General features: G+C 38.3%; 5 protein-coding genes across 14 annotated transcripts; 4 read left to right on the top strand and 1 right to left on the bottom strand.

Moving 5' to 3' along the window:
• Nucleotides 1–4,834: 4,834 nt before the first annotated feature.
• On the top strand, nt 4,835–66,293 carry malrd1 (MAM and LDL receptor class A domain containing 1). 4 transcript variants are annotated; one of them, XM_048184724.1, is made up of 34 exons: nt 21,641–23,944; nt 24,575–24,697; nt 25,770–25,858; nt 27,433–27,606; nt 30,502–30,595; nt 31,775–31,897; nt 34,121–34,273; nt 34,828–34,933; nt 35,156–35,523; nt 35,630–36,063; nt 41,741–41,828; nt 41,937–42,116; nt 42,468–42,627; nt 42,764–42,920; nt 43,117–43,227; nt 44,352–44,565; nt 45,062–45,309; nt 52,106–52,391; nt 53,216–53,461; nt 55,198–55,239; nt 55,327–55,355; nt 55,989–56,166; nt 57,474–57,602; nt 57,701–57,853; nt 59,527–59,684; nt 60,228–60,429; nt 60,515–60,790; nt 60,875–61,000; nt 62,203–62,269; nt 63,572–63,666; nt 63,760–63,853; nt 63,947–64,001; nt 64,749–64,832; nt 65,254–66,293. In XM_048184724.1, the coding sequence occupies exons 1-34, from the start codon at nt 23,779–23,781 to the stop codon at nt 65,326–65,328; spliced, it is 5,283 nt and encodes a 1,760-aa protein (XP_048040681.1). In that variant the 5' UTR covers nt 21,641–23,778; the 3' UTR covers nt 65,329–66,293. The 4 variants fall into 4 exon arrangements, with proteins under 4 accessions (XP_048040682.1, XP_048040683.1, XP_048040681.1 ...); XM_048184725.1 differs by lacking the exon at nt 21,641–23,944 and adding an exon at nt 4,835–5,229 and having other exon boundaries at nt 55,198–55,355; XM_048184726.1 differs by lacking the exon at nt 21,641–23,944 and adding an exon at nt 5,347–5,597 and having other exon boundaries at nt 55,198–55,355.
• On the bottom strand, nt 16,040–18,999 carry LOC125264932. Its single transcript, XM_048184727.1, has 2 exons — nt 18,217–18,999; nt 16,040–18,154 (listed from the first exon to the last, which is right to left on the bottom strand). Exons 1-2 carry the CDS (start codon nt 18,384–18,386, stop codon nt 17,467–17,469), a joined length of 858 nt encoding a protein of 285 aa, XP_048040684.1. The 5' UTR covers nt 18,387–18,999; the 3' UTR covers nt 16,040–17,466.
• Nucleotides 66,294–78,582: 12,289 nt separating the features above from the next.
• plxdc2b (plexin domain containing 2b) lies at nt 78,583–151,994 on the top strand. The gene is made up of 14 exons (XM_048184728.1): nt 78,583–79,019; nt 121,554–121,753; nt 128,329–128,475; nt 129,114–129,183; nt 130,780–130,902; nt 131,271–131,389; nt 132,837–132,936; nt 136,104–136,199; nt 136,512–136,593; nt 139,907–139,967; nt 141,078–141,231; nt 144,505–144,543; nt 148,670–148,830; nt 149,895–151,994. Exons 1-14 carry the CDS (start codon nt 78,917–78,919, stop codon nt 150,012–150,014), a joined length of 1,575 nt encoding a protein of 524 aa, XP_048040685.1. The 5' UTR covers nt 78,583–78,916; the 3' UTR covers nt 150,015–151,994.
• A 2,903-nt stretch (nt 151,995–154,897) lies between these two features.
• Nucleotides 154,898–167,616, top strand: nfx1 (nuclear transcription factor, X-box binding 1). 2 transcript variants are annotated; one of them, XM_048184729.1, is made up of 24 exons: nt 154,898–155,097; nt 155,593–156,525; nt 157,101–157,262; nt 157,698–157,775; nt 157,865–157,970; nt 159,223–159,294; nt 159,384–159,523; nt 159,628–159,727; nt 159,982–160,199; nt 160,942–161,039; nt 161,126–161,156; nt 161,707–161,789; nt 161,876–161,984; nt 162,111–162,230; nt 163,694–163,773; nt 163,950–164,180; nt 164,551–164,624; nt 164,893–164,991; nt 165,350–165,391; nt 165,516–165,611; nt 166,088–166,154; nt 166,252–166,397; nt 166,577–166,681; nt 167,484–167,616. In XM_048184729.1, exons 1-24 carry the CDS (start codon nt 155,076–155,078, stop codon nt 167,557–167,559), a joined length of 3,288 nt encoding a protein of 1,095 aa, XP_048040686.1. In that variant the 5' UTR covers nt 154,898–155,075; the 3' UTR covers nt 167,560–167,616. The 2 variants fall into 2 exon arrangements, with proteins under 2 accessions (XP_048040686.1, XP_048040687.1); XM_048184730.1 differs by lacking the exon at nt 167,484–167,616 and adding an exon at nt 167,077–167,476.
• Nucleotides 167,617–170,104: 2,488 nt separating this feature from the next.
• Nucleotides 170,105–218,866, top strand: smarcd3b (SWI/SNF related, matrix associated, actin dependent regulator of chromatin, subfamily d, member 3b). Of its 6 annotated transcripts, none has more exons than XM_048184735.1 (14): nt 170,105–170,916; nt 205,421–205,617; nt 208,170–208,259; nt 209,364–209,406; nt 210,082–210,204; nt 210,594–210,716; nt 212,589–212,684; nt 213,016–213,117; nt 214,467–214,628; nt 214,834–214,931; nt 215,618–215,753; nt 215,927–216,049; nt 216,994–217,095; nt 217,254–218,866. In XM_048184735.1, the coding sequence occupies exons 1-14, from the start codon at nt 170,905–170,907 to the stop codon at nt 217,305–217,307; spliced, it is 1,461 nt and encodes a 486-aa protein (XP_048040692.1). In that variant the 5' UTR covers nt 170,105–170,904; the 3' UTR covers nt 217,308–218,866. The 6 variants fall into 6 exon arrangements, with proteins under 6 accessions (XP_048040692.1, XP_048040689.1, XP_048040693.1 ...); XM_048184732.1 differs by lacking the exon at nt 170,105–170,916 and adding an exon at nt 192,300–192,935; XM_048184731.1 differs by lacking the exon at nt 170,105–170,916 and adding an exon at nt 204,334–204,584.
• Nucleotides 218,867–233,991: the final 15,125 nt, after the last annotated feature.

Here is a 233,991-nt window from a genome sequence, read left to right on the forward strand (position 1 = left end):
ATGAGTTGGTTTTTAATGAGACAACCAATTAATTTCACCAAACTTCAGTTTTATTCCAAACCTGCTATTTATGTTCTATATCTGGTGTCTCCTTTTTGCATTTTTTTCTAAATGATTTTCAAAAAACTAACAGACTTCAACATGACTTAGATGAAAATATGAAAACACGTGATGAGAGATTTATTTTCTTATTGTATGTCATACATGTACCATGCATGGACCCTGCTGTGCAAAGACATACAGCCATTACATAAAACATACATTAAATATATAGGCAATTCATCCTTTTTAAAGTGTGCATCCTTTTTAAAGATTAAACATCTTGTTTAAACTTGTCTAGGGGAGAAAAGGCGATAAAAAAACAGAGATGATCAAAGGGAGGAAGCAATCAAGCAATCATTATCACCCATACAGACATCAGCAAGTTGATTGCATGGTGTATCACTATTTGGCATAAATATTCTGAATAATTTTATTTTAATACTGTAATATATTTACATATATATTTATATATATTACATTGTAACACAGTTAAGTTCGTAGTGGGGGAAGGAAGAGGACAGGGTCGACGAGCAACTGCTGACTGAGACTTTTATTAGCTTTCAACAAAGTTCAACAGAAAGACTGTGCAGCGCACAACAATGAAAATAAACAATCCACAACGGGCTTCACTCCAGGTTCGGTATACACCATCCACAAAGGGCTTCACTCCAGGTTTGGTATACACAATCCACAAGGGCTTCACTCCAGGTAACTCGACACGACTCAGTCAGCAGTTCCCCTCTCTCTCCCACACTCCTGCTTCTCACGGCGTTTTATCCTGTCTCCGCGCCAATCACTGGAATGAGAAACAGGTGTTCGTGATTTGTATTCAACCCACTCACTTACCACGCGTCTCCCGCTATTCTCTCCGGTTGCAGACCTCGCTGAACCACGCCCCCCTCGCCACATACATATATAAATATTACATATGCCTGGCCTTGTATACTGGAATACAAGGCCAGGCATTACGGTGGTTTAGGTCGTACCTATCAGACCGTCACAATTTAGTTTATTTAAACGGGAAAAATCTAAGATAATGATATTAAACTATGGAGTGCCGCAAGAATCAGTGTTAGGCCCTCTGCTATTTTCAATATACATGCTGCCACTCTGCAATATTATAAGAAAACATGGAATTAGTTTCCACTGCTATGCCGATGATATTTAGTTATATTTTTCAACACAACCAGATGAAATCTCTAAATTATCCAATCTGACAGAGTGTGTTAAAGAAATAAAACATTGGATGACTAGTAATTTTCTTCTATTAAATTCAGATAAGACTGAAGTATTACTTATTGGGCCAAAAACCTGTACACAGAATCTCTCAGACTACAATCTGCATTTAGAAGGATGTACTGTTACTCCATCCTCGACAGTTAAAGACCTGGGTGTTATATTAGACAGCAACTTGTCCTTTGAAAATCATATTTCATATGTTACAAAAACAGCCTTCTTCCACCTCAGAAACATTGCTAAGATACGGAATATGTTATCTATTTCTGATGCAGAAAAGTTAGTTCATGCTTTCATGACGTCTAGACTAGATTACTGTAATGCATTATTAGCTGGTTGTCCTGCTTCCTCAATAAACAAGCTACAATTAGTACAAAATGCAGCTGCTAGAGTTCTAACCAGGTCAAGAAAATATGATCATATAACACCAATTTTATCATCTCTACACTGGTTACCTATTAAGTTCCGTATCGATTATAAAGTATTGCTAATGACCTATAAGGCTCTAAATGGTTTAGCTCCTGTGTACTTAACCGATCTTCTATTGCCCTACAATCCTTCACGCTCTTTAAGATCACAAAACTCTGGACTTCTGGTTGTACCTAAGATAGCTAAGTCCACCAAAGGAGGGAAAGCGTTTGCACATTTGGCTCCAAAACTCTGGAATAGCCTTCCTGATAATGTTCGGGGCACAGACTCGCTCACCCAGTTTAAATCTAGATTAAAGACGCATCTCTTTAGCCAAGCATTTACATAATGCATCTCATACCAGATCAATTGCACATGACTATCTTTACTTAATGTTATGAACAGCAGCTACGCTAATTGTTCTCCATTTGCTTTTCCCGTACCGAGGTGACTAGGTGACTAGAGAGAACATCAGCTTCAGTTTGGATCCAGCCTCTTAAGACCTCAGATGAGCAACACCTATGAAGAGACGGCGCCAACTCCTGCGAGGACTTCAGAAGACGCAATCATCTGGATCAACCAAATTTCTATATATCCTAATTATTGTTAATGTAATTCATTTTTCCAGGAGCTCATTGCTTCTACCTTCAGTTAAACTGCTAACAGTGATTGTAAATTAATTGCCTAAATTATTAATTATATATATTTATTATGTTAACATGCATTCTCTGTAAAGCTGCTTTGAAATGATATGTATCGTGAAAAGCGCTATACAAATATATTTGAATTGAATTGAAATTTGAATTTATTCTCTCAGTCTGTTTCTCTTACTGTGTGTCTTGCTTTTTGAATCCCTATTCTCATATTTAAACACAATGCAACTCTTCCATCTCTGTCAGTAATATGGTTGAGAACAAAGTAGTACGCACACATCCCAAAACAACTTAGAGTAGGTGCTCGATCATCAGAAACACTTGAATGTCAAAAAACAAAAATCGGCACACTGCCACTGCTGCTCTCAAAATTTATTAAAAAGACAATGTATTGACCAAAAAGGTCTTCGTCAGGTCAGACAAACATTTCTTATCATTTTATCAACATGGTCAATCACACCTGATACAATTCATTTTATCAACATAATTAATCACACCTCATACAGTTCATTAAACTAATAACCCAATCAACACGAGTAACAAATAGAATCAAATATATACATAATAACAACTCAAAAATCACAAAAAAAAGGTTTCAAATCAAATTCCAAATTTACCAGGTACTTTTATTTGTTCAATTCCTAAATAATGAAGAGTCGACAAATTATGTTTGAAAGTGTCAAAATGCATGGCAATGAGATTTTTTTGGTCCTTTAACCGAATATTACTTCTGTGCTCAGCTATACGAGTTTTTAAACAATGCTTTGTTTTTCCTATATAAGCCAAACCACAGGGACATTTGATCATATGGATTACATTTTTAGTGTTACATGAAATTATTCCCTTAATCTTAAACTGTTTCCCTTAGTGAGGATGAAGTGTGACGTTTTGTTGTAAAATTACATTGTGCACATTGTCCACATCTATAATTGCCCTCAGTGACTGAAAAGGGATTACTAGATCGTTCCGACCCTTGGCCAGCTCTCACCACCATTTGCCGTATATTGGGGGCTCGTTTATAGACAATTTGCGGAGGATCTTTACATTGACTCAATAAATGGTCAGAGCTTAAAATAAGCCAGTGTTTACGTACTATGTTTGCAAACTCATTACTTAAAGGGATAGTTCACCCAAAAATGAAAATTTGATGTTTATCTGCTTACCCCCAGCGCATCCAAGATGTAGATGACTTTGTTTCCTCAGTAGAACACAAATGATGATTTTTAACTCCAACCGTTGCCGTCTGTCAGTCAAATATGCTAGTGGATGGGAACTTCTACTATAAGAGTAAATAAAACTTGCATAGACAAGTCCAAATTAAACCCTGCGGCTCATGACGACACATTGATGTCCTAAGACACGAAACGATCGGTTTGTGCGATAAACCGAACAGTATTTATATCATTTTTTAACTCTAATACACCACTATTTTCAACCGCGTGCAGCACTCGTTAGTAAGGTCTGATCGCGCTCTGACAGCGGCAGTGATGTCTAGCACTCATTGAAGTATATGCGCAAGACATCACTGCCGCTGTCAGAGCGCGATCAGACCAAACGAATCGAGTGATGCATGCAGTTGGACATAGTGGTGTATTAGAGGTAAAAAATTATATAAATACTGTTCGGTTTCTCGCACAAACCGATCGTTTCGTGTCTTAGGACATCAATGTGTCGTCACGAGCCGCAGGGTTTAATTATTTGACTGACAGACGGCAACGGTTGGAGTTAAAAATCATCATTTGTGTTCTACTGAAGAAACAAAGTCACCTACATCTTGGATGCACTGGGGGTAAGCAGATAAACATCAAATTTTCATTTTTGGGTGAACTATCCCTTTAAAGCAGAATATTGGAAAATACAAGACAACCTATTGTTGGTCGATTTTGACACTGTTCGAGCAAGGCACTCTTTCTGATCAGTATTTTCAAAACGTGCCACAGCTTCTTTAATCCAAGTAATATAAATTTGCTCAGATTAAATATTTGTCATTATCATCTCGTAACTGATTAATGTTCAAGTGTGATACTTCATTTAAAGAAATTAAATTCATGCTCATTTACAAAACAGTTTGGTTGCTTCAAAATTAAATATGGTTTATTGAGATGCATATAATTTCTACCTCTCATTGCTACAAAGAACCTGGGTAATTTGATCAAAGCAGTTATATTTAGATGACTTGTACACAGTGACGCACATATCTGTGAGTATAAGGGTCAACTGTGCTGACAGAGGGAATAAAACGTGGTTTTACTCAAAGCCTTTTTGAAATCTGTTCAGGTGTTGTTTGCAAGTAATGAAAATGAGCTGCATGTAGATATTTTCATAGGAAATGTTGCTCTAATTGGCAAAAATTAAAGCTGCAGTAACTTTTGTAAAAATGTATTTTTTACATATTTGTTAAATCTGTCATTATGTCCTGACAGTAGAATATGAGACAGATAATCTGTGAAAAAATCAAGCTCCTCTGGCTCCTCCCAGTGGTCCTATTGCAGAAATACACCGCTCCCGGTAAGAAACAACCAATCAGAGCCAGGAGGAGTGTCTTAGCAGTGTCAATCAAGCTCGCGTGCGCGCTGATCACACCCCTCTCATGCAGAGCACGTAACGTACAGGCGTTCAAATTCAAGATTACCGATGTGCTGCAGCTTTGCTTATGGCGGAAAAACAATCCAAACTGCCAATTCCTCGAGTGGCACCTGCTCATAAAATAAAGACGGGTAAACGGAAAAAGACAGATGACGATGATAAAAAAGCCAAAAAGAAAGATTTAGTTAGAGCCCGAAATAAAACGAGGGTAACAGTTAAATATCGGAGCGACTTTTCCGAGGTGGGGGGAGCTACGTGTCCTGAAAGGATTAAAAACCGATGCAGAGACATTTCTGCTTGACAGGTAAGTATCCCTGCTTGATTTGTTTCATTTTTTAAGAACTACACAACTAAGATAATTTCAAAACAGGCCTGCCCGTCCCTTGCCTGATGCTCCGCGCACACCACGGCTTCCTCTTCTCCCCGCCCGTTGACTCCTCGAAGTCGCTGTGGGTCATAGATATATACACTAGATGTCGCCTTGGGGTTCTAAGCATGCGTCAAAACCGCCGCCATCTTGGAACAGGGGTCTTGTCATAGGAAGTAGCTAGGTAACGCTGCTATCTCCGCCTGTACTTTGAATTCACGGACGATGGCGGACTTTTGTGCTGCGTATGGATGTTCAAACGAAAGAAATCTAAAAACCAGACAGCAAGGGATTACATTTTACAAGTGAGAATGTGTTTTATGATACTGAATGTTACGATATTATATTTCTGGTTACGTTGGTTTGTTTCAGTCCTTGGTTAACGACCGCAGCTAATCCATGCTAGTTAGTTACCCATTCGTTTTTGACAGTTAGCAAAACCGCAGTAGGGGTAAAATCTTTGCGTTGCAGGGGCAGCTGCCACTGAGACCTGTCACTCGACCCGTCACCGCTAGTGGCAGCTGCCACTCGAGCTGTCACCGCTGCCACTCGATCTGTTACAGATATACGCGCCAGTCACTCGACCTTCCACGGCTATACCCGCCTGCCCCGCGACCTGCCACCGCTGTCACTCGACCTGCCACGGATAAACGCGCCTGCCCCGCGACCTGCCACGACTATACCCGCCTGCTCCGCGACCTGTATGCGGTCACGCCATCTATGCTTAAAATGTATTGCGCGTCTACATGAGGTTGTGTGGTAGGTGTTAAGTGTCGGTAGACATATTTTTAAATTTCATAAAAAATAAATAAAATGAAACTGTTTACTGCAAACTTCACCTGATTTTTGTTATACATGTTCCCAATTAAGTACCATGGTGACTCATGTTGTTTTACTGTTTTATTCTTTAATAATTATATGTCAAAGTCATAGACTACCTCGCTATACAGACATATTTTAAAAATTCATAAAACTATGAAATCAAATTGTTTTCTACAAACTCCACCATTCTTGTTCTAGATCTCCCCAAGTACCACCGTGGTGATTTTCATGTTGTTTTTCTGTTTTATTCCTTAATAATTATATGTAAGTAGCGATAGTTCATTCGAAGTTTACTCAAGTGGAAAAATGTGACTAATAAACTTAGGCCTACTAGCACTATGCATTAACGTTATATTTTTAAAAAGTAGATTATATTAATATCAAAACCTTATGGGTGTGAATTCCTCATCAGAGCCCATTGACTCGGTGTCAAAACTCTAGCCGCATATGGAGGACCAAACCTGCAGAAATTAAAAATGAATAATTGAATAAATAAATGAATGAATAACTCCTGACAGTCCCATGGTTTACTCTGGCCACTTCTTCATATCGTCTACCAGTTACGGCCGTTAACAGTGACGATATGAGACTATCTGATCGTCGTATAAAGTTTTCTCCGTGCTCCCAATTTAAAACATTTACTGCATTAACGTTATAGCTATTAATAATCTAACCAATCGTCCACTGAGTGTCTGACTCTAGGCGTCATCACCCTAGTGTCTGACGTCGACGGTTCCAGACTCGATGACGATGATGATGTGGGGGATCACATAAGTAACTTCAGCTTCGTGTTTTTATTTCTGGAAAATAGTTTAAATATTTCGGCATAACGCGAATAACATTAGGTGAAAATAACTTACAACTCTACGGCTGCCGCCATTTTCGTTGCAAACTGCGATCTCTATCGTTTAGCTGGCCTGACGATTCTGTGCGTGAGCTCTTAACCAATGATGCACTGAAGCTACAGAAGGACCGCCTTCCTCATTTCCATGTTACACACGGAAAAGTAAAAAATAAATGAATCAATAAATAAATAAATCTAAAAATAAATACATGTGGGAATAAATAAATCTAAAAATAAATGAATGCATACATACATACATAAATACATCTAAAAAATAAATGTAAAAATAATATATAAATATAAAAATAAATTAAAAAAAGTTTTAAAAGTGTATAAACGCAGAAAATAATAAATTAAGGGGAAAACATTTAAAAAATGAATTTTATTAAAAATGAATTATATTTATTTTATTGTCATTTATTCATTAATTTATTTTCCTATTATCACATTTATTTACCTATTTGTCTATTTATTCATCTATATATTTATTTATTCATTCATTTATTTATTCATTTATTCATTTTTAATTTCTGCAGGTTTGGTCCTCCATAGCCGCATACAGATAAAATGTCACGCACTGTGCAAAGCAACTATTGAAACCTACTAATTCTCTGGCTTGTCATGTTGCTGAAATAATGTACTAGCAAACCTTATTTAGCATTACATATCGATAGAATAATTACTTGCATACTGTAAGGTTAGTTACCGTTATATTGTCATACTAGCTATTTATTACTTATAGAAATAGTGCAACGTCATATAGTTACATTACATGTATTGCAAAATACGTAATGTTTTGAGGACCAAGTTTGTAGTCAAAGTATGGGCAGGCCATAGTCAATGTAAATCATATTGTTGATGTTTCGTCTGTACCAGTGAATGTGCCATAACTCTTTATCCGCCTTACTAGCCTGCACGTTCACGGCAGGCTCCGTTGTGATGGGGGAGGAGCTGTGGAGGGAGGGCTGTAGCGCAGCATAGAGCAAGGGGGAGTGACCTGTGAGTTGTGCTTGTTCAAATTTTCAGGCTAAGTCAACGTTTTCTAAAAACTCCCTACAGCAGCTTTAATACTAGTTTTCAAAAGTTCTGTCATGAAACTCTAAATGGCGCAAGCTAAAAGGTCCTTTAACTCAACCTGCTCATAATCAAATCATCGTCTATAGGGCACAGCTGATTGGTTCCATCTGTATCTGTAGCCAATGAACTTGCTGCTCAACCTTCAAATACTTGGGTAGCATTTGCCTTAGCAGTGCAGCGCGCTTTCAGAAATCCTCCACCTTCCCCAGCTCCACCTGTATAGATCTGCTACAAGTAATTCATGTATGCTATATTGTACAGCAGCAGCATGTCTTACTTGCTCACAGCAGCATGTCATGTAAGTATAGGCAGTAGTAAGTCCCATACTTGCTCTGCAGCAGCAGCAATAACCTACAGCAGCTGCAATAAAAGCAGCAGCAGCAGCGTAGCAGATCTGTTCCGCCAAGACCAAACATATCAACATTGTCATACCCATTACCTTGCCAAACACTCTGAAAGTTGTCATGACATAAATATAAATATAACTGTATTTCTAATTTAATCTAATTTATTTTAACGTAATCTAATTTACTACATTTTCTCAAAAGGGACCATAATTTATACATTTGTTAAATATGATTTTTTATACTATTGTACAAGTAGTAATCTCTGGAAATGCATTTTAAATAAGTGTATATTTAAAGGTTCAAGTGGATAGTGCTGAAATTGTAATTGTTAAAATTTCCAAAGATCAGCATTCTCCCCTGAAAGTGATCAGGCAGACCGAACCGTAAAGCCGTGTGCACACTGTGCGATTTATAATAGTCCTTTACGATTGTTCCTTGTCATACTGTACGAACGTGATCCTCGTCACACTGTGGGATCTCAGCTGTTATTTATGTCAGACTGTACGAGAGTCAAGACACATTAAAAACGGACTGCAGGACTGTGTGCCAAATCTTCTGACACTGGCAGAATTTCGTCGGAGGTAAAATTTGATCGCAACGGTCATTAATCGGCTGTCGGTTAACATGTCAAACTTGCGATCAAAGACTACAGATTTTATCCTAGGATTATAGGAATCTTTTAGGATTTGCAAAATTTTTCTCAGACAACCAAATCGTGGCCAAAATCGCACAGTGCCCACCTACCTTAAGTCATAGATACATGAAACTCTGAGGGATGGTAGTCCCCACCCCGTCAACAACGTCACCAAGGCGCACCCCAATCGGCCTGACTTTTGCAGTCAAAAGTACGTAATGGTTCATAACTCCTTAACCGTTTGTCGCAGACTCAAGTGTATTATTTCGGATTTGATCTTCACCATGGCAAATATTTTAAGTATTTTGGATTTTTTGAAAAACCTACTTTAGGCGTGGCCTACTTGGGTGTGTCACGACCGTGAAATTTCAATTCTGTGACAGGACGCCAATACGTTTGAAGTGGGCGTGGCAACTTTACTAAAACGGCTATGCCACTTGAACAGAATGAGATAATTAAGGACGCAGCAACTGGCCACTTGGTGACGCTATAAAATGGGGAAAAAAACACGAAAATTCTATAGACCTTATGTAACCCCACCCCTTTTCAGTGCTGCGCTCATTGTCTTTTGACTTCCGGTTTGTATTTGCAGACCAAACGTGTGAATGAATTGTTCGTTTTGAAATCTTCCCGGTCTACTAACATTTGTTGAGACATCAGCTTTAAACATATCAATGCTCATGATAACTTTTGTTAACTCTACAATAAGTAAATCCACTTCACCAGCTAATTATTCTATGATAGCGATGCCACAGAAATATACAGGGCTACCGCAAAAACGGAAGTTTAAAGACAAAATTCTAAAGACGGCTGCATGCACGTTTCTCTGGCGCATAAACAGTGTTGTCAATTTAGCGATTTTTTGTCACTAGATTTAGTGATTTCCCCGCCCATTTTGAGACTTTTCAAAAGTTTAGGAACAAATCTAGCAACTTCTTGTATAAACCTTATCTAGATTCTTATTTTGCCCACTGATCTATATTCATATTTATATAGATCAATGAATTTGCCATGTCATCTAGTGATATTTAGCTACCAGTTTTAACTACTTGAAAGCGACTTGAAAACTTGCATGTGGTGTCTTTGTAGGCTACAAGGTGTCGCGATTGTCTACAAGGACATCATATCTGATTGAAATCCAATCAGATTTAGCAAGTCTGAACAGCCAAAAACCACATGAAATGCAATTTTTACAAATCCGTTTCGAGCTACATGTGGTTTAAGTGACTTTCTCACAGTAAATAAAACGTAAACGTCAAACGTTGTTATAGTAAACATGCTGAAAGTTGCTGCAGAAACAAGGCCGTGTTGTTGCAAAGTTCCGGACGAGCAAAAATTAGCAATAGGCTATAACTGAGACATGTTTTGAGACCGGGGGAGACGACAGCATGGAATAAAGCCGCTCATACCTGCCTCCTATGTTTCTGCCGTTGCCTCATCATGATGCAGTAGTACAGCGCCGGCGGCTACACATTGTCATGATGTAAATAAGACAACATCTGTATTGCAAACCCCTCCATGTTGCGGTTGTTGTTGTTGTTTTTGCCGTTTTCAACCTCATTGCCATAGAAACCAATGCAGATATTCCGGAAAAAAAGCGCCATGGACACAAATCAGATCCGAACACTTGCGTTACACAGTGTGGACATTAAAATTTTTAGATCAGATTCCAATCTGACACATAAATAATCGGATTTGGACTGACAGTCTGAACGAGGCTTCGGAACCAAACTCACTGAGCCTGTTTGACTCACGGCCCTAGAGGCCTGTGAGAAATTAGAAAGAAATCAGCCACCAGGGGCACCTTCTGGTTTTTCATGTGCATAAAGTATTTGTCAGGGTTTGTGGCATATAGGAAGCACACAACGGAGGAGATCCTGGATTAGAACTTTTAATATAGTAACCAACATGAGCAGGATAATAACTAGGGAACTATAACAGAAACACCATCAAAATAACATCAACGCAAGACAAGGACTAGACAGAAACTGAGGGCTTAAATACAAGGTGAACAAAGGACCAAATGAGATTAATTAACAAGAAACAGCTGAACTGAGGACACTAATCAAACGAGTAACCTAGGATACACACAAGTGGAAGGAAACAAGGAACAAAGGAGAACATGTGACTAAAAGAACAAACAGTAGGTGTGTTCGACATCGACTGCGGCTGGATGTAACCAATCGGTGAGAGTAGCCTCGTGCAGGAGGGGAGGAGCTGAAAACGGAGACGTGAAGTCGGACACTTTCTGCTTCCCGTAGTGACGCTCGTGCTGCGTTTGCATGCTTGCCAGTTTGGGCTGTAAATTGGTCTTTTCCCATATTGTGTGTGAACGTAACCGTATTAAGGACTAAAAATACAGGACTGACAACTTAGTATGAATATGTTAGCCTTAACTGAATAAGCTTTTCCAAAACAATGGCAAAATTCGCTATTAGGAGATATAAGCATTCAAAACTTACAGTCTCTCACTTCCGCTAAAATGGATCACAGATTTTCATGGCAGGAGGAGGAGAAACGGTTCGAGATTAGAAGGAAACTGAGGTTTTACCAAGCTCAACAGCTCTGGCCGAGCTGTGATATAAATGAAACACTATTGGCTGTTTTAAAAAAGGGGAGGAGCTGTTCGATATGTCCCGCCCTGTCTTCCTGTTTCAGTTGAATTTACATCAACACATTGAATAAGGCTGCGCGTTCCAAGGCACTTCAGTCGGCCTTTAAAAGTCCTAATCTGCAGCACTGGCTTGAACAACCCTGGAAGACCTAAATTAAAAACTTGAGAGAATTCATTTTGAACACTGAGCAGAGAACAAATAGTTATAGTCTTAACAATTTCTCCAAAATAACTAGACAGACCTGCCAGTAAAAGACAAATTTTGAGACAGGATCACCAGAAAAAAACCAAGAAGAAGCTCTGAGAGTGCCTGAAATAAATAGTGTGACAAATATTGTTTTGTAGAAAGCAGGAATGCAGAGCTAAGGACTTGTTAGGGTGGGAGGTGGTCTGTGTTGCAGAAGGCTGTGGGCTGGTAGGGAGGGAGAATGATGAAATGGGTGAATGACCTAAGGAGCAGCCAGTACAGGCTAATAGTACAGCTCTGACAGGTAACATACAAGCCACAAAATGGCATTCCATTCAAAAAGAGAATGAAACTCTCAGGAGTCAACAACAGCTTTTGTGAGTCTGAGATGAACACAACATCTTTAAGGAAAATTTAAAGTCAGAACTTCAAAATCAATGTACAAAAGAGAGGACTTTGCACAGTCATTAGTTAGCAGTCAGCATTAATGGGTTATATTTAATATTATTTTATGAATAAGTGAATAAATCTAATCAAACACAAAAGAAGATAAAAAAACTGTCTGGTAACTTATTTGGTGATCACAGGCTTCTGTTGTATCGACAAAAAAAATCTTTTGAGACATTACTCAAAATATATTTTTATGTTCCACAGAAGAAGAAAGCAATACAGGTTTGGAAACAACGAGAGGGTGAGGAAATGGTTACAGAACTTAATTATATTTTTGGGTGAACTATCCCATTTAATGGTGGTTTGTAATCTTTTTCTGTTTTTCATGTCAGTTAATACTTTCTTCAAACCATTCTTAATATGCAGACACAGTTATAGGTCAACCATTCACAGGTTTTCTCGTAACACTGTAAATAAGTCTCTGATGTATAGCATTGCGGGACTAACTATTTGTAATCTCTTTATTTATTTAAATAAGGATGATAAACAAAATGTAGAATGACGTGCCACAGACATCATTTTTACTGAAATCCCGGCCTGTGTTCCTCTGTCTTGTGTTGGACTCTTATTTTGAAGTATTTTTTATTGGTGCGTCCCAATTTGCGTACTTATGCACTATTCCATGACGTTTTTGAGTACAAATAGTGCAATAGTGTGTTCACACTGAAAATTCCAAAAAGAAAAAGTACACTTTAAATACCCGGATGATGCACTAAATTAACAGAAAAACAAAGTGTGGAATGTTGGACACTTCATGCACTTAATTAAGTAATGGAGGGGGAGGAGGATCAGACTCCATAGTTAAATGACAAAATAACCTTTTACAATTCACGCACTACACAGATGTGTACATAGTGCATAAGCACATAGTGTAAAAGTGCATAGTGTAAAGTGCGTCATTTGGGATGCAACTAAAGTTCCTATTGTTCCTGTGTTCAGTTCCTCTTGTTGTCTTGCCTGCCTTGTTAGTTCCCATAGTTACCCTTGTTTGTCTCCATAGCTGCCCTTGTTTTTTTACCATGGCTACAAATGACAAACACTTGTTCCTTGTTAGCCCCTTGTTATCTTGTGCATAAATACAGGGCCGTTTAATGACTTGAATGAGCTGCATATCGCCGCTTTCCGCCATTTTTGAATATGAAGAATCCTCTCCTGTGGCATCACGGGATAGCGCAGCGTCCATCGAATGCCTACTACAGAATTCGGGCGGAAGCAGTAGGTCATCCGGGTACTTCTCGCCTACTGTTTTTCGAATACTATGAATTCGGACATACTACTCGCCTCGCATACTGTTTTTCGCATACTATATAGTAGGGAAGTATGCGATTTCGGACGCAGCCTCTGTTTCTCATGTTTCATCGGCCGTTATAAACGCCGATGCCGATTTAAATGCAATTAGCTCATATCGGCCGACCGATATATCGGTCGGGCTCTAGTAACTTGTGCTCTATGGCTAACCTGCTCTGGGGCAGGTATGTAAGAGATTTCAAACAGAATTTGGACCAGCTGTGAGAAAAGTGATACATGTCTAAAGCAATAAAGTCACTCCCCCAGTTTCTACTCCAAATTAAAGGTCACTAGGTCTACTTTGCACAGAATTTCAGACAACATTGTCTGGCTTTTAACAGTGCTTATTATTAATAATAATTTTGTATGATTTAGTTGTTAATTCAATTCAATTCAATTCAAATTTATTTGTATAGCGCTTTTCACGATACATATCATTTCAAAGCAGCTTTACAGAAAATGGATGTCAACATTACAATTTAAAGAATGTAGTTAGCAAATAATATACTTTAGGTAATTAATTACAATCACTGTTAGCAGTTTAACTGAAGGTAGAAGCAAAGAGCTCCTGGAAAATGAATTACATTAACAATAAATTAGGATATAGAGATTGTGCAATGTGAATGTTGATCCAGATGATTGCGTCTTCTAAAGTCCTCGCAGGAGCTGGCGCCGTCTCTTCACAGGTGATGGTTGTCTGAGGTCTTCTTAAGAGGCTGGATCCAAACTGAAGCTGAAGTCCTCTCTAGTCACCTCAGGGCGGGTGTCCCGAGGTAAAACAGAAAAGCAAAAGGAGAATAATTAGCGTAGCTGCTGTTCATAACTTTAAGCAAAGATAGTCATGTGCAGTTGATCTGGTATGAGATGCATTATGTGAATGCTTGGCTAAAGAGATGCGTCTTTAATCTAGATTTAAACTGGGTGAGCGAGTCTGAGCTCCTAACATTATCAGGAAGGCTATTCCAGAGTTTCGGAGCCAAATGTGAAAACGCTCTCCCTCCTTTAGTGGACTTAGCTATCCTAGGTACAACCAGAAGTCCAGAGTTTTGTGACCTTAGAGAGCGTGAAGGATTGTAGGGCGATAGAAGATCGGTTAAGTACACAGGAGCTAAACCATTTAGAGCCTTATAGGTCATTAGCAATACTTTATAATCGATACGGAACTTAATAGGTAACCAGTGTAGAGATGATAAAATTGGTGTTATATGATCATATTTTCTTGACCTGGTAAGAACTCTAGCAGCTGCATTTTGTACTAATTGTAGCTTGTTTATTGATGAAGCAGGACAACCAGCTAATAATGCATTACAGTAATCTAGTCGAGACATCATGAAAGCATGAACTAACTTTTCTGCATCAGAAATAGATAACATATTCCGTATTTTAGCAATGTTTCTGAGGTGGAAGAAGGCTGTTTTTGTAACATATGAAATATGATTTTCAAAGGACAAGTTGCTGTCTAATATAACACCCAGGTCTTTAACTGTCGAGGATGGAGTAACAGTACATCCTTCTAAATGCAGATTGTAGTGAGAGATTCTGTGTACAGGTTTTTGGTCCAATAAGTAATACTTCAGTCTTATCTGAATTTAATAGAAGAAAATTACTAGTCATCCAATGTTTTACTTCTTTAACACACTCTGTCAGTTTGGATAATTTAGAGATTTCATCTGGTCGTGATGAGATATATAACTGAGTATCATCGGCATAGCAGTGGAAACTAATCCCATGTTTTCTTATAATATTGCCGAGTGGCAGCATGTATATTGAAAATAGCAGAGGGCCTAACACCGATCCTTGCGGCACTCCATAGTTTACTATCGTGATCTTAGATTTTTCCCCGTTTATATAAACAAAATTGTGACGGTCTGATAGGTACGACTTAAACCACCGTAATGCCTGGCCCTGAATACCAGTGTAATATTGTAGTCGATCTAGGAGTATTTTATGATCTATAGTGTCAAACGCAGCACTGAGATCAAGTAACACTAGTACTGAGACACAGCCTTGGTCAGAAGCTAGAAGCAAGTCGTTTGTAATTTTAACGAGCGCAGTTTCTGTGCTATGATGAGACCTGAATCCTGACTGGAATTTTTCATAGATAGAGTTTTTTTGCAAGAAGGAGCATAATTGGACCGACACTACTTTTTCTAGTATTTTAGACATAAATGGAAGATTTGAAATGGGTCTGTAATTTGCTAATACGTTTGGATCTAATTGTGGTTTCTTAATGAGAGGCTTAATAACTGCTAGCTTGAACGGTCGTGGGACGTGACCTAGAGATAAAGACGAGTTGATAATATTGAGAAGAGGTTCTTCTGCTACAGGTAACAGTTCTTTCAGTAGTTTAGCGGGTATTGGATCTAATAAACATGTTGTTGGTTTAGACGCAGTGATAAGTTTATGTAGCTCTTCCTGTCCTATAGTTGTAAAGCACTGCAACTGTTCTTGAGGGGCGATAATTAAAGCTGAATCATAAAACTCTGTCAAAGGTTGTACATTTACAATTTTATTTCTGATACTTTCGATTTTTTCATTAAAGAAATTCATAAAGTCATCACTACTAAACTGTAATGAAACATTTTGTTCTGGTGATGTCTGTTTATTTGTTAGTCTAGCTACTGTACTAAATAAGAACCGTGGATTGTTTTGGTTATTCTCTATAAGTTTGCGAAGATGCTCGGCCCTGGCTGCTTTTAGAGTCTTTCTATAGCGGGACGAACTGTCTTTCCATGCGATTCTGAAGACCTCTAAACGAGTTTGTCTCCATTTGCGTTCTAGATTACGAGTTTCTCTTTTCATAGCGCGAGTAATACTGTTGTACCATGGAACAGTATTTTTCTCTCTAACCTTTTTTAATCTCATCGGTGCAACAGTATCTAATGTACTAGTAAAAATGGTGTACATACTGCTAGTCATGTCCTCAAGATCATTTGCGTGTTTGGGTACGATGAGCAGCTGAGACAGATCAGGCAGATTATTTGTGAATTTATCTATAGTTGTCGGGAGAATTGTTCTGCCTAGTCGATATTGTGGCGCAATTTGACAAATATCATCAATATGCAGTACGCATGTTACAAGGTAGTGATCAGAGACGTCATCACTTTGCGGTAGAATTTCTATATCAGTAGGATTTATTCCATGTGATATAATTAAATCTAGAGTATGATTAAGACGGTGAGTGGGTCCAGTGACGTTTTGTTCGACCCCAAATGAGTTTAGTAAATCTGTAAACGCAGCCCCTAACGTATCATTTGTATTGTCTACATGAATGTTAAAATCTCCAACAATCAGCGCTTTATCAACGTTGACCAATAGGTCTGAGAGAAAGTCTGCAAACTCTTTTAGGAAATCAGCATAAGGCCCTGGAGGTCTATAAACGGTAGCCAAAGCAAGAGATAGTAGCGACTTTTTACTTATATCTGAGAGTGTAACATTTAGCATAAGAATTTCAAATGAATTAAACCTGTAGTTTGTTGTCTGAGTAACATTAAGTATCTCTCTATAGATTGTTGCTACACCACCGCCACGGCCAATCAGGCGGCATTTATTTTTATAACGGTAGCCAGGTGGACAAGACTCATTAAGACCAAAATAATCATTTGCTTTAAGCCATGTTTCAGTAAGGCAAATTACATCAAGACTATTATCCGTGATAATTTCATTTATGATAACTGCCTTAGGTGTCAGCGATCTAATGTTTAGTAGCCCTAGTTTTAGAGATTGTTTTTGTTCAGTAATTTTACAAAAATCTGGTTTGATCACGATTAGGTTTTTTCTAGATCCTTTATTTTTATTGTTAAACCTCACTATTCGGGGAACAGACACAGTTTCTATAGACTGTACTACACTCACATTTCTATCAATTAAGTGGGCAGAACACAGGCTGTGATTTGAGGTTTGACTTACTAGTCATATGGTGCGAAGCGTCTTGGAGATGTTCTCTGACAGAAGATCAGCTCTGATGCTGCTGGGGTGCAGGCCATCAGCACGGAAGAGCCTAGGACGCTCCCAGAAAAGATTCCAATTATTTACAAAGAGCAGCTTCTGTTCATTACACCAAGACATCAACCATTCATTTAAAGCAAATAATCTACTGAACCTTTCATGTCCTCGTCGGTACGTCGGAAGCGGTCCGGACACGATGATCTTCGTCGCGGGCGATGTGGCTCGTACCGTCTCGATCAGGCTTCTGAAGTCCTGCTTCAGCACCTCCGTCTGCCGCAGCCTGGTGTCGTTCACCCCCGCGTGCAGCACTACAGCTCCGATGGTCTCAGCACCGTTGAGTATCGCGGGAATCTGCACAGAGACATCGAGAACACGAGCACCAGGAAAACAGTGACTGCGCACCTTACCTTTGGCTGTGGTAGCGTGGACGTGGTGGACGATGGAGTCTCCGATGACCACGGCGTCGCGTTCTGCCTCGCGAAGAGGGGAGAAGCGGTTCCGTGTCGAGACGTCGAAGACCGGGGGCGGTGGAGGAGAGGTCCTGGTCCGAGGCCTGGCTCGCGTCTTCCGCTGCTGAAGCACCCAAGGTCCCTGGTGTGACGGCGCCGGAGTGAACGAGGGCTGGGATGAACGCGTTCTTGGTGCTCGGGCCCTGTGCAGAGAAACACACGGCGTAGAGGAAGCAGGAGTGTTAATATCGCGCTGCAAACTTACCGAGGGTTGGTGAGCGTCAGCGCGAGAAGTTTCCAGCGCTGTCTGCCGCTCGCGTAGCTCGGCCTGCTTCTCGAGAAGGATCCGGATCTGCCGCTCCACGGCCTCCAGTTCCAACTGCACCGCATGCAGCTCAAACGTGTCCTCACCTGCACATAAAGGTAGAGAAACATCCAATACACTCGCCATTAGAGTAGATGAAACAATAATATTGTGAGAGAGAAGAGTACAAACGCTAGCGTAGCGTGGGCGTGGCACGCCGCTAATGCTAACGGGCTAAAGCTAGTAGCGAAAGTTCGGGAAGTCGGATAAAACTAGCGATATCAAGGTAATCCAAATGTTTTTTATATAAAATAATGTTGGGGATGTGTTCCCCCACCGAAAAAGAAAGAGTGATAGATTATAAGTTAGATTTTACGAGGCAAAAACAAACAATTAGGAATCAGCTCGACGGAGCTCTAGCTCAAACAACGCGGCAGCAACCTATTATGTAATTATTATACCCTTAATCCATTATACATGTACACTTTTAGTTTATCAATTATTATTGAGCACTTAGTTAATGTAAACTAATATAAATCTATAACGGTAATAAAAAAATAAGCTTTAGAATCAATAGATTAAGCTAAAAATTGTTACTACATGTTAGCTTAAATGTTCAGTTATCTTCCTATGTCAACCATATAAACTAAATTCACAACTTTTACTTGCAATGATATAGCAAGAATTTTTTTCTTTTAGTTGTCCTTTCATAGACGGCTCTTTTCTTTTTTCTGTGTAAATTTAAATTCTTATTATTTTTCAATCTCATAATATTCTGCAGAAGAGAGAAGTGAATCGCGCTGCTTCTCTCACGAGAAGTGAATTGCAGTTTTACTGTTCCACAGCATGTGATTGGCCTGATTGGATTGGTTTGGTTTTGTCAACTTGAAACTAATCCTGTAACCCTGAGTTTACTACGAACCTGAGTCAACTACCATCATGGTATGGGCCCCTGCTTTTTTCTTTTATGGTTGTATCGTTTGCGTGTTGTTCAGTTCAGTTTTGCTTACCTTGCCTTTGTCTGGATTTACCCTGTTTTCTCTTGGTTTCTGGATTTTCTGTTTTTGCCTTAATCTTGGATTTACTTTTGTTATATTTTGTTAATAAATGTTATATAACTACATTTGGATTCTGCTCTCTGTTGTTTCTGAACCACCTGATGTTACAGATATGATATCCATATATGATATCCATACTGATATACAACCCGAATTCAAGAATTGTTGGGACATTTTTCATTTGAATAAAATGAAAACTAAAAGACTTTGAAATCACATGAGCCAATATTTTATTCACAATAGAATGTAGATAACATAACAAATTTTTATATTCATTTTATACTTTTATCCACTAAATGAGCTCATTTCAAATTTGATGCCTGCTACAGGTTTAAAAAAAAGTTGGCACAGGGGCAACAAATGGCTGAAAAAGCAAGAAATTCTGAAAAGATTCAGCTGGGAGAACATCTAGCAACTAATTAAGTTAATTGATATCAGGTCTGTAACATGATTAGCTATAAAAGGGATGTCTTAGCAATGTCTCTCAGAAGTAAAGATCGGCAGAGCTGTGAAAGAGTGTGTAAAAAGATTGTGTTTTGGAAGGCACTATGAATGCTGAAAGGTATATAAAGGTTTTAGAGCAACATATGCTCCCCTCCAGACGACGTCTATTTTCAAGGCCTTCTGTATTTCAGCAGGACAATGCAAAACCACTGCAGCTATTACAACAGCATGGCTTCATCGTAGAAGGGTCCGGGTGCTGAATTGGCCTGCCTGCAGTCCAGATCTTTCACCTATAGAGAAAAATTGGTCAAAGACGAACACAAACTCTTCAGCTGCTGGAAACCTATATGATTTGAAAGTCTTTTAGTTTTCATTTTATTCAAATATAAAAAACATCCCAACATTTCTGGAATTCGGGTTGTATGATATATTGAAATGCCTGAAAGCTTATTTAAAGACATATCGATGAGCTTAATTCACTGTCTGTGTTCTGTAGTGTTGTCTGTCTTTGGGACTGACATAATAATTAGTGTCTATTAAGTGAGAACAGAGCCACTTAAATCTCCCGGCGCTGACAATCAATAAGTCCAACTAATCACAGAGACATAAAGTGACTTCCCCGGTGACACAAGACTTGTAGTTCAATTGGACTATTAAGGATTTGTGTGTCTTAAGACACCATTATCTCTGGATATAATCACTCACTGGAGGATTATTAGTATTTTCACCTTCTGTATTAGTATTTTCACCTTCTGTATTAGTATTTTCACCTTTTCATTTGACCTGCTTATCCTACAATAGCCCATTCCAGCGAGGTAATGTACAATGTAGAGAGATGTTACATGCATCAGTAATGATGTGGAGCTGATAAAAAAAGAAAAAGAAAGAAAGAAAGAAAGAAAGAAAAAGAATCCTAAATGTGATGAACCAAGTTTTTGTCACATGTAATACAGAATTCATGCAGGTAAATTTACTTGCTACAAACACACTACCATTCAAAAGATTTGGGGCAGTAAGATTTTTGACAGAAATTAATACTTCTGTTCAGCAATGATGCAGTAAATTGTTTAGAAAGTGACAATTAAGACATTTACAATATTACAAAAGATGTTTATTTCAATTAAATAATGTTTTTTACTTTCTATTCATCAAGAAACAAATGTGTCATGGTTTACATAAGAATGTTATGCAGCACAACTGTTTTCAACACTAGTAAGTGTTTTGTTTTTTAGCAGCAAATCAGCCTATTAGAATTATTTCTGATTGATCATGTGACACTGAAGACTGGAATAATGATGCTGAAAATTAATCTTTGCCATCACAGGAATAAATTAAATTTTTAAATATGTGAAAATAGAAAACAGTTATTTTAAATTCTAACGGCAGAGAGTGCTGCTGTAAGTGAGAATGAGATATCATTCATCCCTGAATATCATTCTATTCACCATTACATAAGGCATACTATCATATGTGTACTACAAACCCTAATGAATAAATCAGGGTTGGACACCTGAGAATAAAAAATGTCTTTATATTTGCGCTGCTGAATTACATAGATCATGACTTTACAGAGATCTTGGATTTGCCTTGAAGAGTTGTGAATATAAAAGAAAATAAAAAAAATTGTCAGGGTTCTGTGTTTATGTTCTGTGTCGCATGTTCTTTGTTCTTAGTTTTCCCGCCTCGAGTTTGTTCCCTTGGTTACCCTGATTTGAGATCATTAGTCCCAGCTGTGTCCTGTTAATTAGCCTTGTTTGCCCCTCTGTTTGCCCTGTATATATTCCCTGTGTTCTCCCTCAGTCCTGGGGTGCATTTCCCAAAGCGTACTATGGTCGCAAGTTCTGTCGTTACCAATAGAGTTCAATGGGACTTACGACCATAGTTGGCTAATGATGCTATTGGGAAATGCACCCCTGGTCAGTTCTCGTCTGTATTCTACGTTTGTGTTTGATGGTGTTTCCCTTGTTTCCTGGATTATTATTAAAGTCTTCCTTTCTGCATATCCACCAAGGCACATGACAGAAGAACCGACCAAAACAACATCGTCCTCATCCAGCCCCATCAGAAATACAAGTGGCCTGGTCAGCTCACTCCGGCTCCCTCCACATACCCTTTCAGTGGGGCATAACCCTTTCATTTCTGCCCTCTGGCACTTCCCCACGTCCTCAGTTCAGGGATCCTGATGTCTGCCACTCCAGAGCCTCAACGCAAGATGGCCGTCACTACAGAGCCTTGTCACAAAATGGCTGTCACTCCAGAGCCTTGTCACAAAATGGCTGTCACTCCAGAGCCTTGTCACAAGATGGCTGCCATTCCAGAACCTCGTCGCAAGATGGCCACCACTCTAGAGCCTCGTCGCAAGATGGCAACCACTCCCGAGCCTGCAAGATGGCCGCTGCCACGCCTGAGCCCTCGGTCAAGATGGCTGCCGCCAAGGCTCTGTATCTCTTCCTCACCCAGGATTCAGTCCCTGACCTCAGTCCTGTGATGGTTTCTATCCCTCCCCTCCGTCCAGCGGCGACTCCCTTCCTCATCCCAAGTCCGGTGGTGACTCTCTCCTTCATCCCGAGTCCGGCGGCGACTCTCTCCTTCGTCCCGAGTCCAGAGGCAACTCCCTCCTTCGTCCCGAGTCCCGAGATGGATCTCACCCCTGAGTCCGCTCCAGCCCACAAGCCCGCTCAGGAGTCCGCTCCAACCCAGAGACCCATAGTTCCTCCCAAGAATTTTTTGGGGGGGCGCCATATACAGTACCTGTGGCCATAGTAGCTGAGCCTGGGGTCAGGACCGAGGCCACGGAGGCCACACTCCCATGGTGCCTTGAACTGCCTGCACCTCCATGGCCTCTGAACTGTCAGCGCCGCCCTGGCCCCCTGGAGGCATGTGAGCTCCTGCCCACGGCCTCCAGGGTGCCCACCCCCCCTCTCCAGTTGGACCTTCCGGGAGGGGGGAGTAATGTCAGGGTTCTTTATGTTCTGTCACATGTTCTTTGTTCTTAGTTTTCCCGCCACAAGTTTGTTCCCTTGGTTACCCTGATTTGAGTTCATTAGTCCTAGCTGTGTCCTGTTAATTGGCCTTGTTTGCCCCTCTGTTTGCCCTGTTTATATTCCCTGTGTTCTCCCTCAGTCCTGGTTGGTTCTCGTCTGTATTGTACATTTGTGTTTAATGGTGTTTCCCTTGTTTCCTGGATGATTATTAAAGTCTTCCTTTCTGCATTCCTCCTCATCGTGAGTATTTATCCACCATGGCACATGACAAAACTTTTTTATATATATATCAAAATTACAAGCAATACAGACTTTGCTGCAGTTTTAAATCCCTAAGTATTTATTCCTCATTCATATCGCTGTGCTCATTTGTGCTTGAAGGTTATTTGGATATTATTATTTCCAACAGAGCTTCTCTTGTAGCACACCTTGTGAATGATTTTGAATTTTAGTCACTGATTCATGAAAAACAAAATTATGGCTGAATGAACATTTGTAAAGCCGGTGCAGGACAGAGGGTGGAACTAATACATGACTGATTACTTTGCTGCCTTCTTACTCATTCAGTCCTGTTTCTTCGAGCTGAAAATTAAGCAAAATTTAAGTAACGACAATTCCTATTAAGACTGGTTTAAATTGCTTTATATTTCTTAACCAAATTGTGTTTGTTTAACTTAAGCTTGTAACTTGTGTTCTTATTGCACAGAAGATTGTGCCTTAAAATAATAGATTACATTTTATTGTCACTTTATCTCTAGCCAATTACAAGAAGTTTGACGCACACTTTGACATCATGCACACACACTGATACATAATGAAAGAAAGCAGGCCTATTGTGTAACAGTCATAAAGTCATTTGAGCTAGGGTGGTGTGAGCAGATGGTTCTTCTGTGAGACGTGACTGTTGAGGTTATACGCTGTCTCTCTCTGGATTTTAAGGATTTTTTTTTTATACTGTGGTGTGAGTGTGTCTGCTTGTGTTTTTGCTTACATATAGAACTGAATGAGCTAGTGAACTGTCTGTCGGAGAGAGCTCAATGAGGGTGTGCGTACAGGCCTCATTTCTGCTCTGTGTCTTGGCGAGTGTATCCTCCACTCCATGTCTGCCTGAGCAGTTTTCTTGTGCGAAAGGAGGCTGTGTGTCTGAGGAGCATGTATGTGATTTCAGAGAAAACTGTGAAGATGGCAGTGATGAGACTAACTGTATGTATTATTCTTAAACAATTCATATTTTTTCATTTCCACTCTTCAGCTTCTTTTTTGGCTCTTCTACTTGTGTGTGTTTTCTGTGCTTACGCAGGCAACTCTTTGAAAGTAATGGCCCTTTCTTTTCCCTCTCTGTTGACAATATGGTTTTAAATGCTTCTAAAGGCCTCATGTGTATATAGTGAGATTTATGGCACACTCATAAAGTGGCACACTGGAAGGTCTACAGATGAGATACAACAGTGCTTTTATAATATTGATTATATCTCTCTGGGGCTTTTACAAGGCAGACAATTACGGAACTGAGGTTGATGTATTAAGGTGGACCCCTATTGCTTTTGTTTTGCACATTCATCCGTTTAATAATGATAAGAAAAGATTTTCCATTAGCATTTTCATCATCTTTATAAATTATTTTTGATGTCCAACAGAACATTTATTCTGTATACCTATTATATATTATATTTCCTTATAGTATATCTAATCTCCTCTATTGTATGATTACATATTTTCAGTCAAGCACCTATTAAATGTGTTCCATGTTGAGTTACATGTTTTCATTAGTGTCACACATAAACAAAACATAATGTAATGGCCTGAAATAGCTGTGAGTTTCCTCTATTGTAGGTTCCCAGTTTGTGAGATGTGACTTTCAGGAAGGTTTCTGTGGTTTTCAACATCATGTTTGGATGAGAGGCTCAGGCTTGAGTCGGCCCAGTACTGAGGCAGACCATAGAGAAAATGTTACTAGTAAGTAAAACAGTTAATCTTACATCTTTGTGGATAATACTTAAAAGCCTACTGTATCATATTTGATACATGCATTTCTAAGGCCTCTAAATTATCGACATGATCAAAATCCTGAAATCCTGTTTCACACAATTTACTGCATTCTTTTTTAGAAAGTATGGTAACACTTTACAATAAGGTTCATTAGTTAAACATTAGTTAATGTATTAACTAACATGAACTAACCATGAGCAATACATTTGTTACTGTATTTACTCATTTTCGTTAACGTTAGTTAATGAAAATACAGTTGTTCATTGTTAGTTCACAGTGCATTAACTAATGTTAACAAGATTTTAATAATGTATTAGTAAATGTTGAAATTAACATTAACAAAGATTAATAAATGCTGTAGAAGTGCAGTTCATTATTAGTTCATGTTAACTAATGTAGTTAACTAATGTTAACTAATGAACCTTATTGTAAAGTGTTACTGAAAGTATGATATATATCATACTTTTAGGATAAATCTAAAAATGCCTACCATTGGGTCATGTACATGTGTCTTTTTTTATAAGAAAAATGTATTTATCAAATATGATACAAGAGGCTTTTAAAGAATATTTTTATGTACATCTCTCAATCATTGTATTGCATTATATGTTGTTGATCATAAAACAAAGCATTTAAATGTTATATTACTAATATTTTTTATTGGGAGAAATAGAGTAACAAATTATATTTATGTGCATTTTATGTAAGTAGTCTTTTACACTGTTGTGAAAATATCATTGATTTACATTACAAACTATCACAATTTAATCTTTTTGATATATAAGTAAAATCTGCACCAAATTGCATATTTTTCTCAGTTTGGGCCTCAGAATGAAGTTTTTCCTCCTTGAGTGTGAACTTCATGTGATACAAAATCCATATATAATACAAACACATATGCAAACTTTTTTTAGATTGTCTTTTATATTTTGTCTAAAGATTCAAAAAACTGTTAAATTTTAAAAGAAAAATTTGATTTGTATTCTATTTCGAATATATTTTCTGACTACTCAGTACACTGTTTATTCTTTTTTGTCAGATCATTGCCTCTATATACAATCTGAAAATGGAGAAGGAGTCACTGCTGAAATATACAGTCCTCTTTTCCAGCCTTCACAGACATGCTGGGTATAGAAAAACATTATCACTGTTTCTAACTAAACATCTTTTAGTGTTGTATTTCATTCTCTATTTTTAAATGAATTCATAAATCCTGGTGCCATATAAAAATAGCTTATTTGCTAAACTACCATCTGCTTTGAGTAAGCTATATATCAAAATGCTAATTTCCATAACATTTATTGTGTGATATTGCTTTTATACAACTGTTCAATAATCAAGAAATGAATATTGACTTATATTTTAGATACAATATTGTCAGTTACTTTGTCTGTTTTTGCTCCGCCATTGAAAATACAGTAGTGGTTTTAACATTAAGTGACATGGCATCTGACGCACAGAAGCCAATGTTGCTAAGTGGCACTTTCAGTCTTCATTGGGATGTGCCAGTGACATTATCGTGGAACACTGACACTGCCTTGTGAAACATGTCACCGTATGTTGTGGGTCTTGTGACTCCTCCAGTAGTAACCTGCAGATGAGATGAGCAGCTATAGTGACCTAATTGTGACACAAAATCCTAAATAAATAGCCCAATTTACTGATATTTTAAAATAAATGTCAATTAAAGTCAGAAATATTTTTTCAAACATGTTGTCAGTATGTCACACATCAATATTTGAGTGACTTGTGACTCAATGTGCCACTGAATGTTTTGAAATACCAGTGCTATTGTATTTTGTTTATCACACAAAGTCACAAACTGCCCATTCTAGGAAAGACACAAAATAAATCTATCATGGGTCACTACACATTACCAGTCGCATCTGTTACTGTAAACCTTTAATTTTGCATGATGCTGCATGCTCACCGGTAGGTGTCAGTATAAGTAAGTGTAACTCTGGCCAGAGAAAGAATCTCATCTATGGCTTTAATATTTAAAAAATAATTTTATGAAATTATGTAATGAATAAAATCCATTTTTTGTTGTAGGCCTACTAATTAAAATAAATACAAAACAGAAGTAAAGCGGCAGCCCCTCACGGACACTGCCGCATACACATAAACAAAACATAATGTAAAGTCCATGCCTGGTCCTCTCTCCTCTTGCACTGTCATCCTCCTCTTTTATTTATCCAGATCTCCTTCTGTGAGACTCTTTCCTATGGCTCTCAGCCTTGTCCTGCCCGCCACAAGCAGCATCTTGTTAAATGCTTTGCTCAAGCACCCGATTAAGTGTTTGGAGCACTTATCAACTGCCGTGGCTACACGCTCTTATTGACAGCAGAGAGTTATGCATAGGCTGTCAGAGCCGTGACACAGTGGGCAGTGCATGAACTCATTGTGATCTATGGTTACAGATGCACTGCTATTGGATTTGGAGTAATTCACTTTAAGCGTTTCTCTGCTTAAATAAAAATAAGATGACATTGAACTTGGCAGGAAGATGGCTTTGAGTATGAAATGCTTTCAGCTTTAATTTTGTCTCATTTGGCCAACCACTGAATATCTTTAATGTCTCTGCTTTAAAGCTCAACATGTGTAATGAAGCGAGCAATGCACCGCTTGAATCCTTTGTTCACATAACATTCTTTTGGGGAATTTACATTTTGTGTCCCTTTGTTGTCTTTTCCTTTGAACAGCTAACTTTCTATCGTCATATTGGGGTGCTGACAGGGGCTTTGCAGGTTCTGATCCAATTCAAATCTTCAGGAGAGATGGAGGAGGTCTGGTTTCAGTCCACTTCCAATCCTTATCCACACACTCTTCCCTGGATGCGAACAGTGGTGGTGTTAAACAGCAGAGAGGAGTTTAAGGTTGGTGTTGATGTACTGAATGAGGGGTTATGCGTGTTTGGGGGAATGGGTATTATTGAACTCATGAACAAAAAGAAGTAGTGGTTACACTTTATTTTAAGGTGTCCGTGTTACAGTGTAATTATACATTTAAGTATTGAGTATTATTAATTAACTACATGTACTTATAGGCTTAAGATTAGGGTGCGGTTTAGGGTTAGTTGCATGTAATTTTGCACAATTTATAGTAATTAATATAGTAACATGTCAGTGTCAAAAAATTACTGCCCTATCTCTGTTTTACCATTTATTTCCAAGGTTTTGGGAAAGATTGTGTTTTTCCAACTTCAATCTTTCCTTGCTATAAATAATCTGTTTGAGAATCTTTCAATCTGGTTTTACCACAGTACTGAATCTGCTCTTTTGAGAGTGTTAAATGACATCTTATTAGCCACTGATATGGGTGACTCTATGGTTGTCATTCTCTTAGATTTTTCAGCTGCTTTCGACACTATTAACCATTCTGTATTAATCAATAGACTGAAATCTTGGGTGGGTCTCTCTGGTACAGTTCTAAAGTGGTTCTAGTCATTTTTATCTGACAGGAAATATGTGGTTAGGGTAGGAGAATTTTTATCTTCCACTGCTTCTCTCCCCTGTGGCCTTCCGCAAGGATCTATTTTGGCCCCCTCTATTTTCATTATATATGTTACCTCTGGGATCTGTTTTTAGAAAACATGGAGTGTCGTTTCACTTTTATGCCGATGATACTCAAATATATTTACCTTTTAGGAAAAATTATCCACTGGCCATGACTGCTCTTTTAGGTTAAATCCTGGTTATCTCAAAATTTTTCATTCTTAAATAAGGAGAGAACTGAAGTAATTGTTTTTGGCCCTTCAGAAAATATGAAAGCATTTAATTTTGACCTGGGATCCCTGTTGGCTTTTAGGTCTTCACAGGTACGGAATCTGGGTGTTATTTTAGATGACTCATTAAAATTCGATAAACAAATTTCCACTGTGATTGGGTCCAGTTTTCATCAGCTCTGTATACTTGAAAAAATTAAACATTTCCTCACTGATAAGACTGTGGAGATGGCGGTGCATGCTTTTATTACATCACGTCTCGATTACTGTTACTCATTATACTCTGGCATTTCTAAAGCTCAAATTGCCCATCTTCAACTGGTCCAAAATGCTGCCAGATTTCTTTTAAAAAAGAAAAAAAGGGATCATGCCACACCACTTTTAAAGGCCATCATTGGTTGCCTGTTCAATTTAGAATACATTTTAAAATTGTACGGTAACACTTTACTTGAAGGGGTGTGCATAAGACTGACATGACACCTTCATAATCTTGACATGACACGTGTCATGAATATGAAGGAGGTTTTATGAATGTTTATGACAACTGTCATTAAGTGTCATTCACTCAATTATGTCATTTTTAATGCAAAGATGACATTGTTTGAGATGTCCGAGTTATGACAACTTGACATAAACCAATACATCATAACCTGTCAGTGTCTTTGTCATGACAACTTGACATTATTTAGCTTTATGGGTTAACATTACATTAAACTGTCATGTGGTTGGTTTTGACATTGGCTGTCATGAGGCCATTATAATAGTGTCATGAATATGTATCTTGAGCTCAAGTACAGTGGTACAAATTGAACTTGTCATTAAAATGTCATTAAGTGACAATACTCTGACAAATAATTTTATAACAGCGTCATGACTATTTTTCATTTCATGTTTTTTTTTTGTTTTTTTTAAGTTTCCACCAACAGAAGGTCAGATAATAGACAATTTCAAATTTCTTAAAAAAGATGACACTGTTATATTGGCTGTTTATTAGTACTTATAAAGCACATATTAATGCCTTATTCTGCATGACCTTATTCTACATTCTTAATCCTACCCAATACCTAAACCTAACAATTAACTATAATAAGCAGTAAATTAAGAGTTTATTGAGGGAAAAGTCATAGTTAATCGTTTATATATGTGTTCCCTATACTGAAGTGTTACCAAAATAATGTAATGTAATGTTAACCCATAAAGCTAATTAGTGTTTTTTTTAAGTTTGATAATTAATCTGCTATGTCATGTTTATGACAGGTTATGATGTTTTGCTAATGTCAAGTTGTCATGACAAAGACACTGACAGGTTATGATGTATTGGTTTATGTCAAGTTGTCGTAACAAAGACATCTCAAACAATGTCATCTTTGCATTAAAAATGACATAATTGAGCGAATGACATTTAATGACAGTTGTCATAAACATGCATAAAACCTCCTTCATATTCATGACACGTGTCATGTCAAGATTATGAAGGTGTCATGTCAGTCTTATGCACACCCCTTCAAGTAAAGTGTTACCAATCGTACTGTTTGTTTTTAAATCTTTATACAATCAAGCACCCGGCTACCTATCTGAATTGCTGCATCAATACATCCCCTCAAGAAGCCTAAGATCTGGTGACCAGAACCTTCTTTTTATCCCTCAGACTTAAGCGTAGAGGTGACCGTGCCTTCTCAGTAATTGGTCCTCGCCTCTGGAATGACTTGCCAGTGGAGATCCGAATGGCCCCTAGTCTGACCATTTTTAAGTCTCTTCTAAAAACCCATCTGTTTTCATTGGCCTATTAGGTTTCATATTCCTTATATTTTCTATTTGTGTTTTATTTTTTTCTGGTTCTTTGTTTTAGTCTGTTTTGTGTGCTCTTACTACTCTTATGATGCTGTTTCTTTTGTGAAGCACTTTGGTCAATCTTGTGGCTGTTTTAAATGTGCTATATGAATAAAGTAAACTTGAAACTTGAACATGTAACAAGGACACAAATAAAGTGTTACAGATGTATGGTGTATAGTTGAATCAGTAAAACATAACTGCTGTGAATCTACAGGTTGTGATCAGAGGATTGATTTTCAACAGCAGTGACCCATATGAAGTTGTTGCGATTGATGATCTGTCCTTCAGCAGAGAATGTGTGGCAGCAGGTGGGTGAACACTAATATATCTTTTCATAAGTCAAATCAAGTTGCAAATCCAGTTAGGCTGTCTAAATCCAAAAAGCAACTTCACTTCTGAAGTTTAACAGGTTAGTTCAACTAAAATTCTGGAATAACTAATAATAATGTCGTTACAAACCTGTATGAGTTTCTTTCTTCACTGAAACATAAAATAAGATATTTTGAAAAATGTTTCAACTGCTTTTGTCTACACGGTGAAAGTCAATGAAATTTACTTTCATTGTAAGGTAAAAAAATATATATATATATATTTTCTGTTCAGGTTTGATATGACATTAGAGTGAGTAAATGATGACAGAAAAATTATTTTTGGGTGAATTTTTTCATTTTATAATCTTATTTATACTTATTTATTCAGTGAGTTATCCAGTATCTATTGCTCCTCGTTCAGATGTCAATTTTTGAGTCATGATGTTGCTGTTTGTAAAGGCACAAAGAAGTTATGTGATGGCTCTGCTCACTTTGATGTGGTTTCTGAAGGGTGTGAGGTGCAGAGGGCTCAAGAGATGCAGGAATATAAAGCTGTAAATAAGGTCTAATACATTTACAGCCCTTTGCTGGATGAACTGGGACACCAGGGGGACAATAGTGATAGGCAGAAGGGAACCTCAGCAACTTTTTAATTTACAGTTCAGCCCAAGAAGGACCAAGAGACATCAGTTACATTTGGAGTATATGCAAGTGCCATAATAAATTCATGAAGTGTTTTTTTTTTTAATCTTCTAAAGATTTTATAGTTCTACATTTGAGATTTAATCTTTGATTAACTACATTTTATACATTTATCATTAAAAAAAATGCTTAACTTTTTACGAGAAATCATAAACATGTTTTATTTTCCAACATAAATACAGACCTGCACAGAACCGAACAAGGTTGACTGTATATTTTCTATTAACAAGTGTCTCAAAGTGAGGTTAACATGTTTGGTTGTAAATATGTGTGTGGGTGCGTGGGTGTTACGGTAACACATTATTGTGAATTATTTCAGCAGTACCTTGGACAGTCCAATTAATCATAATAATGTGGCCATGTTCAGATCTACATCACATGACATGGTTAACAAAGGTGATAATGCAGGATGAAGCTCTCAGAAGCTCTCCACTCCATGAGAGACAAATATGTTGGCTTTATTGTTTTCTACAGAGACTGACATCAAGGCACCTCTTTCAGCTCACTTTCACTGTGGGGCAAATATCTGTGTGGATGGGGTGAAAGTGTGTGACTTTTATTTAGACTGCCCCAATGGAGAGGACGAGGCCAACTGTTGTAAGTATAGATTCGAAGATCAAAACAGCTTGAAGCTGACATGATTCCACTGGAATATGAGCCATGTCACTATTTAAGAAACATCTACTTTGATATCAAAACCTCTTGCAGCAACTCATAATGTAATAACTGCACATAATGTAATAAGGATTACATTATTAATGTAATAAAATGTTCACAATAAATGTTCAAAATGGCTCATAATGTAATAATGATTTTTTTACATAATGTAATAGGTTATTATATTACATTATGAAAACACTATAGCAACTTGTAATGTCATCACTGTTCATAAGGTAATACCAGCACAATGTATAAGTGAAATGTTTACAATATAATAATTATCTTTCAGTATAATAAATTGGGCACAAAATGCAATTAATAACAGTTTTATCAGTTTTATGTAAAAAAGCTATTACACCAAAAAAAAAAAAAAAACTTATTAGGCTACATTGTGAATTCAATCTTTTTCATAAAAATTATTCTAATTTTGTTATTATGACATGCTCCATTTGAGTCACTTTGTCCCATAAATGCATTTTTAAGTGTAACTTGGCAGATTTTCAACCCGCTTTGTATTGTTACAATGTCGGTATATGTAAATGAACATACACCTGTTTTCCTTGTAACCTGGACCTGGAAATTCACGTTTATTTGTCAGCAAAGTCCATCAGTTTTTGTAATCTTGCCCTGGGACAGTCGGATCGACAGAGGGTTATTAACAGAACAGTAATTTCAAGGGTAGGTTTATCTCTGAAAATAGTATCATACAGTGTCTACTCTTTTAACAGCATTATGTGAAAATAGAACACTATTCTGTTTCACTATTTCTATTCTGTTCTTCATTGGCTGTTATACTGATGATTTGGCTTATGTATAGAAATAATGTACAATAATAATAATATAATAACAATATTAATAATAATAATAATAAAAATAGAATTAGTAGTAATAATAGTAGTAAAAATATGTTTTGGTGTCCAGAATTTTTTTTAATAACTACGAGACATTGTTCCGAAGACATATACCGAGTTTCGTAACAATATGCTTATGCATTCGTAAAGTATAGCATATTATGCCAAAATTCAAAAAGACAGATGCCCAAACATGGAAATTTTGGATATCGTTTGACAGTTGGTGGCACTATTATGTTAGGGAATCCAAGTTTGCTGTGGTTAATATGTTTTCTATCTGTGTGCCAAATTTCACAACATTTTAACTGGCTGCTATAGACTCAAGAGCAGAGGAAGAAAAAGAAGAGGAAGAAAACTAACAGATACAATAGCTGCCTTCGCACCTTTGTTGCTTGGCCTCTAATAACTATAATAATTACATGAATAGGTCGTTTAAAACTGGATTTAAATTTTAAAAATGCACTGTAAGGTTATACCAATTTTTTTTTATGTTTAAAAAAGCTATTACATTCATGACTAAATGACAATGTTTTTTTGTGAGCTTATAATGTAATACATTTCTCATAATGTAAAAATTGTTATTACATTATGAGCACAAGATTTTATTACATTTTGAGAAAATTATTTAATTATGAACATTTTATTACTGTTACCTGTGCCCTGGGTCCGTGTTCTATTTTCTTCATATGGACTCCATTTCCCACAATCCCCCACCTAGGAACCAATCACACCTGTTTCTCATCAGTGACCTTTTATAAGCTGCACTCACACACACACACATTGCTGAGTATTGTTTAGCCTTGTTTTCGACCTTGTCTCCGTGTTCCGTGTTCCTTGTTCCGTGTTCCGTGTTCCGTGTTCCGTGTTCCTTGCCTTGCCTGTGTTTTTGACCCTGGACTGTTTCTTTTTTTTGATAATTGTTTGTTGCCTGCCTTGACCATAGCCTGTGTTTGGGTTACTCTCTTGCCTTGCCTTCTTGTTACTGTTTGCTGGTGTTTGACCTACTGCCTGTACGACTACGCTCTTATTAATAAAGCCTGCACGTGGATCTCCAACTCCGTTGTCCCGTCCCATACGTTACAATTATGTAAATAATGCAATACTTATTACATTATGTAGAGGTATTACATTATGCTTTGTTTTTGCATTATAAGTTGCTACACCTCTATTCTTTCTGGTTTTACTATAAGCAATTGACAAAGTTTCTGCATAGGCATTTGTTTAAAAAATCCACACTGCCTTGAAAGGGTGGTTTTAACCTTTCCATTATTATTTCATTATTCCTTCATAATGTTTATTTGACTTTCAGCGGCACAGTGTGATTTCGAGTCTGACTCCTGTGGCTGGTATGAGCTCATCCAGGGTGATGGATTTGAATGGGTAAGAGGCTCAGCTGATGGAGTCTCCATAGAGTATCTAGACCAAACACCACCCCAGGACCACTCGACTAATACAAGTGCAGGCAAGAGCGTTCACATAAATACAAATTAAATGCCTTTGTCTCACAGTCGCAAAAGATACTAAATTGTAGATCTGACCTATAAACTGAATCGACTGATTTTATGTGTACATTTCTTAACATTTCAGTTTCTCCATGAAGAACCTTTACTTTGTTTGCAATAGCACTGAAACATCTTTTTTTAACATCCCATTTTACTTATAATGTTTATCTACAAATCATCTGGGCATATACACTGTGTGCATTAGACTACTTCATTTCAATTGTAATGTTTTGCAAAAGGTAAAATAGTGCTGCTTTTTAAACTGTGCTCCTATACATAATTGTGAACTTCCTCAGGGTGATGTTCAAATCAAGAGGGTCAAATTAATGATTGCAAATGCCATTTCCATTGTCTGTTAATATTTATTTTACACAGCAAAAAGCTTTCAAATGATCTGAATTCAAATGAATGACCTTTTTAAATGTCACAAAAACTACTAATAATTTATGAGCAACATAAAGTATAATATAATATTACAAGTTTGCGTTTTAGTCTCTGATTCTCTCCCTTCAAGGCCACTTCATGTTTATTTTCAAGAAGAGCAGCAGGTTTTCCCAGCAGGCTTTGCTGCGTAGTCCTACATTTCAGCAAGCAAGTTCAGATTGTGTCATGACCTTCTGGTAAGTGATGAAGAAGTGACTGAAGGCTCAGACCTTACCTCTTTCTAAGCTTGGTGAAATATATGAATTAAAAATTTATCAAAATAATATTATAATTCAAAAATGTATGTTAATATTAGCAAAAAACAAATCAAAATATTCTTCACTGCTTTACAGTATTCATTTTTTTTTCACATTAAGTGTTCGGATTTTAATAGTAATGTTGATTTGTTTTGCATACAGGCACTATAATTCTGGCCATTCTGTTGGTGCTGCTGAAATGCATCTGCTGATAGATGGCTTAGACAGCATCACTTTACTTTGGCAAACACTTTACGACCAAGGTAACCAGTGGCACCCGGTAACTGTCCAGATTGGCAGGCAGACCAGGCCTTTCTACATCTCGGTTGCAAAACTGAGCCTGGCTGTGTATGAGGGAGTCTCTGCCCTAGATGATATTATGTTCCATAACTGCTCATTGCCCGAGGCTGTGGAGATGTGCCCTACTCCATATCACTTTCACTGCCACCGGAGCAAAGCATGTGTGAACTATACTCTGATCTGTGACCTGATCGATGATTGTGGAGATGGAACAGACGAGGAAAACTGCTGTCAGTATTAGTGTTAGAGTTTTAAATGGTCATCAAAGAAGTTTATTGTTTAACGTTAGCTCTTTTTGGTCAATCGTTTTACAATGATCTTTTCTTCTCCTATCAGCCCCAGAGCTAATGTGTGACTTTGAGGAAGGCCTGTGCAGCTGGACTCAGGAACATGAGGTGGATATGTTTGATTGGACCCGTATCCAAGGACCCACTCCCACTTTCAACACAGGCCCATGGAAGGACCACACACATGCCAATGCGGATGGCCACTTCCTCTATATCGAATCTTCAGAACCACAGAAGTTCAAAGACACCGCCGTTCTTATCAGTCGGCCTTTTCTTCCAACTCCTCACCGAGGTCCTGAACCCAAAGCACTGTGCATTTTCAGATTCCACTATCACATGTTTGGGCAGAATGTATTCCGATTGGCTGTGTATATGCGCACACGTAACAGTGGGCGGGGAAACTTGTTGTGGGTTCGTTATGGCGACCAAGGCAACTTCTGGCACAGGGAGATACTGCCGATCAACAGCGCCCACCACTTTCAGGTGAGTCATTGATGAGTATTATGGGTACTGAAGAGGATGGGTCATACAGGGGTAATGGTGTCCTCGTGTGCTGCTGAATCCTTTGACTGAATGGCTGCTCCAGGACCTATTATGCCCCCTTTTACAAGATGTAAAATAAGTCTCTGATGTCCACCAGAGTGTGTATGTGAAGATTTAGCTCAAAATACCCCACAGATAATTATTTATAGCATGTTAAAATTGCCACTTTTTGGGGTTAAGCGAAAACACGCCGTTTCAGTGTGTGCTCTTTAAATGCAAATGAGCTGCTGCACTCGGCCTAAGAGGGTGGAGCTTCAACAGCTGATAGGTTGAATGATTCTGATTGGCTAAGAAAAACAGACAAATTTAGTAATCTTCCACACATGGACAGATAGTCAGAAGCATATCTCCATTCGTCACGATGCTGACAAGGTGACCCTGGAGTTAGGTACTGGATGTCCTTTTGGGGTCATGACATGGCGTCTGCTAGTCTCAAGCAGAGTGCCAGTTGTCCACCAGTACAAAGGACCTGCACAGAACGCTTAGTGCACATACACAGATACACATGATTTGCAGCTTCTTCAAGGCTGAAGTTGATCTGAGCTCTGTTCTGAGCAGGAAACTTTCCCAAAACATACTGATAACATGTTCTTTTCTCTCAGTGAGAGATCAGACAATATTAAAAATTATTTTCTAGGGTTTGAAAAGGAAAATAAATGCTTTAACATACATTGAAGACGCTATTATAGCCATATTTATACCACATTTATAGCCATACACCATGCAAAAGTGAATTTTGCATAATAGGTCCCCTTTAAATGCACTCTATTCCTGCTGATGTGTAATATTAACAATATTAAAATTTCTCGGGGGAATGCAATACTTTTTGCGAGAGAATGCAAAAGCATTGAAATATAATTTTCCTTCCCATCTCATATTTTTATCGTCATGTCATCCGTACCAGACAGTCTGTGCATTAGTGGTGGGTAGCGTCTTTCTGCAGGTTACATCAGTACGCCAGTAGGTGGTGGCAATTGAGTCTTTATGAGGGAGTCATTTGATTCATTCCCTCAACCAATTCGTTGAAACGTACCGATTCAGTCAGGAAAAAAACGTTAGGGTGTGTTCACACTTGGCGTCTTTTTTGACAAGGGTGCTTTTTTAGTTAAAAACAAAAACAAAAACAAAAACTGGTTGCTTTTGGTGCCAAATAGCAGCTGAGGGCGTCTTTTGTTGCTGTACAACACCTAGTGTATAACGGCAAGCGTTGCCAAATCAGCTGGTTATGGTATTGATAAATGTTGCAGGTGATAGTTTCGTGGATACACTATAGATGATACACTTACCTGAACAACCAAGGATCTGTCTGTCCAATCTTTGCCCACACAGCCTCTTTATAAGTTAACTTCAGTCCATCTACCGGCACCTTGTCCATTTTTTCTTGTTATGGAAACGTCAGATCTCGCTACTCGCTTGTCATTGGTTATCTGTCAAAAATGCGCTTGACGTAGGGTGTTTTTTTTTCTTTTTCTTTTTACTATCAGAAAAGTTGACGTTTTTTCAACTTGAAAAGACACTCTGAGCTGCAGTCGGCGGTGGCTTGGCATTTAAAAAAGCGCTCAGGACTTTTTTGAAAACACGGTTTACTCCGTAGGATTGTAAAACAGACGCTGGCAGCTTCAAAAAAGACGACCAGTGTCTAATTCAGCCTAGACGCGTTACGGCTGAATTAGTTGTGGCTTTGTTTGGAGACATTTTCGTTGGCGGAGCAAGAATAGACAAATTAACTGCCAATATTGTGTGTAAAATGTAATTTACTCAAAAAATAACTTCTTGTTTATTGAACTGTTGTTGTATAAACGCAATATCTAGTCGAATCATTATTGATTATCTGGAAGAACCGCACATGCTCGTGGAAATGTTAATTATAATGCACCTTATTATAAATGTTAAATATAAAATTATTTTATGCAGATGTTCTTATTATTAATTGATTAGCTTGATCTTAATTTCTTTAACTTCTTTTCCTTTACCATCCTGTGGCACATAATATCAATTTCAAAGGTCTGCGTGTTCGTAAAAAGAAACTAATTAAACAATGTCATGATCACCAGTGAGAGTGCCCTATCAGCCACTAGAGGGCACTCCATCTTGGACTCTTGTTTTCACCCCTTGGACTACAATACCCATACTCACTCTTGGACTCATTATCCCACTCATTGCACTCAGCTGTTTTGTGTTTGTTATCAGTGTCTGTCTATTTAGTCTCAGTTGTTTCTGTCCTTGGTTGTGGTTTGTTGTATTTTGTTACGTGCACTTTGTTTCTCTGGCTTTTTGTATTGGACTGTTTTTGTGGAGTTTAACCTTTGCCTGTGTTCTGGATTACATGCTTGGAGTCTCCTGTAATAAACATCGCTGCACTTGGATCTTACCATCTTGTTCTTGTGTGCACCGTGACAGAACAAACCACCGCTATGCAAGGATCCAGCAGCAGGAGACTCCGGTCATCCGTGGGGGCTGAGGAGGCTCAGGCCCTTTTGGCAACTCTCCGCCAGAGGAGAATGGGAGTGCGGGCATTCGTCCAGAAGTTCTGGTCACGGGCGGAGGGGTATGGTCTCTCTGATACGGTCCTCAAAGACACAATTAATAACTGTCTGGATAAACCTCTGCCGCAGTGGGAGATGGAGCTGGTAAGGGGGTTAAACTTTTGGAATTTCTCCAATTACCTGCATCTGCGTGGGAATGGGCCGCTTCGACTACCTCCAGCACCCGCTCCAGCCCGTGTGCCCGCTCCAGCCCGTGTGTCGTTTCCAAGGCCTGCTCCAGCCCATGAGTGCGTCCCAGCCCGTGAATCCGCTTCAGAGGCCTCAGAGGAGGTTGGCACTGAGTCTCCGCTTCCCACATCTAAAAGGAGGAAGAGGAGGAGGAAGGCTTCCATCCCCCAAGACCCGGAGGCCTCTCCAGAGCTCGCTCCAGTCAGTGAATCCACTCCAGAGCCCGCTTCAGTTAGTGAGTCCACTCCAGAGCCTGCTCCAGTCAGTGAGTCCGCTCCAGTCAGTGAGTCCGCTCCAGTCAAGGAGTCCGCTCCAGTCAAGGAGTCCGCTCCAGTCAAGGAGTCCGCTCCAGTCAAGGAGTCCGCTCCAGTCAAGGAGTCCGCTCCAGTCAAGGAGTCCGCTCCAGTCAAGGAGTCCGCTCCAGTCAAGGAGTCCGCTCCAGTCAAGGAGTCCGCTCCAGTCAAGGAGTCCGCTCCAGTCAAGGAGTCCGCTCCAGTCAAGGAGTCCGCTCCAGTCAGTGAGGCCGCTCCAGTCAGTGAGTCTACTACAGAGCTCGCTCCAGCCAGTGAGTCAACTACAGAGCCCGCTCCAGTCAGTGAGTCCGCTCCAGCCAGTGAGTCCCCTACAGAGCCCGCTCCAGCCAGTGAGCCCACTACAGAGCCCGCTCCAGCCAGTGAGTCCACTACAGAGCCCGCTCCAGCCTGTGAGCCCGTTCCAGCCAGTGAGTCCGCTCCAGCCAGTGAGTCCGCTCCAGCCAGTGAGTCCGCTCCAGCCAGTGAGTCCACTCCAGAGCCCGCTCCAGCCAGTGAGTCCACTCCAGAGCCCGCTCCAGCCAGTGAGTCCACTCCAGTCCCGCATGCTCTCCCTGTCAGTCCCGTGATGGCCAGGAGGTCTGTCTTCACTTTTTATATTTTGGCTGTCTTGCGTGCCTGGAGGATGCACTCAGAACAGCCCGAGCCCGCTCCAGCCAGTGAGTCCGCTCCAGAGCCCGCTCCAGCCAGTGAGTCCACTCCAGAGCCCGCTCCAGCCAGTGAGTCCGTTCCAGAGCCCGCTCCAGCCAGTGAGTCCACTCCAGAGCCCGCTCCAGTCAGTGAATCCACTCCAGAGCCCGCTTCAGTTAGTGAGTCCACTCCAGAGCCTGCTTCAGTCAGTGAGTCCGCTCCAGTCAGTGAGTCCGCTCCAGTCAGTGAGTCCGCTCCAGCCAGTGAGTCCGCTCCAGCCAGTGAGCCTGCTCCAGCCAGTGAGCCCGCTCCAGCCAGTGAGCCCGCTCCAGCCAGTGAGCCCGCTCCAGCCAGTGAGTCCGCTCCAGCCAGTGAGTCCGCTCCAGTACGGCATGCTCTCCCTATCAGTCCGGTGATGGCTAAGAGGGCTGTCCTCACGTTCTATGTTTTGGCGGTCTTGCGTGCCTGGAGGATGCTCTCAGAGCAGCCCCAGCCTGAGCACGCTGCCGTCCCAGAGCAGCCCCAGCCTGAGCACGCTGCCGTCCCAGAGCAGCCCCAGCCTGAGCACGCTGCCGTCCCAGAGCAGCCCCAGCCTGAGCATGCTGCCGTCCCAGAGCAGCCCCAGCCTGAGCACGCTGCCGTCCCAGAGCAGCCCCAGCCTGAGCACGCTGCCGTCCCAGAGCAGCCCCAGCCTGAGCACGCTGCCGTCCCAGAGCAGCCCCAGTCTGAGCACGTTGCCGTCCCTGAGCAGTTCCAGTCTGAACTCGTTGCCGTCCCAGAGCAGTTCCAGTCTGAGCCCGCTGCCGTCCTTGAGTCCTCCGCTCTCCCTGATACGGCCACGGAGGCCGTCATCGAGCTGTCCGCTCTCCCTGATACGGCCACGGAGGCCGTCACCGAGCTGCCCGCTCTCCCTGATATGGCCACGAAGCACCCTTGGCCAGCCCTGCCGCCGCCGTCCAAGCCTACTGCCCTGCCGCCGTCCAAGCCTTCTGCCCTGCCGCCACCGCCCAGATCTTCTGTCCTGCCGCCGTCATCCAAGCCCTCTGCCCTGCCGCCGCCGCCCAGGCTTTCTGCCCTGCCGCCACTGCCCAGGCCGTCTGAACCGTTGGAACCAGCCTGGTCAGTTCCTCCAGCGCCACCCTGGCAATCAGCCAGGATTCCAGACCCTCTGGAACCAGCCTGGTCAGTTCCTCCAGCGCCACCCTGGCAATCAGCCAGGATTCCAGACCCTCTGGAACCAGCCTGGTCAGTTCCTCCAGCGCCACCCTGGCACTCAGCCAGGACTCCAGAACCACTGGAACCAGCCTGGTCAGTTCCTCCAGCACCACCCTGGCTATCAGTTGGGCACCCTGGAGCTGGCCCACCATCCCTCCCCCTGATCCTCCTCCTGTCCACCTCCCTCCTGAGTTTTTGTGTTTTTGTGTTGTCTGGTGGAGCGTCTGGTAGCCGCTCCTTTGAGGGGGGGTAATGTCATGATCACCAGTGAGAGTGCCCTATCAGCCACTAGAGGGCACTCCATCTTGGACTCTTGTTTTCACCCCTTGGACTACAATACCCATACTCACTCTTGGACTCATTATCCCACTCATTGCACTCAGCTGTTTTGTGTTTGTTATCAGTGTCTGTCTATTTAGTCTCAGTTGTTTCTGTCCTTGGTTGTGGTTTGTTGTATTTTGTTACGTGCACTTTGTTTCTCTGGCTTTTTGTATTGGACTGTTTTTGTGGAGTTTAACCTTTGCCTGTGTTCTGGATTACATGCTTGGAGTCTCCTGTAATAAACATCGCTGCACTTGGATCTTACCATCTTGTTCTTGTGTGCACCGTGACAGACAAGGCTTAAGAAAATTATATTCTTGATATTTCTGCAGTTGTCCACTTCCCCCCCCCCCCCCCCCCAATCACAACAATGTGCAAGCTGCAAAATAAAGATGGCCTCTTCTGTCTTCATTCTTGCTGCTACAGATTTTAGTGGAGGGGACAGTTGGTGATGACTTCAGAGGAGATATTGCCATAGATGATCTGTCTTTCCTTGGCTGTCAGCCATATGAAGGTGAAATAACAATGACTAGATAGTGTGATCATGGAACTATGGTGCCACATTTCATGATTTTAAGGTAAAATACTGTGTTTGTAATTATGTGTGTTTATCCTTGTATAGGTGAATTGCCCTCAAAAGAGCCCAGCACCTCTGCCCCGCTGTTCACTGTGTCAGCACCACCCCTTCATAGCTGCCCCCCTGACCAGTTTGTGTGCTCAACTACAAGAGAGTGTGTGAACCTCAGTCAAGTGTGCGATTTCACACCCGACTGCTCCGATAGCTCTGATGAAGAGCACTGTGGTAGGCATCCATCTATCTATCTATCAGCAGTCATAGAGTTTTAGTAGACTGTCTGCTTAATATCTGAATTTTATTGCTCCCCAACTGACAATTTACTAACCATAAGTAACTTGCAACTACATCATGCCAACTTATTCTTCTAACCTGAACAGAACACTAACACCTAACCCTAACCTAACCTAACCTAACCATCTACTACAGTCTACTAATAAGTTACGTATAGTCAACAGAATGTTCAAAAGTGACCATCAAAAAAAAGTGTTACCGAAAAATGGATCAAATGCAGCCTTGGTGAGCCTAATCTTTTAAAAGCATTAAAAACCTTCTGATATTTCTGCTCTCTGTTCTCAGTGAAGCAGTATTGTGATTTTGAAGGTGGCATACTTTGTGGATGGTATTTAAGTGATCCAGCCACTCCTGTTCCTCCACATGCCTTTCGCTGGCAGACAGGACAAGGGGAGAGTATTCACCATGGAGAAGAGAACCACAGACCTGCTAACGACCACACACTGTGAGCAAAGACAGAGCACCATCATTTGCTGGAATGTGTTTGCGATTTCATTTATAAATGCATGGTCAGGTTTGCATGTATGTCAGTGTGTTTTCTGCTTTGTGTTTACTCATCTGTACACATGTACTGTCTGCAGTGGTTCTTCACAGGGTTGGTATATATTTGCGGACAGCTCCAATGGAGGATATGGTCACACCACTGATCTCTTGACTGCTCCCATCAAAGTAACAGGACCCCAGTGCACTCTGGTGTTCTGGTATCACATGAGTGGCTTCACTGTTGGAACTCTGCAGGTACAATTATCTAGAAATTATGAATATAATTGTTATTCATTTGCTGCCTTGGTAACCCAAGCCTTGAAAACATCAAAACATATTATTAATGTGACAGTAAATTTCATGCTTCATTTTGTATAAAATGTTTGTTATGAAGTATTTTCCAGAGAACAATTTGCAAGTTGTCAAAACAATCCCAAACTTGTATGCGCAGGTCTTCATCAAATCAGGTACTGTCACACATGAAGTTTGGTCCCAAAATGGTAACCAAGGCAGCAGCTGGAGGCGGGGTGAGGTCTTCATAGGAATCCGTCATAACATCCAGGTCAGTGTTTGTGAAGTGAGTGAATGAATGAATGATTGGAATAAATGCTTTAAATTTTCCAAAAATAAGTCTTTTAATTTACTGTATTTTCCCTCTGGTTCCCTAATTATTAAGAACTGAATACTTTTACTCAATAAACACAGCACTGAAAAATGGATTCAGCATAGATGCATTGAACTGATCAAAGGTGACAGTAAAGAAAAACAAAAGAATTATATATTTCAAATAAATTGCTGTTTTTGTCAAAGAATCCTTTATATACATTTTATATATATCATTTATATTAGAATGATTTCTGAAGGATCATGTGACACTGAAGACTGGAGTAATGATGCTGAAAATTCATCTTTGATCACAGGAATAAATTACATTTTAAAATGTATTAAAATAGTTATTTTAATTTGTAATAATATTTCACAATATTACTGTTTGATCAAATAAATGCACTCTTGGTGAGCAAAAGAGGCTTCTTTCAAAAACATTTTTAAAAAATCTTACCGACCTCAAACCTTTGAACTGTATGTCAACCATGTAAACAAATTTTATATGATTTGTTAAAAAAAATCATGAAAATAGTTACTTTTTTATAAAGGTGATCATAGAACTTTTGTGTTCAGTATTCCTGAATTGTACAGCAAAATGTTAAGTGTCAGGCTGATGTTTGAACTGTTGATGCTTTGATCAGAAATATCATGACCTTTTCTCCATCTGGCCCTTGCATCATTAATATTTATCAACACTGCTTATATATAAACACTCTTACAAATATAGTTCCTCATTGTGCTAGATACTCCATGATACCCTCACTTGTTAGTGCTAAGTGCCCTTTTGCTGTGTACGATCAGGGGCCTTAGTGCCCTTTAACTTATGCAGCAGCTCTCAAGCACTTCCAATTCAACTCCTTATACAGTATATGTACAGTTTTTCTTGTTGACAGTCAGTTGATTCTGAGTGATGTATACAGTATTACAGCTTTTACATCAGTCTGTTTACCTGACTTATCTATGAATTTACGCTTTGTGCATTTGACTATACAACCATATGAAAGTATTGTGGAGCATATGAAGTACAATAGTTTACTGCAGTTTAACAGCATGTGTCTTTTGGTTTTTAAAAATCAATAGGTGGTTCTTCGAGCCAAGCGGGGCATCAGCTACATGGGGGATGTTGTTGTTGATGACGTGGCATTTGTGGACTGTGCCCCTCCAATAACGTCTAATCTTCCTTGTCATAACAACGAGTTCATCTGTGCCAACGGTCACTGTATCTCTGAGGACAACTTGTGTGACTTTATTGATCACTGTGGAGATGGCTCAGATGAGAATCATTACATATGCAGTGAGAAACAAATCTATCATCCTCTTTCCTGTCACCTTTTCCCAGATGTTTTTTTTTCTTCTTTTTTTCAACTGTATCTCAGTTGTCAGTCACAGATTTTGTGTATGGAATAACTTTATATCTGACACACATACTGTATTAAATGTGTTGTGCTTGTGCAATCATGTTTGTTTTAAAGGGATGGGTTACCCAAAAATTAAAATATTGTCAATTTACTTACCTTCATGTCTTTCCAGACCTGTATGGCTTTCTTTGTTCTACTACAGTATGGAGCACATACTATTTTTTTTTTCTTTTTTTTCTTGTTTTTTTGTTTTTGTCCATATAAAGGACTGTTGTTGTTTGGACACCAACATTCTTCAAAATATGTTCTTTTGTGTCCTGCAGAAGAAGGTCAGTCCTACAGGTTTGGAATGACATGAGGGTGAGTGAATGATGACAATTTTCATTTTCGCAGTCCAGTATTAATTACAGTATTAATATTTTCTTTTTCCAGAGGGATTCAGTGGTCGCTGCGATTTTGAATTTGACCTTTGCTTATGGAGACAGAGCCAAGATGATGACTTTGATTGGTTGATAAAACCAGGAAATATGCACACTCATGGGACTGGACCATCCACTGATCACACCCTCCGTAACCCATCAGGCCACTACTTGTATCTAGAAGGATCCTTCCCACAGACAACTGGACATACTGCCCAAATCCTTGGACCTCTTTTCCATCACCGCAGCAAGGAATGCAAAGTGAGTGCTCACTGGTGTTTTTATGTGATTAATTCAGTGTAGTCCAAGATCAATTTGTACTTGCATTACATTAAGAACAATTACAATGGAAACAATCAACAAAGCAAAAAAGCTGTATACAGGAGTGATAGTTGTGACACTTCCATAGACTTCCCCTTGTGACCAGTGGTTAGATGCCTTTTGTTTTTTCTTGTCTCGTTCATATGTTCCTGCTTCCTTTTTTTCCTTGGAAAACTGATATTCTTGCATAAGATCAGCATCTCTGAGATCTGTGGTGAAGATGTTGACATAGACTTCTGAAAACCATTTGCAGAAGTTAACAGTTGGTAGTTTCCCATTTTCAAAAATGTTTTTGGAAATGTGTTATTTAAACAAACTATCTGACTGGCTTAGAAAGAAAAGTAGGTAACACTTTAATATAGGGAACACATATAATCTATTAACTACAACTTTTCTCTCAATTAAACTAATAGTTGTTAAGTTTAGGTATTGGGTAGGATTAAGAATGTAAAATAAGGTCATGCATATATGCTTAATAAGTACTAATAAATAGCCAATATTCTAGTAATATGCATGCTAACAAGCAACTAGTTAAAAGACCCTGAAATAAAGTGTTACCGAAAAGTAATGTATTGAAATTGGTATAGATTATTTTGTTACAGTGAAGTTGTCACATTATGTTTTATGGCACAATTAACTCTTTTATCTGAAAAGACAAAGGTAAATTTGATCTTGTGTTTACATATGGGTTCTCTAGAGCGTGGGTGGCTTCACAGCCCTGGACAATACAGAGGAAATTCTTTGAATAATATGTGTGATATATTAAAGAAGGTTTGATATATTGATATTTTCAATTAGATCATTTGCACAATGATGATATTTAAATACAGTAACTATTTACATTTACTCAAATACTTTACAACACTGGGAATTAAGTATCTTTTTACCAACTTTATAGTTTTACTGAGTATCAAAGATTTTAGCAACTTTTATCTACTTGACTACATTTTTGAATAAGTATATGTATTCTCTACTCCAATACATTTGTGATGAGATGCAATCACTCTACATTTTGCATGGCACCTAACTATTTCTGCAGCAGTTTATTTATGCTACAAAAGAAGTGATATGGCCATCTACAAAGCATCGAAGGTACTATATCTTGTGTGTTTTGCCATTACAAAGGCTACTTCACACGAATGTGAGTGTAGTAGCTGGTAGTTGCTGAATCGCAGGTGTTTCATATATGAGATGAGGACATGACTGCAGCCAGTGATGAGGCCAAAACCAGCACATCCAGTGCAAGTAGACTTTGACTATTTAATTGTACTTAACATTATTTTAGCTTTTATATTGAGACCTTTTGGAAGGATATTGATATTCCCTTTTTGAGCACTTGAGATTAACTGTCACTTGAGTGTTTGTAGACATTTCAGAGGCTGTTTTTGTCAGCCTTGATTTATTGCAATTTTGAGATGTTTATTTTCTAAAATCAAAATAAAACTGCACATGTCATTGCTCTCCTCACAAATCTCTTGGGTGTTGAGGACTAGAGCATCTTTGGCTTGATGAAGGACCATCACCTTCAACTCAACCTTGCGAAGACAGAACTGTTTGTGGTCTCAGCCAACCCAGCACTTCATCACAACTTCTCTATACAGCTAGGTTCATTAACCATAACTCCTTAGGGCAGCCAGGAACTTTGGAGTTGTGATTGATGATCAGTTAAGCTTCAAAGACCATATTACTACAACGACCCACTCCTACAGATTTGCTTCATACAACATTAGAGCATACTACACAACCCCTAGGGCCCGTTTCAATAAGGAGGTTCAACCAACTCTGAGTTAAAACTTGAACTCTGAGTTTTCAGATTCAGAACAGCTGAATTGAGTTAGTTCAATCGACTCTGAGTAGGTTGACTCTGACTTAAGCGTGTGCACCACGACTATGAAAAGCCATCATCAATGGAGCTCCGATATTACGATTCACCATGGCAACAGCACGTGACAAAATGATGTCCGCATACTTCTGAGTCAATGCAAGTTTAATTCTTATCACTGTTATAATATTAAAGGTGAAAACTGGTAGAATGGTAAGTTTTTGAACTAATATTCATTTTCATGGTATCCCACATGCAAAAAAAGAAGAAAAAATAATTTAACAGGATGCAATAATAAGAGTGTAAATGATTTTATCATTATTAAACACTCGTTAGGAAATTTACTTCCACTTTTAGAACATTTTCTTCATTTTCTTGAAAATAAATGCCTTTCTGATGTGAAAAGGGAGAATAGCGAACTCGGCAGAAGGTGGATTCAAACCCAGGCAAACGCGTAACAAGTTACTTCATCATGCTCAACACACTACTGCCTACAACACTGCAGCCATGCAGTGAACGAGTTGATTTTAACCTTGTGTGACATTGGTGGGCAGAGCTACTGTAAATTCACACTTAGTAATAGACACTCCAAATAATCTTGTTTTCCGTTTGCATTAAGATTATTTTTATTACCACACTAGCAGATTGTTACATGTGGACTGATTGACACTGACACATGTTGGACTCATTGTTGGACTTGTTGTTGTTGTTGTTGTTGTTCTATTTCCCGCCACCAGTTTGTCACCATAGCAACTGATCACCATCATCATCACCCCCAGCTATTTCTAATCACCGTCCTTGTTATCCCTTGTATATAAGCCCTGTGTTCCCAGTCTTGAGTTGTCCGGTATTGTTCATGTTAATGTTGGTAGATGTTCCTGTGGATTCCTGTTTCTCTCCAAGTAAAGACTTATATTGACTCTATCTCCTCGTCGTGTGCTTTGTGTACCAGCTAACGTAACAGAATACCGGACAGAAAAACAGTTAGACAGACATTTTTTCTGATTTAGAAGAGGTGAATATGCAACCTGTTGTACTACAGTCTCTGGCCCCTCCCTCTCCCACCACCTCTTCAAAAATTTTCTGGGACTCTTTCATTTTCTGAAGAACTGTTTAGCACACTCCAAACCCCTCCTCTGTCCCCAGTCACGCCTGCTATCCAGTCGTCACTGTCTCCCATCAGCCCCTCAGTTTCCCCATCTCCTCTCAGTGGTAGGGTTCCACCTCGGGACTGCTGGGAGCCACCTCCTCCTGGACGTAAGGAGCCTGGGGTTCCGCCTCCAGCCTCAGAGCTCTTCACTCCCCCTCGACCCGTCGACCTGGCTCCTACACCTACGCTCCTTCCTCCCTCGTCGTCAGCAGGTACCATCGAGCATTCGGCCTCGTTGGGTTCCCGCGGCACGTCGGCTCCGCCCGGGTCGGACATCGCCACGCCTCTGCAGTGGACTTACGGGCCAGTCGCTGCTCTCTGGCCCTCCACCCCTTCTGCGACAGCTTGCTCCGCCCTCCCTCAGGCTCCACCTCCGCCCTTGGTCGCTCCAGCTCCACCTCTGCCCTCCGGATACCCGCTTCCTCCTTGGGGGGTCGCCGTTGCGGCTCCGTCGCGGTCGCCAAGGTCATCGGGGTCGCTTCCGGCTGCATGGTTGGCTCCTACGTTGACGTCATCGCCACTGCCGATCATCCCCATGGTGGCGTATAGGACTACATCACCATGGCTCCTCCCGTCAGCGCCGCCGCCATGGGGCGCAGTCTTGGCTGTGTACTGGATGGTTTTGCTACTTCCTCTGTTCAAGGCTCCCCTCTGGTCTCCATCACCTGCATCTCCCTGGTCACCATCATCTGCACCTCCCTGGTCTCCTTCACCTCGCCTCCTCCCGGGTAACCGTCCGCCTCCTGAACCGCCTCCTACACCATCGGAGCCATCTCATCTTCGTCTTCCCCTCTCCATGGCGCGAGGACGCGCCTTTCCGGGAGGGGGCGATATGTTACATGTGCACTCCGTTTTGGACTCATTGTTGGACTTCTTGTTGTTGTTGTTGTTGTTGTTGTTCTATTTCGCGCCACCAGTTTGTCACCATAGCAACCGATCACCATCATCATCATCCCCAGCTGTTTCTAATCACCCTCCTTGTTATCCCTTGTATATAAGCCCTGTGTTCCCAGTCTTGTGTTGTCCGGTAATGTTCATGTTAACGTTGGTAGATGTTCCTGTGGATTCCTGTTTCTCTCCAAGTAAAGACTTATATTGACTCTATCTCCTCGTCGTGTGCTTTGTGTACCTGCTGACGTAACACAGATATTGATCATTTTACTTAAGTAAAATGCACTTAATTTAGATCTCCCCCCCAGGAGACAAGACTAAATATCTTCATATTTAGTTCATATCATATCATTTTCTTATACAAAATTCCTCTTGATTTAAGAATTTTTAGATATTTGTACTTGAAATATGACAAAAAATAATAAATTTTTGCAGCATGAATGAATGAGTGAACTTCTTAAACATCGCTTGCACTTTAAAAAGGGGGAGGAGACCGAAGGAAACTCTGGGTTTACCGAAGAGAACCTGCTCCCGACCAGGTTAGGTTCACAGAGTAAGATACCATGGTAATCGACTCTGAGTAAGAGTTACCTCCCCTTTAGTAACAGGCTTGACTTAACCTGCTTTCTCGGGTTTGACTTATCTCTCATTCTGAAACAGAAAACCCAGAGTTTCCCTCATTTCAGGGTTAACATACTCAGAGTTCTCACTTAACCTCCTTTCTGAAACGGGCCCCTAGTCCAAGCTCTTGTTGTCTCCTGACTGGACTATTGTAATGCTCTCTTAGCGGGCCTTCCGGCATGTAATATCAAGCCTCGTCAACTGATCCAGAATGTTGCGGCAAGAGTGGTCTTCAATGAGCCGAAGAGAGCGCACGTCACAACTCTCTTCATCAGTTTGCACAGGCTGCCGATAGCCACTCACATCAAATTTTGCCTACAAGACAACCACTGGCTCTGCACCAAAGCACCTAAACTTGCTAGTTCAGATTTATGCACCCTTCAGAAGCTTGCGTTCTGCAAGTGAACGACGCTTCATGGTACCATCCCACTTAAATGCCTTAATTGAACTAAGGGCCTAATCTTGGCTTGATCTAAGCCTCGTCTGTGAAACCAGGCCTAAGACTTTTACTCAAGTTGTATTGGATTTGGTGAACTTGTAATGGAGTCATTTACACTGTAAGATATCTGTAAGTTTACTCAAGTATGGTTTTTAGGTACTCTTTACACCTTAATTAATTCCTTAATTTTGAGAATATTTAATTCTCCTGCAATTTTGGATCCATAGATTGGAATATAATGGGAGGAAGTGAATGTCAGGATTTGTCTCTGTTACAGTGAAACACATAACCCTGTCATTGAGCCAGCCGGCAGCACTCCATCATCCTGTCAAACACACACACACACAGTGTCTGTGAGAAAGAGGAGCTTCTTTCAAAGCTCACATTGGTTTATGTGTGAAGACAATCATGTTCTTGGATCTCCTCTAACTTGACAGACTGCGTTCATTCTTTTTAGAGGTGTGTATGTGCGTGTCTGAGAGGTAATTAGACCACAGAGGCTCGTTTTCCCATTGTCTTCCCATTCAGTTTCCATCAATCAATCACAAGAAGCAGCTGAAGAGGAGGAGTTTCTGTGTGTACTTGTCAGCCTTGGTTAGATGTTTTTAGACATTGTAAATGACAATTAGATTAAATGACAATTTTTGTTGTTGTTTAGATTTTGTGTTATATGCTTTGGGAAAGTAGCAAATGTGTGCGTGTGTACGTACTTGTGAGTGGATGCATGACGCAATCAAATGTCTGATCTTGAAAGGTCAGACTCTTCCACTAGTTCACCAGTCAACCAGACACTGACAGGAGCTATTTACACATACATACAGAAACAGAAGAAGAATATCAGTCATCATAACAAGCAAAATCTATCAATAAATGAGAAACCTTACAAGGCTTTCTGCCAGAGAGAGACCACAGTGCCAGACTATCTTAGCAAGTGCATGATTGGTACAGCCATTGACTGAGTCTAGAAATTCATATGGAAATAGGCTGAATATGTTTTTAGATTGGAACATAGTATTACATTATGACAAATTATTCAAATGACTTCATTGAATCATTCACTCAACTGATTCGCTCAAAACACTGATTCATTCAGGAGCGATCTGGCGTTTTGGGAGCCTGAAACTGCTATTTTTTGAAACCGGGTCCCAGAGTGGATAAATCTGAAAATGACACTCTTGCGTTTTCGTGTGCATGGCCAATCCGTATATTTTGTGAAACAATGATGTCATCACCCCACGTCTCGAATTACAGTGTTATATATATATATATATATATATATATATATATATATATATATACTGGTCTGGCAAGTATACGCCATCGTTTTAAGTCGGTTTCAGTGTGTACGCAGATATTTGAGACAACGTCGTGTTTACAGAATTTTTTTTTAGAATGAGGGGAGGAAAAAAGATCAGATAGGGAAAACTCTGGCTTCTTGTGGATGTGGCCTGAGACAAAGTAATTTGGAATATTGGAGGATAATGCAGCCCTGCAGAGTTTAGTTCCAACCCTGCTTCAACACACATACCTGTAGTTTCCAAATAAGCCTGAAGAACTTGATTAGCTGGATCACATGCATTTAATTAGGTTTGAAGTTAACTCTGCAGGGCTGTGACCCTCCAGGAATTGTGTTTTGCATCCCTAAAATGTAAGTTAGTATTAACTACTACTTTGTTGAATGTTGTATAAAATATATTCCACTTGCAATTGTATTGCTGGTCAAAACATCAGCTCCACTTTGATTACTGTGGCATATTTGCTTGTGATATTTTAGCTGATGTAACAATTATTTCTTTCTTGTCTGCTTTCCAAGATGGTCTTTTATGTCCACATGTCTGGTGACGGCATTGGCACTCTGAACGTGTACATGTTTACAAACTCCAGCCGCTCACTCTTACTCAGCCTCACTGGTAATCAAGGCAACTACTGGAGCAGACAGGAAGTGCCTCTCTCATCTTCTGAAAGCTTCCACATTATGCTTGAAGGGAAGGTGGGCCTCAATACTCGAGTTCACATCTGCCTGGATGACATCATCTTCTCATCAGGCTGTATTCTTAGCAGCGGATTTAAGCCAGACACCACTCCCCGGTCACTCCCAGGTAGACTTGTACTAATGATGCCATATATACATGCAGTGCTATCAGTGTAAAGCTAACTGTAACAATCCTCCACAAATGTATAATCAATCTATGAGCTAGACTATTGACAATGAACATCCTTTTTATTATTTTTATTTTTCAGCATATTTGATTTTCAATACCATGTTCTGACAATAAGGCCAGAAAAAAAAGCTGTTTAGAGAAACCGAAGTATATATTTCTTCCTCTAAACAAGTGGTTCTCAACTCCAAACTCTTTTTTGAAAAATTAATACTTTTATTCAGCATGAATGCCTTAAATTGATCAAATGTGAGAGTAAAGACTTTTATATTGTTACAAAAGATTTCTATTTCAATTAAATGCTGTTTTTTTAAACTTTTTATTAATCTTTTACTTAAGAATCCAGAAAAAAATGCATCCTAGAATGCACAAAAATATTAAGTAGCACAACTGTTTCCAACTGAAAATAATCAGAAATGTTCCTTGAGGAGAAAACAAATCAGCATATTAGAGTGATTTCTGAAGGATCATGTGACACTGAAGACTGGAGTAATGCAGAAAGTTCAGCTTTGTCGTTAGGAATAAATTATATTTTACAATATATTGAAATAGAAAATAGGTATTTTAAATTCTAATATTTCAGAATATTAAAGTTTTTACTGTATATTTGATCAAATAGACTCTAAACTTTTTAATGATAGTATATATTGTAAGATAAACATTCAGTACTGGAAACATTAACATTAATATTGTGATGAGCAGAATAAAATAAACATTTTATGCATTAGAGTATTGTGTGTGTGTGTGTGTGTGTGTGTCCACAGGATCCTGTCCACCAGGTTCTCTACAGTGTGAAAATGGCAATTGCTACAAGCAAGTGCAGAAATGTGACTTTTCAGATGACTGTGGAGATGGAACTGATGAATCGGATTGTGGGACATCCTGCTCATTTGAACATGGGCGCTGTGGTTGGAAAAGCAGCCTGGGGGACACCTTTAGTTGGGCCCTTGGAGTCGGCTCCGTTCATATGATCAGACCTCCTCATGATAATACACTTAAGAATGAAAGTGGTAAGACTTTACTGTATACCACTGCATATGTACAACCAAAGTGCATGGATAACACATAGAGGCCTAACCAAACTGCCACCCTAAGACCTTCACACCCACATTAGAAACATACTGTAAATAATGTGTCTACAGCGCATCCATCCATTCATTAAAATTAAAGCAGATAGAAAGCAAACATTTTTTCGAGCTTATGTAATTACACTATTTTGATATTTTAAAACTCTTGACTTCATAAATCACAGAGCATTCAAAATGCTAATTGCAGCACATCCTGCACCTGCTGTTTAGATGATTGAAATAAAGAAGAGAAACAGAAATGTATTTCTCTGGGAAGGTTTGCATTTTTTTTCTGCAATTGTCCTGGTAATTGATGTAGCATTGAGACACAGGTTGAGGATTAAGATGTAGGCCTATTTATTTGCATCTGCTTATCTGTTGTAAGCTCCCTGTGAGACATCAGTACTTTGTAAAGGTTAGGTTGCAGAGATGGGGTGATACCTAAACTAACTGCCAGTCATTTAGCCAGATTTTTGTTCGTTTGATGCATGAGTTCACTTGCACTGCTCGTACAGTCTTAATGAATAATGGTAAACGAATCTGGCCCCCCGATAATGATAGGTTATTGGATAAAATGAGGAAGAATAGAAAAAGAAAGTGATGGGAAGGTAGAGGGATGCTGGAAGAATTGTCACTGAGGCGGCTTGACGCTTGTGTAAGAACCAAATGATTCGGATCCTCCCAAACTTGCATTTGGAAGTTTTCTTTTAATAATGATACACCCAGTCTGGTAGAATGAAAATGAATTTTCTAGTTTCTCTTGTAAGACATGGTTTTAAGATTTCAGAACCCTGTCTCTTTAGTAAAGCCTTCTTTATTGATTTGGTGTCCTGCCTCACTTCATCACAGCAAGATATCTTTATTATTCAAGTAGTTGTGAGCTTGCCATTCCTTCTATGTCCTTTCATAAGCAAGGTTTTCTAGCATCAACAGAACTATATGAGTCCCATGATGATCTCATGAAAGCTCCAGTAAGCTGGAAAAACCATTATTATATAACCATATTGTTTTTTCATACACAATCACAGTTTCGCTTTATCCATGTTTGAGTTCATCTGTTCATCCATTTTCAGAATTCCTAGACTTTCATTTGGTTTTATGCCAGATTACATTACATTACATTTATGCATTTGGCAGACGCTTTTATCCAAAGCGACTTACATTGCATTATACTATACATTTGTATCTGAGTCTGTGCAATCCCTGGAATCGAACCCATGATCTTGGCATTGCTAGTGCCATCGCTCTAACCACTGAGCTACAGGAATGCAGATTAGGTTTAGTGCATCTAAAATTATATAGGTTACATTAAAAATACTATAGTGTACTATTTCCAGTGGGTATTTGAAATGCTCATGCATGCATGCTTTTTAGGATGATAATGCCCACAACCCCTTGTTCAGTTTTTCTAATCTGTGGAAGAGATGGAGTTTGCACTATATTTTAGGAGTCTGAGCATGCAGAGTTTTGTCAGTCTCTTAAGTTTGGTTAGTTACAGTAAGTTTTGAAGTTGACCTACCAAAAGTTGCAAAAGTGTGTGAAGTGTTGTGCCATTAAATCTTGACACTACTGCTGGATGAAGGCATTTTGTTTATGATATGAAAGCTTTCACATACTGTAGGTACTACAATATTATTAATTACACAATATTATTAATGGCAGTCTCTCTCTCTTCACAGGCCACTTTGTATATCTGGCAGCCACTCCGTTGGGATTGAAAGGTGATAAAGCTCACATTACAAGTTCTGTGTGGAAGGAGTCTAGTGTCACATGTAAACTTGCCTTCTGGTACTATATTTCTGAGAAAGCCACAGGAATCATCCGTCTATTTATTAAGGTACTTGACTAGATCTTACCAGGTGGAGCAAACATACAGTGCAGCTGGAATATATCACTTAAATCAGGGAATGTGTGGAGGTCTTTATATAGTAACTCTATTGACATAAGCTGAAACTTAAGACAGCAAATTGTCAAATTGCTGAAACATGTTCTTGCATGAATTTTCAGTGCTGTGTTATGTGTGATTCTTTGCTGACATAAACCATTTAGCACTTCAAGTTTATGCTACGAAACATACCTCAAGGGGGTTGTGGACATTGCGTGAATTTGTGATTATGTGCAATAGATAACAGTTGCTATAGGAAGCTCCTCCATGTGAGAATAAAGGTTTTGTTTAAAAACTAAGAGGCATCATGAATTTAAAAAAAATAATGATGTGCATGGATAAATCTTTAATGAACACTGTCAAGTATTGTCAATTTTGGTTTCATGGTAACATGTCTCAACTTGTTTGTAGCTCAAACTTCTGTATAGTGTCTCATAAGAAGGATTTTTTTTTATTTATTTTTTTTACTATTTTTGTAATATGAAAGATTGTTTGATTGTTGTTTGTTTGTCTGGATTTTTACTGTATATGTAATTGAATTAGCAAATGTAAGTATTTTGCTTTTTCCGCATATGCGATGGACAGACAGAAAATGAGCTGAGGGAGGTGTGGACACAGCGGCAGATGCACAGGGAATGGAGAAGAGCGGAAGTGTCTCTGAGGAACCTGAGGAACTTTATTCTCATATTTGAAGTAATTCGAACACAAGATGTGAGTGGTGGAGCGGCTCTGGACGACCTGCAGTTCATTGACTGTGCACCACGTAAGTGTATATTTTTTTATTTTTTTATTTTTTTCTCTCATGCAAGACATTTATTTTATTGTCCAATTTGAAAAAATACAAATTGTGAATATAGCTTGAACAAGCTGAAATTTGATATCTGACTAGCTGAGCCGATGCAAGCATGAATGCAGATGTACCTAAGCTTGCGGATGTGTTTTACGGACAGGCTCATAGCAAACAAGTGAAAGCTGTAAGCGAGTTTGACTAGTTCGAGCAGTGATCCTCAGGGGAAGCAACAATGCCTCCAGTTCTCATCTTCACATTTATTTCCCATGAGTCACTTTTGCTTAACGTTCATGCATAAGCTTGACCAGAACAGGGCTCTAAGGGTTGTCCTCAGCACTGCCTGATGGAAAGCAGTACCACCATTTAATTGGATTAGAATTGATTTGCTAATTCTGACAAGCCATCCGGGAACAACATGAAAAAGTCAGAATACGTTCCTCTTTTGGTTTTCAGGCTTGACGTGTAAAATGTCAGATTTAATTTGCATACTGACACTTATTAATCACAGTAATTACACTTGAGCTTGTGGATCCTTTAGTGAGAAAGTGTGTAAAGCAGAGATATCTAACACAATATGTGTGCAGGCTACTTTCTGCATTTAGTTGAATGTCAGTGGACCTAAGCATAATTGTTTTTTTTTTAAATACAGTGGTTTACAATAACCATTCATGGCTTTAGCATCTACTTATGTGTAAACACAGTTTTGCTGTTTTATGAAGGAACATAACCCTTTTGGATTTGTGGCTCTTCTGGGCCTTCACTAAATTTCGCCTTTTTTTTTTTTTTTTTAAAGTACAGCATTTCAACTGAATTATACTTCCTCACAGCTGTCTGTAATATAATTAGCAAAAACTGTAACAGTGTAAATAAATTAGCTCTATCAAAGCATGAAGAGGATCAGAGCAAGAAACAAGAAAGTTCTTTGTGAGTATATGTGCTTTGGAAGGAATTTCTATTCCTAGATGCCTTTTCACCCCATGGCAATATACCTAAAAGTTTATTAGAATTAAACAGGACGTGTTTTAGCCTGAATAATCTTACATTGCTGTCATTTTATGTTTAAAGAATTTGAAGATATTCTTGCTAAAAAGCTCTGGATGGATGTTTTATTGCTATTTTGAGCTTGTTTAATATGGTCATACTTGAGCATCATTTGGATTTCACATCTTTTAATTGTTAGATGTCGTATTTCATTTTTGTTATTAGATTACCTTCTCTCTCTTTTTTTTAATCGTACTGTTTTGGATCAGTGAAACTGAAATAGTTTCCTTGTGTTTCAGGAGCTGTGCTTCCTGGGTCATGCCCTGCGGTCACAGATTTTGTTTGTAATAATGGAGACTGCATTGAGTATCATTTGGAGTGTGATGGTAAAGCTGACTGTTCCGATGAGTCTGATGAGCTAGACTGCAGTAAGTACATCTGCAGTAACCTTAAAAATTAATTAACTATTTAAAAACATTGTCACTTTTATGGAGCTAACATCTAAACACTTCATTTGGTCTGTTAGTGATTGTTCCAGGAGCTTGTAATTTTGATATGCCTGGTGGCCATTGGCATGAGACCTGTCAGCTGTCTCAGGATCCTTACGATGACTTTGACTGGGATATAGGCTATGGCAGAATGCTTAATGGGACAGGACCATCAGCTGACCACAGTTCCAGTTAGTAAAACCTAAACTTTACAATGCCCTTAAATCAGCTTAGTAATACAAATATGACTAATAAACACATACATATCACCAACACAATTGTGAGTAACACAATAAAAACTTTATTTTGCTTTAAATGTGAATTAAAAAGTGCTGGTGCAAATTACACAAGAAAAATATCAGGAGTAGGATCTGAGAAATGCAGAAGAGTCAATTATATAAGTTATATAAGCAAAATAAGTTTATATTGTGTCAAAATGAGTGTGTCTTCTGATTGGCTGCCCTCATAATAGAGATTTGACAGCATCAGTGTGATGCTGTCAAATCTCCATTATGAGGGCAGCCAATCAGAAGACTGACTGGACAGTCTATTGACTCTAAGTGCCTCCTTTTAACAGTGAAACAGACTACTTTGTAATACCTGACTCTGAATCCAAACAAGCCACATACATATGTAAGTCCAAATCCTTGTACTTTATGTAAATATCTGGACAACATAGCAATTTTTGGTAAACAACAACAACAAACAAACCTAGACTTTCCCCATGAAACAAAATTGAGGCCAGCCATCTGAATCGTCTAATGAATCGTTGCATGATTTAAAAACCAAAGGGTTGGAGCTCAGAATTATTCATCATCCAAAGCCATTTTCATTTCATCATCAGTGAGTGTAATTAAGATCTGGATTTCTGCCACTCATATACTCGTGTCCTGTTCTGCTGAAAGATCAGTGTCTCTCAGTCAAAATGTTAAGTGTACATTATTTTAATTATGAAAACGATTTACTGAACCTACTATTGACTTTTCATGTCAGACAAAGAGTCAAGGAAATTGCTGTACAGGATGTCTCTCTGAGGAAAATGTGGAGTCATGCAGTGGAATCTAATGTTTGCTGTTACTGTCACTATCATAATACTATAATAATATAATCTCCTTTTTGACAAGATAAGAAATTGTTTCTAATATTTGTAGAGGTGTAGTGGTGTAAAAGTATTAAAAGTCATTCATTTTTATTCTATCCCAGGACTTGATCTTCTGGTAAAATGATAGACTTCTTTCTGGTGACGTATGCTAAACTACTATCAGTTAATCCACTTAACCCGGCCCTTTTTTACAATGGACTGCAAGCTCACATCCAGATCTGCCTTTCCTTTCAAAATTCAATCAACAACCAACAGATAGAACTAAGTCCTAACCCTACGAAAATCTGTTACACTTAGATATACGTTACAATAGGAAGAAATCATCTTTCACTTCTTGAGTTTCATTGCGACTTTAATGTGCATTAACAATCATTATGTGAGACTCAGTGATGAGAACTGTATTTAAAATTGTAATAGTGTCTATAATCAAAGGAATGTCATCCTGTTTGTATGACAACAAGCTTAAATGTCATCTAACAGCCTGAGCAAGACTTTCAGGTAAAAGGCACACAAATGTGTCTCAAACCTCCAATTTTCTATGAATAACTTACTAAAAAAGAGTTTCACATAAGTTAAATACCACAGGGTAATTGTTAAAATATAGAACATTTGAATTATAAATTCATTTATGTGACATTTGTGTAAAAACGTGTTCTTCTTTGTTTTGCTCCTATTCGATTTCATAATAAAGCTATTTTAGCAGACATCCATAATAAAGTATATATTTACTGCTGTGAAGACGACATTGGTTTACCCTTTCAGATGGAGGAGGGGGGTACCTGTTTGTGAACTCCAGTGCCCAGAGAGAAGGAAACATTGCCAGTTTAATAACCCAGCTGGAGTTTCCTGCCAGTGTCGGAATATGTCATCTGCGCTTTTGGTTCCACATGTACGGCTCTCATCACATGGGTACGCTGAAGGTGAGAGAGTAATGTACTTGAACAAAAGAAATTTTTGAAATTAGTCTCTTATGCTAACAAAGGCTGCATTTATTTGCTCAAAATACAGAAAAAGCTAAAAAGTAAAATGTTATTTCGATTTAAAATGATTGTTTTATATTTGAATATATTTTAAAATGTAATTTATTCCTGTGATGGCAAAGCTGAATTTTCAGCAGTCATTACTCCAGTCTTTAGTGTCACATGATCCATCAGAAAACGTAATATTTTTGTGGAAACCATGATTTTTTTTCTTTCTTTTTTTCGGGATTCTTTGACTGATGGAAAGTTAAAAAAAAATAATAAAAAAAATGTATGTGTCCTTGCTGAATAAGAATAGGCTAGTAATGGTATAGTGTATATTCACCTCTTTCTTTTGCATTATAATGCAGTATCGCTTGCAAAGATGTGGAAGGAGTGCAGGAGTTCAGTGAATTTCCTCCCACTGCTTTTATTTTATATTGAAAACACTGAGCTTTAAAGCACCTTTGAAGACTCTTATGAATTCTGGGTATTATATTGCAGGTGTATACCGTGGGCCACAGTGGAACACCCTTGCTAATGTGGGCAACCTGTGGAGACCGTGGAGACAGCTGGCAGTATGCTAATGTGATCTTATCAAATGCATCACCCTTCAGAGTGAGTATTCAGGCAGAAGTGGGAGCGGACCAGTGGACGGACATTGCTGTGGATGACATCTCTTTCACTAGGCAATGTCTAGTTGGAGGTACAGAGCTGCTCATTGCTTTTGATTCTCAGCTCTTCCCAAATTTAAAAACTGGGGTTATCGTTTTGTTTCTGTGTATGTTCAGGTCCAGTGACCCCTATCCCACGAACATGCCACATGGAGCACTTCCAGTGTTTGTATCTGTTCGAGTGTATACCACTGAGTTGGCACTGTGATGGTGAGGTGGACTGTCTTGACCACTCGGATGAGGAGATGTGTGCGAGTGTGGTTCCTGGCACTACGCTTCCTCAAACAGGGTGTGAGACTGGAGAGTACCGCTGCACGGACCGCTGTATTCCAGCACTACTGCACTGCGATACTGTTGTAGATTGCCCAAATGGAGAAGATGAATATGGATGCTGTAAGACCCAAGCACAAATCTGCTTAAAAACTACATTGTAGCTGTAATACAAAAAGATGAAATTCTCTCTCTGTGTCTCTGTAGCTGTTAAGATATGTGATGAAGGAGAACTAGTGTGTGAGGCGACAGCAAAGTGCGTATCGTATCAGAGTCGATGCGACAATATTGTTGACTGCCATCCTTTTAACTCTGATGAGTCCAGCTGCTATGGTAACACAAACACATTCATTCATCTCATCATATCCACATATTAAAAAAAAGTTAGTTAATGTTGCTTATTATATTCAGTTTTTGCACTATACTTTAAGGCTTTTCAAGTCATCATTAGTTTTTCTGGTGATCTGTTCCAAATTTATACCGTTGTGGAAATTAAAGGATCAAGGACAAGTTTAATATCTCATGATATGACACCTTTAAACTTGTACCTCCTTTACTTATAAAAGTTGATTGCTTTCTTAACAACTGCCAGTTTGACTTGCAAGTGAAATTGTTAATAAGAGGGTTTTAACAATTTAATGCATGACAACAAACAACCAACCAGTGGAGGCAAGTGTACACTACCGTTCAGTAGTTTGAGGTAAACACTTGAGTAAAAACAGTAATTTTGTGAAATATTATTACAATTAAAAATAACTGTTTTCTATTTTAAAATGTCATTTATTCCTGTGATGCAAAGCTGGATTTTCAACATCGTTACTCCAGTTTCAGTGTCACATGATCCTTCAGAAGTCATTCTGATATGATGATTTGCTGCTCAAGAAACATTTGTTATTATCAATGTTTTGCTCAATATATATAATATCAATATATTCATTTATTTTTGAATGATTTAGTTTTTTAGGAAGTATTTTTCTGGGATTTCATTATAATAGTGTTTTCATACTCATCTGGGTGGAAAAATGATTGTGATTTGGAGTTGCAAATCATTGTTCATCAGACAATATGTGAGAAGATGGAAAGAAAAATATCAGTAGTTGCTTCTCTGACTTAATTCCCTAAGTGGAATTTATAGCTTAATTTATGAACATCATAAAGCCCATCGAATTAAAGTGACTTTTTAGGAGTTACATAATATATTACTTCTCATTAAGTGGGCACTTTCTTCAGAGCACTGTTCCTGTAATCATCTGATTAAAGGAGCTGATGCCCAGGAGCACCATGGGGGTGAAGTGCCTCGGTCAAGGACACATCATTAATAGAAACTCTCTGTAACTCTCTTGTTAAGGGTTGCCCCTACCTGTTTTGAACCTGTACCCTTAAGCTGCCAGCCCATAATGTTAACCACAATGCAATCGACACTAGATCTGCATTAATAGTGTGAAATGAGGTCCTTATAGAATTTGATCGTTCAGTATGATTACTGCTATTTTATCATAAGTCATTATTATATGTGGATGTGTTTTATTTTTCAGAGTGTCCCTTTGGGTACTGTCTCAATGGAGGGAGATGTGCAGTAAAGGAGCATGGACCAGTGTGCATGTGAGTTCCTCAAGCACAACAGTACAAACACATCAATAAATATATGCAACAGAAGTGGATCCCAAAAGATTAATTATCAAATACTGAATTTTTCAAAAGGAATTGAGTATTCAGTTCCACTTTATATTAAATGTCTTTAACTACTGTACTAACGTTTAAAATGAATCATTTATACAATTCACTTATAGTGTACATGCATGTTTTTACACATACTTCTATTTAAAAAATACCTGGATGTAATTACAGCTGTAATTAATTTAATTACATTGTTGATCCCTCCCTTACACCTTAACACACCCTTAAACCCAGCCATACCGCCAAACCTGTCCCTACCCTTGCATGCTTCTCACCTCAATAGCAGCCAACGTGTTTTGCAATAAGTACATTGTACAATGTTTTTTAGTATTCATTTCTTTTGTACTCATGCCTATTAACATCATATTGAAATGTATTATAGCTGGCAATACAAATTCATGAAACTTGGTAGGTTCGTTATATAGGCCAAATATATTATGATTTTTTTTTAGGGGGTTACAGAAAGTGTTTGCTTAAAGTCTTTGTGATAATGGTTTAAAAAGACCTTTCAGTTTTACCTCCTTCAAAAATATCCACCTTCACCTGTCGGTCATGGTCAGATAGATGACAAGACCCTGTTGGAGATCTTTGCATTGAATTATTCATGCTATTCTACAGTGCCAGCCGAATATCACATTGAAATGTGAGCGAGTTATACAAAGTATCAGCACCCTGGCCCTCAGTTTAAACATATACTTTTAAGTGGACTGCCAAAGCATGCTTTCTGTAATGACTGTCCTATTTGTGCCAAGAAACACAATCTTTCACCATTTGAATCAAGCCCCCTAACCTTTAAATGTTTTCTTTCTCCTTGTCTTTCTCTTTGAAATGGTGTGTCATCACTAATAAATGACGAGAATGACTTAAGTCACTTGTTCGCAGACACTAGTGTATCTGTGTGCGTGAGGCTTATTTCAGAATAGCTTAAGAACATTCTTTATGTGAAAAGATCTTCCCCACAGGCAAGAAAAGGAAACACAGAGAAAGTAAAAGAAAGGAATGGACAAAGAGAAAAATGTGTGTCTTTTTCTCATTACAGGAGCCAAGGGAAGGCTGTTACTGATATTAAGCTCACGTGGCTGTCTCCAAGCTAATTTTCATGCAATTATTTATTTATTTCTCTTTTGGAAAGTTGAGGAGCCAGCATTCCCTTTTGAATTATCTCTGCCATTCAAAGTCTGTGTGTGTGTGTTTGTGCAATAATAATGATTTTCCTTCTTTCTCTAGTTGTCCATCACAGTGGACTGGGAATCGTTGCCAAGAAAAAACATTTACTCCCACAACACCTGTGATACCAAATAGTAAACTAGATAACTGGATGGGTGAGTATGCAGTTATTTGAATATGCAGATAAGCAACAATATATTATATATATAATATATATACAATAAAATGTGTAATTTTGAACTATGCAGCTGTCAGTGTTGGATTAAGTGTAGCAGTGATCCTGGTGGTCATTGCAACTGGAGCCATTTTGTTCTGGTTATTTCAAAAGAGACATTCACAAAAGTAAGTTCATTTACATTCAGATGAACTTTACATAATCAGAAAGTGTCTGGATATGTGTGTTGGTATTGACTGCTTTTTTTCTTGACTGAACAGAGACTCCGATCTTATTGCTAATGAAGATTTGGATAGCTCAGACTTGCCGAACAAGGTTAGTCATATACCTCAATATATAAATGTCATGATCAAATGATTTGATTTCTCTGACAGCTTATATTATGCACTTGTGTTTATTAATAGAGATCTTCATTTTCCCTGCCATGTTTTATATGTTGCACTTATCTCTTCATATTCCCTGGACTCTGTCTTTTTCCTCCCACTCCATTTTCTTTTCTTTTTTTTCCCACTTACTGCCTGTTTTCTACTTTGGAGTGAACAGTGTTATTCAGTAATTTGAGCCACTCTGCAGGTGTGAGAGAGAGTTCTGTCACACTGCTGATAGGAAATATTGACCCGCAAGCCTAAATGTGTGTGTTTGTTGGTGTGAGCATGTGTGCATTTAACACTCAGTGATAAACTCACTGTATTTTGCATGCGGCATGCAGTAATTTTCACTCTCCTGTGCAGTGAGGGGTAGTTTTCAGTGAAGCCTGGCATACTGTATTTTAATGGCTAACTGAGATTTCTCCACATTTTGCTCAGTTATTCATTAATGTCAATGGCCTACTTAAGAAATGTAATCCAATGGGAGCCCTATAGTGTTTCGAAAACAATTACTGATTTTCGTAATTGTTTGTATTTGTCATTCTAGTCACTTATTACACTAATGTAATTCGAATTTACTTGGCTTGTAATTTGTGAAATTACTGTGTGGAAAGACGCTATATACTAATTAAACTATTATTGTTTTTCCTATAGCTGACATTTTCTGAAGTTAACATGGTAATTCTTGTTTCAGCTGCCCTCCCTTGATGTTAGACCCAGGTGGCCTGTACATCCTCAACTAAACATTAGCGTTTACCCATGGAAAGAAGATCCAAAGGTATGAAACTCTGGTTGTCTTGATTAACATAGTGACTGACCATTCAGTTTCACCCCAAAAACAATTTAACTTTTAAAAGACATACCGATGATGTACAGTGCAATCTGTGGACTGTTTTATGGCTCTGCACTTAATTTTACTGGCTGCAGTTCTAGTTTTGATTTGCCATGATATGACTGAGGCTTGGGATCGGAGGACCTAAGTAATATTTTAATCTTCTGCTTAAGTAATAAATAAAAAAAGTATAGAAGAAAAGAAGGCATCTTACAAATCATGCGAGAAAAATGAACATCATAATGTCTCATCGTAATGATGGGATGCAGTTCTATTCCAGAATTGCTCTGTGTAAATGGACTGTAAGTATAATCAGTGCTTTTCATTTGTACATCTTGGCCTGTCTTTGCTTGTGTGTGTTATTCAGGTCTCCAGCTCAAAGGAAAGCAAGCTCTCTTTCTCCAACCCACTCTACAAGTGCCCAAACAGTTCTGAAGCTTGAGGAAAACATAGACACGCAAACACTGGCCGTCACGTCCCTATAGATTTCCACTTCATTTGAGCCTCCCCGACAACATGGCTGTACTTGCTTAGGGTTTAGAGGTTGTTGTTGTTTTTTTTACACAAACTCATGGGAGGAAAAAGTGTGACCGCAAACAGGTTTCAATTAAACAGAATGAAGCATAGACTATATCAGTCATAAAAAGAAAGTTTCTTATAAGAATCTGTGACTTAACTCATTCCATGTGTTGTGAAGTCTCTCTAAGGCACTGAAATTACATTTCCATCTTATTTTACCAGAGCCAACACTTTATATCAGTGCCTGCTTTAACATTTGCTGATAGATGGCTATGTAGGTTCAACAGCTCAATCAATAGTATCAAATACATTAACCTGGTGAAGGCAAATGTTTATGTTATGTTTATGTAAAAAAATGGATTTCTGTGATTTGGATGGCAATTGATGTATTTTTTTTTATTTTTTAACATCATGTTCAAGTTAAGAAAATCATAGCTTTATTAAAATTAAATATTTAAGATGACCACAATATATCATTAATCCGGGAAAGGTTTATCAAATCTAATATGCACTCCGGATGCCATTTCAGAGATTGTTTTGCTTTCATAGCCTGCTCTCCTTCCAGATCTCTGTGGTTTTGAGAATATTGTATTTTCATTACTTCAAATATGTGTTCAATCACCACTTGATCTCCTTTTTGAATTCAGGCAGACCACATTTTGGCAGATAATAAAATTGAAAACTGTAATGATACCAAAACACGAACAAAGACATGGGAAATAATGTGCTGTTGCAGTGTTTAAGTGAAAATGAAAATCCCCTGGGTACCAGAACACTGTAAGACAAGCTGAAAATGTACAATGATGAACTCGATTGATTTATGGAATGTTTCAGTATTATAAACTGTCAGATTGTGGGTTTTTTAATCCTGCAATCTTTGTCCTTTTATTTCTGATTCTTTTTTTTACCAGAAGTCAAAACAAATGCTTTGATTTATCATAGCAAATACAAAGCATGAAATGAAACATGATGATCTGAAAAAGAATGTACACATATAGATGAATTATTTAGGAAATACGTAATTGCTCAGACTGTTGCACTCAATGAGACACTGGTCAAAGATGTTTTAGAATTATGTATCCATTAAAAACACACCGGCGATTTCTGATATGTGCTGCACATTACATGAGCATCAATAGGCCCAACACATTGTTTTCTCTCTGGTAGAAATACACAATAATATGAATTTACAAACTGTTACAAATTTTTAGTGTCAGCTAATATAGGTACAGCCAATCACTCTTTACAATGTACAAAACTTTGTAGTTTTCATTATCTGATTGGAACTTACACTTAAGAAAATGTCTAAAAGAGTATAATTATGATACTGAAAATATATACCGTTCGACTTCTGTTATTCAACATATAGGACAATGTTGACATCAGCAAAACTAGTCAAATCACTAGAGCACCTGTTTTAGCTTCCACTGCTTTCTGCCACCAATTTGGTTACTGTGAATAAAACAACTTGTATCCTTCTCTAAAACTACAGCTATTTTTTCTTGATTTATTTGTGTATATATATATATATATATATATATATATATATATATATATATATATATTTTTTTTATTATTTTTTTTTTTTTTTTTTTTTTTATATATATATATATATTTTATTCATGTTGATATTTTGTTTTCCAAACTGGAACTTCCCTCTCCTGCTATGTATTTAGACAGCTGGGATTTCTATTAACAGTGTGTGAGGCAGGAAATGAACATTCCTTGAAGACAGTGAAAACGTTTTGCCAGTATTGCTGAGGTGTAAAAACTAACAGAAAGAGACAGTGTAATATTCATCAAGCATAGACACACACGCTCACATTTGCACAGAGGTGTTTCATTATTGTGCTTAAATGCGCAGTCAGTTCATCTGAGTCTCAGTGGAATAAAAATATGCAGCCAGCCTAATCCACGTAGTCCATTCATCAATTCAGCATTTTCGTATTAAAGTCTTTCTTTATCTCTCCATCTCGTTCAGTGTTTCAGAGTCGTTGCTTTTTTTCTTATTCAAAAATTAAATGAGAACCCAGATCAGAGCCATTTATGATTTTGTGGGAGCTATGAATAAACAATAAATTATATAATTCACATTTCCTCATTTTATTTGTCTTATCCTATCATTTTAGTGAGTATAATGAGTAAATTATGGCTAAATAATTCTCAACAATTTCGCGAATCTTATCGCGGTACGCGAGAGGACTCTTCTCGTTCTGTTCCCGCTATAGTTTTGGCTTATGCTAAATAGCAGGTCGGCTTACTAAACTAAATTAATATTTATTCATAGTTTATTATTATTACTATTATTTTTAAATAAACCCACAACTAAAGGAGTCTAGCTCTAACGCTTCCACTATTGATATCTACGAAACTCGGAAAGGAGGCGGCTTCCTCTGCATTAGGTAGGCCTAAGATGTGTTTTTGACTCTTTGTATAGCAAGCAGTCGTTCATTATAAATTTTAAATGTAGAAGAGATGATACATATAACTGTATGAAATGTAGAGTGTATGTTAGATAGCCACCATAGACATTTAGAGGGACAAGTCTTCCCAAAAATGAGAAGTGGCCAAATTGTCCCTCAATATTTGATATGATGCTGCTCTGTTGCACTCCATTACAAGCAGCTCTGTTTGTTATTTGGATGGCAAGTTTTTACATTTACAGTTTACATTTATTCATTTAGCAGACACTTTTATCCAAAGCGACTTACAAGTGAGGAATACAATAAGCGAGTCATTGTGAAGAGGCAAATAGACACAAGAAATGCTCACAATACAAGTTTTTTTTTTTTTTTTTTTTTTTTTAAGTTGATCTTAAGTGCTCACGAAAGAGATGAGTTTTCAGCCGTCTTTTGAATAATGCCAGGGATTCTGCATTCCAGATGGAGGCAGGGAGATCATTCCACCAGCAAGGAACAGTGAATGAAAATGTTCTGGAGAGCGATTTTGTGCCTCTCTGTGATGGTACCACGAGCCTTTGCTCATTTAGTGATCGCAGGCTTCTGGTAGGGATGTAGACTCGTTAGACTAGAGTGAGAGGAAGTAGGAGGGTGCTGAGTCTGTGGTAGATCTGTAAGCAAGCATCAGTGCCTTGAACGTGGGCTCTTTTGGGCTCATTAAAGACGAGACGTGCTGCAGCATTCTCAATCATTTGTAGAGGCTCGTTGGCGCATGATGGCAGTCCAGCCAGAAGAGCATTGCAGTAATCAAGCCTAGAAATGACCAGGGCCTGGACGAGAAGTTGTGTTGCATGTTGCGCTAGAAAGGGCCTGATTTTCCTGATGTTGTGTAGTACAAATCTGCATGACCGAGCTATCTTTGCAATGTGATCTTAAAAGTTCAGTTGTTCATCAAAGATTACTCCAAGATTTTTGGCCGACCTTGATGGGGTAGTCGATGATGTACATAGCCGGATGGTGAAATCGTGCTGTAGAGTTGGATTGGCAGGGAAGACGAGAAGCTCAGTCTTTGCCAGGTTGAGCTGCAGGTGATGTCCCTTCATTCATGCCGAGATGTCCGCCAGACAGCTTGAGATTCATGCAGCTACTGTGGGATCATCTGGATGAAATGAAAGGAAAAGCTGCATGTCATCAGCATAGCAATGGTAGGAGAAACCATGTGCCTGTATGAGGGGCCAAGTGATGTAAATGGAGAAGAGGACGGGTCCAAGAACTGAACTCTGAGGAACCCTTGTGATCAGTTGACAAGCTATGGATACCTCCCCTCTCTAGGCAACTCTGAAAGACCTTCCTGTGAGATAGGATTCAGACCAGTGAAGTGGAGTACCTGTGATTCCCAGTGATGAGAGGGTGGACAGGAGGATCTGATGATTCACCGTGTCAAAGGCAGCAGATAGATCTAGCAGAATGAGAACTGATGATTTGGAATCCGCTTTCGCAATCCACAGGGATTTAGTAACCGACAGTAATGCAGTCTCAGTTGAGTGACCGCTCTTGAAACCAGATTGGTTGACATCCAGCTGGTTATTCTGTGAGAGGAAAGGTGATACCTAGTTGAACACAACCCGTTGAAGTGTTTTTGCTAAGAATGGTAGGAGAGAGACAGGTCTGTAAATGTCTACATATGGTGTATTTAATGTGGGTTTTTTAAGCAGTGGGGTTACCCGAGCCTGCTTGAATGCGGTAGGGAAAATGCCAGTGTGGAGAGATGTGTTGATAATGTGTGTGAGTGCTGGTAAAAGTATAGGAGAGATGGCTTGTAGAAGATGTGAGGGGATGGGATCTAGAGGGCAGGTGGAAGGATGACTGGAGAGGAGAAGTTTGGATACGTCTGCCTCAGTGAGGGGAGAGAAGGAAGAGAGAAGATTTGTGGCTGTGGATGGTCTGAGTTCCTGTGTGTGTGGAGCTGAGAACTGGCTGCTGATGGTTGTTGTTTTGTCAGTGAAGAAATTAGCAAAATCATCAGCAGTTAGTGAGGTTGTGGGTGGTAGTGGAGGGGGACAGAGGAGAGAGTTGAATGTTTTGAAAAGTGTGCGTGTTTGAAGCGCTGTTGATCTTGTTGTGGAAATATGAAGATTTAGCAGCATGAACCTCATCAGAAAAGGATGAGAGGAGAGACTGATACTTAGCTAGGTCAGATGGGTCATTTTTAGGTTGCTCTTTCTCAACAGTCTAACAGCACTCATCCATGTCAAAATGAGTGAAATGGCCAATCAAATCAAAGAAGGCGGGTCTTACTGTTTACAGAAGACAAGTATGAATTCCAGCGCAGCGCTTTAGTTTTACCTCTGAAAGAGTGCGTTGAAAATAGCAGCTAAACAATGTTATATTATGGTATAATTTACATTTGATTCACGTAACTCATAACTGAATGTGACGAGACAAGAAACTGTTTCTGTTTTTACTCTTGTTTAGTTTAAATGTTAAAGTAATGAATTAGAAGAGGACATTATATCTATTAGACTTTTGGTAGCCTACAGTAAAGTAAAAAAAAAAAGATTTTGGTGTCATAAAATTATCCCCAAACAGTAAATATCAAACAAAAATATATATTATTTAAAGTGTTTTTTTTTTATTTATTTTTTTTTATCACTGGTTGATAAAAATTGATTGTGATTGGCACAATCATAAGAGATGAACCAGTCAAAAGTTCTTTGTGAGCAAACGCAAAGTTTTAAGGGTGAACGTTAACCAAAACTTCTGACTGAACGCAAAAGTATTGAAATATTGTTTTTCTTCTCATTTTTACCATCACCATGTCCCATTAGGGGCTCCATAGAGCACTAGTAACCAAGATTTGGTAATATGAAAAAAGTGTATATCTGGATCCAGGTGATCCAAAACAATTTTGCTTTGGAAAAAATGGCACAAAAGTAAGATGGATTAGGCTACTTGATCCTGGATATCAAAACATGGGATTTCCAAATCCAGATTATTCTGATCCAGATTAAACTTTTTGAACAACTGGCTCCTCAAGTCAACAACTCACTGATTCAAATGATCCATTCTTGTCTGTCAGATATCGAGTTAACAATTTGCTGAATTCTGAAGTCTGACTCAGAATGAGCCAAGAAGAACGGGAGATCCTTGGAGTGTTGGCACGACTGATGCTGTGAAAAGTAAGTTACTAATGCCAAATTTCAGGATTGTAAATGAGATTCATATTTAGGTCTCGACTGTGAGTTGTTTGTGAACTAAATCTGCTGTAAACAGCAGAGCTGTTTAAGGGTGTGTGTTATCACGATTTTAGATTGTGAATGATTAACATTTCTATGATCTGCTTCTGAAAAGAGATTGTAGTGTTGTGCTACAGTGCACATTCTATCAGTTGCAGTTCTGGCGCCTGCGTCCCAACATACTGTACAATGCGACAAATATTCACATCACATCTTTAGCAAGGCAGTGGTTATGTGCACATAACATTGCAGTTCTTCGCAATCATTAAAGTTTATTATTTGCATGCGTTTTAAATCCTTGCCAGTAACTGACATTAACTTTTCTAAGTGCAAACACCCAAAGTGCATGCACACTAAAAGCCTGTCAAACAATGTGAGTATCAAATTCTCCTTCGCATCTTATTGCGCTTTAACTGTCAAATACATACAAGAGATACGTAAACATAGTCAGTTATGTCTTTAGTGAATGTAAAGAGTTGGGAGAAAATTGGATTTGTGTCTGTGGACTAGATCTGTGGGTTGAGCCTGTCAGTACCTGGATGGAAGTACTCCTGGGAAAACGAGGTTGCTGCTGGAAGAGGTGTTAGTGAGGCCAGCAGGGGGTATAACGCCCAGTATAGTGATGGGGACACTATACTGTCAAAAAGCACTGTCCTTCGGATGAGACGTTAAACCGAGGTCCTGACTCTGGTCATTAAAAATCCCAGGATGTCCTTCGAAAAAAGAGTGGTTTAATACTGGCATCCTGGCCAAATTTGCCCATTGGCCTCTTTCCATCATCATGGCCTCCTAATAATCCCCATATATATACACTGATTGGCTTCATCACTCTGTCTCCTCTCCACCAGTACGTTGGTATGTGGTGGGCATTCTGGTGCAATATGGCTGCCGTCGCATCATCCAGGTGGATGCTGCACATTGTGGTGGTTGAGGAGATTCTCCCCGTCCATGTAAAGTGCTTTAAGTGCTGAGAAATGTGCTATATAAAAGTAACATTATTATTTTTATTATTATAATGATGTCAGACTAAACTGTAACCTATATAAGCTCTATCTGTGTGTCTGTCACGGATCCCTTGTTCCCCTGGACTCCATTTCCCAAGATCCTCCTGTTCTCCACACCTGCACTCACTTCCCTCGTCAGCTCCTCATCATCACTCATCACCTGCACCTGGACTCTATTGTCAGCACTCCCATATATTGCACTCACTCCCTTCACTCCTCGTCCGTTCTCTGTTGTGTTAAGTGTATGTTTGGTTTCTCCTCGCCTGTGTTCATTAAAGTATACTATTATTGTGGAAATCCGTATCTGCCTCATCTCTGCACCACCTACACGTAACAGAAGAACGGACCCAAACGTTGGATTTTCACAAGGAAAAGATGGAAGCTTCCTTCTTCTCCCGGGCTCCAACTTCTCCCATGCCTCTCTCATCCTGGACAGCTGGTGAGCGGCTCATTGGACTCTTACAGGTGGGTCGTTCGTTGGAGAGGTATGTGGAGGAGTTCGCTGAGCTTGCCTTTTTGTCTGACTGGCCTGAAGCACGTTTGATCGCCCTGTTTCTGGATGGTCTGGATGACAACACTGTCCATTTAAACGAACCTGATTTTCGTCTCTCCTTAAGCGAAACTATCAATTTAATTTTGTTTTTGAATGAGTCCAAATTTTTCGTGGAACAGGTTCAGGATGTGTGTTTGTCTCCAGGCCATCCAGAAACATGGTTGGCCGGGCCAGTCAGTCAGCCTCCGTCCTCCTCCGCATACCCCTCCAGCGAAGGTTCCCCCTGTGTCCTGCCGGGCCCACAAATCTCCGCTGGGTCCGGTAAACCTAAGAGGAGGAAGAGGAAGAAGGGCGAGCGCTCTCCAGTCTCCTGCGAGCCAGTCTCTCCAGTCTCCTGCGAGCCAGTCTCTCCAGTCTCCTGCGGGCCAGTCTCTCCAGTCTCCTGCGGGCCAGTATCTCCAGAGCCCGCTCCAGTATCTCCAGAGCCCGCTCCAGTATCTCCAGAGCCCGCTCCAGTATCTCCAGAGCCCGCTCCAGTATCTCCAGAGCCCGCTCCAGTATCTCCAGAGCCCGCTCCAGTATCTCCAGAGCCCGCTCCAGTATCTCCAGAGCCCGCTCCAGTATCTCCAGAGCCCGCTCCAGCCCTTTCCGAGCCTGCAGCTCCAACCCTGTGCGAGCCACCAAGTGAGGTGGCCTGGCTTATAGACTTAGAAGTTCTCCAGTCTCCGCCGAGCCAAGTTCTCCAGTCTCCGCCGAGCCAAGCGCTCCAGTCTCCGCCGCCGAGCAAGCCGCTCCAGTCTCCGCCGCCGAGCAAGCCGCTCCAGTCTCCGCCGCCGAGCAAGCAGCGCCAGTCTCCGCCGCCGAGCAAGCAGCGCCAGTCTCCGCCGCCGAGCAAGCAGCGCCAGTCTCCGCCGCCGAGCAAGCAGCGCCAGTCTCCGCCGCCGAGCAAGCAGCGCCAGTCTCCGCCGCCGAGCAAGCAGCGCCAGTCTCCGCCGCCGAGCAAGCAGCGCCAGTCTCCGCCGCCGAGCAAGCAGCGCCAGTCTCCGCCGCCGAGCAAGCAGCGCCAGTCTCCGCCGAGCAAGTAGCTCCAACTCTCTCCGAGCCTCTCGCTCCAACTCTCACCGAGCCTATCGCTCCAACTCTCACCGAGCCCTCAGCTCCAGCCGCCGCCGAGCCCTCAGCTCCAGCCGCCGCCGAGCCCTCAGCTCCAGCCGCCTGACCCGCCATGGCTGCCCACGGCTCCTGACCCGCCGTGGCTGCCCACGGCTCCTGACCCGCCGTGGCTGCCCACGGCTCCTGACCCGCCGTGGCTGCCCGCTGCACCTGACCCGCCGTGGCTGCCCGCTGCACCTGACCCGCCGTGGCTGCCCGCTGCACCTGACCCGCCGTGGCTGCCCGCTGCACCTGACCCGCCGTGGCTGCCCGCTGCACCTGACCCGCCGTGGCTGCCCGCTGCACCTGACCCGCCGTGGCTGCCCGCTGCACCTGACCCGCCGTGGCTGCCCGCTGCACCTGACCCGCCGTGGCTGCCCGCTGCACCTGACCCGCCGTGGCTGCCCGCTGCACCTGACCCGCCGTGGCTGCCCGCTGCACCTGACCCGCCGTGGCTGCCCGCTGCACCTGACCCGCCGTGGCTGCCCGCTGCACCTGACCCGCCGTGGCTGCCCGCTGCACCTGACCCGCCGTGGCTGCCCGCTGCACCTGACCCGCCGTGGCTGCCCGCTGCACCTGACCCGCCGTGGCTGCCCGCTGCACCTGACCCGCCGTGGCTGCCCGCTGCACCTGACCCGCCGTGGCTGCCCGCTGCACCTGACCCGCCGTGGCTGCCCGCTGCACCTGACCCGCCGTGGCTGCCCGCTGCACCTGACCCGCCGTGGCTGCCCGCTGCACCTGACCCGCCGTGGCTGCCCGCTGCACCTGACCCGCCGTGGCTGCCCGCTGCACCTGACCCGCCGTGGCTGCCCGCTGCACCTGACCCGCCGTGGCTGCCCGCTGCACCTGACCCGCCGTGGCTGCCCGCTGCACCTGACCCGCCGTGGCTGCCCGCTGCACCTGACCCGCCGTGGCTGCCCGCTGCACCTGACCCGCCGTGGCTGCCCGCTGCACCTGACCCGCCGTGGCTGCCCGCTGCACCTGACCCGCCGTGGCTGCCCGCTGCACCTGACCCGCCGTGGCTGCCCGCTGCACCTGACCCGCCGTGGCTGCCCGGCCCCTGACCCGCCGTGGCTGCCTTCGGCCCCTGACCCGCCGTGGCTGCCTTCGGCCCCTGACCCGCCGTGGCTGCCTTCGGCCCCTGACCCGCCGTGGCTGCCTCCCCCTGACCCCCTGCTGCCGGCTTGAGGTCTCCAGGGCGCCCACCCCCTCCCGGTTGTTCCATCTACGGCGCGAGGACGCGCCTACCGGGAGGGGGAGGTACTGTCACGGATCCCTTGTTCCCCTGGACTCCATTTCCCAAGATCCTCCTGTTCTCCACACCTGCACTCACTTCCCTCGTCAGCTCCTCATCATCACTCATCACCTGCACCTGGACTCTATTGTCAGCACTCCCATATATTGCACTCACTCCCTTCACTCCTCGTCCGTTCTCTGTTGTGTTAAGTGTATGTTTGGTTTCTCCTCGCCTGTGTTCATTAAAGTATACTATTATTGTGGAAATCCGTATCTGCCTCATCTCTGCACCACCTACACGTAACAGTGTCTAGTACATTAACATTCATTACTTAATATTCAAGTACTTGTACTTTTACTCAAGTTAAATCGAAGAGTACTTAATACTTTTACTCGAGTCATATTTTATTAGGGTGTCTGTACTTACTCAAGTACTTGATTTGATCAAAATCAAATTAAACAAAATTATTGAGTTTGTGGGAATTCATTTTTGTTTATGAAATTTTACATTGTTTAGTGTTATGTAGTTCATCTTATTTTCAGAAATGTATGTCAAAACGGTCAAACAATGCAGCTATATTACTGATTCATGTCTAAGTGCATGCTGGGAAGAGGACAAATGGGAAGCATTCCAGCAGGGAATGCTTGTAAATTCAAATTTGATGTGAAAACTTGAGAAAATGAGATCCAGGCTGTGCTGACGTTGCAGAAAAATTATTTATTCATTACAATTAAATTTAGCCTCACATGCAAACTTTAATCGATAATGAAAATATTTAATAAAACCAAAAGGTAACATAACAATCAGAAAGAAGTAATTAATGGTTAATAATAAAATTTTAGAGTTTTGTAAATTTCAGAGTATTGTATCTAATAGATGAAGATCAAAAAGAACAATAATTAAGACATTTGCAGATAAGAGAGAAGAAGCAGAAGCTAAGGAGAGCAAAGGAGGAAAAAGCTACCCTATCAACGACTCAGTCAGTTTTATACCTTAAACATATGGAACTTTACTCAGACCTTGTTTTCGTTAATCAGAAAGGTCAATGGATTTATCTGTGATGTCATAGGGCCTTTCCCTTAAGGGTATTTTGCAAATCTTACATTATCAAATGTCAGCAGAAATAATAACAGACATATTTTGATCGGATTCAAATGAACAACTAATTCTGAAAAACATCACTTCTGCAATACTTGGCAGGCGTCCAATATCTAATCACAAACGTGTCGACGTGACCTGTCACAATGGAACACTTTGAAGAACAATTGAATATAGCAATCATACATAAAGAATAATGACCATAAGAGTACAATAAAGTGTAAATACTTGAAAATATGATGAGAATATATATATAAAGTAGGAGTACATAAATATATGAAATCAAAAGTAAAATTGATAAATCATAAGCCACAAATGATTAACATAAATATGAATAAAATGCATGAATATGAATATTGACCATTTTGGATCCACCAAAATTATACTGCTTATTTGCAATATGTTGGATTGACTCAATAATCTTTACATATTGTATTCATATAATATTCAAACACAATGATTAAATCCTTGACAAATTTATTTTCAGACGACTCAAACTAAGAACATAATTGATATTATTATGTATTTTATTTAAATCTACAGAAGCACAGAATTATTTTATACGGTTTCCAGTCTTTTGTTTGTCTCACTTTCTTTTGATGTCATCTGTTTTCATTTTCACACAAACAATTCTAATTAACATATGCAGTGGTTTCCTACATTCCTACATCTTTTTAGAACAGCATGTATGAACACTTAGACTTTTACACTTGCACATACTTAGTTTACAGTGGACTGTAAAAATGATTATAGAGAACATCTTAGCAACCTGATTAGTTAAATATATTACCTTGCAAACCTCTATCAAAGAAATACTGTCATAAACATGTGCACAATAAATCAAAGCCCTTAGTTCCGAGACCAAGGTTTTCAGTCAGCGTTTATACGTGTTTTGGCTCTTGATGCGACACTGTAAGGGTGTTTAAATTGGAATGCTAATGTGGCGGCTTTACCATGCTTCATCCTTAAATGTTTTTGCTAGGCTGCTTGTCCTGATCTGAAGGAGCAGAGGGAGGTGGTTAGCGCTCAACCACAGCTCACTGCCTCTCAGTCCTCTAGAGGGACTCTGCTTGGCAGACAGTGTGGAAAAGCCTGCCAGTGCCATTCCTAAACATTAATGATCCCCCTGTTCACCCCCTTCATTGCCTGTCTTGCCTCTGGGCTCTCAGGAGGAGACAAAACAGACAGTCTTTACCAAATTTACTGTACATCAAGGACAATCAGGAGAACAATTAAATACAAACAATTCTGATCCATAATTCTCATGCATAGAATATAAGTTAGTAATAGGCTAAATCACTAGTTCTTGACACATGGGTGATATTTTTATACATTTTTGTTAGTATTATTTTTGTATCTTATTTTTTATACATTAATATGTATTCATTTATATAAAATAATTATCTGTGCTTTCTCTTTTCAAACTGTTCACATCTCAATTATTTATAGAAAAAAACAACAAATAACATGAAAACAAAAAAATCAAATTTTCAGTTTTTACTGTACATTCATTTTGTTCTGGTTTGATTATTACGTGAATTTTAAAACTAATCATGTCTAATGATGTTGAAAAAAATTGGGACACTCCTGTGAAACATTTTTTTTTAATTAAGTTTTTTGTCAGCATATTATAATGTTTATATGTAATTGACTACATTTATATTTTATTTAAACTTTATAGTTAAGCCCAAAATTATTCATTCCCAGGCCAAATTTTTAGTTATGGTGAATTTTTATTTGACAAATAGGCGTTTTTTTTGTTTTTTTTCCCCATGTCCGCAATTATTCATACCCTTTCTCAATAATCAATGCCATTGCCTTTATTTTTCTTCACAGCCGTCAAGTGGTTTTTATAATTAGTGACAAGTTTTTTGCATATTTCCTCTGGGGTTTTGGACCACTGCTCTTTTGCATAGATCTTGAGGTTGGAAGGCTTCCTTGCCATCATTTTGTCTTCAGTTCTCTCCACAAATTCTCAATTGGATTCAGGATTCTGGCTTGGCCACTCCCAAAAGTTGATATTTTTCTCTGCCAACCATTTCCTGACCACTTTTGTTATGTGTTGTGGATCGTTGTCTTGTTTGAAGGTCCACTGCATCCCCAGGCCCAAAGTTTTTCTGCAGACTGTCTGATGTTTTGCTCCAGAATGTAGACTTCTTTTTTCATGATGCCATTTACATTTACAAGGTTGCCTGGCCCGTTGGCTGAAAAACACCCCCAAAGCATTATGTTCCCACCACCATGCTCAAACTTGGGGATGGTGTTCTTGGGGTTGAATGGTTCCTTTTTTTTCTCCAAACAAAAGCCACATCCCTGTGTCCAAACAACTCAATTTTTGTCTAGTCAGACCACAAAATCAATCACCAAAAGGCTTTTTTTTTTGTTGCTATATAAAAAAAACTAATGTTTTTATTTAATTTTTTTAATTTTATTTTTTTCTAAAACTAAACTAACTAATGGCAGATAAATTTGTGTGGCATGTTTTGTCTCATGTCTTAAGAATGAACCGTCTAATGCCAAATCCATCGCCCCCAAGCAAGTCAGAGTCAGGACACTATTGGTGGTACATGTGTGACGCCATCTACACCTCCTGGTTTCGTGGGGAATGCAGTGATAAGAGACGAGCCAGACTTGTCTTTTTTTCTAGACTATCTTGACCTCTGCTAGGATTTGTTTTGGTCTGGAGTCTGAAGGAAACGCGTTATCGGGAGCGCGTGCCCTCGCATCTCAGGAGCGGTGAGGCAGTAGCTTCAGCAGCGGGCGCGACACACAGAGTGCAGGAGCGCGGAATGCACAGCGACTGACCAGACGCTGTTTGTCTTTATTTTACATTTTCTTTGGCGACGGCCAAGCAAAAGAAACTGAGGACATCTGCCTCAGTGGATATCTGATATGGCGGGTTCAAGCACGCTCGATGTGTTTGTGGGAATTGTTCTAGTTTTACACACTTTGGGAAGTGTTTTCCAGATCACCAGAGGAGAATTAACGGCGGAAGGTGAGTGCTCGTGGACTCGAGTATAATCTGTATTGATGACAGGAGTTTGTTTTGGCGATATGGATAATGTAGGCTTATATCAGGTATTCACGCCGTGACCTGAAGCAATCAGTTGCCTGTCTATTTTTATTATGTAGGCTATATCATCGTTATATAGGAGTTTTAAACAATGGCATTGTGAGAATACAGAATACATTTTCATCAAAAGTTGATGATTCTTGTGCATCTCATCTGAAAGCGTATAATGAGCTGTGCATGTTCTTTCCTTCATCACTCATTTGAACTTTTGAGCTTTTCTACATATTAGGCGCGCGCTGTAGGCTATTGATTTAAAAAAAATAATAATAATAATCGCGATGCAGTACAATGAATAAGCTCATATGCGCTTGAGCGTGTTTTGCTGTGCTGTTGTGATGTGCTGTTTGCATGCCAGAGGCGATGTTTATCAGCAGCTGTTTTCAGGCGGTATGCAAATCTGTGCTCTTCTTGCAGAAAGAATATGAGTGGGAAAATCTTCGGTCCCTTCAGCTTGTTATGTGCAGCGGGATTGTTTTCGTTGACTTTGTCCTGAAGCATATAACCTGTTCCTCACAGCTATAGGGTTTCAAATCTCCTTCTGCTGTGTCGTTTCAGACTGCACAAGGTTATTTAACATGAGACGCAGGAGGATTCAACAAACTGGTCTTAAACTATTATTCTTGTACACATTTCAGAGGAAAGTAGATTGCAGTAATTTACTCTTCCTCAAGTCATAAATTCCAAGGTGTTTCCATGTTCCTACCTATCCGACTTGAGCTCATTGTGTCCTGCCTTTGTGTGTCTCGTAGAGACGTATTCTCGAGATTATATCCAATATCTTACGGGTAAGAGAGATGCTGTTCTGAATATCAGCAAGATTTTCAGAACAACAGCAAAATAAGCTGGTGTGATATCGCTTTTATGCAAAAGTTCTATAAATAAAAAGGTAATGTCGGGTAAATGTACTGTAAAAATACAGTTAGTATATTTTTCTCTATGTGAATGATATTTGTTCCAAACGAAGCCAAAACATTTGGCGTGCCAGCCAGCGGGTATTAGTGGAGCTGCATCAAATTCCTCTTCGCTCTCAGAGAATTGTTATCACTCCGCTCCGGCTCCACTCCAGGTTTTTCATTTCCGGTAAGAGAAACCCAGCTCCAAGCAGAAATAATGCAGGCGCCAGAACCTTGATTCCCGTAAAAAATAATAACTTTCAGACAACGAATGTTAAAGTCCCCCTGAAATCAAAATTGACATTTCTTATTTGTATGGAATATTGCAGTGTTTGTTATAAATGATTTATCTGTGCACAACTAAAAACAAATGTGCCCTTGTAATGTTTTAAACAAAAACATTAACTTCCCCTCTCCCTTGCGACGACATTTCTGATGAAGTGTGCGCTGGTGGGAAGGGGGAACAGTAATCCCTCACCTCCAAAAATCTGTCATTTACACATGATTGCAGCAATCGACAAGAATCCAACAATCCAGTCCCGCCCTACATTTTTTCTTGTTTGAGAATCCATTTCACCCGGATAGACATCACAGTAGGGGAGACTCGCAATTTCTGTTTCATACCTACTTTGATCACTTGCCTTGCACAGACTGCTTTATGCAAAATAAATGCTTTTGTTAAAGGTGCAGTATGTAGGATTTCTGTTCACTAATGGTCGCTAGAGGCCAATTTAAAACAAAGGCGTAGCCATAGACAGTAAAAGAAATGGACACAGCGACCCCATTGGAACTCAATTGAGACAAGTGAAGCCCATTTTTAGCACTTCCGTTTCTGACGCGCAGACTCAAACTAAGCTTGATGACGTCAGCAACCTGTCTGACAGATGTAAATCTTCTAGTAGCTGTGCGTCCAAACTGCCATCGTTAATCTTGCAGAGACGGCGAGCTTGAGTGGGGAGTTCTTTGGCGTGAGTGAGCAGGAGTAAGTATTCTGATTAATTATTTTGTATAGTATTTTAAAATGTAACACCAGTACGGCATATTAAGTTAATGCATACTATTGCCTGCGAGCTTCTCCTCCTGTCTGTACGGTAATTTCTCTACTGTGCGACAGAGAGTCGAGTGGTTATGACGCAATCGTTAGCCTATTTTTACAAAAACTGTTTCTACGGGGCCATAATGTAACATAGAAGGTAATGGAGCCCTTTATACATTGTCGTGTATCTTTAGAAATAAATAATGGACAAATGGAGTCTTTAAACGCCTCAGATGTAAAGTTATTCGCTGTCAAAGTGACGCCAAAATGAATGGGAGTCAATGGGATGCTAACGCAAGTGAAGTTCTGCTACAAGATGGCGGCACGCGGCCGACTTCAACTTCCGGTCGACTTCCTTGGGCACTGGGCGTAGCTTGATGACACCAAGTTTGAGCGCGGAATCTTGGGACATGTGGTCTTCACCTCAACGGACCGTGCAAAAGAATAGGGATAGAACTCGGGAAGCAATCATGTTCATGGATGCGATTTATTAATGATACTGTAATATGAAGCAGAGCAGGACTGAGTGTTGTGGGAGCTGAATCAGGCCGCTGGAGCGATTGCGCAACACACGCCTCACAAGCAGCAGAACTTTTATTATGCCACAGTCGCTGGCGCCGCTTCCGCTTTCCCGGTCATGAGTATGAGGTAAATGCAGCTCTGTTGATCATATTAGATACATTTGAGAGTGTTGAAAATGATGTTATTACGTTACTCTGTGCGTTCACTCAGCGGCTGCTGTGAGACACTATTACACACTGCAGTAAGATAGATCGATTTTAGAATATCATATTAAATACTGGTTGGCTTGTGTTGATAAATGGCATGCAATTCATTTTAAAATATATTTTATGATGGAGAAAATGCTGTATTACTGTTACTAAAAATAAAGCTGCATCTGATTATGCTATGTTAGCTACTTGACAAAATAGTGTTTTTCCCTAAAGCATGGTAAAGCATGATACAAAAATCAAGAAAATTAGATTTAAACAAAAAGACTAAACGTGTTGAGCTATAAAACAACAATTGGTTTTCTGTCTATAAATGTATAAAAACAGTTGTTCACTTGTCTATTAAAACGTGTGATATATTAAAGCGTCTTTGGTGTTTCCATGGTTTCTACAAAATAAAACCGGAAACCGAGGGCTAACGCGGGTATGACGCAATTGACAGATAACTCCTTACACGTCGCGTAGCCTTGGTTAAAATTGCAATTTTTTCTCATGATTTACAAATAGTTGGGATATTTGTAACATTGTAACATTTGGGATATTGTAGTACTCAAGTGAACAAAATATATAACACTGGCCTAGTGGTTTTTGGATATTTTACTGCAAAAATATTACATATTGCACCTTTAAATACTACACTTAAATAAGTGATATAAATTAAATTGATATAAATCACTTTATTTGTTATATAAAAGTAAATATTCTTGAATGCATGATATGTCAAAGCAGTGAATGCTCAAATTGGAAGTAGGGGATTTTCAAGTGCACTAGAAGGCGGTATGATGTACATATCAGCACTCATGCTGCTTGGCCAATCAAACTGGAACTAACTGCTGAGTAAATGGTGTTACACCATTGGAGAAGCGGTTTAATGTTCTTGTTTTTGATAAAGTATTCAAAATTCTGAAACAGAAACAGAACTCTGTGACCTAGTTTGTAGCCTACTTTACAGGCCTTGGCAGGATGGGAAATACATGTGAGTTTTGGACCAAAAAGAAAAAAATAAAAACATTACGGCCTAATGTCTCTCACATGTGTACCTTGAGTGTTTTGTGTGTGTGTGTGTGTGTGTGTTTTGTATGATAGCAGATCTCTCATTTCTTATGATAGAGAAAAACAACAAATAGGCCAAGAGTAGTACAACATTACATAATCTTATATGTGAATCAGCCTCGTGTAGCTTGTGATTACCATTACTTTCCCTTACCCCATAGAGATACAGATCCTGAGGCTGAGTGAATGGTAAACGTGTTCAGACACTTCTGAATGCCAAAACACACAGCCGAGTTCAAGTTGGTCGATAAAAACAGTTAACCCTCACAATGACTCAGTCTTATAGATAAATTGAACACCATTTCTTCCACCAGAACATTTCTTTGGTTAAGATGCAGTTGTTTTAAGGGGTCAAGGGATTGTTTCTGGCTCTCTTGGCAAAAAGTGAAGAAAGTCCTTTACTTAACAAGCATAGTTTATGAATTATAGTTAATCTTTATTAAAAGTAGCATGTCACCCGCTTTAGATGGTTCAGGAGAAACAGCTCTGAAACTGAACAGAGGGACTTTCTGAGAAAAGGAGAGATGGTGAGAAAGCAGGGCCCCCACAAGTCTTAAGTAGTTCATCCAATGGGTTGGGTTTAGGTTTGTATTCAGTCTGTCTTTGTAACCCCCTCCCTTTGGCTCTTCTCCATTTCTCTCTCTCTCTCTCTGCCCTCAATTTCTTCTTAAGGGTTATACTTTTTACCATAATGTTTTTTTTCCTCCATGTAAATCCATGTAAAGTTAAAGTCTGAAGTTTGAATGTCTGTTTCTTGAAGGAAATTTGTTAGCTTCTTGAATTGCAATGCATTACTGGAGATTTGCAAAGGTCAAATTCTCCTTGTTTTCAATCCTTGGCACAGCACATCTCACTTTGAAGTCTCTTAGGGAGTGATATAGAGTTATAATATCTTATCAATACATTGAATCCAGAGCTGCCTCTGGGCCATAGACCACCCCAGAGCTTGGGCAATGTCTTTGGCCCTGAATTATCAATCCATTATACCTTGGCAGCAATATAAAGCTACATCTTGGCAGCACAGACCCATCATATTGAGCATCTCTAGATTGTGTCGCTTGTACCCTGTAATGGTTTTTCTCTTACTTGTACCTTCACAGGCAGGTAGCTTCATCTCTTCTTGTGGTCGGGTTTTAGTGATGTGCATCTCGTACACATAAAGTGGCTGTCTCTCGGCTCGTGGCCCAGATAAAGCATTATTTATAGAGTGCGCTGGCCATCTGCAGTGCTGTGTCAGAAAAGACTTTATTAATAGGAGTGAAGAGCTGGGTGTGTTTCTCAAGCTACCAATACAACAAAATTAATAGTTTGTTGCTAAATTTGGTGGCGTGAAGTGAGTTCACAAGGTGGAATCTCCCATTTGTCAACCTTTTATACGTAAACTAGTTATTACAGTAAATGCTATTCAAAACATTCAGTTTAGATTCTATAATGAATACATGCACACTGAAATGTACAGATACGTTACAGGTACCATATGATATTCATGTTCACACACAAACTTGAATAATTTAATTAGCGATGACCGTTTTTTAAAAAGTTGTATTACATGTGATCACAAACCACATGGGAAAATCACAGTTAGTGATTGTTGCAGGTTTCTGATCTTTTTTTCTGCCCACTTCTCAATGGAAAGTTGACATGTCAGCATGTTTGATTCTCTTAATTTCTTGCGAGATAAGCATTAAAGAATATGGCAGATCTTATTTTGGTGTCCAGTGAGTCTGGATTGGGTTATTTACTGGACATTTTGGCCATTAAACATTTTCCTAGAAAGGTCCTATTATTATTTTATTCCTGCCACCCTTGAAGAATAAAGTAAGAATTTGTACTTTAAATTTGTATATTGAGAATTTATAAAATGCCAAGTGTTTACTTTTAGAGATGTCCTTTAGTAATAGATAGTTGTGGTTGCTCCATCTGGACGTCGTTAGAATTGGACATCCTTCCTGCATATTTTCCATCCCTCTCTCCTTTTCTGTAAATCTTTTGCCTAACAAGACTGTTTGCAGCTTCATTCTCACAAACCTGAGCCTGTTTGAATGGAGCCTATGGGTGTGACCGATATGTGTGTGTATGAGCCAGTGAGACAATGGAAGACAGCGTGAGCTCATTGGGTATTTTTCATTACTCATTCTCTTTAACTTGGCTAAGTTGGATATGAAACCTCTCTCTCTCTCTCTCTCTCTCTCTCACACACACACACACACACACACACACACACACACACACACACACACACACACACACTATTTAGATAGAATTAGGCTATGTGGCATCAAGTAGGCATCGAGTTAACTGACCATAGCACTGATGCACAGCCTGTTTCTAATACACAGCCTGGTTCTAAGTTCATCATCCATCATAATGCCAAAAGAAGCAGCCTCCCACACACAAAAACTCATACACACACAAAAATTGAGCCCAGCAGAGGCAGCCAGTGGAACTTCCATTGACCTTCATGTCTTTCAGAAGTGACTGCTGTAGGGGGAGAAGGCCGTTTGAAGGAAGCTTCCTGGAGGAGAGTGTCAGAGAAGCAAAGAAAGAGAGTCCAAAAATAATGAAAGCAGCACTAAATAGTCAGATAATGTAAAATTATATATATATGAGAATATGAAATTAATGAGAGAAAACAGAAAAAAACGAATACATGTAGGACAAGATTGTCATTTGGATGAATGAGTTGATTTGAATAATAGGCTCTGCAATTTTCCTTCCCTTCTTTCAGCATGGTGCATAAGTGAATGGATAGCTTGAGTCAGGCTTTATCCATCCTTGAATGAGTTCCTAAGAAAGAGTGAAAAGAGCTATGAAGAAAAGGATAGAGGGGGTCCTTCTGGGTAGGTATGCTTGCAGTGCCTGACCGTTGTTCCCAGGCGCACCACCATGCGTCCATTAACAAAAACTAATATTACACTATTAAACAATCACTCTCAAAGTGGTATGAAGTTGTTCAGTTACATTTGCCACAAAAGAAGTAGAAGGTAAAAGTACACCTCAACCTTAACCAGACTAAATCCCATTTAAAAGTGCACCGCTTGACCTCACTGAATACAGCTGTGAAAGAGAGAGGGGAGGAGAAAGAGAGAGTTTCTTGGTGAAAGTCACAGAGGTTTCCAGTAGTTGTCTATTGTTCTCTAAGGGTCTTGTGTGATTCATTTGTTCAAAATGCTTTTCAGGCCTCCAGCGGTGCTTTTGTTTTCAATTCCTCCCTGGTTCTCTTTCAATCTTTCTCTGCCATTTCAGTCTTTCTCTCCAGGGTTGCAATAATGGTACTCTGTATGAGGTCCTTTTCTTCATAGCTTAACTAATTACCTTTCAACAAAAGTTAATTACACCGCTCTGAAGTATTTGTTATTCTTTCACAAACATATTCAATGCGCTATTCGCAAACATGGCTGGCTAACAGCAAATTATATGTGCTATTAACCTCAGTGGTGCATTTTACATGTTAAAAGTGTAGACCGGATGCTTTTTTTTTCCTAATTGAAAAAACATCAAAGACTGGTTAGCTGCTATAATCTGCTCTCAGGACACCTAAAAGGTTTCTTGCACCTGTTCATGTGCACTGACCCAAATGTAAGTAGTGAATGCAGAGCATCTTGTGACTTTAGAACAGAGCCTCTAGTGTGAATGAGATGGAATGGGTGATGAGGCAGAGAGATTGGAATAGCAAGAAGTTGTAAACGTGTCCCTGAGGTTGTGTGCATGTGTGTGTGTGTGGTGTTTCAATGTGGGGGGTTAGCAGAGGTTGGCTCAAGGGGAATGAAAGTTTCAGTTCACTCAAGCAAACTCACAAGCACTTGAGTGTTCAGCAAAGGACAATTAACCAGCACATTGCTTTTTCTCATGAGGAATTCTCTATTTTTTTTTTTCTTTTGGCAGGATGTTGTTTTTGCTTGTATGTCTAGTTCTGCTGCTCACATTTATCACGCAATGCTAAATCTCTTTTTAGTAGTCACTTGAGTCATTTCTAATAAAAGATCTTTGATTTCTTATGGACATCAGCCCTCGATTTCTGTTTAATCAGTATATTTTTCATTTTTGTTCAACAACGACAAGAAAATCCTGCTTTTTCTGGAGGCTTTCTAAAGCGATCAAGGGGCCACAGAGGAGTTCAGAGAAAAATTGTGTAAAAAATATTAAAATGATCAAGAGACAGTAAAGACTTTTACATGGTTACAGAAAATTTCTGTTTAAAATGAATGCTGTTTCACAATTTCTACCAAAACTGTTTTCAGCATATTTGGGGGTACTTGACAAAAAAAAGTTTCAAAAGCTCTGATCTAGAATGATGAAACATATTTTGGAATAATTCTTACAAAGTATAATACTGAAGATATAACAGCGATGGCCAGAGTTAATCTCAATGTAGATAATGTGAAGATGAAGAAAGAGGGTATCAAAATTTGCAACTAACACTGCATCTCATTTAAACAATCAGAAGAGTAGTGACAACCATATTTAGTTGTAAAAAGGGGTACACACATAGTAACATATAAAAATATATCTTTATAAATCCATCATTTTCTCCCTCCACCTCCAGTTCTCAAACACATATATTACTTTTCAGAGAGACTGTGGTTTTTAAAAGTAGCACTTTAACAAGTATAAACAAAACACCACACCCTTGTACCAGACATGAATGTCTCTCGTTGCTAATATTTCATCACAAATAGCTAAAACCAAATATCCCATGGCATTTTCAAAACATTGCCCTGTTTGTTTCAGCATCCCCACCCAACCAGTCCAACACAGCAACATTGACTTGTCCAGTGGTGTGAGACTATCTGTTTGGCCTAGTAATGTGTGCAAAACCTGTTTGAAAAACTGCATTTTTTTTGCATTTTTCATTTAATGCTAGTAGGGCAGAATTGCTAAATTTATCTAAAAATGAAAATTCTGTCATTGTTTCCTTACCCTCATGTCGTTCCAAACCCCTAAAACCTTCGTTCATATTCAGAACATAAATTAAGATATTTTTAATGAAAAAAAATATCCCTGTCCCTCCATAGACTGCTACGCACCTGACACTTTGACGCTTCAAAAAGTAATAAAAGAGATAAAGAGATAGTAAAAGTTCAAATTTAGTTCAAATTTTCTGAAAAGACACAATCGCTTTATATGATGAACAGACTGAATTTTTTGTTCACATATAAATTTTGATCAGCGAACATAAACAAAAGCTTAAAGGTGCTCTAAGTGATCCTGGGTGGAGTAACTTCCTGGTGACGTTCAAACAAAACAGAGGCTAGCTAGACCCTCCCTCCTCCTCCTCCTCCCCCCTCCCCCCCTCCCCTCCGTGCTTCCTGAAACAGTCATGAACGCGCATTTAAAATCATTCTTGTCAGTTATTGGCTGGAGCATGTTTATTATGTTTTGTGGTCCAGGCTGCACCAGTTTGTTTTGTGGCCGTTTTTGGAGCTTGTGGCGACTACAGAGACCGCATTTTTTTACAGTGTGTTCAGGGGATAGGCAGCTAGCGGATAGTGAGGAGATGTTTGCTGTATGTGACAAAAAATGTTTTGGCCTAAAAACGCATGACATCACTTAGAGCACCTTTAGAGGGCACCTATTATGCCCCTTTTTACAAGATGTAATATTGGTCTTGGGTGTCCCCAGAATGTATTTGTGAAGTTTCAGCACAAAATACCCCACAGTTAATTTATTATAACCATTTGAAAATGTCATTTTTGGGGCCTGTTTTAAAAAGAGCTGTTTTGGTGTGTACCACCTTAAATATAAATGAGCTGCATATCCCCACCCTGCCTTTGGATGAGGGCGTAACTTGCATACCTATGGCAATAAACAGTCGGTAGAAGCAGAATGGCTGAGAGTGAGAGACCCGCTGTTTTGTATGGCATTCAGCCGTACATGTTTGAACCGGAATCAGACCCAGATGATGAAGAGACTCCGGCAGAAGAAACACAATTGAGAATGGAGCAGGACGTCTCTGAATGGTTATTTGATACATTTATGTACTTATAGAGTTTTAATCGCGTCCCTTTTGCAATTATGGATGTGCAACACACACACACACACTGTGATAACGTTCGCGCAATTTTTTGAAACTACAAACACAAATACTGTGATAACGTTTGCTAAGTAAACATACACAGTTTTTAATACAATATCTTTAAAAAATATATATATATACGTGTGGATACACACTATACAAACAAGGTTTAAATTATATACACAGACATTCTACGACGACGACAACAACTTTAGACGCATTTGTTATTGAATTGGCTGACATCGACTGAAATGACTATTTGCTCAAAAAACATTAAATACACTTACTTCTTCTGGAGGTGACGTTGGATCGCGAACAGTAGGCAACGATCCACACTTGAGGATTAACTTTGAAGCAAGACCTGCTTTGAATTGACCCTCGTTCTCAAAACAGTCAGTCAAAAAATGATTTGCGCAAACATAAACGTATTTTGCAATTTTGAGTGGCGCCTTTCCTTCATAAATAAAATCCATCCAATGCGTTTTCAGTGGTTCTGATGTCGGAAGTAAGTGAAAACTACTATGTTCATTATTACATCCCACAACAGAACACTTACGTTTCTTAGGAGACATTACCGGCTGTCGTTGAAACAATGGAGGATGGTTGACAGATCACCGAGGTCGGGGTCTATGCCAAAACCAGATTGTCAATCAAACCACGTGGGTGGGGCTTAGCGCAATTCTACGTCACAGTGAGGGCAATCTTAGAACAGGGCGTTCTGAGACAGTGCTTATGAATTATTGAGATTGTAAAAAACCACTGGGTGGATTTTTCTCATTCTAGGGTGGTTTTGCTCACACACTGCCAACACACATTTATGGTCAAACACCATGTAAAAGTGAATTTTGCATAATAGGTGCCCTTTAACAGTACCTGCTTGACATGCGAGAACAAACCTTATTGGTTCTTGCGGAAGCTCAAATGTGCCGTGTAAGGGGCCGTTCACATATAACGTCTAAAAACGGGTGGAAAGCGCAGACGCACTGCTTTCTCCTTTCCAAAGCGCTTGTGCTCCCGTGGCGTCTTTCGTTGCTATGCAACCATGAACTGCGCTCTCCACAAAGACAAAGAATATACTCTAACAAGAAGCGAAACTGAATAGAACGTTTCATTGAAACACCAGCGCCCAGCAGCAGCCCTGCTTTCCGCCATTTTGGGGTGAAAGCGACTCGTCAGTCCACTAGTTTCTATGGCAATATCAGCTGCTTTGTTATAAAAAAAAGTACATTAAAGCTAAAATCCAACCTGAATGATGACAACACAGAATAAAATACTATCACTAGTGATCATCAAATCCTTTTAACAGTTTATTTCACACACTTTGTGTTTAAGTCTTCCACTTTTTTACAAAACCTTTTTGCTCTCTAGAAACCCAGTCAGTTTGGGATAAAATTCTTTGAAGTTTAAGTATTAGCATTATAAACACTGAATTAATACCAACATATGAAATTAAATTAAATTAAGGACATGCATCAGAAAAATTGGGAATGTTGGACAATAAACATATAACAGAATATAACAGCTTGTTTTTGCAGTGTTGTCTAATGTCCGTTAAAGCAAAAGTGTCCAAAAGTGGGAATTATGCGATAACGGACACAGCAATGCACCATGTATCATAAGATCATTATGTTTGTAGTGTGATCCATTAAAACATACAATATACAGTACAGTCCAAAAGTTTGGAACCACTAAGATTTTTAATGTTTTTAAAAGAAGTTTCGTCTGCTCACCAAGGCTACATTTATTTAATTAAAAATACAGTAAAAACAGTAATATTGTGAAATATTATTACAATTTAAAATAACTGTTTTCTATTTGAATATATTTCACAAAGTAATTTATTACTGTGATGCAAAGCTGAATTTTCAGCATCATTACTCCAGTCTTCAGTGTCACATGATCCTTCAGAAATCATTCTAATATGCTGATCTGCTGCTCAAGAAACATTTAATGTGTACAATTGTACAAAATATTTGTGTACAATATTTTTTTTCAGGATTATTTGATGAATAGAAAGTTCAACAGAACAGTGTTTATCTGAAATCTAATCTTTTGTAACATTATAAATGTCTTTACTGCCACTTTTGATTGATTTAATGCATCCTTGCTGAATAAAAGTATTCATTTCTTTCATTTCTTTTCAAAAAAATAAAAATAAAAATTCTTACTGACCCCAAACTTTTGAACGGTAGTGTATAATGCTACAGAAGCTTTGTATTTCAGATAAATGCTGTTCTTTTGAACTTTCTATTCATCAAGGAATCCTGAAAAAAAAGTACACAACTGTTTTCAACGTTGAAAATAATCATAAATGTTTATTGAGCAGCAAATCAGCATATTAGAATGATTTCTGAAGGATCATGTGACACTGAAGACTGGAGTAACGATGCTGAAAATTCAGCTTTGCATCACAGGAATAAATTACTTTGTCAAATATATTTAAATAGTACACAGTTATTTTAAATTGTAATAATATTTCACAATATTACTGTTTTTTACTGTATTTTTAATTAAATAAATGTAAGCATGTAACCTTGGTGAGCAGACGAAACTTCTTTTAAAAACATTAAAAATCTTAGTGGTTCCAAACTTTTGGACTGTACTGTATATATTTCAATTCAGACAGTGGAGTAATACTATTATTATTCCATTAGGTCTGATCTATATTGTTCGCTCCAAACATGATGATCTTAAATGGATTAATTATTAATTTACTATTAATAAATATGTAAAGTTGCATAAAATGGAAATACTCAATAATAGCCTAGGCTAACTACGTTACCTCAGATGGTTGAATGGTTGGATTCCACAACTGGTAAAATAAAACATATATAAGACAATACAACATTTACTGTAGGAACCATACAATTTACTGATGACTTAGTTTGAAAAATGTTCTATTGCGCTTCTGATTTGGCAGTGAAATACACCGATTTTGGGTGTGAAATATTCTATGGTCCAGCTGGCTTTTTCACCCCATAATGGCGGCCGCGCTACCGGAGCGCCATCTAGTGGCTGTTGCCCAAAAATGATAAGAGTTTTGCCTCTTGGGTTCTAAGCTCTTTGACGTGGAGTAAGAAGTTTCAGAAAAGGATAAATTGATTTCAAGCCATTGCATTAGCTTTACTACTAGATATTTATGGAGATGAGATATAAAAACCACCCTGTACAGCTATGATCAGCTATTTGATGTTTTGTTACAGAAAAGCCGAAGCTGATTGGTTGGTTCTTGTCACATGACCTGTGGTTTGCGGCATTCTGAAATATTGAGAATTTTTCATCTCGATGCGACTGGAATACGCACCGCTTGCACGTCGCTTCCATTATGAGTGCACCTGCTGCGCGGCTAACTGACTTGCACGCGGAAAAGAAGCGATATGTGAACGGCCCCTATCACACAAGAATGAACCTCATTGGTTCTCGCACGTCAAGCAAGCATGATTGAGCTTCTGTTTACTATAACTGATGTGAGCATTGATGAATGTTTATATGTGAATAAAAGATTGTGTTTCTTTAGCTTGATTCATATGGTTTAGTTTTACAAATCTCTTTATGAACTTTTTGAAGCATCAGATTGGTAGTTGTATAGCTGTCAGTGGAACAGAAATGTCTGTTTTCATTAAAAGGATCTTCATTTGTGTTCCAAAGATGAACGAAAGTCTTAAAGGTTTGGAACGACATGAGGGTGAGTAAATGATGACAGAATTTTTGGGTGAATTAACCTTTTAAGATTATTTTAATCTTTTTTCCTCAAAAACTTTTGTATTTTTTGCATTAACAATGAAGTCCACTTTTTCAAATCTTTCTGCCTTTCTGTTTATTTGTCGCTGAAATGTTTAAAGATGTTGTAATTTTTCAAAATATTATATTCAGTCACTCAGTAGCGCATAAACACCCGACTCATGTTCATGATGGTGTTTTCAGCTGCATGCAAGCCTTAACAGGACTGTGGGTTCTGACTAACTCAGACTTGAACAATAAAGCTTTGTGTTTCTGCAACTAGAACCGTGTGTGTGTGTTTTAGGGAGTGTATGCATGAGTGGTGGGTGTATGTTTGTTGGATGAGGAAATTCACTTCAGCAGAAATGGACAAAAACACTCATCTGTAGAACTCTGAAGCATAAACACATTATACTGCTTGTATGTGTGTCTAAGAGAAGCTCCCCTGAGCCTCATCCACACTGTAAAACACCAATGTGATAATATTTTTGTAATTAAGTAATAAGGAATTAGTAGGTTTTGTAGTATGCTGTGTTTTATAATCAGTTGTCCCATACATTGGAACTTTAGTGTTTTACACACTTTGGCAGTTATTTTGCTCAGTGCTCCCCACATCCAGAACAAAAATCACTGATTTCAATAGCTTCATATTTTTTATATACATCCTTGTAGCTCAAACTGAAGGGCATGGTGGTGCAATGCCAGGGTCATGAGGTTTCACAGGACATGCGTAAACGTCTAGTGTTACTTAAGCAGCTGCCAAATGCATGAATGTAAATGTAAATGTATGTTTTATTTACAAACAAATTAATTTGCACAATTATGCTGTAGATTTACTGACATTTGTTCTGCAGCCCTATTTGCATGTTATTATGAATTAATATAGTTTTGTGTCATAACATTAATTGCGATGTGAGGCAGACAGAGCACTAATGCAAACTGCCCATCTACATACTGATAGTTATTGCTCGTTACTGAATGTCTTGTTGTACACAGAAATGGGGGTGGGAGATAAAAGAGAGTTCCAGCTGTGCTGTCTCTAGGTTTGTGGGCGAGTGCATGAATTGCTTGATCTGAGAACAGCCTCAAGGATATTGTTTTCCCATCATGCTTTTCCCAAGACAGTCAGCAGCATCAGTCATATCTGATGTCTTTCTAAGAGTATTTCTACTTTTCTAAATGTGTGAATCTACAGTGATAAATCCTCTATTTTCAATAAAAACATCTGTAAGTTAACTCTTGATGATTTTTTTAAAGAGGTCATGTAATGCCACTTTTACAAGATGTAAAATAAGTCTCTGATGTCCCCAGAGTGTGTATGTGAAGTTTTAGCTCAAAATACCCTACAGGTTTTTGTGTGTCCCTTTAAATGCAAATGAGCTGCTGCACTCAAAAGGAGGCGGAGTTTCAGGAGCTCATGTTAGCACCAAAGAGTATAGAACCCAAGAGGCGACACTCTGATACTTTTTGGGCAACAGCTACTAGATGGCGCTCCGGTAGAACGGCGGCCATTAAGGGGTGAAAATACTAACTGGACCATAGAATCCTTCAAATCTTATGCACCCAAAATCGTCGAATTTCACTGCCAAATCAGAAGCGCAAAAGAACATTTTTCAAATGAATTCATCAGTAAATTTTATGGCTCCTACATAAATGTTGTATTGTCTTATATATGTTTTATTTTACCAGTTGTGGAATCCAACCATTCAACCATCTGAGGTAGCGTAGTTAGCCTACTTTATTGAGGATTTTCATTTTATACAACTTTACATATTTATTAATAGTAAATTAATAATTAATACATTGAAGATCATCATGTTTGCAGCAAACAATATATTTCAGACCTAGTGGAGTAATAGTAATAATATCTAGGTCTGAATTGAAATATTCAAAATATAAGGCTATATATGGATCACGCTACAAACATAATGATCTTATGATACATGATGCATTGCTGTGTCCGTTATCGCATAATTCCCACTTTTGGACACTTTTGCTTTAACGGACATTAGACAACACTGCAAAATCAAGCTGTTATATTCACATATTTATCGTCCAACATTCCCAATTTTTCTGATGCATGTCCTTAATTTAATTTCATATGTTGGTAATAATTCAGTATTTATAAGCCTTTTAAAAAATTTTAACTCAAACTGACTGGGTTTCTAGAGAGCAAAGGTTTTGTGAAAAAAGTGGAAGATTTAAACACAAAGTCTGTAAAATAAACTGTAAAAAGGATTTGATGATCACTTTATAGTATTTTATTCTGTGTTGTCATCATTCAGGTTTAATGTACGTTTTTTTTTTAACAAAGCAACTGATATTGCCATAGAAACTAGTGGACCGCCAAGTCGCTTTCACCCCAAAATGGCAGAAACGCAGGGCTGCTGCTGGGCGCCGGTGTTTCAATGGAACGTTCTGTTGACTGTTGCTTTTTGTTAGTGTATATTCTTTGATGGAACAGCAGAATGCAGCGGTTACCCTGGAAACCCAGCAAACAAACCAACTGTGCTAGTGAAGTTTCTAAAATGCTTCAAACAGCCATTCATTTTTTTGTATTTGCAATGTTGTTTATTTCAGCACCAAATACTTAATTCTTAAAGACTTAACTAGCTATTTATTTTCAAACTTAAACATTTTTAATATGGAGTACAACATGCCATAATGATTGAAAGTTTTCTGTTTATTTGTTATTGTTCAGTAACGTTTGATGACCTAAGGCTTCATTATTTAACATGTTAATTCATTATTACCAAACTGACACTGAAAAAATACTTTTATTATAGCATTTAAAATAGCACAATCTTAGTTAATGTTATTTTGTAATTAATGTTTATTAACATTACTAAAATAAAAAGTTGTAATTATTATATAATGGACCTAAAACTAACAATGATCAGTTGTATTTTTTAACTAATATTAACAAAAAAATAATACCTTCTGTAACAAATGTAGCTATTGCTCATTCATAATCTTAGTTAATGCATTAACTAACGTTATGAGACCTTATATAGCGTTACCTGTTGTTCTTTATAATTCTTTGTCACTTTAATCTGTTTGAAACTTTTTACTTTATAATTTGTGTACTGCATTATTGTATTTAAATGTTCAGAGTTCTTTTTGTTGTAAGAAAAAAAGTTCTTAAAGCTGTTATACTGACAACACTTTTTTTGCAACTTATTTCAATAACGTGATAATACCGTATACCGTGATAAATGCTTCAGCAATTATCGCATCATGAAAATTTGATACCGTCACATGCCTAGTTCTTATTTTAAGATTAAACTAGTTGCTCACATATTTTTTTTTTTCTTATGAACTTAGAGCTAGCATATATAGTTACAGGCTAATAGTTGTGCATGCTATGGAGTGTTGAGGGTTTATGTCTCCAGGATAATTTAATCAGCAAAACCTAATTGAGCATAATAAACTTGCTTTTTTTTTTTTTTTTGCACTGTGCCCTGGCTGACACTTTTTAAGCAGAAAGAAATTAAGTCTGACATGTTAATTAGGAATACATTATGCATAGTATGCTCTCTGTCCTTGGCAGGGAGGTCAGGGTTCATGTCAGTGTGATGCCAAACAACTACGGTAGAAAATGCATGCAGCCAAGATTGAAGGCTTATGAAATGTTACAAAACCTAGACGCTTGGTTATGTGGCTGAAGTAACATAGAAAGCTATAGCTGTGGGATCGTCTCTTGTGTGTGTATTATGCATACCATTTAAAGGGATAGTTCACCCAAAAATGAAAATTCTGTCATCCTTTACTCACCCTCATGTCATTCCAAACCTTTTTGGTTTTTTGAAAAATCACTATGCACACCAAGTTGTCTTTAGACATCCAAACTGCTACCCAAACATGTGTGTGTACATTTGAGTGAATTAATTGCCAGATTCCTGAGTTTATATCTATATTGTGTTTTTTGTTTGTGCATGTTCTTTCTTTCGAGCAGAAATTTTTTCAGGTGCTTTGTGTTTGAGGTACATTGATTATTTCCTGTGGTGATGGTGTTAACTCACCGGTCTCCTAAGATCCATCGATCTTTAGCACATAAGTGCTCCTGATGTCATGTGGATGGTTTTTAGTGTGTTAGAGAGAGCAAACATCACTCTTTCACACATTCACACTCATAAATATAGCTGGAGCTGAAATAAGTCACTGTCAGATTTTATTTCATATGGCCTGAAAAATACAGGTCAAGTACAGATTTGATGTATTCAGTGGAAAGTCCTGTGGTGACCCTTGACAAATGTACTTCATGAAAACATTTAGCTATATCCCCAGGAGTAAAATAAACACAAAGCTCAAAAAGAAAAGAGGCGAAATCAGACCGATACAGCAGCTCACAACAAGAGCAAAAATGGTAGAACTTACAAGACTTGCTAACCAGGCCAAAATGTTTCATTTAAGCATTATGATGTGTGTTGTCCAGATGTGTTCTGTCACAAGAGGTTGGGGAGCTTTTAGTGATATATGAGGGTTTGTCTCTGTCTGTGTTCAACAGCAGCTGGTGAAGAGGGCGTTGCTTATTAATGTGTTTAACTGCGGATGCCAAGCCAAAAACACATTTTTGGTGTGAATTTGAGTCAGTGTTTCCTAGAGAATAGTGTTTTTGCATCAGTACAAACTGTTCAAACACCCAATGATTGATACATTATAAATTAAAAAACAAGACAATTTTGGAAACATTTCAATGTTTTAAATGTTTGAATTCATAGTTTAATGTAGTTTTCAGTCAAGTTAAAGTGCAATTTTATATAAAAACTTCAAGTGTGCATCCTTAACTTCATGTTGTCATATAAACAACTAGTCAGTAATGGTCTCACAAAACTTGAGTGCACAAAACAGTTGACTTATTTAGTAAGTGAATCAGTTGGTGATTCAGTAACCACTTGGATGGACTCATTTAATTCAGTGAAGGTTTTGTTTATAACCATAAAGATGATTGATGTTGGTGTGATTTTTTTTACATTTTCATTATAATTAACATTGACATTACCCTGAAGGAGTTTTAAATCTTTAAAGAAGCACTAAAAGGCTCTCAAGTTGTGTCACACGTCATAAACTGAGATTTGGAAACATGCTTTAATGGGACCAGGCTGTGTGAGTGCAAATCTGGGCCATGTGTTGTGAGGTCTATTGGTTTCTCAGAGGAAATGAGCATGGCAACCAAGACATAGAAAATCCACTTTGAAGTGCTTTGAGCAGAAGTTAGCTTAGAAGAAGTTATCTAGCTGAGGTGAGAGCCTTGGAAATGTGCTTTGTCTTAGGTACAGTACTAAAAAACAAAGAAAATATATAAACAATATGTGTGATTTTGCTTTATAGCATATCTAGTAAGTGACAGTCTTTCCTCACTTTGACATTTAAGATTTTTTGTTTTGTTTTTTTGGTATTCATGCCTTTATTATGATAGGATGGTAGAAGTAGGAACAGGGGTAATAGGCCGTCCAAAATACTGTTGCTTTATATGTTGGAGTGCTATATACAAGGCTATGGCTCCGACAGGCTTCATATTTCTTCAAAAGTTTCTTTTTTATTAATATTAAATGTGTGATATCATTAGAGGATAAATGCCATTTATTGTCTCTAATGGGTCTGAATGTTTTATAATGTTGTAATATAATAATTTATAACATTAAAATATTTCAATGTTATAAAACAACAATTTTGCCGCTCCGCTCAGATTAGGGTGAGCAAATTACTTTTCAATCTTTTATGTTTTGAGTTTTATAAATCTGATTTTACTATATAATGCAGACATAGTTTCAGAGATCATTTCAAATAAATGGCAAAGTTGATGTTGAATCTTTTAAAATAACACCTATAATTCACCTAATATATATATATATATATATATATATATATATATATATATATATATATATATATATATATATATATATATATATATATATATATAATATATATACTCTACACACCAGGTGTAATGGTTAACTAATTAACTTAATGTTAATGCTGTTGTTGTGATTTATCATTTTATCTGTCAAACTGTGTAATAAATCACTAGAATGAATAGGTGTAGTGCTATTAAAATAAAATAGAATAGTCATTTTGCTGCTCTGTTTGTAGCCATGAGAGAAGAGGAAAAGTCGAATGATGTTGTTGACAGGCCAACAGCTTTCAAATAGATGTAGTCAAGGTTGCTGTTTTTTAGAAACAGATCAGTTCTTGCATTCTTCCATTTATTATTATGTTTTTTTATTAAATCTGAACATGTGATCTCTTGGAAAATGTCATTAATGCATTAGTCTAACGTTTTGGAATGTGAGTGTGCTCGGTTATTTACTTGGAAAAAAGTTGGAAACTTTCTTTAACTTGTCTTTTTATCCACAACCGTTTACTCACTACCATTAACATTATTTATGCAGTCATAACATAAATGTAAATAAACAAATCAGACGGCATGTATGAAGATAATTTGACCTGGTTACAGTGCCCTAAGGGAGATGAATGAGGGTGTAGGCCAAGGTTCTTTCATCCCAGACCAGCCATCTTCCTTTTACAGCCCTAACAAGTTTTATATATATTATATTTTATATATAATAAGTTGTGTGTGTGTGTGTGTTGTGTGTAAGAGAGAGTAGAGATGTCTGTTGGGTTTAACTCTTGTGCTTGAGAAAAACAGGAAATGACCACACTCTCGTCTGTTCTTGTGTATTCCTTAAAAGGATTTTTATATAACCTGCACTTGGCATTGCTTTTAGAGTACAATAACACAGATAACAGAACAGTTATATTTTAACTGTTTTTAACTTTTTGTTTGTAAAATCAATTCAATCATAACATATTTAAGAGCATTGTTTTTTTTCCCCAAAATGGCACTAGTGCAATAACATTTCTACGCAGTACAGCAGTTATGATTCAACTTCTGCCTAATAACAAATGAAATGTAATCACTGAATGAGATTTCTCACAGTCAAGAGGTAGAGTTGGATTGTTCCAGCAATGTTATTGTAGCTTCCTGCATGCCTGTGGGATGATAGTGAAGATAATTCCTACATCTTCTAAAGGTTAAACTTTTAAAGAAAACATTATGGCTTTGTGTTCTCAAAGAAAGATATAAAATATATTCTAACCCAGTGGAACAGGGTTAAAACAACACCTTACAAAGGGCTGAAATAAAAACCTAGAACCACAACTTGACAGACAAAGGGTTTTTACATTCAGGTTTATATTGTAATCATAGTTTGAGATTATCTATGAATACTAGAATGAACAGATGTTTTCATGCAGCATTTTAATGTGAGACATTAGACAATAGATTTTCCTTAAATAATGTTTCAATTATATATATATTATATATATATTTTCAATTATTATATATATTATCAACCATAACATAAAATATTGATCAGTTTATATTAGCTAGAATGTTCATAAATTCATCTCTAACTAAAGAATAAACAGAACATTTTTAGTTTTACCAATGTTATGTGTCACATGACTAAACTTAAACGCAACTGGCTAAAAGAAAAGTCAAAATAGTAACCCTAAATATAACAGCTCCACATCCTGTACTCTGTCATATTTGATCAAAGGATCTTGATGTACCTACGATCCTTAAGAAACTAAAGAGGTACAATGAGTTGATATGCCAAGAACCGTGTGGAGCTGCAAAGAACCCTTTTAGCGCACAGGGTGTCCTTTGAATGTTAATGAATCTACTTAGAAACATTTGTCATCCAAAGGACTGTTGAAGTACCTTTTTAAAAATGTAGGAACATTCATTCCCTCTGTGAAGCCCATTGTAATGAGGTAGATATTAGAGCAGGAAAGCGTGGGTGTGCACACTGGGCTCTGAGTTTAGAAAGCTATAGCAGCACAGCAGTCCATGCAGTAATGAACTCTCAAGCTGTCCATGTGTTTACCACACATAACCTTTACTATGAACAATCAGAGGATGTGACTTTAAAAGAATAATTTACCCAAACATAGTTCATAATTGAAATGTTATGTAGGAGTATCTTTGATTAATGTTGCAAGGCAAGGTCACTAGTGCCTCAAGGATCTCAAATCCCTGGTACTAAATCTTACAGATCTCCACAAACAGAGCTGCTTAGTACAGTACATAATCAATTCCAAGGCTCCAGTGAGTGAGCTGCAGATGAAACCATTTTTACATTATTTATTTATTTAACCATTATCGCTGTTCGTTTTTAATGTACTGTACACTCATGATGTTGGGGTCCCAGAAAATAAAATGTGATTTTGTAACATAATTTTTTTTTTTTTTTTAAACAAATGTAATACCACGTACTTTATTAATGTTTTTACTCTACATTTGTGCAGAGTTGGGGAGGTTTAGGGTATTTTTAAAATGTATATAATTAAATGTAAAAATATTTTTAAAATTTAAAATGTTTTTCTGTATATTTCACTTAAAAAAAAAAAAAAAAAAAGATCCACATTTCTCATTTTCTACATCAGAACGCCGACTCCTGCGTCAGCATCACACGCATGCGTCATGCTGCTCACGTGAACGGCGTCGGCCAATACTGAGCCGGCGTTCTGATGTAGAACCTGGAAGCGCTGCACTGTGTGTACTACGTCAACAGCATAGGAGACTGACAGGGAAGAGAAGAAATTGTTGAATAAAGTTGTTATTTTTATTTTCGTCACTTCATAATATTAAGGTTGAACCACTGTAGTCACGTGGACTATTTTAACCATGTCTTTACTACGTCTCTGGGCCGTGAAAGGTGCAATGATGTTGCTGCCTATGGGTGCTTTAGAAACCTCTCGAATTTAATCAAAAATGTATTAATTTGTCTGAAGATGAACGAAGGTCTTACGGGTTTGGAACGACATGAGGGTGAGCAATTAATGACAGAAATTTCATTTTTGGGTGAACTAACCCTTTAACAAAAATCAGTCCAGACCAGCAACTGAAACAGGGGGAATTCCAGAAGTACTATCGAAGCTTAAAGGCGAGACTGGGATGGGCAGTTCGCTGATCAAGGAGTTCAGGGAATCCAAAGGAATAACCGGGTAGATGACAGTTTGGAAAAACCAAACGACAAGACCGATAAACTGGTTAACTGAACAGCGAAAGGTGCGTGTGAAGCATATGGGAAACAAAACACAGTGTCAAGGAAAGAGAAAACAGAAATCAGAGAGAAAATAAACAGCTGCAAGATAGCATGAGCGGCTGGATCAGCTGAGAGCGATTGCCGTGTGCAGAAGGAAAACAATAACAAAGAGTAGTGCCGGAGTCCTGAAACGTGGAAAAAAAGGAGAAAAGTGCATCTAGTACAACATTAAGCTTAAGTGTTTGGGTAATTTACTAGTGATGCACCAAATTAATTTTCAGTTTCAGCCGAAATGGTTTTGGAGGGCCAAAATCTGAAATAAAAAATTCCCCGAAGTAGTGACATTTAATTAGCGCTTATCCTATGGCACGTTTTGACGGTGTAAGTGTGTATTTCATGCACACAACATGGATAAGTTACAACAGGTAAACATGTAAGCTTTGTAGACGCTAAAGGTCCATTCATACCAACAACGATAACTATAAAGATAACAATTAATGTCCACACCAAAGCATGGTATTGTTCTGCTTATTCTAAGCAAACGCAGCAGTTTGGCTGTAGGTATTTTTATTTTTCATCAGCTGGAAAAAAAAATGGTCTCTGTGATGTTATTGTTAAAGTTGTGGTGTGGACTCTGCTATTCTTTTATATTTAGAATGATTTTTAGAACTTTATTGTTACAGTTATCGTCCTTGGTGTGAATGGGCCTTAAAGGGTTAGTTCACCCAAAAATGAAAATGATGTCATTAATGACTCACCCTCATGTCGTTCCAAACCCGTAAGACCTCCGTTCATCTTCGGAACACAGTTTAAGATATTTTAGATTTAATCCGAGAGCTTTCAGTCCCTCCATTGAAAATGTATGTGCAGTATACTGTCCATGTCCAGAAAGGTAATAAAAACATCATCAAAGTAGTCCATGTGAAATCAGTGGGTTAGTTAGAAGTTTTTGAAGCATCTTATATAGATTTTGGTCCAAAAATAACAAAAAATGCGACTTTATTCAGCATTGTCTTCTCTTCCGGAATCCTTTCCATTGAATCAATTCCATTGAATTGATTCCATTGGATCCTTTCATCTGTCGGCATTGGTAATGCACTTTTCCGTCATTGTTTTTGGCGATTAGGACATCCGCGACATGCACACTTATGCACCATTTTAAAAAATATAGCAATACCAAAATACAAACAATGTAGAATAGCTTGAATACAGCGTGTGTCTCCCTCAGACTGTAAACGAAGCTCTGGTGCACCAGATAACACGTCAGCAGCGTCACTGCGGAGTCGTGAACGCGGATTGACAACAGACTCGGAAGAGAAGACAATGCTGAATAAAGTCGTAGTTTTTGTTATTTTTGGACCAAAATGTATTTTAGATGCTTCAAAAACTTCTAACTAACCCACTGATGTCACATGGACTACTTTGATGATGTTTTTATTACCTTTCTGGACATGGACAGTATACCGTACATACATTTTCAATGGATGGAAAGAAAGCTCTCGGACTAAATCTAAAATATCTTAAACTGTGTTCCGAAGATGAACGGAGGTCTTACGGGTTTGGAACGACATGAGGGTGAGTCATTAATGACATAATTTTCATTTTTGGGTGAACTAACCCTTTAAGGCCGGGATGTTATTACCCATTGGCTTGTATTGACACCCTCATGTTTACAATGCTTGTGGGTTGTGTGTTGAAGTATACGCTGTTCCATGTTCCATGTGCCAGGTCAGTGTTTCAAGCAATGTTTATTGTTCATGTTTTGTTTTATGTCTTGGACCAAGTTTATAGTTTATGTTTCATGTTTTTGTGTTATTACCACTAAGTAAAACTGCACTTGGCTTGGGTTCTCCAATGTCATCATCTGTTCCATGCCAAGCCAGCTAACAACTAATTTACAGTATTAAGATGAAATTATTGAACTAAAAGTTGTAATCAAAAGTTGGCAACCCTGTATTACATTACATTACATTTCGTTTTGGGTATGGGTGCAGCCGAGCAGTGTGTGAGATAAACACGCCTTTATAGCTCTGTACTCATTTAGTTAATTGAATTTGCCTGACAGTTGAAGCTTTTATGTGAAGAGGGGATTACAGAAATGACTTCACTGATATACATAGTGTGTTGGCTCAGTACTGAGGTCATATCTTTGACATTTAAATATCCAAGTGCTTGTCCCTGCAAATTAAATGCTTGTGGCAAATGAATCAAACAGTGGCCTAAAGAGCAACTTCATCATAAAGTGTGATGATGGTGATGAACTTCAATGGCACACTGACTGATCTTCTCTGACAATATGTATTTGACATTTGATTCTTTTTGTTTATTGTCCAGTGTATGAATAAACAATGAATTAGTCTGTTGTGTATGTGTGTGTGCTGGTATAAAACATTCATCCTCCTGCACATACACAGAATTTATGTGTTTAGATCTTAATGTCACCTTCTATTCATTAGCACATTAAATTAGCAGGATGTGCAGTAGGTCAATGGAAATGAAGGGTTTTAAAAAACATACTCGCTGGTGTGAGTGATCAATGGCACTGGTGAGCAGGGGTGTTGGGAGTGCTGCCGGATTGTAAATGCAACACAAATTTGCATTATTTTACATTTATTCATTTTTAGCATTTAGTAATTTATTTGTAATAAACACTTAAAATAGGCTATTAAAAAAGAGTTATTAGGCCGTATGTAGCCCCGCCCCTTTTCAGCACTGCGCTCGTTTTCCAGTTTGTAGGCTTGTTAGAGATGCATCAGCGCTGCGCAGACCGATAGGCGTATGACATCAAAGTGCCGCGAGAGCGATTCAAAAGCGAGTTGCATGCTCTCTAAAAGCTCTCGCATTACTTTTTGTCGTCATATGCCGATCGGTCCATGCAGCGCCGATGCATCTTGAACAAGCCTAATATTTCCACAGCGATGTTTCGTATTTATGAATGAACTGCTCATTTTAAAATTTTCCCAGTCTACTGACATATGTTAAGACATCTGTTTTAAAGGAACACTCCACTTGTTTTCAAAATAGGCTCATTTTCCAACTCCCCTAAAGTTAAACAGTTGAGTTTTACCGTTTTCGAATCCATTCAGCCGATCGTAATATCATTGTGCCTGCTGCACCCATGGTACGGCAGCAAATTTCCTTGATTATTACGCCGGAATCAGAGTATAGTTCCAAGCCATATCGGCCTACAAAATCGCAACTATTCATTTTCCGTCGGTCTTAGTACACGATGTAACTACAGAAGAGTCAAGTTTTAAATAGGAAAAATATTGAAACTCTTTGGTCATTTTTGAGTGAGATGCTATTGGTCTAATCAGATTCAATGAACTATGCTAAGCTATGCTAAAAGTGGTACTGCCAGACCCGGAGATCGGCTGAATGGATTCGAAAATGGTAAAACTCAATTGTTTAACTCTAGGGGAGCTGGAAAATGAGCCTATTTTCAAAAAAAGTGGAGTGACCCTTTAAACATTACAATGCTCACAATAACTTTCAATAAAGGTGCTTTATGTAAGAATGACAGCTAGTGGTTGAAATGGGTACTGCAGTCCAAATTCAAAAATATTGTTTGCCCCGCCCCGCCCCGCCCCGCCCCCCCTCCTCTGACTGGACACTCACACAGGTTGCCAGTTAGAAGACACACAACAGGAACGAGCTCAATGGGCTATATGCACGGAGCGTTCTTTAGAACTTCTGCAATGATATAAACCAGCTCGAAAACTTCAGGTGAAATGTCACTTGCTGGTGTGTTGAGCATCAGTAGTGTAATACTTAGTTTATAATCAAAATATAGTCACTTAAATAGTCAGGCATAGTATTAATTTAGCTATTCAAACATAAGACAGCATAAAAAAAATAAATAAATAAAGACGTACCTCATTGTTCCTTCTCGGCTAAATTCAATTTGACCATCAGTTTTCACATTTTTATGTGAAAGAAAGCTTCAAAAATTAAATATTTATTGTGCACGTTAGATTAATTGAATAAAATGTGTTTTTACAAGTGTGCTGAAATCATTGATCTTGCGCTGCACTGACTGACAGCTGCTGTGATTACAAAGGGAAAGCGCAGTGCTCGCTTTCTGTCATTCATTCACAAGAAAAGTTACTGTTTTTCTTAAGATTTTTTGAGTATTTCATACTTCACATTGACAAAATGTATTTTTAAACCTAGTTATTTTATAACATTTAATATTTAGTCAAAAACGAAGTGAAAAACAATTAGAGGAAATGGCTGATATGTGCGCAAATAAATGCTACTTTGCCGCCACCTGCTGGTTAAAGTGGTAATTATTGTCTTTTTTATTTTTAAATAAGTGTTTTCTATCAAATGTTGAATTTCCTACATTTTTAAACGTTCGGTGTTACAATAGGTACAATCTCAGAAGGATGAACAAATAATGTTTGTGGTCATCACATTAAAAATAACATTTGAAGTGCTGGGGGAAAAAATGCGTGTGCGTGTCTAATTACAGACACGGCGTTTTTAAATGGTCCCAATTGCTTCGTCTTTATTGCACTCAGTAAAACTGGTTTATTGGCAAATTAGGTAAATGTGATAACTGCATTAAAATATGAATACAACATCAAAAAGTCAACCATTGATGGTTTTGTGTCTATGTACAGCGACTACAGAATGAACAGCAAACAGTTCACCGGAAATGCCCAGGCTGGCTTAACGTCAACCAGGAAGTAACCGTGCATATAGCCTATTGACATTGGAAGGCGAGGAGACTTACACACTGTAAGATAACTAGTTGATTTATTTTTTTATGATGAGTTGATATCGCGTTTTAATAAGCTCCCTGTAACACAGTTCGTATGTACGGGAAGAAGGAGGCGGGAACCGGCGAACGTTAAAACAATAATCTTTAATAAAATAAACAAAGAACAAAACGAAAGTAATGCCGGTAGACCCTCGCGGACGTCTGCCGGCCACACAAACATAATAAAACATAAAATAATATCCAGGCCTGGTCCTCTCTCGTCCTTCACTGTCGTCGCTCCTCCTTTTATGCCTCCGGAGCTCCTCCGTGAGAGACTTGAGGCCGGCGCGCCTCGCAGGTTATGCTCATTATCACTCGCGTCACCGGCCTCGCGCCGTTCCCTCGCGGCTCTCGCCCGCCCTGCTCGTCACACTCCCATTCATAGAGATTTTTTAGATGGATGCTTTTTAGGTCGGGTAGAATCTGTGATCTCTGACCCAGTTTGTTCGCTGACTTCCATGGCTGCAATTCGCTGCATGTGTTTTCCGCCAGCTGGCAACCCGGGGTGACGAAATACTATTGGGTAAATTGGCAACATGTGGTCTTGCACAGACCAAAACAAAAACAGAAATTCCAACAAGGAACGGAAATTTCAAAGTAAAATAACTGGCTGTAGCAATGGTTTTTAGAGAAACAAGTATGTGAATAAATATCTGCAAACATGTTATGGTATTTGTATGCTTTAGTACAGTCAAAAACTTACATAGACCTAGACTTACATAGACTTAAACTCATCCACTTCACCAGCTTATTATTCTTTGACAGCGATACCATAATGTACAGAGCTACCGCAAAAACGGAAGTTCAAAGACAATATTATCAAAGCCACTGGAAGGCAAGCCTGCAACCTTTAGCCAAAAAAATGTAACAGCTAATGCTTAGGCTCCAGCTCTGGCAGAGTTGCCAGGTTTTCGCAATAAAACACACCCAATTGCTCCTCAAAACTAGCCCAAAACTAACCCAATCTCATTTCAGGGGGGTCCCGCGGTAGAAATCGTGTTCCGGGGCGTAAAATCCATGTTTTTGGTGGGGCTCCCCTGGTAAAATTCGCATTCCAGGGGCTAAATATCTCCGCACGTGATTAAGTTAGCCATTACGCTTTCTCCAGTAGGAAGAGATACAGACCCTCTCATCTCCCTATCCGCTTGTTAAAGGGTCATGAAACCCCAGAACACATTTTTTGAGCTGTGAACAGATATGTATAGGCTGCACATCATTGAAAACACTAAAGGTACTCATTAATTTTATTTAAAAGTTAAAATTAGTTATTTTTGCTATTTTTTCAGAGCGATTTCTAACTTCCGGTTTGGAAGCAATGTCACAAAATCTGACGTCATCGTGTACCACCGGCAAAGATCCGGAGTGCTGGTTGGCTCCAAGTATGGGCTGGTCAAACATGCTGACGTCAGCAGTTTCTGTGTTTATTCATGAGATAAAGCTCATTCAATCCAATCACTGCACTGTAGTATGCATAAGATTATAATTGCGGTATTATGCATGAGGAAGTATCACTTCTCTCGCCTCGGTCTCTCGTCATTCAGAGACATATTGTTGGTGTTCGTTTCCTCAGTGCTACAACACAAAAATGTTTTTTCCTGCGACGCGACCAGAGCAGAAGTTTGGGTGCATGTGGTTTGTTTTGCATGATCTACCAGCACAAAAGGAAAAAATGTTCGCATGAGATTGCATTACAGCGGAAAATTCAAATGTCACAAAAGTGCGGCTCATTCACCTCTGCGTTCCGGACACGCGAGCCATGTGTATGTTTCCCTCAGCACAGCAGCACATGTGCTGTTTGTATTTTGCTCGCGATGCAGTCAGAACTGGAGTTTAAATACGAACACATGAAAAATATGATTGTTATGATATGCACGCGTGGAGCGCGCATATGATCAGTTTCAGTGCGGAGCTTCGCGTTGTTTAACAACACTAGACGTGTGGATCATAGCTCATATGTACAGAATAAAGTATCCGTGTTTAAAGTTTTTATTTCACACATTCTCCTGCACCAAACATTAACCAGCACGGTGTAGTTATGCACACATATTTCATCAAGTCTTCTTCAAATTAATTATATGTGCAAACTGGACACTGATACAGTGGTGTAGCCTATCTGAACACGACGACATGATTATTCTAATAGACAAAAGATTTTGAGACTGCAGTGCTCATAAACGTAATCAAAGTAGCCTATTATTAGCCCTTTTAAATATTCTTTCGCATTTCTCCCTTGTGCTTGGGAGTTTGTTGTCATTTTCTCCGTGCTCATATATTAATATTCATTATTCTGTATAATGAGTGAGCTCTATGTCTCTGTTTCATTGGTTGTTCTTTCCCCTCTTTCCCCCCTCTACACTCCCACTTTTCCAGAGCTTTACACGCCCATTTTAACAGACTTTTCTGAGCTTTGAGGTGTGAACGACCCCGGTAAAACAGGGGGGTTTCAAGACCCTTTAAAGTGTATCATTATAAGTCCACTCAACTGCAATTCAATGTTCAATTTTTTTCTTAATTAAATGCTCCACATCAATCCGCGTCACAGCGCGTAAATACTCTCGTGCAAATTCTCTTTCAAGTCTTGCACCTAAACGGAGAAATTCACACAAAAATTATGTCAACATGCCATCTTAGCGAGTATCCTAACAAACATAGTAGGTTATGTCTTAGGAGAAAAACGAGACAACGCATGTGTATCAGTATCAGTGTAGCCTACTGGATCTTTATATTTGATTACTTTATTCAATTAGCATTTTTATTTTATTTGTATCTTAGCTCTCATGTATTTATTTGTGCTGTTTCTTGTAGTTAGTTTATTAGGGGCCAAGCACCGAAGGTGCTTAGGCACCTATTGTTATTGTTGGCGTTCCGTACGCTTATTATTATTCTTCCGCTTCTTCTTCCGCTCTTGAAGTCTATGGCAGCCCATAGAACCGCTTGCGGGAAAGTTGTGAAATTTGGCACACAGTTAGAGGACAGTCTGACCTTTGTCCATAGCAAATTTGGAATCTCTAACTCAATCCCTCTAGCGCCACCAGCTGTCCAAAGTTGCACTTATGTTTATGTTAATAACTTTTGAACCATAAGGGCTAGAAACAAAATTCTTTTTTCCTCTGATTCCTTGGGTCAAGACGAATCGATTGCACCATGTGACGTCATTTTCCGTCATGAAAATTTTCCGCCATTTTGAATTTTCTGAAAAACGTACTTTTTCGAACTCCTCCTAGGCCGTTACTCCAATTTTCACGAAAATTGAACCAGATCATCTTCAGACCATGCTGACAAAAAGTTATGGAATTTTATGGAAAGTTGATTTCTCAAACCATTTTCGAAAAACACGCAAACGAATTGTACGTAGTGCTTGCGAAAATAGACATAAGGCTGTATCTCCGCAACGCTTTATCGTATTCAGACCAAACTTGGTACCTGTCATCACAAGCATGACCTGAGGCAACATGCAGCGTTTCGGCGCAGCGCCTCCTAGTGGTGCGGAGATATGAAAAATGGCTATTTTTACTTATAACTTCTGATGGGTTTGGCCAAAAATCATGAATTTGGTCTCGTTGGATTCGGGGCATCATGCCGAGTCGAATGATATCAAATTTTCCCATATCGGGCATTTTGGCTGTCGGCCATTTTGAATTTTGTGCTAAAATGCTGTATTTTACGAACGCATTAGCGTATCGTTATGAAACTCGGTATGGGTCATCAGCACAATGTCCTGAAGGAGCCTGAGAAGTTTCGGACCAGCGCCACCTTGTGGTCAAAAGTTATAACAAAATTTACAAAAATGCTAATAACTTTTGACTATATTAACCGATTGTAATGAAACTGGTCTCAGTAGATTCCTTGGGTCATGCTGAGAACATAGATATTAAATTTGCTATAGTCAGCTAAACTTCCTGTCCGCCATATTGTTTTTCTTTAAAAACCTACTTTTTCGAACTCCTCCTAGACCGTTGGTCCGATTTTCACCAAAATTGAACCGTGTCATTTTCAGACCATGCCGACAAAATGTTATGGATTTCAAGTTGATAAGTCAAACCGTTTTCGTATACCGGAGCAAAGAATTTGAGAGATGATGCAAAAATTACTATTGAAGCTGTATCTCTACAATGCTTTGACATATTCAGACCAAACTTGGTACGTGTCATCACAAGCATGACCTGAGGCATCATACAGTGTTTCGGCGCAGCGCCACCTACTGGAGTGGAGATATGAAAAATGGCTATTTTTGCTTATAACTTCTGATGGGTTTGACCAAAATTCATTAATTTGGTATGGGTCATCAGGACAATGCCCTGAAGCAGCCTGAGAAGTTTCGGACCAGCGCCACCTCGTGCTCAAAAGTTATAACAAACTTGACAAAAATGCTAATAACTTTTTTTTCTAATTGCTCACTGCTGCTGTTGGTCTGATGCTCACGGCCATGTTGGCTGGCTTCTTGTGCCGTTTTTGTGCTTGGCCCCGTAATTGCTGCTTGCAGCTATATTTTGTTTTTATTTTCTTTCTTTATTTGACAATTGTTGTATTTTTTCCTGAACATAGCATGGTACAAACCATGATACAAACCGAACCGTGAGAAATCTGAACCGTCCTACACCTATGTGTAAAGTAGACAGGTTTTTTTGTGTTAATTTTTATTTCAGGTCGCTGTGCAGGCTATTTTATTGTATGACAGTATAAACAGCTCAATATCCTGTTTATTTAAAGGTTTCTTTTATATCTCATAGACCAATAGTATCAATAATGTCAAAAATGTGATGTGCAGTCATCATCCCCCCCAAAAAACATCTTCCCATGCCCCTGCCGGTGAGAGAGCAGGAGATGAATGACTTTAAATGGTGAGGAGGACATTAATTAAAAGCCGTTGAGCACAGGATGAGTACTCTTATTAATTATACATGCGCCGTGCACACAAACACACTGATTTATAAATGAATGTGACAGCTTCATATGTACTGTGATTGATATATTTAGTGTTTAGTTGGAGATTCACAGTTCTGTTTTAAGATTAAACCAAGGAATCACACCTTGGTTTATAAAACTGGGCTAAATTATTTTCTTGTCAGAGCAAAGTCAAAAAAGCATAACTTGGAGAATTACCAGTGCACTGTGAGGGGGTTTTTACATCACATGTTTTACATTTACATTTGGCAGTACATTCAAGCTATACATGCACCGTATGTGTTCCCTGGCAGTCAAACCCACAGCCTTGCAATTGCTAGTGCCATCCTTTAACAGTTGAGCTACATGAACAGATGTGAAGTTCAACTTCTCTTCATTCTGTCCATCATACCATTGTACTAGGAGTGATGGTCTGAAGCTGTGTGTGGTTTGAGCATTGGTTTGGAAGCCAGCGTTTTTGCTGGTTTAAGTATACCTCTCTGTGCGAATGGTTAGTAAACGAAACCTTATATCACCCTTGGGCAAAGCCAGCCGTCTGTATTCTGTCATTACTTTCAGCCACAGACCATATAATGTGCGCAAACTACCATAGACACTCTAGAAATGATTACAAAGTCATTCTGGTCTTGCACTCAACTATAAACACATCACTCAATTACATGACACAATCAGTCATACTCATTAAATGTAGAAAATATATTTTTTCACTTAATTCATTTCTCTTATGTATTCAATGTCCATTTGTGTGTGTGTGTGCGTGTGTGTGTGTGTGATACTACTTATATGTGATTCTTTTTATATAAATATAAAAATATATATATTTATACAACAGTTGTGTCTGGTTCTCGAATCTGACTGGCTGATAGCCGTGTGATATTTCAGTGATAACAGCACTCCTACCTTTTCACCGTTTGTATCACTCCGCTTGAAGTGATCGTCATAGCGGACGAGCAAATCCACCGTAATTTTTGCGAATACTACTTGTTCTACCACGAACTGTTGTTATAATATTTTTTTTAGAAGAGAATGTTGTTTATTAGACCTGAAATATGGGACTCATATTTAATAACAGCGCCTATTTTACAATTTGTTTTGACGTTTTCGGAGATGCGAGCTCCAGGGCGTCAGCGGCCGTTCAGTGCTTGTGTAACCACCGAGAACAGCTTCATCTCGGCCAGTGCTTCGGGGATTTGCCGCTGGCTCCTATAGTGGTTAAACATGAGACATAATTCAAATTGAGTACATTAAACGGGCAATCTTTGGTCTTAATCTATTATTTGTTCCAGATCAAGTTGAATTGTGCTATGTTAAATTTGATAATTAACTTACATCCTTTATATAGCATAGCATATTGGCTACAACTAAGTTAGACGGGACATATCAGACGAAGACTCTTCTCCGCTCTTCGAATACGTAAAACATTAAACTTTATAGACATTGGGCCCTATCTTGCACCCAGCGCAATTGACTTTGTACACCGACGCATGTGTCATTCCTATTTTGCACCCGCGCAAAGCGCGCTTTTCCCTCCACAGAAGCACGACGCTAAACTAGTGAATGAACTTGCGCTCCCTGGGCAGTTCAGCGCAAAAAAGGAGGTGTGTTCAGGCGCATTGCCCGCGCATTGCTATTTTAAGGAGCTGAAAATAGACTGCGCCATAGACCAACTCAAACCTGGTCTAAAGTCAATGGCGCAATATTTTTTTGTTAGAGCGCGTTGGTAGAAACTGCGCCTCTGGGCGCGTCCACAGTGCGCGTTGACTTTGCTTATTACACACAGGGATGCGCATCACACAAACATGCCAAATATTAAAAACAAAAGGATTACAGTGTAAAAGAATATTATTGTGTACATAAATATAAAAATGTAATGATGAATAGTCATTGCGTGTATTAGAATTAGGCTACCTATTTTTAATTCAGCCTATTACTACTTATAATGATGAACGAAATTGGCTAATTAATTGAACAATCGTGCCAATACACACACACACACACATATATATTAACTGACTCATCGCGTGTACGCAATGTAAATAGCAATCCGCCATGGCGCGAGCGCATCTCGCTCTTAAAGGGAATGGGAGATGACACTCTGATTGGTTTATTTCACGTTACGCCCAAACCACACCTATGAATAATGAAGCTACTTCAGACCAACCCATTTTAGATTTGCGCCGGGCGCAAGAGCCATTTATCCCGCCGGGAAAATAGCAACAGCGCCGAGACCCGCCCACAAAGTTACTTGCGCTTCGCGCTTTGACACTTGCGTTTCAGATCGTTAAAATAGGGCTCCATAGTGTTTTTTGATTAAAGAAAACGCTTTGTTTTTTTCAAACATCAGGGGCCGTATTCACAAAACATCTTAAGACTAAAAGTAGCTCCTAAATTGCAGATTTAGGAGAAACTCTTAAAAATAATGGCCGTGTCAGTCCTAATTTTAGGAGTCCTAAAATTTTGCTCTAAGAGTATTTCACAAAGCATTTTAGCGCTAAAACTAGCTCCTAAATCTGTGAAACGTTAGGAGTAGTCAAGAGGACTCCTAAGTCACTAAGACCAAATCACAAACAGTCCTAATCCACCCAAAGACACTGTACACCATTGAGGCAATAGCAATAGAACTTTGGGTGCTAAAACTTAAAATGCAATACATATTTTGATTTATAGATTTGAATCTACGAAAAGACGCCAAAAATAAATCTTTAATAAATAAATTAATATTGTCCGATTACCCGTGGCAGTGGTTTTCATGAGTTCACATTTACAAATGATTGAATAGAGTAAAAAAATATATAATAAGTGTATGTGGTGTGCTGTCCATTGGGATCGTGGGCTCCAAGCTTGGAATTTAGCCCAAACCCAAAGTTTTCCCCATATCCCCAGCCAAGAGCGAGGAGCGGGGTGGTGGAGGGATGCAGAAAACTGCCAAAGTAACTATAGTTGAGTCAGCTCTCGCCATTCATCCTTTTGAGCCGATTAGAAAGACCGTTTGAATGTGTTCCTCCCCTGTTCTTTTTATAAAACATAATTTGTCGCTTGCATTTTGCATTCTCTTGAGATGCAGACATCCAAGAGGCGGTCCACAATTAAATGTATATATTAGTTTAATTAGTGACACTTAGCCTACATTTTAAAACCTTTATTTGAATATGGCTACATTTTTATTAAAAAATATTTATTTGAATAGGTCAACATTTGTATTTTAAAACCTTTATTTTAATGTGGAAACATGACACCTCATTCTACAATATTTCTATGATTAAATTGCTGACTCCTCCCCCATCAGCCAATCACTGTGTGTTTACTCCATAGCAACGAGGTCAGCCCCGCCCTTACTCTTAGCTTAAGACTTCAGTCTATTCCTTAGTGAAAGTTTGTCTCAGCAGCTTTGTGAATAGGTTTTAAGAGAAAACTCTTAGCTAAGAACTTTATATGCTATTTAGGAGAACTCTTAGTGGTAAGATAAAATGTTTTGTGAATACAGCCCCAGATCCTTATTTACCTTTGATGTCCAAACTTCGGGCGCACTTCATTCACGAGGTGAGACGGAGTTATGAGGTTTGACTGAAAGTTTGAGGATCCAATGGAGTTATGAGGTTTAGTCACAAGATCTTTAAAATCCTTTTCATTCGTTAAATATTTGTAAAACCCACATACAGGCGTAATGGGTGACCTATAGCATTGTTTTTTGTTTTTTATTTTAAATAAGAAAACAAAAATGAGGAAATATGGAGATACGAGGTGTAGCATTTATTTATTGTTTTTTTTTTTGGTAATAATCCATGGCACACTTGGCAACCGTCACGGGCACACTAGTGCTTTACGTTTAACTAAACTGTACAATTGTGTTTTTTTGTTGTTGTTGTTGTTCAATAAATATTATTTTATATAAATATGTCTATTAGTGCTTAATATGGATTGAGTGAAAGTTACATTAATACGCCATTAGATGGCGGCAAAACTTTACAGGTGAATGAGTCAGTGAGTCACAAGAGACTTTTAAATTGAAAGGAACTTTTGGAAGTTGTTTTAGCACTGTGATGTTATGGATGTTATGGAAAATTCCCATAGCTGTAAAAAGGACAAATACAAGATCGCTTTCCTTAGCGGACATTCAAACTGACTTTTATAATGGATATAATATTATGAACATCGACTTGAAGAATGAATGTAATGCAATATATCAGACAAAGGTAATAGCCTACTCTCTCAGGCGATCTCTCTCTCTCTCTCTCTCTCTCTCTCTAATACTGTACAAAATTCAATGAGTTTCAATGAAGCGACTCAACGTTCCTTCGTTACTAGTTCTAAAGTGACGTTTTAGAGTTAGTAACGGAGACTTGGTCCAACTGTCAACTTGAGATTTGAGTCTGTGGCGGAAGGAAGTAGTCAAAGTCCCTTTAAGACAAGTCATTTCACTCGGCGGCCATCTTTGAAACGCCTCTCGGGCATCCTGGGCATCATGCAATCTCTTTGAATGGGGAAACAACAAATTCTCCAAAACTGTTCGCCAACCTTTCATATTTGAAATCACCAATGAAATCTAACAACAACCGGCTCATAAATTTAGTTTCTAAACACTCGAATCATGACAAAAAATAATATTTTTCAGGTTGGATCAAGCTAATGCGCATGCGCAGATCTAAATGCGCGTCTCTTCGGAGGCATGCGTCTGACTGTTTCTATAGAAACCGGTGATTCTAACGGCCATGACGCAAAGACTTTACCAGTCGTCGATTGGCTCTTATTTATTTATTCCGCCATATAGACCCCTTAAAAGTTTGTAAACATTGCAACGTTTCCTGGTGGGCGGGCCTTAGATGGAGGCAAAAAGAGACGCTAGATTCAGTGTCGACAAGCGTAAGCTAGCATGTTTTAGGAGGGATTTATTAAACATAGATGCAAAAGAAGGTTCAGAACTGTCCGAATATATACAGTCACAGACTCTGTGGGACCGTGACAGCTATTTTTGTAAATTAACTTAAGTTTTGGATATTTCCTAGACAACATATGAATTACTTTCGGGTGGTTCGGGGAATTTTGTCAAGGCTTATTGTCTAATGTAACCTAACGCTGAGTTAACTATGATTATGGCTAGCAATGTGGATTATTTTAAGAGACCATTCAAAGGATGGCACACACATCTATCTCTGTATGTTTGTTTAACATTTAAGCTAGCTAGTGCGCTGAAAGTTGGCGACTTTTCACCTATAAAACAGAAACTTGCTGATTTGTACTAGATAAAACCAACACACCATTACATATGCATCGATTATTTTACCTGATATGAAGTGTGCACTGCAAACACGAGTATTATTTATGATCGTCTCCGTCCAGTCTGTACACCGTATTGCATTCAACCACAATTATCTTTTTGATTTCTGTGAAGGAATGTCTGCCGGGATCTGGTAAAACTTTAGTTTTGAACCAAAAGTCCTGTTCCTTCTATTCTGGTAGCCAAAAACACAAAAAGATGACATTTTAAAGTCAAAACCTCAAACTTTTAGCGCGCCTGCTATTAGTTCTTCCTTATGTTTTGCCTCCAGCTAGAGCGGTGACGTCACAGTGACGTAGGCGATTAAGGGGTCTATTGCGCGTTACACTTTCTCCCATTCAAAACAATACGAGTGACACGTCTTGTGTTATTCTATAGTCTTTGAAGTAGTGCTGCACAAAAGAGGGTTTTAAAGACGCTCCGTTGTTATTTCTTCTTTATTTACACACTCGTGCCGTCGAACTGTTGTATAAACGCAATACCACACTCGTAGCCGTGCGATATGGCTGTATATCAACACGCTGTGATTACCTGCGGCCTCGTGCCTACGGACGAATCACAGCCGTGCTGATATACAGCCATATCGCACGGCTACGAGTGTGATATTGCTCATATATATATATATATATATATATATATATATATATATATATATATATATATATACACACACACACACACACACACACATATACCATTAATCAAGATTATTTGGTGAATAGAAATTTCAAAAGGCAGCATTTATTTGAAATATATATATTTTTTGTAGCATTAAATGTCTTTACTGTCATTGTCATTGTTACTGTCATTGGGCTCAGGTTTGATAAAGATGGAGGGTGTATAGTCAGTTGATTTGGCAGTGAACACTTCGTCTCTCTCATATATAGATGTGTTTGTGTGTATCCTGAGTTCAGACGACCTGTTCCAGCATGCTTTACCTTCTCTGTAATTACACACTCTAAAATGTCTGCTTCATACAGTGGCTGGGGAGAGAGTGAGCCAATCAATCAATCAATCAATCAATCAATCTCATCTAGACTTCTGTTGCTAGTAGCTAATTATCTACACTGTGTGTTGAAGTGTTCTGTAATGGGTCTGAATTTTAAAGTGGTTTTGAACCCCATAACCCCAAACCTCTTTCTTTAATACATTTGTACCCCATGCTACATTTTTTTTTTTTTTTGCTCTATTGTTTTCTTTTGTTCCAGAGCAGTGGCTCAAGATAAATGCATGTGGTCTATTAACTTTTTCCTTTTGTTCTCTGTCCATCTGACAGTCCTCCTCAGATTAATTAAGAGTAATATATCAGTCATTTTGATCATTTTAGACATGACTGGAGGGAAATTCACATTAGTTCACATTTTCTCTCTTTCCTCTCTGTCTTTTTCACACAAAGACACACATTCTTGCTTCAAATGGATAAAACACACACCAGTTCATCTTTCTCTCCTCCCATTAGAATATGAATACTTTGCTTATGTTATTAACATTTAATTTTAATATACATATAATTGTTTCCAAGTGTTTTTTAAAGATTAATTTCATAGTGTTATCCTGTTGTTGTTTTTTTTAAATTGTAGTCAAAATTTTTTGTAGCTTGATATTCATTTATTCATTCATGGACATCTTAAGAGCTGAAAAGAAATGCTTACTTTCCACTCAGAAGATGAAGAACGAGAGACAGAGAGGGAAATGTGGGACTGGATTTAGTCTCACAGCAAAAAGAAAGCACAAGTACGAGAGAAAGATCCTGTCCCTGCTGCGGTGGCTTTTCAAAGCGTGTCACGAGCAGACACTGATTTCCACTCAGCGACAATAAAAGTCAGTGACAGCCGCCTCTCTAAATCCTCATTGACCTGTTATGTATAATGGGCTTTACAGAAGGACTTGGCTCTGAGGATCTTTTCTCACATCGAGGGTTTAAAGGAGGAACAGTATAGACCATGATGACATGGAAACAAAACTGTGTTCTGCAAGTTGTGCAGTTTTCCCCCTTTCATTCTCACTTGGGTTGTTTGGCAGTACAGAGAATAGATTAGACGCTCACATGAATGATAAGATGTGTGCTGGAATTATCAGAGCAACACATCTGCACTGCAGGAAAATAAGATTGAGTACTGGAAATAGGATATGGTGTTCACTGTTCAGAAAGGTTTTTTAAATTTTAAATAAGATCCCAATAGAGGAGTATTGCATTCTTGAATATTGTGTTTGGCACTACACAAATTGTGAACTAGACTATGAAAATCTCTAAATCTGACTGAGAATGCTTCCTCTTATAGAAGATATCTGCATTAAAGTTTTTTAAAAGCAGGAACACAACAGTCCTAGTTCGTCATATGTGCATAATCTCAGACAATCTTTGTAATGTATGTGGTGCACAGGAACAGTGGTACAGTAGAGACAACCCTGATGATAAAGGAGAAAGAAAACACGGAAATATGCAACATGAGATGGATCTTTATGAAAATTATGCTGTTGTGACCTCAATAGAATATGCTAGGGACAATGTCTAAAAATAATGAAAACCCCTTTAGGTACTATCTCACCATTGAGCCTAACATTTATTAGGCACATACACTACCTTTCAAACATTTAGGGTCATTTAGGGATTTTTTTGTTGTTGTTTTTTTTTTTTTTTAACAGAAATTAATATTTTTTGTTTCGCAAAAATGCATTAAAAGATTAGTTCACTTCAGAATTAAAATTCCCTGATAATTTACTCACCCTCATGTCATCCAAGATGTTTATGTCTTTCTTTCTTCAGTCGAAAAGAAATTATGGTTTTTGAAGAAAACCTTCCAGGATTTTTTTCCATATAGTGGACTTCAATGGCTACCAATGAGTTGAAGGTCCAAATTGCAGTTTCAATGCAGCTTCAAAAAGGAGCCGAGGAATAAGGGTCTTATCTAGGGAAACGAGTGGTCATTATATAAAAATAAAAAATTATATGCTTTTTAACCACAAATGCTCATCTTGCAATAGCTCCGCGATGCGCCATGCATTATGTAATCATGTTGGAAAGATCACGTGACGTAGGCAGAAAACTCCATCTCATTTTCTCCTCCAACTTCAAAATCGTCACATTGTTTTACTTATTTTTTTTTTTTAAAGGGTGTCTTGCTCGGTTCTTCCGCCTACGTCACGCGTGACCTTTCCGACGTGATTACGTAATGCATGAAGTCGTGGACGCTAGTGCAAGACGAGCATCTGTGGTTAAAAAGTATATGCATTTTATTTTTTTTTGAAAATGACAGATCGTTTTGCTAGATAAGACCCTTATTCCTCAGCTAGGATCATGTAGAGCCCTTTGAAGCTCCATTGAAACTGCAATTTGGACCTTCAACCCGTTTGTAGCTGTTAAAGTCCACTATATAGACAAAAATTCTGAAATGTTTTCCTCAAAAACCGTAATTTCTATTCGACTGAAGAAAGAAAGACATGAGCATCTTGGATGGCATGGGGGTGAGTAAATTTTTAGGAAATTTTAATTCTGAATTGAACTAATCCTTTAAATTGATCAGAATTGACAGTGAAGACTTTTATAATGTTACAAAGATTTCTATTTCAAAACAAATGCTGCTCTTTTGAACTTTCTGTTCATCAGAGGATCATGTATAATTGTTTCTTCAAAAATATTAAGCAGCACAACTGTTTTCAACAGAGTAGCATATTTGCATTGTCAAATGAGTTTTTAGTACAACTGCTTCAATCTTTGTCTCAAAGTTAAATATTTTATTACCTTAAATGTGTATCTTGTAAGATAAAGAACTAATTAATTTCTTTGTCTCTGGAACAAGAGCACAAAGGAAGTAAATGAGGAAGATTGTGAGATCTGGTTCAGGCAAGAGGAGCTGCTGCTTGCTAATCAAAAGTGTTTATATACAGGACAAACCCTGCCAGCTATAATGATTAGTAGACAGAGATTTTAGAATCATTCTGGCTAGTTTTTGTTTTTCGTCATCCCTTACTGCCGCAGTGCATACAAGTCTGTGCATGCATATTCTCCAGAAAGTTTCTTGTGTTTTTAAGCTTTCATGATCTCTTAAGCATTAAACAAAGATTAGCCATCTCAGTATGCTATGTAATGAAATCAATACAAGCTGGTGAGGCCTAAACTTATTCTCCCACTCTCCTCTCTCGAACTCAGCTATTAAAAATACAAAGACTTTGACTAAACTTGAACAGACAACCGCACTGAACTTTTAGTTTAGATTGGGCTGGTGTTCGCAGGACACTAACTGACATTCCAGGGTGATTCATTGGTCTCTCCTTTTTGTTTCTTCTTTTTCCCATTCTTTTTGTTTAGTCTGCTTAATCACGTTATGAATTGTTTTCAGTGATTCCAATTTTGGCTCTTCAGTTCCAGTCTACATGCGCCCATCATTTCTCACATCTTTATTTACAGTGAGAGGACTTGAGAGCAAAGTAAATAGAACGTTTAATTAAGAATTTGGCTCTATGTGTGTGGTTGTAGGTGAATAAACGATAGAGATTAGGCACATAAAGAGTGATGTACAGACCAGTTGGCTCCCAGTTGAAACCGTTTCTTCACCTTTCAACTTTGACTCTCACAGAAGCCATTTGATGTAACATTGTAACACCATGCCTCAGTTTAACAATAAACCAAATGTCAAGAGTATACTGGACCGTCAGCTTTATTACGACTAGAGTTAAACTGGTTCATCTGAAACAAAATGCAGCCATTCTCATGGGAGTGAGAGAGGGAGAATAAAGAAAAAGTGATGCTTTGTGTGTCTGTATAAACCATATAAAAAAAATGCATAAATGTTTATGGGTGATGTTTCAATCGTGAGAGCCAGTAGTGAGACAAATGAAGTTTGTCTGGATTGGATTTGATGTAATTGAGCAATTGAGCAACATTCTCATGACCTTTGTAAACCTTTAGTAATAATAAGCTTTGAAGAGGGAATACATCTTTTTTTCTCTAAATGAAGCTTTGTGCTCATGTTTATACTGTTGATTGTTGTTTTGTGTTGTTCCAGGAGCAGCTTATTCAGTTCTTCAGGGATGGTCACAGGATGATGTTGTCACAGTGGAGCTGCTGAGGAGGAGACGTTGGCTTCTCCTGGAGCCGCCTCCTATGGAAAATAACAAAGCCAGTCAAGACAGCTTGAAGCCCGACTCTCAAGATTCGCCTGGAATCCTGGCTGATGACGACGCAGACAACAGCTCTCAAATAATGGTAAACGTTAAACTGTAACATAATATGAATTTTCCCTCAACAGATTAGGGATATACATGCTCAGTGCTTGTCAGATATCACAACTGTTCAGTGTTTTCAAATACATATTGTTTAATTTAGGTTTCCAGGCATTCAAATACACTTAAGTACTAGAAAAAAATATTTGTATTTTAAAATACACACTGATGTTGATGGAAGCAGCAATAATAATCCTTTCAAACAAAATTTGACAATCTGTTTCACATCAGATACACATTGTGTAGGAATAGACTACACTTGTGTAAGTATAGTCTATTCTTCTACCAGTTTACCAGCCATTTACTTTCATGTCTTTCAGGAGAAGTGGATTAATGTGCGTGTCGTAATTCCGACAGCAAAGATTCTCAGCATTGCAGTGCAAACTAACATGGCAGTGCTGATCAACTAACATGACCATTATAACCATTATAAACGTGTTCAAACAACAAAATTTACTTTACGTATTTGCGAATCAGAATATCAGATATTTCATGATGTAGTTAGCAAGTTTGTGAATATTTTCAATAAAAAGAATAAAATAAATAAAACTGATACATCAGTCATAATGCGCTATTGTGGCAACATTGTGTCACTTGACAAGCTTGATGTGTCGCCATTAAAATAATGAGGTGACATTCTACAGTCGCCTTAAAAGTTGGAACAGAAATGAAGACATTTTTAATTAAATATGAGAGATTTCTGTCCTTCCATTGACAGCTATGCAACTACCATTTTGGTGCTTCAAAAAGTTCAAAAAGTTCACAAAGTGATTGTAAAACTAACCATATGAATTGAGCGGTTTTGTCCAAATTTTCTGAAGAGACTTGATCACTTTAAATGATCAACTGATTTAATTTAGGCTTTTATTCACATAAAGTATAAACATTCATCAACGCTCACATCAGTTGCGGTAAATGGAAGCTCAAGCATGTTTGCTTGACACGTACGAGAAACAATGAGGTTCATTCTGGTGTGTTACACAGCACACTTGAGTTTCCGCAAGAACCAATGAGATTTGTTCACGCGCATCACACAGCTTCTGTTTATGTTCGCTGATCAATGTTTATATGTATCTTCATTTGTGTTCCGAAGATGACACGAATGTTTTTGGGTGAACTAACCCTTTAAAAAAAACTTAATAGAAAAAAAAAGAAAATAGGTTTGTTTTTTGTTGTTTTTTTAAATTGTAATAATATTTTACAATATTACTGTTTTACTGTATTTTTGCTCAAATATATGCAGCCATGTTGAGCACAAGAGATTTCTTTGAAAATAGCTTTATAAAAAGCGTACCTACCCCAAACTTTTAAAAATTGGACTAGGAGGGGGAACCTTTGAGTTCTGAAATAGATCATATCTGCTATACCCAAGTCTGACATTTGGGTTTTGGGTCAGCTTGTCAAGCAGTAACTTCAGGTAATGAATTATTATGAACATTTTAACTTGTTTTGCGCTTTCTTTAGCATTCTCTCTCTTTTACACACACACAGATACACACACAAAATCTCTGATGGAGAACTCAATAGATTGAAAAATGGTGTAGTTTATTTGCTGTGAGAGGGAATTGGAAAGAGAGTGAGCAATTTTGCATCAGGTTAATCCCACTGAAAAGACCAGGATATCTTACACAGCAAGGCTTCCTTTGGTCAAGCACCTTCACCATCCATGTTTTAAACCAGCAATTGAAGTTCAGCAGGATGAGCATGGGACACCATAAAGACCAGATAGAAAGCTGTCAAGCTGCCTGCATAGAGTTACGGGCTGTCAGTCATTCAACTCTGGGGTTTGACTTCCTCTTACAGCAGTGTTCTTGGTTCATTGAGATTTGGTTTAACTGTATTTTTTTTTCATTTAAACACATTTCTGTGTGCCCTCCCTGCTCAAAAGACCACCAGCAATCGTTAAGTTTTAGAATTAGATGCTGGTGTGCTGGTTTCTGTCATCATTTACTCACCCTCATGTCGTTCCAAAACTTTTTGCTATGGAACATAAAAGATATTTTGAAATATTAGTTTTTTTTGTTGTTGTTTTTTTTTGTTTTTTTTAACAATGCAAGTCAATGGTATCCAAAATGGTTCATAATATTTTTTTCCTTTATGTTCCACAGAAGAAAGAAAGTCATAAAGGTTTGGAACGACATGTGGGTGGGTAAATGATGACAGAATTTTGACAGTAAGGTTTCATGTCATCCAGCTTTATCAGAAAGTCGACCCAAGTTTTGCACACCATGCTGGTCTGAGTTGATCTTAGTGGCTGGGATAATAGAAATCTAATGTGCACAAAGAGACAGAGAGCAGTTGTACACTGATCAATGTGTTCATTGTTTCCATATAAAAAACATCAAAAGACAATTTATGTTTTGTAGTATTGAATTAGTTTCCCACACGATGAGTTCTTCAAAGCATTGCGAGTGTATACAATATGTAGTTGCTAATTTTTATGTCCACTGGCTGTTTCCTTTGAAGTTGTTTTACAAGGTCTGTGTGAGGGAATTTTAGTGTTTGAACTCCTACAGCTCCTGTATACAAACGCATTCCTGTATAAACATTCATACACACATACACCAGGTGCATCATTTATTTCACATACAACAAAGTACTTCTGTCAGTTTTTTATTTTGTGTGTTTCAAAGGCCTGAATTTCTATTGCTTTTTTATGGCACGGCCTCAGGCTTTAGTTTAGGCTTTTTGCTTTAGTTTATGTCTGTGTCACTTTGCTTGTTTTGCACTGTACGAGATTAAACTGTCAAAGATTACGTATCTTATATTCACCTCTTCTTAACTTCTTAATATTTCTCTCTTTCTGAGGATTGTATTATTCATATAGTTCCATGCTGAATTTCTCAGTGCCAGGGTGCAAACATCTATGATCAAGGGTTTTCTTCATAGGGTTTTACAGACAACCTTGACTTGCTCAGTAAACGACAATAGATCAATCCGGGGCGATTTCATTAACGGTCTAAGAGGATATTGGGTCATGTCCAGTGGGTATTCTTCTTTTTGATTAGTAGTTTGTCAAACATCATGTCTTGTACTCACAAAGCACATGTGTCCTCACAATTTAAAAACTTTTTTTTAGACTTTTTGTCTTTATTATCATAGGAGAGTAGAGAGGGGAGCGGGACTGCGGGTTGGGACTCAAACTCGAGTCATCCACAGTGTTGTCATGAATGATCATGTCACACCCATGGCCTTGGTCATGTGATCAAGGGTTTTTTGTCACGCATTATGCTAATTTGTAGACAAAATATTAATTTTGGTTTGTTTTTAAAACCCACAAGTTTTTAATAATTGGATCACTGAAGACAGTCCTTGTAGAAAATGACTTGTAATGGTCAGTAAATTGAGGGATACAATTTCCATGAGTTGATTTTCTTTTCTTTATTTGATCGTTTTCTTCTATCCCAGTCCAAAGTGTTATGCTGTTACCAATCAGCAGTGAAGGCTTGTTTCTGCTGGAACTCAGATTTTCCATCCATTTGCTTGGCAGATGTAATCTGCAGACCTGTTCATTTATTTAAAATGTCAAAGTTTTTGGAGTGTCGCTTTTTTGCTTGGATATTGATATACCAGGTACACAGGTATGTGTACATTCGCACACATGATGCACATACATCCACACTTATAAGCCCTGTGTCTCAATCACTCGTCTTTCTATCACCCAGCTCTGTTGTGGTGAATGGAGAGGGAAAACTGGGCTAAAAGAACTTTTGCAGTTTTGATGTCATATTATCCAGGCAGAGGCTGGAACACCTCTACAGGCACGGCTGATCAATGCTAAGTTCATTAAACCTCTCGTTGTCCCTCCTAAATATGTGGTCAGCATTGAAAATACATACAAACAAAGAGATTGGCTCAGTCTATTGTAAACATGCCTCCGTGTGCTCATATTTTCTTTTGGGAGAGTGTTTGTTTGACCTGAAAAGGTATTTGTTTGTGATGTAATACAGTTTTTTTCGATTGCTAAACGACAGTGAGCACAACTGGAGCTACATGTGCAAAACTCTAACTACAGTCTGCACTACCAACAGTCACCTGAGCTAAACAGTTAACACATGACTCAAAACAGGCTCAGTGCAGCCAAACACTGTGCACAACCCTCACTGTGATAACACACACTGTCACTCAGAACACACTGAGAGTAAAAACACTAGCATCAAACTCCAACACAGAAAATACAAACTTTTCATCTTTACAGTTTGAACAATTTCAGTGACTTCATGCAAAGTAATATTTTCTTCAAAGAAAAGAGTGACATTCTTTCACATGATTTATTTAAATTTTTAGAACATAACAGTTCTTTAAGGTAAATGAAAATGAGCAGTTTGCTTCAATAGTCTGTAGTAATTTACGGAATTACAGTAATGAGAAAAAAAAGGTAGAAACTAAAAGTACATACTGTAATTCGAACAAATAATTGAGGGGCTAATCCTGCAAAATTGCAATCAGCAGTGTTTGAAAGGCACAAGGCTGAAATCTATTCTGTTTTGAATGTGTGGTTCACAGTTTTGACAGCAGTGTGTTAGCATTTGAACAAAGTGCTGTAAATCCACAGTGTTGTGCAGGTTGTGGTTAAAGTCATGGGATAAGTGTGTAGAGTTTTGAAAACTGTGTTCAAGCAATGAAAAACGAACTAGAGTTTGGTCCACATGAACTGCTGCTGTGCAGACTGTAGTTAGAGTTTTGCACATGTGACTCCAGTTGTGCCCACTGTCGTTTAGCAATCGAAAAAAACTGTAATCAGAATGGGTTCATGGCCCCTGATTGTAAAAAACCTGCCATAAACAAATATGGATTGTGTTGAGGTGTTTATTCATAGTTTATTACAGTTTTTTTCGATTGCTAAACGACAGTGGGCACAACTAGAGTCACATGTGCAAAACTCTAAGTACAGTCTGCACAGCAGCAGTTCATGTGGACCAAACTCTAGTTTGTTTTTCATTGCTTGAACACAGTTTTCAAAACTCTACACATTTATCCCATGACTTTAACCACAACCTGCACAACACTGTGGATTTACAGCACTTTGTTCAAATGCTAACACTCTGCTGTCAAAACTGTGAACCACACATTCAAAACAGAATAGATTTCAGCCTTGTGCCTTTCAAACACTGCTGATTGCAATTTTGCAGGATTAGTCCCTCAATTATTTGTTTGAATTACAGTATGTACTTTTAGTTTCTACCTTTTTTTCTCATTACTGTAATTCCGTAAATTACTACAGACTATTGAACCAAACTGCTAATTTTCATTTACCTTAAAGAATTGTTATGTTCTAAAAATTTACAGTTTTTTACAAGCGTTAGGGCACATTTCTCAATACTTAGGCCATTTTTTCAAAACTCTTCACACAGTTCTCCTAACCAACTTTCATCTTGGCACAGCAGTTCATTTCACATTCAAAATGCACTAAATCTACCAAAACACTTAATTTATGTCTCAAATCAACTCATTCTTTCATAACATTAGCAAAGGTTCACCCAGCAAACACACTTTGTCAGTCATAAAACACTGACCTAAAAACACTGACATCAGGTATCATTATACAGTGTTTTCTTTTGTAAAATTTCTAAACAAAACAAGAATGACAATCTCTATTGTTTATAATTCACTGCAGTTTGTTACATGAACCTTGTTTACATAACAGTACAAAATTATTCCTCTTTGAATGGATGATAATGAAATTGAAAAACGAATGCTTGTGTAGGTGTTCAGTTTCATCCAATTGCTTTGATAGTATTTGATTTTTTAGATTCAGCATATATTTTATTACAATATTACTGTAGAAATGTAGCAAATTGCTGTCTTATTCAGTTTTGCATTATGTTATTGTTTTGAACATAAGTTTAACAGTTTTGAAAACAGTATGTAAGCATGTGCAAATTGGCCAGAGTTTTGGCAGTTGTTGTGTCTGAGTGAGAAAAGATTTCATGAAATTTGAGAGATGTAGTCATTCAATGCATTTTGTGCCAAAGCAACGATAATTGATCCTCAGTGTAGCCCACATAGACTTCTGTTGTGCTCACTGTGTGAAGAGTTTTGCAAAAGTGACCTAAGTATTGAGAAATGTGTCCTAGCCTCTGTAAAAAACTGTAAATAAATCATGTGAAAGAATGTCACTCTTTTCTTTGAAGAAAATATTACTTTGTATGAAGTCACTGAAATTGTTCAAACTGTAAAGATGAAAAGATTGTATTTTCTGTGTTGGAGTTTGATGCTAGTGTTTTTACTCTCAGTGTGTTCTGAGTGACAGTGTGTGTTATCACAGTGAGGGTTGTGCACAGTGTTTGGCTGCACTGAGCCTGTTTTGAGCCATGTGTTAACTGTTTAGCTCAGGGGACTGTTGGTAGTGCAGACTGTAGTTAAGAGTTTTGCACATGTAGCTCCAGTTGTGCCCACTGTCGTTTAGCAATCGAAAAAAACTGTAAAGGGATAGTTCACTGAAAAATAAAAATGTCTTTCAATGCACACCATCATGCTGTTCCAGACCTGTATGATTTTCTTCTCAGTAAGTATTGTGTTCTTTTTCCTGACTGACTGTCTGATATTTCCTTGTAGGAAGACACAGATCATAACTACTACACCTCAAAAACTTATGGCCCCAGTGACCCTGTGAGCAAAGAGTTATGGGTAAATATCGATCAGATGGACAAAGAAAAGGTGAAGATTCACGGCATCCTGTCTAATACACACAGACAAGCAGCGGTAAGACAACATTCATTCATTCATTTATTCATTCATTCACACTCACATAGAAAGCAGGACACTTCTTTTGAAATGCAACTGACGTGAAATGCCAACATTTCCATTGTAGTTCCATTGACCAACTTTCAAGTTCAGCAGTAACTGTTTTCCATCAGCCGTTTATCCTACAGTACTTTGTTGTTTCTTACTAGAACAACAGTTTGTATAGGGATACAAACATTTTGTATTGTGAACATAAACCTGTTGTTTTTGGATGAGTTTGTTTGCTTGTGTGGATTATGAAAGAAATAGACCAAATGTCGATCCTCAAATGCCACATTTCTCTGAAATGGGATCAGGTTTTGGTGTGTCGCCATCCCATTACTGGAACAGACTGCGATATCCTCACATTGCACTTTCCAAACAAAAGAAGCCACAGCGGACAAGCGCACCGTAGATTTAGGACAGAAGTCAAATTTATTAGCAGAGTTATGTTTGCTTTAGTCGACCACAGAATGAGTCTGCGGGGTCCATCTGGATGTACACTTGCTGTATGTTTTATTATTCACAGCCTTCTGTAGTCATTTTATGTTGATTCTGCTTATTGTTTAGATATTTTTCTAATTGCAAGCTAAATTTTGTCTTTTTTTTATTCTCAGCGGGTCAATCTCTCCTTTGATTTTCCATTTTATGGACATTTGTTGCGAGAGATCACTGTTGCAACTGGCGGTAAGTGAACTGTCCTCCTCTACGTGATGTTTGAAGCACAACCAATGATTTTCAGTTAGGTCATAAGAGAGCGTCTGCCTGTCTCCATGCGATATGAGTATTATATGGCTGAAGCAGAACATATGATTTATATGAGCTTACAGAGGAATATATAATTGATTGGTTCTTGCTTGTAGGCATAAGAGCTTGACTGTGAGTCAGTGTTGTAGAGGATCAGGCTGTGTTTTATCAGCTGTGAGAGGTTCTTCTTAATAACGGCTGACTGTGCATGCTACAGATATGAGGGCATGTGTGGGGATTTTTATTATGATCGTGGTTCATGTGACTCACTGGCTGCTGGAATTAGTCTAAGATGAAGCGGTGAAAGTGAGGGAAAGATAGAGAGAGAAAACCACCATATAATTTCTCTCTATAATTACATCAGTCATCACTCTGTGGTTATAAACGGTGAAACACAAGTGATCTAAATTTCCCAGTGAAGCCATGTTCTCTCAGGAGCAAAAAATCATGCACTGTGTCTGAGGTACTTTTCCTCCCTACATAATATATAGTAAACAGCACTGCTAAATTATTAAAATCTGATTGTCTATTTAAATAGCTATGCAAAATGGCCCATCTTTTTGGCAAAGCCTATTTGCGCTAAATCCTCCACCCACCGTTGTCTGGTTGAGCCAGACACAATTACAAAAGAAACTCCTTTGGTAACTGGGACAGTGGTGCGGAGAGCAAGGACAGTGAATTTAGCTTTTGACGCAACCAACCTGTTCAAATACACCTTTTTCCAGTCACATTGTTCTCCCTATTCTCATCTCATACCAGCTGAAAATGATGTTTTTATTGCATACTGTTTTATAGTGTACTACAATACACTGAAGTATCTGCCAGTATTTGCTTTTGCTGTTTATACTTATATACTTTAAATATGTTTTTGGCAATGGCAAACTGTTGTCATAATAGTGAAGTTTCAGTAGTTTATATAGTTATTAAATACTTTATTATATTTATTAAGTGTGCACATTGCCATGATATATATATATTTTTTCCATTTGTTAATCTGTTTTGTGATGCAAATAATAGTGAACCCTGTTTTTTGACTTAATTATTTAATTTTTGTATTAAATTGAATTTAATGAGTTTTGCTCTGAGTTTAATGAATCCTCTTTGTTTACAGAAAGTGGAGGTGGTCAGCATAGTCCAGGTTGGCTGAATTCCTGTGGAAAGATTTGCATTGATTTAAGCAAACAAATGCTGAAGACACATTTTAGATTATGTATGTGTGTTTAAAGGTCCTCTCTGTTTGTGAGTGGGATGGAAGGAGGCATTTATATGGCTAATTAGAGTATTAATCACTTTGGAGACAGGCCAGGGCTGTTTGCCAGGATGGATAGATGAGAAAGGAGGAGAGCACAGAGATTTAGAGGAGGAAAGAGACACACATGTTCATACATTGGTGCCAAAAAAATTTTATTCCTAACAAATTGAGTGCTTTTATATTATTTTCATTTTGAAGATCACATGTTAAATGGTTTTGTTAATGCGTGGATATGAATTGTAATGGTTTGGATTGTTTGTTTGTGCGTGTGTGTGTGTTTTTAGGCTTCATCTACACTGGAGATGTGGTTCACCGAATGTTGACAGCCACACAATATATCGCTCCACTTATGGCAAACTTTGACCCCAGCCTCTCCAGAAACTCAACTGTCATCTATTTTGACAATGGTAAGAGACAGAGGCAATAGACTGTGTGTGTGTGTGTGTGTGTGTGTGTGTGTGTGTGTGTGTGTGTGTGTGTGTGTGTGTGTGAGAGAGAGAGAGAGAGAGAGAAACTGAGAGACAGAAATATATAGTGGAAATATATAGTGGTACAGAAATATCCAATATAAATCTGTCAGACCTACCAATCTTTAAATACAGACACCTATCAAAAAAATTGGATTTGACTTTCCATAAATCAAATAAAGATCATGCTATCCTTTCAAGATGATATTGATTACAGAGCTCTACTAGCACAGAAACGGAACCTTTATTATAAGTATAGAAGCTATGCTATTAAATATTAGCTGAATGTGTATGTGTGTGTTTTATAGGAACTGCTTTGGTTGTCCAGTGGGATCACGTCCATCTCCAGGATTCTTATAATCAAGGAAGTTTCACCTTCCAGGCCACATTACACAGTGATGGACGAATTGTCTTTGCTTACAAAGAGGTCTGATATATATTTTTCATTTCTTCCTTCATGCCTTTCATCCTGTTTTCTATTTGTTCCTCTCACTGTGTGACTTGGCTCTTCTGTGATTACTTCCTGTTTCATCAGAGTTTGTGTGATTTTCAATTTGCCACTTACAAACAGTACCATGTAAAGTCAAAGTGAAATGTAACCGATATGGTTAAGACCATGTGCAGTCAAATATGACATAAATGAAATGCATGAATCATTTAGTAAATAATATTTTAAATTGACATAATATTTATATTATATACATGTATATTTATAATTTCATGTATAATATAATATTAATTTGATGTACAATCATTTTATGAATGAAGATTAAAATATGTTTGTATAACTTTGCTGACAGAAATATATAAAGAAATATTGTAAGCATCTAGTCAGAAGAGGAAATGCATTCTTTGAAATGCTGTTAAGATTTATTTGATTATTGCAAAGCTCATTCAGCCCTCAAACCTCATAACTCAATTAGGCCTCTCCCTCTCTCCATGCCTGCTCTACTCACTCCGTATCTTCTTTCGTTTTTTCTTTATGGGCCCTATCATACGCCCGACGCATGACTAGCTTTTTGCTAGTTTCAGCCCAACGCAGTTATCATTTTCACATCCTGCACCACATTGTTTAAATAGCAAATGCATTTGTGCCCATTTGTGTGCCCATGGGCGTGCTGGTCTGAAAACGATGTGTGTTCAGGCACATTGCTGGCGCGTTACTATTTTTAAGGGCACCTGAAATAGACTGCGCCATTGACCAACTGAAACCTGGTCTAAAGTCAATGGTGCAGTATTTATTTATTTATTTTTTGTTATTTAAAGGGCACGTTACTAATATGCGCCTATAGGTGGGTGCACAACGCGCGTACACTCTGCTTATTACACACACAGGGATGCGCAGCAGCACACAAACATGCCACATATTAAAAATAAAAGGATTACATTGTAAAAGATTATTATTGTGTGTATAAAGATAAAAATGCTTTGGTGGAATCTGGTTTTTCCCGTAGATGGTCTAATGGCTTTAACCTTGCACACGAGCAGATCCATTTCCTCGCTAGAGAAGCATTCGGTTTTTCCATTTGCAAATTCCGCCATGTAAATAGTGAATCCGCTATGGTGCGAGCACAACTGGCTTTTAAAGGGAATGGGAGATGAGACTCTGATTGGTTTATTGCACGTTATGCCCAAAACACACCCATTACTCATTAAGAGAATAAGGACAACCCTTTTTGACCATGTGCCGGGGGCGCCCACCATTTTTCCCATCCTTAAACTAGTAAAAGTGGATTCGGACACGCTCTAAGCGCACTTGCGCCATGTGCTTTAGACCATGCACTTAGATCGTTAAAATAGGGCCCTATAGCTGTCAAAATTCACCTCTTCATGTCGATGATTGATGAGATAAATAATATTTGCTTTTATTTCAGGTCCCAATACAGATAGCAAAGATCAGCTCTGTCAATCATCCAGTGAAGGTTGGGCTGTCTGATGCCTTTGTGGTGGTCCATAAGATTCAGCAGATCCCCAGTGAGTGAATGTGATGCATTCATCATAACACCAGTAAACCATCTGTATTCTGTATGACAGGTGCTATTTAGCCCATCAGAAAACTGGCAGCATGTTTGTTCTGACAGTCATTTACTTCTGGGATGATCTCAAAGCTCCAATCTCCTCCCTTCTCAAGCTGTCTGTTGGTTGTCTGGTGTGCCAAGCAGGAAAAGTCTTTGATGTTGTAGTAACAGTGAGCCCAGCAGGACCAAACCCGACTGCACTGGAGAGACAAATTTAGCAGATAAATATGTCTGGAGTTGGGCAGTGAGTGAGTTTGGGAGAGAACAGGAGGAGAGGAGGTGTTTGCTTGTCAGGACATCATAAATGGAAGCTCATGATTTTCCACGACAGCTTATTCTTCCCAAGCGTATGTGTGTTTGTTTGTGACTGTCTGCTGAGAAAGGGCAGGATTTGCATCATTCTGTCTGTCTGTCTGTTACAATATGAGCGAGAGAGAGTCAGCTCTGAGGGGAAGGAGAGAGTGTAGAATGAGATGAAGTGATTGAGAGTGGTAATAGCCTGCGTTGGTCTTGCCTATCTTTCACTAATTAGTATCTGGAGACTCATCAGGTCACACTGTTTAAGATGCATACACACACACATGCATATCTCCAGGCAATATCAGCATGCAAGGAGTTTTGTGACACCACATGGGCAAGAAATGTAATTACCCACAGGAAGAGAAAAACAGCCTTCACTGAACAAGCTACAATTTCCTGTCTTAAAGTTTAGCCACTCTTTTATGTGCTAATACACCAACCGTGTAGGTTTCAGCAAGGTCAGACAGTTACTTCCTCAGCTGCAGACAGACACACATTCATGTTATCAGACAGATTTTACCTTACCATACACATTCAGCCAGAGGCAGATACATGAAAAGCCATATACACACATTTTGGTTTCATTCTATTAAAGAGGACAGTGTTTTTATACAGAGGTGGCCCAAACTCTTAAACAAACCTGTAGATATCAGTAAAGTTAAAACAAAACATGATTTGCATGAGTCTTTCACTAAATTTGCAGGAGATTTTCAGTATAATCAAACCTATACACACATACACATACAGAAAACTTGCTATAGTACCTAGCCTCTCTTCATTCTAATTCAATTTTCCATTTCACTGCTTTTAGGTAATTCAGCTACCAGTCACGTAGATGATGTTTCACTGCATGCATCTATATGTGCAGTTGCAATATAACCATACAAGCGTGTACATACATTTTATCCAGCGCGTATCGAAGATGGGTGGTGTAACTTTAACTCAAAGACTATTATATACTGAAATATCTTCAGATGAAACACATCAAACTAGTGTAGGTTTATCAGCCAATGCATTTAACTTTTGAAAAGTCATGCCATTAGAGACTACGAGTACTAAATAACCAATGTATGTATAACCAGTTCACTCATCACATTCTTTTTTGTGTCAAAAATGTTAGAGTTCCCAAAGACAGGAATCTTAATTAGTTAATGACTTAATTAGAAAACACACAGCTCTTCTTTGAAACTACTTGAACATTTTTTTAGATATACTGTATTCACAAACTATTTCACTACAGCAAATCAAACATCTCAAGGAAAGAGAATTTGATACCATTACATGCATTCAGTGCACTCAGCTGCCTCATGCAGTTGTCCACTCAAATGTGAGTTTTGTCAGTTTCAGACTTGATACTGATCTCTACTGACCACAATTTTTTTTTTACTAGTTCTTTTACAATTTTGACAGAAATGCATTTTGTACCTTTAATGTAAAAATTACACCCTATACAATGCCACTAAAAACCAAAGGGACACATTTAAGAGAAAAAAAAACTTAAAATAACTTAACTGCATAAATGCGCACACTCTTTTAATAATAGGATACTGTATGTAGCTGTGTTCTGAATGACCTAATCATCAAGTTCATGTGAAATAGTACACACCTGTCTTCACCTGAAGTGACTCCAAATAAATCTCAGCCATTCTTGTAAGATTTTTCTGACATCTTCTTGGCTGCACATGTAAATTCATGGTCTAGTTACACTTAATGCTGACAAATTTTCTAGGTTAAATAAACATTGCTTACACTTTCATAAAACCAACAGCCAATACAATTCTATTTTGTCTTTTTAAAAGTGTAATTATGTTCTTTTTATTAAGTATAAATCTTGTCATGTATTCCAGAATAATAACCATAAGAATGCAGTAACAAATTGTGTTCATTTTATTTGTAAACTAATTCTCATCTGTTCTTTTTAATAGTCAACTTATTTTCAGATCTTCTGTCATCAAAGCTCGGTAAACACTGCAGGTGTCACAACGGTCACAGACACGGGATGTATCTAGGCTATTTTCATCAAGCTGATTGCTCACTAAAAAAAACTCACAGATCATGTTTTCAAGTTATTTCGAGTTTGATTTGGACATGACATAAAAGTGGTGATATCTAAGTGAGTTGTTTACTTTTTAAGTAGTCTTCCCATTAACACCGTTGTTTATTAATTCAGACCGATTTTCTGATATAGAACGTGCACAAAAAATCAGAGGCGGGATTATTGTGTGAACAGCACAATAACCAATCATAGTACACTGGAGGCATTGCCTCCTCTCATGTAACTTTTACCCATTCTTTCTTAATTTCACCCACCAAACTGACGGCATGCTTTAGGGGGTCTGTTAAAACTCAATTGGTTTAGAGGGGCTCGAGAGACTCCTGCTCCGCTTGTAACTGTAACCGCTGCTGATACTGTTGGACAGTGTCACTTTAGAAAAAGGAGTGATTTATACACTTTTTAGTAAGATTTGCGATTTGAAAGATGTAAGATCTTTAGTAAGATTTGTTTTATTTTTGTACTTTGGATGATTTTCTCATCAATTTTTTTGGCGAGGCCCTTGCCTCCTTGAAGGAAACATCCCTACATTGTAAACATCAAGCAGCATAACGGACTGTTTTTGTAAGCTAAATTAACTGAAAGTGGTTGACACCTTTCCATTAAAAATGGCCATGCCCACTTTTACAATAAAAATCAGGTGGATGAAAGTACTTTAAATGTGGAAAAGAAAAACACCATTGCTCTCTTTCTCTCTCTGTATACTTGAGCTACAGTAGTTTAAACAATCCAAATGATTCTAATTGTAATGTGTATTTGTGTGGCTCTAGATGTGCGGAGAAAAACTATCTATGAGTATCACAGAGTGGAGCTGTTAAAGACCAAAATTACCAACAGCACAGCTGTAGAAATGTTGCCGCTACCCAGTAAGCCACTGAACACACACACACACACACACACACACACACACACACACACACACACACACACACACACACACACATATAGTCTTGATAACTACCATAAAATCATAAATATGTATTACCTTATAGCTAATAGAGGCTTATACTGTTGTACCTCTTATCTACAATATTTATTTATTTTATATTAGACTGTTGTACTCAACATTTCTCACAAATCATATGAAAATCCAGTTCATTGTTCGATTAGCCTTTTGCTCTATTCTTGATTGATTCTGTGCTGAGGCATTTTCTATATCTCTTTTTTTTCTTTCACAGCATGTCTTCAATTCACAAGCTGCACTTCTTGCATAGCCTCACAGATTAACTTCAACTGCAACTGGTGTCACCGGCTCAATAGGTGAGAAAACAAACCGCCCTTCATCAGTCTCTCTTTCCATTATTCCCATTTCATTTTACTGGAATTAAAGACGCGGTTCTCGGACCGCTTTCCTTGGGGTGGTGCAATGAACAAGGGGAGTAATTTACATTTTACAAGTTCTGTCAGCAGTTGCTGAAACAGAAGCACTTACAACACAGACATTCACAAGATGTGTGGAGATAATTCACCACTTCTAATTCAGCAGTCACGATGTTACAAGATTGCCTTTGTATATAAAAATGGCCTAAAAAATTGAAACGAATTGTAAACATCATGTGTAAACCATTAATGAAATCTCTCTGGCATCTTGCTGTGCATTTTTTCTAAGTAATATTGCTTCCAATGTGGCAGAGAATCTTTCATACCAAGACTTTTTTTTTTTCCCTTAAAGTGAGAAAGAGGGAAAATAAAGTCACATTCCTGCTGATTCATGCCCGGGCTCTCACCTCCCAAACCCAGACAGCTTTTCTCCGTAGATCACATACCAAAGAACAGACGCGACCGAGACACCCGACCTCCTTCTACTTTATTTTCCTGGCAATCCTTCCATCTGTCTACTCTTTCAATCCCTCGCTCTCATTCTCAAGCACTTACATACACACCCACACGCATGCATACACATACTCTGAGGGATTCAGGGATATAATATCCCAGTTGGCATTTATTGTGAGATTTGGTCTTTGACTGGCAGAGAGAGAAAAAGGCCAATTCGCCTGTTTTAGAGGAGTTTAACTTTTTTCCCTCTATCAAGTGCATATGTGCTGCACGCATTTTTTGAGCTGTAGCATTTCTAGTGCTATTTGTTATTCTGTGAATCATTACATACGTAACATAATGATGGAAAGCACAAGCACATCTTTCAATGTCAGTGGGGGATTGGTTTTTCCATCCACTCTAGGAAACCTGCTTCTAAACCAGCTGGATTGCATAATTAAGTAACACTGAGTCTTGAATCTTCTGCTGATAGACAAGGGAGTTAAATTCAGACTTCATTAATATGCATAACCATTTTTGTTTGGCTGAAGGTTATGGAAACAATGTAGAGTTAGAAATTGCCACTGTAATTAAAGTCATTTTTTTGGGGGGGAGAGAGAGAGAGCAGGCTAATGATGCAGTAAATGCAGGTAACTCAGTTGGTTTAAGCTAATAACTGACAGTCTGATCCTCCCAATGCAATTTATCAACAATTTACCCCTTGATTTTAGAGAGATCAGATGAAGTCTGATGCATTTGACTAACACACACACACACACAAACACACACACACACACACACACACACACACACACACACACACACACACACACACACACACACACACACACAGAGACAAAACAAGCTGTAACAGAACAAAATAGTGTCATACTGTAGCAGGGTGTTTCACATAATATCTTTCATATTTCATTACTCTGAAGTAATGAAATTACTTTTAACAGTTGCGTGTATTAGTAAGGATTATGTGCATCAAAAACCTAGCTGTGCATACTTGGAAAAGCATTCTTTCACCCTCAAGGTCAGATTATTACTGTATCAGAATAAATTTGAGCTGACTGCATTTACAGTCATTAACATGTAAATGAGATTATGAAAGGTTGGAGAAGTGCTGACGAAGGATGTGGCCGCCGCCATGGGCAACCTCAAATCCAGACAGATATATTTCACTTTAATTTGTCTTCCCTGTATGATTCATTGGGGCTCAGGGTAACTGATTGGGAGAAAAAAGGAAAGCAGAAATAATCACCATGGCAAAGCTATAAAATTAAATTACACAAATTTGTTTACTAAATTAAGTCATTTGAAATCTAGTTTGTACATTTTGTACTTTGGTCACTTCTAAAGCTTTGTATTGCGTCACTTGTCATGTTACTTTCTCCCTAGGAATGCATGCACTGATATAAATCTGGCCTGATAAACTGATAATTACTACAAATACTACAAATGAATTCACATTACAACATTAAAATGGACAGTATGAAAATTAATATTGATAGTATTTTTAAAAATTCCCTAATTAATCATTAGGGAAATGGGGAAATGTGCATATAAAATGAGATATCCAATATCGATATACAATATACTAATACATTAAAATATTATCAATATGATAACTGATATCATAGTATATGATAGACCTCATAAGGCCAGCGGTTGTATTCAGTGCCACATCTTTGGCCCATAGAGGCTGATGTGCGTGTGTGTGCGTGTGTGTGTGTATTCCAGTCAGTAGTAGCTTTTAACAGAGCTCTGCTTAATGTTCGTGGGTCATGAAATCTCTAATCCAAAGCGTTCAGTTAGACACACACTATAGTGCCCCCTGCCACCATTGGTCAAGGTGCTTCTTTCCAAAGAGCAAGTCATGTGATTAAAGCAGTGCCTTATGTTTGCCGACTCTCACCCACACCATTTCAAGAGTTGAGTAAAAAATGCTGTTCTAAGACTCACAGTTTCCAAAGACTGTCAGTTTATATTACTTTATTAGATAGATTAATGTATTTCTATCATGTTTATTTAATTGTTTTGTGCATTTATATCAACTCTTGTATAAAATCATCAAAAAAAAGAGAAAAGGATTCTTTGATTTTTGTTTACAGTGACAAGCCAAATTAAAATATCATACAAACATGCACACATAAAATTAACTGGCTGTTTTACCACCTGTGAAGCAGATGTGTGTTTTCTGAGCCCAATATCTCAGCAAGAAACTGAGAGAGCTGATATGAATGTGTATATGGTGAATGGTACTGAACTGAAAAGAAATAATATTTCACAAAAAGATGAATGGAGAATAGGGAATTGCTGAAGGATATGGAGTAAGGGTGACTGTATCTCGGCAGACACCAGGAATGCTGAGCAGCCAAGGCCCATTGTGCGCCATTCTGTGTTTAAGAAAAAGTGAAGGCAGGGGAGGAGGAAAAGAAATACTAGCTGTGCTGCCTAATCTTGACTCTATAAGCCAGCATCTATCAGTGATATACTGCTTTAGACAGTCCTTGGTATATTTCACCGTTTTGAATTTCCTGTTCTGAACCACAGTGAACAGTTTTTTTTAATGGAAGTTTCATGGAGGACTCGTAAATGAAAATTCATTATTATGATTTACTCGCCCTTTTGTTGTTTTGAAGAAGTATTTTTCGTGGAACTCACACTTATACTGTTTCTTAGAAGAGTTGAAGATTTCATAAGATTTCCCTGCATTGGCCACCGGTGGGATCTATAAAAGATGGAGACCATGTTTGCATGTTTATTGGCCATCTTTAAAATACTAATGACCTATTATAATTTTTTATGACAGGTGTTCCAGCGGCTTTGATCGCCATAGGCAGGACTGGGTGGATAGCAGTTGCCCAGATGAGGTGTGTATGTGGAAGTGTGTTGGTTTCTATCCTAAATCTCTGTGCCTACATGATGGATGAACTCGTCTGCCATTTCCAGAGAGAGAAAAATACCCCATGCATTTTTCTCTTTGTCCTTTTGCCTTTCTAAAATACTGTTTAACAGTGAAGCCCACAAATAATTAGTAATATGTATGAAAATGTGTTTTAGTTTTTTTGAGATGTAATCATTTCTTTTATTAATTTGTTTATTTAGCTTTATTAGTTTGTACAGACTGGTATCTTTTGCTGTTGTTGCCTTTTTTATGGAATGTGAGTAAAAAGGCATGGATTGTGTGTGTTTATTTGGAAACATTTGATTTCAATGGTCCACTTTAGACATTCTACTAACTATAACTTTGCAACTACATGCAAACTAACTCATTAGACTAGAGTATTAGTAGACTGTCTGCTTAAAGGGTTAGTTCACCCAAAAATGTCCCAAAAAATTTAGTCATTAATTACTCACCCTCATCTCGATCCACACCCGTAAGACCTTCGTTCATCTTTGGAACACAAATTAAGATATTTTTGATGAAATCCAAGAATTGTCTGATTACTCAATAGACAGCAATTTAACAGCCACTTTCAAGGCCCAGAAAGGTACTAAAGACATAGTTAAAATAGTCCACGTGACTGCAGTGGTTCAAAAAAATACTTTTTGTGAGCAAAAACAAAACAAAAATAATGACTTTATTCAACAATATCTTCTGTTCTGTGTCATTCTGGTACGTTGTTTACATTCAGCACTTCCAGGTTCTAGGTCTGAACACCGGCTACATTTCAACTTATTCTACTAACCCAAACCCTACTAAACCTAACCCTAATCTAACAGTCTGCTTACAGTCTACTAATACTCTGAGAAGTAGTTGAAGTTGAGTTAGTTGAGATGTAGTTGCAAAGTTATTTATTGTTAGTAGAATTTCTAAAGAGGAGCATCGAAATAAAGTGTGACTGTTTCTTTTGTATGATTAACTGCACTAAATTAACATGTTAAATTGATAGCCCTAATTTTTAAATAATAAAATATTGCTAACTAAACAGTACTTTAGATTTGTCAGATTGATAATTTCACCTGTCTTTCATTCGCAGACAAAGGATAACACCTGTGACATCATCAACACTACCAATCTCAATCTACTGACCACTGCATCAGCTGATAAGATGACCACAAGGAACAGAGGGACTACTGAGTGTTGTTCTGCTCAAGCCCCAACACACATGCCCACCAGCATACCAACAGAAGGTACTGTCATACCTAAACCAACACACATAGAACTTAGATTGAAATATGAATCATGAAACTGATGTTACAATCCTCTGACATCAGGAAACCAACGGGTCAATGATCTAAACCATTAGTTACAAGTGACTGCTCATGGTAAGAATGCAGAAGGATAATGTTAAGAGGGCACCAATGGATTCTATATAAATCAATAGACACGGAAAAAGAAAGGCTTATTTGTGCTTTATGAGTCTGAGGAAAATCAATTCCTGGAGAAGAAATGTTCCGTGTTGAAGAACATTCAGAATGTAGCTGAAGGGGTTTGCTCACAAATAGCATTCAGTAGGTAATCATGCTGTTCCTTCTCCTCCAGCGCCACACAAGAATCTCTCTTTAAATAAACACTGATGCTTACAATTAAGATAGATACACTGAAAATACAACCTCATCCATATACCACTTAACTGTTGACCTCATGCTGTGTGCTTTGTTCTGTTTTTCTTTGTGATAGGCACAAACACATCACACAGTAAACAACCCTGCATAAATTATCAATCTCTGAATTATGAATTCACTTGTAAATATTTAAAATGTAGAGGAGCAATAGCTGTTCCCAAACTTCAGCTCAAGAAATTCAATTTTATCATCTCCTACTTGTTTGTCTAGTTCACAAGTCAACATGAAGAAGTGATTTTTTTCTTCTTCTAATTATTACCTAGGTACTGAGCACTTCAGCTGTCAATGTAACACTTAAAGGGTTAGTTCACCCAAAAATGAAAATTATGTCATTAATGACTCACCCTCATGTCGTTCCAAACCCGTAAGACCTCCGTTCATCTTCGGAACACAGTTTAAGATATTTTAGATTTAGTCCGAGAGCTTTCTGTCCCTCCACTGAAAATGTATGTACGGTGCACTGTCCATGTCCATAAAGGTAATAAAAACATCATCAAAGTAGTCCATGTGAAATCAGTGGGTTAGTTAGAAGTTTTTGAAGCATCGAAAATACATTTTGGTCCAAAAATAACAACAACTACGACTTTATTCAGCATTGTATTCTCTTCCGGAATCCTTTCCATTGAATTGATTCCATTGAATTGATTCCATTGGATTGATTCCATTGGATCCTTTCATCTGTCGGCGTTGGTAATGCACTGTTACGACGTTGTTTTTGGCGATTAGGACATACGCGACATGCGCACTTACACACCATTTTAAAAAATATAGCAATACCAAAATATAAACAATGTAGAATAGCTTGAATACAGCGTGCGTCTCCTTCAGACTGTAAACGAAGCTCTGGTGCACCGGATAACACGTCAGCAGCGTCACTGCGGAGTCGTGAACGCGGATTGACAACAGACTCGGAAGAGAAGACAATGCTGAATAAAGTCGTAGTTTTTGTTATTTTTGGACCAAAATGTATTTTAGATGCTTCAAAAACTTCTAACTAACCCACTGATGTCACATGGACTACTTTGATGATGTTTTTATTACCTTTCTGGACATGGACAGTATACCGTACACTTTCAATGGAGGGACTGAAAGCTCTCGGACTAAATCTAAAATATCTTAAACTGTGTTCCGAAGATGAACGAAGGTCTTACGGGTTTGGAACGACATGAGGGTGAGTCATTAATGACATCTTTTTCATTTTTGGGTGAACTAACCCTTTAACCAGATATGTCCAGGGACAAGTATTTTCTCTGGTTGTACGCCACAAAGTCACTGCCAGTGAGAACATATTTGAGGTTTTATGCACATTTATGAGGAGTGGGACTTCACTGTGGGCGGAGCTATATAGGAAGCTGTATATAAAAGAAGATGTTGGTATTTGATGTTTGTATTTGTTTCTGTCATGTCTTGAAATGAAAGCCTGGCTAGTTATGAATACTTGCTCTCTTCGCACAAGTCAGTGGCACTACCGTTCTTTGTTTTAACAGGCAGGGAAAGATCTGGGTACAAAGATTACATTAGTCCCAGGGTTGCCAGGAGTCCACTTAAAGTGATTAAGTACAGTACATGAAACAATCTGTTCATCATTAACTGTTTCTCAGAAAGCTCAATAAGACAGTGAATTATGAGGTCATTGAAAAGGCATAAACCTCTTGTTTACACACTCTTTTCTTCTTTTCTATGTCATTAACTGCCAACTTGCGTCATTAAGACAACGAAATTAAAAAGCTGAGAGATCCATATCCAACAATCAAGAAATTCATGCTGTAAACTATATTTACTGTAAAACTGTGACTCTGCTGTACACTATGAAAAGTGGTAACCTGCATTTGTTACCTTAAAGGTATAGTGCACCCAAAAAAACAACAAAAAAATCTGTCATTATTTACTCATTCCAAACCTGTATGACTTTATTTTTTTATTTTTTAAAACACAAAATAAGTTATTTTGAAGAATGTTGGTAACCAATCCATTTTGGTTACCACTGACTTCCATTGTATGGAGAGGGGAAAAAAAAATATCTTTTGTGAAAGTAAGTCATACAGGTTTGGAACAACATGAGGTTGAGTAAATAATGCCAAAATTTTCATTTTTGGGGTTAACCATCCCGTTAAGGAACTTTAAATGTAGTTTTGTTGGCGTTACTTAACTTAATGTAAAGTTAATTCAGTTGTGTTAAATAATATTTTTGACCCGAGTCATATCTATTAATTTAGATGTTAACAGCAGGAATCACATTTTAGGTGAACATTTTTATCTGAATGAATTTGTCTTTTACAATAATCTAGAATTAACTTTCTTCTCCCCATCTGACCCTGATCCATGTGTGGAGTATTGCAGTTAATCAGGTGATCCATGTATGTGAATGAAAAGCTTTGATGTTAATATGATGTAAATGAGAAGCTTGATATCTTGCTATAATGCCACTGGCTACAGCAGATACTACAGCAGCATCAGGTACATCAGCAGTATATGTGCTACTTAATTCATTTCGATTTCAGTTCTCATCAGAATTGCCTACAGCAGATGTTGAACTGTCGGTCTCAGACAGAATCTATTCAGATCACCAGAAAGCATATTCAAGAATCTTGGAGTGGATTGCTCATTAAAAATTCATTACAAATCCGTAACTTGCTCTTCAATCACAAATATATTCTACAGTCTCTTTGAAGTGATCCTCACACATGTGCGACCCATTTACAGTTGTTTATGAGATATAAGTTTGTTTTTAGGGTCTATGATGTTACAATTGAGAGAAATTGTCTAGATGTAAAATAAGCTTTATTTTTCTATTTTTTCTCTCCCTCCTTCTGTCTCTTTTCTCATCTATTTTTATAGATGACACCAAGATTGCGCTACATCTCAAAGACAATGGAGGTAAGATCTTATCGTTGCTGCAATGTATGTGGTTTCAGAGTGCGTCTGTGAACTATACAGCAACGCGCTGCATCACTCTGATCTCACTTTTCTGATAAATAACATCCATTTCTCCTACTCATGCCCAAATAAGGTCATACTCAGTGTGTGTGTGGTTCAGGTATACCCTATGTTATGGGAACAAAATGTCCCCACAAAGATGGCAATATCCAAAATCCTTGTCCATGTGGGGACATTTTTTTGTATATATAGTATATGCTTTCTCGTTCTCTCTCTCTCTCTCTCTCCCTTACTCCTTTTCATCTCTCCCCATGTATCCCAAGAATTCTGTTAGCATGATCCAGGTCATGTGTTTTTAATTTGGAGCAAGCTCAATATTTCTTTACCAGTCGGAAACGGCAGTCAGGGCTTCAACGTTTCAGAAAACAGCACATTCTGCCAATGAAAACATGTAGCCAGAAGAAAGCATTATCTTACCTAATATAGAATAATATGAATATTGTGATTCCTGATTTGAAGTTTTAAAAAAGTATATGTGCATTAGCAATAGATTAAAAGTAAAATAAAATCAAACTTATTAAAAGTAAAATAATATAACAGTTTATGAAGATGATCACAGTTAAACAAAAGAGCCCCCTAGTTCTACCCTCATGACAAACAAACACACCATAAAAACATTTTTGACTTTAAAAGATGACTTTTCACTTGTGTTTGTTTCTGGTTGCAAGTCTGATTTTGCAAGGCCATCTTGGCAAAGTAAAGAAAGAAAGATTTTAAATTTGAAAAGATTTATTTGAAAGAATTAAAAAAATTTATTTGTTGTTAGTGTGGTTCACTTGCCAGCTGTCTGTGTACATATTTCAATCTTTCAAGACATCATGTCTTATCCAGCCCACCAAACGTAATGTTTTCACTATAATCTACAATAGCCTGTCGCTGCACTGTCTGCTTACAATGTCTTCTACTACTACAGTCAGTTGTAAATATATAGAATTAAAATAACACCTTCAAGCTAATGTGCTGTCAGTCTTAATGTTACATTATCAATTACATCACACATTTGGCAAATATAGATAAATGTCTCTTTGTTTCTATATGTTGAAAAAACAAATGCTTTATATTATCGTTATTTCAAAGTGAATAGGACCCCTTTATTCTTTTTCTTTACAAGCATAATGCATAATTACAATTTGTAAATTCAGAATTATCCGAGAGCTCTGACTTGTACCACCTGATCGCTGCAATGTCATGCAGAAACACTCAAAATAGCGGTGACTTCAGCAGTAAAATGTAGTTAAGTATCTCATAATATTTCTGTTTAATAATTCCTAGAATTGCTTATTGTTAATGCAAAATTAACCAAAAAATAAATGAAAGATATACAATACAGTTTGATGTAGCTGGCACAGATTTGGATAATATCATGTTAAATAAGCTAATAATAAACTATAATAAACTTTTTAGTTTATTAAAGCATTTGCATAACAACTGTTACAAGTCACAAGCATGGTGTGAATGCACCAACAGCAAATGTATTTTCTAAGGGCAAGATCTGATATAAATTCTCCTTAAGGTAATTGTTGGCATGTTACCATTTTTGTACAGTGTATAAAGAGAGAAAACATATGTGCAGTTCACATTCTGTGATTAACCCTTTATAGGCTTGTCATTTAAAGGTGATAGAGAGGATTTTTTCGTCGACTGAGAATCCAAAGACTGTTACTGAGTTTTTGAAATGAGCGCATGCGTAAGAACAACCCCCCCTCCTTCACAACACATTTCAAAGGAACGCCTCCCAAAACTCGTAAACACTCGTATTGGAACACGAGTGTTTGCCACCGGCATTCGCTGTGTCGTGTTTTTTGGATTCATTATGTCGGACTCACCGCAGGTAACTCATAATCTGCAGTTGTTACTCCTGTCTCCTGACAAAAACATTGCATGCGGCGCCTGTGGAGTGTGGAAAGTTACTGGAGAGTGCAGCCGCGCTCGTCTCTCAAAAGGAACGTCACGGCAGTGATTGACAAGCCAGAGGGCCAATCGTTTAAGCGATGATCGCGTAAACGATTGACTGATGTTTTTAAGGCCCTACCTCGTGCACAGATGATGTATATTAATATTATTACTTTCAGTGCACCTAATAAATAGTCTTTTATCAGTTAGTAAAGACAGTTTCAAGTAATATTGCAAAAATGTATAAAACAAAACATCCTCTTTAGCACCTTTAAAAAATAAAAATTCTGTCATCATTTACTCACCCTCAGGTTGTTCCAAACCTGTATAAATTTCTTTGTTCTGTTGAACACGAAAGAAAATATTGTGAAGAATTGTTGTGACAGTTGTGGGGAACCATTGACTTCCATAGTACGGAAGAAAATACTAATACTAATAAAACAACAACAACAACAAAATACTATGAAAGTCAGTGGTGCCCCACAACAAAATATCTTCTGAAAAGAACAAAGAAATGTATTCAGGTTTGGAACAACTTGAGGGTGAGACCTCTTAAAATTGTGCCCTTTTGTGACTGGAGCAGTGCTAATCTTACCATCTCTTTATCCTGAAATGAAGGTGAATCTGGAATATTTTCACAGGCGAAGATTTGGAGCTTGGGGTCTGTGCCAATTAAACTAAGCCAAGGCTTGATTTTATAACTGATTTAAACAAAATGTCTCCATTAGCACTGCATGCACTAAAGGAAAATGTATCAATATTATTCAGATCCACTGAAGTCTAAAATTGTATTTGAAGGCATCAGATAAAGAGTGATGACTGATGGATGACAAAACATTTGAGGGACCCACAAGTGTCACGGCGCACTGCCTGGTCACAGTTTTCTGTATCTTGTTTCAGTATGACAGTCATAAAGCCAGGCTGTCTTTGGCTGCTAAGCTTCAGTCCCCCCTCTTATTGAAAATAAATTACTTCCTATGCTTAAGTGGGCATGGGCACTTTTGGCTGTAATGAATAACAACAGAAACCCTGCCTCATTATTAGTTCTTCCCTGTACTGTCAGTCAATCATTTTGCCGTCTTTTTGCTTAAAGAACCGTATAATTCACTTAGCATTTGGCTTTTTTTGATAGACAAAATGGAGTTTTACTCGCTCATTTATCAGATATTTCTGGACCTAAGGAAATTAGTTCACATATTGACATAACAGATACAGAGCCAAAAAATTACACGAGTCATAGCATTACATATAAAATGCATAAATGTTCAGTAAGTAACACCTGGGTACTGTAAGGATATAACAATACAATGCACAATTTAAATGAAATATATCAATGTAGCATAAAGTTATTGACAGAAAAGAATAGCAACGACACTCTGTCAAGATACAGTATGTGCAGAGATGTTTTCACGGATCATGGAGCCACAGATATATAAAATGAAAGATAAAGGAGTTGGAACACAATAGAAGATATTTGGGAGAATGTCTGTTTTTTGTCCATAAAATGAAAGTCATTAAGGTCTGAAATGGACAAAAAACTGCTTATTTATATTGAATATTTCAGTCTTGAATAAAAGCAGTTCATTTAGATTTCACTACATAAAGGTAGTGCATTTTTAGTGATTGACATACAGTTTATATGATTCACGTTTAGATAAAGCAAATTCAACTGACAACTTTACATTTATAATAGACACCGTAAGAAAAAGAATGAGGTTTTCCTACTCATTTGGTAGTCTCAAAGCTGCCACAGAGTCTGCTCAGCAGGTTTTTACAGGGCCCTGGCTTAGTGCAAAAACACAAGAACTGCAGACCATAGTAAATCTTTCTCACTGGGGCCAGTTGAAAATGTCCGTAATACAAAATTAAGATTTATGGCTTTGACTCTATTCCATCATTAATCTTTCTATCTGCCTCTTGGACAGATACTGAAGCCACCGAAACACAAAGATGCAAACAGCATAAATTAGTTGTGGAGACAGTGCTCTCTTCTGTTCAAAAGAAGGACTACAAGATTCAACCTTCTACTGGTTTCTTGATTCATTCTCACTGAGAATATTACAAGCAGTGCAGTTATGTGTGTACAAACACAGACTGAGGCATTCTGACAGTATGAGTGAAGTGAAGTGCATCAGTGTTAAGAAGTTTAAATACGGTATAATGTGTGTTTCAGCTGCTGCGGCAAAAAGCACAGCAGAGAACAGCACTCACCCCCTGCACATGGGGCTGATTCTTGGGATGCTCCTGCTTCTGCTCATCATGGTGGTCATTGTCCTGGTGACCGTTTACATCTACCACCACCCGAGTTCTGCTGCAGGACTCTTCTTCATTGAGGTGAGAGTGAGAAGGTTTTAGTTAAATAAGAAATAAAACTGGCTAACTTCCTTTCTTCTGTGGAACACAAAAGGTAAATTTGTGAAGTGTGCTGGTCTTTATTTTCCATGCATTTACAATGAATGCGTATCGAAGCTTTCAAGCTCCAAAAAAAGGTTTCAAAGTCACCATAAAAGAAGTCAAGTTGAATTCATGAACAAATAATTCTGTGATTCATTTTGCAGTATTTCTGTGAATCAAATCAACTTACTCACTGAGAAGCCTGCCGAAAACACAAGCATAAAACCAGCATGAGTTCCGTGTTGGTCCAGGCTGGTTAATACTGGTTAGAGCTGGTATAGTGCTGGTCTATCTGGTGACAGAACATGATTTCTCCAAGTGCAACATGTTCCTGGATGAATGTCTTTGTTGATCCTGGGGCAACATTTCAATTAACTAATCAGATTTGAGGGACAAGTTTCCAGTTTATGTCACATTTAGGCTCAAAACCAGGGTTAGGTGGCCCTACGCCAATGTTGTTCACATATCATTTCCCTCTGATTTTAGGGATAATTTATGGGTAGGGATAGGTTTAGGACTAAATTTTTGGACCGGAATGTTGGTCCAACAGCACTTCTGCTTCCCATGCTGGTGACCAGAAAACCAACAACCAGGATTCCATGCTCGTTCCAGCAGGCAAAACATAGCTTATGATGGTGACCAGCAATGCTGGATTTTTTTCACCAAGGAAGAACACTTTTATGGTGCTTCAGTCCTCATTCATTGTAGTTCAAATTAATTGTTTGCTCTACAAAGGCAAGAAAGTCTGGAAAGGTCATGAGGGTGAGCAAATGATGATAGAATTGTCATTTTGTGTGAGCTATTACTTATTAAAAGCAAAACAAAAAAAAATGCAGAGATCGGCAAACTGTAAAGTCAGGAATTTTTGTTGGCTTGAAAAATGTATGTAAATGTTATGTAGAACCATCTAGTAGAATATGTATGTATTGACTTGTATAGGTATTGATGTGGAATGCACATTTAAAAAAAAATCTTTTATCAATATCAAATTAATACATTTACAGAGACGTCCCAGCAGATGGCCTGCAATGAAATTTCGTCGAGGTTCTGGTCATCCAGCGTATGCAGAGGTAGAGCCTATGGGTCAAGAAAAAGAAGGCTTTATTGAATCAGAGCAGTGCTGAGATTTGACCTTTGACTTCTTAAGTCACACACAGCCCAGCAACTTTCTTGATGTCTTGCTACAAATTCACACATCTCAAATCATAAAGTTCCACCAACCACCGTGAACACTGATGAAACTGAAAACAGTGAGGGTGTGGTGTTTGATTGGAAGAGGCACCCACAAAACAAATGCTTGGATCCAGCTTTTAACTCTCAAAACAAAACAATCTACATTCAGTGGAAATATTCAGCAGCTTCTGATCGGTTCCTGACATGATGTAAGGAGCGGCTCTGGAAACCTTGATTGTACTGGATAAGGCTTTGACCTTTCACCCTCAAAATCGACATTGAACTGAAGGCAGTTACATTTAATTCTCTGATTTGATGTGCCTCTCAGAGATTTTTCTTGTCATGACAGTTTCTAAACTGCACATTCATTATATAGACCTTTATATATCTTCAAATGGGTTTTGTAGGGTTTTTATGTTTGTTTTCCTTTTTTTTTTTTTGGTCATATTCGCTTATGCTTTCATCCCTTTGATTTGAACTGATGTTTTGGAGTATGTTGGATGACTTTAGTTATAGATACTGTGCCTCTTTCTCTTGCTTAGATACAATTGGAAAATGTTCTGTGAACAAATGTGTCAACAGTATCGATTAACATTTTTCATCCATATTCCAACCATTCAGGACATTTTTGCACATATCCACTTAACGCACATATATTGCTTTTTTCTGGTATAATTTTTCCTCAACTTATGTCACTAATGCACATTTACAAGACAGGCGCTTGTGAGATTACGTGTGTGTGCGTCTTTGTTTTGATTTTTTTTTTTTTGTTGCTGTTTTTGTCGTAATATTGCGGTACATGATCCCTTACACAAATCATAGTTTAAATCAAGGATTTGGACTGATTTCCGATTGAAAGACAAGACAAGAGGTATCTACTGACAGCTGTCAGTCCTTAGCTGGACAGACATTGAGTTATTGTATAATATTTTATATAGAGCTTTCCTACTGATGTCAAGGTCACCACAGCAACAAAGATTAGAAGCAGTGTGTTTTTGAACTGCAATAATGAATTAATTTTGACTTAAATAATGTGGTTTATTACTCTACAGAAAGAGTAACAAAGAGCATCGCAACCTTGTATGATGAATATTTAGTATGTTCTAAATAATAAAAAAGGATTTTGCTTTTGAAGGTTTACAATATTTATCTTTATAAAACTGAATTAAGTATGGCACATTATATTATCTTCTCCTTTAAAAATGTCTCCTAAAGACATTTCAAGTATTGTGACCAAAGACATGTCATTACACACAAACAGAATATATAGAAAGAAAACAACTGGAAAACATTTCCTAAATACTGTACAACTGGTTGAGATGGACAGTAGTAGATATTTTTGTCTTCTGTTTGATTATTTCAGCAAACCTATGCATTGGGGCAGTTCCTGAAAGTTTAATTTCTTTTTTTTTGTTTTTTTTTATTTTGTTTTATTTTGCGTTTAATGCATGCATGCAAGGGAGATGTATTTATCTCTCTCTCTTTTTTTTATCCTCATAACAGGGTGGCTCACCAAATATCAAGGTCTAAATTCTATTTTTATCAACTTTCTCCACTGGAAGACCTGATTATTTTCAGCAAATGTAACCTGAATGTGTATGTAAGTGTGTGTATGACATTGAATCTATCTGAATGTATATGAGTGCACACTAATGTGAGGTCTGAAGTGGATGCTTATTTTGTGAAATAATCTCAAACAATATGTTTGTTGAATGAAATCAAGTTTCTGTTCAGCAGTGATGTCTGCTATCAGAAATCTGGGAAACAAACATATTAGCGACCTGCATTTTTGATAATCATAATCATCATGTTGTGCCACACATTGGGAGACAGTGAAATACACAATGCTGTAATCTGTGTACTCTTGTGTTACTACTGTCAATTTGATTACATAATAAAATTTGATTAAATAATAAAGTTGTTTAAACTGACAACTTTGTCTCATGCACCTGGTCGTCAAAATGAATTACTCCATTCCTGATTATGTTTTAAAGGCTATTATATAGGTATATTTATGCATATTTATAGTAACATCAAAGTAAATATGGCCAAATAATGGCATGGAACTGCACACACAATATATAAGTCAAATTGCGTTCTCCCATCTTATATATTTTTTCTCATCATGTCCCTTTAGGGGCTCCGTAGGATCCTATGTTCAGGGTTTGGGATTGGCATAGGGAGGTAGAAAGGGTTGCACTATAATTACAAATACATTCATTTGATAAAGTAAAGGTTTCAGTTACCAATGCCATTGTAGAAATGCTCAATTCACAATCAGCAGTGATTACTTTATTCCGAAAGAGTCCAATAGCGAGTAAAATTTCTACAGTTGCTTGTCATGTGATCTCCAATGTAAAATAAATCATATTAAAGGATTAGTTCACTTTCAAATTAAAATACAATACAATATAGTGCAAGTATATAACAATTAGTTCAAACTTTGGCCTGTGGAGGGCAGTAATACTCTTAGCAGTGTCTACAGTGCCAGAATGCTAATAGAGAAGAAGAAGAAGAGAGCTAGTTCAAGATGAGCATTTATGGTTAAAAACGTATATACAGGTGCTGGTCATATAATTAGAATATCGTGAAAAAGTTCATTTTTTTATTGTAAATTATTTTAAAAAATGAAACTTTCATTTATACTAGATTCCCTACATGTAAAGTAAAACATTTCAAAAGTTTTTTTTTTTTTTAATTTGTTGATTAGAGCGTACAGCTCATGAAAGTCCAAAATCCAGTATCTCAAAATATTAGAATATTTACATTTGAGTTTCATTAAATGACCATCCCTACAGTATAAATTCAGGGTATCTCTTGTTCTTTGAAACCACACTAATGGGGAAGACTGCTGACATGGCAATGGTCCAGGAGACAATCACTGACACCCTCCACAAAGAGAGTAAGTCACAGATGGTCATTACTGAATGGGGTGGCTGTTTACAGAGTGATGTTTCAAAGCATATTAAATGCAAAGTTGACTAGAAGGAAGAAATTGGGTAGGCAAAGGTGCACAAGCAACAGGGATGACCACAAGCTTGAGAATACTGTCAAGTAAAGCCGATTCAAACACTTGGGAGAGCTTCACAATGAGTCAAATGAAGCCAGAGTCAGCGCATCAAGAGTCACCACACTTGGACATCTTCAGGAAAAGGACTACCAAGCCACTTCTGAAACAGAAACAACATCAGAAGCATCTTACCTGGGCTAAGGAGAAAAAGAACTGGACAGTGAACAGTGGTCGAAAGTCCTCTTTTCAGATAAAAGTAAATTTTGCATTTCATGTTGAAATCATGGTTACAGAGTCTGACGGAAGACTGGAGAGGCACAGAATCCAAGCTGCTTGAACTCTAGTGGGAAGTTTCTGAAGTTAGTAATGATTTGGGGGGCCGTGACATCTGCTGGTGTTGGTCTATTGTGTTTTATCAAGTGCAAAGTCAATGCAGCCATCTTCCAGGAGATTTTGGAGCACTTTATGCTTCCATCTGCTGACAAGCTTTATGGAGATGCTGATTTCCTTTTCCAGCGGGACTTTAGCACCTGCCCACAGTGCAAAAACCACTTCCAAGTGGTTTGCTGATCATGATATTACTGTGCTTTATTGGCCAGCCAACATGCCTGACCCCTGAATCTATGGGATATTTTCAAGAGAAAGATGAGAAACAGTCGATCCAACAATATACAGATGATCTGAAGGCTCAATAGTGCCTCAGCAGTGCCACAGGCAGATCACTTCCATGCCACACTTCACTGATGCTGTAATTTGTGCTAGGAGCAAGTCATTTGCTGTAATATGTGCTGCCAACCAAGTATTGAGTGTACAAATGAACATACTTTAAAGAACTTGAACTTTTCTGTTTTGAAAATCTATTTTTGATTGATATAAGGAAATATTCTAATATTTTGAGATACTGGATTTTGGACTTGAGCTCATGAGCTGTACGCTCTAATCATCAAAATTTAAAAAAAAAAAAACTTTTGAAATGTTTTACTTTATATGTAGGGAATCTAGAATATATGAAAGTTTCATTTTTAAAAATAATTTACAATAAAAAAATTAACTTTTTCACGATATTCTAATTATATGACCAGCACCTGTAATTTTACATTTTTTTTAGAAAATGAGTGATAGTTTCTCTAGATAAGACCCTTATTTCTTGTCTGGGATCGCATAGAATGCTTTGAAGCTGCAATGAAACTGTAATTTTGACCTTCAACCATTTGGAGGCCATTGAAGTCCACTATAAGAAGAAAAATCCTGGAATGTTTTCATCAAAAACCTTCATTTCTTTTCGACTGAAGAGAGAAGGACATGAACATCTTGGATGACATGGGGGTGAGTAAATTATCAGGAAATTTTAATTTGAAAGTGAACTAATCCTTTAAGCTACTGATATTAGTGGCGTCGGCCTATTTATTTCTGTGCCTCTTCCTCTTGTTTGGATACAACTGGAAAATGTTCTGTGAACAAATGTGTCAATAGTATTGATTAACATTTTTCATATATTCCAACCATTTAGTACATTTTTGCACATATCCACTCAACGCACATATTGCTTTTTTTCTAGTATAATTTTTTCTCAACTTATGTCACTAATGCATATTTATAAGACAGGCGTCGGCCTGTTTATTTCAAGCAAGTGCATGATTTTCAGAAGTACTGTTATTTTCTTTATACGCAGAAAAATAATGAAGGCAACACTTCTGAAAACGAATATTTTTTTTATAATGTAACAGTACATGTAACTAGGAGTGAAAAGCATAAATTGTATAAAAAAATAAAATTAATTTTTACATCTCTTACGTCTATTACGTCATAGCTGTGACGCCACAGTCACGTGTCTCTCTGCCAGCGACCTCTGATTGGACGAGCAGTGTCAGCATAACTAGCACCAACTCAGTCAGTGTTTAGTTCATAAACATTTTTTCTTTTTATCTGCTTCTCAGTATAATTATCATATACTCAGCAGTTCTGAGGAAACCTCGCCTAATCTGTCTGGAGTTCCGGCTGAATGGCTGAAGCCTCCATTACAGGTACGTTAAGCGGTTATGGCTAACGTTGCTCGCCTCACAACGGCTAGCTGTAGTGAAGTGTGTGTGTGTATTGACAAATGTGACGGTGAATTCAGCCTTTTATATCAGCAATTTCTCAGTATTTCAGAAAATAAAATAAAGAGACGTTTTGTAACATCTTTACGTGATTTATTTCACAGTTTAGAGAATATTTTACCAGTCATTGTCACGTGGAAGGAAGTTGGTTAAGTTAAAAGCACGTAAGAGTTTCAGTAAATATGAATCATATTTCCATCTGGTCGATACTCGACAGATCTTCTAACAGTAGAGAGAAAATCAGGTGATAGGCTTCTTTGCCATGTGACGTTACAGCTTGTTGCAAAAAAAGCTGTGTCAGTAGTGTACATAATGTCCAGTGCCTACAAAGCATTCAGTCATGGCTATATAGATAATGCTATAGTAATAAAGTCAAAGGGTGAAAAAATGATCCTGTTAACCGTTTGTCTTCACATTTAGACGCATCAAAGTTGAATCCAGAGTCTGCTGAGTTTGTACCGCAAGCTAAATCCAAGCAGCCTCACTCCAGGAGAAGTTACAGACAGCTGGACCACAGTCAGGACTGGAGGGCTCAACATGTTAGGCCTCATCATCACTTTAGGCAGTTCAGCGAGACTGATCACACTCAAAATGAGTTTGAAAACCCTGCCGACAATATATTACCCCCTCCTGAACTTGCCACCAGAGGAGGCCTAAGAGGTAGAGGCAGAGGAGGAAGACCAAGAGGAGGACGAGTAGATGGTAGGCGCAATAATGATCGTCACCCCCAGAGTGAAAGATGGACAAAACCTGGAAGTGATAGCGACTGCTCAGGATGGGAACGTGGAGCTGGTGGTCCTAAGCATTCCAACACACCCCCTTCTAACAGATCGACAGATGAGGAGAAGAAGGAAAAAATAACCATGGAAGCAGAGGTTACTAAGTCTTATCGAGACAGCCGAAGAAAGAATCCTAATAAAGTGAGAGCTGAGACATCAATAAAGGAGCTTCTGCCCAGGGATAGGGAGGAGAACCAGGAAAATCAGGCTGCTGGAGGAGAAGCAAAGCCTGCAGCAGTTTATGAACATCCAGAGCCTGAGCAGAGGAACCATAAGGGATGGAGAGGTGGAGACCGCCGCATGCAGCCCAGTTCCCGGAGGAAAGGAACGACCCTCAACCATGGGATTGAGGGTAACTGGAGAGAAAGAGAACCTGCTCAGATCAGAGAGGAGGAGAAGAGAGGTGCAGAAGGTGATGGTGGAAGACATGAGGAGTCCAACAGGAACAGAGAAGGTGCGAGAGGGAAACGGCCACTGCTGCAAAATCCTGGGCCGAGGAGAGGTGGAGGTCCTGAGCGAAGAACAGGACCGGTGAAGCGCATGGAGCCTCCCAAAAGCAAAGAAACACAGACAGGTGATGTGCTTTTTTTGTTGGGCACCTTCTTTACAAATGATTGTCATTTCTCTAGAACCTACAGTTACAGTGCTCCCTGTTTGTAAATACTTGGTATTATAAATAAAGGACATGTTTGCTGATTTTTAACCAGCTTTGTATTGTTGCATAGTCGGTATTATATAAATGATCAATGTGTACTCCTCCTCCATGTTACCTGTTGTCAGATCTACCCATTTATTTGACACAAATCATGTCATCATACGGCAGACTTTTGACAGCGCCCCCGGGCTTTTGTTACAACTAAAGAGTGTATTTCTGCATTTTGGCAGTCAGGTGGACAGAGGGGCAGTGCACAGTGCATTATGGGTGTTGAAGTTTTCCTACCGTTATGGTAAAAGGAAATGCAGCAGCCCTATTTTTCTATTTTCTCTAGTCACCGATTTAAAAAAAATGGCTTTATTTAAAGCCCATCTTGACAACTGTGAATTACCCCTTTTAATAATGGACAAATTTCTGAGTCTGACACTATTTCTGTGTCTCTGACAAGCTTTTTAACATCATCTTCAACACTGTTTGTGTGTATATTTATATAGGTTGTCTAATTGAGCAGCTGACGGAGGAAAAGTATGAGTGCATGGTCTGTTGTGAAGTTATTCGGGTCATGGCTCCAGTTTGGAGCTGTCAGAGCTGTTTCCATGTATTCCACCTTAACTGCATTAAGAAATGGGCTCGATCTCCTGCATCTCAAGCTGATGGTATGTTAATCGCCTCTCACCTCTAAATAGCTGCATTTAGAAGAGTCCCGCTTAAGACTGCATATGTGCAATGGCAGGACCAACCTGAAATATGCTCAAGGCATATTAATGTAAGAAGCAACATTTATGAAACAGGTTATGTCAGATTTTGTTTATTTGAAATATGTAATTTTTGATGAGCAATTTGAGATTTCAATATTTCCCCATTTAAAGTCGATAGGAGTTGGTCCTGTATGCCCGAAATAGCTGCCTGGAGTTACTGCAAATATGTCCACAAAGTGACCTGACTTTCATTGAAAGGGACTTTAACATTACTATACTGGTATACAATTTAAAAAAACAAATGCCAAATACAGTGGGCGTACCCTCAGCAGTGTCCATTATACTACAATAACCATAATTTATTAACAAATTTAAATGGTTCAATATTTACAGATGGCACTGAAGGTTGGCGTTGTCCTGCATGCCAGCATGTGGCACTGAAGGCCCCAAATGTGTACACCTGCTTCTGTGGTAAGATTATTATGTGTTCTGCTCCCCACATGATGTTTTGTCTGAATATTTTGAAGTTTGTGACATGAGAATTTCATTTTAATGGACAGGGAAGGTGACCAATCCTGAGTTTCAGCGCACTGAGATTCCTCATAGCTGTGGAGATATGTGTGGAAAAAAGAGGAGTGGAGCGGATTGCAATCACCCTTGTAACATGTAAGAGTCCAGCATCACACAACCATGTAAATCTGAAAAATAGACTAGTGGGTTGTTTTTGAATGTATAAAGTGTCATGTAAACACCCCCTAAATGTGTGGTCACATTTTCTGTTGATAATTGGCAAATTTCAGTAGGAATACATCATGCTATCGGGAGTTTTGTGTGAGGGTGAAAAAGTTCTCCTCACAGATTTCGCTTGCATTCAAGTTGGTCAAACAAATGTGCTGTGTTGACCAATAGAAAACTGCTTAGTTTGATAGTGACTTCTGTGTTAGCGGTAATTTATTCATTTCTGCACTACTGACAATAAACAGTGAAACCAGATTTAATATACACGGCTTTCTTAAAGGATCAGTTCACTTCAGAATTAAAATGTCCTGATAATTTACTCAGTCCCATGTCATCCAAGATGCTAATGTTTTATGTTTTTCTTTCTTCAGTTGAAAAGAAATTATGAGGAATATTATTTTTGAGGACACCATTCTAGGATTTTTCTCCATATAGTGGACTTTAACAGCTGTCAACGGGTTGAAGGTCCAAATTACAGTTTCAACGCAGCATATATATATATATATATATACTTTAGATACAAATGCTCATCTTGTGATATGCCACGCATACAGCAGTAGGGTGAAAAACTCCATCTCATTTTCTCCTCCAACTTGAAAATCGACATCGTTGTTTTACCTTTTTTTTTTTTTTTTTTTTTTTTTTCCTTTAAAAAAATGTTCGCTGTGTAAACATTTGCTTGGTACTTCCGCCTACGTCACGTGTAACCTTTCCAACATGATGATCGCATCGCAGAGCTAGTGCAAGACGAGCATTTGTGGTTAAAAAGTATATGCATTTTTATTTATTTTAGAAAATGACCGATTGTTTCTCAAGATATGACCCTTATTCCTCTGCTGGGATCGTGTAGAACCCCTTGAAGCTGCATTTAAACTGCAATTTGGACCTTCAAACCATTGGTAGCTGTTAAAGTCCACTATATGGAGAAAAATCCTGGAATGTTTTACCTTAATTTCTTTTTGATTGAAGAAAGAAAGAAAGACATAAACATCTTGGATGACATGGGGGTGAGTAAATTAGCAGGAAATTTTAATTCTGAAATGAACTAATCCTTTAAGAGTGATTACTCAACTAGTCATTCAGGTAACTCACTTTCTTTTTAAATTGTTTGCACATCTGTAATATTGTGTAATGACATTGGTCTTTCTTGCATGATAAGACTTTCTCTTGCACTTTGTAGCTTGTGCCATCCTGGGCCCTGCCCACAATGCCCGGCTTTTATCACCAAGTCCTGCATTTGTGGGAGAATGAGGTACTAATAACTATTTCCAATGAACTATGTATGCAATAATTTACCCAAATATATGCAGGCAAAACAACAGCGTTTTCTTGTCTGTGCAGTAAACAGGTGCGTTGCAGTCAGGCAGGACCTTTGCTTTGTGAAGAGGTCTGTGGGGCTCTTCTGAACTGCTCGCAACACACCTGTGCCCAGGTGTGCCACTCAGGGTCATGCCAACCCTGCCAATTTCGTGTCCAGCAAGGTAAGTACATTAGTCCTTGTGAAATTTCTATTTAGAAATAAGTCTATTTAGTCATCTAATTTTATACATTGTAATTCTCCAGCAATGTCTTTGTACTCTTTCAGCCTGCTTTTGTGGTGTGGCGTTCAGAGAGGTGGCATGTGGAACTGATCGTGAGAATTTTGATGGATCAGGATATTTCTCCTGTTGCAAGCCCTGTGGAAAGTACGTACTAACGTAAAATCTCCTCACTTGTCAATGTATGAAATTAATAATTTTACAAGTTTGCTGTATGCGGAGCCTTGATATCAAACTTACCTTGTGTTTTTAGACTTTTTTTAATAATGTGTTCATTAATTATTTTTGGCCTGTTTGACCTTTTACTTTTGGTTATTTTCTAAAGACATTTGTATTCATTAATTTTGCATGCATTCTCAGTAAATGTTTGTGAGCTCTTATCTCTCAATCTGTTGCTCTAGGATGCTAGACTGCCAGTCTCATCGCTGTCAGCAGCCATGCCACCCTGGGCAGTGCCAGCCATGTGCACTCAGCCCCAAGCTGGTACGCTATTGTTCATGTGGACAGACTCCACTCTCTAAGCTTTTAGAGCTCGGCTACCCAGAGAGAAAGACCTGTACTGACCCCATCCCCTCCTGTGGCAAGACTTGCAACAAGCCACTGCCATGTGGAGATGCTGGTATGGGCCTTTTTTTTTTTATACATAAATTGAATACTTTTGAAAAAAAAAATTATTTTTCTGATCTTGGTTAAAGTCACCATGAAATCAAAATCAACAGAGCCTATTTTGTATGGAATATAAAATGTTTATTATAAATGATCTATGCATGTAATTTTTTTTTTTTTTTTTTAATGAATGTACCCTCTTAATATTTCATCAAAAACATTTACTTCCCCTACCTCTTACAACAACTCTTCTCTGATGATGTGCACCAATAATTCCTCCCCTCCAGCAACCTGTCACTCACAGGAGATCGAAGCAATTAGCAAATGATAATGATCAAATCAATTCCAATGGACAAAATCAAGTTCTGCCCTACATTTTTTTTTTTTTTTTTTCTCATTCCAGAAGCCGTTTCACTCAGATATACCTCACTATAGGAAAGAAAAGGTTTTGAGAAACCTGTTTGAAAACAGCTAGCAGAGTATTCTTGAGTCATACACACATTTATATAGTTTATGACTTAGTTATAAGTCAACAAAGTCTACATTTTATTGACATCTTGTTACAATATATTGGCAGAATATTAAATATTTACATTTTTGCTTATTTCAAACTCAATGAAAGTGTGTGTTTAGAGTTGGGAATAAATACTTGACATTTTCATTGTCTTACATAAGCATAAAGTGTAACATTTTCAACACAAAACTGTTCAAAATTCTTATTTCTTTTTTATTTCTTATTTCTTGATCTGCTGTAGATTCTGTCCACTTGTGTGAAAAGCTCTGCCATGAGGACAGCTGTGGGCCATGCTCTTTGACATCCTCTATTAAATGCAGATGTGGCAGTAATAGCAAGGTTGGACGGCTATTGTACAGTTGCACAAAAGTCAAAGAAGTTTTGAAAACTGAAAATGTAATTCATACTCTGTTCTGTTTTTATAGGAAGTTCCTTGTGCAGTGATTCAGACTGAAGGTAAGGTTTGTGTGATTGTGGGACAACAGGGTGGTTATTTATGTAATTAACACTTTGTAACACATTATATGTAGTATCCAGAGTAGCAATTGTAATGCTAATGGGTTAGTTCACCCAAAAATTAAATTTCTGTCATTAATTACTCACCCTCACATCGAAACCTGTAAGACCTTCGTTCATCTTCAGAACACACATTAAGATATTTTTGATGAAATCCAAGAGGCCCAGAAAGGTAGTAAAGACATTGTTAAAAATAGTCCACGTGACTGCAGTGGTTTAACCTTAATTTTATGAAGTGACGAGAATACTTTTTGTGTGCAAAAACAAAACAAAAATAATGACTTTATTCAACAATTTCCTCTCTGGCAGTCTCCTACACTGTTTACGTTGTATAGACAGTGCAGTGCTTCCATATTCTACGTCAGTCTCTCGGATTTCATCAAAGATGAACGAAGGTCTTATAGGTGTGGAATGATATGAGGGTGAGTAATTAATGACAGAAATGTCATTTTTTGGGTGAACTAACCCTTTAATGTACTGTCCTCTACAGAGGACATGGTGTTTACCTGTGAGAAACGCTGCATCAAGAAGCGCTCTTGTGGCAGGCACAAGTGTGGAGAGTTGTGTTGTGTGGTGAGCCTTTTATATTTTCATCAATGTTTTGTCTTGGTGCAAGAATACCAAGGGAGTTTTAAGTAAACATTCTATCTCTTTATCAGGATATGGAGCATAAGTGCTCAATGATTTGTGGCTACAAGCTCAATTGCGGTCTACACCGATGTCAGGACCTTTGTCACCGTGGCAACTGCCAGCCTTGTTGGCAAACCAGTAAGCTTTAGCACCAGGGTGATGCTCATGTATTGAATCTTTCCTTAAAGAACCTGGCCTTCAAAAACATCTTTATGTATGTCCATCCCTTTTCTTCATATCAGCATTGTGTGTTTTTTTTCTAAGGTTTTGACGAGTTGGCATGCTACTGTGGGGAGACTGTGCTCTTCCCGCCCATCCCTTGTGGAACCAGACCTCCTGAATGTAAAAACTTGTGCACCCGGAGTCATGATTGTGATCATCCAGGTACTCCTGCCTTCTCAGACAATCACAGATATTCTCAGTAACATATATATGTGAAGATAGATAGATTTATACTAGGGGTGTAACGGTACCCAAACATGACGATTCGGTACGTACCTCGGTTTTGAAGTCACGGTTCAGTACAGCAGGGCAGAGGAAACTAAACATAAAGTGTAAAAAGTGTTTTTTTTTTTTTAAACAAATGTGTCTGTGTTTAAATAAATTCATTTATAATTATAATTTTCTTAAAGGATTAGTTCACTTTCAAATGAAAATTACCCCAAGCTTCACTCACCCTCACGCTATCCTAGGTGTATATGACTTTCTTCTTTCTGATGAACACAATCAGAGAGAAATTAATAAATATCCTGACGCATCCGAGCTTTATAATGGCAGTGGGCGGGATCAACGAGTATGAGCTGAAGAAAGTGCTTCCATCCACATCCATCCATCCATCATAAACATATTCCACACGGCTCCGGGAGGTTAATAAATACCTTCTGAAGCGAAGCGATGCGTTTGTGTAAAATAATATCCATATTTAACAAGTTATGAAGTCAAATATCTAGCTTCCTCCAGACCGCCTTCCGTATTCAACTTACGAAGAAAGTGTAAAACTCTCACAGTTCAAAAAGCTTACGCTACATCCTACGCCATCCCTATTGAGGTTTCGGAAAAAGCTTAACTGACGTGACGCCAGTTCTGTTTTTTTCTGTAAGTTCAAGTTAAGTTAAGGAATGTGGATCGCCTGTGACTGACTGTATTCATCGGGTTCAGGATGAATACATGTACCGTTACACCCCTAATCCATACACACATATATGATTGATTATGAAAGTTGTCAGTCTGTATGTTCCTACCCTTGACATTTTTCAGTTCAGATACAATTCAGATACACTACTGTTCAAAAGTTTGGGGTCAGTAAGATTTTTTTTTTTTTTTTAAAGGCTTATGCTCACCAAGGCTGCATTTATTTGTTTAATACTTATTGTAAAATATTTTTAAAATTAAAATAACAGTTTTCTATTTTAATATACTTTATGATGCAATTTATTTCTATGATGGCAAAGCTAAATTTTCAGCAGCCCTTTCCTCCAGTCTTCAGTGTCACAAGATTCTTCAGAAATCATTCTAATATGAGGATTTGCTGCTCAAGAAATATTTATTCTTATTATAAATGTTGAAAACAGTTTTGCTGCTTAATAATTTTGTGGAAACTGTTCATTAGATTCATTGATAAATAGAAAGTTCGAAAGAACAGCATTTTTTATATATATATATATATATATATATATAATATAGAAATCTTTTCTAACCATGTTAAAGTCTTTATTTTCAACTTAATGCTCCCCTGCTTAATGAAAGAGCTTAATTTTTTTTTTTTTAACTTACTGACCCCAAACTGTTAAAGTTATATGAATTGTAAAGGTGCAGCTGATGGTTGTGTTTATATGATTTTCCCATAGTGTTCCATTCATGCCATAGTGAGGAAAGATGTCCTCCCTGTACCTATCTCACTAAGAAGTGGTGCATGGGTAATCATGAGGTAAAAAGACATTTTTAAAACAAGCCAGTCTTCATATATTTTTTTTAAATTACATTTTTAAGCATAGCATGTAAAAGGTGGGTAGTTTTAAATGCATTGAATATCCCATCAAAATAATTTATTCAAGGAAAGTTCCAAATCTTCCAAATCATCTGCATTTTCACATTTCTCCCTAGCAAAGGAGTAATATCCCATGCCACCTGCAGGACATCTCGTGTGGTTTAGTATGTGATAAGCTGTTACCCTGCGATTCTCATCGGTGTAAGAGGATATGCCACCGCGGGGAATGCCAGGCAGAGGGAGAGTGTAAGCAGCCATGCACTCATCCTAAACCTGGCTGTGGGCACCCCTGTGCTGCTCCCTGCCATCCGGGAATCCCCTGTCCACCCAATATCTGCACTGCCAAGGTACAGACTTTCTCTCTTCCTAAATCTACTCAGTGGGTTACTGATAGAACATGCAGTTATTGCTCAAAGCGGCCCTTTGTTTCCTCAGCTGTAGCCTGATCTGATTACTTTGATTCCTCAGCTGCAGGGTGGTCTGGCATGTGCTCACAGACCAATTTTATAGGTTATTTTAAAGTATTGGGATGAAGCAGTGTAAATTATGGTTTGTTAAAGCTTGTCATAATTAATCTTCAGATGATTTGTTGTTTTCAAGTGTAGAAAACAGATCAAAAGAGCAGAATATCTGTACACATTGATTATTTACCAAAAAAGAATCAAAATGGTGAGTCTTACATTATAGTCACACTTATTTCCCATTTTCAATCCCTAGGTGGCACTGCAGTGTGACTGTGGCCGCAAGAAAGAGACTGTCCCTTGTGCTGATGCAGCCAGTTCCTACCAAAGGTTAAAACTCAGCATGCTATCAAAGCATTCATAGACATTCAGTGTAATATAGTATAGTTGTTAAGCTTTATGTTGATAATTTGGCTGAATCACCAGCAGTTTCTTTTCTTTCTTATTCCTTTTTTTCCCGCTAAACACTGATGGTTGTACAGTCACAGCAAGTTGATACATCTAAAATGAATGATATACATTTGTAAATAAGACTGCAGCTAACAGTGTCAAACATTCTTGTTGATCAGAGGTCAATTTTCATCTCTATATTCTGCAGATATGCAGCTATTTCCGTGGCCAGTAAGCTGTCAGATATGCAGCTGGGAGAGTCTGTTGACATTGGACAGCTTACAAAGAAGGAGCAGAAAAAGGCCAGGTATACTAAAGCTTGCACAACTGCTTGTTTTTATCAGTCGTCCAGAAGAGTAGTCTGTGGGTCACTGTTTACCTTATGTAAATGACAGAATAAGTGATCTTTGCTTCTTCTGACAAGTTCAAAAGAGAGCAGGGAACTTAACATTCACCAGACACAAAATCAAGTAAAAATGATTTTGGTGATTTAAATACATTTCCAGAGGCTGTTAATTTCAAAACTTCATTGTAATACATTGTTTAAAATAAATGAAGAAAATCTTTCTTATAGTAACTTTTACCTCAGAAGTTGGAAGTATGTGTTGTTAGTAATACGATTCAGTTGTGGAGTAACCTTTTTATTTTGACGTTCTCTTATTCAGATTGGAGTGTGATCAAGAGTGTGCTACGCTGGAGAGGAACAGGTGATCTTAAATAAAATCTGCCTTTTTCATCTTTATTTACACATCCCTCTATCTGTGCCTGTATATATTTCTAGATGTGTCTATGTGGCTGCGCTGTTTTTGATGTTTTCTCTTTTGCCTCTAGACGGCTGGCTGAGGCCCTGCAGATTGATCAGTCAGTGGATCCCTTCAACAAGTCACTGCCTTCCAAATTTACTGACTCTCTCAAAGAGGATGCAAGGTGGTTCACATTCTAAAATAGTGCAAGAATGCATCAACAGCACATAAATATATGGCATGGTAGTATGAGACATCACGATGAAGGCACCGATCATTTTACTGAAATACTTCTGTTGCATTCTTGAAAGCAGCCTTGCAGTTTGATTCACTACACTTTGAAGGTTCTATTGCTTGTACAAACTATACAGGACTGTTTTCAAAAGGATCCATGCTCCAAACATAGAAATTGGGATCATATCCTGTTTTTAAAATGAACAAATTCTTATCTTTTATTTTCTTGTCTCGTGGCTCAACATTAGTAGTAACTGTCCACTAAAGCATTGGCAGTAGAGTTTGGGTTATTGTACACATTTGCTTTGACAGTTTAAAGAAAAACTGCAGAATATATACACAAATGTTAAATGTTTAGTCTACTACAGAGCTACGTGAAGGCCTGAACACTCACACTTAGGATTTTTTTTTTTTTTTTTTTTACAGGAAAGATTTCAAGTTTGTCAATGAAATTGAGGAAGAGATTAAAAATTTAGTAGAACTGGCTAATAAGGTAAGATTTACACTAATAATCACTTCATAAATAGTTCTTTAAAATCGACTACCCAAACACATCATTTTTAGAGCTCTGTAATTGTGTTTTTCCTCAGGGTAAACAATCTAAAAGGAGTCACTGTTTCCCACCTATGAAGCGTGAACACCGGAGAATTATCCATGAGCTAGCTGAGGCATATGGTGTGGAAAGTGTCAGCTATGATAGCGAACCCAAGCGTAATGTAGTGGTCACTGCCATCAGGTCAGCAGAAACTATACAATTTTAGATTAGGCATTTAACTGTAATATTGAAAACTATTCTTTTGGTAAGCATAAAAGCAAACACAAGTAAACTTAGAGGATGTCTCTCAGTTAAACATATGCCCTGTTGGTAGCATTGTGTACTTTTGAACACGATTGTTTTATATGTTGTGTTTTCAGGGGGAAAGCAGCATGTCCCAACACTAGTCTGGCAGCTTTGATTGAAAGGGAAACTGTTACCAGAGCCCCTCCTCCGATTGCCCACATCAAACAACACAACAGCAAGTACGTTCACACACATCTCACCACTACACGACTGTTCAAAAGTTTAGCATTTGTAAGAATTTTTTGTTTCGTTTTGTTTTGGTTTTTAAAAGAGGTTTCTTATGTTCACCAAGGCTGCATTTATTTGATCAAAAATACAATACAAATAGTAATATTGTGAAATATTTCAATTTAAAGTAAGAGTTTTCTGTTTGAATATATTTTAAAATGGAATTTATTCATGTGATGGAATTTTCAGCATCATTACTCTAGCCTTCAGTCACATGATCCTTCAGAAATCATTCTAATGTGATGATTTGGTGCTCAAAAAACATTTCTGATTATTATCAATGTTGAAAACAGTTGTTTCCTAATATTTTTGTTGAAATGTTTTTTTTTTTTTTTTTTTCCTCCAGACTCAATGATGAATAGAAAGTTCAAAACAACAGCATTTATTTGCAATAGAAATTGTTTGTAACATTATAAATGTCTATACTGATGCATTTCATGCGTCCTTATTGAATAAAAGTATTAAAAGAAATCTTAATCACCCCAAACATTTGAACTGTAGTGTATATATGATTACTCTATAAGGCCCTATCATAAATTATGAGTATGATTATTCATATGAGCTTCTGATACTGTTATGATGTGGACTGTTTAAAGTCCTCTGGTAAATCAACAGTTTTGTCATTCATAGTAAATAATATTGGTATAGCCTGGACAGATGTTCTCCCCCATTCATTTTGTGGATTAATGTAATATTTTGTTGAGTGTAAAGTGTATCATAACTAATAAAGTTATTTATTCACATTTGTTTCAGGGCTGAAAATAGTAACGCTTGGATGAAACCATCTAAAGAGGAGCCCACAGTTGATTATTTTGATGTGCAGGATTGAAATGAAGTTTTGAATGGTCATTGTAAAAATAATCACAAAATAAAACTGTCCAAAGTCCATAGACTTCTTTTCACTATAGCGTCACAGTTCTGAACACAAAGAAAGTGAGAATCTAGAGCTGTTAAAAACACATTGAAATACTGGATGTATTTGCAGTGTTGGGGTAACGCATTACAAGTAATGATAGCACTTTATCTCACAGTCCTGTTTTGCATGTACATACTATGTACTTATTGTAGTAATGACATTAACTGGGTAATAACTAGGTACTAACCCTGTACCTATCCCTAAACCAAACATGTAGTTACCTTACATTACTCAGTACTTTTGTGAGTAAGTACACTGTAAGTACATTGAAAGTGCATGTACTGTAAAATAAAGTGCAACTCAAGTAAATATGGTGCATCTGTAATGCCTTTGCACTACATTTTAATTTGAACTATTTAGTGTTCTATATAGTTTGAATGTGTGTAGTATGAATGTAATCTGAAAGTACTACCAGAAATTGTATTATTGTATTATATCTCTTACCATTGGAGAAACTGTAACCGCTAACGAAATCACGAAATCTCAGCCTGTCGTGTAATGGCCTCTGGTATCCTTCCCTGCGTACCGCCACAGCCGGAGCGTTAGCATTAGCCGATACGTTTTTTTGGCTAAAGGTTGCAGGCTTGCCTTCCAGTGCATAGACATTATTATGATGTCTATGTTCCAGTGGCTTTGGTACTACATGTTGCACCATGTTGTCATTATCACGTGACCTACCAGCGTTAGCTGTGTCGCTTCACCTCCATTCATAAGTCATCTCCCGTGGTCTCATGGGATAGTAAAGTGTCCAGCGCATACTCACTTCAACAACTTTTGATTTGTCCTTTACAACAAACTAAACGTAACTATTTACACATGATAATCAGTGTTGGCAGTCTAGAAATGATACTTTATTTTTTAATAAATGATATTTATTTTATAAAATGATATTTATGATATTTATTTTATTATATAAAAAAGGCAAATCTTGTTAGCAGGTCCTCAACCGAAGCTCAAGCTCAACACGTCACTACAACGGTAATCTCTAAAAAACATTTACATAATAGAACATTAAACTGTAAGAAGTCTCCATATTCTCATCTTTCTAAAAATGCAAAAAATAACACCTTTTCAACATTTACTCTCCCAATTTAGCCTGGTGCAAAGCATGATGGGAAGTGAAAGTCTAACATGTTACTTCATGTTAGTTCTAGTAACGATTTACTAATTTGAATTCAGACATATTACTCTGTTGCTGCCCTTTTTTCCCTTTTTTTTTAATGCTATATATAATAGGGAAGTATTCAATTTCGGACTAAAGTAACGCATTACTTGTTTATTTAAAACTAAATGTCTTAGTTACTTTTTCAAATAAGTAACGCAAGTTACCCGTCCCTGTGTTGAGAGAAATCAGGACTAAATGTGAGCATGCATTTGCTCATCTCACTTCTACAAAAACAGATTCAGTATTGAATAAAATGAATAAAAACTGAAATGCAAATTCAGAATATTACGCAAACTGCAATTAAATGTTAAATATAAATATACTTTTTTGTATTTATTCTCACTTTATTAGCCAGTGTCTTTGCTGCTAACGTTCGATGATCCAATTCAACCATTCTACTAAGTAAAAATTACTTTAGATAAATATCATATTTGTCTTTTTTTATTAGTTTTTACTTTCTTCTCCTGCATCCTTTTCTTCTGCAATCCAGAATGTCAGCACAGCTGTAATATTTATTTGAGCTGTGCCCTCTACTGTACAGACGTGAATTTGCATTTCCTTCTGCCTGAGGCTTATTCCTTTCACTCTTGGTGTGAAAGGGCCTTTACAATTGCAGTTTGTTATTATAAAACAAACAAGCAAGCCTAGCCCAGATGAGAAAAAGTAACGCAAAGGTAACCTAACGCATTACTTTCCATAAAAAGTTACTTTTTTGGGGCAGAAACGCAATATTGTAATGCATTACTTTTAAAAGTAACTTTGTGATGATAGACAATTAAGTGTCAGGAGTGACTCAGAGTGAATGTTAATGGAGCAAAGATGGACATAAGTGTTAGGAAGATTGTTAAAGAAGCTGAAAATAACTGCATAATCAATAAATACTTCTGAAAGCACACATTTAATTTAAGTGTGAAATTGTGCTCAACAGTAGTTATGGCTCAAACCTGTGTGTCCATGCATTTTCTGCTTTCCAGGCTTCAGGATTATCTGCTTTCTCATCCCAACAGGAATTCTATTATGTTCCATCATAATTTAGTGATGTCAACATCCATTTATATCAAGATACATATTAATGTTTATGGACAGTTTCTCCTGAGGATGATATTGACAGTAAGGTGCTTGAATGTTGGTCTCTCATTGTTCAGTGAGTGTGTGGTGGAACAAAATTACAAAATGAAGGGCCTCTGCTGCTGGACCCTTGTACTGCAAGATGCCTGGACAGAGGGGGAAAAAAAGAGGAAAGTACCAAATAGAATCTTTAGAAAACGTTTAAATCAGTAAATTTCGTCATGGTTCATTTACTCGCCCTCATGTCATTCCAAAACTGTATGAACTTTTTTCTTCTGTGGAACTAAAAGAAGAATATCGAACTGCCAGTAACCGTTTTGGTCGCCACTGATTAATTTGTATGGACATAAACATCTGTTATGTTCCATAGAAGAAAGTCCTATAGTTTCAGAACACCATGATGGTCAGTAATTATCAGAATTCACATTTCTGAGTTTAAATATCACTTATAATCTTATATTAATAATAATTACACATATTAACCCCTTTTAAGAGCTCTTGTCGGCGTCACAAGTTTATAGACGCCGGTTATAGTAAGGGGGAAGACCACTTATATATGACAAGTAGTCTTTGTAAACTTGTTTAATCTGCCATCATTTCTTCACTCTCATCTTCTTATGCAGAGATTTGGCGGACTTTTCATACGCATGTTGCTTAATATATTAGGCCTGTTCAACAAAGTTCCGACTGTATTCCAGCAGCCCGTTAGACTGACTGACTGTAACGGCGCGCAGGGAGAGGAGCGCAATTTGATGACGCTCCCTCCAAATCCCCGAGTTTTATTCGAAGCAGCGGTGGACAGGACGCGCCTGCGCCTCAGCGCTCACCGTCTCTGGCTGCATCCCCTCCTCACTCCGCTGCCTCTCTCTCCACACTGACTGTCCAGTCACTCCAGCACCGAGCAACAGGGAGTGTGTGCTTCTGATTTAAGCTATCAAGAACTTCATCTCCATCGCTCCTCATCCGCTTCTTCATCTGTCGTCCGCTGCCCTTTAGCGACCAACCGGCCACAGTAACCATCTGCCATGGAGAGGAAGGTAGGACATTTTTAGGACATCATAAGAATGTCATCTGCTCTGTTGAGCACTTATTAAACAACAGTGTTTAGTGTCTGCGGTCTGTTGCCGTCCTGATGGTGTATAATCCGCCCATCTCATCACAGGCAGACAGATTAGTGCGCATGGGAGTTTTCCGACTGGATCTAGTTTATTTGGCAATGTAAAAAGCAGATAGAGATTATATGAAGCCAGACAGTACACACGAACTGGTCCTGAATGCGCGCGCGGGCGCGCACACACACACTGGTGCACGTGTTAATCCTGTCTTCTCCATCACTGGTCTTCAGTTCGGATGGGCTGAGATGACTCTCTGGAGTGAGAGGTTTAAATCAGCATGTAAGGCTGTAGTGGGGATGTTAAGAGACACCCGATGCCCCCAACTACTCTGTAAAGAGCCTAATTACCTCACACCTTCATTTGTTAGGGTTGAAAGTGTTAGTTTGTCTTCAAGTATAGGAATGTGATTTATCATGGGTACGTGGATTAATCTTAGAAATATAACTAAAGTAGTTTTGCGATGCGTATACAGAGGCTGTCAGCATTATTTTGTTCACCAAGTTAGTTTTTGTGTTATTGTTTTAAGCTTCAGTCGTTTTCTCTGTAAAGGGTTCCTGCAGTGATGAAAACCTTGAAATGTCAGGGTCTTTAAAACTGTGATTTTCAGGCCTGGAAAAAAAAGGCATAGATTTGGAAGGCATGGAAATATCTTTATTGAATAAAACAACATTCTCTAGTACTATAAATAGCTCTTTGTGAATGCATTCTCTGAAATCTTTTTCTAGTAATCACAAACAATTGGAGAAATCACAAAGAATATTTGGTGAAAAAAGTCTTTGAGTGCTGGTTATAACACTATGTAGTACATTGTTATACGTATATTATATTATTTAATGCTCCTGCACTAATTTATAGTCTCTGAATTCTAAAATTTATAATTTCACCTGGTGCAGTTACATTACATTACATTACAATGCAATTACATTGAATGTATTCTGCTTTCCAGTCTTTGGTAACCTAGTTATTAAGATGTGCTGCTTTCCTCTTCCCCAGCAGGACTAATATTATAATGCTCCATCATAATTTAGCGGTTTCTTATATGAGTGGAGTGACCCTAACATCAATGTCTGTTCACTTACACCAAGAAAGAGCTGGGGGTTTATGGGCAGTTTTCTTAATGGCATGAGAGAAGTGCTATTTTATATGACAACATATTATAATGTGGGACAGACTTATAAAAGGTCTGTTTTCCTGTAGCATGTCCTGTTGCCTTCAAAATAATATTGTGACAAAGCATTTGTGATCTTAGCATTGAGTTGCTGTTCCCTCACAAATTTGCCCCGCCTCCTATATCAGTCTCAGGTGGTTGCTGATGCTGAGTGAATCACCAGAATAATTAATTGAGTATTCAGTAGTTGTGCTATACACAAGCTTTTTATCTCTGGTGATATGAAAGAAGCTGGAATTCTCTGTAACTGCTGCATCGCTTCTGCTCGGATGCACTGCTGGAACGTACACTGCCACAGCCTGAACATACAGGGCCACTCATGTTGGCCAGTCTGACTCTGCTGTCCATGCTGATTTGTATGAGAGCTGGCGCTGCACATTTTATGTTAATTGTCTTGTGTGCCTGTGTGCAGTATTTCATGTTAAATGTGAGTTTGAGTGGGTGTGGTCTGTGGTCATTGTATTTGATCCTCTACTTGTGTGCTTTGATGGCATTCGATTTCCATGGCCTCCTTGCAATTTTTTGCAACTTTGCTGGGTTTTTTTTGTTGTTGTTTTTTTATTATTTCATATTCTAACTTCTAAAGTTCATTCTAAGGGACAGATCAACCACAAATAAAGTTGTCATAATTTATGCATCCCGCTATGTTGCTCAAACCCAATAGGTTTCTTTTTTTTCTTTTACCATTTTTGAAATAGAAATCTCTTTTGCTCACCAAGGCTGCATTTGTTTGATCAAAAATACAGTAAAACAGTAATGTAAAATATTACAATCAAATGCTGAATATATTTTAAAATGTAATTTATTCCTGTAATGGCAGCAGTTTATTTTTCAGCAACCGTTAGTCTTCAGTCTTGAGTGTCACATGATCCTTCAGAAATCATTCTAATATGCAGATTTGCTCAAGAAACATTTATTTTTATTATCAATGTTGAAAACTGTTTTATATTTTTTGTGGAAATCATGATACTTATTTTAGGATTATTTGATGATTAGAAGACCATAATTTGTTTACCATAGAATTTGTTTGTAACACTATAAATGTTTTTACTTTCACTTTTGATCAATTTAATGCATTCTGAAGTATTAATTTATTTTAAAAGAAATTAAAAGGGGCAATTTGTGATACACAAAACTAATAATTTAATAATGGCTGGTCAAATAATAGCTTGTCAAAGATAGGAATAACTCATTTGATATGAGCATCTAATTTTTTCTGGGATTTTTTTTTTTTTTTACAGTGTTCACCAGGGTAGGGTTGCACCAGCCGTTTGTAATTTCTTACTTAAATTGGAATGTAAAGTTCACACCAGAGGCTACTAGCTAGTTTGTAACTAACATAATATGACAATTAGCCTCAATATTCCAGTAGCAGCCTTCAAATACGTGAGCTGAAGTTGTGTTGTGAATTTCAGTTTATTCTTCATTCTAACTTTTGTCTAGCATAACAAACGGTAAAATTTTTTTTAATATGATACTACTTAACCGTGATCATAATAGGTGTTTTTTACTTGTAACACAAATAACATTCAGAAACTGTATTTGAAATGAATAAGCATCAGTAAATAAATACTAATACAAACAAAAAGATACAGAGTGATGTACAGAGCGCCGTGCTGTTTAGGACGGGTTCATGTTGATGATGAGCCCCTAACAAAATGGTAATCCATTCACATAATGTTCTCTCTCTTAAAATGTAAGCAAGTGTGAATGTCAGCATTATCATACATGTTATTGCTTATGCTTATTGATGCAGTTCAGTCAGTCTGTTGGAAACATGTAGTTACGCTTCAGCTAAGTTTAATTACTAAGCTGTAACTTCGTGCCCATTTACGTCAAGACTAGGCTAAGTTGTAACTTACGCACAGCTGGTGCAACCGGCCCCTCTAGTGTACCCTCAACAGTTAAAAACATGTAAATCCTGATGTCGTCTACAGAGGCATTTAAGAATGCCTTTCTTGTAAAAGAAAATAAGACTCTTCTGTGAAAAGCATCCCATGAAAATGATTTAAAATAAACAATACAATTGATAATTATAAAATACAATATATACAGTTTCTTAATGTTTGGAACTGTTATTTCAGGCATTTATTAAAAGAAACGTTGTCATGGTCAAAGCCTAGACATTTTGTGTATCTAAAACCACAGATTGTTCTTTATAGAGGACAAAAATGAATGATCAGGACTCAGGAGTGAACCAGGAGGATACCTTAAAAGTAGTCCATATAACTTGTTTTCAAAAGCCATGTAATAGCTTTTTGCGAGAAACAGACTAAAATGTAATTAGTAATTTGTGGTATAGTTGTGTTAACAATTTTTTTTATAGTTACAATTAATTGCTTTTGTTGATGTACAGTGTAAAATTATTTGATTACATAATGAGAAGTTCTCTTACAATCTGCTGTGCCTCTCAACGGAAACTTTCTTAGATATCTGTTAAATGTTTTAAGCTTTGAGGATTGTACACCGTGTGGCTGCCCAGATTAGCTTCAAAGTATTAAGTCAGTTGTTTCAAATGAGGACATTTTTGTACCAGGTTGTGGTCTAAAGTACCAAGCCGCAGGTGTGTCTTTGAGCTCGAAACCTTGTATTCTCTCAGGAAACAATTCCAGCCACACTTAGAATGGATCACAGAATTTCGCTTCAGTGCCCAGCAATCTTCTAAGAGTGAGAGAAATCCCATTAGTATTCAAGGACCCACTTTTTCTAGCTGTCACACCTCAAGAGCTTTGGGGAGAATCGGCTCTTTCACAAGTGAGAGAGCAGGGAGAGAGATGAAGGGGTGATTATTAAATACTCTTTCTTTCATTCTTTTTCTTTTCTTCTCCTTCGATGCCTTTCTGCTGGTCTAAATGTAAAGAATTAGAAAGATAGGATGGCTGGACTCTATACGCCTCATGTGATGCTGCCCTTTGTTCAGCCCAACAATATGGCTTCTCATTTATTAGACACCTGCGGTATTTGCATTTAAATTTTAAAATATGTATTTTTACTTAATCCAAGTGAGTTCATTTATTTGAATTTTTAATTCATTTGACAAACACAGTGCGCCCGAAAAATATTTGAATGTCGTTACAAATATTTTAAAATATCAAATCAAATCACATTTATTTAAAAAAAAAAGCACAAACACTTTTTTAAGCAAAATGTTTAATGAAAGTAAGTTTATGTTTTCAATTGTGAAATAATTGTTGTAAAAAAACTTTTGTGAGTTTGTGAATTATGTATTATTTTGTATATTATTATTTTACCTTGGGATCAGTTATTTAAAAGTAAAAAAAAAAATTCTGACTTGCCACTTGATATTTTGCAGTCGTGTGTGTCTAAGTGTACTTGGGGCCACTGTTACTTTTTTTCTTTAGAGGTTTTGTAAAGTTGCCTTGTATTTTTTTTATTCAATCAGCAGAAAATGTGTTTCCCGTCCCCCAAAATACTAGGTCACTCTTAAAAAAAGTCTATGGCTTTTATGTCCAAGGTTCCTTGCAGAGAGATATGGACAATTAAGGACTTCCTTATTTGGCTGGGCTGGAATGCTTTGGCGGCATTGAGGTAAAATCAGCTTTGCAGAAACTTCCTGCAAGCTCTTAGGAGGGGGTTTGATTTGCTTATGCACAAAATGCAACTAAACTGAGAAATGAAAAGAAAAAAGAAATGCAGCTTGCACAGTTAACTTTTCACAAATAATTGATATATATTTATTTTGATATTTATAAAACAAATTCTATTTTGCAGCTCAGTAGAGTGCCTTATATTGTTCATGATGACCCTTTGAATGAACATGATTTAACAGTGTTATGATGCTCTGTGGGAGATGCCACAACCTGCTAGCTTGGATTCTCTGTGGACAGTTTTGATTCTATAGTTTGGACATTTCAGAATATGATCTTGCTCTGCTATGGTCAGCAGTTCACACCTTTAAGTTAGATGACAAACCTAGAATTCATTTCATGATTACACCTCCTCCCTTCTGAAAAAGAAGTGTGCTTAATTGTATTAAAGTGCCCCTATTGTATTTTTTTTTTTTTTACCTTTTATGTAGTGTGTACTAGGGCTGCAAAGTTTTGGTAGCACTTGATTGCAATTATAATAACTGGGTTATAACAAGATATTACCCTGAACCTACCCCTAAACCTAACCTTAACCCATGTTATCTTATATTACCAGAACGTTCTTGGGTAAGTACATTGTAAGTACACATACTGTAAAATAAAGTGTAACCAAAGTTTCAAAGATCAAAAAGCATGACAAATGTAGTTATTGTCTCCTAAAAGAAAGAACCGTTCCGAACTGCCTAAAACAAGTCGTCAGTAATTCCAGTCTTACTTCCTGCACAAACAGTGTTGCCAGATTGGAAATGTCCAATCATCGTACCAGAAGCTCAAAATTATCGTATTTGGAACAAAATTATCGTACACGCCTTTTTTTAATAGGTAAATGAACTAAATTAATAACTATTGATTTTTACAACGTAAAGAATCAATACTGAACTAACTTAAGCTGGACAATCACACTATTTTAGCAGCTGTACAGCCAATGTTCCCTCTATCTCTGTAAAGCTATACTTTGACACAATCTGCATTGTAAAAAGAGCTGTATAAATAAATAAAGGTGACATGACAAATCAAACGTACAGAATACAGCTATTTATCTATAGACCAACAACTTTTTGGCATGAACTGCAAATTACCACAATACATAAATAATTAGGCGTACCTTAGTGAGAAACAACTGACCTAAGCGCCGCGGCAACAAGGTTAACTTGAGCTCGTGAGAGAGAGTCATTCTCCATGATGATTGGCCGAGAAGACGTAACATGATATGAGATGGAAGACCAAAGTGCCTAACAAAGTTCACATTCTCCTTACAATCACGACGTAGTGGATCCACCTGGGATCCACACAGCTAGATCAATGAACCGATTATAACGACCATCATTTTTGTGGAAAATAGCATAATAGGGGCACTTTATACTTTTAAGAAAGTATATTTGTAAAACAAAAAAACAACAACAAAAAAAAAAATGTTTGCAGATAATATAATATTCATGAAATTTAGTGTTGCAACTTCATTACAATTGTGTAATTACCTACAAGTTTTAATATAAATGACATTAAAGTATATTTTGTTTTATAATAAATGCTTGTCAGTATATTCAACAGTGTAGCTAATTGTATTTAATATAAATGTTTAATTTAATTGCAAATAACATGCTTATTTAGCATGCATCTTTTACAAATGACATAAGTTTTAAAGCCTTTGAGGGTTTTTGTGTGTGTGTGTGTGTGTGTGTGTGTGTGTGTGTGTGTGTGTGTGTGTGTGTGTGTGTGTGTGTGTGTGTGTGTGTGTGTGTGTGTGTGTGTGTGTGTGTGTGTGTGTGTGTGTGTGTGTGTGTGTGTACGTACACAACTGAAATTTCATTTTTAGGATGCTTTCTTAACAAAGCTAGCTTTGTTACCATTGAACAATTTCTTCTTTTTTGGTGGATGTTACTATTATTTTATTTTTTAAAATTTTATTTACAATTCTTTTTTTTTATTTTAAATACTATTCATTTTTAGCTTAGTTTAGTGGAATGATACAATGTTAAATCACTGTTCGACTGAATAGTTGTATCACTGTCCTCTATAAAGGGCATTCAGTTCAGACCACCCCTGTATTGATTAGTGATACCCTGATTACAGTGATCCTGATGCTTTACAACCAATGGCAGTGTTCTGGTCTTACAGTATGTATAATTACAGGTGATTTCCCTAAGTTTAAGTCTGTGGCTGCTGTGCGGTGGGCCTTGGGACATGCCACAGTGTTTTCCACACATGTCTTTAAAGTCCTGGACTCAGAAGGGGCACAATTGTGAGGCAGGGCGGTCTGATAGCTGGCTCACAGTGTGTGTCTGTAATGCAGTGTGCCGCTCTGCCCGACTATGGTGCTTTCTGGGCGTCTCTGAGACAGACTGTCTAGCTTACAGAGAGCTGACCCAATTTTTACAGGGGAAAGGCTCAATATCCCATTTAGTGCTTCCCCCCACCCCCACCCAAGTAAGCAAGGGGAAGAGAGAGAGTGTGGGTTAGCCGAATGGCTTGTTATTGTAAATCCATATTGAATTGGCACTTTTGACACATGGAGTTGATGCCTTTAAAGCTGATTGGTTGCTTTTCAGATGTTCTGTGTGTCTGTTGTACAATGAAAAAACATGAATGTTTACTTTTGTGCTGTAATATTTGAAAGGCATTCTTTATACCAGCTCGATTAGACCCTCACTGTCTCTGGCCTCATTCTGTCCATCTCTGTCCACATACACAGAATGAGAATGAAGTATGTAGGTTAAAGAGACAGAAGTATTTGTTTATGTATATGGGTTGATGAGAGGATCAGATATGTGATAAGGGGCTTTCACACCGAATAGTTCTAGGAACTTAGTTATAGGATAGTTATAGGATATCCACTAGGATAGTTCCCCAAGAACTAATTTCTCCCCCGAGCCATGTTCCTGGTTGCATTCGCACTGGGAATAGAAACTCTGGAGGAGCCGACAGCGCAGCATTTACAAAAGCTAAAAACCAGTGGATGGAGCATGCCGTGATCGTTGCCGTGTTTGTTTTCGATAACGGAGATGGAATGTAAACTCATCATTTACGCTGACTGAAAGAGCAAAATGTGAGGGTAAATGCAGGTAAATGCTGTTTTCATTGTTTTTCATGTTCGTGAAGTAAATATGCTTACACAGCTTTTTAAAAATGCCGGGTACCGGTGTTTGACGTGTGTTTGACCAATCAACGTACACTTACATCACTAGTATAGGATATAGGATAGTTCCTATAGTGCTGGTTTAGACCCTACTCTGAAGTAGGAGCTAATTTAGTTCCCTCAAAAGGCATTCCTAGAACTAAAATCGTTCCTAGTTCTTGTGGTGCGAACACTGCAAAATCCAGGCACGAAAAGGTTCCTCTGGTGCAAAAACACCTATAGAGGGAAATAGAAACTGAACTTCCATTTTTGTGGTAGCTCTGTATGCTTCTATGGCATTGCTGTTGAAGAATAATTAGTTGGTGAAGTGGATTTACTTATTGTCGAGTTAACCAAAGTTATCATGAGCATTGTGTTTGAAGCAGATGTCATAACAAATGTCAGAAGACCGGGAAGATTTTAAAACGAGTGGTTCATTCATAAATCTGTAAGATCTTACCTTCATGCTGTGGAAATACAAACTGGAAGACAGAACACTATGACTGCAGTGCTGAAAAGGGGCGGGGCTACATAAGGGCTGTATTTTCAGTAACATTTAACGTGTTCTACAATGTTATACACCACCGTTCTAAAGTTTGAAGTTGGTAAGATTTTTGAGAAAAGTCTCTTATGCTCACCTAGGCTGCCTTTATTTGATCACAAATACATTCAAATAAGAATTTTGTGAAATATTACAATTTACTCTAACAGTTTTCCATTTTAATATATTTTAAAATTTTATTTTACTGTGATGGCAAAGCTAAATTTTCAGCTGCATTACTCCAGTCTTTAGTGGCTACATTTACATGCAACCAAATTGTCCATTAGTAATTGGATTGATGGCTCACTCGGACTGAAAAGCCTTCATGTAAACACCTTAATCGATCTGACTGAGCTCGATCCGAAAGAAATTTCGATCGGACAAGAAGGTGGGTTTATTCCTTTTCTAATCCGATTGAGAGGACATGTAAACACTTGATCTGACTGAAAAACTAAAACTGGCAAGAACTGTGCGCATGTACAATGAACAGCTATCTCTTCCACTCTCATAACTCCCACAACTGAGGTGCTCTTGAGCAAGGCACCTAATCCCCAATCGCTCCCCGGGCACCGCAGCAAAAATGGCTGCCTACTGCTCCGGGTGTGTGTTCACACTGTGTGTTCAATACTCACTGCTGTTTGTGCACTTGGATTATGTAAAATGCAGAGCACAAATTCCGAGTATGGGATACCATACTTGGCTACACGTCACATCACTTTTTCAAAAAAAAAAGGAGTGGGTGGATTTTTACAATTACAGGCTGGTTGTTGACACACATCTGTGTTCAAACACCTTATAAAAGTGAATTTTGGATAAGAGGTCTCCTTTATAAATGAAACTAAATCATTAATTCCAATCAAATGAAAAGCCATCTTTGCATTGCAGTGGGACAAGCTGCATCTAAATGTATTTACTGTATTATACACTGTTTAATGCTGCTCAGAGGTGGCATAAATGCAGTTACAATAGCATAAATAATATTATGAGATGTTGTCAAAGTGTGCCTATATTCTCGTTATCACTCTTGCTCTCGGTTACCGAAGTGATCGTGACTCACTGTTCTATTGCTACTGGATTCCTCTTGACATGTAAGCTGTGTCCTAATACTCTTCTCCCTAAAGAAGGTCATGATGTTTGTCTGTCCTAATGAAAGCTTGAATCCCATTGCACGTTCATACAGACAGTATTCGAGACGCTACTGTAAGCTGCTGTTTGAACGGGACATTTCCAGACACACACCTGTATGTAAATGCGGTTGTCATTTCCAGTAACTGACAGTGTGAACATAGCCATAGTCTTAAAGTGTAGCAGCCCATCGTCAGCCTAACCACAAACTCTTCACCACAATGGTAGCAAAACTGCAGCATATCAGAAACCCCTACAAGTCCCAACATAACAGAATATTAAACTCTAGCACATCTCTCCCTTTATTAATCTTGTGCAAAAAACACAAAAAATAACATTTAATTTCAACATTTATTTTCTTTAAATAGTCAGATGCAAAGTATGCTGGAAACTAGAAATCTGCTGCAAGTTCAACTAAATCTAGATTTTGGGTTCACATAACGTTTTTCTATTAAGTATCAGTTTAATCAGTTTGTTCAATTTAATGCATTTTAGCAGAATAAAAGTATTAACTTCTTTAAAAAAAAAAGGTTAGTGTATATCAGAAAGTAAGTGACAATAAATTGAAGCAGTATTATTGGCCAGAAGTTTGATAGTTTTGTCACGGATTCAGTTACAACTCTCAACTCCAGTTACAACTCTCAACTCCACCCACTCATTCCTAGTCTCCTGAGTATTAACCAGTTACACCATAGACTGTAAAAAAATTCCAATATTCCGTTGTAGAAAAGTGAAGCTGCCAATGTCCCAATATGGCGCTGACATCTTGTGCTGATTTGGGACCCGAGTCTGCTCAGTAGTGAACTCAGATACCGATTCTGCGCAATGGTGAGCATGTAGTGGAGTGAGCGCGCTATCAAGGCCCCGCCCACACTCCCGCAGAATAGTTTAGTACAGTTTTCTGCAAAACAACTCATTATATCGGTGTGAAATACACATTTATGGAAAAGTAGAAGTTAAAGTTAAAGCTACAATCTACTCCTGACAACCAGACTACTTCACTCAGAGAAGCTGTCAATCACAACCATCAATCATGACGTCACCCCCCCCGTTTTTATAGCATCAAATAACTAATTAAGGCCACATCCACACGAAGCCAGAGCTTTCCCTGTCTGATCTTTTTTTTTTCCTTGTCTCAAGAAATATCTGCATACACACGAAACCACAGTATGTGGTGCTGTATTTCTGCCACAGAGATACACTAAAAACAGAGAAGAAGACTTGGAGCATGCGCATAAACCTTGCACGCTGTATACAAACTTTAGTAAAGCTTAGAAATAAAGCTTCACTTTAGTAAAGCTAATAGGCTCAGTAGCTTCTGTGGCATGAACACAAGCATGTATTCCGCTATTATTGTTGTTGTTGCTGTTACGTGACATAGCGGTGTCTGACTAGGGTCGAGACATGAGGGGATGACATCATCGTTTCACTAAATATATACGGATTGGCTGTGTAGCGAAACTTAACTCAAAGGGGAAATATTAATAATTATTCATAACTCATTATGATTATTAATTATGATTAATTATGAATATGCAAATCCGTTAATCAGATTAACGGGACGTAGCTACATTAAAATTAACATTACAATCAGTTAACCTGTTCGTCCAGTGAACGCTCAGTGTTGATTGTTTATTAATTCTAAGAATTGTCAATTTCCAAGTTATGGAAAAATAATATTTCTTATTGTACTGTACTACTCACGTAGTCCGGATCTATCACTTAAGAGGCAATTCATTAGCAGACGGAGTCAGAACCAAACGTGTATTATGCACAATCTTTATTAACTAACTCACAAACACATAACTAAACTAACAAACACATAACATAACATACATAAAGGGTCACACACACACACACACACACACACACACACACACACACACACACGCAAGTCAGAATGAGTAATGATAGTGTTGAACCGGAAGAGATGCTGTTACTAGAGCTACATGAAATGTCAAAGGCAATCTGGAAAGGACTCATCAGTTTCTTTTAGCAATAGCAAAGGTAAAGTCTTTACAAATCAATACTAAATCGCTGTTTAGTATTAAAATGTACGATACTTGCAAGATGCCTTTAGGCTGAAGAGCGTCGGATCTGCAGGTTGAGGATAACTCTTGAAGTTATCATCTGAAGTTGTTGCCAGTCTGTTGGGTGATGAGCACATGGCTGGGTGTTGTAGGCCAGGGGCCTACCAGCCTTGCGGCCGGGCCTAGAGAGGCCAGCCGCAAGGAGATTTGTTCGGTCCAGAAGCAAGGAAGAAGAAGAGAGGGAGTGGCACTGTTCGCTGGTTTTTAACCTCTGGTCAAAGTCACACCTCTCAGTTGTTGACCGGACCAATGAAGATGTTGTAATTCTGGGTGGCAACACCCCTCCTGTCAGGGCTTTTACAACCCAGAAAGATTAACAAGCTGAGTTCTTGAATCAGAACTATTAAATATTCTTTTAATACTGATGTGTTGCACAGGTATGGATGTACCGCATACACAAGCATTTAAATCTTCCCGCTACGAACGTATAGACACTAAACATGGCATGATTGAAGTTACCGTGCAGGTCATAACATTTAACAATCATCAAACATGTAAATACAATGAGTACAATACAACATCAGTAATAATGGATACCATTTCCTGAGAAGGAATCATTTATAGCACAGTCTGTCTATACATTAATGCCATAGAGTCCGTGTTCTGTGTGGAAAATGCAGGGAAGATGCAGATTTTCTGTGTCTCTACTCTGTTCTCCATGCGGCAACCACATTCCTCAGCGCAATAAACTTGTAACTGAAAACTTCCCGGGGGATGGGGACAGACTCCAGAGTGAGCTTAAAACTATTGGTTAACTAACCAATAATTGTGTCTGATTTGCCTCAGTCATTACAGCTGTACACACGAAAACACAAGGGTGTGTTTTCAGATTTATCTACTCAAAAAAATAGCGGTTTCAGGCTCCCAAAATGCCGGATCTGTCTGGACGAAACTCTGATAAGATACAAAATCTTTACAGATACATCTACATCTCTGTGTGGATGGGCTCTAAAACTTATTTTAAAAAAGAAACACTTGAACTTACATCAGCGTGATAAAAACTACATAAAATAACAGAAACCATTTTTGGAAAAAAATTATGTGAATTGTAATTTAATTGTTTGAAATGCAGCCACAACTCTTTCAATTGGGCTGAGCTAAAATTGCATATAATATCTCTGCTATCTGGACGGGCTCTGCAGTAGGCTAGATAGATTTGGAAAGCTAATGGCCTTGTTACAAGTTCCCTGACCAACACAGCACATTTTAAAGAGGTATTCGGCCAAATTGCCAATCTGCTGTCTGTTCACAATCAACTCTATAACCTGTGCCAAGGACGCTCCTCAGTGACCTAATATGCTCTTCAGTTAGGTAAGCAGTTGGAATGAGACCGCACTGATCACCACTTTTCGTCAGGGCCTTAATCCATCCCTTTGACAGCAGATGGCAATCTACGATAACTTAATTCATTTAGAAAACGTCATCCAATCTGCCATCAGGATCTTTCAGCGCCTCACTGCCTGTCAGCTCGAGTCACCTTCACTGCATCCTTCACCTGTCTCCCCACCAGTCACCCTTCCAGCACCTACTAACTCATTGCATACTGACTCTTTCCACCTGTCACATGCGAAGCATCAAAGGAGGATCTTAAATCGACTCTGCTTGTATTGTGGTCTTCTACCTGAATGTCCAGTGTGACCACCACGCTCAGTGGTGAGTACCATTCAGTTACCACCTATGATTGCAAATCTGACGATTACAGTGGTCACTTCTCATCACTCTGTTTCAGCTCAGGCCCTCGATGACTCAGGATCCACGGGCAACTTCATCTCCTGGGAACTCCTATGCAAGCTCCACATTAGGAAGAAACCCTGCTCGCAGGTCCTGAGTATCCACTCCATTCTGGGAACACCGCTGGGCCATGGAGTAATTACACACTACACCCCCACTGTGACGCTCCACATCGTTTGCCTACACTGGGAAAAGATGTCATTCATGATGCAAAAAAGGACGGAGAGCTTGCGGCCCTGCATCAACTATCACACTCTTAATTCACAAACCATTAAGTACCGCTATCCCCTTCCTCTGGTTCCTGCAGCCCTGGAGCAGCTTCGAGGTGCTCGCATCTTTATCAAGCTGGACCTGCGTAGTGCCTACAACCTCATACGGATATGTTAGGGTGATGAATGAAAGACCACCTTTGTAACACCATCGGTCCACTATGAATATCAGTGTAACACAGTTCGTATATACGGGAAGAAGGAGGCGGGAACCGGCGAATATTCAACAAAACTTTAATACCAAAATAAACAAAGAACAAAACGAAATTAATGCCGGCAGACGTCCGTGAGGGTGACACAAACATAATAAAACATAAAATAATATCCAGACCTGGTCCTCTCTCGCCGTTCGCCGTTCGCCGTTCGCCGTTCACCGTTCGCTGTTCACCGTTCACTGCTCCTCCGTGAGAGACTCAAGGCCGGTGCGCCTCCCAGGTGTAGCTCGTTAACTCTCGCGCCGTTCCCTCACGGCTCTCGCCCGCCCTGCTCGCCACATACCCCCATCGCCCCTCGCAGGCCGGGGGGTACTCCCGAGACTGCGCTCTACTCCCCCCGGGGCCTGTCTCGGCGGCCGCAGCACCTGGGGGTAAGGACAGACGAGACGAGAGAAAGGAGACGGAAGCAAGGGGAGCGACAGGATGAGAGAGGGGAGAGAGGAAAAAGAAAGAAAAAAAAAATTCTGGGTCCGGTTCCCAGACACACTGCCGCTCGGTCCTCAGCCTGCCAAGAGGCTTTTCCTCGCAGTGCCATGCGATGGCACTGGACGCTCGGTGGACACCCGATCCTCGACCGCCTCCTGGCAGCCGGCGATGGCTCCTCCGGCTGAGGGCAGCCGGCAGCGAGTCCCCCGTCCCCTGCTCCTCCCCTTCATGGCGGACGGCAGCAGGCTTCGGCCCACGGTGGACGGCGGCGACTCCTCCACTCTCTCCTGGACGGCAGCCACCCCACCTCGTCCCAGGAGCACGGCATCCGGGTCTCCGTCCCACCTTTCTCAAGGCTCCAGTACCACCGCCTCGGGCAGCCTCTCGCGATCTTCACTCCCGCGCTGCCCGAACTCCACAGCACCGCGATCCCCCTCAGCAGCGAGGGCTCTCCGACAGCATGTCCCTCCTTCCTCCCGGTTTCGGCACCAATGTAACAGTTCGTATGTACGGGAAGTAGGTGGGAACCGGCGAATATTCAACAAAACTTTAATACCAAAATAAACAAAGAACAAAACGAAAGTAATGCCGGCAGACCCTCGCGGACGTCTGCCGGCCACACAAACATAATAAAACATAAAATAATATCCAGGCCTGGTCCTCTCTCGTCGTTCACTGTCGTCGCTCCTCCTTTTATGCTTCCGGAGCTCCTCCGTGAGAGACTCAAGACCGGTGCGCCTCCCAGGTGTAGCTCGTTAACTCTCGTGCCATTTCCTCGCGCCGTTCCCTCACGACTCTCGCCCGCCCTGCTTGCCACAATCAGGTTATGCTGTACAGTCTGGCCAACTCACCCTGTGTATTCCATGGGTTCATGAATGAGGTGTTCTGGGAGTTCCTCCTTTGCTTTGTCATTGTGTTCTTTGATGGCACCCTGATATACTTCTGGAACTTTACCAAACATCGGCACCATGTTATGCAGGTCCTCCAGAAGCTCCGGGTGAACCATCTGTATTTAAAATTAGAGAAATGCGAATTCCATTGAGACACCATTCACTTCCTGGGTTATGTCATCAACAAGCACTGCATCCAGATGGACTGAACCAGAGCTGGCCTCAACCATCCTCCGTTAAATAAATTCAATGCTTCCTGGGTTTTGCTAACTTCAGCAAGATCAGTTCTCCACTAACCTCCATGCTCAGAAACTGGCTCAGGTCTCTGTCCTGGGAACCAGCCAACCTTTAGTACTGCTTTAATGCTTTCCAACCTTTACAACGGAAAGGAGGCCTTTTGCACCACTCCTACTCTAGCTTATCCCAATCCAGATCTCCCCTGCCTCCACCACAGGGGTAGGAGTGGTACTTGCTCAGCGGCAGGGGAAACTTCCCATTCTCCATCCATGTGCCTTCTATTCAAAGAAACTATCCCTGGCGGAGCGTAACTATAACATTGGCAATCATGAGCTACTGGCTATCAAACTTTACCTGGAGGAGTAGCGGCATTGGCTGGGGGGAACTAAGCATCCATTCAAGATCATCACCAATCATAGGAATTTGCAATATCTTCATGAAGCTAAGAGGTTCAATCCTAGACAAGCGCACTGGGCACTCTTCTTCACTCGATTCAACTTTACTGTTACCTAAAGTCATGGATTCAGTTACATCCTCAGCACCAGACCTCTCAACTCCACCCACTCATTCCCAATCTCCTGAGTATTAACCAGTTATACCTGCAACACTCATCAGGATTGCCTAAATAAACCCTCCCACTGCTGCTTCATGTTGTCTGGTCTCATTATCCACTACGGGGCAATAACCTGCCCTACTTCTACCTGTGCTACTTACCTGTCGTCTGCCTGTCTTCAGTTAGTCATCTCCAGTCTGCCTCTTCATCTCGTCAGATCCAGCCAGCAAGAGAAAGAGACATTATTATTATTAAGTTGTTATTGATACTCAATTTCAGAGATTTACATGTGTGCTTTGTCTGGTCTCCCCAATTGCCTGTTAATAAACATCCATTGGCGGATACCTTTGTGTTCTCGTCTTCTGTTGCTGACAAGTTGCAAAAATGTGTTAACTGTCTACTCAGTGCTGGGCGGTAAACCGGTTCATCCGGTACACCGGTTTAAATTTTGTGACCAATATGTATATTTCAAATACCGCCATACCAGCTCATTGCTGAAACAGCTGCTGTATCTATTCAATGGCCATGAAGAGCGCTATGTAGAGTGCATTGAGAGCGGACCTCAATTAACTGCATATCCTTTTTACACTAATGGTAATAACTTTATAACACAACAATAAATAACTCGCAAAATGAACTCTCTTTAATACTGCAAATGCCATGTAGAGCCATATGATTTCCACGATGCAGAAAACACGGATGGAATCACGGAATCCAGTCACAAATGTACCTTACTGTATACAGTAATTTGGCAATTTTTGGATGAATAAATCAAAAGTAGGTCTGTACAATGAATCAGATATCGATATGGACTAGTGTCTGAATATTAAAGCTAAAAAAGACTGCTACTGAAATCTTAAGTCTGTATGTTCTGCCGTGTCTGTTTGAATGAGCGCTGCTGGTTTCATTTACTACTACACATACTGAAGCACACGTGACTCTTGCCATGATTTCAGCGTCTGCTGTCTCCCTATACATGGACACATGAACTTCATCTGCAGCTCTGCTCTTAGCATCACTTCATGAACATTTCACTGTTTAATTTAATAAAACTATCGACATTTGTCGTATCATATTCACAAAGAAAGTCAAAGTTCTTCACGACAACCTGTCAAAATAAAAGTTTGGTATAACTTGAAATAATAGAAATCTATTACTGTTGTACAGTAGAATGTACATCAATTATTAATGATAATAATAATAATAATAATACTCTTTATTAAAACAAGCACAAACTCAAAGGTCTTCATTACAACCTGGCAAAATAAAAGTTTGTTCTACCTTGAAATTATTACAGAAATTGCACAGTAAATACATACTTCTTATTATAATTATTATTAATAATTAAATAATTAAACTAAACTTTTAAACTAAGTTGTTATCTTTATGAACTGATATGATTACATTTTCTTATATATTTTTTAAATTTGTATTAGTCCTTCCAATGTTATATATTATATATTCCCTGTACTCCTGACAGTAATATAAGCCATAATAAATGTCCAGTTAAAAAAAAAAGCAATTGAAAAGTATTCGACATTAAGAAAATAAGATTACATTTTATATAACATTTTAGAATAATTATGAAGAGAATTCAGTAGACCGAGTGCTGGGCAGTTTGACCAAAAATCTGTATCACATTGTTTTTAAGATTCTGACGGATATGAAGGTTTTCTGAAATTAACAATGTCTTTGTAGCAAATCTCTAGTTTTGTCGTTTCAGATTTACTTGTGTTTTGTAATCCTTCTGTGATTTAAATATTATATTTGCCAGGTGTTTAAACACAATAACTTCCTAGTATACTGCAGAAAATGCTGCAAATAACTGAGCTTGGCTGTTATTACATGCACTGTAATCCAGTATTATTTCCAGTATTATTCAATCTTGGATGTTTGATTGCTCATGCTCATTCCCCCTCTTTTTACATTTGCATTTACCTTTGTTGTTATCTAATGTGTACATAAAAAATGTGTTTTTCAAATTAATTTTTGAAGTGAATTGCTGTCTAACTCTCTGTATCTCCAAACTGCCGTACCCAAACACATTGTTTGCGGCCAGTTCTTGACAATAAGAGTTCACACTTGGCAAGTTTGGTTTGATTAAAATGAACTCTGGTGTGATTGCTTACCTTGCATACAAGTGTGAACACACCCATAATGCTTCAGTGCAGTGGCACATTGATTAGAGTCAACAGTTTCATTGGGAGTCATATACAGACCTCTGCAGGAGAAACCTAAAACTGCAGCTTGAGTTCAAACTGTTCAACAGTACCCAACAACAGACACACACACAATTCCTCCCCTTACCCCACATGAGTCCCCCTCTCCCCTTTACCTCCCAGTCAATGGGACCTGAGCAGTTGGCAGAGCTGCAATGGGTAAAAGGAGACTTGGGGAGGCTCGAAGGGGTACTGAGACCTACACATATTTTCAGCTCTCTGATGAGATGCTTATGTAGAACTGCTTCCTGAAATGGGCTGATCAAAAGTGATCACAAGGGGTCACAATGTCACAGCAAAAGAAGCCTGTTTTTTTTTCTCCCAAACTTTTTCTCAAGACTAAAAGTATTTATTTATCTATTTAAAGTCAGCATAAGGTTTGTGTTACATATCACTTCTTCTCTCATCTGACCACAAAATCACTTCCCACACCACACTTGGTCATTATTATGATTTTTGGCAGACTCTCTAGAGTTCTGACATGCTTTCATTTTGAGTAATTGTTTCCTTTGTGCCACTCTCCCATAAAGGCTCATGTTATGCAGAACTCTTGATATGTTTGACTGGTGCAGGTTCTCAGCTTCTCTATGGCATCGATCACAGTCTTCCCTCTTGTTTTGATGAATGACCTTTTTAGACACTTTCTGATTATTCAACAAACAATGACTTGTATCCAAACACTTTTTTTTCCTAATTTAGGCATTTTAGTTATTTAATCTTCATATTCACAGCTCTCCTTCAGAATCATAGCTCTTAACTTTGGAGTTTTCAGCCAGACAATGTGGTAGTAATTTTGGTGATTCACAGTTTGAGGCCAGTAGTTTGTCAGTTATGTCCTTGTTAGGGCAATTCTTCTTCATCATGTAAACTTAAAGCTTCTGCAACACTGAATGCTTATGTAAACGGCATATTTCAGCTTTTTTATTTTTAGTGTTGATTTCAAATGTTAAAACAATGTTAAAAATTTAATTTCAGTGTTAAGAAACAAAATATCAGAGAAACCCCATTTTTGTCTATCCATCTGAAAACCCAAGCTCATTCTTAATGCAACCCGATCTCACGGCAGTTCGTACGTATTTTACAATGTGGCTAATTCGTACGAATTCGTACGACCTCACTCGTACGAATTCATATGTTTTTTGCTAAATCGTACTTATTATACGAGTTGCCAAATTCGTCTGAATTCATACGAATGACCTACCCCTACACTTACACTTCGAGTCAACATGAAACTGACCCTATATACTTTTTTTCATAAATGTTTTGTTGTGCATGATTCATTTGTGAGTGTTATTCAAAAAAGATTGTATTGTAATATTTCATCAAAAGTAATAACTTGCTTTGCCTTCAATATGAGTTTTCTTTCTCAGGCTGTCGCCAAGCCCTTTTTTCTTTTTTACCCCTCCCCTCCCATCACCTGCATTCATGTCTTCACATATGTTCGTAAAGCCTAAAAGGCTTCAGGTGTGAAGGTTTTGAGCTGTCATTTAGCACTTACTGCACAATGAGGTAGAAATAAAGGAGGATGGGAGACAACTTGTGGCTGGGAGGAAGTGTTGTGGCAGTTAAGCCTCTCCCTCAAAACTGTTTTCAGGGGAAGTGCCATTAATTTCAGCAAAGATTTAATTATCATTTAGTTTAAAAAATGTTTGTTGAATCACGCAACAACCAATATTTATATTAGTGGTCAATAAATAGGTTTTTGTTCAGTGTTTAAATTATTATCCTCAATCCTAAATATGATTACAGACTTTTAAAGTACCGTTATTTACTGTTAATATGCCAAAGCTTGAAGTGTAATATTATTTCATCTCCTTCATGTAAATATACAATATAATGATTAAGCAATATCGCATACTGGTTTACTGCATAGCAGTTTTGCATTTTTTACCACTGAACATGAGATAACAGTATATAAGCCCTCCACCAATCTTGCTGTTTGACAGTGACACAAACAAAACCATTTTTTCTATGACTTTCTTTCTTGTGAGGAACACAAAGATATTGATGAATAAGACCTGACATTTTTCAAGGAAGGTGTCAAAAATCTGTCGATCAGTGTTTGATGTTTTGGCTGAAACATTTTAATCATTTCTAGGGTAACATGGGCTTATTAGGAGTGTTAAATAATAACTAAAAGTAAATGAAGTTACTTCCCAATGACCAAATAGTGGCAAAATATACCTCCTAAAAATGGTTACTTCCCAGTTTTGAACATTTCCTAGAAATATTGAAACAGGGAAAATATGGTTAATATTTGTTATAGCTGGCTTGATCATTCACAGTCTACTCACACAGAGTAAATCGTTCACTTTCATTAGCTCTACTTTGCTCGACCTAGTTATTTTTTAAGATAGCTAAAACATTTAAAAAAGAAAGAAAAAAAAAAAAAAGAATAACTGAATGGTAGGGATTTATTTTAATTCAGGCATCCTAAACAGATATTTACAGCAGCCAGCTCAGATTTGAAATTATGGAGAAAATCAGCTTCATATACATTTGAGGAACTGACCCATCAAATGAGGGGAAAAATAAAAAGAATGATAAAACAGTTCAATCCTATAAGATTTATCACACACACAAGGAATTTGTCTTTATGTAGCTTCCAGTCAAAACAAACAAAAAAAGCTATAGATAGATGGATAGATAGATTTTAGTTATAGTGATTATGTTTAGTTGTGGGGTAGGGATGGGTTAAGGGATCTAGAATACGGTCATGCAGAATAAGGCATTAATATGTGCTTTATAAGTACTAATATACTGCCAATATGCTAGTAATATGCATGCTAATAAACAACTAGTGAATAGTGAATGTGTGTACCTAATCTAAAGTGTTACCTTATTTTTTATTTTTATTTTTTTTTTAACTGTTCATTATCATTGATTGTGAGGAATGGCTTCAAAACCCACAGTGTAATCCATCAATATAACAAAATCCGTCTGATGGCATGTCTCTCACAGAAATGGGAGATTGGGTAATCGAGTTGAGACAGACCATTATCGAGGTTAAAAAAAAAAATCAGTCTTCAATGCTGTCTGAGCCAGTTTTATTTCCACCTCAGTCTAAAAACGGGCAGCTTTTCCTCACTGCTGCTGCTTTAAGGATCCTCCCTCCATTTTTTTGAGAATGAGCAGTGTATTCCAAGCCTTGCTGGGTTTGACTGCAGCAAAGGACAGGAGAGCGAGCGAGAGCAGTCGTGAAGGCAGAGGAGGAGGGGTTTGGTTAGCGGCGAGACTAACTACACCGCAGCAGGGCTGTGAGCGACCAGTCAGTGAGCATTCCCTTATCTACCAATGGAATGCAACAGCTGCAGCAGCCTGTGAGCGTGTGCTTTTCAGTCAGCGTGTTTGTAAAAGGGGGAGGGAGGGACGGTCATGGTGGGCCAGCAGGAACCCCCCTGAAAGACCCCCAACTCTCAACCCCCCACGTTCTCTAGCAGCTGGGCTCCTGAAAGGCAGCTCAACCAAACGTAAGCGTGAGAGACACAGAGAAAGCGAGAGGCTCGACAGGGCAGCACACTCCGAGACAGAGAGAGAGAGCAGAAAGTAAGGGAAGTGGAGCAGGGAGCCTCGGAGGGGGGTTGAGGAGGTGAGCGAAGGGTGAAAAGGAAGAGAGGCGAGGGAGAGGGAAAGACAAAAGAGAAGGAGAACCAGAGTGGAGGGAGACCAGAGGGAAATGGCTTCGGAGGAGACCGCTGGAGGAGCTCGCAAAGCCACCAAGAGCAAACTATTTGAGTTCCTCGTCCATGGAGTGGTACGTACCCTCTCGGCACATGTGTGTGTGTGTGTGTGTGTGTGTGTGTGTGTGTGTGTGTGTGTGTGTGTGTGTGTGTGTGTATGAGCTCAGCTACAGACACAGCCCATGCGTTTGAGTGATAGCGCTGAACGGTGTCCATGTGAAGGTTATTTCCAGTCCTCCGGATCCCGGCTCCGCGCCGCTCTTCTTTTTAAAGCGGAGACGGGGTGGGGAAGAGAGGCGAACGAGGGAGGTGAGTGTTTAAAAAAAAAAAAAAAAAAAAGAGCGAGAAGGATCGGCAAATGCAAAAGAAAGGCCAAAGGTAGCCACTTTGTCACTGGAGGCTGCATGCGTTTGGCAGCATGCCTAAGGTGACGAGCGCTTTCATTCAAAACACAAGCCACTCTCTGACTTAACACTATTATTACAACTCCAAGAACACATCAAGTGCTTCGCAGATTACATCTCCTATGTAGATTAGCGTGTCTGTTGTCATGTTGTTCATTAAAAATTCAAGCTAGTCCTAGAGCTAAAGAGTGTATTTGAAATAGTAGTAATGATTACTACTGATAATACTGTAACACGGACTGATGTTTCTCCTGTGACACTATTAAAGGTTTGATGCAGGAGAGGCAATAAGGATCCACTTATTGTCTGCACCTTTGTGTACATACAGTAGCGCTGTAATCTTTTATTTATGATTAGCAGGGCTTTGTCTAGCCAGAGCAGATCAATCTGAAGTGAAAAGCAGTTTGTAGTAAAGAGAGTGTAATGCGTAAAGCTGCATTCATTATGCTTCTTGTGCTCTGTGTTTTTGTTCTTGTTATAATTTCTTGCTGTTTCTGTAAAGCGACCTTGGCTACCTTAATAATACTTGCTTTACTTGTTTTACTTGTTTTACTAATACTACCACTATTTATAATAATAATAACATATTATAATAAAAAATATTATTATAATATATCAAATTATTATAATTACATTTACAGTATTACATACTTCATTGATTACTGTCTAGAATAGATTTTTTTTCTTTTTATTATATTAATTAGACTATTCAGCTACTGTGAGATATACACTACTGTTCAAAGGTTCAGACTGAGTAATATTCGGTTTTCTTTTTTTGAAATAAATAAATTTTAAACATCCTGTTATTCAGAAAAGATGCATTAAATTGATCAAACATGACAGCAAAGACATTTTATAATGTTACAAAATATATCTATTTTAAATGAATGCTGTTTAAAAAAAATGGTTACATTTTCTATTCATCAAAAACATTGATCACAGTTTCTACAAAAATATTAAGCAGCACAACTGTTTTCAACATTGGCAATAGTAAGAAATGTTTCTTGAGCAGCAAATCAGCATATTAGAATGATTTCTGAAGGATCATGTGACACTGAAGACTGGAGTAATGATGCTGAAAATTCAGCTTTGCCACCATAGGAATAAATGACATTTTAAAATATATTCAAATAAGTATTTATTTAAATGGTAACAATAATTCAAATTATTACTGTTTTACTATATTTGTGATCAAATAAATGTTTTAAGGCTGGAATACACCACATGACTTTTGCCCAGATTTTTGTCCTGATTTACTAGACACTAGCTGACACTAGTTCCCGTAAGTCAGAGGCAGTCTGCAGATTTGAGAAAGATTCCATAGAAAATTGCATAGTATATGATTGTCACAGACCTTTTATTTATTTTAGCTTAATACTGTGATTCCATCCAGTCAGATGATATCAAACATGTTATTTTGAGCCGATTTCAGAACGCATTGTTTTCATTTGTCACGTGTTTCCGTGTGAGTTTGTTGTGTTCGGAACGACTTGAAAGTCTGATAGTGTGTGATCCTCAGTCATTTATTGCATGATGTCCAGTTTTCCCTCTTTAACTATGTACAAACTCGGCAAATGTATGATGACTAGTGTTTTAAAATCTGTTCGGATGTAGTGCATTCCAGCCTTTAGTGAGCAAAAACTTTTAAACTATAGTGTATATGATGACTTGAGTTCTTTATGGTTTAATAGTTAATTCTGGCATGCGATGTGTTTTATAATATATTTTCTAAGAGAACACTTTTTCACTTGCAGTGATCTTGGTTTGCTTCATAAATAACCTTTTGTTCACCGTTTGCCTCAGTTCTGCATAGAGTTGCTTTAACTTTTTACACACAAGGCTGAGTTTGGATGATGAATGAAGAAAATGGTGGTGTTGCCTCTGCAGACTAATTAACCTTGGCGAAGCACTGATTGTTCCTGGGCAAATGTTTCCCGCTCCTTATTTTGGCTTCCTCTCCTTTTATGTCCTCTCCTATGCCTGTGTTGTTCTCCTCTGCTTCTCCTATGTTACTTTCTGGACTTATGAGTAATTTGGATTACCTCAGCCTGACCTTTGCTATTGTTCACCTTGCTGCTTCTGTGCTGCACTCCTGTCTGAAGCCTGTCATGTGCACGTTATACTGTATATTCTTTGTTACATGACAGTTTGTTTGACCACAGCTTGAGCTTCAAGAATGTGGTGGTTCAGCCTTGTTCCCAAGGCAAGGAACAGTATGTGCACATCAAGGTTTGCAGTTAAGTTACAGTTTGAATAACTTCTAGTATGAGTGAAATTATGAGTGAAAGTTTATTTTGTGTCGAAGGAAATCTGTGGTCAATTATGTACAGTGTCATTTGCCGTCTCTTGTTTGAATTTTCTAAATCAGTGTATATGAAATGTTCTTGAGATATTTTGTCTCTCTGTGTTAAATCGCTTGTGCTTGGGCGATGACTTGTTGTTAGTTTTGTGTATATTCTGTCTCAGTTCTTATTTTCTTTTTGATTTCTTCCAGACGCTTAGTTTTGGCTCAATGTTGAGTTTAGATTAGGTGTCACAGTATCAGTGTTTTACTAATACACATTACTGGTAATCTGTTATTAACTCTTTCTCTCTCAGACACAAAATAAAATGTGCAGTCTCGGTTAATGACAGACTCAGTCTTACTGTGTAACTGTGTGGATAAATAAAGATGACCTACAGGTCATTTCACTCTAGGAGCGGAAACTTTCATTCCAGTTCACTTTAAAAAAAGAAAACTTACTACCATGGTGAAACACAGTAAGATGAGAACAGTATTTTTACCTGTTAAGTTTTGGTTTAACTATAATAAACTGTTTAAAATTAAGTAGCAAAACAAAAACCACTATGACTTTTACCCCATTTTGCTTGTTGCTTCAAAGAACAATCATATTGTGAAACATTGCAATGATTTTGAAACTATCAGAAGAACTAAATGCAAAAATCGAACCTTTCATTTATATGTAACATGTACAGTCAGTTTAGTGTTTCCTGTGCTGGTTTGTCTCTGTGGTCATTGATTAAGTTATGCAGGTGTTTCTTGTTGTGTTAATGATCTCTGTGTGTATATAAGCCCTCAGTTCATTCTGTTCTTTGTTCGATGTCATCATTGTCTGAGTTTAACGTACAGTGATCTCCACAAATATTGGCACCCTTAGTAAATATGAGCAATGGTGTCTGTAAAAATAAATCTGCATTGTTTATCCTTTTGATCTTTAATTAAAAAAAAAAAAAAAAAAAAAAAAAAATCACAATTCTAACCTTTCATTGAAGTAAAACAATTGAATGTGGGGGAAACTCACATTATGAAATAAATGTTTTTCTTCAATACATGTTGGCACCCCTAGAAATTCTTGTGAGTAAAATATCTCTGAAGTATATTCCCATTCATATTTACATTTTTTTTTAGCAGACCAGGGTAAATAGGAGCATGAAATTGTCCAGCCATGACTTCCTGTTCCACAGGAGTACAAATATGTATAAACACAAAGGCCAAATTCCCTTAATCATTCATCACAATGAGAAAAAAAAAACAATAATATAGTTCTGATGTGCAGCAAAAGATTGTTGAGCTTCACAAAATAGAAAGTGGCTGTAAGAAGATAGCTAAAGCATTGAAAATCCCCATTTCCACTATCAAGGCAATAATTAAGAAGTTCCAATCAACTAAAGATGTTACAAATCTGCCTGGAAGAGGACAAGTGTCTAAATCGTCCTAATGACTCTCCAAGAATCACAGCTGGAGAATTGCAGAGATTAGTTGAGTCTTTGGGTCAAGAAGCCTAAAAAAATTACCAAACAGCACCTACATCACCAAAAATTGTTTGGAAGGGTTTCAAGAAAAATCCTCCTTCCTCATCCAAAACCAATCTCCAGCATATTCAGTTGTCAGATACGACTGGAACTTCAAATGGGATCTGGTTCTATGGTCAGATGAAACTAAAAAGAGCTTTTAGGCATCAAACCCACCAGATGGATTTGGTGCACACCAAGGTTATAATCGTTAACGAAAACAAATGAAAAAACTAAAACTAGGTGGGAAAAAAAACATTGTCGTTAACTGAAATAAAAATAAAAACGAGGCATTACAAAAAAACGATAACTAACCAAAACTGTAATGTGTGTTTGGCAAAACTAACTAAAATAAAATAAAATTATAGATTAAATGTCCTTAGTTTTCGTCTTTCATCTCTCACTCACGCGTCTCTCTCACATACTCGCGCGCGCACAGCCCCTCCCCTCCATGCACACCGCGTCTCCATGAGAACGAGTGTTCGACGTTGAAAGCAAGTTCACGAAAGGTTGGTATCTCGTGAACACCTTTACACAATCACACATTAACAAGTGGTATAAAAATATTTTTAATTCTGAATATAATTTTGTCAGTGTGTTAATGTCGACCCGAGAAGCGATTGCTACTTTAAAAAGTAATTCACAAGTTTGAGGTAAAATGCACTTGGGTTGTCGATGTCAAAACACTATATAAGCTGTGATTCAAATATTAAATATTTAATGTTTTTTTTTTTTTTTTTTTTTTTTGTTATTTGTCATGTTCTTTTCTCAGATTGAGCTCCCTGACAATCTGACAGAAATGTCTTGTTGTGGCTCAAAAATGGGTTGAATACATGCGGTTCATGTATGTCTTCTTTAGTCTGTTGGCTCTTTAGGTTTTTTAATGGCACACGTCACTTACACGTGTACTGGTTTTATTTTTGAATGAATATTTTCTAAAATTGTATGATGTTTTTGTTGAGTTATTATTTACACAATACTTTTTCTGACCTTTTTGAATCTTGCCCCTGACAAATAACCCCACAAAAATGTGTCACTGAGCACAAAATGAAGCTTCTTCCCTGGCCATCCCAGTCCCCTGACCTGAACCTTAAAGAAAATGAGTGGAGTGAACTGAAAAGAAGAAGCACAAACATGGAGCTGGAATCTGAAGGATCTAGAGAGATTCTGCATGAAGGAATGGTCTCTGATATCTTGTCAGGTGTTCTCCAAACTCATCAGGCTCTATAGAAGAAGTGTCAGAGCTGTTATCTTGGGAAAAGGATGTTGCAATAATTGTGGCCAACGTGAACTAGAGAAAAACATTTATTTCATAATGAGCCTTTTCCCCCATTGTCAGTTGTTTTGCTTCAATGAAAGGTTAGAATTTTGTGGGGTTTTTTTAATGAAAAATCAAAAGGATAAACAATGCAGATTTATTTTCACAGCCTCCTTAGCTCATATTTACCAAGGGTGCCAATATTAGTGGAGGGCACTGTAATTGTGTTTCATGTTTTCTCCAAGCGTTCTGTTATGATTTAATAAAGACTGTTTATTTTTGGATTCTCTATCGTTGTGCACTTCTGTGCAACCACACTGCTTGTCAATATGTTAGCATGCGCTAATTTTCGTCAGTCTGTATGAATCCAATACAATTTCAGATTCCGAAAGTTATGTTTAAATAAACTCTAAACTTTGCAATCAGATTCACATATTCGTTTACATGTATTCTGAAAGAAAGAAAAAAATCAGTGCATGCGCAGTACCCAGTTGCCTCATTCAGAAATAGAGAAAGCCACCTCAGTGATGTAACCAGGGCTATCGTAAGCGTAATTTCCATTTTGCCTCTGACATGTTTATATTTCAGAAATATATTACTATAAAATACCACTCTCCTTCACTGACCAGTTTATAAGACATAATACATCAACAAACATTCAAGGGCTTATATGGCTAAAATGTTCCCGTTCAATTGATTATTTAAGACCTACGCCACCCCTCAGTCAGATCAAAATTTAATTCAAATCGAGCTCAGTCAGACTGAGTTGTTTACTTGAAGGTTTTCAGTCCTATTATAAACTGACTTTGGTTACATATAAATATAACTAATGTAAATATCTGCAGTAACTCGTAGAAGGCACAGGAGCGAAGTAATGTAGTTATGGACGTCTATCTAATCAGATGTCTGTGCGCTGCGCAGTTATTGTATTAACAGCAAGCAAAGAAAACTCCAGAGGGACGTGCATGTTTTTGTGCAAAAAGTTGTTTATCAGCCGGAATCGGGCAGGAGTGCTCATCACTCAAAGCTGATTGACAGCTCAAACACCGCCAGTCTCTCTGAAGTGCAAATCCACATGGTGTGACTGCTGGAAAATATTCCAAATAAAATGTTTTCCTTCCTACCTGCATCCAAATTTATATTCAAAGAGGTTTGTGAACAAAGCAGCGACTAAGAGAGAGACAGCAAAGGACAGTAATTGTTTAAACTATTTTAAGTGGTACATTTCATGTTCAGGGTTTTTTTTTTTTTTACTCTGTTTATGTGTGTTACTCTAATAACAATAGGAATCTGATGAAAGGCTCTTATACCCCGTCTCTAGCCATTAAGCATGATAATTTCTCCTGCTTGGTCAGTTTTTCCTGTGTTCATGTGAGCATAAGACAGCTCAACAGCAAACACACAGTTGAAAGCATCTGGCAACACATCAGACAGAAAGACAAAGAAAGTGTTTAGCTGCAGCATTCAGGGAATAACAGAAATGTTACACCTGCAAGCGTGTGGCCTTATCAAATGCTAAATATCTCATTGTATGTCATTGTCTTTCATTACCTTGCAACTCAATGCTACCTGCACAGTCTGCTCTTATTTCACAACAGTCTAGAGTTCACTTCATCTGTCTCCTGACCTGCAGACATAACAGAGCTCAAGCTCATGTGAGGTACATCATTAGTAGGTACATCACAGTCACTTCCTTTGTGTAAATTAAACACAAATCCATCTAAAATCAGCAGTTAGTTACTCTCACACATTTGTTCCACATTCCACATCTGCAGCAGTTCAATGCCAACCCTTCCTGTTTAACTGAAGTGAAAAGATGTTTCTCACAACATAGCCACATGGTGAGAAAGTGATAGTGTTTAACTTAACTATGCCATAGGATTCATTCACACCATTAGGAATGGTGCTTGATGGATTCAGATCTTCTCCAGTGGTTCTTTGACTTTGGCGGCTTTATAAAATAATGTTTAATAATGTTGAGCAGCACTTCATCAATCAGATGTGGTTAGTGAATGTTGTGTTCTAAGAAATGATTTTTCAGCCATATACAATAATGCTGGTGTAATGAACCTACACTAAGCTTTGTCCTCCTCGGTTACTGTTGCTACAGTAAGAACATCCCATAAGAATGAACTGGAGATTTTCGTTAACTTTCTTTTCCGTGCGCATCAATTGGTAAAATGTTTAGTTTGCATTTTTCTTTAAAGCTGTTGTCTGTAACTTTTTTGTGTTCAAAATTTACAAAAAGTATATAAAGAGAATGTACAACATGAATTCATTTACCAAACCATGTTTTTGTCTTAACCTGAATCATTGTGGTACACTTATAATAAGTGTTTTTATTCGGACTATTTTAGACCGGTCTGGTAGAAACCGCTGCGGAGTAGCACAGCACCTGCGTTACTCGTCATCATAGACATAAACAGAGAGAAGTAGCTCCGGCTACAATGTTCTTCTGCAAGATACATGCAGTTCTGTTTATTAACTGCTGGAGCGCCAAAAGTTACAGACTGCAGCTTTATAGAAATTGTTAAATTATGTAGTAACATAAGTCACAACTTTCGAGACTTGGAATTTGAAGAAAAGGCTTCTCACAGTCAACTTAAAAGATAAACTCTTTTGATAATGATTACAAGTGATAACAACATTGGTGTAAAGTGAATTTGATTTGGTTGGATTATTTTGGTATGATTCATAAGCTTTTTTGGATTATTTATTCTGACACATCTCTTGCAAAAGTAGATGAAACTGAAAATAGGTGAACAGTTATGTTTTGGATGAGAAATTATTGTGTAATACAAAACTATTGAATACTGAACTTTTGAAATTATGCTTTGTGATACATCAGTGCATTTTTACACTTGATTTTCCCCTGAAATGCAGTTCTGTCCTGCTTTCTGAGTTTCAGCGTTTTGTCATTATATCATCTTTTTCTTCTTTCATCTGTTCCCTCAACATTTCTTTGTTTGATATGGCTTCAGTTATTCTCATTGAACTCATTTTCCTCATTATGACTTAGACAAAGAGTGTACACTTTTGTCTATTTTTGTCTTACCACTCTATGTATTTGTTTTTTTTCTGTCACTCCAAGACGTACCTTTGACATGCTCTCAAATTGCCTGTCCAATTTTACTGCCAGCACCACAATCCTTTTTTTGTTTGGTTTTTTTCTTAGTAAAGAAAATCCTGCATTGCATTCATTAACCTATCACTACCATGTTTGTCTAGTTAGCTGGTTCATCTTTATGTAGAGCATGGATGTGTATTATCATAGGGAACTTTGTCTTTCATCAAGTATATATACATATATACAGGGTGTGATTTGTGAAAAAAACAGAGGGGGGGATGATTTGAAATGTTATTTTTAAAAACCACAGTGGAGATATATAATATTTTTGGCAGCTGTTACAAAAAACATTTTTACAAAAAATCTTCTGATTTAACCTTGAGATTTGAAGTATTAGACAGCTTAGATATTTGCAACACTATCTACAATGACACTAATGCTCCCCCAAGAAAATTTAGATTTCCCTGGTGTACATATGTGCATTTTTAAGACGTTTTAAGGCCAACAAATTGGATAACAATAGCTTTATCCATGTCAACAAATACATACATGCATGCACAGTTTGAGGCAGCTTTAACCGCATGTTTGGTAATTTCATGACTTAACTTACAACAGAACAACGACGGTCATTGCCCGTAGCTTCTTTTGCACTTTATTTAAGCTATAATAAAGTAATTCTGTCAGGACCACTATCGTCAAATATGATAGATAATGCATAGAGTTTGTATTGGCGGTATGGTTCTGTTCTGGGCAAGAACTCCCTGCGCATCCATGCAGCCTAGCATGGATAAGAGCAGGGAGAGCAGCAATAAACCCCCCAGGGTAAACAGAACAGGACCAACATGCAGATATCATTAAATGTCATGATTTAACATACACATTTTTCAAGAATTAGTCTGATTCAGGGGAAATAATAAGGCCAATCCTGACTGAAGAGAGGAGGAGCTGGGAATGGAGGAGGATAATTTGCTCCTGAGAAATGCAATAGCTGCTGATAATACGGAGGAGCTTATATATAGATGCCGTAATAGGCGTCGTATTCCTATAGGTAGATGCAAGTCACCTGGGAGTCAGCTGATGCAAGCTTGACTGACGTGACCTGCCAGAACTGAAGCTACGCTAGATTTCTGTCAGGACCACTATCGTCAAATATGATAGATAATGCATAGAGTTTGTATTGGCAGTATGGTTCTGTTCTGGGCAAGAACTCCCTGCGCATCCATGCAGCCTAGCATGGATAAGAGCAGGGAGAGCAGCAATAAACCCCCAAAACAAACCATATGCTGATATCCCCCAACACAAACTGAGTGCGAAAATCTGAATGCCATTTTTCCTCAAAATGCAGTTACCTGAATGACCTGAATTTTTTTTTTTTTTTTTTTTTTAAATAAATGGGGAAAGCTTACACCCGTAGCGGCAGCAAATCTGATACAACAAGCATGTTGTAGCGCATTTAGTTAGCGATTTTTATATATCATATATGCTTACACCTTTAGCAGCAATCTAGTCGGGGAAGCATACACCCATTGCCTAATAATTTTTTTTTTTTTTTCTCTCTTCTCTCTCCGATTGGGGGAAGCTTACACCCCTAGTGGCAGCAATCTGTTACAACAAGCATGTTGTAAATCACAGACTAGTATTAAACTAGTGGTAGTCAGGTTGGGGAAGCATACACCCGCAGCAATAGCTCTGAGTTAGATGCAGCGTGCAGCTAAGAAATGAAATGCAGTGCTTCCTCATCATGAGCACGATTTCTGCTCCAGTCGGGCCGATTCCTTTGGCTACGAAAGACAAGATGGCGACTCCCATGATATCACACTCCTTACAGGACCATCAAGTTAGACATTGTTAGGGTTGAATAAGAAACCTCTGTGTATTTAAAGAAAAGCATGTTACAATACTCTGATAAGTTTTCAAGCCACAGACGTTTGTTCACTTATCACAGAATGTTGCGATATGATTGGATATCATAAAGAGCATAAGTCTAAGACAACAGCTTAAGATAACATGTAGGCTACCTGAATAAACTTACCACAGTAGTGCTTATAGTATGCAGCAATGACACTAGAGCTTTGGTAACAAGCAATTTTTTAGATAGCCTTAAGATCAGCTTGTTCTAACCTTTAAGAACGAGCGTTTCCAGTGGCACTATAGCTTTAAGAAAAACGATGTTTACTATGTGCTGCACCACAACAGAAAAGCCGTTTGCACCATGAATCTTTGTTTTTCTGTCTCTACTGCAAAGCTGCTTGAATCTGCGACGTATAACGCTAAACACGGCGATCCGACCAGCGTGTGCGGCGATCAAGCCGGTTGCCAATGACAACAGATAGTAACGCACATCGCCAAATACGATCGCAAAAGCTTTGCAAAAACATTTTTACTGAGAAGGACTAGAAGCCTAAGCAAGAGTGATAGCTTTAACAACATCATGAGTTAGCTTTAAAACAATGAGCATTAAAAGGAACTTAGCTTAGCTTCGTGGAAACATTCAGAGAAAGATGAAGGAGAGTGAAATAGCCGGCTGTATGTTTGATCTCGTCTTGAAACGTTTCTTCATGCGGGGAGTGCAGATCATCTGAACTGCCAGTCCATGTCTAATTGCAGCGATGCGAGAAGCAATGCTAACCTTAACTCAGTCATTTCCAATCAGTCGGCTTATGATCAATGCAGTGAATGAGAGGTGAAATCCACAAATCCCTCTCGCTAAATTCCCGATTGCACAATTCCTAGTGAGATGATGCTGTTTGCCTGTCGAATTCGCCATTTAATTTGCTCCTGAGAAATGCAATAGCTGCTGATAATACGGAGGAGCTTATATATAGATGCCGTAATAGGCGTCGTATTCCTATAGGTAGACGCAAGTCACCTGGGAGTCAGCTGATGCAAGCTTGACTGACGTGACCTGCCAGAACTGACGCTACGCTAGATTTATGCAGCGCGCGCCGGCGCATTTGCGCATGCAATTCTTGAGTGCGCGCCACGAGCACAGTATAACGGCTGATTGGACAGTCGTGTTAATTTTTTACCGACATACCCTGACAACATCTCATCTGACCGCAGTGATAATCAATGGCTAGCTGTGCATTAAACGATTATAATGCACAACGCGGAGGTGACTAAAAGTGGCGGGGCAGTTTCTACACTCCTGAATGTTTCTGTCTGTGCGCAGCGCGATTTCCAATCTCTGTGTGCGAGTGATGTGAGTGCTTCAATCAAAGTTAAGCTGACTTGTAACTACCTGTGCATTAAACGGTTTTAATGCACACATTTCAGCCAATGAATGGAGTATTCAGACAGACTGTGGTGGTATATACATGTACACCACCACAGTCTGTCTATATTGACCTGCTCAATTCAATAGTGATCCTACTAATCTAGAGCTCTCATTTCCTGTTATGTCAATCACAGTACTTTAAGTTGTTTTAATGTTATTTTACCACAATTAAAACCATGCCTCATTCTAATGTAATTGGAGAAATAACTTAACTAATGCAATGAAATTGCATCTAAAAGATATAAAATATCATGAGTTTGTATTAGAAAAAGTTGAAACACACACCATCTGTTCTTGGGGAGACATTTATGTGTGACAAGACTATGGGTTTACTCTTTCAGAGACATTTGTTCACCATCGTGAGCTCTTGTACGTGTGAGCTGTTGTCTCTGGTGTCACAAGTGTTGAGTAGGTTGTGCATGAATTGTGTGTGCAGTTGCTTCTGCTATTATGGCAGGCAACAGCTGCTTATGCACTAGTCAGTTATAGTACGTTGAACAGACCCTATATTGATAGATATTTAAATCTTCACCTCACTTTAAACTTTAAATAAACACATATGTGCAAATATTATTTTCATGTAAATTATTTTAAAATTAATTTTTCACAATTGATTGTTAGTTATGTATGTATACAAATCATCATTATACTGATTCACTCTATACTATATCTGTAAACTCTTGTTTCAGAGTGTGTTAATCGTGTTAATTTTCTCCACCTCAGTTTCTTATGTCCATCGTTTGGTTGTCACCTTTTTTCAGCGGCCTGGCATGCCATCAGGAGCACGAATGCCTCATCAGGGGGCCCCGATGGGGCCTCCAGGACCACCGTATGGAGGGAACACCGCTGTCCGGCCTGGACTTACGAATCAGAACATGGAGGCCAGTCGTAAACGTCCCGCTCCTTCACAGCAGCAGATGCAACAGCAGCAGCAGGCAGTACAGAATCGAAACAGGAAGTGAGTATAATATAACATATACTAATGATCAGGAACCCACATAAAAATAAGAGGATGATATCATAACAGGAACATAATGTAGGTTGTAGACTTATGTAGGCTTTTGAAATTGTGAACCCCTGTTGAAGCAGCAATGTGGAGTGTTCACAATATATAAGAACTGACAGGTTTGAGTCCAACCTCCTCCCGTTCCTTTCTCCCTCCACTATCATATGAATAAAGAATTAAAAGAGAATAAAATCATAAACCCTTTAATTTTTAATCCTGGGTTAACATCATTCTGGGTTATCCTGGCAAAAGCAATAGTAACCCCATTTTGGAGCAGTAATCCATGGTTAAAAGCAGCGCTCACCCCTTTTTAACAATACAAATGTGAAAGGCTAATTTAAGGGATAGTTGACCCAAATATTCTGTCCTGATTTATTCACCCTCATGTCGTTCCAAACCTGTATGACTTCCTTTCCTATGTGGAGCATAAAAGACATTTTGGTGACCACTGACTTACATTGTATTGGCAAAAAACAAACACTGAGACATTTTTCAAAATATCTTCAAAGAAGCAAGTCATGCAGGTTGGGATGGACATGAGGGTGAGTAAATAATGACAGATTGTTCATTTTTGGCAAACATTCACTTTAACCTAGGGTTAAGATTAGCATGGAAAAAAGACATTGAAGGTGTGTCAGTGTGCCTTGAGTTTGGAAGGTCTTCAATACTAGACAACACTCTTGTATGAGCCCCAGTAAACTGTCACTGTATTCCTACAATCTATAGTACAGACACACTGGAACTGAAGTGTTCAATACAGCCAGAGCTGAATTGGTTTTCATTAAGTATGTCGATTGCCTCTGTTGCATTGATGGTTGGATGGGAAGATGTGTTTCTTCCTCTGACAGGAACTCAATTCTGTATGTTTCAAGAGAATGGCCTGATCCTGGCTGGCATGAGTTTTGATCTCAGTACATGCAGCTGAATGTGAAGCAAAAGAATTTTCATTTATAATATATATATATATATATATATATATATATATATATATATATATATAGCAAACAGCCCTTTAAAATGAAGTTATTATGACGGTATTGATGTAGGTTTCATTATGTTCTTTCCTAGTCTTACACTATGTCCTAAACAGGTGCAAAGTGGTAAAAAAGGTGCAAAAAGTTTCTTTTTCATGTAAAGATTTTGTCCTAACTGACCACAACGAGCAACAGGACATGTTGTCTCTTACTTGATTTCTATTGAGTTGTTAAGTCGGACGTCACAGTTTCCAGTCCCAAACGCTTCTTAAGATCCCAAAAGCAAACAACAAACAGTGCTAATATACACTCACACTGTGCTGTAGTACTACTGAAAAATAATGATCCTAACCAAAATCCCAGTTGGCCAGACAGTGATTCATCATTTCTGAATCGTTAAAATATTGGCGCCCAGGACACGGTGAACCCAGAAACTGTAGTGTAGGTTTTTAAAAGCTTTTCTTAAATGTGTGCTATAAACAGTGCTCAAATGGATGTTGAAATGGTATTCTAAGTTGAAACGGAGTAGAGGCGTCGACCCAAAAACAGTATTATCAGAATGAACCTAACTAGTGAATTTCAGTGGTGGTGTGCTGGGTAGCCCCGCCCACAGTAAAATCTCATTGGTCCAAAATGTCTCCATGTAGAGTAGCTGTAAATTAGACATATCTTCTGTTTGTATTTAATTGCATCATGTCACTGAGTAGTTTCACATCGACTGTGGAGAAATAAATTGCCTGTTGCTGGAAACAGGGCATTGTGTTATTCTCATCATCACTCTCGTTTTGCAGCTTTCTTATTAGGATGTATATTTCTTCTGATTTCATTTGCACTGTTTGTTCTTGGTTGCCATTTCTTGGCTGTTTTTGTATCAGAAGATTGATCCAATATGGCCCAATATGGTCCTTTCTTGTAAATCTCTGAAAATTCCCAAGTGTTTTAAATGGGGTCACTCTGTGGTCTTGTATCACAAATCTCTGTGACATGTCTTAGTTTGGGCAGTGGCGGTTGTTTAGTTGCAGTTAATCTGATCTGTGGAGTCTTCAGTCTGCTGGCCAACCACTGACTGTGCTGTTGTGACAGAAAGGGGCCACTCACTGAGAAAGAGTTTATATAATACTTGTTTTGTCATTTTTCTGGATGTCTCTCTCTCTCTCTCTTTCTGTTGTGTCTTCTCTGACTCAGCTCCATTGATTCACATACTTGCTCATTCTGTCTGTCGACCTTGTCTGACACATTAGTGTAACATTATCTTGTATTGCTACAACCCTCCTGTCTCACATCAGACTAATCAATGCAGTAGTGTGTGTGTGTGCGTGTGTGTGCGTGTGCGTGTGTGTGTGTGTGAGTGTGACCACACATGACATATCAGATCCTTTGTCCTCTAGTTCTGCTGTTTATTTTTGCAACTCCCATGTCTGTTTTGTGTATTCAGCTTTTTTAATGTGTCGACAACATATACAGAAATTCTTAACTTGCACACAAACACACTCAGTACCCTCTAATGGAGGACCCTTCGAATGCCATCAGGAAGCCTGTGGGATTTCCTGGACCAAATGAGATGCCAGGGAGGCAGATGGACATGAGAGAGGCCCAATCAGATCCCACACTCGGATCAAAGTAGGAGTTTATTCTGCTGCATGATGGATTCACACGTTTTGATCCCACCCTTGTCCCGAGCCTTGACCCCTTTACCCTGGCACATCTTGTCTCCAGAGACATTTCCCTAACAAGGATTTCCCCCCTCACTTCTGATTTATCACAAGCTTGATGTTTGATGGTTATTATCAAAGATTATTCCTTCATACTGCAATGTTTGATGATTCAGTTGTAGATCAGCTGATGTCAGTCTGTTCAATCTAACCTGACATTTGAGTCATAAAATATTAAAGATTTACGTTATTAAATACTTTGATGAATTTAGCATGGATGTGCTTGCATGTCCTGTTGCATGGCATGATGGCAGATGTAGTATGTGAGAGCTTGTTTTACACTTCAATGTAAAGCGTCATCTCTAAATGTTTTCACAAATAACCAAATATGTATTAATAAGTCGACTGAGGCCGACTGAGTTGTGCATTTCTTAGTTGATAGGATAAATATATTGAGCAGGTGAAATAAGCAAAAGTGTGCTAATAGTTTTATTTTATTTTACTTTTACTTTTACTAAAAACACTCATAAACTAGTGAGTTCTACCCAGAGATTCATTGTGGAATGACAAAAATTGTACATGGTGATCATTTTCCCTGATCTCACAGTGTTTGTACTTTTAGGTTTTGTTTTGATGATCGTTACCTGTATGGATCCTGCTTTCGAGTGTACAAAACACCAAAACGACGTTACTTTTTGTGCTCACATAAATAGTAGAGCATTCATATATGAGCGCCAATATACTTGCATCCAACACAATCGTGTATTGACACCTGTCTGCACAACACGAGCTGGTCCTGTGGACCTCTGCTGCTTTCCGAGCTTCAACTTGTGCAAGTTTAAGCAGTAACGATTCTGTTTGATTCTAGTAACGTCCTCTGTGCCAATGGTTGCCAGCACCATCTGGGCTGGCGAGGCACACACACACACTCCCACACCGGTTTTCCCGCATCCTGGACCAGCCCCAGAATTTTAGCAGATGTCCCGGGTGCTCCACTGTCAGTCTCCATAGTAACATCTTGGTTTTTTTTCTGCCTTTCCTCTCCATTTCCCCTTTCTCCCTCTTTCTGCAGTGCCAAGAGGAGGAAGATGGCTGATAAGATCCTTCCACAAAGGGTGAGTAAGAGATCTGAGCCTTTTCATTGCTTCATTGGTTTGACTGGGTTTTTTGTGTGTGCAAATGTGCACGGATGAAGATGCACGGGCGTGCACGTCTGTTCTCTATCTCGGCCCTTTTAGAGGGGCGGAATCCTCTACCAAGCAAGCGATACGATGGACACAAATGTTTTGGATGGCTTTTGCATTCCGTAATTGTCACAATAACCAGAAAATACAGATATACTTATATTTATTGTATATTGCAGAGAATATCCAGATAATTTAATACATTTAATAAATTGTAGACAATATTACAATATATAATAAATAATCTAAAATATTTGACAGCATTACGGCTGTGGGTTCATGGTGATGGTGTTGGTTGAAATCTACTATTTATAACTTAATCACTAAAAGAGGGTTTGAACATTATTGTTTATGGATGATTGTGTTTTTTAGTTTTTTTATACTCACTGTGTCACTATGAGTTGGTTGTGTTAGATAAGATAAGCAGCACTATGTGTGTGTGTTATCAGGCAATATAGATAGATAGAGCTCCAGTGGAGATGCCAGACGTATTAGTCATTGACAAAACACTCAGTCTATCGTCTACAGAACAAGAGGGGAAAATAATTAGGATTGTTTGGATTTCCTTCAGTGCATCCATTTACAAAATTGAATTATTTTTTTCAGATTCGTGAGCTTGTTCCAGAGTCACAGGCGTATATGGATCTGTTGGCATTCGAGCGCAAATTAGACCAGACCATAATGCGCAAACGGGTGGACATCCAAGAGGCACTTAAGAGACCCATGAAGGTATTTCTCATCCCCATGATCCATATATTCTTTTTTTAATTTCATGTTTCAGAACAGATCTGTTTTGTTTTGTTTTCAACCAATTAAAAAAATAGATGTCTTAGCACTTTTGTCATATCAGAGCTTTTAAAACACATAAAGCAGGAGCCTTGTGACATGAATTTTCACCTGCAGTCTTTTACTGAACCATTTTAAATATTGCTTGCATAAATCAACAGGATAATACACAAAACAACTTAAATGAGCTTAAAATGAGGCTGGTGTCTAGCTTCTTATATTTTACCCATTATTAGCTTAAAAGCATTTTTCCTAGCATAATGCCTCTGTATTTTTGTGAGCAAACTGAGGATTGGATGAAGGTAAATATTCAGATAATCTCTTTTTTGAAGCAAAAGCGAAAACTGCGTCTCTACATCTCCAACACGTTTAACCCTGCCAAGCCTGATGCAGAGGACTCCGAAGGCAGCATTGCATCCTGGGAGCTGCGTGTGGAGGGCAAACTGCTGGATGATGTGAGCCAATTGCACTTTAATCAATAATTGCACAATACAGCTATTCTAAATCCTTTAATATATAAAACACTGGGGTGCTGTTGCTTTTGTTTTGTTTTGTTGCTTTGTTTGGGGATAAATATCACATAAACTGTCTGCAGTGTTTGATCATGTGCTTTTTGTCTCTGACATCATGAATTGTGAATGGCAGCTATGTGCCTTTTGAATTAGTGAGGTTAAATTTACTATCTTAGGCTCCAAGTCTTGACCACAGACATGTGCCTCGCTTACCAGTGAGATCACTTCCCAGTCTCCATCCGAACATACATGCCAGAAGGTTCTGTGGGTCCATTGACTTGAACTGTTTTTCCTTACCCTGCTCTTTTGATAGTTGTATGCCTGCCCCTATTTATCCAATGATGCGTATCTTAAAGGAATATTCATCTAAAGCTCTGTCGACAGCATTTGTGGCATGCTTTTATTGTCAGAAAGAAATTTCAGTAACACTTCAGTATAGGGAACACGTATTCACTATTAACTACGACTTTTACCTCAATAAACTCCTAATTGACTGCTTATTAATAGTTAGTAAGGTAGTTGTTAAGTTTAGGTATTGGGTAGGATTAAGAATGTAAAATAAGGTCACAGTGCAGAATAAGGCATTAATATGTGCTTTATAAGTACTAATAAACAGCCAATATTCTAGTAGTATGCATGCTAATGAGCAACTAGTTAAAAGACCCTAAAATAAAGTGTTACCGAAATTTCAACCTAAAAAGCATAATTCCTGTAATACACTTAGGCCTACAGTGTCATGATCAGTTAAAAAATAAAACCCTGTTACTTTTACAGTTATAACTGCGAGATACCAGGAAGGGACGTGACATAACTATTCATGAAGTGCTGTTTAAATGGAGCAAACTCTACCCACTGGAATATATTAGTAACGAATAACCAGAAGTTAGAAGAAATTGTTTCCCTCTTTAAAAGTATATTAAGATAACTTGCCTGTTATCTGTAATTCGGCATTGCATAAGTATATTTTATGTTTTCATTGACAATGACCTGAAGTCTTCTTAGTGGTTTCCATCAGAATGATAAAACAGAAGTCTAGCGAGCTGAAGCTGAGGGTCGTTGCACATTTGTTTTTGCTCAAGCATGTTCCCTTCATCTACAGCCACAAAAGCACTGGAGCATGGCTGAACATGCAAAAAGTACAACAAAAAAAACCCCTTTGACATTCATGACCTTCATTATCTCTTTAAGGATACCAACATTTACCCATGCAAAGACAGCAGAATAAAGAATAAAGTAAGACATTCTGTCATCAGTGAAATCATAGGTTTATAAGATAATATAGAATGTTGTTGTTTTCTTTGTTGAAAGCATTTTGGATTGTGATCTGATATACTTGCTAATGTACCAGTTTGATTCATGTGATTGAAGCCCATCAGTACATCTGATGTACAGTTATGCATACTGTAAGATTTTTGAAGATGAACTGAAGCATGAGGACTAAATTCTTAAAGGTTTACGCAATACAGCATAAATTCAGCCTCTTGGTTCAGTCTCTAACCAAGACCCGTTTAGCTAATACACTTGAGGCATGCTTTTCCATGCAAAAAGAAATGAAACTAGTACTTATTGATGATAGCTTGAAGAGCTCAAGCCGTGTCTGGGCTGAATGGAATGTTGTCCTGCACAGCAAATCATCCACCAGTTTACCACATTTCATTTGAACATTCAGGCCGTTCTCTTCCATGGAACGTCTACCAGGAAAGTTTATGATGTGGTGTAAAAGGTTCATGTTTTCCAACAATGTCTTTATACTTAAAACTGGATAGTTTGCTCAGTGGCACACTCTGAAAACAGTATTCATGCTTTCATTCACAGCCAGGCAAGATGAAGAGGAAGTTCTCCTCTTTCTTCAAGAGTCTGGTGATTGAGCTTGACAAAGACCTTTACGGCCCTGATAACCATTTGGTTGAGGTTGGTGTTTAATTTCCTGCTTGAATGAAAATGTATTGGCAATTCCTATAACCAAGAGCTAAAACTACTATAAAACTATATATATATATATATATATATATATATATATATATACACATAGTTTTATATATATACCTTATGTTTTATCTGTGTTCTACAGTATTTTTCATTATAGTACATACAAACATGACATATAGCACTTTGTTCATTAAAGATGTGTGGTGATATTGTCATTCAAGTTATTTTTCTTTACAGTTAATGTAAATCTGTGCGTTTTTGCTTTTCCTTAGTGACTCTGTGCAAACATGTTGATTTCTCTTTTCTTCCGCAGTGGCATCGTACCCCAACCACTCAGGAGACAGACGGTTTCCAGGTGAAGAGGCCTGGAGATGTTAACGTGCGCTGCACCCTGCTGTTAATGCTGGATTACCAGGTAAAGACAACAAAATGCATCCAGCAATGTTAACATGCGCTGTAAAAAAAAAAAAATCCCTGTAAAATTTACAGTAAAAAAACGGCAGCTGTGGTTGCCAGAACTTTACGGTAAAAAATACGGTAGCACCATTTTAGGTTTTACAGGACAGCACTTAGTTTACAGTTCAAAACCGTATAATTTAAAAGTTTATTTTGTAAATAATTACGGTTCACAACTGTTTATTTTGCACACTGCACAAAACTCTGTTAAATTTACGGTAAAAAGAAAAATGTATTTCATTAACTGAAATAATGTTAATTTACCAACCTATTGAAGTGCTAATATCTGTTTTGTGCCTTTGTAATACATTGACAACCACCAATAACACAGTGGTGATGAGAGTCACATGATGAATCAAAGCTCATCACAAGCAGCTTTAAGCTGAGAAGGACAATACTAATATATAGAAGGTGCACACAGTGTCATTCACACAAACACTAAACACCATCATGGTAACACACATGAAATAAAAAATGCAATAAACATTATTTAACAACATTAGATGAAACATAAAACTCTAATGTACATAACTTATTAGAAAAAAAAACTAAGAAGAAACAGAGTTATTTCAGCGAAAATACATCAAATGTGAAGTGTCACGCAGTGAATTGTGGGAATGTCAATTTACGGTTTTTCACTGTAAATTATACAATGACTTGTTGTTTTTCGGCATTTTCACTGTAAATTTAACAGTATTCACTGAAAAATTACTTTAAATGTACCGTTAGATCTATTACAGTTATTCACTATAGTACCGAAACTTTCTGTAAACCAATTAACTGTTTTTCACCGTAGCTTTTTTACAGTCTTTTACCGTTAAAATAATGGTCATTTTTACAGTGTGTATATTAACTGAAACTGTTGAACAATAACTGCAAAATTAAACTCTATCATCTGTCATGTCAAATTTTAGAACAATTTGTCCATGGACTTGTTTGATTTGCTTTTTGATTGTAATTTTCTTTCAGACCTCAAAGCTTTGAGATTACCAGGAAGTTTCATTGAAATAATAAGTTGATGAAATTGTGAAGATAGTAGTGAAGGGTGAATATCACATATATGAGTTTATTAGAAAAGAACAGGAACTCTGTGAGCAGCAGGTCTACTTATTAATTAATTTTTAATGCTTTATTTTGTGGAAAAGAAAATTTGAAAAAAACTCAAAAAATTGAGTTTAATCCAAAATAGATAAATATTCTTCTATTTGGCCTACGTTTTTAAATTACAATTTTAAAAGTTAATTGAATTGAACTGAATAATATATTGAATGAAAAGCTAATAAAAAAACTCTTGTGTCCTGTATGCAGCCACCTCAGTTTAAGCTGGATCCACGTCTGGCTCGTCTGCTCGGCATACACACACAGACTCGCTCCAGTATCATTCAGGCCCTCTGGCAGTATGTCAAAACCAACAAACTGCAGGACTCGCATGACAAGGAGTACATCAACTGTGACAAGTACTTCCAACAGGTACGCTTGATTAGAAGCATTGATTAACATTAATCACAATCTGTAATTATTGAATGAATCGGCTTCACTTAAACCCTTAAAATGTATTTAATATTTAAATTGATATTTCCAAAGTTCACAGAAACACGTTAGAATTATTTTGTAAAGCCAGTATACAATATTTTTATCAAGAACTTTGTTTTTCTGGCCTCATCTCCTCTCACAGATCTTCGACTGTCCACGCCTGAAGTTCTCTGAAATCCCACAGCGCCTCACCAACCTTCTACTGCCTCCCGACCCTATCGTCATCAACCACATCATTAGGTTTGGCTGCCTATTTATGTGATTTTGTTCGTCTGCTTGCTTGTCTGTACGAATGTGTCATATTTATTGCAGATATCTACCAAAATACAGTGTTCTTCGTCTTTATACACTTCTAGTCAAAATTTTGAGGTCAATAAAATTTCATTTAAAGAAATGAATCTATTATTCAGCAATGATGCATTAAATTGTAAAAGACTGTTACAAAAGATTTTTATTTCAAATAATTGCTGTACATTTAATGTTCTATTCATTAAAGAATCTTGAAAAAAAATCACTGTTTTTCACAAAAATATTAAACAGCAAAACCATTTTCTACATTAGTAATAATAAGAAATGCTTCTTGAGCAGCAAATCAACATATTAGAATGATTTCTGAGGAATCATGTGACACTGATGACTGGAGAAATGATGCTGAAAATACAGCTTCGACATCACAGGAATAAATAACATTTTAAAATATATTATAATAGAAATCAGTTATTTTTAAATATTAATAATATATAATGAATGCAGCATTGGTGCACATAAGAGACTTTCAAAAACAATAAAATCTTACCCACCACTAACTATGAATAGATATAAATGGAATCCAAAACAGAAGTATTTTGTTTGTCTTTTCTATCTGCTCTTATTAAGTTTTTGTATAATACAAAACATGAATTCTCATTGAGGTTATTTTTGTACAGTGTCGACCCTAATGATCAGAAAAAGACGGCCTGCTATGACATTGATGTAGAGGTGGAAGATCCCCTTAAAGCACAAATGAGCAGCTTCCTGCTCTCCACAGCTAATCAGCAAGAGATCGCCTCTTTGGACAGCAAGGTTAGTGCAAAAATGGAGCAGATGATTGAACTTCTGGACATTTTGTTGTGAATTACATGGTCTCTGATTTCGACCGATAGCGGGAAGATAATAAGGATTTAACCACTTTTGCAGTGCTGCCATGTCTGTGAAGAAACCCTTGATTTTTCAGTCTTGTTCTAAATTATCTGCAGATCCATGAGACTATTGAGTCCATCAATCAGCTGAAGATTCAGAGAGATTTCATGCTCAGCTTCTCCAGAGATCCCAAAGGCTACATTCAGGACTGGCTCAAATCCCAGAGCAGAGATCTGAAGGTCTGCGCCAGCTTTCTTTCTTCTACACATGACTCTTGATATTTATATAATGTATATTTTTGAAGATGAAGTGTGTTCTCTGTTTTACAGTATGTTCTATTATCTCAGTTCAATGTGCTGAGACAGATGTATGAATGCCATTTTTAGGCTGACGTCCTAAAAAGTGTAAACACAGTGGCTCTGCGCCGGTTTCAAAACATTGCTCAGTTTGTTTGAGTGGTCTGATATGTCAACTTCTGGCTCAACCAATGGCATGAGTTTGGGGCGGGACTACCTGTTTGGGACAGGTCAGAAGGGGCAGTAGGAGTGTTTGGTATAACTCTCTGGAAATTAAATTTGCAGTTCTGTTTGCTGCTGTTAATGATACAGAAACACTTTGAGCCAGATTTACAGAAGCTTCTAGAAGATATTTGCTTTATAGTCAGTGGTCTCAACTAGTAAAAACCAAAGCTTCACCAGCTCTCATACACTACAGTTTTTTTGAAAGAAATAAGAAATGAATGCTTGAAAACAAAGACTTTTAAACTGTTACAAAATAATTATTTTTATATATATTTATTTTTTTGAATTCCTGAAAAAAATGAATCATGGTTTTCACAAATCTATTAATCAGCATGATTACCGTTTTCAACATTGATAATAATCAGAAATATTTTATGAGCACCAAATCGGCATATTAGAATGATTTCTGAAGAATCATGTGACTGAAGACTGGAGTAATAGAAAATATTGCTTCAACATCACAGGAATAAATGACATTTAAATGACATACAGTAGAAAGGGTATTTAAAATTGTAATAATAATAAAATATCACAATATTGCTATTTTAACTGTATTTTCAAAAACTTTACTTTTAGTGTACTCTGTAAACAATGTCCTACATGATGTTTGTCCTGTCATTGTCCTGCATTTCTTAATGTTATCACCTTTTGATTGTTTGTAGCTGATGACAGATGTTGTTGGGAACCCAGAGGAAGAGAGGAGAGCAGAGTTTTATCATCAGCCTTGGTCTCAGGAGGCTGTCAGCCGTTACTTCTACTGCAAGGTAAGGGTGTGAAAATATACGATTACTAGTGTGAACCTTCTAATCGTCTACTATAAAACAGGATGTAAAGCGTAGGATGTCAGTGTCTTTTGTGAGGTTGTATTGTTTATCTGCACTGCCTGCAAAAACTGACTGGCTCTGTCTTTCTCCTTCCAAAGATTCAGCAGAGGAGGCAGGAGCTGGAGCAGGCCTTGGCCATGAGGAACACCTAGAACCCACACCGACCACATTCAGACAACACGGCTAGTTTGTGACAACACTGCCTCCATGTGGAGGTCCTTGCATTATTGTCTGCAGTGTATGAGGGTTTGTGTGCGTGTCCAGTCATCGTTGTTGTCACTGTGACCTACAATCTACTGTACTGGACCAATCACACCCTGTTACTCCAACAGCCACTGCAGCTCCATTATACAGAATGTGCATTTCAGCCAATCACGGTGCTGTGTCTTCCATTCCGGGAGGAAATCATCTCACAATGCACTCTTTGGATTTCTGGTTTTTAATACCACTCGCATCCACCAGCATTTTGAACTTGATGACTTCAGAGCCGGCTCAGTCCCATAGACTGTGGATCCAACATTGATTCAGTTGCGATTCAGCCTTCCTTCCTCTCAATCATCAGTTTCTGGTATTCGCACACAATTTCCATGTGGTAAACGTGTGGTTTGGGTGAGGTATTGATGACTTCTCTAATGTAGTCCATTTGTTGTATCAAATTTTTTCTTGAGAATTGATCAAAAAGATCATTTTGTATGTCTATCAGTGTTGGGAATCAGTGGAGCCACAATAATTATCTCCGTTATTTACACTTTTATTCAGAAGTGTATTTATGAAGTACTTGGAGGCAGGCAGCTTTAAATGAAGCATCATTCAGTATAAACTGAACTGGTAGCTTACAGGGTATGTCACACACTGCTGTCTGTCCCTGCCACAATAATGACATTTAGCTGCGCTTTTTAAGTAAATAGTGTATATAAACATTGAAAGATTGAATGAGGTTGTTTTAATCAAGTATTTAAAAGCTATTCTGCCTTATAAAGACAAAACACAGTAACTACACCCACACTTGAGTGAGAATGAGAATATGGCTTTAAAGTTTTTGATTGATTTGGTATCAGTTTTCACACTACTTTCTCTGAATTATGTGTAGTTACTGTGTTTTGCCTTTGTAGGTCAGTACTGACATAGTGACATAGTCATTAGTTCACTTTGAAGGAATTTGATAGGTCACGGTTTTTGAGAAGCTGTCACATATATGGAGAAAATAGGTCATCCCAGCATAATGACGAAAATTGTTTAGAAATATAATCTGTTTGTTAAGTTGTGACATATTGAATACTGCTTCTGGGTCAAATCCTGTATTTTTTTCTTTTCAAGTGTGAATACTCAGCACTATTTATTCATGTCACACATTTAAATTAAGCTACGGTGTAAAGTTTCTGGGCTCTGGACATAGGTTAGCATCATGATTTTTCAGTAGTGCTGCAGCATACAATGAGTGTATATTACCACCGTTTTTTGTTTAGTTTGTGTTTTGAGTGTTTGGACCCGGAAGCGGTAACGTCAAACTTAACCAGATTAGACAGTCAGATCGGCAGTCAACTTGATAAAAGTGAATATTCTGACATTTTATTATGCTTCACCAAAACCATGGCTGCATCCGAAAACTGGAAAATGCTGCCTTCTGAGGACACATTTCAAGGAAGTAAGGCATCAAGGCACGTCCGAATCCAATGTTAGCTTCACTTCCTGTCTCATTAGATACATTCCTCAGATCGATTTTTGAAGGAAGCATGGATGTATCCTTAGCTGCCTTTGATATCCCACAATCCTGTGCTTTCCATTCTGTGACAGTTGAGCTAGAAAAATAAAGATGGCGTCCGAAAGTTGCGTTTGCTGCTCAGTTTGTGTATAAATGTACAATTTTGACCAACATATTTCAATTTTGATATCATTTCTATCGAGAAATTACTACTGTAGTAATTAATTATTTGTTTAGTTCTCACCAAAGCTCACGCTATATTGCTGTAGATCATTAAACTGTTACGCTGCCTCAGAAGTCTGTCCGAAATCAGTTTCGTGAGGTACCTTCATGCACAAACGCTGCCGTACAAGTCATTCTCTTATAAGACAGCAAGGCAGCAAGACAGCTACCTAGGTTTTCGGACACAGCCAATTTCTGTGCACATGACATTACCATCTTGTTTTGAGATTTTCTTTTTTGAATCCTGATTTATTTTGTATCTGTTTCAGTAGTGCAGTTTAAATAACATCATGTGGGCATTTGTTTTTATTAGTGATGTTTGATGTTTTACCAAAGGTCTAAATTACTTTTAAGAAGGCGGTGTACAGACTTTGACTAGATTGAGTTTTTTTTAAAAGATGAAGGACACGTTTTTAACAAATACGCATTTTTCCCATTCGTATCTCCTTAGCTGTGAAAACGCTTTTTAAAACTGCTTTATGACTCATAGAGTCTTTGCACTAAATCATGGATCATGACTGAGCTCTCCAAAAGCTTTCCATGTTAATTAGTCCATGGGCCAGACGAGATGTCGGTACCACTCAAGGTGGCAAAGGTTGCTTATACTTTTTGAAAAGATACATGTCTGTAGTTAACATTTTTGTATGATAACCCTTCTGGAGTCACAGCTAAATTAGTGTTATCAGCTGTTAAAGTTACACTCCCCCATTGAAAAAACATGTTTTTGACACAGGTGCATACCTTGTTATTGACCTTTATTAAAGACACATTTACATATTTTATGTTGTTATGTTTGGTATCATTTTAAAGGGGACATTCTGAGCTTTCATTCAAGTCCTTTTATGAACACTTTGGAAAAGTACAGCCTACCCTGGAGCTCATCAAACTTTTAATCACACACATTTTCCTGCCATTTCCGCCTAAGTCATCTTTTGTCTTTTAATCCTGTGGCATCAGGGAGCATCAGAGATACAAAATGTGAACACTGTAATACTGACATGACTCTAAGGATTCAGAAAATGTATAATTTCCATGTATTATCTCATTCTGATGGGATGACTTGTGCCTTATATCAGACATGGCGTTTTTTGAAGAAAACTAGTTTTGCCAAACTCTGAGGTTTTAATCCCATTGGCCTCTGACTTTCATTTGTACTCAACCATCTTATGAACTCTGTGATTTGAATTTGATATTGCTGGTCTGGTCAGTACTGTCTGACCACTTCTGTTTGATATGTTGCCTGGGCTTCAGAACTCTGCTCTAGAATCTTTGCTTCAGACAGTAACAAAAAGTATGCTTGTTGTGTGAGGAATGGTTTCTTTGGTTACAGAATGTTTAAGGTCATGCTTATGCTCCCAGAATGCTGTACCAGATCTGTAGGGTTTAATATTTGATGGTTAGTTGACAGTTAGGCACAATGAGAGTCAACACGTCAACCTATGTCAGTTAGGTAAGCTTTATTTCTGTAAAGCCAAAGATAACAGTTAATATGGCAACCAGCAAGGAAGCAAATGACAGTCCAGAGCCAAAAATGGAGTGTATCATCCACTGCTCTGATGATAAAGATAAGTTGGTTTCACTACAAGGAGTTGACTCCTGGAAAACTCTGCTCAGGGCAGCTCAGATACGGAACCACGCACCAATTTTAGAAATGGTAGAAGACCTTCCTGAGGGAAAGATTCCAATACTTTATTACCACAGAAAGTGTCGCAGTATCTTCACTATGAAGAAACTTCTTGATGGCATTCTTGAAAAAGAGAAACAAAGTGCTAGTGGCTCTAATAAAAAGAAAGAATCTAAAAGAGAAGCTAGACATGTCTCATCAACATGTAGGACTTACAGCGAGGAGTGCATATTTTGTCAAAAAACTGACAAATATGTAAAAGGACAAAATAAAAGGGAAAAAGTGGTACAGTGTAGAGAACTTCGAGCTGATGAAAAGATACGAAGTGTAGCCACAAAAAAAATGGACAGTAGAATACTGGCTATTGTAAGTAGAGACCTTGTAGCAGCAGAGGGACACTACCACAGATCTTGTTACAGATTGTACACAAAAGAAGACATCCCTAAAAATGTGTCAGCCTGTGATGAATGTGATGATGTTGAAGCCCAGTATGATGCTGCTGTACAATCATCATTTGATGAACTATTTCAGTTCATCAGGGTGGAGCTTTTTGCCAACCCTAAAGTGATGTCTATGACTGATCTAACTTCCAGACTGACTGCTTCAATGGAATCCAAAGGAATCATCCACGTCAAAAATGCAACCAAAAAGCACATACGGCGAAAGCTTGAGCATGAGTTTGGTGGAGCACTCCACATCATCCCTGACGATAATGGAAAACTCCTGCTCTATCCAGATAATTTGTCCATGAGGGAACTTGTCAAAGAAAACCACAACCTGAAAATTAAAGACAAAGATGCTGTAGCAAGAGTAGCCATACATTTGAGAGCAGACATCAAGGAACAAGATGTTCCTCAGTCCTGGCCACCTGATGTTAAATCAGAAGAAGAATGCCCTACCATTCCAGAGTCACTTAGCGTTTTCCTTTGTTATCTACTCACAGGTTGTCATGATGTTCTTCATGCAACGCAGAGAGTTCAGCGGCTTGTGCAATCGTTTGGTCAAGATATAGTATATGCAGTGACATGTGGAAGTGTAAAACCCTCTAAGCATATCATTCTCCCATTTAGTGTCAAGTCATTAACAGGCAATGTAGAGCTGATAAACATCTTAAACAGGCTCGGTCACTGTGTGTCTTATTCACAGCTGGAGGAGATTGACACAGCCCTCTGTCTCCAAAAACTCATTTCCACTGAAAGTGATATAGCTTTGCCCACTAACATCCATCCTGGCCTATTCACTACTTTAGCCTGGGACAACATTGATCGCTTGGAGGAAACAGTCAGTGGTATGGGAACATCCCATAGAGTGAATGGGATAGCTGTGCAAGCAAAGAAATCTGACCAAGATGCTGTCCAACCCAAGCCAGCTGTTTCCAAAACAAAGCAACGGAGCATCAGTGCACCTGCAACAATGTTGCCTTCTTACAATGCTGGACAACGAGTGGGTCCGCCACAAAGCAAATGTGCAGACATCAATACTGCAGCCAATACTCAGCTTGCTCGAAAAAAGAACCTTATTTGGGTGCTTGCACGCTTGCCACAACAAGAAGAACAGCCAATCAGCAGCTGGACAGGCTTCAACATCCTAACGCGAGACAAATTGGTGGTCATCCCCAACAATATAGGCTACCTGCCCACAATCAATGCTCCAGCAACACAAATGGCTACAGTCAAAGAGGTGCTCAACCAGTCATTAAAGATCATGCAACAGTTAGGCCTGAAAAAGATTGTTTGTGTCTTCGACCAAGCTCTTTATGCAAAGGCTGTTGAGATTGGATGGAAACACAGTGAGTTCCAAAACATCATTCCCAGACTTGGTGTATTCCACACAATTTGCACAATGTTGGGAATACTAGGGAAGCGTTTTGAAGACGCTGGACTCCGAGACCTCTGCATTGAATCTGGTGTTGTAGCAGAAGGTTCTGTTGCTGGTGTATTGGATGGTCGCAAGTACAACAGGGCTGTGCGACTACATAAGCTTCTGTATGAGGCATTCATGCGGCTAGCATGGAATGGTTTCCTGGCCTGGTTGGAAGATAACCACCCAACCAGCAGAGGTTACCTCGAGGAAACACAGAAGTCAATTCTTACCCTCAGGGAAGAGGTTTCAGAGGATGCTTTGAAGGAGGTCCTTGAGAGCAGCCCTTGTACACGCATCATGGAGCTTTTCGAAGTATACTGCGAGTTTCTCAGAAATGGAAATGGCAGTCTTTCTGCATTCTGGATGTCTTACTTGGACATGGTGGAAATCTTGTTGGGGCTCATAAGGGCATCGAGAGAGGGAGACTGGATTCTTCACTTGGCGAGCATTCGAGCGATGATTCCTTGGTGCTTCGCATATGACAGAATAAATTATGCACGCTACCTTCCCTACTACTATGCTCAAATGTTGCAACTGCCCTCCACACACCCAGATGTGTTCAAAGAATTCATGGAAGGTTGTTTCTCTGTACAGATGGGCTCCACCAATACCTTTGGTCGAATCCCTGTTGACCAAGCCATAGAGGAAACTGTAAACAAAGACACCCAGACAGCTGGAGGTACAAAAGGATTCAGTTTGAAGCCAGGAGCTGTGACCAAATATTACCTAATGGCTGAATACAGATCTTTGTTCCTCAGACAGCTGAGAGACCTGATAGGTCAAGGCAGCTCCAAGCTGTCCCATCAAGATCTACAGGCTTCACGGATCATCAGAGATGAGAAGGATGTCAAGTCTCTCGTTGACCTTATGGAAAATAACTGGCTCAATCCTATGGCCCCCAATGGCATTGATTTGGTTAGCCTCTCAACTGGCTCCATTGCTCCTCCTGATGTGACCAGGGATCTCCTGAGAGCCTCTGAGATCGGGGAAGAGGCTTACCAGATATTTAGACAATCAAGACTAGAAGAGGACCCAACATCTTTAAAATTCCTTGACAAGATGACCAAACAAGGCCTCAAAACATTCTCCAACATCAACACAAAAAGATCTCATGGAAAGAAAGGACAAGATGTTGTTCTCAAGGCCGATAGAAATCTGTTTAGCCACATGATCCTTGTAGCTGAAAGCAGAAATGTTAATATGAAGGATGTTCTCTCTCACCCCCTTGGCCCGCTGCCATGGGCACTCGCCAACACTGATGGCACCTTACGAAAAACCAACAAGGCTGCACTTGCTAGAGAACTCGAAAAGAATGTCTCTCCAGCAGAACACATCCCAACACCATCTGCTTGCATCATTGATGGGATGAGCCTTATTCAAAAAATGAATGGCGACAACAGAACCTTTGCACAGGTGGCAAAGTCAGCGTTGCTGTCGGTCCTGCAAGAAGGTGAGAAAAGTGAGAGACTAGATGTTGTTTTTGATGTCTATCACCAAACTTCCATCAAAGATGCTGAACGAGTAAACCGGGGTGCAGACTCCGCTCTCCAGCACAAGAACCTTGTAGGTGGGCACTATGTGAGACAGTGGCGGAAATTCCTTTGTAGTTCCTCCAACAAGAACAGCCTAATCAAGTTTCTAGTGGCAGAATGGAAGCATCCACAATACAGACAATTGCTGCATGGCAAAACTCTGTACATGACCTGTGAAGAAACTTGTTACAAGCTGACAAAGGAGAAGTGTGAGGAAGTAACAGAGTTGCACTCGACACACGAGGAAGCTGACACACGTTTGCTGCTGCATGCATTGCATGCATCTAATGCAGGCTCAAAGTCCGTAATCATCACAGCTGAGGACACTGATGTCATGGTGCTTTGTCTTGCATTCCAGAAAGATATCACCTGTCCTATTTATCAAAAATGTGGAACACAGAATCGTACCCGTTTTGTTGACATCACTAAACTGGTAGGCTCAATTGGATATGGCATGTGTGATAGCCTAATTGGTCTACATGCATTCACAGGCTGTGATACGGTCAGTGCATTTGCTGGTCAAGGGAAGTTGAAAGCCCTGAAGATGCTGAAAAAGGACACCTCATACCAAGACACCTTCAGTCAACTGGGGAAGTCTTGGAATGTAACAGAGGATCTTTTCCAGAAAATTGAACAGTTTACCTGTTGCATGTACACCGCTAATAAGAGCACAGGTAAAGTCAATGAACTACGTCACCAGCTGTTCCGTGCCAAAAGGGGAGCAATTGAGTCTAGCCAGCTGCCACCATGTAGAGACTGTCTTTACATGCATGTTCAACGGTCAAACTATCAAGCAGCAATCTGGAAGAGCTGTTTACAAACTTCACCTGTGGTGCCAAGCCCAACTCTGCATGGTTGGACCATCAATGATGGCAAGTTGGCCATTCATTGGATGCGTTCTGCACCTGCACCAGAAATGGTGTTGGAGCTGCTTTCTTGCAAGTGTGTGCGTTCATGTAAACTTCCAGATTGCACATGCCTGTCAAATGGACTGTCCTGCACAGATATGTGTAGATTGCAAACCTGCAGCAATCAAAAACAAGCTGATGATCCACAGCCCAAATTTGAACTTGGGGAATCAGATGAAGAAAGTGATGACCTGTTTGAGTGAAGAGTCCTGCTGATGTTCTGAAGGTTGATATTGTTATTATTATTATTATCATAAAGTTTTAGATTTTGTTTGTATTATTACCAATGTACATACAATGGTGTTTGCACAATACCTGACAAATGTAAACTTTATTGTTGGTTGTTCATAGTTGTAAAATGATTGTGAAATTATTGCCATTCTTTCAACAAATATAAAATGAGTGTGAATCAATCTCACTGACTTTGGTCTGCTTACTATTTTGACTTCTTTTTTCAAAAAAAAAAAAAAAAAAAACCCGCCATGTCTGATATAAGGCTGAAAACCACCCCATCAAAATGAGATAATATGAGGAAATTATACATTTTCTGAATCCTTAGAGTCATGTCAGTATTACAGTGTTCACATTTTGTATCTCTGATGCTCCCTGATGCCACAGGATTAAAAGACAAAAGATGACTTAGGCGGAAATGGCAGGAAAATATGTGTGATTAAAAGTTTGATGAGCTCCAGGGTAGGCTGTACTTTTCCAAAGTGTTCATAAAAGGACTTGAATGAAAGCTCAGACTGTCCCCTTTAAAATGATACCAAACATAACAACATAAAATATGTAAATGTGTCTTTAATAAAGGTCAATAACAAGGTATGCACCTGTGTCAAAAACGTGTTTTTTCAATGGGGGAGTGTAACTTTAACAGCTGATAACACTAATTTAGCTGTGAATCCAGAAGGGTTATCATACAAAAATGTTAACTACAGACATGTATCTTTTCAAAAAGTATAAGCAACCTTTGCCACCTTGAGTGGTACCGACATCTCGTCTGGCCCATGGACTAAATAAGACAACAGATAACGCCACCAGACCAAAGAGGATCTAATGACAGGGTACGCAGAGGATGGTCATGTAATTAATGAAAGACTTTGCGAAACGTGAATGACTGTGGATCAATGAAAAGCACACCAATGATTTTTACAGAGCCTTTTGGGCAACAACAGCACCTCCTATCGAATCTTTTGTGTACTACATGTATACCAGTTCAGCACATTCTCTGGATGCCATTCAGTGGTCGAACTTGACGATAACAGTTGTACGGATCGGATGCCATCAACGGATCTTCACTGTGGTCACTGAAATTGACTCTAGATCAGACTGCAGTGTTGTCATGGTCATCTCATGAAGACGAGCAGCTCTTCTGTTGCTCTCCAAGCCACCAACTGTGCTTTCTTTACATGACCATCATGTGGTCGAGTGTTCAGTGTTACCATCTCTTCTGCTTTAGCGTCTTTTAAGGTGCAGTAAATGCATCGTGTTGCCCTCCAGTGCTTCTGTAAGGGGAAAATATCCAAACAGTTTGGGTACTCAAAATGAACATTGATTGATATGCTTTGATTAAATGCCACACATGATGTATTTAAGTATTCAATAGTTCACTGGGCTTTGAAATCTTCATCATAACTAGGTTTGTTTATAGTGTCTTTCTTACTCCCTGGTTTGTTCATAGAAGTACTGCCAGCAGACATCTGAACAAGTAGGTTTTAATGGCCCACTTTTGTGTTGTTGTTTTTTTTTCTTTCTTTTTTTTCCCTCTCACAGTCTGTACATGTTTGCTTTCTCAACTTGTTCCACTGTTCAGCGAGTGAGATCAAAACTACAGACGTACCTGTGTAGGATAATGAGGATGTAAATAAACAAGCGCTTGCCAAAGTTTGTGAATGGAACACCATACTGAAAGTGTGTTGAGTTTATTCTTAAGATGTGTATTAGTGCTGTGGTTCTCAACCAAAGGGCTGGGGCCCACTAGTGAGACTTAAAATTATTTAAATTTGTTATATTAACATGATTAAAATGCAAAAATAAAAATAGGAGACAATAAGGATGCATAAAAATAAAGATGCACAACAAATTTGACATATTTTTGGTCCATATCAGCTTAAATAGGAGGGTCTTCAAATATTGTCTTGGACAAAGGGGGGGCCTTGGATCAAAAAGGCTGAGAAACACTGCATTAAAGGTGCTAGAGGTTCTTTTTGTCGACTGAGTTTTTGAAATGAGCGCATGGGTAAGAACAACCCCCCTCCTTCACAGCTCATTTAGAGGGAACGCCTCCCAAAACTCGTGCACGAGAGTGTTTAACACCGGCATTCGCTGTGTTATTAAGCCGGGCACACATTTAACGTCTAGCTAAAACATTCTGACTATGCTCAACATACAGCGATTGTTTCCTGCTCCTGAAGCAGATTTATATACTTTCACATGGAATTTGAACACCGACTGTAATCGCAGACCTGAACACAACTGGGTCTGACTGGACGCGTTTGAGCGCGATCAGTCATAAGTATCAATTTACATTCATAATCGGCCTTACAATCGTTAAGTGTGTGGGCGACTTAAAGCCGTGCACACACTTAGTGGATTCATTATGTCGGACTCACCGCAGGTGACTCATAATCTGCAGTTGTTACTTCTGTCTCCTGACAAAAACATTGCATGAGGCGCCTGTGGAGTGTGGAAAGTTACTGGAGCGCGCAGTCGCGCGCGTCTCTCACATGGATCGGCATGGCAGTGATTGACAAGCCAGAGGGCCAATCCGCGCACGTCTCTCACAAGGAACGTAATGGCAGTGATTGACAAGCCAGATCATCGCGTAAACGATTGGCTGATGTTTTTAAGGCCCTACCTCGTGCACAGATGATGTATATTAATATTATTACTTTCAGTGCACCTAATAAATAGTCTTTTATCAGTTAGTAAAGACAGTTACAAGTAATATTGCAAAAATGTATAAAACAAAACATCCTCTTTAGCACCTTTAATATGTGTGAAATCCAAAGGGTAAAAAAATCACTGGATCAAATGAAGTTACACATGATTCAATAATAAGATTGTGATATTTGAGAATAAAAGACTCATCTCTGACATCCATTACTTTGTGAGAGTGGAGATTCAGCGGAGAGTTTTAATGTCATTCAGTATTTTCATTTTCTTGACTCCTCTTTTAGGGACAAATGTGTCATTATGCCAATGAGGAAACTGGTGTTTGTATTCTGCAGCAGGCCACACCCTCTGCTTTGAAAGAACCTTTCACTACCCACCTACACTTGACCTGGCAAAAATCCACAGGGCTCCCCTCTGTTTCTAAAATACATGAAAATAGCAGTATGGAGAAAGAAGGCATCCATACAGTCTGATGGAGAATGTACTGTATTAAGCCAGTACATGGAAGAAGATGAAAGGTGCCATTTTACATGAATCTCTCTCTGGCACCTCTAAACATACAGTGTATTTTGAATTTCATCTCAAGTTGAAAAGCACAGGAGGGGACTGAAGTTCATTTCCTCCAGTCTGTCCTTCAAGAGGACAGACTGCTCCCTTTGTACATCAATCTCTAATAACCTATTCTCAAGCAGTACTGGTAGTAACAGTTTACATGTAATCTGGCTTATGTAATCAGATTTTAAAAAATGAATTATATGTATAATTATATTTTAAAATACTCATAATCCGACTTGAATACGATTACATGTTATTCTCACAATGGCAGTAAATTTTTCATCATGATTGATCATTGATAGGGAGCTACTACTTTTTTTAATCTTTAAAATGTTCCTTTATAAAAAAACTAAAAAAAAAACTACTACATATATATGTTCAGAAGGTCTTCCAGATTTGTAGAACTGCACACAGACCAGCCACTATTCATGTGCCCATCAATGAAAACTGGGACCCACACAACATTTGATCACCACAGAAATCATTGAAGTGTTTTCTCGACATTTGCATGTCTATACAGCTCCTAATGAACACTATTATTTGTACTCAGTGAATCATTTAACCATGTATTACTATGTCTTTAGGAGGCTTGTCTTTCAAACACATTAAAATATACAAATTCACATATATTTACAAGCAACGTTTTTGTCAGCCTAACCTCTAATATATTTACTTGCAGTAGATTTTAAGTTATGTCAATAATAAAAATAAGTCAATAATAATAAAATCAAGTTCACTGTTCTATGATGATGATTAATGGTCACATAACATGAAATATATATATACAGTGGGTACGGAAAGTATTCAGACCCCCTTAAATCAATCTGTTATATTGCAGCCATTTGCTAAAATCATTTAAGTTCATTTTTTCCCTCATTAATGTACACACAGCACCCCATATTGACAGAAAAACACAGAATTGTTGACATTTTTGCAGATTTATTAAAAAAGAAAAATTGAAATATCACATGGTCCTAAGTATTCAGACCATTTGCTCAGTATTTAGTAGAAGCACCCTTTTGATCTACAGTAATACAGCCATGAGTCTTTTTGGGAAAGATGCAACAAGTTTTTCACACCTGGATTTGGGGGATCCTCTGCCATTTCTCCTTGCAGATCCTCTCCAGTTCTGTCAGGTTGGATGGTAAACGTTGGTGGACAGCCATTTTTAGGTCTCTCCAGAGATGCTCAATTGGGTTTAAGTCAGGGCTCTGGCTGGGCCATTCAAGAACAGTCACGGAGTTGTTGTGAAGCCACTCCTTTGTTATTTTAGCTGTGTGCTTAGGGTCATTGTCTTGTCGGAAGGTAAATCTTCAGCCCAGTCTGAGGTCCTGAGCACTCTGGAGAAGGTTTTCGTCCAGGATATCCCTGTACTTGGCCGCATTCATCTTTCCCTCGATTGCAACCAGTTGTCCTGTCCCTGCAGCTGAAAAACACCCCCACAGCATGATGCTTCACTGTTGAGACTGTATTGGACAGGTGATGAGCAGTGCCTGGTTTTCTCCACACATACCGCTTAGAATTAAGGCCAAAAAGTTATATCTTGGTCTCATCAGACCAGAGAATCTTATTTCTCACCATCTTGGCAAACTCCATGCGGGTTTTCATGTGTCTTGCACTGAGGAGAGGCTTCCGTCGGGCTACTCTGCCATAAAGCTCCGACTGGTGGAGGGCTGCAGTGATGGATGACTTTCTACAGCTTTCTCCCATCTCCCGACTGCATCTCTGGAGCTCAGCCACAGTGATCTTTGGGTTCTTCTTTACCTCTCTCACCAAGGCTCTTCTCCCCCGATAGCTCAGTTTGGCCGGACGGCCAGCTCTAGGACGGGTTCTGGTCGTCCCAAACGTCTTCCATTTAGGGATTATGGAGGCCACTGTGCTCTTAGGAACCTTAAGTGCAGCAGAATTTTTGTAACCTTGGCCAGATCTGTGCCTTGCCACAATTCTGTCTCTGAGCTCTTCAGGCAGTTCCTTTGACCTCTTGATTCTCATTTGCTCTGACATGCACTGTGAGCTGTAAGGTCTTATATAGACAGGTGTGTGGCTTTCCTAATCAAGTCCAATCAGTATAATCAAACACAGCTGGACTCAAATGAAGGTGTAGAACCATCTCAAGGATGATCAGAAGAAATGGATAGCACCTGAGTTAAATATATGAGTGTCACAGCAAAGGTTCTGAATGCTTAGGACCATGTGATATTTCAGTTTTTCTTTTTAATGAAATCTGCAAAAATGTCAACAATTCTGTGTTTTTCTGTCAATATGGGGTGCTGTGTGTACGTTAATGAGGAAAAAAATGAACTTAAATGATTTTAACAAATGGCTGCAATATAACAAAGAGTGAAAAATTTAAGGGGGTCTGAATACTTTCCGTACCTACTGTATATATCATATATATATATATATATATATATATATATATATATATATATATATATATACACACACACACACACACACAAATACAGTGGTGGTCAGAATTATTGGAATCCCTTGATAAATATGATCAAAGATGACTGTAAAAATAAATCTGCATTGTTTATCCTTTTGATCTTTAATTCATAAAATTAGCAAAAATCTAACATTTCATTGAAGGAAAATAAGTGAGAGTGGGGGAAACTCACATTATGAAATAAATGTTTTGGCACCCCTAGAAATTCTTATGAGTAAAATATCTCTTAAGTATATTACCATTCATATTTACATTTTTTTTTAGCACACCAGGGTGATCATGAACATGAAATTGTCCAGCCATGACTTCCTGTTTCACAGGAGTAAACATGAGGAAATACATAGGCCAAATTTACAAATTTAAAGGGTTAGTTCACAAAAAAATGAATGAAAATGAATCAATATTAATATTATAAAGTGACGAGAATATTTTTGGTGTGCCAAAAAATAAAAAATAAATAACGACTTATAAACTGATGGCTGATTTCAAAACACTGCTTCATGAAGCATCGGAGCATAAATGAATCTGTGTATTGAATCTGCTGTTCGGAGCACCAAAGTCACGTGATTTCAGCCGTTGGCAGTTTGACACGCGATCTGAATCATGATTCGAACACACTGATTCATTTATGCTCCGATGCTTCCTGAAGCAGTGTTTTGAAATCAGCTATCACTAAATAAGTCATCATTTTTGGTTTTGTTTTTTAGCGTACTCCAAAAATATTCTCGTCGCTTTATAATATTAATATTGAACCACTGTACTCACATGAACCGATTTAAATATGTTTTTAGTACCTTTATGGATCTTGAGAGAGAAAATGTCATTGCTCCCTATGAAGGCCTCACTGAGCCATCGGATTTCAACTAAAATATCTTAATTTGTGTTCTGAAGATTAACGAAGGTCTTACGGGTGTGGAACGGCATGAGGGTAAGTAATAAATGACAGAATTTTCATTTTTGGGTGAACTAACCCTTTAATCATTCATCACAATGAGTAAAACCAAAGAATCTAGTTCTGATGTGCAGCAAAAGATTGTTGAGCTTCACAAAAATGTAAGAAAATAGCTAAAACATTGAAAACCCCCATTTCCACCATCAGGGCAATAATTAAGAAGTTCCAATCAACTAAATATGTTACAAATCTGCCTGGAAGAGGATGTGTGTCTAAATCATCCTAATGCATGGTGAGAAGGCAAGTTTGAGTGGCCAAAGACTCTTCAAAGATCACAGCTGGAGAATTGCAGAGATTAGATGAGTCTTGAGTCTCAGAAAGCCTAAAAAATGATCAAACAGCACCTACATCCCCACAAGGCAGGGAAGGTTTCAAGAAAAAGGAGGGTTTCAAGAAAAATCCTCTACTCTCATCCAAAAACAATCTCCAGTATATTCAGTTGTCAGACAAGACTGGAACTTCAAACAGGACCAGCTTCTATGGTCAGATGAAACTAAAAAAAAAAGAGCTTTTTGGCAGCAAACCCACCAGATGGATAAATATGCTGCTGGATCTTTAATATTGTGGGCCTATTTTTCTGCTGGAGGTCCAGGACATCTTGTTCAGATACATAGTATCATAGATTCTATAAAATACCAACAAATAAAAAATCAAAACCTGACCGCTTCTGCTAGAAATTTTATAATGGGCTGTGGTTGGATCTTCCATCAGGACAATGATCCAAAACAAACATCAAAACCAACACAAAAATGTGTCACTGAGCACAAAATGAAGCTTCTGCCACTTGCCACTTGCAGAATCTGTGAAAATGTGAATAATTTTAACAAAATAAGAGGGATAATACAAAATGTCATTTTTTATTTAGTACTGTCCTGAGTAAGATATTTTACATAAACGATGTTTACATAAAGTCCACAAAACAAAAAATAGCTGAATTTATAAATATTACCAGAGCTGGGTAGTAATGGTTTACATGTAATCTGGATTACATAATTTTTCCAAGCAAATCAAGTACTTGTACCAATTCCAGAGTAAACCACTTTTTAAAATACTTATTATCAGACTACTAGTTACTGTTGTTATGGATTACATGATTACATATTATTTACAGTGAATGGCAGTATAATTGTTCATGAATTCATTGATTCTCCTAATGAAAAACGCCTTATATATTTTTTTCATAATAAACCTGCCGCTTATATAAGTTTGTGATTCGAGGTTTTTCCATCGGTACAGGGGAAAATATAGATGCCAATATAGATGAAGATATACAGTCATAGACTGAAAAGTACATTAAATATTTGATGTAGCAGTGATATTGCTGTGAATTTCATGTTTTTCATTAGGACGCAATACTAATGTTGCAATTTTCTAGAAATTGCATAAGTTTTAAGCATGACCAATATGTTTTAAAATCATAAGATGCTCATTTTGGGTTTTATTCGGTGTTACTATCAGCAAATAACAAGTGGACATTAGTGTTAGTATTTTGACGTGTTAACCTGTCCATAAATTGCACTTTAAGAATTAATCTGGTTGAAGAATCTAAGTTGGTGAATACCAATATATTTTTTGGAATATGTTTTTCCCTTTGTAGTCTGTCCAGTACAAGATTATCCTACCAATATATGTGACACCAACTGCAGCCTTAGCACTGGAAAGTAATCCAGAATGTAATCCAAATGTAGTCAGGATCTCAGAGACATTGTGTTAGGTAACAGAACAAAATTATAAAATTTTACCCGCTCTTATATTAAGAATCACAAATTTTGTCATGTAAGTTTGTTAATCAGTAACTGACTACAATTCATAAGTACTGAGCTTTTTAATATGGCCCAATTCATAAAGTTTATGAACGGCTTGATTCTTGAATGTATCATTACCTGAATGGATCCATGCACTGTTTTTTTGTTTTACATCCTCTTGTACCACTTGTTTGTCCTGAGCAGTTAAACTGAGCTTATCTTCCAAAAATCCTGGCAGGTCCCAAGAATGTGGGAGTTTTCCAGCATCTTTAGTCTATCTATTATCCAGCAGTGACTGCATGATTTTGAGATCCATGTCTTGCACTGAGGACAATTGAGGGACTCAAACAAACTGATCTAAAAAAGGTTCCAAAACTTCACTGATG

Source organism: Megalobrama amblycephala, linkage group LG3, assembly GCF_018812025.1.
Source record: "Megalobrama amblycephala isolate DHTTF-2021 linkage group LG3, ASM1881202v1, whole genome shotgun sequence".
Classification (NCBI taxonomy): Eukaryota; Metazoa; Chordata; class Actinopteri; order Cypriniformes; family Xenocyprididae; genus Megalobrama; species Megalobrama amblycephala.

Bases quoted from the DNA above. Each gene is read 5' to 3' on its own strand.
- LOC125264932 (XM_048184727.1), bottom strand. From the start codon at position 18,386: ATGTTTCTCTACCTTTATGTGCAGGTGAGGACACGTTTGAGCTGCATG. The intron at 18,155-18,216 runs GTAAGTTTGCAG...TTCTCTGCACAG, and splicing joins CTGACGCTCACCAACCCTCG to GGCCCGAGCACCAAGAACGC.
- malrd1 (XM_048184723.1), top strand. From the start codon at position 23,779: ATGAGGGTGTGCGTACAGGCCTCATTTCTGCTCTGTGTCTTGGCGAGT. The intron at 55,356-55,988 runs GTACTTGACTAG...TGCGATGGACAG, and splicing joins TCATCCGTCTATTTATTAAG to ACAGAAAATGAGCTGAGGGA. The intron at 57,854-59,526 runs GTTAGTAAAACC...TTACCCTTTCAG, and splicing joins ATCAGCTGACCACAGTTCCA to ATGGAGGAGGGGGGTACCTG.
- plxdc2b (XM_048184728.1), top strand. From the start codon at position 78,917: ATGGCGGGTTCAAGCACGCTCGATGTGTTTGTGGGAATTGTTCTAGTT. The intron at 129,184-130,779 runs GTAAGTGAACTG...GTGTGTTTTTAG, and splicing joins GATCACTGTTGCAACTGGCG to GCTTCATCTACACTGGAGAT. The intron at 136,200-136,511 runs GTAAGCCACTGA...TTTCTTTCACAG, and splicing joins AGAAATGTTGCCGCTACCCA to CATGTCTTCAATTCACAAGC.
- nfx1 (XM_048184729.1), top strand. From the start codon at position 155,076: ATGGCTGAAGCCTCCATTACAG. The intron at 161,157-161,706 runs GTAAGGTTTGTG...TGTCCTCTACAG, and splicing joins TGCAGTGATTCAGACTGAAG to AGGACATGGTGTTTACCTGT. The intron at 164,992-165,349 runs GTATACTAAAGC...TCTCTTATTCAG, and splicing joins AAGGAGCAGAAAAAGGCCAG to ATTGGAGTGTGATCAAGAGT.
- smarcd3b (XM_048184731.1), top strand. From the start codon at position 204,483: ATGCACAACGCGGAGGTGACTAAAAGTGGCGGGGCAGTTTCTACACTC. The intron at 210,205-210,593 runs GTATTTCTCATC...TCTTTTTTGAAG, and splicing joins CACTTAAGAGACCCATGAAG to CAAAAGCGAAAACTGCGTCT. The intron at 217,096-217,253 runs GTAAGGGTGTGA...CTCCTTCCAAAG, and splicing joins GCCGTTACTTCTACTGCAAG to ATTCAGCAGAGGAGGCAGGA.